Genomic DNA, 223,660 nt, shown 5'->3' on the forward strand with positions numbered 1-223,660 from the left:
GTTAGTTCAAGTTGTCACCATAGCTACTGCACTTACGCTGTTTATACAACACGATCAAACTCAGTTTCAGAACTTTTCCGATGGATGATGTACATTGCCATTAGTATGTACTGATGTATACGATGACTCATTGGTTCGGGCACCTTTTGCCACGATTCAGGCCTGCAAAGGTTCTGCATTCATGACAATCTCTTTGTTTTTTGTGAAATGCAATGCACAGAAGTATACGTGTCAGGTGATGGGTACCATACGCTGTACTGAATAGGTGGTTCTACAGGACAGTATGACTGTTCAGCAGTTGACAGTGGCCACTGTCATCAACATGTTACCCACTGCAGTTTATTCCGGCAGTAACAGTTTTATCTGAATGGAGTACTCATGATACACACTAGACACAGTGAAGTATGATAAGCTCAAAGCCTCTACAACATCTGAGATGGAATGTCACACACTTTGAATGCATGATCAAAACTGTTGATATCATGCATTTTGCACACTTGTATAAAATGTTTTCAACTCAACATCAAATGTACATATACAAATAATTTACATAAAATTTTTATTTTTGTCATTCATTCTAAAATAACTATGTACAAAATAATATTTTTGTAGCTTGGAAGACCTCATTACAAAACAATTTTTGTATTGGGTCAAATTTGAACCATATGGAAGACTATTCAAGGCATGACTTAACAGCATCAATACGAATCTGTAAGTTAATGGAATTTTTCCAGCTCAAAAATTAGTTCCACTGCTTCCATTACATCTTTTACAATATATTTTGGTTTTAGATCTTCATGGGTAGGTTGGAAATCCCTGGGATTATGATCTAAATTGGAATGTTCCTTTTGGTCCTCTTTCCGGGAATACACACCAGTCTGTAAACAAATTAATGTTATATACTTTAACTGTATTTACAACTAAAATTAGTTACATATTACACAGATGAGATTAATGACAAATGTCATACTATGCAATGTATCACTTCCAAACAGTTACAGGAGACTATGGTGGGTTATTGACTGTTTTCAAATTTTTGTCTATTATCAAAGTTCTTCCATCATGAAAGATCCACATACTATCTTTTAACTTATTGTGATGTGTACATACTTGGCCAACTTAAGTATCAGGAAAATCAAACAATTGTCTACTTGTGTTTGTTACTCCTTTATGAACCGAAGTTAGATTCAGAACAAATTTATGAATATAATTCTTCCTTTTAATATTACATATCTAAATGCATAATTATTCAACTAATGCAGATTATTGAATACAACATGATGAAGTACAGCAAGTGCCTGATTATTAGGGTTAATGCAGACCTCCAACTTCATGGATTAACGAAAAAAAAGATAATCTAAAATATACATACCTTTGCTGGAAACTACTGCTTACTGTATTTTTAAAACATCCTAAATTTCACATTTGCAGACCCACTGCATCAGTTTTGTGTTACTTTCCAGAAGCAACAGGTTGGAAATTTCTGACCTTTAGCTGCTAAGGAAAGGGCTAGGAAACACATAAACAGCAAATCAGCCGCAGGCATGTTACAATGGTAGAGTGTCCACATTTACCTGAAGATAGTGTACCAGTAGTAAGGGATGAGTCACATGCAAAATAGCATATTTTCAAGAAAAATTTTCACTTTAATTTTTCCACAGTACTTCGAACTTAATTTTTATTTTTTCAATAACTGCCAAACTATGTACACATAATCCACAAACTGGATAATAAACGGTGGCTACAAGAAGTTTACTGTAAGACTGCATTCTTAGCTGTTGATACTGATGCTACAAAATGTATGCAGTTGAATGTCCAACACAGAGATCTAACTACTTTATGTTTAGATGCAAACTATTTGGCACAACAGAGTTAATCTGAAATATTCTACTATGAACAAAAATATATCAAGAATGTTAATTTGCTGATTCATGCCATTGTGATATAACAATTATTCTTATGGCAACAGTAGATGAAGAAAGACACTCTGGAAAATCCATTGTTATACTACCACAGTTTGATGCACTAATTTCCTTTAAAAGCTGCTCCAGCTTCGGCTCTGTCACTGTAACTGCTATGAATAAAAGGCTTTTTTAACCAGGGATGTTTTACTGATGGTCCACTGTTTGACTGAAGCTACCACCACCACTACTCCACCTATGTCCAGATGAAGGAATTGCACTTAATCTTGACCTACCAGCAACATCATCCACCTGCCCCCATAGGGGTCATGACCAGACACCCTAGACCTTGGAGACAGAATTGTTCACTGCATGTTGCCGTCATTGTCATAGTTGTCATCATCATCATCATCATCATCATCATCATAATAATAATGTGGTGAGAGGATTTAATATTTTGTTGCCTCCCTCTGGTCTTGAGCAAAGACATGACTAGGAAATTGGAATGCCACACGCATTTAAGAGCAGTATGTGAAGGCTGAGGAACCTATCAACCTTTCTCAGTTCACAGATATTACTGAGGAAGACTATGTTGGCATGTGGGCAGTAAGATATACGCAGTGCAACTTGTATGGTACAACATGTCTTGTACTCAGTCAGTGCCTGTTAAATACAGTATTTGCCAGCACTATGGTCACTGTGCGTGGTTCAAATAGCTCTGAGCACTATGGGACTGAACATCTGAGGTCATCAGTCCCCTAGAACTTATAACTACTTAAACCTAACTAACCTAAGGACATCACACACATCCATGCCTGAGGCAGGATTCAAACCTGTGACTGGTGCGGTCGTGCAGCTCCAGACTGAAGTGCCTAGAACCGCTCGGCCACACTGGCCGGCTCACTGTGTGTGGCAGTGTTCATGGTCAAGATGGTAAATGACTAGACACAAAGACTGAAAGCATCGGTTGTTGATATTTTAGAGTGTCTTTAGTGGCTCTGTCCATTTCCGTATTGTGTGCATTTAGCTTGTAATTTTTTTGGTAAGGGTTTTCACAATTTCACAGTCAGATACATAGGGTGACTGTTACTGCAGGCATTTCAAGCTTTAAAAGAACAAATAAAGAAGTTGACAACATACAACACACAGATACGCAAGGAAACAGCTGAATCAAAGGCAGGGAAAGGTTCACTCAATGTAATCAATCACACTTTGGTTAGATTTGACTGCTGCTGGCCTGACTACTCCTTTTCAGGCAAGACAACTGAGGATGTGTAGGCATTTGGAGGCGACACTGAAGCTGCCATGTAGCTAGGCATCTTGATGGATAAGATACTGTGGCAGATGGCCAGACTACACTAAGCAAGTGAGGCAAAAACCTAAATAATGTACCACGAGGAACTGAATAATGCATGTACATTTCAGCAGCTTAAGGATGGACTTTTACAGCACTGTCAGAAACAAAACAGTACTAGGTTTCCTCAGGTGCAGTTCAGTGGAGTATAGCAAAAGCAGAGTGACTCAACAGTTTTCTAAACAGGGTCACAAAAATAAATGCTCAGACCTGTCAGTTAATGGGACGTGAAGAGGCAGACAAAGTTATCCTGGAAGAGGTTGAGAATAGAGCATTGGACACTTTTTAAGGGGACTTCAGCGTAAAATATCTAGGCGAGTATGGATGGAAAATCCAAAGGGTTTTGTTGTTACAAGGAGGATGGCTAAGCAGCTAGAAGAGCAATATGAATGCAGGATAAATAAGGTGTTTTTCCTATGGATTTTTTCCATGGATGTGGGTGCACAGATCACATTTGAAAACAGTGTCACCAGCCATAATGTCATAAGACTGGAGTGCTTGGGTGCTGCATACAAGACTGTAGGACTTTCACACCACTTATTGCCTGAACCGCCCGTTTCTGAGCCAAAAGTATTCTTTTAGAATGGGAATAGTTACCTCAAAATATAATACCATACGGCATAAGCAAATGAAAATAAGCAAAGTAGACTAATTTTCGTTTCAAATGATCACTCACTTCTGATACCATTCAAATAGTAAAAAAGGCAGTATTAAGTCTTTGAACAAGATCTTGAACATGGGATTTCCACAACAGCTTACTATCTATCTGAACACCTAGAAATTTGAACTGTTTAGTTTCACTATTCACATGGCCGTTCTGTGAAACTAAAACGTCAGGTTTTGTTGAATTGTGTGTTACAAACTGTAGAAAATGAGTCTTACTGTGATTTAGCGTTAATTTATTTTCTACAAGCCATGAACTTACGTCATGTACTGCACTGTTTGAAACCGAGCCAATGTTGCACACAACATCCTTTACTACCAAGCTAGTGTCATCAGTAAACAACAATGTTTTAGAGTTACCATAATACCACTAGAGGGCATATCATTTATATAAATAAGGAACAGGAGTGGCCCCAACACTGAAGCTGTTTACCTAATGAAATAGTCCTTTCTATGGAACTATGGCCCCTTAATACAGGCTTACCTGTATGTTTTAGACACATTATTTGGAGACAAAAAATGTAAGGGGCTACCAGACCAGAAGAATCAGTTACTTCAGGTGATTTCTGTTCACATTTAAATACCACTAGAGAACTGAAGCAATCTTACAGGAAGTGTTTGGTTTTGAACAGCCCCCTTGTATTACCCCCTTGGTGACTTGGCTGTTGCATGGAGGGTTGTTTGAGGGAATACACAATTCCTTCAGACGACCTTCAATGCCCAAGTCATTTGTTAGTTGGTCTTCATCTGATCTCTCTTTTATTGCCACAGAAAGATTACCAGAGGGCTTGGTATCATATTTTGCTTTTCAGACACACAATGTTGGGAGCCTGTGATGTAAGAAAACCACTGACAAGCTGTTTCTTTCCTGCCTGAAGGGACATAACCTTTAGTTTTAGCACACTCTTGTTACAACCTTTTGCTTATGTACAGGAGCTCATCAATTTCTCAGTACATCTGCTTTGCAGTTACATTTAAAGACACACTGCTGCAGCCAGATTCAGATGTTACTGTCTGTGTAGAAGAATCTTCTTTTGAAAAGGTGTTATTGGTCACAGAAACAACTGACACAAATACTAGTGGTCCCTGTCCCTGGCATACTTTTCTAGTTTCAGAATAACTAATGTGTTTCATGGCATTTCTTGAATATTTTATTTTTAAGTTTACAATACTCTCAGCTCCGTACCTGTTATAACCTTTAATCACCAATAATTGCGTGGATATACAAACACACTCACTTAGAAACAATAGCTGGTTACATGATAACAACTCAGTATCTCTTATTCGACTGCTGTGCCGTGACATGCGGCCGACGGCGTTCGTAGCTAGGTGGCGCTCCCGCACTCAGCCGAGTTGCAGCGCGCCTCTATCGCCGTTTGCGCGTACTGTCGTGGTGGCACTGTTAAATGTTGTGGCACTGTCACAACACTTTTCCCCCCTTGAAAAAAAAAAAAAAAAAAAAAAAAAAACACTCACTTCCTTGGAGACACGGACAGTGCGGAGACATCCATGGCCTCTTGTGAGGCCCCAAGAAGATCCCGCGGAGAGACACGAGAGTATGGTCGAAAATGTCCAGGACGGAAGATCGTGCATGGAACGTGCCTCCTGGATGAGATGATGGGTGAAAACTCCGGAGCAGCATCCATAGGTGTCGTGGACCTGGGGGTGTGCTCCAGCGAGATGGGTCCCGGAGAAGGCGGCGTCGCGACTGGGGCCGGTTCCGGTGTACTTGGAAGCGGTAGCGACGTCGGCTGCATCAACACGTATGGTAGATCGGCAGCAGCGACAGGACTGGCTTCTCGGGCTGTTGGAGGTGAAGGAAGGGGCGGTGGCACCGGCATGGCCACCACTCGTGGTCGCATCTGGTCATAATGGCGAACAACCATGCTGTCGTCCGTACGTATTTCACAAAGCCGGCGGCCGCGAAGAGCCTTGACCACTCCTGGAATCCATTTAGGGCAAGACCCATACCCACGTGCCCACACGTCGGCACCCAACAAGTATTTTCCCGCACTAGGGGACACAGCACAAGGCCTGACAGGGTGAAGCAGGTGCTGTAGAGTGCGCGGTTGGCAGCCATGCAAGAGTTCAGCAGGGCTGCAATCACTCAGAGGCGTGAAGCGATAAGAACTCAGAAATTGCAGCAGAGCGTCATCTGTGGAAAAATCACTAAGGAATTTTTTCATCTGGCTTTTGAAAGTGCGGACAGGGCGCTCGACCTCCCCATTCAATTGCGGATGGAAGGGCGGTGCTGTAACATGATGACTCCCTTGTCCAGTACAAAAATCATGGAAGGCCTGCGAAGAGAACTGAGGGCCATTGACCGTGACGATCGTGGATGGAAGACCTTCTAGCGCAAAGATTTTGGACAAAGCCAGCGTCGTCGCCGCAGTGGTGGGCGACGGACATCGAACAACAAACGGAAACTTCGAGAAGGCGTCAATCAACAGTAGCCAATAAGTACCGAGGAAGGGGCCGGCAAAGTCAGCGTGCACCCGTTCCCATGGTTGCGCCGGATCAGGCCATGGAGAGGGCATTGTACGAGGTGCAGCCAGTTGTTGAGCACACTGACCACACGCAGCAACCATGTGGGCAATGTCCGAATCAATACCGGGCCAATAAACGTGCCTGCGGGCCAGGGACTTAGTCCGAGAAATACCCCAATGGCCTTCATGCAACAGTTTGAGAACATCTGTGCAAAGAGAGGCTGGCACCACGACCCATGGAGATGCGCCATCCGTGGCCAGAAGAACAACACCATCACGAACAGACAGACGAAGGCGCAAGGCATGGTAGTTGCGAAGGGGATCCAATGCTCGGCCCTTGGTCCTGTCCGCCCAACCCCGTTGAACAAAACCGATCACCTGATGCAGGACCGGGTCCCGCGTAGTAGCCGACGTGACCTGCGAACCTGTAAGTGGAAAACCCTCGACCGCACGATGTTCTTCCTCATCAATGTGGAAACAGAGTAGTTCATCATGATCGAAAACCGGGTCAGGGCCCATCGGCAATCGCAACAATGCGTCAGCGTTGGCGTGCTGGGCCGTGGGGCGATAGCGAATCTCATAGTGAAAACGAGACATAAGGCCCAATGTTGCAGGCGGTGAGCTGCCTTATCCGGAAGCGACGCCGATGGGCTGAACAGAGAGACCAGCGGCTTGTGGTCGGTGATGAGGTGAAACTTAGAACCATACAAAAAAACGCTGAACTTTTTTAGAGCATAAATGATAGCGAGCGCCTCCTTTTCGATTTGAGAGTAACGCCATTGCGCATCATTGAGGGTCTTGGAAGCATAGGCAATGGGTCGTTCCGACCCATCCTCATACCGATGGGCGAGAACAGCCCCTAGGCCATACTGTGACGCGTCAGTCGCCAGAACCAAGTGCTGACCCGGACGGAATGTGGCAAGACAAGGCGCCGACTGCAAATGAGCCTTCAGGCGAACAAAAGCCTGCTCACACTCGTCGGACCAACAGAAAGGGACGTTTTTGCGTAACAGCTGATGCAGAGGATGAGCTACCGCCGCCGCGGATGGAATGAATTTGTGATAATAAGCAATCTTGCCTAGAAACGCCTGAAGTTCTTTGACCGTAGACGGCCGGGGTAGAGCGTTAATGGCCGCAACGTGCTGACGTAGAGGACGTATACCCTCACGGGACAAGTGGAAACCAAGATACACAATGGAGGGTTGGAAGAACTTTGACTTGTCCAGATTGCACCTCAACCCAGCTAAATGCAAAACCAGAAACAGTGAACGCAAATTGAGAAGGTGCTCCTCAGTGGAGGCCCCTGTGACAACAATGTCATCCAGATAGTTTATGCAGCCGGGAATGGAAGCTGTGAGCTGTTCCAAAAACAGCTGAAAAATGGCCGGCGCACTAGCGACGCCAAATGGTAACCGCTGGTACTGATACAACCCACAAGGAGTATTGATAACGAGAAATTCCTTGGAAGAAGCATCCAACGGCAACTGATGGTACGCCTCCGATAAGTCAAGTTTGGAAAAGAACTGGCCCCCAGCGAGCTTGGTAAATAACTCCTCAGGACGAGGAAGAGGATAAGTGTCAATGAGGCTCTGAGTGTTGACAGTGGCTTTAAAATCACCACACAATCGCAGACTCTCGTTTGGTTGGCGATGACTACACCTTTGTCTTTGCTTATACACTCTAGGACAAAACACAGTACAGCGATGCCCATTCGCTGGAGGTAACAGGAAGGAGAATCCCTGAAGCTCTTAACCTGTCTATCTCAGCCTTGACAGGTGCACGCAACGCCACCGCAATAGGGCGTGCCCGGAAAAACTTAGGGCGAGCTGTAGGTTTAAGAGTAATGTGGGCTTCAAAATCCTTGGCACGACCCAGACCAGCAGAGAACACAGACGAAAATTCAGAACACAATCCATACGGCTGTTGATACGGAATATCCTCAGATATGAGGTGCACATCATCATCAATGGAGAACCCGAACAACTGGAAAGCATCATAACCGAACAGGTTTTCAGTGCCCGCATGATCCACAACATAAAACGTGAGGGGCCTAACAGACTTGTAGGTAGTGGAAGCAGCAAACTGGCCAATGATAGTAATTTGCTGTTTATTATAAGTTCTCAGATTTCGCGTAACTGGAGACAAGGGAGGGGAGCCCAACTCCAAATACGTGCGAGAACTAATGAGAGTTACTGCAGAGCCAGTGTCCACTTGCATGCGAATGTCTTTATCCAGAACACGAACAGTAACAAACAACTTATTTGTTTGAGAAAGCACACAGTTAACATCCATGTCCGATGCCTCGTCCTCGTCGACAGGAACTTTAGGGGACTGACACACAGAAGCAATGTGGCCTTGTTTCTTACATAAATTACACATGGCCCAACGTTTTGGACACGCGGCCCTGTCATGCTGTACGAAACAACGTGGACAAGAAGGAAGTGCGGAACGAACCTGCTTCTGTGGTTGCTGTTTTCGCTGCAAGTGTTGCGGCCCAACGCGACGTTGTTTACGCGAGTGAACCGCCACCACATCTTCGTTCTCCTGTGAAACAGGCAAATTGTCCGCGTCGAAAGTTGACTGTACAGCGCCTACATCACACCAGGCGTCTATTTGCGCGCCAGCAGCGTGAGACACTTCAAAGGATTGAGCGAGGCTTAGAACTTCCGACAACGACGGGTTTGGCAGTTGTAGGGCACGTTGCCGAACTACTTTATCAGGAGCAAGCCGTAGAGTAGCATCCCTAACCATTGAATCAGCATAAGACTCACGATGAGTGTCCATGACAAACTGACATTTCCTACTCAGACCATGTAGTTCCGCTGCCCAAGCCCGGTAAGATTGATGGGGCTGTTTACGACACCGGTAGAAGGCCACGCAGGCGGCAACGACATGGGTGTTTTTCGGGTAATAGTTAGACAATAAGTCACACATTTCTTGGAAGGACAGAGAGGCAGGTTCCCGCAGAGGGGCTAACTGAGATAGCAGCTGATAGATCCGTGGGGAAATCCAAGATAGAAATAACGACTTACACATAGGAGCGTCGACAACGCCGAAAGCCAAGAAGTGTTGCCGCAAACGCTTCTCATAATCCTCCCAGTCTTTAGCGGCCTCGTTGTAAGGAGGGAATGGAGGCGGAGAAGAGGAAGATTGGTTGGTTTGGGGGGAGTAAAGGGACCAGACTGCTATGGTCATCGGTCCCTTTTTCCAAAGACAAAGAACACCCACAGAGAATAAAAACGAGGAACAGAAGAGATCACAGACGATACAGAACAATACAGAACAAGAGAAACTGAGACAAGGACAAGACAAAACGAACTAAAACCACACAGAGTGTGACTGTGGTTGGCCGACCATAGAAATAAAAAAAGAAAAGCCAACCACTTAGAAACACATTAAAAAATCAGTTGAAAATCATAGGCCAAAGGCCAGAATCAACACAAAACAATAAAATAAAACAGAAACACTCAGATTAAATGATAAAATCCCCCTGCCCGAATAAAACGTAAAACTAAGTCAGCCATAGTAGAGTCGTCTGTTAAAAGGGCAGGGAGCGTATCAGGCAGCGCAAATGTCTGCCTGACCACAGCTAAAAGGGGGCAGGCCAACAGAATGTGGGCCACTGTCAAAGCTGCCCCACAGCGACACAGAGGAGGGTCCTCCCGGCGCAGTAAATAACTGTGTGTTAGCCGGGAGTGGCCAATGCGGAGCCGACAAAGGACGACGGAGTCCCTGCGGTTGGCTCGCAGGGATGACCGCCACACAGTCGACGTCTCCTTAATGGCACGGAGTTTAGTGGGTGTAATCCGATCGCGCCATTCAGCGTCCCAAAGCGCAAAAACTTTTCGGCGGAGGACTGCCCGCAAATCAGTCTCTGGGAGGCCAACATCCAGAGATGGTTTACACGTGGTCTCTTTCGCCAGGCGGTCAACATGTTCATTGCCCGGGATACCGACATGACCGGGGGTCCACACAAAGACCACAGAGCGGCCGCAACGCGCAAGAGTATGCAGGGACTCATGGATAGCCATCACCAGACAAGAACGAGGAAAACACTGGTCGAGAGCTCGTAAACCGCTCAGGGAATCGCTACAGATCACGAAGGACTCACCTGAGCAGGAGCGGGGCTCGAAAGATGGCGACTAGCTCAGCAGTGTAAACGCTGCAGCCAGCCGCCAAGGACCGTTGTTCGGAACGGTCCCGTAGAGTTAGCGCATACCCAACACGACCAGCAACCATCGAACCGTTGGTGTAAACAATTCCAGAGCCCTGATACGTGGCAAGGATGGAATAAAAGCGGCGGCGGAAGGCCTCTGGAGGGACCGAGTCCTTCGAGCCCTGTGCCAAGTCGAGCCGAAGGCAAGGGCGAGGAACACACCACGGGGGTGTATGCAGAGGCGCCTGGAAAGGCGGAACAGGGAAAAACCCAAGCCCGCAGAGAAGCTCCTTGACGCGTACAGCGATCGGACAACCCGATCGGGGCCGACGGTCCGGCAGATGGACGACCGACTGCGGGAACAGGACACGGTAATTTGGATGCCCGGGCAAACTAAAAACATGGGCAGCATAAGCAGCCAGTAACTGTTGGCGTCGTACCCGCAGTGGAGGTACACCTGCCTCCACTAGTACGCTGTCCACAGGGCTGGTGCGGAAAGCACCAGTGGCAAGGCGTATCCCGCTGTGGAGAATTGGGTCCAGCACCCGTAACACAGATGGGGATGCTGAGCCATAAGCCAGGCTCCCATAATCCAGACGGGACTGGATTAACGCCTGGTAGAGCCGCAACAGGGTAGAGCGGACGGCGCCCCAGTGGGTGTGGCTCAAGCATCTCAGAGTGTTTAGATGCCGCCAACACGTCTGTTTAAGCTGCCGGATATGAGGCAGCCAAGTCAACCGGGCATCGAAAACCACCCCCAAAAACCTGTGGGTCTCCACCACAGCAAGGAGTTCGTCGGCAAGATAAAGCCGCGGCTCAGGATGGACTGTTCGGTGCCGGCAGAAATGCATAACGCGGGTCTTGGCTGCCGAAAACTGAAACCCATGCGCTACAGCCCAAGACTGCGCCTTACGGATAGCGCCCTGTAGCTGACGTTCAACAGCTGCAATGCCAGTAGAGCTGTAGTAAAGGCAGAAGTCGTCAGCATACAGGGAAGCGGAGACAGAATTTCCCACGGCCGCAGCAAGCCCGTTAATGGCTATTAAAAACAGACAGACACTTAAAACAGAGCCCTGTGGCACACCGTTCTCCTGGACGTGGGAGGAACTATACAAGGCCGCGACTTTCACGCGGAAGGTACGACACGACAGAAAATTGCCGATAAAAATCGGCAGAGGACCCCGAAGACCCCATCCATGAAGCGTAGAAAGAATGTGATGACGCCATGTCGTATCGTACGCCTTCCGCATGTCGAAAAAGACAGCGACCAGGTGCCGACGGCGGGCAAAAGCAGAACGGATGGCCGACTCCAGGCTCACCAGATTGTCGGTGGCGGAGCAGCCTCTACGGAACCCACCCTGAGACGGAGCCAGAAGGCCCCGAGACTCCAGTACCCAATGCAAGCGCCGGCTCACCATCCGTTCAAGCAACTTGCAAAGAACGTTGGTGAGGCTAATGGGACAGTAGCTGTCCACCTCCAGAGGGGTCTTTCCAGGTTTCAAAACGGGGATGACAATGCCTTCCCGCCATTGCGACGGAAACTCCCCCTCGACCCAAAGACGGTTGTAAAGATCGAGAAGGCGCCGCTGGCAGTCCACTGAAAGGTGTTTCAGCATCTGACAGTGGATGCCATCTGGCCCAGGAGCGGTATCAGGGCAAGCAGCCAGGGCACTGCGAAATTCCCACTCACTGAATGGAGCATTGTAAGATTCCGGGTGGTTGGTGCGAAACGAAAGGCTCCGACGTTCCAGCCACTCTTTAATGGAGCGGAAGGCCTGGGGGTAATTCGCAGAAGCGGAACTCATAGCAAAATGCTCTGCTAAGCGATTTGCAATGACGTCGGAGTCAGTACACACGGCTCCATTCAGTGAGAGCGCAGGGACGCTGGCAGGGGTCCGATAGCCGTAGACGCGTCGAATCTTGGCCCAGACCTGCGAGGGAGTGACATGGAGGCCAATGGTGGACACATACCGCTCCCAGCACTCCTCCTTGCCTTGGCGGATAAGGAGGCGGGCCCGCGCACGCAGCCGTTTGAAGGCGATAAGGTACGCTAAGGAGGGATGTCGCTTGTGACGCTGGAGCGCCCGCCGGCGATCTTTAATCGCTTCAGCGATCTCAGGCGACCACCAAGGCACAGCCTTCTGCCGAGGAGACCCAGAAGAACGGGGAATGGCAGATTCGGCGGCAGTAACGATGCCGGTGGTGACCGATTGAACCACCGCATCAATGTCATCAGTAGAGAGAGGCTCAAAAGCGGCAGTGGAGGAGTACAAATCCCAGTCAGCCTTATTCATAGCCCATCTGCTAGGGCGCCCAGAAGAGTGACGCTGTGGTAGTGACAAAAAGAGCGGAAAGTGGTCACTACCACACAGGTCGTCATGCACACTCCATTGGACAGATGGTAAGAGGCTATGGCTACAGATGGAAAGGTCAATGGCAGAGTAGGTGCCATGCGCCACACTGAAGTGTGTGAAGGCACCATCATTTAACAGCGAGAGATCGAGCTGCGACAATAAATGCTCAACGATGGCGCCCTGACCTGTGGCCACTGACCCACCCCACAGAGGGTTATGGGCGTTGAAGTCGCCCAATAGCAAGAAAGGTGGCGGCAATTGGGCGACCAGTGCAGCCAGGACAGGCTGCGAGACATCACCATCCGGTGGAATGTAAAGACTACAGACGGTAACAGCCTGTGGCGTCCACACGCGTACAGCGACAGCCTCTAAAGGCGTCTGGAGAGGGACAGACTCGCTGTGCAGAGTGTGAAGGACATATATGCAGACGCCACCAGACACCCTTTCATAAGCTGCTCGGTTCTTATAATAACCCCGATAGCCATGGAGGGCGGGGGTTCGCATCGCTGGAAACCAAGTTTCCTGGAGAGCAATGCAGAAGAAAGGGCGAAGGCTGAGAAGTTGGCGGAGCTCAGCTAAATGGTGGAAGAAACCGCTGCAGTTCCACTGGAGGATGGTAGTGTCCATGGCGGACAAAGGCGTGACGAGACTGGGAAGGCAGATTATGCCGCTGGGTCACCTGCTGCCTCCGATTGAGCACCCGTGCTAGCGCTATCCATGGCGTCTGAGGGACCGGCGAGATAGAGGTCCTCAGCGGACGCCAGGATCTCCACCTCGTCCTCAGACGCAGATCTGGAAGGTGGCGGTGGGGTGGCTGCCACCGCGAGTTCCTTGGGCTTAGAGCTCTTCTTCTTTGATTTCTCACGCTGCTCCTTGGGTTTAATTGGCTGGGAGGGCTTCACCGATTCAGTCTCCGGGACTGAGGAGGATCGTGAAGCCCGTCGACCAGCTGATTGCGGGCACTTACGCCACTGTCGGTCGTCAGCCTTCCCACTGGTGGAAACCTGGGAAGGGAGGGACCCGAGGGACCCCTTGCGAGCGTAAGAAGCCGAAGAAGTTGGACACTTCTCCGGCTTAGAAGCAGGGACGGACGTCCCTGATTGGGGGGATGGTGTTGCCCCTGAGGTAGGTGGCGCAGGAGCAACCCGGTGGGTAGAGCCCCCCACAGGCAAGGGGGCAGGAGGAGTCTCACTGCTTATCGAGCTGGCTGGAAGTCTCGAAACTGATGGGGCTAGCACAGGTGTTGTAGCAGCTGCATAAGAAGATGTCATTCTCACAGGATGGAGTCTGTCATATTTCCTCTTGGCCTCAGTATAGGTCAGCCGGTCCAGGGTCTTATATTCCATGATTTTGCGCTCTTTCTGAAAGACTTTGCAGTCTGGTGAGCAAGGTGAATGGTGCTCCCCGCAGTTGACACAGATGGGAGGCGGGGCACATGGAGTATCGGGATGAGATGGGCGTCCGCAATCTCGACATGTGAGGCTGGAAGTGCAGCGGGAAGACATATGGCCGAACTTCCAGCACTTGAAGCACCGCATCGGGGGAGGGATATAGGGTTTGACGTCACATCGGTAGACCATCACCTTGACCTTTTCCGGTAACGTATCACCCTCGAAGGCCAAGATGAAGGCACCGGTAGCAACCTGGTTGTCCCTCGGACCCCGATGAACGCGCCGGACGAAATGAACACCTCTACGTTCTAAGTTGGCGCGCAGCTCGTCATCAGACTGCAAAAGGAGGTCCCTATGGAAAATAACACCCTGGACCATATTTAAACTCTTATGTGGTGTAATAGTAACGTTAACATCCCCCAACTTGTCACAAGCAAGCAACCTGCGTGACTGGGCGGAGGATGCCGTTTGTATCAGTACTGACCCAGAGCGCATTTTAGACAAGCCCTCCAACTCCCCAAACTTGTCCTCTAAATGCTCGACGAAGAACTGAGGCTTTGTGGAGAGAAAAGACTCCCCATCAGCTCTCGTACAAACTAAGAATCGGGGCGAATAACTGTTACCTCCATCCTGAGACTTACGCTCTTCCCACGGCGTGGCCAGGGAGGGGAACGTTTTCGGATCGTACTTCTGAGCATTAAATTGAGCCCGAGAACGCTTAGAGACTGCTGGCGGCTGGCCGCCAGCGAGAGATGATGTACCACGCTTCATTGCGGATCATCCGCCCTGATGCCACCTACTCCGACCAAGGGCCCTCCCCACGGGCGCCACCCAGTCACAGCAAAGGCCACCTGGCAGGATGGCCGTTGCCGGGAGTCCCGATACCCCAGGAGGATAGGCATCTACTCCTAGGCATACGTGGGGAGTTAACGGCGCAGGCATCAGTAGAGCGATCCCTGTGTTGTCAGGGGGCTACAACCAAGAGGGTACATGGCGGCCCCACCACAACAGGCTGGCTACCGAGCTGGATCTTAGGTGCAAAAATGTCCAAGGTCGTCGTCGCAGTGAAAAGAAACACTGCAGAGGGCAGCGTGGTAATCGCACCCAGGGACGTATCCTCGCCCAAGAGATCGAAAACGAGCGGAACACCATTGCAACGACGAGAAATCCGGCTAAAGGTCTAATTGCACGACGGATACAGTGCACCATGTAAGGCGCCCTTCCCCAATTGGCTCGCTCTTCGGATAAATTTAGAAAGATGGAGGTCAAACCTGAGAGGGGACCATCACATAAGGCCGAAACATGTGAGACTCCTTTTAGTCGCCTCTTACGACAGGCAGGAATACCGCGGGCCTATTCTAACCCCCGAACCCGCAGGGGGCAGAAGAGGAAGACAGACGATGAGTAAGTGACGTTGACAACGACTGAATAGCAGCTGTCAGCTGTGTTTATTGTTCAATGAGCGCTTGCATAAGCTGTTCCATGTCTGCCCCCTCACGAACACACAAATCCACAACGCAGTGAAAATATCCGACCTCGTCGCCAAAAAGTGTTATAACCTTTAATCACCAATAATTGCGTGGATATTCAAACACACTCACTTAGAAACAATAGCTGGTTACATGATAACAACTCAGTATCTCTTATTCGACTGCCGTGCCGTGACATGCGGCTGGCACCGTTCGTAGCTAGGTGGCGCTCCCGTGCTCAGCCGAGTTGCGGAGCGTCTCTATCGCCGTTTGCGCATACTGTCGTGGCGGCACTGTTAAATGTCGTGGCACTGTCACAACAGTACCATTTCTTGAATATTTTATTTTTAAGTTTACAATACTCTCAGCTCCAGACTATGTGTATCCTAGAGCTATTAACAAATTGTCAGTGATAAACACTATATATGTTGCAAGAGACTGGGATATGTCCATAGTGGCAACATGTGAAGCATCTCATTGGATAGGTGATGTAAGGTCACATTTCAAGAACAAAAATATAACCTGTGTGTGTTCTGACAAAACAGATGAAGTAAAGGACACTATAAATGTGGCAGGTTTTTTGCAGCTTGTTACTACCCCATGCACGATATTACTGACTGGAGCATCTCTAGACACATCTTCAGCCTGGAATCTCACGGTATGGACCAGAATTGTCTTCTGTGAAGAGACCCACTTCAAACTGAGCCCCGATGATCAGCAGAGACATGTCTGGAGCAGCCCAAGAGAGAGGTGGAGTAACAACCTGACTGTCGCCGACCAAGAATGATGGCCTGGGGTGCCACTTCTTTTGATAGCAGGGCCCCTCTGGTTGTCATCCTTACAGTACAGCAGTACAATGGTGATATTCTATGCCCCATCTTGTTGCCCCTCATAGCAAGTCATCCTAGGCTTACATTTCAGCAAGCTACTGCCCACTTGAACACAGTGACAGTTTCTACTGCTTTTCTTCATGCTTGCCAAAGGCTACTTTGAGAATATTTGGAGCATTATGCCCACATCCTCCAACCAGCTCAGGATTTTGAAGATCTAATGAATCAATTGGGCAGAATTTGGCACGATATCCCTCTCAGGATGACATCCAACAACTCTATCAATCAATGGGAAGCTGAATAACTGCTTGCATTAGGGCCACAAGTGAACCATCCCATTATTAACTTGCTCAATTTGTGAAGCACTTACTCTTGAATAAAGTCATCCAATGTTTCTGAAACTGTAACCATTTGTTTGTCTGTAAATGTACATCACATCTACCAATTTCTGTCCAATTCAGATAAGTCCTTCATGTTGCACTGTGTTTTGTCCTAGAGTGTATAAGCAAAGACAAAGGTGTAGTCATCATTGATGGATGACACATACTATGGAAGACGTGAAGTGACTGATATGCTTCATTAGCTGAATCTGAAATTTTTAACTTTAACTGGGATGTCACCAACTAACTTTGAAAATCTAACACATGTGAGAGAGACATTTGTTTCAAAGAAAGATGCAAATTTTAGAAAAGCAATTCCTGAGAAGCAAATACTTGTATTACAATTCAGTTCAGTTCAGCAATGGGGAATTCCTTTTGAAGCTTTTCTTTTATTCAGTATTACACAATTGGTTAGATAAGAAATCTACTCACCAAGCGGTGGCAGGAGAAAACACATATAAAAAGGTTTTACTTATGCAGCCAGTGGCTCCTTCTTCTGGCAGAAGCGTCGAATGGGAAGGAAGAAGGATCATGGGTAAAGAACTGGAGAGGTTTAGGACAATGGTTAGAGTTCAGAAAAGTCACCCCAGGTAAGGGGAGACTTACCAGACGGGATGTCTCATCCTGTCTGGTACGTCTCCCCTGACCCAGGGTTCTGGGTGGCTTTTCTGAACCCTAAACCTTGATCTAAACCTCTTGTATAAATTCAATTCTGTCTCAAAGATAACCATATATAATGTTTCCTTTTGTAAGTCTTGGCAGCTGCTGTTAAACACAGCAACAATTTCTTGGTTCTGTTTCAACTTGGCATTTTGTATTGTGCACTTCACACATTACAGAGGTATTCCTCAGTCTTATATAGTGTAATAAGTTTAAAACTCTGTTGTCTTACCCATTTCATTATTGCGCAACACAATCACTGTACTCGGATACATGAAGTTTATGGAATAGAAACACTGGTGCCATACAGTGGCATTTAGTGGTAGCATGCCAGAAATCCTGTGTCCTTTGATCTGCACCAACACAGCAATGGATAGCTGTTTTTATGTTTGAAAAATGTTGCAAACATAGATGTCCAAGCAGTAGCTACAAACAATGTTGTCAACACTGTTCGAAAACACGTTTCAAGCTGAGGGTAAATGCAGATGAGAGAATCTCAAAACTTGTCATCCTTTGCTATCATGCTCTTTTCACACACACACACACACACACACACACTCTTAATTCTATTCATGCCCTCATCCATACTGAAAATAGCTATGATACTAACACTTCGTACAGACTGGACAACAATATTAGACTGAACACATTTAGTGAGTTATAAGGACATTGTTTCCCAACATAACTTGTGATAAATGAACACACATCACCATACCCCGGCATTCATGAAGTTCACTCTCTGGCATTGCCATCCACAGCCACCTTCCTTAATTTTGATAACACTAATTTGGGAGCCATGAGGTAACATGCCAGATTATACCATGCCATTTGTATTTAGAGAGATCTGATTATTTATACAAACAGTACTCACTGTCACATAACTTATGGCTTTATGATGGATTCATTTACCACAATGGGAATGCCCTCAGTTGAAAATCAAACAACTGCTGCAGTTTATTTATTTTGAACAACCACTCTTCCTGCTTTGTTTAGAAGCAGATTTCCTGGCCACATTTGCTTTTTCCATACCATAAAACTCTTGCCCACACAACAATCAAACATTCATTACTATTACAAGTTGCAATACATAATCAACATACTACTCCAGTGAGGTTGTGGCTCTGGATAAGTTCAAAAGTAAGGTCACCTTGTCCATAATCTTTCTGAATAACTTATATTCTATTTCCATATTTTATCTGTGTCATGCTTACCCATTTGTTTGTCTAACAGTTCTCAGATATGCAATTACCACATTTGGAAAAAATAGCTAATGTATACTTGAACAACTATCAATTTAAGACCCAGCATGGGCGTGACCTATACCATTATAGGTAAAAAGGAATGAAAACTCCCATACTCTAAGCCATTCTAACAATTTTCACACAATTTATGTAGTTTTCTGAACATCGACACCAAGGAATCATAGCACAAAAAGTAATGGGCCTAGAAAAATATCTGCACTGGCACTTACAAGTAATCTTTTGCTAGGCAAGTGCTGCAGCATTGCCTAAGCACACACCACCTACTGCTGTTGTAGATGAGAAGTGGTAGTTCTCCAAATTATGAAAAGCACTATTTATCAGCTTTCATGCCAGCAGCTCTGTTTATGAACAGTTCATGTGCTGAGAAGAGGAAAACTTATTCAATGTTGACAAATGGCATGTGCCTACCTGATATGGAAACTCTAGGGCACCTCCTAGTAGTGATATGAGGGTTGTATGTTAACTAATTGGTGCCCGTGTCAACATGTCAGTTATACACATATTGCTCCTACCAAAATGAACCAGAGGCTACTGATGTGTGTATAAATTAACAGCTCAGAAAATCTTCTAGTGTCTGGGGCTCCAAAGGAAATTGATAGGCTTAATATTTATAATAGGTAAGTCAGGATATAAAAATGCAAATAAAGGGATGATGTGCAGTAGCAAGTGGTAGTGCACTTTGTCACACAATAGCCAACAGTACCATTGTGCTGCATCTCTCTGTTGCCTACACTTTGGGGGGGGGGGGGGGGGGGTGTTGAATATTTGGCAATGGTGTTTGTGTTAGTGGATAAACTGTGTGGCTATTTGGCCCCTTTAATGTTCATTATTGGGGACACAGGAAAATACTGCACCAACATCTAAGAGTGACAGTGTTCTATTTATACCAATTTTATGAGAGAGAATCAGAAGCAGAAACAGAGTTTGCACATAGCAAACAGTGCCAGTTGCCAGGGTACAGAAAATCGGGAGCACATGGGATGGGACAGAGGCAGAGAGGAAATTTGGGAACTCAAAGTATTTTCTTATTGAAATATGCATTATGCAATCACTTTCTTGTGGGCACACTTCTCTAAAAAATAATAAATATAGATTGCAATATTAAAATTGGATCCCACTGTGTGGCAAAAGCTTGTCTTCTCTTGTGAGCCTTATTTCCTACTTCACGACAAGCATAGTGTTATGTCAACAAGAAACAAATGAAAAAGAAATATCCTACAACCACAATTGGAAAAACAAATTGATAGTTCCAGTTTTAATGTCTTAAGAGTATTTTTTGCAGTTGCTTGACTACTCATTCCAAGTAATATGCACCACATGATTTAACTGTGGGTGAAGTCTTGCTACTTGTAAATCAGCACCTTGCCTGTCTGGGGTGTTAGGGACCTTGTACTAAGACACCATGTCACACATGATAAATCGCCTCCATCACTTGGCTGTACAAGATTTCTAATTTATTCTACTGGCTGCCTAATTCCCCAAATTAAAACCAAACTGCCAAATTGCAAGGACAGCTCAGTCATCATGGCTCCATATCTACATCTACATCTACATTTATACTCCGCAAGCCACCCAACGGTGTGTGGCGGCGGGCTACTGTCATTACCTCCATTTTCTGTTCCAGTCGCGTATGGTTCGCGGGAAGAACAACTGCCGGAAAGCCTCTGTGCGCACTCGAATCTCTCCAATTTTACATTCGTGATCTCCTCGGGAGGTATAAGTAGGGGGAAGCAATATATTCGATACCTCATCCAGAAATGCACCCTCTCAAAACCTGGACAGCAAGCTACACCATGATGCAGAGCGCCTCTCTTGCAGAGTCTGCCACTTGAGTTTATTAAACATCTCCGTAACGCTATCATGCTTACCAAATAACCCTGTGACGAAACGCGCCGCTCTTCTTTGGATCTCCTCGATCTCCTCTATCAACCCAACCTGGTACAGATCCCACACTGATGAGCAATACCCAAGTATAGGTCGAACGAGTGTTTTGTAAGCCACCTCCTTAGTTGATGGACTACATTTTCTAAGGACTCTCGCAATGAATCTCAACCTGGTACCCACCTTACCAATAATTAATTTTATATGATCATTCCACTTCAAATCGATCCGTACGCATACTTCCAGATATTTTACAGAAGTAACTGCTACCAGTGTTTGTTCCGCTATCATATAATCATATAATAAAGGATCCTTCTTTCCATGTATTCACAGTACATTACATTTGTCTATGTTAAGGGTCAGTTGCCACTCCCTGCACCAAGTGCCTATCCACTGCAGATCTTCCTGCATTTCGCTACAATTTTCTAATGCTGCAACTTCTCTGTATACTGCAGCATCATCCGTGAAAAGCCGCATGGAACTTCCGACACTATCTACTAGGTCATTTATATATATACTGTGAAAAGCAATGGTCCCATAACACTCCCCTGTGGCACGCCAGAGGTTACTTTAATGTCTGTAGACGTCTCTCCATTGAGAACAACATGCTGTGTTCTGTTTGCTTAAAACTCTTCAATCCAGCCACACAGCTGGTCTGATATTCCGTAGGCTCTTACTTTGTTTATCAGGCGACAGTGCGAAACTGTATTGAACGCCTTCCAAAAGTCAAGGAAAACAGCATCTACCTGGGAGCCTGTATCTAATATTTTCAGGGTCTCATGAACAAATAAAGTGAGTTGGGTCTCACACGATCGCTGTTTCCGGAATCCATGTTGATTCCTACAGAGTAGATTCTGGGTTTACAGAAATGACATGATACAAGAGCAAATAACCATGTTCTAAAATTCTACAACAGATTGATGTCAGAGATATAGGCCTATAGTTTTGCGCATCTGCTCAATGACCCTTCTTGAAAACTGGAACTACCTGTGCTCTTTTCCAATCATTTGGAACCTTCCATTCCTCTAGAGACTTGCCGTACATGGCTGTTCAAAGGGGGGCAAGTTCTTTTGCGTACTCTGTGTAGGGTCGAATTAGTATCCTGTCAGGTCCAGTGGACTTTCCTCTGTTGAGTGATTTCAGTTGCTTTTCTATTCCTTGGACCCTTATTTCGATGTCAGCCATTTTTTCGTTTGTGTGAGGATTTAGAGAAGGATCTGCAGTGCAGTCTTCCTCTGTGAAACAGCTTTGGAAAAAGGTGTTTAGTATTTCAGCTTTATGCGTGTCATCCTCTGTTTCAGTGCCATTATTATCCCAGAGTGTCTGGATATGCTGTTTCGATCCACTTACTGATTTAACGTAAGACCAGAACTTCCTAGGATTTTCTGTCAAGCTTGTACATAGTATTTTACTTTCAAATTCACTGAACGCTTCACGCATAGCCCTCCTTACGCTAACTTTGACATCGTTTAGCTTACGTTTGTCTGAGAGGTTTTGGCTGCGTTTAAATTTGCAGTGAAGCTCTCTTTGCTTTCACAATAGTTTCCTAACTTTGTTGTTGAATCACGATAGGTTTTTCCCGTCCCTCACAGTTTTACTCAGCACGTACCTGTCTAAAATGCATTTTACGATTGCCTTGAACTTTTTCCATAAACACTTAACATTGTCAGTGTCAGAACAGAAATTTTCATTTTGATCTGTTAGGTAGTCTGAAATCTGCCTCCTATTACTCTTGCTAAACAGATAAACCTTCCTCCCTTTTTTTATATTCCTATTAACTTCCATATTCAGGGATGCTGCAATGGCCTTATGATCACAGATTCCCTGTTCTGCACTTACAGATTCGAAAAGTTTGGGTCTGTTTGTTATCAGTAGGTCCAAGATGTTATCTCCACGAGTCAGCTGTCTGTTTAATTGCTTGAGGTAATTTTCGGATAGTGCACTCAGTATAATGTCACTCTATGCTCTGTCCCTACCACCCGCCCTAAACATCTGAGTGTCCCAGACTGTATCTGGTAAATTGAAATCTCCACCTAAGACTATAACATGTTGAGGAAATTTATATGAAACGTATTCCAAATTTTCTCTCAGTCGTTCTGCCACTAATGCTACTAAGTCAGGAGGTCGGTGAAAGGAGCCAATTATTAACCTAGCTCGGTTGTTGAGTATAACCTTCACCCATAATAATTCACAGGAACTACCCACTTCTATTTCACTACAGGATAAACTACTACTAACAGCGACAAACATGCCACCACCAGTTGCATGCAATCTATCCTTTCTAAACATCGTCTGTGCCTTTGTAAAATTTTCGGCAAAATTTATCTCTGGCTTCAGCCAGCTTTCCGTACCTATAACAATTTCAGCTTCGGTGCTTTATATCAGTGCTTGAAGTTCCCGTACTTTACCAACGCAGTTTCAACAGTTTACAATTACAATACCGATTGCTGCTTGGTCCCTGCATGCCCTGACTTTGTCCCGCACCCTCTGAGGCTGTTGCCCTTTCTGTACTTGCCCGAGGCCATCTAACCTAAAAAAAAAAAAAAAAAAAAAAAAAAAACCGCCCAGTGCACACCACACAATCCCTGCTACCCGTGTAGCAGCCTGCTGTGTGTAGTGGACTCCTGACCTATCCAGCGGAACCCGAAACCCCATCACCCTGTAGCACAAGTCGCGGAATCTGCAGCCCACACAGACACAGAACCGTCTCAGCCTCTGATTCAGACACTCCACTCGGCTCTGTACAAAAGGTCCGCAGTCAGTCCTATCGACGATGCTGCAGATGGTGAGCTCTGCATTTATCCCGTTAGCGAGACTGGCAGTCTTCACCAAATCAGATAGCCGCCGGAAGCCAGAGAGGATTTCCTCCGATCCATAGCGACACACATCATTGGTGCCGACATGAGCGACCACCTGCAGATGGGTGCACCCTGTACCCTTCATGGTACCTGGAAGGACCCTTTCTTTCCACATCTGGAATGACTCCCCCCGGTATGCACATGGAGTGCACATTGGTTTTCTTCCCCTCCCTTGCAGCCATATCCGTAAGGGGCCCAATTACATGCCTGGTGTTGGAGCTCCCAACTACCAGCTAAGCCCACCCTCTGCGGCTGCCCGGATCTTGCAGACTGAGGGGCAACCTCTGGAACAGGACAAGCAGCCATGTCCGGCCGAAGATCAGTATCAGCTGGAGACAGAGCCTGAAACCGGTTTGTCAGACAAACTGGAGAGGCCTTCCGTTCAGACCTCCGGGATGTCTTTCGCCCCCGCCACACCTCGAGACAACCTCCCACTCTACCATGGGTGAGGGGTCAGCCTCAATGTGGACAGTATCCCGGGCAGCCACAGCCGTAGTCCAATCGTGGGATGCGTTGGACGAGCTGGCTGTCCCCATCAAACTCCCATCCAGACCCCCACAGTGATGCCCATTGGCATGCCTCAAGCTGTGTGACCGAAGCCAACACTACCTGAAGCTTGGAGCAAAGAAATGCCAACTCAGCTCGCGTCCGAACACAGCAGTCGCAGTCCCTATCCATACTACATACCGTTGTGCAAAGAAAGTCTGAACTAACCTACAGAGAGCACAACAATTCGGCCCAAAATTTAAACAGTTATTAAAATACAAGACTGCCTAGTAAATGCAGTAATGCTGCTACTTGGGCACTGCTGGCACAATGCTCGGCGGCAGAAGGCTAACTGTATTGTAACATATGGATGTAACAGCTTACGTACAAATTGCGGTATTGTCTCAGCAAGAGAAGTTTGTATTTGTAGTGCACATGCTGGACAATGTGTGTGTGTGTGTGTGTGTGTGTGTGTGTGTGTGTGTGTGTGTGGGGGGGGGGGGGGGGGGGGGGGGAAATAAGGGGTTGGGCATGCAATGCGCAATCCAGCCTATCAATCAGTACTTACCTCAACTAAAATACTACAGCATGATTCAGGTAGCTTCTGAGTTTCAGTAAATTCCCGTTTGATGATGGTATCTAAAATCTGAGCACTTGGGCTGCTGTGTGCACCTGGTTTCTCATTCAAGTATTTCTCATACAAATTAGCTCCATACACATCTGTGTATATGTTATCACTGTAATATAAAAACAGATATGAGAACAGTTTACTAACAAATACAATCACAATCTTAATCGTAATAATAGCACAAACTTAAAACTTTCTGAAACATTATTCAATAGAACAGCATAGCATAATAATTTATTTGACTGGGTAATTTTTATACTTGTACAGGATATTGCAGCTTAATAAGAGGAAAAACATCATGTCATATATGCAGCTGCATGAACACAAACAAACGAGTTTAAAGAGGATAGGCATAAAGTCAGCCATAGTCTTGTTGAAGGAACCAGCCCAGTATTTGCCTGAAATGGCTTAGGAAAGCATAAATCAGGATGGCTAGCCAGAGCATGAACCTCCAGCCTCATAAAGCTAAGGCCAGTGGCTTAACAAATACACTGCCTCAATTCACTGTATGCTAAGAGTAAAAACGCACTTTTGGTTATAGCATTACATTAGTCATATTCCACGTAGAGTGGTGTCTGGGATGTGTGAAGGCTTCGAAGTTGTACATTTTATTTGTCAAATTCATTTCAACATTAAATTTCTGAGTTTCTGTGAGCGTTCAGTGGAGTAAGAGGCTTAAACACCACCACTTTATTTACATGAAATCTAATGTGCTCTGGCACAGTTGTTGAATACATCTGTATACATGCATCTTACACTTTTCTGTACTAATGTTAAGCCCTTGAAGTCTTTGTGGAAGTTGTTTGCTCTCCTAATAATGTATGCATGCTTTTCACAATTTTTTTGAGAGAAGAGAAATATTGGCAATGGCAATGGACCTTAAAGAATACATGTATCGCTAAGTAGTTGTCACCACATTTGTTTGACTAGATCTCTGCAGGGCATTCTAGAATTAAACTTGAGTACTTTGAAAATACTGTTCCCCAAGAAATGATTCCGTAACTTATTAGTGAATGGAATACTAAAATTAAACTAATTTCTTCATACTTAATTCACCTACAGCTGTAATCGTGCATACTGCAAACAAAGTCAAACTAAGGCAAGTAATTAATCCCAATCAAGGTTGTGATCAACCTGCAGCCCCCTAAACTTGACACTTTTTACCTCTTGTATTTAATTTTTTAAGAAACCTACTTTTATAGCTTGTGGAGTTCTAAGAGAAGTAGTGAACTGTGAGTGCTGAGTCTTGTTGAAATTCAGTGATAATTCATTTGCCTTGAACAACCTGTTGATGTGTTTGGATTTTCATTAATTGATTTTTTCAGTAAGAGGATTGTTGGTACTTTTTATTTGTATACTTGTATCATCTGCAAAATGGGTAAAATTTGTAAGTGGTAGGTCATTTACGTAAGAAACAACAAAGAACCTAAAATCAAACTGTGGGGTACAGCATGTCTGACTGCTTCAAATTATGAGTGCCAATTGTTGTGTTATTGACATAAACTGAACATTTTGCTTTCACTCATACAGATAAGGTAAAAACCATGAACCTAATGTGCCTACTATTCTATATACAATATTTGAACTTTCACTTTAGGATATCATAATTCAGACAGTCAAAAGCTTTAGTTACATCACAAAATATTTCCAATAGTAGTAATTTCTGATTCTAGTATATCATATGTCTAGAAAAATTTAGAATGTTCATCATATAACACAAACTTTCGTGGTCAGAATTTGTGTCCTTCGACCACTGCCTAAGGCCCACAAAACAAAATTAGCCAAGGAAGTACAATGTTCAGCTGACACTACTTTATGAAATCCAACCTGTTTCCTACTGAGTATGTTTCCTGTACCAAGTGATTATAAAGTCCATTAGATATTATCTTCTTGAACACTTTTAAAATACTGATAGTAATGAGATGGGTTGGTAACCCTTTACTGATGTTTTGTCTCTTTTGAGGAGTGACTTGACAACAGCATGTTTAAGTTACTATGGGAAAGTATTAATGTGGTAAAGATTCACCACATAAATAGCTCGATATACACAGTCCACTCACATTAATGTGAACGCCAGTCAAAAGCCTGAATAACCATCTTTTGCAGCACAGACATGCAAGAAGAATCAGTGACGTTCTGGAAGGTACCAACAGGAATGTGGAGGCATTCTGAATTCAGTGCAATGGTCAGCTACATTACGTTTCTTGGTTGAGGATCCATGGCGTGAACAGCATGACTGAGTTGGTCCCACAGATTGTCGAATGGATTAAAATCCAGGGAGTTTGGTGTTCTTTGAACCACACATGTACACTGCTATCTGTGCGACATGTTGCACTGTCCTGCTGGTAGAACCACTGTGCCGAGAAAAAAATGACCTGCATGTCAGTTTGGATAGGGCCTCAAGGACAGATGTATACTTTCATTGATCCACTATGCCTTCGAGAATAACAAGAACATCCACAAATGTCACGAAAACATTCCTCAGACTATAACACTCCCTCCTCAAGCCTGAACGCTTCTGATAATTGTTGCACGGTCATACACACCAACGGCCAACTGTCTGATAGAGCATAACACATGATCCATCTGAAAAAGCCACCTGTTGTCACTCAGCGGATATCCAGTTGCAGTGCTGACATGCAAATTCCAGCATTTGTCACCAATGAACAAGAGTTAGCATGGGTGCATGAAGTAGGCACCTGTTGTGGAGGTCCATACGCAGCAACATTCACTGATCGCCCATTAAGGAGACACTGTAGGTAGCCTCTTGGTTTATCTGGGCACCCAGATGGTTAGCAGTTGTATGTCTACTTGCTCATACACACCTCCTGATCTTCTGCCCCTCATACACATCTCTGCAACCATCATTCACCCCTCATCTGCTGCCCCTGGTGCACCACAGCTGCCTCAGCACCAGTTTTGGATAGTGCCATTTTGCCATGCACGGTATACTTTAATCACAGCTCACGCAAACTATTTACAAACTTAGCCATTTCAGAAAAGCTTCCTCCCTTCGCCTGAGAGCCAATGATCATGCACTTTTGGATATCAGATAAATCACTCCATTTTCACTTTACAACAATGACTGCACTGTTTCCCGCATTCCCCTGACATGCTTTATATGCCCTTCGCTATTAGTGCTGCCACCTGCCACCTGCCATCTACATCTACGTATATACTGCGCTAGCCACCAAGCAGGGTGTGGCAGAGGGCACTATTTGCGCCAAAGTCATATCCCCCCCCCTCCCCCCCTGTTCCACTCGTGGATCACGCGAGGGAAAAAAGACTGCCTGAACACCTCAGTATGAGCTCTAATCTTATCTTATCTTTGAATGGTGATCACTGCACGATATGAAAGTTGGTGGTAATACTATATGCTCTACATCCTCGACGAAGATCAGATTTTGGAATTTAGTGAGCAGCCCCTTCCGCTTAGCGCGTCGTCTATCTGCAAGTCTGTCCCACTTCATACTGTCTATGAGATTTGTAACGTTCTCACGATGGCTAAATGTACCAGTCACAACTCTTGCCGCTCTTCTTTGGACCTTCTCAATCTCTTGAATCAGACCCAACTGGTAACGGTCCCATACAGACGAACAACACTCTAAGACTGGACGAACTAAAGTATTGTAAGCAATTTCCTTTGTTGAAGGACTGCATTGCTTCAAGAGTCTACCAGTAAACCGCAATCTAGAGTTCGCCTTACCCATTACTTGTGTAATCTGATTGTTCCATTTGAGATCAATTTGAACAGTCACACCCACATACTTGACAGATGTTACCACTTCCAAAGACTGGGCATTTATATTTTTCTCGTACATTAATGGGGATTTTCGCTTTGTTATACGCAGTAGGTTACACTTACTAATATTGAGAGATAACTGCCAGTCATTACACCACACATTTATTTTCTGCAAATCCTCATTGATTTGTTCACAACTTTCGTGTGATACTACCTTCATGTAAACTACAGCATCCTTGGCAAACAGTCTAATGCTGCTGTCAACACCATCATCCAGATTGTTTATGTAAATCGTAAAAAGCAGCGGACCTATTACACTGCCCTGGGGCACACCTGACGTTACGTCCGTTTCTGTTGAAGTCTCCCCATTCAGGACAACATACTGCTCTCTGTCTGTTAGAAAACTTTCTATCCAACCACATATGTCATCGAATAGCCAGTAAGCGCATACTTTTTGGAGCAAGCGACAGTGCGGAACTGAGTTGAACACCTTTTGAAAGCTGAGGAATATGGCATCAACCTGGGAGCCGGTATCTAGAGCCTGTTGTATATCATGCACAAAGAGGGCCAGCTGTGTCTCGCATGACCACTGTTTCCTAAAACTGTGCTGGTTTCTGCAGATGAGCTTCTCAGAGTCTAGGAAGGTCATTATGTCTGAACACAAAATATGTTCCATGATTCTACAACAAATCGATGTCAGTGAAATTGGCCGGTAATTATGTGCACCTGATTTTCTACCCTTTTTATAGATTGCAATGACCTGGGCCTTCTTCCAGTCCCATGGAACTTTCCGCTGTTCCAATGATCTCTGATAGATAAGAATGGGGCTGTATTTTTAGCATAGTCAGCACAAAATCTTATGGGGATGCCGTCTGGGCCAGATCCTTCCTTGGCGTCTAAGATCCTTCCTTGGCATCTAAGGATCTTAACAGTTTTACAATCCCAGATACACTAAACACTATGTCAGCCATCCTTGCATTTGTTCGAAAAATTATTGAAGAATTAAACAGTAACCTATGGTAAGCTACACCTACTGATTATCCCTCGTATTTATAATGTAATGTAATGTAAATAAATATTTACATACATGTGGAAATGACCTAATAAAACTATAAAAACTGCTACCTTCAATGTATTGAGTGTAAATGACACTAATAACCGTAAATACTGAGTACTGTACACTGATAGATGCAGGTACAAAACAAAACCTTTAGCTAACAATAAGAGTTCGAATGTAAAGCACAAATAAGAACTCTACTTTATAGGAACCGTTGGGCTTGCAGTACATGATCACCAAAGCCCACAACAAGCTAAGGGAATTAAGCAGAAGGCGAGGTGAGTTTTATCTTAAACTGTATGTGACAAGGGCTCAGAAGTTGTATTATAACACTGATTTACTAGATACTGTAGTGTAATACTAATTTACCACATATTTTACGTTTGCTTATCTGTTAACGCTCGAAGGTTGTGCTAGTCAAAACATTTACAAGTGAGGTTAGAATCCACTGTCAGTATCACTTTTGCTAATAAAACATATAAAAAACTGCTACCTTCAATGTATTGAGTCTAAATGACACTAATGAACGTGAATACTGAGTACTGTACACTAACATTAAATGATTCACCCTCATATTTATAATGTACACAACAATTAACGTACACGCGAAAAAAGACCTAATAAAACGTATAGAAACTGCTACCTTCAATGCCTCAAGTCTAAATGATACTAATAAACATAAATACTGAGTATTGTACACTGAATTAATTGATAATCCCACATATTAACATCAGTTAAGAACGTAAACAAACGTTTGTGTACACGCAAAACTGTGATTAACAGAAACTTTGCTTTTCCTATTCAGACGCAAATAAAAACTGAATCCTTCAATTTATCAAGTCTACCTGATACTAATGCACAGAAGTACTATAGAATGTACAGCAAAACAATTAAATTACTAGCTAAATTACTTATCTGGTAACACAGCAAGTGAAAAGCTCTCATAGCCAGCGTCAGGGCTGTGAGTGGTTATTACATGCTGCCATCAAATATAAGTGTAGTCACATTAATGGGACTGGACCAAGTATTACTACATTTAGACGAACAACATTTCATTATTTTACAACAGATTTCCTCAAGTTACTTGTACATTTTTTTAAAGAGATTTGATATGACTGAAAACTTCTTTTGGAGATGTAATATGAAGCGGAACTGTATTCCTCAGTTTCTGAGCTATTCAATTTTCTCAACAAAAGCAGATCAGAACATATTCTTACAAAACTACTAGAGCACCAAGCAAAATGCCCTCATGCAACTAAAGCTGAATCACGACTCCTTGAAACATTCGATCTTTCTCCTTTGTGTCTGTCTCACAAATATTGCACGTGATCAGTTTCATACCTTTTTGCAGACAATGTCGTAATTTCCCTCCTTGACCAATCTTCAACTATGAAAAGTCATCAGTATTTACTGAAAAGCAAATGAACTCAAAACAAGGCAGTTTTAATTGTCTTGAGGACAGAAGTAATTTTTTTGTCTTTGTTTGCAGAATACATAAACTGGCAACTGTGCAATAACATTAATTATTAAAAATTCCAAAATTCATACATCACGTACATGCTGTATTTATTGCCTCACTCATAATGTCAAGCAATTACAAATAATAATTTAACTCAAAATATTACATAGAGGATAGTTTTATGAACAAAATACTGTTTCATTGACTATTTAGCAACAAAATGTTTAGTTTATGTCATCCACTGACATATTCAGAGAAAATTATAATGCATCAGGAGGTTGCTTGTAATGAAAAGTTATAATTTCTAGGTTTAAGGCAATTTTTAATATCTCAACAATTATTTCAAGTGTTGATCAGATACTCATACAACAGTCAGGTATTGTTTGGAATAACATTTTGGGGTAACTCTTCAAGTCAAATAAAAGTTTTCAGAGTCCACAAAAAGGGTGCAATCTGCATTTTTATAGTGTGAATGCAATAACACCCTGCAAAAGCCGGTCCAAGAAACTGGATATGTGACTACTGCTTCTCAGTATATTTATTCCTTAGTGAAGCGTGTTGCAAATAATATCTCACTTCATAAAATGAGAAACAAGAACAACCAACATAAAAACTTAAAGGCACTTATTTCAGTGCAGGAAGGAATCCACAATTTAGTTACACACACATTCGAAAACTTGCCAACCGCCATAAGAATTACTGTGGTCATCCAAATTTTAAGCATATTCTTTCTTGAACTTTGAAAGATGTGAAATAAATATGGGTCTCTAATGGAAACATGATGGTTTTTGTTTAAACTTTGGAACAACATATTAATACTGGGTGTACACGTTCCTGTGAGATAATTCTTCAGATAATATTTAAATTGCTCATAAATACCTTTGAAGTCAGTACAGTTTTCTCATAGTGACTATATCTGATAGTTTTAGATAAGATTTTCTACTGCAACTGGAAAGACTTTTTAGCTCTTAAGCAGCTTGTAAATAATGGCTCAAATGGTGGGGTCACAATTTTCACAAGCATTACTCCCATGCTGAGTGGCAACTGATATTCCATGATAGGATCTTCTTAGTGAGCCATACATTATGCAGCCACAGTCAAGTTGGAATGGATGTAGGCCTTGTAAAATGGTAAATGGTGAAATGTGTTGGCTCACTTTTACACTACAAGTAGGTAACTACTCTGCAATTCACAATTCATAATCCGGAAGTCAATGTACAGTGCGTGGCAGAGGTTACCCTGTAAAACTACTTGTCATTTCCTTTCCTGTTCCACTTGTAAATAGAGTGAGGGGAAAGAGACTGACTGTATGCCTCCATATGAGACCTAATATCTCTTTTCTTATCTTCATTGTCCTTATATGCTCTTTCACTGAGTCTTGCAAGACTCAGCAGAAGAGCGCCTCTGAAGATGTCCAGTGCAGTCCTGGATGTCCAGTGCATCAGGAACGAAGAGTTACTTGGACCACAACATCACATCCCGAAAAGTTTACCGACAGTGAAACAATGTTGTCAGAATGGGGAACAATCACTACAGGTATACTATAGGGATCAATCTTCAGGGTGCTGTTCTTGTCGGCATTGTCATTGTCATTGTTATTGTTATTGTTATGTCCAAAAATGCAACTATTATAACCATGCCTAATGGAGAGACTGCAACACTTGGAAATGTACATAAAATTTACTTGAAAATTAATAACTGTTTCCCTGCAAATGGGCTGTCATAGACTAAGATAAAACATAATACATACATTACTGTATGTATTACACAGGACAAGGCCATATCAACAGAAAGCCATTACAAGCAATACTATTACACCATAAAAGAAATTTAAAGTCACGCTTATTATTTTTAATACAGTGGACTCTTTATTATGCGTGTAATTGGGAACTTGAAAACCACAGATAATTGAATTCTGTAGATAACCTGCAATTAAAGGTAAGGTATTAGAGTTGTTCGAAAACAAAAATTAACTACAATGTCATTATTAAAATCACTTAATTAATTTTTATTATAAATTCTACTTTATTCTTCGTACTTTGTGTGAAAATACAGTACTTACAAAGAACAGAGTGCAAGCCAGTTTCAAGTTACACTACATGACTTTGAAACAAAATAGTTTTGAATTTATTTCTGTCCCACTGAGGTAGCTTGTCTTTTACATATCACACTACGAATTTTATGCAATACCAACTAGTCAGAAAGAGGAGCATCTTCTTGCTGCTCCCGGTAGTCTAGTAACCCTTTGGACCATTGAAGTGCTGATGCACAATTGATTGCTGTTTCTGAAATTAGATGATTGTTGTCATCTTTGTCACTGTCATTCACCACCTCAGATTTTCCTTGTACTCGCTGAACAATAGCACTGTCACCCAACATATCATGACCTGGCTCTGTGTGGCCCACGTCACACCATTCAGAAGCATTTTCTTTGTCAACAGTGTCACACCCTGGAGTACTTTTAAAAACAACAGCTAACATTGGTAATGAGCAATCTTGTTCATCATTGGAATCACTGATTTCATCAGTTTTAGGACTGATGATTTCTATGAATTAGTTATGGTTGATTGCTTTACCTTACTCCACACCTCCAACATTTCACACATTGCATCTAGCACAGTCAATTGTTTCCAAAATGTTTGAAGATTGCTGCCCTCATCAAAAAGTTTTTGTAGCAGATTTCCTCTATAAATTTTCTTCAAAGCAGCAATCCAGTGGCTGAATTAAGGCTGTCACATTAGGGGATAAATATTTTACAAATATCATCAATTTCAGAACAAGCTAATTTGGATGGGATGGTGCATTGTCCATTAACAATAAAGCCTTGCAGGTAGACCCTTCAATCTTAAATGTTCTTATACCTGTGGCACAAAACAATTATGGAACTATGTTTGAAATACTGTGCAGTTCATCCAAGCCCCTATTTGGTGAAAATAATGGATAGGTAAATTGTGCATTTCTTTTCCTTTGAAACAGCATGGTCTTTTAGCTTCGCCTATTACACCAAGCTTAACTTTATGTGATCCCATACCATTAGCACAACACAGTTATCCTTTGCTTACTTGATTTATGACTAGGCACACTACACTTTGTCTTTTGAGAGCTAAAGTCTTTGCTGATAGACAGTTCCAAAACACCCCAGTTTCATCCACTTTGTATATTTGCCTCAGCTCTAAATATTCTCATGCAATAAACTCTTTGATATCATTACAAAATTCAGAAACAGCCTTATTATCTGCATTTAGCTTTTCTCCTCGGATGGCAATCTCCCAGATACCATGAAGCTGTTTAAATATTGTCAGCCACCCAGAAGATTCATTAAAATCTCCTTCAATCCCTAAGCGTTTAAAGAAAAATTGGGGTTGTTTGGCACATATTGGACCAGATACTTGCGTGCCCTCTGCTCTGTTTTGCTGAAACAATTGCAATATGGCTTTATCCAGTTCTGCACATGTAGGCATTTTCATAGTTTCCTGCTTTGACAAACTTTTAAATCAGTCAGAACTGTTACCAAACTGCACTATTTTGTCTTTGATTTTTCCAAATATCACAGATCACAGTTTCATCCACATTGTAAATCAATGCCAGATACCGCTTATCAATACTGCCTTCCTCAAGCTTGTGTATTATTTCCAATTTCTGCTGTATCATCAGCACAATGCATTATCAGTTTTCGGAAATTGTTCAGCACTAACAGAAACAAAATGACTACAATATCCGCCACAACAATACAGTCCAGAACTTGAAGTTTTCAAGCAGCATATTGTTTACGATATTCATGTTGTAACATGACATTACTGTTCACAGATAACTACTAAATGTTCACAGGCAACTACTACTAGGAAAAGGAATTTTCAACAGTTTAAAAAAAATAAATAAATAAATAAATAAATAAATAAATAAAATAAAAAATAAACAAGAGTATACTGTACTATTTAACTAACTAACAATGAAGATTTTAAGCTGTAAAAGCATTTGTTGAAGATTTAGTTTGAAGACATTATGGGAAACAAATAGAATGTTTTTTGTAAATAATTGTTACTTACATACATTTTAATGACAGCACAGAATAGGAAACACTGGACACAATGTGAGATAAATACATAAAAAAGGAAGCCTATTAGGGTGTTCAGTGGTTTTTTAACATATCTGTACCTTCCCTCATCCATTTTTCCATTTGAGTTTTACAGACATAAACCAGCATCAAATATCTGCAGATAATCAATCAATTAAAAAAAAAATACCATTCATTCATATAATCTATACCTTCTTTCACTGTATCATTGTATTACTTTTAAGTACACTGAAAAATGTCTATGGCATATCAGAAATAAAAGGGCTTCACTGGAAAACATTTATTTTCATGCACCATATTTAAAATAAAATTTACTTACCCTATCCCATACAGCCTCTGAGGGTATGTTGTTAAATCAGCTGCCAGTGAAATTAAAATATTATTTGAATAATAGTACGTTATTTCACTTGGCTTTCCTACTAGTGCGGAATATATAATGTCCATACCACTTATTTTTTTGTAGAGTGCTTCTAAGCATGTCAGGAATGCTCCGTGACCAAACCTAGTTAACAAGAAACAAACTGTCACTGTATTTTTTTGAAGATAGTATTCCCTGTACAGAATGATTTAGGCAGAAAAAACTGAACCTTGTAGGAACCTATGAATTCACAAGAATGTTTATTTTACCTATAAGAAAGAAGTCATTACAAAATTACGGTACTGAAAAATTTTTCGGCCAACCAGCTGTATACAAAATATAAGAGCTTAAGTGTTTTGTTGGAGACCTCATCTCAAATGTATTAATTGCCTAAAGTCATTTGACAAAAACTGGATCAGATTTTCCTGTGTGTGTCATGTCAACACTGACTTCTCAGCATCCAGCAACAAAACACAGATCTTATATCAAAGGGACGTTTTCAGTATATATAATGAAGATTGGGCTGTTAAACTCCAGGTATACATTCTACAAAAAATCATGTCACTGGCAGAAAACCAATGACTGTGCAATTGACTCTGTAGGGTGTACGAAAGTACTTTCGACATCAGCCACATGTTAATAGGATGAATAAGGACACTGGCTTTCACTTTACCTAGATGTTTTACCTTTTGGTAGTGAGACTAAGGCAAATAATAATTGCCTGTGATGTAAGCACAACACAGATAATCATTTCCAAAATGATGCAGTACTAAAAATGTTAGCTAACTTAGCACTTTGTCTACAGTGGTCCCAGGGTTGATGATACTCTAAAGGTCTCTCTCTCATCCCCCAATCACTCATTCAAAATTGTTTTATTTCTGTCTTTTGGGTACATTTCCCACTCACAAATCAAGTATCATGACCCACAAACCAACAGGGTGCACAAATTTCTTTGGTAATGAATATGCTTCTGCAGCCATTGTTATGACAGTGGCCAAAATATGGGAGAATTTTACATAGTGACAATGTTCTCACATACCCAGAAGAAATTTATTTGTTCCAAATTATTGAGAGTTTGTATGCTGAACAACAAAAATAAAAATCATCAACTAACATTGAACTGATCTAAAAGGAAGTAAAGAACAAAAAACCACAATCTGGTTTTCTTGTGTGAGAGAGAGCACTGTGGTGTGCTAATTCAGATAATACGAAACACACATTCATGATCCAAAACTCAATGCAAGAACTTTAACATATGCAAACAGTCATATAACTTTGGGGGAAACCACCATTGTACAGATTCGACTGAAAGAGTTTAAACCTAAAACAATGAACAGTCCAGGTAGGAAATCAATAATATTATGAAAAGGATAAACTGCAGACAGTGTTCAGAAAACCACACACACACACACACACACACACACACACACACACACCCACACCCACCCCTCACAGAGTGGCTGGAGATGTGCTGGCTAGTGTGAATGTATGTTCTTTTTCTTTTCTAAAGTAGGCTCTGATCAAAAGCTAAATGTGTAATAGTCCTCATTGTAAGTAAAGACAAAAAATGTTATTCATTATTTTATCCAATATGTATGTTGAATGTGTATTTGTCTCTATTCTATTTTCCAGTTTCTTATGTTAATAAAATGCCAAAGTAGTGTGACCACAACTGTATGAAAAAGTCTAGTGAGCTTCCAAATAAGATTTCCATTCCTTAAGAGTATAAATCACACGGCAAAATATCGCAGCCAAATTGTAAGAGTTATTATGAGAGGCTTATTTTAAACAAATGTATCTCCTCCACCATAAATAGATAATCTTTGTTAAAATAAAGTCTGATATTTTAGATCATACAAGTAGTGGCACAAAAAATGACCAACAAAGCTTAAGTATAGAACACACATAAGTAGAGTCAAAGGGCTACTGAAAAAACTTTAAGAATTAAATATAACTGATTGAAAGGACACAACTGAAGTATTTACAGTCAACACACTGAACACTTTCTCTCAATTCATATTCTCCACTACAATCATCTTATGTCAGAACTGACTATCTAAATTCATCTCCTAAGCTGTGTGGTCAGTGCGGCTGACTGTCATACGGAGGACCTGGGTTCAACTTCCGGTACTGCCAGGGATTTTACATTGATGGAAGGACTGGAACGGGGTCCACTCAGCCTTGTGTGGCTGATGATGACATGACAGTCGGCAGGCTTGATTGGCCCATTAATGGCCAGAATGCAAACCTTTACCTTTACCTTTACCTTTGTTTCCAATAAACTACTGCTATATCTATGCTGACAGAGTGTTCTGCGTATTTAATTCTGAAAATATTTTGTAATGTGGTGGTAATGAAGCATAATGTTGCTCATCTGTTGTTGATAAAATTTAGAAGACAGCAGGCAAATTCTGAACACACCTAAATAAACTCTTCATAAACACCAACGATTTACCTTTACAGGATAATATTTTTGCAACTGGACCACTACTTATTATCTTTACAGAAGAGAATCAGTGAATTTTATGTGAAGCAATTATCGAAATGACATTGGTGATCTAACATCCCCTATCCTGCATCAATTAAAATAACACAATGACCACTTTCATAGAAACTGTTATTCCTCACATATTACTTAATGAAAACAGCCCATTATTACCAGTTTACAGAAAAATCTCATTCTTGAGTTTATTACATGAATAACACTCAAATGGGATGGATGACTTTCTGTAACTTCTTCACTGGTTGAGTACCTTTTGCTAAAACATAAGCAACGTCTAATTTCAGCTGTACACTATGTTCACATGCCTTATATTGTGAACAGTGTCATGTTATATAGCACTAAAAGTACCAGTTTGATCAAACCATAAAAATGATACATGTAAATTTCTTAGAGCATTGTACTTAGTCTCAACCACTTAAAAAAAACTGGGTTTTGTTGCAAACCAATAAACATTACAAAAACTGCAAACTGGAAATACCTCCAACTGAAGAAAACAGCCCATGTCCTAGCCACATATATGCTAGGGAGGCATCTTCAATCGAAGTAGTTCAAAAGAGGTTCAATTTGGGCCATGATGGGTCTTAAAAATTACAACTTCTTTTTACCACAACCAGCCATTCATTCTCTCACTTACATATTACTTCTCTACTTAAAATAGAAGAAACCGAATATCAAATACCTCTCATGTATTATGCTGGAGAATGGTGTAGATGTAATAGCAATACACGAGACCCACACTAAGGCCAATGCAGATCTTTAAAACGATAGGAAAAATGTAGACTGTACTCAGGGCCATATTTAGGGTGTGTGTTGCTGCCATGCAGTCATTTATTTTATGGCCCCCTTCCTAAACTACACCACTGTCATTCATTTATGGACTACCACCAACAAATCTCCATAATCATTAACTTCAACTTTAATCTTTATTGAAGTGTAACTACCACATAAACAACAAACTTGGCCACAATCTGTGGTAAAAATACAAAGAAAATCACTACAGTTTAATAGCCTACATCCAAATTACTTCACTTACAGGTAGACTAGTGGTAAAATATGAGTTTAATGACAGGTAGAAATATTTGCCAACACTTTGCCAATAAATTATCGAATGCCTAAATGCTCATGCAATGCACATTAAAATCAAACTTAAAAATTATTTTTCAGTGGCAACATTTTGCCACCCCCAAAATTTTGACATCCTGTGCAGTTGCTCATGCCTAAATACAGCTCGGGCTGTACTATTGCTGGGAATGGAATTGCTACAGATGTCAAGTCATAACAGATGGATTTCAAATCAACCCACAAAAAGAGATCAGGAGATATATTTGTTCTGGCAGTTGAGCTAGCCAAAATCACTGTGGTTAATATCTACAAACCTTTGGAGTCTGCTGCCTTACAGTCAGTAAATAAAAACCATTAGTACATCAATTCTGCTAAGCTGCTGATATGGAAACTATGCCACATTCATTCAAGTCCTGGCACTCCTTTAGCCTGAGAAAGTGGAAGAGTATGGTTTGGATTATAATATATCACGAAACCTCGTGTTGTCCACCTGAGTGACATCTTCACACAGCATATGTAAGTCACAAATGCTCAGTGCTACTAATTACAACTGTACAATTGCAGTCAAACACATGAGCCACCCAAACTGAAGACATGAAACTATGGGATTTTCATAGAACACCGAATCAAAGATAGCACATAAGCATCCTGAATGGGGTGAAACTGCTGTGGTCAAACTCATAATCGAGTCACTGTTAATGTTGGATAAAAAAAATAGGAGCAGTTGTGTCATCTTGAATCAACTTGTTATGGAGCTAAGAATTTAGGTGCCACATGGTTACTTTTACTTAGTATTGGTAAAGGAATGTCTACACTGGATGCTCAAAGCATGCAGAGAAGACTGTTGTGTTGTCATACAAGTTGATAAACACTTGTGGCATAGTACTGGAAAGCCTGGTAAGCACTGGATCTCTCTTGGCAGTAGGTTACAGCTCAGGTCACTGACAGCAGCATCAGTACTGAATATGTGGTATGAAATAAAGTCTTTGGTATATTTCCCATTTAAGGTTACTTTAGTATATTTACCATTTAAGGTTACTGCTGTCACAGCTCACTCAATTATATATGAATGTGTATGAGCCTCTTTAGGAAATGGCATCAGTGAGTTGCAAGAACTAGTGAAGCTGCCTCTCTGGGCTTAAAAAATATGCACATAAAACCCACAGTACAATGCAGTCAAGGGTGACACAAAATTATGCTTCCAGCTAAATGAATGAGAATTTCATGACTGAGAACAAGAGTTATAAATTAGCGATCCAAAGTAGAAACAAGATGGTTGCGATAGGAAGTTCACTTAAAATGTTACGGTTCACAAGAACATGCAACTTGGTTGTTTATAGAGGAGAACAACTGCCTTCTTTTCCTTGTGCCTTTGCCCTGCATCTGCACAGAGTCAGTATGGTTATTAACGGATTTGGTATAATTAATTTAAGGGATATCCTGTTGCCACACCATTGCCCCCCCCCCCCGGATGGAATGAGTGTACCCCCAACTGTCAGCATGTAGAGCGATTCATGTGAAAGTGTGCAAAGGTTTTCGAAATGTTTGGTTTGCAAACTGTCTAACTGAGGCAGGACTTGTTTACAAGCCCAGGATTCACCTAAACAGATGTGGGGAAATGCTTAAAAACCACATCCACACTGGCGGGCACACCGACCCTCAACATTAATCCTCTGGGCAGATTCGATCCAGGGCCTGCACACCTCACCGGGCAGATTCGATCCAGGGCCGGCACACCTCACCATCTACATACAGCTGTCCAGGTGGGTGCAGGAGGACAAATATATGAACAAGATATTCAATTGTCTGTCATAAATTCAGATCCTGTTAATTAACTTTAGCTTCATGCTCTGCATATCCCCTAATTACAAGAAATCCCCACTCTGAAAATGAGGAAGATTGAAGTGTAATTAAGAAGATCCAGGATGATACACATGGTGATGCATAGTATGTACTTTGAGTTCAGCTCAGTCTTCAAGGATGCCAATACAGTCAAACCACATTACATGGTCAGAGTGCTGCATATCAGAAAGTAGTGCACTTTTTTATAAGAGCAACACTGAAAAAATGTTATAATAATCTGTAAAGTATACATTTTGAGTAGGTACAATTACAATTTATAGGCTGCAGAGCTTCATTTAACAATAAGTGGCAACAAAAATTTTAGTGTAGAAGATGTAAATTGTGGTGTCACTGCAAGGCACCACACTTGCTCTGTTGTAGGCTTCAAACCAGCCGCGGTCCGTCAGTACATGTCGGACACGCGAGTCACCACTGTCGACGCTAGCAGACCGAGCACCGCCACTTGGCTGGTCTTACTAGACAAGCTAGCGCACTGCCCAGTTCTACAGCCGACTTTAATAGGAATGGTTCACTTGTTATAGCTTCAGAGATCTCATTTGCAGAGACGCTAGTTAGCATAGCCTTCAGCTAAGTCAGCAGCTACGACCTAGCCAGGCGCCACATACAGTTTATGCATTGCCAATTGATCTATATGTGTGAAGCAATCAGAATTGTAAAGTAGTATTCGCAGTTCAGTCTATAACTGCACTTGTAAATATTACTGTACAAAGCCAAGATCGACGTTCATCGCTGATGCTGAATTAAAGCTACGTATTTAATTGTATTTCTCTCTACTTACTTCTAATCACCTAAGATGTTCCAGGTACATCCCGTCAAGTGTAGTTCATTGATCCTCACATCAGCCTATGTGATCAACGCATGCAATAATGGCCACCCCTTGTGATCAGACTAAGAGTCAAATTGCGTGACTCAGCCAGGTCACCCTTTTTCCATGAGGCCCATAGTTCCGCCTCATACACAACATAAATACGCACAAAAATTCTGAAATTATTTTAGAATCAGACACAAATTCCATATTATTTTATTTATTATTTATTCATGGAAGTCTAACCTGTTATAATTATAAACTCGGGGCACCGGTATTCAGTTCAAAAGTGGAGGTAACAACACTGGTAGTTAGACAGGAATTGCAGAATGTTGAACTTAACCAACTGTTGGAATACATAATGGAAATGAATTATAATCTTCACCAACAAATTGATGAATTAAAACCAAAAAAATTGATGACATTTAATGGCAAATAGAAAATCAAATTAAGAAGAGCAGTCTTGAGTGTGGTGTTGCAGTCACATATGTGGAAAGAACCCATTGATAAATTCATGGAAAATAGGTAGAGTTCCATAATGAAGTTCACAGAGAAGAGAATGAAATAAAGACCAAAAACGAATGTAATCAAAAAACAGAATGAGGAAGCTTGAAAGGATAATAAAACGTAACTTGATTAATTCGAAGACAAAATAAACAGACAATATGCAGAAGCTCCCAAAACTAAAGAGATGTTCAAAAATGAGAAGTCGCTTGTGAATTTTGTAGCTGGTGTACAGAAACAATATACAAACCTGGAAGCCGAAATCAAGAAAGTACAACTGGCCGCTGCAGATAGGAGCCATTGTCAGCCCGAGTTAGATGAGCACCTGTTGGAAAAGAAAATCAATACAACAGTGCAAGAAAAATGTCACTATCTGGTAAGTGCAATTCTAAAGATGGCTGTTGATGTTAGTATTAGTACCTGTAAGTTTCAAGAATACAAACTGACCATGGATCACACTAAGCTGGATTAATGCGACAGTTCAAACAGGTGTTTCTGTCAGTGCACATAGAAAAAGCACAAAATAGATATCTGCATAAACAATTTGGAGGATGGCCCACATACATGGGGTATAAGGTTAGAAAGACAATTTTCCACCACACAGTTCACAGGACAGCTATTAGTAAGTTTCAGATGTGATCCACTACAAAACTGAAGCTATGGAACCGGGATCAAAATTACCAATCCAGAAAGTGAAATGTCGTGTGGCTAGGGCCTCCTGTTGGGTAGACCGTTCGCCTGGTGCAAGTCTTTTGAGTTGACGCCACTTCAGCAACTTGCATGTCAATGAGGATGAGATGATGATGATTAGGACAACACAACACCCAGTCCTTGAGCGGAGAAAATCTCCGACCCAGCCGGGAATCGAACCCAGGCCCCTTGGCATGACATTCTGTTGCACTCATCACTCAACTACTGGGGTGGACCAATCCAAAAAATGAAAGTTGACATTGGATGGGAAATAATGGTCCAACTTTCATGGGAAGAATGGCACCTACTAAGACACTTTCAAGCCAATAACTGAAGCTGAAATAGGTGGAAGCGCATGATTATTCCTTCATGTCCTGGATGTAGAGCAACTGAAGTTATGGAAAATTTTTAACGAATTTAATGAGAGAATCGCCATGACCATCTTTCCACTTACGAATAATAAGTGCAGCTAGAAATAAATGCTAGACATCCCAAACAAAAATTCAGGATGGAGATTTTCTTTTGTCAGTAGTCCCATTTTTAAATGTTGGAGTTGTTTTTTAGGGCACACTAGTCGGTAGACAAGTATTGTTTGGATTTAATTTCCATCAATGGAATTAAGATATACTTTAAAGAAGTTATTGATGATGAATGTGACGACACTTAATAAGTGAGTCCAAGAGTTCTTTATATGAAGACTGGATAGGAAGCTGTAGCTTTGTGTTTTGATGAAAATAGTGACAACTTTATGATAAATCTAAAGAAGCTGCTACAAAGATACAAACAACTCTTGATAAATGGAAAGAGCTTATAGGCTATCAAACAGAAGAACCAAAAATCATTTTACCTTATCGTCAAGAAACATTTTCATATCAACCAGAGTTAATGATATGGCATTCAGGGCTGAGCTGCTGCAGATGGTGGTCATGTATGTTTGAGGTGTGCTTGCTTGTGCTTTTCTGAAGAAGGCTTTGGCCAAAAGCCAGATGTGTAACAGTCTTTTTGATTTGCCTGTCTGGTACACAACATGTCATCTTTACAGGAGCAGCACTGTTTCCATTTACTAATATTGCAGAGTTAATGAAATGGTACTTTTGCAGATTTAAAGTTATTCCACATAAGTGATTGAGGATAAAGTAATATTTAATTCTGTCAGCTAAGAGAGAACCCACAGATCAAGAAATTCAGTGAATGTTCAATCTTGAAATCACAGGGTGATTGGACAGTGACTACAGCAAACAAATTCATGCTGTTATGCAGCAGTGTGGGTCAGTGAGCATTGTTTTGGATAACAGAGTGATAAACAGAATTATTCTCCTGCAGAGGGCTCTGTCAGATAATTTGAAACAATGACTGAAAAAATTTAATGGAGCTAAATATAGGGTAATTATAAAGCCCATAAAACATCTAATAAAACTGGTATCAGTAAATGGCTAACATAATACAACAAATGAACACATGAAATACAAACTTTTATTTTTACATGGTGTCAGCCAGATGTTTTGGAGAACTGCTGACAGGGATGCCACCAACTGTGGTTGCTGAAAATGGTGGCAAACCAGGAAGAGAATGCATTTTTTGTGCTAGTATTACCAAGTGGTAGTGAGTGTTTAAAGAGCTTTCAGTGCCAAGTTTCACAAGATACCATCAATTTATAAAAGCATAGTGAAGTGGGTTTACAGGCTCCACCAGCAAGGACAAATCAACAAAAATGGTAATATCTATTCTCACCCCCCCTAGGAACTGCAGGAATGACAATTTTGTCTAAACTGCACCATCTCACGCCAAGCTGCATCAGCGGTGGAAGAAATCGGAGGAAAATGGTTGGTTGTGCAATGTACAACTTTCAAGCCAACTGAGCATGGGAGAACAGACAGTAGACTGTGTGAGGGCTGTGATGATATGAAGTCCCACAAAGTCTACCTATCGAGATTGTGCACAATTAAACATCGTTCAGCCAACATTTTCGAAAAACTTTCATAAGTGATTGTAAGAGTGAAGCAGTACAAATTCAGTTCCTGCGAGCAAACTGCACCATCTGTAGTTCTGCACTGATATGCAAAATCATCTTGAAAATTATGAATTTGCAAGCAAATTGATATTAAGTGACAAAGTCACTCTTCATCTTTCAAGATAGGTCAGCTGATAAACACACGTGTAGGGGACAGAGAATACACATGCTACTGTCAAACATGTCCAGGATTTCAAGAAAGTCAACATGTTCTGTGCCTTTTGCAACAAGACAATGGACCCTCCTTCTTCACTGAGAGAACTGTAATGTGAAAAGGATGGACACATATTTGCAATCATCATAAAGAAAACTTGTAGAGTTTGTTTTCACATACTGTATCATTTGTCACTTTGCACTTTAAAATTTATCTGCACCATTTTTTTCAAATGTTTCAAACTTTGTAATTACCCTGTATTTAAGTATTTTGACCTTGAGTATTTATTGGCAACTTCTATTGCATGTGGATAGCAGAAAGTGCAAAGAATTTTTACTTAACAGTAAGAGTTGCCAGTTTAAATGATTAAATATGTTTCTGAAGTATTCATGAGAGCTCTGGATCAAGTTGGTCAGAGATTTACTTATTTTTCACTGTTTATGCAGGCGACATTTTAACTGCCACTGAACCACAGATGAACACCTACATGTATTATGTCTTGCATTAGATGATTCAAAAGTAGAATTTGAAAAAAACAAAGTTTTTAGGACATTTAATCATGCCAAAAGGTAGAAACCTGCAACAATAAAAATAAAGAAGACTGAAAATTTTCCAGCGTCTACATGTTGTAAACAATCTCAAACATTCTTAGGATTCACTGGTTTCGACAAACACTTCTTAAGTGTTTACAGTTTGTCACCTCTGCACCCACATAACTTTTTTAAGAAAGACTGTGTGTGAATACGGGGAGAACAGTAACAGCAAGAATTTGAAGAGATTTGATCTCAGCTACTATATGCTACAATTTTCCATCACATTAATCTGGGTCAGCATATCTACAGTGAGTTGGGTAACTGAATATGGGATAGGCAAAAAGGTCTTCAAAATCTGAGGGACAGAATTTCAAGGAGCACCATGCAGTTGCTATTGACGAAATGGGAAAAGTATATGTTGTGTGTGACAAAACTAATTTTTATCTATTTAGATGGCATACCATGATATGAACAGACCACAAAGCAATGTTGTCATTTCTTATGAAGTGCAAACTCATGCATTGTTGCACAGGACAATGGGAGTTGATACTATAATATGATTTTGAAGTGGAGTATAGTCCCTGAAATGACAACACTGCCCCTGAAGCATTGTCACTCATGCCTACTGAAAGATCTTGGGGAAATTAATACTGCACAACATATGGTCAAAGGAATCTGCCTAAATTAGACTGACAGAATATCACAAGAGAAGGACATACGACGGTCGTCCACAAAATAAGCTCCATTTCTATTTCTATCCACAGCAGTGCTACGGTCGCAGTTCCAAGAATGTGGGGCAGTTACTCTGACTCAGAGAGAAGGCATATACACCATTTTCAGATCGCTGCTGCAGATGTGTGCTTTGTAGTGCTCGTTACAATGTCAGCCGTAATTGAAAATGCCGCTGCATGTGAAATCAGATCTGTGATTCGTTTTGTAACTGCAAAGAAAGTTAAACCAAAGGAAATTCATTGGCAAATCTGCGAGGTTTACGGACAAAATGCTACAAGTGATTCAATGGTTAGAAGATGGGTTAGACTATTCAATGAAGGACATGATCCAGTGCACGATGAAGAACAGAGCAAATGTGACCAAACAACTCTTACGGGAATTTCACTGGGACGCATTTGATCATCCTCTGTACAGCCCAGACCTCGCTCCTAGTGACTTTCATCTCTTCTTACACCTAAAATCTGTCCTTGGTGGTCAACACTTCAATGATGATGATGAGCTGAAAGGACACGTTACAACATGGTTGAATACACAGGCGGCAACCTTCTACGAAGAAGGCATACAAAAACTTGTGCCACGCTATGACAAGTGCCTACAAAATTTCGGAAGCTGTGTAGAAAAGTAGTTTAACAGTTATAAAATTTTGTACAATAAATATTTTTTCTGTATCTGAACATGTTTGTTTTATATAACCAAACGGAATTTACTTTGTGGACATACCTCGTAAGAAAGTTATTGAGGAATGTAAATGTAATGAAACACTTGCACGAAAACTTAAACGTAATTAATCAGAATTATGATGACCAATAGAAACTGAAGATTTGAATATATTATTGTAAACACCACAGCATTTTATACCACAGAGCTCAAGTCAGTTCAGATCACCAGGAATCATGTATACCAAAAGTTGCTGAAGTATATTACTGTCAGTTACACTTTAGACATAACAAGTGTATTTGGAAGCTGCAAGAACGTGTCACTTTCAGTGACACTGTCAGAAGAGAGCATTCTATTTTAAGAACCAACCTGAGACATTTGCCATAAGACTAAATTCCCCACTGTTGTTGTTGTTGTTGTAGTACTTTTCAGTTTCAAAACTGGTTTGATGCAGCTCTCCGTGCTACTCTATCCCATGCAAGCCTTTTCATCTCTGAACAACTACAGCAACCTCCATTTCTTTTAAGTCTGCTTACTGTATTTATCTTTTGGTCTCCTTCTACAGTTTTTATTCCTCACACTTCCCTCCTGTACTAAATTGGTGAACTCTTGATATCTCAGAACATGTCCTCTTAATCGATCCCTTCTTCTGGTCAGGTTGTGCCACAAATTTCTTTTTTCTCCCCTTCTGTTCAGAACGTCCTCATTAGTTATGTGATCTACCCACCTAATCTTTAGAATTACCCTTGTTATGCTTTGGTTGATGCTCACGTTATACCCTCATTTCAAGACACTGTCCATTCTGTTCAACTGCTCTTTCAAGACCTTTGCTGTCTCTGACAGAATCAACATGTCATCGGCAAACTTTAAAGTTTTTATATTTTCTCCCTGGATTTTAATTCCTACCTAAATTCCTTTTTTTCTTGCTTGTCTTCACAGCTTGCTAGCTGTACAGATTGAATAACATCAAGGACAGGCTACAACACTGTCTCATTTCCTTCTCAACCACTGTTTCCCTTTCAAGCCCTCTCGACTCCTATAACTGCTGTCTGGTTTCAGTATAAGCTGTAAATAGCCTTTCGTTCCCTATATTTTACACCTGCTACCTTCAGAGTTTCAAAGGGAGTATTCCAGTCAACATTGTCAAAAGCTTTCTGTAAGTCTACAAACACTATAAACGTAGGTTTGCCTTTCCTTAACCTATCTTCTACGAGAAGTTGTGGAGTCGGTATTGCCTCACATGTTCCGACATTTCTCTGGAATTCAAATTGATCTTTCCCAAGGTCAGCTTCTACCAGTTATTCCATTCTTCTGTAAAGAATTCGTGTTAGTATTTTGCAACTAAGACTTATAAAACTGATAGTTTAGTAATATTCACACTTGTCGGCATCTGCTTTCTTTGGAATTTGAATTATTGGTATTCTTCTTGAAGTCTGAGGGTATTTCACCTGTCTCGTACATCTTGCACACTAGATGGAAGAGTTTTGTAATGGGTGGTTCTCCCACAGCTATCAGTGGTTCTGATGGAATGTTGTCTGCCTCCAGGGCCTTGTTTCGACTTATGTCTCCAATCTCATCTTCATCTGCATAATCTTCCATTTCCATAATAATGCCCTCAAGCACAATGCTCTTGTATAGACCCAATATATAGTCCTTCCACCTCTCTGCTTTCCCTTCTTTGGTTAGGACTGTTTTTCCATCTGAGCTCTCGATATTCATACAGGTTGTTCTCTTTTCTCCAAAGGTCGTTCTAACTTTCTTGTAGGCAGCATCTATCTTACCCCTAGTGACATATGATTCTACATCCTTTCATCAATTAAATTAAATATCTCTTCTGCTACCAAAGGATTTTTACTAGCTCTTGTCTTTTTGGCTACTTGATCCTCACTGCCTTCACTATTTCATCCCTCAAAGCTATCCATTCTTGTTTTACTGCATTTATTTCCCCTTTTCTTGTCAATTTTCCCTAATGCTCCCTCTGAAACACTCTAAAACATCTGTTTCTTTCAGTTTATCCAGGTCCCATCTCCTCAAAATTCCTACCTTTTTGCAGTTTCTTCAGTTTTAATCTACAGTTCACAACCAACAAATTGTGACCAGAGTCCAAATCTGCTCCTGGAAATGTCTTACAATTTAAAATCTGGTTCCTAAGGCTCTATCTAACCATTACATAATCAATCTGAAACCTTCTGATGTCTCCATATCTCTTCCAAGTGTTCAGCCTTCTCTCATGATTCTTAAACCAGGTGTTAGAGATAATAAAACTGTGCTCTGTGCAAAATTTAACCAGGTGGCTTCCTCTTTCATTCCCTTCCCCCAGTCCATATTCACCTACAATTTTTCCTTCTCTTCCTTTTCCTACTATCAAATTTGAGTCACCCATCACTATTACATTTTCATCTCCCTTAACTACCTTACCAATTTCTCTGAGCTCATCACACATTTCTTCAATCTCTTCATCATCTGCAGAGCTAGTTGGCACATAAACCTGAACTACTGGGGGTGAGTGTGGGCTTCCATCTTGGCTACAATAATGTGTTAACTATGCCGTTCATTAGTAGCTTACCCGCATTCCTACTTTCTTATTCATTATTAAACCTACTGCGGCATTACCCCTATTTGCTTTTGTATTTATGATCCTGTACTCACCTGACCAGAAGAACTTCACAAATTCCCACAATATCTAACTACACAATGTGAAGGTTTTAAGCATCACATGCTCCTGAATTTGGTTCTCAAGCCTTTGACACTGCACCACTTTGCTTGGTTCTATCCCTTCAGGAATGTTCCTAGCATGGCAGAATCAAAATAGGTTAAGCACTTCATCAATGCAATAAAACTAAGTAGTATATTTTCAGATAATCAATCATATATTGGGTTAAAGGAATGGAAAGCTCTACTAGAAGAAAACAATGCAAATCAAATTTAAGTTTCAACATACCAACCATGAATGAATCAAACAAAATGAATTAGAATGTTAGTGCAACTCCGTAAAGTACACTGTGGGAAACCAAATAAGAGTTGAACCAAAAAGTCACCAGAGTCTGAAGATGTAATAATCTTTTTAATTGCAACATTTTCACCTTTGACTAATTTTTTCACTTTAAATGACATTTTTGCCTTTGCGTGTATTTTTCATTTCAGTTACTACAACTGTAATTTCAAACTTACGGTCATTTTCAATTGTACGATTTCATGTTCATGCAAAGATCAAAAATTTCAAAAGTCTTTTGACATACAGAAACAGCTTTTCAGCTGTACTTGCACACAGTTCAAATAGTTGTTTCCAACAACATTTCCATAACATCTATACAAATTTTAGCAGACGACCATACTGATGTTTACATTTTCACAATACTACATATAGTAGTTGGCTCTATCCACATTAACACTCGTCAGAAGCTGTTGTAATATAAATTTAACCTGCTTTAATACTGTTTGTAAAAGGACCTGTTATATTTACGTTATGTGTAGTATAAAACATTTACACAAAGTTATTGCAATTTCTGAGAAATGTTAGTTACTACTGATTTTTATGTCAAATGGGTAAGTCAGTGAAATGTTGTTGATATGATGCATATGTTTAGGTTTGATTTTTATGTGCCTGGGCTTGTGAACTACACTCGTTTTTTAGGTTCATCTTTTGTGGAGTTCTCTTGGAAATGATTCGCATATATTTTTGAAAGGTTTTACACTGGCTTTAGTTATGCATGTCACAGACTTCATACACATGGGTATTGTTTACAAATCAGAGTTCCCCTTAGAACCTACTTCCTAGACAGTAAGTGTTGTTTCCATTCTGTGATCTGTCAAATTTTATACCGACTTACGTATGTACAAAGGCATTAATATTTGTTTACACACTGTGATTTGTTACAACTAATACTGACAGCTTTACCATTCAAACTTAGTGGACTGGTTTAGATACTTTTGTGTTAGGTATACTACATTTACAAAACTTAAATATACCACACCATTCTCAATATATTCATGGTTTCACTGTAGTATTGTGTAATTTGTCTTGGATCATTATTATTCTTTCTAGGATTTGATTTTTCTTTTTCTTTGCTTTCTCACCTTGGATCTTCCATCTCCATGAGACTCCAAAGCTCAAATTTTTAAGAGTTTCAGAGATATAAGGTTACTGTTCTTACAGTTTGCTACTTTGTTCATGTTTTTGTTCAAGCCTCTTTAGGTAATAGCATCAGGAAGAACAAGAAACTACCTCTCTGGACACAACAATGGGTTTTCCATACACAGTGTTTGAGTGTACTTGAGAACAAGAGTTTGTTTATTGCAGTAGTCATGGTCCAAGACGTGTACACATGCAGAATTATTCTTGCAGTTATCGTAATGAGAATAATTTTATAAGTGACGACAAGGCTTACAACATAGCTGTTCAAGACAGAAGCAAAACAGTTGTTATAAGAAATTTATGTGAATGTTATATGACAACAGGAATGTGCAAGTTGTTTGTTTATAAATGGTCGCAAGACAATGCAAACAATCAACAATAAATTTGATTGTTCATCATAAATTCTAACCTTCTTAATGAACTTTACCTTCACAGTCTTCATATCCTCAGTCTGGAAGGAGGAGCTGGGGAGTAAGCAAGAAATGTGATGAGGCTTTCAAAACACAATTAATACATGGACCTGATATACTGCTATTATTTGTCTGCCTCCAACGCTTTACTAGAGACCAAGGCAGTGCAACACCACATCACTCCAAAATTATAATGAAGTATTAAATCAAAATGTGAGACATATGCCTGGTGCTCACATTCCTCCTGTCTTAGCCATATTGAATGTCTGAAAGGCAATAATGAGTGATGTGGGCATCATGTGTTCCAAGCCCTTTAAGTTCGGCACAATTTTCTTAGTGATAGAAGGTGGTTCACAAAGGCTATTACTGTCTTGTACACATCATTTCATGAGGGTTTGCAATGACCATCAATTCTAAAGATATGCTACACATTACAAACCTACCAAACGAAAGCGTTTGTATGTTGATCGACACACAAATAAACACAAACACACACACAAAATTCAAGCTTTCGCAACCCATGGTTGCTTCATCAGGAAAGAGGGAAGGAGAGGGAAAGACGAAAGGATGTGGGTTTTAAGGGAGAGGGTAAGAAGTCATTCCATTCCCGGGATCGGAAAGACTTACCTTAGGGGGAAAAAAGGACAGGTATACACTCGCACACACACGCACATATCCATCCGCACATATACAGACACAAGTGTGTGTGTGTGTGTGTGTGTGTGTGTGTGTGTGTGTGTGTGTGTGTGTGTGTGTGTGTATATATATATATATATATATATATATATATATATATATATATATATATATATATATATATGCTTGTTCTGCAGGTTCAGAATTTTATTCTTCACAACTGGCTACGTTTTGTGTGTATGAAGGAAAATATCAAGGTGACCCATCTTTCAGATTCCATCTTAAAATGCATCATTTTTCATATTTGAGAAAGGCATGGACTCATCACCTCCCATGGGACAACATCTAGCCATTACTTCACTGTACTGTAGAATAGCTGCAGCTCTTAAAACATCTTTATCATCATCCTCCTCCTCAAATTCCTAGGAAGGTACATTGGTTACTTACAAAAAATAATGTGTTCCCTGTAAGTTCACAATCAAATGATGGCTTACATTTATTTGTAAGAAGATTACTTTAAATTATTCAATAAAAGTTACATAGACTATGAAAATAGTGTTATAAAGAAACCAAGTATGTCAGCCCAAATTGCTGATATAAGCTGTTTCTAAACCACACACTAACTTATGTCTCAAAATTGAGACAAGATTCTTAAAAGGCTAGGCATTTCCCTACTGGGAACCTTCCACCGTAGCCAAGATTGCCAATATACATCTGAGCAGTGGCATTCAACTCAAAATAAGCTGGTTCAAATTCTGGTAGTGGTTGAAATTTTCAGAGGCAGTATTTGGCTGGCAAGGGGAAGAGGAGTGGAGTGCAAAACTTCTGATCACTAGTCTATAAGCTAATGTCCTAGATTAAATTCCAAACCTCTGTGCAGTGTTTCATGAAGTGAGGGCATGTGACACTGTTGATGGTGATCCATGGACATTAAGCTCAGCAGCCCCCCAGATGCTATTTGAGAGAAGTAAGCTATGTGCTGGTATCAGACTTCAGACCCTCTCCCCTCTCCCTTCTCTCATCATCATCATCATCATCATCATCATCATCATATCATCATATCATCATCATACATCCATCACACTCGACTCAAACTCTACAGCTCAGCATTTCACACAACTCTCACATAGCCACAAGGAAAGGGGCCAATGCAGGTGGAGAAGGAACACATTTTCTGGCAGGCAGTTTAACCCATCCTGTGGGATATCCCAGCCAACAATGCCATATAACATTTATATCTGTATTCTAGTGGGAGTAGCCCACAAACAGCATATAACTGCAATCAAGTTCCTTTGCACACACAGTTTTTATGTATCTGAAAATTTTAAAGTTTGCTGTGCTAATAAATAAGATATAAGTTCATTCAGTTAGATATATCCATTCTCACTATTACAGGGAAACTACACCAACACACACTTAGTGCTCCTAGTATTCCAATAATTCATACAACAGTACTTGTGATACTGACTGGAGGAAACAGTAGTCAGTAAAAACAGTTTGCCAGCACTACAAAAAATTAGAGCATTAGCTGCAAAAACTACTGTTGTAGTCAAACCTTTCTCTTTATATACTATTTACCAGTGTACTCTACCAATTCTCTGTTTGTTAAACACAGGGCTGCAAAAGCTATCTTAAAAAATAACAAACTCAATATTCAGCAGTTTGCAGTTAGTTAATGCAATGTGTTTTATAAACATTCTTAACATTCATATAGTTACCTTGGCATGGAAGCCTCTGCCATCCATAGCAAGTCCATATTGCATGCAAGAATTGGGATGTGTGGATACTGTACAGCCGAAGGAGGCATTTCAGCGTATCCCTTTGACAAAAGTCCATCCACTATAAGCTGTAAGGATGTCTCCCATCTAACCGGTTCTCCTAACAAAACTATTGCATCTATGGGTTTCATTGATTTTCCAAGCTGGCTAAACTGTGAACCCAACAAATTTGCAAAGTTAGTGTTTCATGTATATTAATTTAATTTTAATAAAGCACACTAATTCCAGTGGTAAGGTCCACTGCTCACACATATTATAAAATTACAGATTAAGCTGTACACTATGCAATAATGTAATTGCACAAACTTATTAAACATATCTATAAACAGCCAGACAAAACAAATCCATAAATGTGTTATTTCTCAGAGGTAAAGTAATTAAAAAGTATCATTTTAGCATACATCCACAGATCATATCCTCGCCCTCTTCCTCCACTCAAAGCAATGACACCTAAAACATGTATAACAGTTATTAGTGTGAGACGGCACTGTTTTATAGATAGAAAGCTTTAACATTAGGCTGGTGTATCATCATATTTACACATCCAAACTGAAAGGTTCCTGACCAGATGTTAAGCATCATGTCAAATATATGGACTATAAAACCAGCCTGCCACATTTGTAATGGTGTAAGTCCATGTAACCACTGGGTAGTTTACAACAGATCCCTACTGTAACTACCACACCTACATGTGAAGACCTCTGTACTGGGGAACTTGTGCACCAATGGAGTTTGCTAAAAACCAATGAAGTTACAGGATTTCTGATATCAGGCCTATGCTAAGATGATCTGACCTACATTAGGGATGCACTAACCAAGCCACACAATAGCCAACCATTAGCAAATCTCACCTATAAAAATTAATCAAATGATCTCATAAGCAATCATTTAATTTCAAGTTTTAGCTTGAGATGATTAGCAGGAAATGTTTCTCCCAATATTTCAATGGGTAGACATTTCTTCAGTTTCATGCACTAAGGCCAGTTATGGAGTGAAGTAGTGCAGTGGTTAAGACACTGGACTCACATCCAGGGGGAACAGATTATTAATCACCTCCCAACCAACAAAAAGAGCGTAAAGAGAGCAATGAGAGAAGCATTCAACGAATTCGAACATAAAACATTGGCAAACAATCTAAACAAGAACCCTAAAAAGTTTTGGTCATATGTAAAATCGGTAAGCGGATCTAAATCCCCTATTCAGTCACTCGTTGACCACGATGGCACCGAAACAGAGGACGACCGAAGAAAGGCAGAAATACTGAATTCAGTGTTCCGAAACTGTTTCACTGCGGAAAATCTTAACACGGTCCCTGACTTCAGCCGTCGCACGGACGCCAAAATGGAAAATATTGAAATAAACGATATCGGAATTGAAAAACAACTGCTATCACTTAGTAGCGGAAAAGCATCCGGACCAGACGAGATACCCTTAAGATTCTACAGTGATTATGCTAAAGAACTTGCCCCCTTTCTATCAGCAATTTATCGTAGATCGCTGGAAGAACGTAAAGTACCTAGCGACTGGAAGAAAGCGCAGGTCGTTCCCATTTTCAAGAAGGGTCATAAATCAGATGCGAATAATTATAGGCCTATTTCGCTTACGTCAATCTGTTGTAGAATAATGGAACATGTTTTGTGTTCTCGTATTATGACGTTCTTAGATAATACAAATCTCCTTGATCATAACCAACATGGATTCCGCAAACAGAGATCATGTGAAACTCAGCTCGCCCTATTTGCCCAAGAAATTCACAGTGCCGTAGACACTGGCGAGCAGATTGATGCCGTATTCCTGGACTTCAGGAAGGCATTTGATACGGTTCCGCACTTATGTTTAGTGAAAAAAATACGAGCTTACGGAATATCGGACTAGGTTTGTGATTGGATTCAGGATTTCCTAGAAGAAAGAACACAACATGTCATTCTTAACGGTTCAAAATCTGCAGATGTAGAGGTAATTTCGGGAGTACCGCAGGGAAGCGTGATAGGACCTTTATTGTTTACAATATACATAAATGACTTAGTTGACAACATCGGTAGCTCCGTGAGGCTATTTGCAGATGACACGGTTGTCTACAAGAAAGTAGCAACATCAGAAGACTCGTACGTACTCCAGGAGGACCTGCAGAGGATTAATGCATGGTGCGACAGCTGGCAGCTTTCCCTAAACGTAGATAAATGTAATATAATGCGCATACATAGGGGCAGAAATCCATTCCAGTACGATTATGCCATAGGTGGTAAATCATTGGAAGCGGTAACGACCGTAAAATACTTAGGAGTTACTATCCGGAGCGATCTGAAGTGGAATGATCACATAAAACAAATAGTGGGAAAAGCAGGCGCCAGGTTGAGATTCATAGGAAGAATTCTAAGAAAATGTGACTCATCGACGAAAGAAGTAGCTTACAAAACGCTTGTTCGTCCGATTCTTGAGTATTGCTCATCAGTATGGGACCCTTACCAGGTTGGATTAATAGAAGAGATAGACATGATCCAGCGAAAAGCAGCGCGATTCATCATGGGGACATTTAGTCAGCGCGAGAGCGTTACGGAGACGCTGAACAAGCTCCAGTGGCGGACACTTCAAGAAAGGCGTTGCGCAATACGGAGAGGTTTATTATCGAAATTACGAGAGAGCACATTCCGGGAAGAGATGGGCAACATATTACTACCGCCCACATATATCTCGCGTAATGATCACAACGAAAAGATCCGAGAAATTAGAGCAAATACGGAGACTTACAAGCAGTCGTTCTTCCCACGCACAATTCGTGAATGGAACAGGGAAGGGGGGATCAAATAGTGGTACAATAAGTACCCTCCGCCACACACCGTAAGGTGGCTCGCGGAGTATAGATGTAGATGTAGATGTAGATGTAGATTTAAATAATCATTGTACACCTAAGCTCTTCTCATAACTGATCCTTGTCTACAGAAAAAGAATATGGGATTTGTGGATAACCCTCAAAACAAGTATATTCACTATCCCCAAACTTGTTTCAGCAATAATTCATCACCATAAATAGATTTTTTTATTCATTTTCTTTTTTTATTCCTTCCATGCCTCAACATTAATAACATTGTATTTCTTTATACAACAATGTGGTAAGACAATGGACTCTCCTTCAGGACAGCTTTCAAATCCCTATCTTGTCATACTGGAATGGTTCCATTGAAAGGGCATGGCCCATTTCTTTTCCCAATCTGAGCTTGTGGCACATCTCTAATCAAAACATAATCAATGAAGCAATACACACTAAGCTTCCCATTATCATGGATCTTGCTGAGGTGAAATGGATTCTGTGCCTCAATGGTACAGATATAGCCATACCACAGATGCAACAACAATGGAGGGGGTATCTGTGGAGAGCCCTGACTAACTTACAGTTTCTGAACAGGAACAGCAGCCTTCTCAGTATTTACAGGGTACTAGTCTGGATGATTGACTTATCTGGTCTTGTAATATTATCCAAGATTGCTTTGCTACATTTCTACTGCAAATAGTTGAAAGCATGGAGAAACTACAACCATCAAATATTTCAAGGCTGTGGATTCCTACTGTACGGCTTGACGATGATGGCATCATCTTGTGTAAAATAATACACAGATAAAATAATCCACCTATTTGGAGCTCCACACGGGGACTGCTCGTGAGGATGTCACCATCAAGAAAGTTAAAATTAGTGTTCTGTTGGTCAGAGTGTGGAATGCTAGATCCCTTATGCAGGTACATAGGTTACAGAATTTAAAACGAGAAATGGCTAAGTTTTAAGCTACATATGGTGGAAATTTGTAAAGTGTGGTGGTAAAAAAAAACTGTACTTCTGGTCAGGTGAGACAGGTTTATCAACACCTCATCAAAGAGGGGTAATACAGGAGTAGCTAATACTGGATAAGAAAAACAAGGAAGTAGGTAAGTTACTATGAACAACGCCATGAACATATAATCATAGCCAAAGTGGATATGAAGCAAACAATTACCACAGGAGTACATGTTTATATTCCTATTAACTTCAAAAATGACGAGATTGAAAGAATATTTATTGAGATAAAAGAGATTGTTTACATAGTTGAAGTCCTGAAACAAAAATTTTTTTGTTATGTGTGACTGGAATTCGATAGTAAAAAAAATGGAAGAGAGGGAAAACATAGTAGGAGAACATGAATGGGGGGAAATGAATGAAAGAGCTCCCTGACAGCAATGATTAAACTGCGTACCATTTGTAATTCTAACACTTGCTTGAAGAACCATGGGAGAAGATTGTACGTGTGGAAGATACCTGGAGGTATGTTACATAATGGTAAGAAAGAGATTTCAAAACCAGATTTTAAACTGCAAAACATTTCCAGGTGCAGTTGTGGACTCTAGTCACAACTGACTGCTTATGAACTGCAGATTAAAACTGAAGAAACTGCAGAAAGGTAGTAAATTAAAGAAATGGAATCTGGATAAACTGAAAGAGCCAGAGACTGGTGAGAGTTTCAGGAGATCATTAGATAACAATTGACTGAAACAGGAGAAAAGAGTTCAATAGAAAGTGAATGGGCAGTATTTAGAGATGGAATATTGAAGGCCCAGTAGAAATTCATGGACAACACACAATTTAACTGATGAACGGCAGAAATATAAAAAAAATGCAGCAAATAAAGCAGCCAAAAAGAAATACAGACAGTTAAAAGATGAGACACACAGAGTTGACCAACAAAAGGAGAAAGTGTAAAAATACAGCAAATAACCTAGGTAAAAGTGATTGCTATTATCTAAAAAGTGGGATTGACAGTGAGTACAAAATGGCAAAGCAGGAATGGCTAAAAGTTAATGAAGTATGTATGACTCTGGGAAAGACAGATGCTGCCTAGAGGAAAATTCACAAAACTTTTGGAGAAAAGAGCAGCAGCTGTATGAATATTTAGAGCTCACAATGAATCCCTTGAGTGCAAGGTCACAAAAGGCCAGTGATGTTTACAGCATTCGACATGCCACAATTGTCTGCCATGCAACCATAATATTGGCTGCTAATGGCAACACAGGGCCAGACTGGAGGTATCCAATGGTGAGCACAGCATCACAGAATGAGGCTATAAAGCATAGCTGAACAGCTTAGTCAATGAGTACTTCACAACTGTGCTACAGTGCTAGTGCTACTGCTACTGACACAAAGCAAAGCAATGGCAATGATAAACAAAGCAAACATTGTATTACATCTGCAGCTAAATCTCAGAAGATAGCCAGTTTCGCAATAAGCTCCACAACAGACTATTTTGCATTTCCAGAATGAGATTTCACTCTGCAGCGGAGTGTGCACTGATATGAAATTTCATGGCAGATTAAAACTGTGTGCCAGACTGAGACTCAAACACAGGACCCTTGCCTTTCATGGGCAAGTGCTCTACCATCTGAGATACCCAAGCCCGACTCACGCCCCGTCCTCACAGCTTCAATTCTGCCAGTACCTTGTCTCCTATCTTCCAAACGTTTTGTTTCGCATTTACTACATGCCTTCACAATCCATCAGTTCTCATCACCCCATTACACCAACATGATTCTATATGCATTCTTTAAGGGTGGATACTTAGCTGAACGTCCTGCACAGTTTGTAACTCCCAAGGAGTTCACCTTCGTTCTTGAGGGTGTGAACACTGGTGATCACTGTGGTGCAGCATTTTTCATTTAGTGTTCGTGGTGCACGTTAATGGTTTGTTTCGAACATTTATTGAATGTTGATGACATCTATTTTGTGAAGTGTAATACATATATCCACAGAAAGTTGATCTGTGCACCTCTCTGACACTCATTTTCTGTTGTCCTCCAGATGCGCATAGTGCTAACATTTCTGCTGTCACAATTGCAGGAGAGCTTCTGTTAAGTTTGGAAGGTAGGAGACGAGGTACTGGCAAAAGTAAAGCTGTGAGGACGGGGTGTGAGTCGTGCTTGGGTAGCTCAGTCGGTAGAGCACTTGCCCGCGAAAGGCAAAGGTCCCGAGTTCGAGTCTCGGTCCTGCACACAGTTTTAATCTGCCAGGAAGTTTCATAATAATTACTGTTTCAAAGAAGGCAATTCCAGACAGGTGTGAAAATCAGAGAACCATCAGTGTAATAAGTCATGATTGCAAAGTACTGATCCACATTGCTTAAAGAAGAATGGAATGACTTAGAGAAGCCAACCATGAGGTAGATTATTTTGGGTTCCAGAGACGTGTAGGAACACACGAGGTGACATTGATCCTACAACTTATCTTAGAAGATAGATAGAAAAAAGGTAAATCTATGTTCACAGCACTTTTTCACTATGTTGACTGGGATACACTTAAATACTGAAGGCAGCGGGGATGAAAGATTGCATGCCTAATGAAGAGGTACTGAAATGAATTGGAGAGAGAAGCTTATTGCATAATTTGACTAAAAGAAGGGATTGGCTGATATTACACATCCTAAAGCATAAAGGAATTGTCAATATAGTAATGATGGGATGTGTGAGGAGATGCCAAAGCCTGACTACAATCAGCAGTTTTAAACAGATGTGGGTTGAAGTAGTTATGAAGAGATGAAGAGCCTCGCAGAGGATAAACTAGAATGCAGAGAATGCTTTCGTCGTTCGTCTAAGCCTCGCGCATCAGTAGTGTGTTTACATTTTGCGGTGTGCACTGCAGCTGTAGCAGTTATAAGCTAAGTACTGACAAACTTATTTGTGCTCTGTAATACAGTTATTAAATTTAATAGATTTCAGCGGTGTTGCGTGCCGTTTGTGGCGAAATAATGACTTAATAAACCTTTGTAATCGTTCGCTTGCTGTGTTTTAGAGAGTTTTCAGTATGTTGAAGTCGTTAGTAATTTTCGTGCTTTAGCTTTCAATTGACGTTTATTAGTCTTTCTAGCGAAATATTTCAGTAAAATTTTCATATAGTGTTTTAACTTCGCTTAGTGTTACAGTGGTAGTTTTAATTTTTTGGTTGTAGCTAATAATTTTGTGAAGTTTTGCTGGTATTGGCATCGGCTGTGTTGTAGTAGAATTAATACAAGTAGCTGCTTACTTAGTAGGCAGAGAATTTCAAGACCATTATTGTTAGTTCTTAAATAGTTCTACTGGTGTAACTGAACTTTGGTAACGTAGACATAGTTTTTTTTTCAGTAACTGTAAAATTTACCATGAGTGAAAAGTGTGGGCTCTGTCGTAGGTTTGTGAGTAGTGGATTACGGTGTGGGATTTGTTAAAAGTATTTTCATTGGAGGGAATGCAGTGGGGAAGCCAGTGGTCATTTTAGGGAGATCCTCTCCAGGGAATGTAGAATCTGTAGTAGAAACAAGTTAATAGAGGAGCAGGAGCGTAAGATCTGTGCCCTTCAGGTGCAGTTACAATGCGCAAAGGAGGAACTAGATAGTTTGAGGAGGGTGAAGGGTGGTGGGGAATGGGAACTGGCAGTTGGCAAGAAGGTAGCTACGAAGAGGAGGTACTCAGACAGTTTTACTTTGCATACATGCAATAGATATGACCAACTGCCAGAGTTGAGTGGAGAGGAGCCTCGTGTAGCCGTAGATGTAGGTAGCTTGCAGCAGTCCTCAGCAATTAGGAGGCCTAGGTTAGTTGCAAAGTCTAGCAGAAAGAAGGTTCTACTGCTAGGTAATTCCCACAGTAGAGGTGTGAGCCAGCAGTTGCAGGAAATGTTGGGGAGTGAGTACCAGGTCACCAGCATTGTGAAGCCTAGTGCAGGGTTGGCTCAGGTGACTGAAAGCATAGGGGAGTTATGTAAGAATTTTACAAAAGAGGATCAGGTAGTGATAGTGGGTGGAGCAGGGAAGTCTCGAGAGGGACGGGGAATATGATGTCAGTGGTGACTTGGTTAAGATAGCTACTCAAACTGGTGGTACTAATGTGCATTTCGTGCAACTGTTTCAGCGTCATGATCAGCCTCACCTTAATGCGGCTGTTTGGCGCGTTAATGTGGGGCTGGGGAGGGCACTGATGGTGGAGGGCATGGATCACATCTCAGTGGTGCCAGTTGGCTCTATCGGTAGATGGGGTTTCACTAGGCATGGCCTGCACCTCAATAGGTATGGGAAGGGGAGGCTGGCTAAGCTTATAGGTGACAGTGTAGTGGGTGGTGGCGGTGGCGGTAGTGGTAGTGGTATCTCTCATGGAAAAATTCCTATAGTAGTTGGTGTTAGAGCTGCACCTTTTTTTAGACTGAAGTCTGCTGATAGGTATACCTGCTTAAAGGAAGTGCCTCTAACTAAGCGCTCACCTCCAGAGGATGTAATGTTTCCAAGTAGAGAAGGAATTAGCATATTTCATCAAAATATAAGAGATAAAGTTAGTGAACTGCCCATAGATGTTAACTCTGAAATTATTGGTATATCACAGCACCACTTAAATAATTTGATAATTCAGAGGCTTCCTTTACCAGGCTGGCTGTTTCTCAAGGAGTTCCTTGCGGGGTGGGGGAGTGGCTCTGTACATAAAAAACAGTATTTCATTTGAGTCCATAGACGTATCACGACACTGCACTGAACAGATATTTGAAAGTTGTGCAGCATTAGTTGAATTTAGTGAAACTAAACTTCTAATTGCTGTTGTTTATAGGTCCCCTAACTCCGACTTCAGAGCATTTTTGCTTAAGCTAGAGAGGGTTCTTGATTCACTTTGTAGGAAGTACCAGAAAGTAGTTCTATGTGGTGACTTCAATATTAATTTTGTACATGATTGTGCAAGAAAAAGGATGTTGGTAGATCTCCTAAATTCATATGATCTGATGCAAACTGTGTTTTTTCCAACTAGGGTGCAGGGGAACAGTAGCACAGTCATAGACAATATTTTTATTCATTCTTCATTACTGGATGGGAATTCTGTTAGTAAAATGGTTAATGGCCTTTCAAGACCATGATGCACAAATTTTAACACTAAAAGGTTCTTGTACTCTAACCAATGTCGTATTCAATTACAAACTACGTAGGAAAGTTAATCCAACAGCAATAGAGAGTTTTTAAAAACTTGTCAAGGAATAAGAGTGGCAAGATGTTTATAGTGCCGATAATATAGATGATAAATACAATGCTTTCCATAACACATTTCTCATGCTCTTTGAGAGTTGCTTTCCATTAGAACATTCTAAACAGGGTACTAGCAGTAATGGACAGCCCAGTTGGCTGACTAGTGGGATAAGGATATCATGTAGAATAAAGCGGGGATTATACCAAAATGTTAGAAGTAGTCACAATCAAGCTACAGTAGCCCATTACAAACAGTACTGTAAGGTGCTTAAGAATGTTATTAGCAAGGCAAAAAGTATGTGGTATGCAAATAGAATAGCTAATTCACAGGATAAAATTAAAGCCATATGGTCTGTTGTGAAGGAAGTGTCTGGTCAGCAGCACAAGGTTGACGATATAAAGTCAGTTTGCAGTAAAAACATTTCTGTTACTGATAAATGAGATATATGTACAGTATTTAACAACCATTTTCTGAGCATTGCTGGTGAATTAAATAAAAATTTAGTATCTACAGGAAATCATATAAATTTCTTAGCAAATGCCTTTCCGAGATTGACGTCTGAAATACTCCTCTGTGATACAGACAAGAGGGAGATTGAGACAGTAATCAAGTAAGACTAATGACTCTCATGGTTATGATGGAGTGTCTAGTAGAATATTAAAGTACTGTGCTGCACATGTTAGCCCTGTATTTAGCCATATTTGTAATTTTTCCTTTAGCAATGGTCAGTTTCCTGAGCGATTAAAGTATTCTGTAGTAAAGCCGCTTTATAAAAAGGGATAATGTAGATAATTTTAGACCTATTTCTATGCCATCAGTGTTTGCAAAAGTTATCGAAAAGGCTGTGTATGTAAGATTAATTGATCATTTTATATCACACGATTTGCTATCAAATGTACAGTTCAGCTTTAGAAGTCATTTGACAACTGAAAATGCTATATTCTCTTTTCTCTGTGAGGTACTGGATGAGCTAAACAAAAAGTTTCGAACACTTGGCGTATTTTTTGACTTAAAAAAGGCATTTGACTGTGTTGATCACACAATATTGCTACAGAAGTTGGACCATTACGGAATAAGGGGAGTAGCTCACAATTGGTTCACCTCTTACTTTAGCAACAGGCAGCAAAAGGTCATTATTCACAATGTTGGTAACGGCTGTGATGTGGGATCTGAGTGGGGTACTGTCAAGTGGGGGGTGCCCCAGGGATCAGTGTTGGGGCCGCTCCTTTTCATTATTTATATAAATGATATGCCCTCTAGTATTATGGGTAACTCTAAAATATTTCTGTTTGCTGATGACACTAGCTTGGTAGAAAAGGATGTTGTGTGCAACACTGACTTGGTTTCAAGTAGAGCAGTACATGACCTCAGTTCATGGCTTGGAGAAAATAAACTAACGTTAAATCACAGTAAGACTCAGTTTTTACAGTTCCTAACACACAACTCAACAAAACCTCACGTTTTAATCTCACAGAACAGGCATATGATTAGTGAAACTGAACGGTTCAAATTCCTGGGTGTTCAGATGGATAGTAAGCTGTCGTGGAAAGCCCACGTTCAGGATCTTGTTCAAAGACTTAATACTGCCATTTTCACTATTCGAACGGTATCGAAAGTGAGTGATATTTCGACATGTAAATTAGTCTACTTTGCTTATTTTCATTCACTTATGTCGTATGGTATTATGTTTTGGGGTAACTCTTCCCATTCTAGAAGGATATTTTTGGCTCAGAAATGGCCGGTTCGGGCAATAAGTGGTGTGAGTTCACGAACCTCTTGTCAACCTCTTTTCACGAGTCTGGGTATTTTGACATTGGCCTCTCAATATGTATATTCCTTATTGTCGTTTCTTGTTACCAATATTGGTTTATTTCCAACAATAAGGAGCTTTCACTCGGTTAACACTCGGCAGAAATCAAACCTCCATTTGGATCGGACTTCCTTAACTCTTGTGCAAAAAGGTGTGCAGTATACTGCTGCATCCATTTTCAATAAGCTGCCACTCGAATTCAAAAATCTTCGCAGTAAGCCACGCGCTTTCAAATCAAAACTGAAGAGTTTCCTCATGGGTCACTCCTATTCTGTCGAGGAGTTCCTTGAAAAATTAAGATGATTCTCATTGTATTGCTGATAGCGTTTGCTTAAACTTGTGGACTGATTCTCTTTCAGGTTCATGAACATTTATTTTTATCTGTTATTACTTTTTATGTTGTAAGTTCATGTACTGACACATTCCATGACCTTGGAGATTTGCTCCTCAATTTGGTCCTACGAAACTTGACATTTAAATAAATAAATAAAAAGTATATAAATTGGAAGATCACAACAATAGTACAGTCAGTTTTATTACGATTGGGGTTCTCAACCAACTACTCCATTTGATCAAACCATTCACGTATGCCCTTTGATGTATGGATGGGAGCATTATCTATTTTAAACTACAACCCATAATGATGGCACAGATTGAGTAGCAATGTATTTTTCTATATGGCTAAATGCACTAATACCAGATTGATTTTTGTGTGTGTGTGTGTGTGTGTGTGTGTGTGTGTGTGTGTGTGTGTGTGTGTGTGTGTGTGTGGAGGGGGGGAGATTTATCTGCTATTTTCCAGTTCCACATTTCCACAGGACTACCCCAACATATTACCTGATTTTTCACTTGGTAAAAAGCTCTTGTACTGCAGTGGAGTTCACTGTGATATGTTTCATGGCACTGTAACAGGCAGCAAAAGTTCCAGTTTCATTATCCTCACATTATGCACTTCACTTTGCCAAATGAATTCAAATAAAACACTTCCAGACGAATGTTACATGTCCCAACATCACTTTCAGTTGCCAAGCAAATGTCTAGGACTACATTCTATAGAGAAACTTGCTGCTCACAACAAGTCTTACAAGGAGAGGTCCCCAGTGGCAGGATAGACTTCTTGAAACCATATGTATAGTGATTTAGGTTTAAGAGCCCAGGTATCACACCCTGCAGCCATTCATCCTAGTAGACCAGCATTTGTAATTGATGAAAAAAATTCTGGAATTTTGCTTGATGCTCAATAACATTGAAAAAGTCAAATTACAAAACCTGGTTGTGTGGTGTAATGGACAGGATAATAGCTTCACATACAAGAGGTTGTGGGATTGAATCTCATCAAGTACACTAATTTTTTTATCTTTAAATCTTTATTGAAATGACTTTGATCATCATTTTTACTCGATTAATCAGTTCAAATGTAATTTTTTATTTCTATGCCTTTGTCACAATATTTTAATCACCATATGAACTTTTTTCATTTGTTTCATTTTTCTTAATATCATTATTTTTTCAATCATAATTTTTCTGAATATGAATTTAACTATATTTATCTATCATAACATTCAATTATTTGAAAATTCTGATCCATCAGTTAAAAAAAAGAGCAAATAATATATTTATATTGACTGTGCAGTAGTGTGAAATATGTATTTTTCATTACTAGATGTGCAAATTATTATTGTTGTTGTTGTTGTTGTTGTTGTTGTTATTATTATTATTTCTCAGACGTTAAGTCTGGTTAAAAATGGGACGTGACGTGGACCTTGATCAAGCGTCACTTCCTTTTAACTGTACGGTATATGTTATATTGCATTTAGGAACTTTCGGGTAATTTAACATGTATCAATAATTACGGATTTCTGTAATTGTATATATAAGTTTGGATGTAGCTGTATTGTATTGATGTAATGGTGGATATTGTGTGGTATGACTCCTGTAGTTGATACTATGATTGGTATGATGTCAACTTTATTCTGATGCCACATGTCCTTGACTTCCTCAGCCAGTTGGATGTATTTTTCAATTTTTTCTCCTGTTTCCTTTTGTATATTTGTTGTATTGGGTATGGATATTTCGATTAGCTGTGTTAATTTCTTCTTTTTATTGGTGAGTATGATGTCAGGTTTGTTATGTGGTGTTGTTTTATCTGTTATAATGGTTCTGTTCCAGTATAATTTGTATTCATCATTCTCCAGTACATTTTGTGGTGCATACTTGTATGTGGGAACATGTTTTATTAGTTCATGTTGTATGGCAAGTTGTTGATGTATTATTTTTGCTACATTGTCATGTCTTCTGGGGTATTCTGCATTTGCTAGTATTGTACATCCACTTGTGATATGATCTACTGTTTCTATTTGTTGTTTGCAAAGTCTGCATTTATCTGTTGTGGTATTGGGATCTTTAATAATATGCTTGCTGTAATATCTAGTGTTTATTGTTTGATCCTGTATTGCAATCATGAATCCTTCCGTCTCACTGTATATATTGCCTTTTCTTAGCCATGTGTTGGATGCGTCTTGATCGATGTGTGGCTGTGTTAGATGATACGGGTGCTTGCCATGTAGTGTTTTCTTTTTCCAATTTACTTTCTTCATGTCTGTTGATGTTATGTGATCTAAAGGGTTGTAGAAGTGGTTAAGAAATTGCAGTGGTGTAGCCGATGTATTTATATGAGTGATTGCCTTGTGTATTTTGCTAGTTTCTGCTCGTTCTAGAAAGAATTTTCTTAAATTGTCTAGCTGTCCATAATGTAGGTTTTTTATGTCGATAAATCCCCTTCCTCCTTCCTTTCTGCTTAATGTGAATCTTTCTGCTGCTGAATGTATGTGATGTATTCTATATTTGTGGCATTGTGATCGTGTAAGTGTATTGAGTGCTTCTAGGTCTGTGTTACTCCATTTCACTATTCCAAATGAGTAGGTCAATATTGGTATGGCATAGGTATTTATAGCTTTTGTCTTGTTTCTTGCTGTCAATTCTGTTTTCAGTATTTTTATTAGTCTTTGTCTATATTTTTCTTTTAGTTCTTCTTTGATATTTGTATTATCTATTCCTATTTTTTGCCTGTATCCTAGATATTTATAGGCATCCGTTTTTTCCATCGCTTCTATGCAGTCGCTGTGGTTATCCAATATGTAATCTTCTTGTTTAGTATGTTTTCCCTTGACTATGCTATTTTTCTTACATTTGTCTGCTCCAAAAGCCATACTTATATCATTGCTGAATCCTTCTGTTATCTTTAGTAATTGGTTGAGTTGTTGATTTGTTGCTGCCAGCAGTTTTAGATCATCCATGTATAGCAAATGTGTGATTTTGTGTGGGTATGTTCCAGTAATATGGTATCCATAATTTGTATTATTTAGCATGTTGGATAGTGGGTTCAGAGCAAGGCAGAACCAGAAAGGACTTAATGAGTCTCCTTGGTATATTCCACGCTTAATCTGTATTGGCTGTGATGTGATATTATTTGAATTTGTTTGGATATTAAGTGTGGTTTTCCAATTTTTCATTACTATGTTTAGGAACTGTATCAATTCAGGATCTACTTTGTATATTTCCAATATTTGTAGTAACCATGAGTGGGGTACACTATCAAAAGCTTTTTGGTAATCAATGTATGCGTAGTGTAGCGACCCTTGTTTAGTTTTAGCTTGATATGTAACCTCTGCATCTATTATCAGTTGCTCTTTACATCCTCGTGCTCCTTTGCAACAGCCTTTTTGTTCTTCATTTATAATTTTGTTCTGTGTTGTATGTGTCATTAATTTCTGTGTAATCACTGGAATTAATATTTTGTATATTGTTGGTAGGCATGTTATGGGGCGATATTTAGCTGGGTTCGCTGTGTCTGCTTGATCTTTAGGTTTCAGATATGTTATTCCGTGTGTAAGTGTATCAGGGAATGTGTATGGGTCTGCAATGTAACTGTTAAATAATTTAGTTAGATGTGAATGTGTTGAGGTGAACTTCTTCAACCAGAAATTTGCTATTTTATCATTTCCAGGGGCTTTCCAATTGTGAGTAGAATTAATTGCTTGGGTGACTTCATGTTGCAAAATTATCACTTCAGGCATTTGTGGTATCATCTTGTATGTGTCTGTTTCTGCTTGTATCCACCGTGCATGCCTGTTATGTTGTACTGGGTTTGACCATATGTTGCTCCAGAAGTGTTCCATGTCTGTTATGTTTGGTGGATTGTTTATTTTAATGTGTGTGTTATCTATTGTCTGGTAAAATTTCTTTTGGTTTGTGTTGAATGTTTGGTTTTGTTTCCTTCTATTTTCACTTTTTTTGTATCTTCTGAGTCGTTTGGCTAATGCTTGTAATTTCTGCTTCTTTTCGTCTAATTGCTCTGTCGCTTCTTGTTGTGAGATTTTACCTAACTTTTTTCGTTTTTTTTCTGAGATTTCATTTCTTATAAATTGTGTTAGCTGTCCGATGTCTTTTCTCAGTTTTTCTATTCTGATCTGTAGCCTGTGTTGACATGCTGGTTTTGTGGGTTTCTTCTGTGTGTTGGTTGGTTCTGATCTCTGCCTAGTGTGTATATTTAGTGTAGTGATTGCTCCTATATAAACCAGTAGTTGTAACTCTTCCATAGTTGTGTCTTCATTTATTTTGTTGTGTATGATTGTGTTGATAGTTTTTATTGTTGTTTCGACTTGTGGGTTATTTGGTGGTCTACGCAAGAATGGTCTAATGTCTGTATTTGTGTCTTTGTATTCTATATATGTTAGCTGAAATTTTTCTTGTATATCTAACATCTGTGTCACTTCGTGTTCTATTTGTGCTTGTTCTGGTGGCTGTCTTAAGATTTCGTTTTCCTCTGATTGTTTAATTTGTGCATGTTGTTCTCTGTTTGTTTGCTCTGGGATGTTTGAGTCCATTACTGTATTTTCTTCTTCTTCTGATTGCACATTATTTTGTTCCAGTATTTGTTGTACTTGTTGTTTGATGTTTTCTAATTCTGACTGGGGTATCCTGTTATTTTTTATTATTACACGGATCTGATCAGTTACTCGTTGTTCTGTTAAAAATTTTAATTCTGGGTATCTGGTAATAAATGTTGTGTATACTTGTGATCTGTATCCAGTTGTGTTGGTTCCTAGGTTTGTTGATTATTATTATTATTATTTCCTTTCTCCGACATTATATCTGGTTAAAAATGGAAAGTGACGTGGACCTTGATCAAGCGTGACTTCCTTTTAACAGTATGGTATATGTTACATTGCATTTAGGAACTTTCGGGTAATTTAACATGTATCAATAATTACAGATTTCTGTAGCTGTATTGCGTTGATGTACTGGTGGATACTGTGTGGTATGACTCCTTTAGTTGATTGTATAATTGGTATAATGTCAACTTTATCCTGATGCCACATGTCCTTGACTTCCTATGCTAGTTGGATGTATTTTTCAATTTTTTCCTTGTGTTTTCTTCTGTATATTTGTTGTATTGGGTATGGATATTTCGATTAGTTGTGTTAATTTCTTCTTTTTATTGCTGAGTATGATGTCAGGTTTGTTATGTGGTGGTGTTTCATCTGTTATAATGGTTCTGTTCCAGTATAATTTGTATTCATCGTTCTCCAGTACATTTTGTGGTGCATATTTGTATGTGGGAACATGTTGTTTTATAAGTTTATGTTGTAAGGCAAGCTGTTCATGTATTATTTTTGCTACATTGTCATGTCTTCTGGGGTATTCTGCATTTGCTAGTATTGTACATCCACTTGTGATGTGATCTACTGTTTCTATTTGTTGTTTGCAAAGTCTGCATTTATCTGTTGTGGTATTGGGATCTTTAATAATATGCTTGCTGTACTATCTGGTGTTTATTGTTTGATCCTGTATTGCAATCATGAATCCTTCTGTCTCACTGTATATATTGCCTTTTCTTAGCCATGCGTTGGATGCGTCTTGATCGATGTGTGGCTGTGTTCGATGATACCGGTGCTTGCCACGTGGTGTTTTCTTTTTCCAATTTACTTTCTTCGTATCTGTTGATGTTATGTGATCTACAGGGTTGTAGAAGTGGTTATGAAATTGCAATGGTGTATCTGATGTATTTATATGAGTGATTGCTTTGTGTATTTTGCTAGTTTCTGCTCGTTCTATAAAGAATTTTCTTACATTGTCTACCTGTCCATAATGTAGGTCTTTATGTCGCTAAATCCCCTTCCTCCTTCCTTTCTGCTTAATGTGAATCTTTCTGTTGCTGAATGTATGTGATGTATTCTATATTTGTGGCATTGTGATTGTGTAAGTGTATTGAGTGCTTCTAGGTCTGTGTTACTCCATTTCACTACTCCAAATGAGTAGGTCAATATTGGTATAGCATAAGTATTTATAGCTTTTGTCTTGTTTCTTGCTGTCAATTCTGTTTTAAATATTTTTGTTAGTCTTTGTCTATATTTTTCTTTTAGTTCCTCTTTAATATTTGTATTATCTATTCCTATTTTTTGTCTGTATCCTAGATATTTATAGGCATCTGTTTTTTCCATCGCTTCTATGCAGTCGCTGTGGTTATCCAATTCTTGTTTAGTGTGTTTTCCCTTGACTATGCTATTTTTCTTACATTTGTCTGTTCCAAAAGCCATATTTATATCATTGCTGAATACTTCTGTTATCTTTAGTAATTGGTTGAGTTGTTGATTTGTTGCTGCCAGTAGTTTTAGATTGTCCATGTATAGCAAATGTGTGATTTTGTGTGGGTATGTTCTACATCTACATCTACATGACTACTCTGCAAGTCACATTTAAGTGCTTGGTAGAGGGTTCATCGAACCACAATCATACTATATCTCTACCATTCCACTCCCGAACAGCGCGCGGGAAAAACGAACACCTAAACCTTTCTGTTCGAGCTCTGATTTCTCTTATTTTATTCTGATGATCATTCCTACCTACACTCCTGGAAATGGAAAAAAGAACACATTGACACCGGTGTGTCAGACCCACCATACTTGCTCCGGACACTGCGAGAGGGCTGTACAAGCAATGATCACACGCACGGCACAGCGGACACACCAGGAACCGCGGTGTTGGCCGTCGAATGGCGCTAGCTGCGCAGCATTTGTGCACCGCCGCCGTCAGTGTCAGCCAGTTTGCCGTGGCATACGGAGCTCCATCGCAGTCTTTAACACTGGTAGCATGCCGCGACAGCGTGGACGTGAACCGTATGTGCAGTTGACGGACTTTGAGCGAGGGCGTATAGTGGGCATGCGGGAGGCCGGGTGGACGTACCGCCGAATTGCTCAACACGTGGGGCGTGAGGTCTCCACAGTACATCGATGTTGTCGCCAGTGGTCGGCGGAAGGTGCACGTGCCCGTCGACCTGGGACCGACCCGCAACGACACACGGATGCACGCCAAGACCGTAGGATGCTACGCAGTGCCGTAGGGGACCGCACCGCCACTCCCCAGCAAATTAGGGACACTGTTGCTCCTGGGGTATCGGCGAGGACCATTCGCAACCGTCTCCATGAAGCTGGGCTACGGTCCCGCACACCGTTAGGCCGTCTTCCGCTCACGCCCCAACATCGTGCAGCCCGCCTCCAGTGGTGTCGCGACAGGCGTGAATGGAGGGCCGAATGGAGACGTGTCGTCTTCAGCGATGAGAGTCGCTTCTGCCTTGGTGCCAATGATGGTCGTATGCGTGTTTGGCGCCGTGCAGGTGAGCGCCACAATCAGGACTGCATACGACCGAGGCACACAGGGCCAACACCCGGCATCATGGTGTGGGGAGTGATCTCCTACACTGGCCGTACACCACTGGTGATCGTCGAGGGGACACTGAATAGTGCACGGTACATCCAAACCGTCATCGAACCCATCGTTCTACCATTCCTAGACCGGCAAGGGAACTTGCTGTTCCAACAGGACAATGTACATTTGCATGTATCCCGTGCCACCCAGCGTGCTGTAGAAGGTGTAAGTCAACTACCCTGGCCAGCAAGATCTCCGGATCTGTCCCCCATTGAGCATGTTTGGGACTGGATGAAGCGTCGTCTCACGCGGTCTGCACGTCCAGCACGAACGCTGGTCCAACTGAGGCGCCAGGTGGAAATGGCATGGCAAGCCGTTCCACAGGACTACATCCAGCATCTCTACGATCGTCTCCATGGGAGAACAGCAGCCTGCATTGCTGCGAAAGGTGGATATACACTGTACTAGTGCCGACATTGTGCATGCTCTGTTGCCTGTGTCTATGTGCCTGTGGTTCGGTAAGTGTGATCATGTGATGTATCTGACCCCAGGAATGTGTCAATAAAGTTTCCCCTTCCTGGGACAATGAATTCACGGTGTTCTTATTTCAATTTCCAGGAGTGTATGTAGGTTGGGCTCAACAAAATATTTTCGCATTCGGAAGAGAAAGTTGGTGACTCAAATTTCATAAATAGATCTCGCCGCGACGAAAAACATCTTTGCTTTAATGACTTCCATCCCAATTCGCGTATCATATCTGCCACACTCTCCCCCCTATTACGAGCTGCCCTTTTTTGCACCCTTTCGATGTCCTCCGTCAATCCCACCTGGTAAGGATCCCACACCGTGCAGCAATATTCTAACAGAGGACGAACGAGTGTAGTGTAAGCTGTCTCTTTAGTGGACTTGTTGGATCTTCTAAGTGTCCTGCCAATGAAACGCAACCTTTGGCTCGCCTTCCTCACAATATTATCTATGTGGTGTTTCCAACTGAAGTCGTTTTAACACCCAGGTACTTAGTTGAATTGACAGCCTTGAGAATTGTACTATTTATCGAGTAATCGAATTCCAACGGATTTCTTTTGGAACTCATGTGGATCACCTCACACTTTTCGTTATTTAGCGTCAACTGCCACCTGCCACACCATACAGCAATCTTTTCTAAATCGCTTTGCAACTGATACTGGTCTTCGGATGACCTTACTAGACGGTAAATTACAGCATCATCTGCCAACAACCTAAGAGAACTGCTGAGATTGTCACCCAGGTCATTTATATAGATCAGGAACAGCAGAGGTCCCAGGACGGTTCCCTGGGGAACACCTGATATTACTTCAGTTTTACTCGATGATTTGGCGTCTATTACTACGAACTGCGACCTTCCTCACAGGAAATCACAAATCCAGTTGCACAACTGAGATGATACCCCATAGGCCCGAAGCTTGATTAGAAGTCGCTTGTGAGGAACAGTGTCAAAAGCTTTCCGGAAATCTAGAAATACGGAATCAACTTGAGATCCCCTGTCGATAGCGGCCATTACTTCGTGCGAATAAAGAGCTAGCTGTGTTGCACAAGAACGATGTTTTCTGAAACCATGCTGATTATGTATCAATAGATCGTTTCCTTCGAGGTGATTCATAATGTTTGAATACAGTATATGCTCCAAAACCCTACCGCAAACCGACGTCAATGATATAGGTCTGTAGTTCGATGGATTACTCCTACTACCCTTCTTAAACACTGGTGCGACCTGTGCAATTTTCCAATCTGTAGATACAGATCTATCGATGAGCGAGCGGTTGTATATGATTTCTAAGTAGGGAGCTATTGTATCAGCGTAATCTGAAAGGAACCTAATCGGTATACAATTTTGACCTGAAGACTTGCCCGTATCAAGTGATTTGAGATGCTTCGCAACCCGTAAGATATCTACTTCTAAGAAACTCATGCTAGCAGCTGTTCGTGTTTCAAATTCTGGAATATTCCATTCGTCTTCCCTGGTGAAGGAATTTCGGAAAACTGCGTTCAATAACTCCGCTTTAGCGGCACAGTCGTCGGTAACAGTACCATCAGCACTGCGCAGCGAAGGTATTGACTGCGTCTTGCCGCTTGTGTACTTTACATACGACCAGAATTTCTTCGGATTTTCTACCAAATTTCGAGACAATGTTTCGTTGTGGAACCTATTAAAGGCATCTCGTATTGAAGTCCGTGTCAAATTTCGCGCGTCTGTAAATTTTAGTCAATCTTCGGGATTTCGCGTTCTTCTGAACTTCGCATGCTTTCTCCGTTGCCTCTGCAACAGCGTTCGGACCTGTTTTGTGTACCATGGGGGATCAGTTCCATCTCTTACCAATTTATGAGATATGAATCTCTCAATTGCTGTTGCTACTATATCTTTGAATTTGTGCCACATCTCATATACATTTGCATAGTCAGTTCGGAAGGAATGGAGATTGTCTCTTAGGAAGGCTTCTAGTGACACTTTATCCGCTTTTATAAATAAAGTTATTTTGCGTTTGTTTCCGGTGGATTTGGAAGAAACGGTATTGAGCCTAGCTACAACGACCTTGTGATCACTAATCCCTGTATCAGTCATGATGCTCTCTATCAGCTCTGGATTGTTTGTGGCTAAGAGGTCAAGTGTGTTTTCGCAACCATTTACAATTCGCGTGGGTTTGTGGACTAACTGCTGGAAATAATTTTTGGAGAAAGCATTTAGGACAATCTCGGAAGATGTATTCTGCCTACCCCCGGTTTTGAACAAGTATTTTTGCCAACATATCGAGGGAAGGTTGAAGTCCCCACCAACTATAACCGTATGAGTGGGGTATTTATTTGTTACGAGACTCAAATTTTCTCTGAACTGTTCAGCAACTATTTCATCAGAGTCTGGGGGTTGGTAGAAGTAGCCAATTATTAACTTAGTTCGGCTGTTAAGTATAACCTCCACCCATACCAATTCGCACGGAGTATTTACTTCGACTTCACTACAAGTTAAACCACTACCGACAGACACAAACACTCCACCACCAATTCTGCCTAATCTATCTTTCCTGAACACCGTCTGAGACTTCGTAAAAATTTCTGCAGAACTTATTTCAGGCTTTAGCCAGCTTTCTGTACCTACAACGATTTCAGCTTCTGTGCTTTCTATTAGCGCTTGAAGCTCAGGGACTTTCCCAGCACAACTACAACAATTTACAACTACAATTCCAACTGTTCCTTGATCCAAGCACGTCCTGTATTTGCCATGTACCCTTTGAGATTGCAGCCCACCCCGTACTTTCCCGAGGCCTTCTAACCTAAAAAACCGCCCAGTCCACGCCACACAGCCTCCGCTACCCGTGTAGCCGCCAGCTGAGTGTAGTGAACTCCTGACCTATTCAGCGGAACCCAAAACCCCACCACTCTATGGCGCAAGTCAAGGAATCTGCAGCCAACACTGTCGCAAAACCGTCTGAGCCTCTAATTCAGAACCTCCACCCGGCTCTGCACCAAAGGTCCGCAGTCGGTTCTGTCAACGAAGCTGCAGATGGTGAGCTCTGCCTTCATCTCATAAGCAAGACCGGCAGCTTTCACCAAATCAGATAGCCGCTGGAATCCAGAGAGAATTTCCTCAGATCCAAAGCGACACACGTCATTAGTGTCGACATGTGCCACCACCTGCAGCTGGCTGCACCGTGTGCTCTTCATGGCATCCGGAAGGACCCTTTCCACATCAGGAATGACTCCACCCGGAATGCACACGTAGTGCACGCTGGATTTCTTTCCCTCCTTAGCCGCCATATCCCTAAGGGGCCCCATTACGCGCCTAACATTGGAGCTCCCAACTACCAATAAGCCCACCCTCTGTGACTGCCCGGACCTTGAAGGCTGAGAATCATCCTCTGAAACAGGGCAGGCAGCTGCATCTGGCTCAGCCAGAGACAGTGCCTGAAACCTGTTTGTCAGATGCACCGGGGAGGCTTTCTGATCAGCCTCCGGAGACGTCTTTCGCTGCCTGCCATGCCTTGGAACGACCTCCCAATTAACCACAGGCGAGGGCTCAACCCCACTGCGGGCAGCAACCGGGGCAACCACAGCGGCAGACCGATCTGGGGACAGATGGGAAGAGGTTGACATCCCCGTGATACCCAAGTCCGGCTCCCCACAGTGGTGCCCATTGGCAACAGCCTCAAGCTGCGTGACCGAAGTCAGTGCCGCTTGCAGCTGTGAGCGAAGGGATGCCAACTCAGCCCTCATCCGAACACAGCAATCACAGTCCCTGCCCATTCTAATCGATGTTGACAACAGTTACTGAAACACGAGTCCGTGCCTAGATAACGCAAGGGAAACACGCAAAGAATGTATTAACTAACCTGTACAAATGCCTAATGACTGCGCTACAATCTGCCTGAATTTACAAATATAGTAACTAAAACTTGAAATTACACGTCCTATACGAAACTCACACGCAATTTAAAATAAGAATCTATTATTCAGGTACTAAGCGTGATGCTACAACTCTCAAATACTATAATACACCCGAAATTTATGAATTAAACAATGCAAGTACCCAAAAACACGCAAAGAAATTAAGAAAAACTATGTAACAAATAAGTAAGCTAGGGGTATACGACTTGCTGCTGCAGCTGCTAATCCAACGGCGGCAGGGAGCACACTGTATGTTCCAGTAATATTGTATCCATAATTTGTATTATTTAGCATTTTGGATAGTGGGTTCAGAGCAAGGCAGAACCAGAAACGACTTAATGAGTCTCCTTGGCATACTCCACGCTTAATCTGTATTGGCTGTGATGTGATATTATTTGAATATGTTTGGATATTAAGTGTGGTTTTCCAATTTTTCATTACTACGTTTAGGAACTTTATCAATTTAAGATAGACTTTGTATATTTCCAATATTTTGTAGTAACCATGAGTGGGGTACACTATCAAAAGCTTTTTGGTAATCAATGTACCCGTAGTGTAGCGACCTTTGTTTAGTTTTAGCTTGATATGTCACCTCTGCATCTATTATCAGTTGCTATTTACATCCTCGTGCTCCTTTGCAACAGCCTTTTTGTTCTTCATTTATAATTTTGTTCTGTGTTGTATGTGTCATTAATTTCTGTGTAATCACTGAAATTAATATTTTGTAGATTGTTGGTAGGCATGTTATGGGGCGATATTTAGCTGGGTTTGCTGTGTCTGCTTGATCTTTAGGTTTCAGATAAGTTATTCCATGTGTAAGTGTGTCAGGGAATGTGTATGGGTCTGCAACGTAACTGTTAAATAATTTAGTTAGATGTGAATGTGTTGAGGTAAACTTCTTTAACCAGAAATTTGCTATTTTATCTTTTCCAGGGGCTTTCCAATTGTGAGTAAAATTAATCGCTTTGGTGACTTCATGTTGCAAAATTATCACTTCAGGCATTTGTGGTATCATCTTCTTTGTGTCTGTTTCTGCTTGTATCCACTGTGCATGCCTGTTATGTTGTACCGGGTTTGACCATATGTTGCTCCAGAAGTGTTCCATGCCTGTTATGTTTGGTGGATTGTCTATTTTAATGTGTGTATTGTCTATTGTTTGGTAAAATCTCTTTTGGTTTGTGTTGAATGTTTGGTTTTGTTTCCTTCTATTTTCACTGTTTTTGTATCTTCTAAGCCGTTTGGCTAATGCTTGTAATTTCTGCTTCTTTTCATCTAATTGCTCTATCGCTTCTTGTTGTGAGGTTTTACCTAACCTTTTTCTTTTTTTCTGATATTTCATTTCTTATAAATTGTGTTAGCTGTCTGATGTCTTTTCTCAGTTTTTCTATTCTGATCTGTAGCCTGTGTTGCCATGCTGGTTTTGTGGGTTTCTTCTGTGAGTTGGTTGGTTCTGATCTCTGCCTAGTGTGTATATTTAGTGTAGTGAGTGCTCCTATATAAACCAGTAGTTGTAACTCTTCCATAGTTGTGTCTTCATTTATTTTGTTGTGTATGATTGTGTTGATAGTTTTTATTGTTGTTTCGACTTGTGGGTTATTTGGCGGTTTATGCAAGAATGGTCTAATGTCTGTATTTGTGTCTTTGTATTCTATACATGTCAGCTGAAATTTTTCTTCTATATCTAACATGTGTGTCACTTCGTGTTCTATTTGTGCTTGTTCTGGTGGCTGTCTTAAGATTTCGTTTTCCTCTGACTGTTTAATTGATGCGTGTTGTTCTTTGTTTGTTTGCTCTTGGATGTTTGAGTCCATTACTGTATTTTCTTCTTCTTCTGATTGCACATTATTTTGTTCCAGTATTTGTTGTACTTGTTGTTTGATGTTTTCTAATTCTGACTGGGGTATCCTGTTATTTTTGATTATTACACGGATCTGATCAGCTAGTCGTTGTTCTGTTAAAAATTTTAATTCTGGGTACCTGGTAATAAATGTTGTGTATACTTGTGATCGGTATCCAGTTGTGTTGGTTTCTAGGTTTGTTGCTTGGTAATAACAGAACATGAGGTATCGGTTAATTTCATCTGACCATCTCATCCTCTGTCTTTGTTTTCCTTCTAGAGTGATTGCAGGAAGCATATCCTGCAAAACACCTCTATTTGGATTTAAATCATTTTCCAGTTGGCTAGCAGTGTCGTTACCATTGTGGGTGGGCATAGGGTTCAAGCATCGTCCCTGACCATGACGGCGCTTGTCCGAGGCTTTATTATTATTATTATTATTATTATTATTATTATTATTATTATTATTATTATTATTATTATTATTATTATTATTATTATTATTATTATTATTTCTTTACTTACTCAGACGTCTGGTTAAAAATGGAAAGTGACGCGGACCTTGATCAGGTGTCACTTCCTTTTAACTGTATGGTATGTGTTATATTGCATTTAGGAACTTTCGGGTAATTGAACATGTATCAATAATTACAGATTTCTGTAGTTGTATATTTAAGTTTGGATGTAGCTGTATTGCATTGATGTTCTGGTGGATATTGTGTTATGACTCCAGTAGTTGATTGTATAATTGGTATAATGTCAACTTTATTCTGATGCCACATGTCCTTGACTTCCTCAAGCAGTTGAATGTATTTTTCAATTTTTTCTCCTGTTTTCTTTTGTATATTTGTTGTATTGGGTATGGATATTTCGATTAGTTGTGTTAATTTCTTCTTTTTATTGGCGAGTATGATGTCAGGTTTGTTATGTGGTGTTGTTTCATCTGTTATAATGGTTCTGTTCCAGTATAATTTGTATTCATCGTTCTCCAGTACATTTTGTGGTGCATACTTGTATGTGGGAACATGTTGTTTTATAAGTTTATGTTGTAAGGCAAGCTGTTGATGTATTATTTTTGCTACATTGTCATGTCTTCTGGGGTATTCTGCATTTGCTAGTATTGTACATCCACTTGTGATATGATCTACTGTTTCTATTTGTTGTTTGCAAAGTCTGCATTTATCTGTTGTGGTATTGGGATCTTTAATAATATGCTTGCTGTAATATCTAGTGTTTATTGTTTGATCCTGTATTGCAATCATGAATCCTTCCGTCTCACTGTATATATTGCCTTTTCTTAGCCATGTGTTGGATGCGTCTTGATCGATGTGTGGCTGTGTTAGATGATACGGGTGCTTGCCATGTAGTGTTTTCTTTTTCCAATTTACTTTCTTCATGTCTGTTGATGTTATGTGATCTAAAGGGTTGTAGAAGTGGTTATGAAATTGCAGTGGTGTAGCCGATGTATTTATATGAATGATTGCCTTGTGTATTTTGCTAGTTTCTGCTCGTTCTATAAAGAATTTTCTTACATTGTCTACCTGTCCATAATGTAGGTCTTTATGTCGATAAATAACCTACCTCCTTCCTTTCTGCTTAATGTGAATCTTTCTGTTGCTGAATGTATGTGATGTATTCTATATTTGTGGCATTGTGATCGTGTAAGTGTATCGAGTGCTTCTAGGTCTATGTTACTCCATTTCACTACTCCAAATGAGTAGGTCAATATTGGTATAGCATAAGTATTTATAGCTTTTGTCTTGTTTCTTGCTGTCAATTCTGTGTTTAGTATTTTTGTTAGTCTTTGTCTATATTTTTTCTTTTAGTTCTTCTTTAATATTTGTATTATCTATTTCTATTATTTTGTCTGTATCCTAGATATTTATAGGCATCTGTTTTTTCCATTGCTTCTATGCAGTCGCTGTGGTTATCCAATATGTAATCTTGTTTAGTGTGTTTTCCCTTGACTATGCTATTTTTCTTACATTTGTCTGTTACAAAAGCCATATTTATATCATTGCTGAATACTTCTGTTATCTTTAATAATTGGTTGAGTTGTTGATTTGTTGCTGCCAGTAGTTTTAGATCGTCCATGTATAGCAAATGTGTGATTTTGTGTGCGTATGTTCCAGTAATATTATATCCATAATTTGTATTATTTAGCATGTTGGATAGTGGGTTCAGAGCAAGGCAGAACCAGAAAGGAGTTAATGAGTCTCCTTGGTATATTCCACGCTTAATCTGTATTGGCTGTGATGTGATATTATTTGAATTTGTTTGGATATTAAGTGTTGTAGTTACACGGTTCACGTTTTACGTCGCACTTCAGAGTAGACCAGGAACTGTCTCATAGGCATGCCTGATGTGAACTGCCTGGGCACGGCCCGTCGTGCCTGAGTTGTTGTTGTTGTTCCGCTGGCAGAGGTCGCGGCCGAATTCTCGCGTGCCCTCTGGTGGACGGGACTATTTGCGGCAACTACCGTCCATGACGCGCCGTGCCGATGTGCGCCTCCCGCGATCTTTCTGGTGGCTACTGCACTCCTCCTCCTTCAGGGGGGGGGGGGAGGGGGGGGGGGATGAAGCCATTGTGATCCACTGCGTCGGAAGGTGGAGCGTCGTGCAGGAGTGATGACCTCCATGTCCATCGGAAGGCTGGAGTCGAGGGGATCTGCCAACGCTCGAGCCGGAACCTTCGAATACGGCTGGAAGTGACCCTCACGAAGAGACACCCGTCGTCCCACCACCGGAACCCGGAACAGAACGTGAGACAGGCCGTCGAACTCTGGATCCTGGTACACCCCAGGAGGGGTAAGACCCAGTGGCAGGGACGATGGGGAATGGGCGACCACAGGTGAACCAGCCTGCTGAGAAACCGGGCCTGCGAAGGGGGCCGGCTCTCGCTGGGGCATCGCTAACGATGGCGATGCCGGTGCTGGAGCTACTGGAGGCTGCCAAGGCTGAGAGCCATCGCAGTGCAGCGGAATCACAGGCGGGAGGGGTGGTAGCGTCCCCCGAGAAACCAACACAGGTGCCGGCAATGGGGAAGCCGGTGCCCAAGGGGTCAGAGGGTGGGTGCCCAAACATGGACGTAGCTGATTTTGGTGACGACGTATCTCCCGGTCCCCCGTCTGCAAGGTATAGAGCCGGCGGCCATTTCGGCGCAGGACCACCGCCGGTATCCAACGTGGATTGCGACCAAACCCACGTGCCCAGACCAACATACCCGGTGGAAAGCCGGGTACTCCGTTTTGCGAAGACGGGCGAGGACCGGGCCGAAGGAGGTGCAGAAGAGTCCTAGGTTGGCGTGCGTGGAGGAGCTCTGCGGGGTTGCGTTCTCCCATAGGTGTGGTCCGGTATGCCGTCAGGAAAAAGGTAAACGCCTCCTCCGCAGGAAATTTGTGCACATACTTTTTCCATCTGTCTTAAATGTGCGCACCATGCGCTCGGCTTCCCCATTCGATTGTGGATGAAAGGGGGGAGAGCAAACGTGCCGAATACCAAAGCGCCTACAAAAATCCTGGAAGGTCTGGGACAAACTGAGGTCCACTGTCCAAGGCTAGGGTGACTGGCAGACCGTCTACAGAAAAGATTTTTGCTAGTGCCTGGATTACAACCTCTGAAGTGGTTGAGGAGCAACGAACCACATATGGAAATCGGGAATAAGCATCAATGACAATGAGCCAAAAGCCATTAAGAAACCGGCCCGCAAAATCGATGTGAAAACGTTCCCATGACTGGGTTGCAGGCGGCCATGAAGAGAACGCTGACCTGGGAGATGCCTGTTGGCTCGCACACTGGGAACAGGCGGCCACCAAGTGCTCAATTTCTCTGTCAATACCGGGCCAGTACACATGTCTGCGAGCCTAGGTTTTAGTACGGGAAACACCCCAGTGCCCCTCAAGTAATAACGTGAGGACTTCCCTTCGCAAACTTGCAGGAACAACCACCCGAGGAGCTGTATCATCGGTAGCCAGAAGGAGAACTCCGTCCAAGACGGAGAGGCGGTCTCATAGAACAAAATAATTACGAAGAGGATCCGAGGCCCGGCCTGGAGGTCGGGATGACCATCCCTGCTGAATGAGGCGAACTACTTGCTGGAGAACCGAGTCAGCGGCCATTTCCCTGGCAACTCTAGAACCAGTGATCAGGAAGCCATCAACCGCTTGGCGGGACACCACATCCAAATTAAAACACATAATCTCCTCCCAATCGAACTTAGGATCCGGGCCCACCGGAAGACGGAAAACAGCGTCTGCGTTGGCATGCTGTCCGGTAGGGCGAAAATGAATGTCATAATGGTACTTAGAGAGGAACAAGGCCCAGCGCTGTAGTCTGTGGGCCGCCCTATCCGGAATCTGAGAGGCGGGGCCAAATAACGATATTAACGGCTTATGGTCAGTGATTAACTGAAATTTCGTGCCATACAAGAAAAGGTGAAACTTGGTAACAGCGTAGACAATGGCCAAAGCCTCTTTTTCCACTTGGGAGTAATGGGCCTGTGCAGGACTAAGAGTTTTAGACGCAAACGCCAGTGGCTGCTCGGAACCATCTGCGTTGCGTTGCGATGGGCCAGGACCACCCCCACCCCATACTGCGAAGCATCTGTAGCCAGGACCAATGGCTTATGGGGTCAAAAGTAGCCAAACACAGCACTGACGTGAGGAGGCCTTTCAATGAGGTGAACGCTCGCTCGCATGCAGGCGACCAATCAAAAGGAACACCCTTGCGCAGAAGGCAGTACAGGGGGCAGGCAATGGTGGAAGCCCTGGGAATGAACCGGTGGTAATAGGCAATCTTGCCTAAAAAAGCTTTTAACTCCTTCAGCGAAGTGGGCCGTGGAAGGTCGACGATACCTTGGACCAAACTTCCTAGTGGCTGGACGCCGTGCCGAGAGATTGTGTAGCCCACATACTCAATGGACGGTTGGAAGAAGTTTGACTCACGCAGGTAGCAACGCAAGCCCACAGACCTGAATTTGAGAAAGAGGGTGCGAAGGTTGTGCAAGAGTTCCTTCGTGCTGCAGCCCGTGACAATTATGTCGTCCAGGTAATTAATGCAATGAGGGATTTTCGACATGATGTGCTCAAGATAACGCTGGAGTATCACTGGGGCACTGGATATTCTGAAGGCCAAGCGCTGGTATTGGTGAAGGCCAAACGGGGTGTTGACAACCGCAAGCCGTTTGGAGTCCTCATCAAGAGGTATCCGACGATAAGCCTCCGAAAGATCGATTTCCGTAAAATATTGGCCTCCCGCTATGGCGGAGAACAATTCATCAGCACGAGGCAAAGGATAGGTGTCCACCACCAATTGGGAATTAATGGTGGCCTTGAAATCGCCACAAAGACGTAATTTTCCCGAGGGTTTCCTGACAATAACGAGGGGCGAAGCCCACTCACTAGAAGAAATGGGAAGAACGACCCCTAGGGCTGTCAGCCTGTCTAGCTCTTTTACCTGAGGGCGGAGAGCCAAGGGGATCTGCCGCGCGCGTAGAAAACGCGGGCGAGCCGACGCCTTCAACGTTAAGTGAGCTTCAAAGTCTGAATCAAGCCCCAGGCCCTCCTCAAAGATATCCGGCAAGTCACAGATCAAAGATTCTAATGATTGATAGGGAACATCTTCGGAGACCAACTGTGTGGTGTCAATGATAGAAAACCCGAAAGCTTGAAAGGCATCCAAGCCAAAAAGGTTAGCGGAACTCGCATCACTGACAACAATAAAAGTAATAGGCCGAGTGACTGATTTGTAAGTCACGTCGGTAGTGAATTGACCCAGTAGGGTAATGAACTGTTTACCAAAACCGCGTAGACGCCAGTAAACTGGCGCCAACGGGGGCGACCCAAGGTCGGAGTAAGTTTGTGTATGCAACAAAGAAACTGCCGCGCCCGTACCTACTTGCAGTTGTAATCGGCGCGACCGAACAGACACCTCAATAAAGAGTTTGTGGGCCGATGCGTCGGGAGCCTGACCCTATGAAACTTCCTGAATGTCAACGTCCATGTCCTCTGTAACTGCTTCCTTCGATTCTTTCGAGGCTGAGCGGCAAACTTTAGCTATGTGTCCTTTTTTATTAAATTTGCGACAAACGGCCCAACGCTGGGGGCACTCCGACCGATGGTGATGTATACAGCACGACGCACAGGACGGTAACAGGGACCGGCGGCCGGAACTCTGTTTACGCGCCGTGCGGGAGCGGCCGTAACGGCCGGATTGTACCGCTCGCACGTCGTCCACCTTGGACGCAGTGGACGCGGCCGCGCCGCCCTGAACCGCCGCGACGTCGCACCACGCTTCCAACTGTTGACTGGGGGCGTGAGAGACTTCATACGATTGAGCAATGGACAGGACTTCCTCGAGGGAAGGGTCTTCTAACTGCAGGGCCCGTTGCAGGACCTCCCTACCAGGGGCCGAGCGAACAATGACGTCGCGCACCATAAAGTGGGCATACGACTCTCGCGACTGCTCCGTGACAAAATGACATTTGCGACTAACACCGTACAGGGCAGCGGCCCACGCCCGGTAAGACTGATGGGGCTGCTTCTTACATTGATAAAACTCGACCCTAGCCGCCACAATATGCGTGCGGCGGCGATGATATGAAGACAGTAATGAACACAATGCGTCAAAAGACAAGGACGAGGGTTCCTGCAACGGCGCTAGCTGCCGCAAAACTTAATACAGCGAGGGAGATATCCAAGACAAAAGAGCACGACATACCTCCACATCGGCAACATGAAACGCGTGGAAATGCTGCCAAAGGCGATGTTCATACGCGTCCCAATCCTCCGCCGTCTCGTCATACGGGGGAAAGGGAGGAAGGAACGGCGCTGGAGCAGACTGCGTGCAGAGCAACACCGGAAGCAATTGTTTCATGGTGGCCATGAGCTCCGTCTGCTGCTCAACCAAAACCCGCACTAAATCCTCCATGCCGCGGATAAGCTGCGAAACCGGAACAACGACGCAACACGCGAAAGAACGACCCTGCTAGTCGCCAATTGTGTAGTAACACGGTTCACTTTTTACGTCGCACTTCAGAGTAGAAAGGGAACTTTCTCATAGGCATGCCCGATGTGAACTGCCTGGGTACGGCCCGTGTTGCCAGAGTTGTTGTTGTTGTTCCGCTGGCAGAGGTCGCGGCCGAATTCTCGCGTGCCCTCTGGTGGACGGGACTCTATTTGCGGCAACTACCGTCCGTGAGGCGCCGTGCCGATGTGCACCTCCCCCGATCTTTCTGGTGGCTACTGCAAGTGTGGTTTTCCAATTTTCATTACTGTGTTTAGGAACTTTATCAATTTAAGATAGACTTTGTATATTTCCAATATTTTGTAGTAACCATGAGTGGGGTACACTATCAAAAGCTTTTTGGTAATCAATGTACCCGTAGTGTAGCGACCTTTGTTTAGTTTTAGCTTGATATGTCACCTCTGCATCTATTATTAGTTGCTATTTACATCCTCGTGCTCCTTTGCAACAGCCTTTTTGTTCTTCATTTATAATTTTGTTCTGTGTTGTATGTGTCATTAATTTCTGTGTAATCACTGAAATTAATATTTTGTAGATTGTTGGTAGGCATGTTATGGGGCGATATTTAGCTGGGTTTGCTGTGTCTGCTTGATCTTTAGGTTTCAGATAAGTTATTCCATGTGTAAGTGTATCAGGGAATGTGTATGGGTCTGCAACGTAACTGTTAAATAATTTAGTTAGATGTGAATGTGTTGAGGTGAACTACTTTAGCCAGAAATTTGCTATTTTATCTTTTCCAGGGGCTTTCCAATTGTGAGTAAAATTAATCGCTTTGGTGACTTCATGTTGCAAAATTATCACTTCAGGCATTTGTGGTATCATCTTCTGTGTGTCTGTTTCTGCTTGTATCCACCGTGCATGCCTGTTATGTTGTACCGGGTTTGACCATATGTTGCTCCAGAAGTGTTCCATGTCTGTTATGTTTGGTGGATTGTCTTTTTTAATGTGTGTGTTATCTATTGTCTGGTAAAATCTCTTTTGGTTTGTGTTGAATGTTTGGTTTTGTTTCCTTCTATTTTCACTTTTTTTGTATCTTCTAAGTCGTTTGGCCAATGCTTGTAATTTCTGCTTCTTTTCATCTAATTGCTCTATCGCTTCTTGTTGTGAGATTTTACCTAACCTTTTTCTTTTTTTCTGATATTTCATTTCTTATAAATTGTGTTAGCTGTCTGATGTCTTTTCTCAGTTTTTCTATTCTGATCTGTAGCCTGTGTTGCCATGCTGGTTTTGTGGGTTTCTTCTGTGAGTTGGTTGGTTCTGATCTCTGCCTAGTGTGTATATTTAGTGTAGTGAGTGCTCCTATATAAACCAGTAGTTGTAACTCTTCCATAGTTGTGTTTTCATTTATTTTGTTGAGTACGATTGTGTTGATAGTTTTTATTGTTGTTTCGACTTGTGGGTTATTTGGCGGTTTATGCAAGAATGGTCTAATGTCTGTATTTGTGTCTTTGTATTCTATACATGTCAGCTGAAATTTTTCTTCTATATCTAACATGTGTGTCACTTCGTGTTCTATTTGTGCTTGTTCTGGTGGCTGTCTTAAGATTTCGTTTTCCTCTGACTGTTTAATTGATGCGTGTTGTTCTTTGTTTGTTTGCTCTTGGATGTTTGAGTCCATTACTGTATTTTCTTCTTCTTCTGATTGCACATTATTTTGTTCCAGTATTTGTTGTACTTGTTGTTTGATGTTTTCTAATTCTGACTGGGGTATCCTGTTATTTTTGATTATTACACGGATCTGATCAGCTAGTCGTTGTTCTGTTAAAAATTTTAATTCTGGGTACCTGGTAATAAATGTTGTGTATACTTGTGATCGGTATCCAGTTGTATTGGTTTCTAGGTTTGTTGCTTGGTAATAACAGAACATGAGGTATCGGTTAATTTCATCTGACCATCTCATCCTCTGTCTTTGTTTTCCTTCTAGAGTGGTTGCAGGAAGCATATTCTGCAAAACACCTCTATTTGGATTTAAATCATTTTCCAGTTGACTAGCAGTGTCGTTACCATTGTGGGCGGGCATAGGGTTCAAGCGTCGTCCCCAACCATGATGGTGCTTGTCCGAGGCTTCTTTAGTTCTGTCCTGAACCAACTAATCACACTAAAAGCGGGGTTAGCCCTATTAGTGGTTTGTTCTTTTCGTCGCCTTTTACGACTGGCAGAACATACCGGAGGCCTATTCTTTTCCCGGGCCTCCACGGGAATTATTATTATTATTATTATTTTGCATGGTAATCATCATACAGAAATTTAGAGCATAACCTCTTGCACTATGGACAAAGTAATGCAAACGAAGATCTAAATGAAAGAAGGGTTCATATGTTTAATGACATTCAAACAAAATGGGAAATAGATGTGATGAACGCAATAATGTGGACGAAAAAACAGGATGATAAAACAAAAACAAAAATTAATTCAAAATCAAACACAAGAAATTAATTAAAAACTCATGAACAAATATTACAGATGGGAAAAGAACAAATGAAGAAGTGGGTATTATCATTAAAGCTATGTGACAAAGGAATGGTAATAAAAACTGATATTTAAATCATTTTTATTCAATTAATTTATGATAAAAAAAATACTGCTCCTGGCAAGATTCGAACCCACAACTTCCTACTTGTGTAGCTACAATCCTATCCATTACACCATGTGAGCAGACTATGTGTTGCCATAGACAGTATTTGCCACACAGATCATTCTCGGGGAGTACACAACTGCATTTTTAGTGACAAAATACACTGATATGCAAAACTTGATGCTGAAAGTGACTTTCGCATGATACGTTACTGCCACGTAACACAGCTTGATGATATCTGGACCATACATAGAACAGACTGCTACAGTATAGTACCAAAGGAAACTGAAAGAAATATTCAGTGAGATAAACAGAAATGATACTTTCATTTAGAGACAATATTTACACTGAAGCCACCAAGGTTCATGATTGTCCCCTGGACATTATTGTAAGGAGTTCATGTGGGAGGACGTACCATTCCTCCACCAGTGAGGTTGACAACTGCTGGATGGTTGTTGACGTGTGTTGACATAGTGAAACATGTCTCTCCACTGCATCACACACATGCCTAATAGATTTAAGTCACGGGCATTGGCAAACTAATCCATTCACCAAACATCCTCTTGTTCAAAGAGTTCTTCCACCTGCAATGCTCGATGTGGTCACGCATTTTTAGGCATTAAAATGAAGCCAGGGCTGAATGTACCCCTGAAAAGATACACATGGAGAGGGTGTATAGTATCACAATATGGTGATACTACCATGGGTGTACTGTGTTCAAAGATTTAGAAATAAGTATACCCACGCAACGTTACACATCCCCACACCATAACACCTGGACAACCGAATCAATCATGTTCGACAATGCTGGATGCACCATCACATGACAAGATGTTGGTTGGTTGGTTGATTTAAATGAGGGGTACGGGACCAAACTACGAGGTCATTGGTCCCTTTTTCCTAATAAACCAATGCCACAAGTGTGAGAATAAAACAGACGAGACATGTAACACAAAACCGAAAGAAAGGAAAAACCACAAAAATGAAGGAAAGGCAACGAACACTAAAAGGAACAAAAGAGGACAAGAAAACAACAGAGACACTAGAAACAGAAGAGAGTAAACAAGAAAGCAGATTACAGTGTCCGGCCAACCATGAAAATAAAAATGAAAAGCCAGCCACTCTGCAACACATTGAAACCTCCATTCTAAAAGCACATGCACCAAAACTTAGATCAAATGATAAAACCCACCCTCATGAATAAAACGTAAAACTAAATCAGCCGATGAGGTGTTGTCAGATAAAATTAGCGGCAATGAGTCCAGTAACCCAAGATTTCGTCACTGGGAAGTCAAAGTGGGACAGTGCACTAGTATATGGGCCACTGTCAACCGGGCACCGCACCGACACTGAGGCAGATCTTCATGGCGCATTAGGTAACCGTGGGTCACCCAAACGTGGCCAATGTGGAGCCGGCAGAGGACAACTGATTCCCTGCGAGAGGCCCACATGGAGGACTTCCACACATTCAAATATCTCCTTAATGACATGCACTTTGTTGTGCATACTGTTACGCCATTCTGTCTCCCAAAAACGAAAAACCCTGTGGCATAAGTCAGAACGCAGGTCAGGTTCAGAGATGCCCATCTCCAGAAGCGGCTTTCACGTAGCCTGTTTGGCCAGCTTGCGGCAAGTTTGTTGCCTGGGATGCCAACGCGTCCTGGGGTACACATAAATACCACTGAACGACAGGACCGGCCCAGGGCATAGATGGACTCCTGGATGGGTGCCACCAAAGGATGGTGAGGGTAGCACTGGTCAATAGCTTGTAGGCTGCTCTAGGAGTCAGTGCACAGAAGAAAAGATTCCTCGAGGCATGAAAGGATATACCAAAGTGCATGAGATATGACCACCAGCTCTGCAGTGAATGCACTGCAGCCATTGGGCAAGGAATGCTGTTCAATATAGCCTCTGTGGACAGGCGAAGCCAACATTACCATCAGCCATTGAGCGGTCAGTGTAAACCACTGGCCCTGGCCCTGGAACACTTCAAGAATCAAGAGGAAGCGACAGCGGAGAGCCGCAGGGTTAACGGAGTCCTTAGGGCCATGCGAAAGGTCCAGGCGAAGCTTCGGCCTACAGCTACACCACAGAGGTGTGCGTGAATGGACCTCAAGGAGAGGTGGTGAAGGGAAGAACTCCAGTTCAGACAGAAGCGATCGCATGCGAACCGCAATCGTTAGCCCTGACCTGGGCCACCCATGCGGGAGGTGAACGTAACTGACAAGCAGTTGCGCATGTCTGATCTTCAAAGGAGGGACTCCAGCCTCCATCAGTACGCATGTCACCGGACTCATCCTAAAAGCTCCTGTCGCTAGTTGAACTCCGCAATGGTGCAATGGGTCGAACAAACGCAATGCTGAGGGTGCCGCCGAACCATAAATCACACTCCCATAGTCAAGGAGGGATTGAACAACGGCTCTGTAGAGCTGCAACAGCGTGGAGCGATCTGCACCCCAGTTGGTGTCGCTGAGACAGCGGAGGGCATTGAGGTGCTGCCAACACTTCCATTTAAGCTGACGAAGACGAGGAAGCCAAGTAAAACGAGCATCAAAAACCAGACCTAAGTATCGATATGTCTCCACTACAATGAGTGAATTGTCTTTAAGGTAAAGTGCTGGTTCTGGATGAACGGTATGACGCTGACAGAAATGCATGACACACGTCTTCATGGCGGAGAACTGAAACCCATGGGCTAGAGCCTATGACTGCGCCTTGTGGATCGCTCCCTGTAGGCAACGCTCAGCAACACCAGTACAGGAGCAGCAATATGAAATGCAGAAGTCGTCTGCATACAGAGAAGGCCCGACAGCTGCTGTATTTGACTGTTAATGGCCACTAAAAATAGAGATACAGTCAATACAGAGCCCTGCAGGCCTCCTTTGTTGATGGACTACATTTTCTAAGGACTCTCCCAATGAATCTCAACCTGGTAACATCACATTGATGTTACCGTGTGGGGGATTCAACGGTGGCAGCAGAGGTGAAAGTTTCCCAGTCCGCCTCGTTTAAAGCCCATCTAGGCAGGCATCCGTGGGCCTGACACCGGGGCAGTGACAGGAAGGTGGGGAAGTGGTTACTACCACACAGGTCTTCATGTACTCTCCACTGCATAGATGGGAGAAGTCCTGGGCTGCAAATTGATAAATCAATGGCTGAATAACTACCATGAGCCACACTGAAATGTGCGGCAGCCCCAGTATTTACTGAGACAGTACAGGTTCGACATTTCTGCCTCGACCAGTAAGCACAGTGTCACCCCACAAGGGGTTATGGGCCTTAAAAATCTCCCAAAAGTAGGATAGGTTTATGGAGTTGATCAATCAGTGCAGCTAATACATTCAGGGGTACTGCACCATCTGGAGGAAGATATACATTGCAGACAGTTATTTCCTGTGTTGTCCTTATTCTGACAGCCACAGCTTCAAGAAGGGTTTGAAGGGGCACAGTTTCATTACATACTGAGTTTAGGATATAAACGCAAACTCCACCTGACACTTGATTATAGTCGCTATGGTTCCTGTAATATTCCTTATAGCCACGGAGGGCACGGGTCCACATAGACGGGAACCAGGTTTCCTGGAGGACAACGCAGATTGCAGGTGTAAAGCTTAACAGTTGCCGTAGCTCAGCCAAGCGGTGCATAAAACTGCCTCAATTCCACTGGAGGATGATGTCATCCTCCCAGACTGGGAAGGCATGGAACATTCAGTGAGGCAGTTTATGCCTCAGGGTCACCTGCTGCCACTGCCTTATTGCCTGAGCAATCTATACCCATTGTGGTTGAGGGTCTGGCGAAATCTAGGTCCTCAGTGGACTCCAGAATCTCCACCCCATTCTCAGAGGCAGAGCTTGTACGCATCAGTGGTGTGGGTGGCACCACAATTTCCTTAGTCTTAGGGGTCTTCTTTTTGGATTTCTCTCGCTGCTCCTTGGATTTCCCCCCGTCTGGGAGGACTTCAATGGCTCAGGCCCCGGGACTGAGGATGAGCGTGAAGCCCTACAACCAGCTGCTTTTGAGCTCTTCAGCCACTGGTGGGTGTCATCTTTCCCACTAGCAGAAACCTGGGAAGGGAGTGACCCAAGGGACCCCTAAGTAGCGAGAGAAGCCGAAGAAGACTTACGCTTCTCCATCTTAGAAGTGGGGATGAACATCCCCGATGGTTGAGGAGGGAAGGGGGGGGGGGGGGGGGTGGGGATGTTGCTCCCGAAGTAGGCGGTGCGGGAGCAACACGGAGGGAAACGCCCCGCACCATCACGGGAGCAGGTGTAGTCTTCAGGCTCTGAGAGGTGACAGGGGTTGGCAAAGCTGATGGTGCCACAACTGTTGTAGTGGTGGCGTAAGATGATGTCATACAAACAGGATGCAGGTGTTCAGATTTTCTCTTAGGCTCAGTGTAGGTCAGTTGGTTCAGGGTCTTATACTCCATGATCTTCCTTTCTTTCTGGAGAATCCTGCAAACTGGTGAGCAAGGCAAATGGTTCTGTCCGCAGTTGACACAGATGGAAAGCGGGGCACGTGGAGTATTGGGATGTGATGGGCGCCCGCAATCTCAACATGTGATGCTGGAAGTACAGCGGGAAGACGTATGGCTGAACTTCCAGCACTTAAAACACTGCATTGGGGGAGGGATATAGTGCTTTACATCACAGCGGTAGATCATCAACTTGACCTTCTCAGGCAATGTATCACCCTCGATGGCCAAGATGAAGGCACTGGTGGCAACCTGGTTATCCCTCGGACTCCGGTGGACACGCCGGACGAAATGTACACCTCGCCACTCTAAATTGGCGTGCAGCTCATCGTCAGACTTCAAAAAAAGGTCCCTGTGAAATATGATACCCTGGATCATATTTCAGCTCTAATGGGGTGTGATGGTTACAGAACATCCCCCAGCTTGTCACAAGCGAGTAACGTCTGTGACTGGGCAGAGGATGCTGTTTGGACCAAGACTGACCCAGATCTCGTTTTGGACAATCCCTCCACCTCCCCAAACTTGTCCTCTAAAATGCTCAACAAAAAACTGAGGCTTCATTGTCATGAAAGATTCACCATCAGCTCTCAAACATACAAGGTACCGGGGGGAATAAGATCCTCTGCCATCCTTAGCCTGCCTGGCGTTCTTCCCATTGTTGGTTGGTTGGTTTGTTGGGGGAAGGAGACCAGACAGCGAGGTCATTGGTCTCATCAGATTAGGGAAGGATGGGGAAGGAAGTCGGCCGTGCCCTTTGAAAGGAACCATCCCGGCATTTGCCTGGAGCGACTTAGGGAAATCACGGCAAACCTAAATCAGGATGGCCGGACGCGGGATTGAACCGTCATCCTCCCGAATGCGAGTCCAGTGTCTAACCACTGCGCCACCTCGCTCGGTCTTCCCATTGTGTGGCCAGCGATGCAAACGATTTGGGGTCATACTCCTGTGCATTGAATTGAGCTCATGAACACTTAGAGACTGCTGGTGTTTCACCACCAGCATGAGATGATGGACTATGCTTCATTGCATGTCATCCGCCCTGATGCCACCCACTCCGACCAGGGGACCTCCCCATGGGCGCCACCCAGCCGCAGCAAAGTCCTCCTGGCAGGATGGCCATTGCTGGGAGTCCCAATGCTCCAGGGGGATGGGCATCTACCCCTTGGAATACGTGGGGAGTTAACGGCGCAGGCATCAGCAGAGCGATCCCTGTGTGGTCAGGGGGCTACAACCAACAGGGTATATGGCAGCCCCACCACAACGGACTGGCTACTGTGCTGGATATCAGGTGCAAAAGAAGTCCATGGTCATCGTCAACGCAGAAAGCGACACTGCGTAGTGCATGGTGGAAAACGCACCCAGGAAGGTGTCCTCACCCAAGAGGTGGAGAATGAGTAGGACTGAAATGCGAGGACGAGAAAATGGACTAAAGATTTCAATGCACGATGGACACGATGCACCATGTAAGGCGCCCTTCCCCAATTGGCTCACTCTTTGGGAAAATTTTGAAGAATGGAGGTCAAACCCTACAGCGGACCATCACATAAAGGCTGGAACATGTGAAACTCCTTTTAGTCGCCTCTTACGACAGGCAGGAATACCTCGGGCCTATTTTTACCCCTGGACCCGCAATGGGAATGGCAAGAGGTGGATACATGTAACACACCTATGAACATTGTCAAACATGATCATTTTGGTGGTCCAGGTGCTGGACGTGGTGAGGCATAATGTTGCATGGACATACAGAGCTCCAAATCTTTGAACAGGTACAGTCATTGGTCAGGGTTCAGTGTGTCTCTTCGGAAGTACATTCAGCCCCGACTTCATTTTAATTGATGACGATGCATGACCACTCTGAACAGTGCAGATGGAGGAGCTCTTCGAACAAGAGGATATTTGGCAAATGGACTAATTTGTCCATGCTTCTGACTTAAATCCCATTAATCATGTGTGGGATGCATTGAAGAGATGTGTTGCAGCACATCCACATGAACCAATGACCATCCAGCAGTAGTCAACTGCACTGGTGGATGATTAGAACACCTCACTACACCAACTCCTTACCAACCTTGTGGCCAGCATGGAAACACATCACAGAACATACACTGGACATCTATGGTGACCACACTACCTATTAAGAACCATGTCCAGCCTTTTGTAAGGTCCATGGAATGATCATGAATCACGGTGACTTCAGTCTAATTATTGTCTTTGAATGAAAGTGTCATTTCTATTAATCTCACTCCATATTTCTTTTAGCTCCTTTCAGCATTATACTGCAGCAGTTCACACACTTTCAGTATTCTGCAAACTGTTCCTTCCCCTATCCCAACGTAGTGTGACAATTCGTTCACTGTGATGCGTCTCTCAGCAGTCACCAATTCATTAACTCTGTGCACATTGTCTGGAGTGTGTGCAGTACGAGGCCTACCGCTGTGAGGACAATCCTCAATATTGCCGTGCCCACTTTCATCACGTAACCTGCTGGCCCACCGACTGCCTGTACTGCAATCGACAGCAGCATCTCCATACCCCTCTCTCAACCGCTTGTGGATGTTTCCCACTGTCTCGTTTTCACGGCACAGGAATTCTATGACAGCACGTTGCTTCTGACGAACGTCAAATGTAGCAGCCATCTCGACGACATGCTGTGACAGTGCCACTCACGGGAACAAGTTGAACTAAATTTGAAAACAAGCTGGAAGGACATTATCTACACACTGTAAAACTTTCACACATTAAGAATGAAAACCGTATTTTTGCAAAAATAGTGTGCATTTCTTCTGGAGTGATCCTCGTAAAATGAGCAATCAGGAGAGAGATAACCTAAGATGGAATGAAGTGGAAACCAAGAATGAATGGTGCATTATGACAAGCAAGATAATAGTGAGCCAAATACATCAATGAATTTAATGTCGCTGCATGGTTGAAGCTCCAGAGGGGCCACGAGCTCTGTTTGCCTGGTGGAATGATGTGTGGCACCACAGGCCAACTACTAGAGCACTCACGAATGTAACACCACCACCTAGCAATGAAGGTCCAGTTCCTTGCTCTCCAAACTAGCCAAGCAGGAATACTGGATACCTCATCCATGAAATGGGACTGGAGGGCCTGGAGGTGTCAGGTATTATACTACGACATCATGATATCTGTGTTGTTGGTTGTGTTTAAGGAAGTTGCATGTAGACCTCCACCTCCACGCCTGTTTCCAATGAAATTGCTGGTGGATTTCTGGGGCACAAGTGAAATCTGTGTGGTTTTGGGGGATGGAAATGGGGGGCTTTCTAGGTGATGGTGGACCAATGGCAAAGGTGCAGTTGGTAGATGTCAACAGAATTGGTTGGTATTATGATGCTCCAAACCCTAAACAGTGTCAACTGATACAGAACACCCAGAGTGCCGAGTCTGGGGTTTCCAGGGCTGTGGGGCCAGCAGGAAGGAGTATGTGTAGTTATCTCCCATGGATGAGCTCCAACGAATTAGAGTATTGGGTGGATGTGGTCCTCTATGTGCTCAGGAACATCTTGAATGCTGCTGTTGTGATGGTGGTTCCCAATGCTTTCAACATTTGCTCCTTTAACATTTGCACCGTATGCTCAGTTTCACTATTGGAGGATGGGTGAAATTGTAAACAAAAAAGGTTTCCTATGCCATTTGATGTGCAGAATTGTTTGAAAGCCGATGTCATGAGCTGAGGCCCACTGTCTGATACTATGGTTTGGAGAAGTGCTTCAATGGTAAAATCTGGACTAAATGGTAAAATCTGGACTAGAGTGTTAAGGAGTATCTTCCACTGTGCTGGATGCCATGTTGACCACATATGGGTCTTTAGACTAAGTGTCCATGACTATTAGCCATATAATCAGCCCTGAAAGTTGAAATGAATGCAGTCCCAAAGGCAACAGAGGTGGGCCAAGTGGTGAAAGATTGGTGTGGTGCTGCCTGATGCCAGTGCAAGCTGCTTAGCTGCACACCATGGCTTCCACATCCTTGTTTAAACCTGACCAGTAGTCATATCATCTCACTTGCGCTTTCATCCCTGACATTCTCCAGTGCCCATGATGGAGCAGGATGACATCAGCCTCAATGTCTATCTGACTGATAGTGGTATATGAGGCACCAGACCTCGAACTCTTGATTGGTGTTCTGTGAAATGTAAGTTAGCCAACCATGCTGCACCTAGGAGATGGTGTGTTGTAAGATTGCACTGAGGTGCGTGTCTGCAGTGATTTGTGCAGCTATTATGGGAAACTATTCCCAGAAATGTCTCCATTTCACCTCTATGTCAAAACGTGAGATTTTCTGCTGGTTGAAGGCCTGCAGGAAAGCACATTAGAGCATTCCCATATGCATGTTGTTCTGTTGGTTTGTACTTTGTGGTATAATTGTAACAACTGAGGAGAAGCCCATTCAAGAAGACACGAGCACAAATGAAATAACACACCCAGCAATTTGTGGGCCATAATTTAAATGAACTTATTCCCAAATGGGTAAACATGGATCTTCTTAATGGCAAATACAATCACTAATACCTCCTTTTCTATCTGCAAGCAGCTCTTTTGAGCGAGGTGCCAGTGTCTTTGACGCACAGGTGATAGGTTGCTCAGTACAGTCATTGTTCATATGTGCCAGCACTGCACCAACGCCATATGGAGAGGCATCTGTGGCCAGAACAGTGGACATGATGGTGAAAATGCATAAGGCAGGGTGCCACACACATCATATGCTTCAACTGTGTGAAAGCGTGCTCACATGCAGCTACCTGTACTGAACACCTTTCTTCCCCAGTTGGTTTGGTGGATGCATGATACAGGCTGCTTGCAGGAGGGACTCTGAACACTAATTCAGCTTTCCCAAAAAAACTTGCAGCTGCTGGAAGTTTCAGGGGCAGGCACAAAGTTGATAGCTTTGATGATGCGATCAGTAGGCTGGATCCCTTCTTTGTTTACGAATGCCTGATGTATTCCATTTTCTTCCAGAAAAACCAGCACTTGTCTCAGTGGCACTTTAGCCCTGCATCATGTGATGTAATAAATAGTATACAAAGGTTTTGTAGATGGTCCTGACACACAGTGCCCATGAAAATTAAGTTATCAAGATAGTTTGTGCAAGCAGGTATGGACATGGTTAACTGTTCCAGGTATCCCACAATGCAAGCACTTGCATTTATATAAACCAAAGTGAGTGTTGATGACCACAATATGCTTTGCGACTCTTCATCCAGCAGCATTTGTAAATACACTGGCAAGGTCAATCTTAGAAATATATTCTCCTCTCATTGATAGAGAATCCAGACAACAAAGGAACCAAAAATGTTTCCAACAGAGTGAAAAGGACTGAATTGTCACCAATGTACAGGAAGGTAGTGCTAATTCTGGGGATGCTGGACGAGCATTTGTTTGGAGTATTACCAAGGAAATGGTAGCCCCTGTGCCCACCTGTAAACACAGCTTTATTCACAATTATGAGTTTTATAAATAACTTTTTAGCCAAAGGACCGTCCAGGAGAACTATCACCTAAAGTTCACACATTGTTATTTGATGCAAGCTGGACACAGGGTCTGATTGCCCTGACAGTTTATTGTAGACTTTTCAGAGATCTCCATCTTTTCTACAACAGGTGCAGTGTACCCAGCAATATGGATTATCCGCACACAGGTGTGCTTTGAAGCATTCTAGGCATGACAGAAGACTCCACTGCAGATGTTGATGGGGTATGAGCTGCTGTTCAGAGGCCACAGACACATCTGAAATTAATGAATCGTGATGCTAACACCTTGGAAATGATTTTAAAAGTATTTCACTTCCCTGGGGCACAATGAGGTGTCTAGACCATTGCCACTTGTGGTAGAACCCCGAGGCACAAATCTGCTGCTTCCACAACTTTGAAAGAATGTGCAGTTGTCAAAATATCTTCAAATGATATGATGAGCACTTCTGGACTGGGAGCCAAATGGACCACTATGTCTCTAATTAAATAATCTGCATGTGAGGTTTTGCATGCTGGGTTTGCACAAGTCAAATCACAACGATAACTTAACCCTCATAAATCTGCCTCCCAGGAGCAATACGACTGACCATGTTGCTTGTGGTGTTGATGAAATTCGAGTCACGATGTGACCACAAGGAATAGTTGCAAACAATAATTCCTTGAATGTGAGGGTAACTGTATTCATGAGATGAGCCAACTTCTTAAGTAAGAAACAGTCTCCAGAGAAGCCCAAGATAGGAAAAAGCAACCACTGGGTGCCAACCAATGTAAATACTTGTCCCAATCCTCTTTGCCATCATTAAAGGCAGAAATACAGGTGGGTGGCTCTCCACCTGGGAAGTGACTTCTGCCTGTGTTGGATGGGTACCCTGTACCTGCAGTTAATCCTTCAAAATGCAAATTTCTTCATGGAGCAACTCATTTTATTGTTATTGTTGCTGTTGTTGTGTTTTTGATGATGATGTTGAAACTGCTGTTGCAATTTTGCTGCAGTAACAGCTGTTGCTGTTCCAAAAGTTTTTCAAGCCTTGAGTCCATGGTACTTAGCTAACCTTTTACCTCATTGTCTATTATTGTGACTGAGATTTGACAGAAGACCATAAACGACTAAAGAGAAGCTGCTGATGTAGGCTGACTGGTCAGGGGCTGTCATCACTGGATTACCAAGTATGGACGGAAACACAAAGAATGAGGAAGCAATCAAGTGGAAACAGAACAACAGGAAAACAAATCCAAAGAGTAATCTGGACAGAGAAAAACCTAATACGTAGCAAAGCGGAAACTGAGAAACAATGGTACTTCATGACAAGCAAAACAATAGCAAGGTGAAAACATAACTGAACCTGATGTTGCCATGCAAAGGAACACCTACAGTCTGACCACAAGAAGAAGAACAAATTCTGAGAGGGGTCGGGGGTGGGGGGGAGAGGCGAGGGGCCTGCGGGGAAGAAAGCTCCATCCACCGACTACTAGCATATAGACTCATAGGCTGCTGTGGGTGAGCGATAGTGTTGGTGAACAAGCCACACTTACATCAAGCACTATTGGCACTAAACTTGCACTAAAATGCCAGTTTATGCTCCACACAGCAATGGCAGGGCCATGTAATGGTTGCTGTATCAGCTTTTAATTGATATGTATTGCATGTCTATGAAAGTAAAAACTAAAACAGGGGCATAACAAAAACTTACAGGTTTCATGAAATCAAAATTGATAGTTTCACGTTAAATAATGGTGCTTGTTGCTACTTATCTCATCTCAGTTCTCACAGACAATTCGAAACTAAAAAGGGCCAGCAGCAAAACATATTGTGACAATAATTGTAGTTGTTATTGTGGCTTTAGTCGTGTAGCGGATCATAGGATTTCTGTTTTGTGTATCACTCGTAAATGACAGCCCTTAAGGGTAAACGATTGCCGGGTGTGATCACACATGGAACCTGGCGTAAACATCTGCATCTGTGGTTTCAAAGAGTCTCCTTGTAAGGGAAACAATACCAGGAATTCCTGCAATCAATAACTGAGATGTTACACACAAACAAAATTGCCACTTTAAAGTAATTTACACAAAGAGGAAGGCAGTTTCGAAGCACTATCAAACTGAATAATCTGAATTGAAGTTTAATTCTTTTGCCAGGAGTTAATGATGATTTCCCAGAATTATCCCTGCAAAACTTCCAAATTCTTCTCAGAGTGCTGAAGCTTGCTTCTGTGTACATCACTGTTTGTCTCATCGGTTGAGACAGAGTGCGGAGCAACACACTATTCCCCCCCCCCAGCTGCTTACAAAGTTCACTGACATTGTCAATCATTTTTCTTGCTCCACTCTAAAGTACTACTGCTTGCCCTACCCCAATGAATGGGAAGCATATCTGGTACTGCTCGTGATTGGTCAGAAATTGTTTAGTCACTCGTCAACAGATAAATCTATGTGCGACACAGCACAACTTGGCACAATAATCACTTAGCAATGGCTCCAAATGCATGGTTCTGGATTGGATCACTGTGGTTGGTTGTGGACTGACACAAAAATAAGTGGGCCAAAGTCAACCAACTTCTGCCAATTCAGAACTAGGACACCGTCGTCGTTCTCTTTGTGAACAAACTGTAACAGCGCAGCCGTGAGCTATGGTTGGCTGGCAGCTACACAAGCACTCATGGATGAAACAGCTCCACCTAGCAACTGAGGTCCAGTTCCACACACTTGGGTGGGCTCTAAAAGTCGCTGGGTCAGTATTCAACAGTTATATGGCTCCAGGCATTGTGTGCAGAACGACATACTGACCGATCTCATGGTGCATTTACAAGACAAGAACAATAAGTGGTAATTATTGGATGCAGACACTTCATTACAGTGAGAGACAAAGCATTCAGTTATGACATAATGTCACCATTTAATAAGGATATCAGAAACTTATTTAGAGAGCCGCTGGCTACAAGTGACATGAAGTCGAGCCCACACTTGTGAGGAAGGTGTCCAAGCTCTCATTGCCGACAATGTTACCAGCATTCGTTTTTTCCCTTTCTTATAAAAACATAAACAGGTTCGCCATGGCAGCATGATGTTTGAACTGTTGAATTACTTGCCTGCATCTTTTTCAGAATACCACAGCACAGGTTTTTGATGATGCAGCCTTGAGAGGCAGCTGACTGTTGCTTCTGTTGAGTGTAATAACATTTATATCGTTTCTTGCAAAATATCAGTTCCCTTCTGTTGGTTAACTTCAACAAATATTTTGGCACTTAAAGTTGTTCAGTTAAATTTTTCTGAGTGACCAACACATTGGGCTTTCTGTCGACTGGTGGTTAAGAAGACACAGAATAATGGGAAAATGATTGCTGGCACATACATCACCACCACCGATGTTCCACCTGGACTAAGTGAATGATTGTTGGGCCACAAACTGTAAAGTCAATGGTAGAGTATGGGTAATGAGCTGTGCTGAAATGAGTTGGAGCTATGGTACTGGGTTGGCATAACTGAGCTGTATAATTAATTTTCCAAATATCTCACCTCTTCTACACTTGTTTGTACTATCTTGCTGTGAGCATCAATGTCCCTCGGTAATAAGGAGAAGCTGTTTCACTGGGCCTGTTATACCTTGGAATGTAGGCAACAGGGAGTTGTGCAACAGAATGACCTCCTCCATGACACAAAGCATGGGTTCTGAAAACACTGATCATGTGAAACCCAACTCTCACTTTCCTCACTTGGCATACTGAAAGCTTTGGATCAAGGCAGTCAGGTAGATGCAGTATTTCTTGATTTCCAAAAAGCATTTGACTTGGTACTGCATGTATGCTTATTGTTGGAAGTATGATCATGTACAGTATCAAATGAAATTTGTGACTGGATTGAGGACTTTTTGGTAGGGAGGATACAACATGTTATCTCTGATGGAGAGTCATCGTCAGATGTAGAAGTAGCTTTGGGTGTGCCCCAGGGAAATGTGCTCAGTCTCTCACTGTTCATGATGTATATTAATGACCTTGCGGACAATATTAACAATAAGCTCAGACTTTTTGCAGATGATGCATGTATCGCTCACATAGGGGTTATGACAAGATTAGAATAATTACAGAGCACACAGAGGCAGTCAAACAATCATCTTCCTGTGCTCCATACGTGAATGGAACGGGAAGAAACCCTGATAACTGGTACAATGAAACATACCCTCTGCCATGAACTTCAGTGGGTTGCAGAGTACAGGTGTGGATGTAAATGAAGAAATGAGAGCATTGAAAAAGACTTCAGGGATAAGGACGCAAAAACACAGGAGGATTCCAGTGCAGCAGATGGGAAGTTGTCTGACAACAGGCAGCAAAAATTATAATCCAAATAGTTGGTTGCAGCTGACTCGACCGAACAGGAACAGTCTCCAGGTAATGGAAATGAACTTACTTCATTTTTTCCTAGAGAAAATAAAATTACATAAAATAAAAAAAGACATCCCATAACAGCCAGGACAGCAAAAAAGCCTGCTGGAGACTCCTGAGTTCAAGTGACTGCATTGGTACGAGCATTTGATCAGGACAGCTGCCAATAGGGTTTGCTTTGACTAACGTGCCTCTGGGAATGGATCATGATAGCTGGGAGAAGAAGGTTCTCATGCACCTCAAAATCAAAGAGCCCACTAGCATCAAATATATGAGTTACTGTTTTGGAAAGACAAGTAAAGTTCAAGGAGGCTTAGCTACAACGGCATCCATCTTGCAGGTGTGAAAAAATAAATGACGGTGGTGATTTTATTGTCACCTAGCACAAGAACAAAATCTTTCTTATTAGGTATTCAACTATAAATTTCATGCATTACACTAGGTCAGTTGGACTCTGACAGGGAAACAAATTGGTTTCAAGTGATATATGGATATGTCACAAACCTTAAATTGTCACGAGAAAGAACACAAGGGTGCAATGTTAAACTTAACTATTTTAATTTTAGAACACTATTGTGCCTTGAATTTCACAACTTAACAGGCAGTACATAATAATGCTCGTATGATGCATTGTGCATTGGGGAAACTGTTAATTTATTGCTTTACCTGGCTGGGTTGTCATATTCTTATGGTGTCTGTGGTATTTACTTTATTTCTATTTAATCATCCAGGATCATCTTATAATGATATAGGAACTATCATCATAATACAATGAAAATAAATAGCTCAAAAATAGACTCCCATCACCTCAAAAAGTTTTGAGACTGCAAAAATAAAAAAGAGAATAGTTAACACAGTGGTTTTAATGCTTCAGGTGTTCTACCTCCTCCCCCCCCCCCCCTCCCAAACACAATGCAGAGAATGTTCATACAACCTTATGAAACTGTCACAAAAGTCTTTCTTTGGGATGTTGTTCAACTCGTGTGTCGAATTGGCTTGAATGTCGGTTACGTCATCTGACCCTTCATTTGAATTTGTGCACTTTATTGTTTTGTGGCAGGTTAGTATTGATAAAACCAAATCTCATCACCTGTGATGATTTTTTGCAGAAAATAATTGTTTGAATTGTACATTTCAATCGAGTCTTGGCAGGCATCCACAGATGATGTTTTTGTTCGAAAGCTAAAATGGGCATGGCAAACTTTGCACACACTTTTCTTCACTTCAAAACATTCCAAGAATGTCTTGACCACTTGATTTAGAGATGCTGCACTTTGGGGATTTGTGACAACAACGCTGACACTACAGCCACATGTCCACTACTTAACACTGCCTGCTCACAACAGACTAGCTGAACATATATTTGTTGTTTACAGTTGTAAATTCACGCTGCCATCGTAGTTATTGCACTGATGTAGTTTATACCACAGAAAAAAAAAATCAGCTCTCAACTTTTTGAGCAGATGGTGTACATTCACAAAGAACATTTAAGCATGCTTCTAGGGGTGGCTGGACAGAGCAAACTCCATCTTTCCGAACATGAGGTCAATGTCTTTACAACTCCACTGCCTCATTTGGCTGCTCTCTATTGTAAAATGTTCTTTGATATACACACAATTTGCTCCAGGTAACTAATAACACAAACATAGTTTTGCTTTTCGTCGCTGCATGTATCAAGGACACCTGCTGGTGACCCCTAAACCATAAACATGCTGCTAAGGTAATACAAAACATCTACCTATAATGTAAGTTAGGAATCTAGAAAACTTATATCAACTCTAGCAACTTGTTGCCAACAGTGACGAGAGATTCAGTGGTATAAAGATTTCAGATATAGTACGAAAAATGCCTAACAAGGCCACAAGTTCAATTGATAAGATAAAAAAACTGCTCTTCACATGCAGCACAGAAAGCCAAAATGCAGTGAGAAACAATATCTTGTTCAATATACTATCTTAAGTTTTGAAAAAATTATAGAACAAAGCACTACACTGTATCTCACAGTTAAACAAAATTATCACTGTTTCATGCAAAACAGAGCATAAAAATATAAAATGATGCCTGTGAACTAGTTTAAACAACCAACATCACTAGCATATTTTGAAAAAAACATGAAATAATGCATTCAATCTCACCTTTCTCCTTTCTAAATCCACAACATCCAAAAGTGGATACGTTGTGCGAACTTCGTCAATTGACACAAAATTAGAAAACCCTAAATTCAGGGCTATGTCACTAATAGGGCCTTGTCCCGACAGCAACACTCTTTTATTATGGAATTCGTTAAATAATTTGAGTGGAGAATGGGACATCACAACCTGGCTTTCAGACACCTGCAACAAATGTAAATGGAGGTTTAATATGTTAAGAGAAAATTATTGAGCAATGAAACAGTTAACTTCACTGTACACTATCTCCTACATTTTAATAAATAATGGAAGGAGCACAGGAAAGAACTGACTGTATAGTTAGTGCATTAAATCATCAATAAGCACATAAAAAAAAGACAGAATTCTGATACGCTTCCACACAAATACTTCTCCAGAACTAACAGAATACACATACACTTCGATGGCTACATTGTACTGGCTGGAATGTTAATAATAATCATTTACATATTTTAATACCACTGACTTATACAGAAGAGGATCACAATAAAATGACAGAGTTATACAATAGCTTTGCAAACTGTCTTATACAGGGTGATTATAATTAAAGTTAAACTTTCAAAATGCTGTAGGAGTAACACCACTGGTCAGAATGATGTCAAGTTGCAACGGAATATTATTGGAGAAGAGGGAAAAAGTATGGTAGGAAAAAAAAAAAAGTGTGAAATTTGATCACTAGATGGTGCTGTATTTGTCAGAATACATAAATGAAAACACTGTCATGCGCACGACCCATTAATGGTGGTATAAACACGCAGGGTACATGGCTTTTCTTCCTTTCGAATTTGCAGAACCATGCTCTGCTTGTAAAGCTGTATTACAAGAATGATGACTGTGCACACGTCGTTCTGCAGAAGTTCCGAACACTGGAGGATTTGAAAAAAGGCGTTGGTCCGATGACTGCCATGGGTCTGGAGAAAATTATTCAGAAATTTGAAAAAATGGGTTCTTTTGGTGTGCAACCTGGTACAGGGAGGAAATAAACTGATTCAATGTCAGTGGAAGCAGTGGCCACAGCAATGCAGGAGGAGACAAGAGGTGGTGTGCAAATATGTAGTGCACGGAGAATAGCTCGAACAGTGGGCAAACATGTGAGCACATGCATAAAAGCCTACGAAACATCCTTCTTTGCTAGCCATTCAAAATTATCCATGTGCATGAATTGCTTCCTATTGAACTGCCAGCAAGAGAGACCTCTGCTCTTGCTCACATGGAAGTGGACAATGACTGGCCGTGGAAGATTTTGTGGACAGACGAAGCCCACTTCCATGTGACAGGATATGTCAATGCATAGAATTGTAGAATATGGGCAATGGAAAATCCACACGCAAATCAACCAATACCACTTCATCCTGAAAAGGTCACTGTGTGATGCGGGTTTACGGCATCACTTATCCCAGGGCCATATTTTTTCAAAGAGACAGGTGCTTCTGGTTCTGTTACATGAACCATCACTGGTATGCACTATGGGTCTCATTTGTGCAACCACGTCATTCCAGCTGTCCCACAGCATGGATGTGATCATTTTTATGCAAGATGGCGCACCTCCACACATTCCAAATCCAATTAAGCAGCTGCTGAAGTGCCATTTCGGAAATGTTAGAATTATCAGCCACCATTTCCCTACAGCCTGCCCGTCCCAATCACCTGATTTTAATCTGTGTGACTTATGGCTGTGGGGCTATCTGACAGATGTTGTGTTCAGTGTTCCGATTGCAAACTTCACTGCATTGAAGGTACACATTGCACAACACATTCTGAATGTGACAGCAGAAACGCTTCAATCAGTTGTGGAACATGCTGTTTCTCAATTTCAACTTGCTGCAGAAAACGGTGGACAGCATATTGAACATATTTTTCACTAGTCACATGGAAATTAATAATCCGATGTGATTTTGATTGATGCTTTTTCTGTGGCTTTTGTCCTCAGGACAATTAAAAACTGATTTTTCCCATCTGATGTGATATGACCTTGCCGTGGTGGATGAGCTTACGTAACTAACAGTATCACACCTGTACACTCATACACACTGAGTAGCACAGTTTGTTTAACATCAAATGTATACCTTCGGCATTGTTGTATGATTCATTTGTCATTTGTAATCAGCCACTATTAAATTATTATGCTTACAGTGCCATCTGTTGCTACATTTTGTAACTATTTATTTTTCTTCTGTCATACCTTTTCCCACTTCTCCGATAATATTCTGTTGCAATCGGTGGTGTTATTTCTACAGCGGTTTGAAAGTTTAACTTTAATTATAATGAGAGAGAGAGAGAGAGAGAATCCCTCAAGTATAAAAAAAGTACTCACAAACAATTGCCAACCGCACAGTTGAATATGCTGGCCAATTTTTGAACTTTTAACACAGGATAATGAAACAAATATAGCTGAATCAGTTCCTTTAACCAAACATGTGAAGTGTGATTTATTAGTTTCATAACTGTGAAATAATGCTCTACAAATTCTTCAACAGAATTTTAACACTTCTGTCCCATTAGGTTATTGAACAGTCTTTTCAGTAAACCAATTTAATACACATAACTCTTATTATAAACTTTTAGCCCCACTTACGGTGAAAGTTTCTCATTATAACGAGCATGGAAATCTTAGAGGAAATCAAAATTTTGTGTGTACAAGGTTTACATAATGGGAAAAGGAACAGTTTTTGTTGGGCAACACATACATAAAATTTGTGCAATATCAGTAGCTTTGTGATGTCAGTTTAATTTCCTCAGAACATTATGAAACACACATAATCAACTCTAAATAATGGTGCTAGCTATGACTGAGGTATACAAATGAGTGGCACCATGTATAGTTGCATGGCAAATGGTAAGCAATGTAATTTAATGGCCTAGTAGACTGAGTGTACTTTCCAGTTTAAATTTATTCTAAGAGTTAGGGCTAAAAACTTCACACTGTTTATTCCCTCATCACATGAGTATTGCATGTTATTGAAATGTCATTCACATTTAATGATTTAGTTCTAACAGGCTTTGTGACAATCTGTTCCACAATGATTTCAACAACAGAGCAGATAACATATGTCAAACCAGTGCAACCAACATTCAGTACAGGGAGCATTTCTTTTCAAAGCTCACTTACATCATGACCTTTTTTTTTTTTTTTTTTTTGAACTAAAAACGACCAAATGCTGTGTTCTAATTTTTTCTAGAGGAAAAAAAGAAACATCAGTTCATAAGATTTATGGAAATTTCTTCATCACTGACAAATCCCTGTTATGAGTATTACCATAATGACAAAGACCGATAGTGTCCATCAGTTTTCATTGCACAGTGATGTTTAGAATGGAAGTCTCTATGCCCTTAAACTGCTACTCACTCCCGCAAACTCTCTCTTTTAAGCTAATTCATACCTATTCCTCTCAACTCTCGCCAAATCTAGCAGTTTCATAAAATTATTTGTAGAACACTTACTTCCAATGTTTTAGTCAGTCACCAGTCTCTGAGTGTCGACAAAGGAGAATATTAATCCTAGAAAAATCTGTATATACAAGATATATATTGACGTTATGAATAAACGGGAATTCTGCCAGATGTTCGCGTCATTCTCGCACGATATTTCAACAGTGTAGCTCGCTGTCTTCTTCAGGTGTTACCCGAGAATGGTCCTTAAGCTGATCGAGTCCAGTATTTATGCCTGTAAGTTGATGGGTGCTCCCTAGTTGGTCCGCACTGCATCGGGTGTTCCCTCCGTGGTCCATGCCTGCCAGATATGGCTCTCATGGTCCTCTCTGGTCGCTGGTGTTCCCACTGCCATCCGCATCCGGCTCGGCTGCTCTCTGGGGTCGCAGTCATCATCTGTAGTATCTGCTGCTCTGAATCCTGGCTGTTTCCTTGGTCTCCACTTCTAATTCTTGCTGGGAGCTTCGTAACTGTTCTGCGCTGCACTGAGTGTTCTGTCCGCGTCCACCAGGCCCAGCTTGTCGCTGGTGCTCCGAACGCCATCTGTGCCCAGTGCAGCCACCCTCTGGGGTTGTGGTCGTCATCTGAGGTATGTCAAAACCGGTCTGTAATGACTGGTGTTCTGTCTCATTGTTGTTTCCACTTCTGTCTCTTGCTGGGCGCTCCGTAATCGGTCCTCGTCGCGTTGACTGTTCCGTTTCCGGTTCATGCCCACCAGGTGCGCCTCCCATGGTTCCCTCTGATTGTTGGTGTTCCGACTGACGTCCGTGGCCGACTTCCATGTCCTCTAGGGTCATGGTCGTCACCTGAGGAGTGTCAGGACAAATTTGTAGTGTCTGGTGCTCTGTCTCGTGGCTGTTTTCTCGGTCCCCACTCCTGTTTCTTGTGAAATCTCTGTGTGTTTTGCGTTGAGTTTTCAGAAGTTCAGGCCATGCTGAGCTGGTACCCAGTGTCACAGTTGATGAGATTCTCCATTATCTTGATTCTGATGGACTCTCTTATGACACTGTCCGAATATCTAGGGGTCTTGAGCGACAATCTTGGTGTCATTGTAGTTCATCAGGTACACACAGTTCACGTTTAAGCTTACCATGAAACAAAAAATATAATCTACTAGTGTGACGACAGATAACTCTGCCATAGATATGGAATGGAATAACTCAACAGATAAAGTCTCCACTTTTTTTGTGCAGGCTATCATCACATCCTGTTGGATCGTGACTGTCACATGTTAGTACACAGCCTCTCTCTATCAGTGATTACAGTACAGGACTCTCTGCACTGCATTTCGAAGCTGACTGGATTCGTATTTGGTGACTCACTGAGTTAAAAACCACTTTTTTCAAAACTGTTATTGTGTCTCATTTCTGATTTCTGCCTTTAGAACCCATGCATCTCTACAGTACACAACACTGGCACCAAGGCTGGTCCTTTGTTTGCCAATTTTTTTTTTTTTTTGTTTTTTTTTTTTTTTTTTGGACATTGTGCCTTGCTGAAAAGCAACATTATGACATTGAAGGTAGCGTGTACTTCTTGCAGATTCTTCAACAAACACTGTGCTTGCCCACCACAATGAATTTATATTGACTTTCTTGTGTTTCAGAACACTCATACCTGCAACTTGCTGTTTGCATTTTCTACCTGCAGAGACTGAGATTTTGGCCATTCTTGTCTGTTACTTCTAATCGATCGAGACCTTCTTTACAGCTCCAATGAACGTATTGTTTCAGTTCAGCATTTATTATGTGTTGAATGATGGCCAATGTACCAGTGGAAATGTCTCTAAGTCAAGCTATTCAGTTGCAGGGCCCAGCAATCCACAACTCATAACAGAAATTACACAACTACTGCAATTCCAAACCAATTTACAGGCACCACTTGCAGCATCCCAAGTAGTGCCGTAACAAGCACCACCTGTCTATGCACCGCAGTTTCAGACATTCAATGCACAGCAGGAAGACACATTTGACTACCATGCTCAGCTCGATGCCCGCTACACTGCACATCACATTTACAGTATGGACAGAACACCACATATATTTGGCAGCAGTAGGTGTCACAGTTTACAGGTTGGCATGTAAAGTTTTTTTCAGTATCCACCTCAAACATGGTGACTTCACTGCTGTATTAAGACAAAGACTTTGATGAACAAGAGAACATGGTGGCTGCTTGTTACAAGTTTTTCAGATTGAGTAGATCACCACAGCAAACTTACAAACATTGGGTAGCTGATTTACAAGGTCTGGCCAGGCCTTCTGCCACCGAGCAGTGTGTCAGCAGTGCGCAAGCAGCAGCAAGAGGCTTATTTAGCGTCCACATAAGTATTGTAGTCAAGTTGAAAATTTATTTGAGTGTTCTTAGTGCACTTGTTTAGTTAAATCCGTCAAATCATTGTGTAGTATTCGGTTTCAGGCTCTGTCTCCGGCTGACACTGATCTTTGGCCGGACATGGCTGCTTGTCCTGTTCCAGAGGTTGCCCCTCAGTCTGCAAAATCCGGGCAGTCGCAGAGGGTGGGCTTACTGGTAGCTCCAACGCCAGGCAACTAATGGGGCCCCTTAGGGATATGGCTGCAAGGGAGGGGAAGAAAACCAATGTGCACTCCGTGTGCATACCGGGGGGGGGGGGGGGGGGGGGCAGTCTTTCCAGATGTGAAAAGGGTCCTTCCGGATGCCATGAAGGGTACAGGGTGCACCCATCTGCAGGTGGTCGCTCATGTCGGCACTAATAATGTGTGTCGCTATGGGTCAGAGGAAATCCTCTCTGGCTTCCGGCGGCTATCTGATTTGGTGAAGTTTGCCAGTCTCACTAGCGGGATAAAAGCAGTGCTCACCATCTGCAGCATGTCAACAGGACTGACTGCGGACCTTTGGTACAGAGCCGAGTGGAGGGTCTGAATCATAGGCCGAGACGGTTCTGCGACCATGTGGGCTGCAGATTCCTCGACTTGTGCCATAGGGTGGTGGGGTTTCGGGTTCCGCTGGATAGGTCAGGAGTCCACTACACACAGCAGGTGGCTATACGGGTAGCAGGGGACGTGTAGCACGGACTGGGCGATTTTTACGATAGATGGCCTCGGGCAAGTACAGAAAGGGCAACAGCCTCAAAGTGTGCAGGACAAAGTCAGGACATGCGGGGACCAAGCAGCAATCGGTATTGTAATTGTAAACTGTCGAAGCTGCGTTGGTGAAGTACCAGAATTTCAAGCGCTGATAGAAAGCACTGAAGCTGAAATCGTTATAGGTACGAAAAACTGGTTGAAGCCAGAGATAAATTTTGCCGAAATTTTTACAAAGGCACAGACAGCGTTTAGAAAGGATAGACTACATGCAACTGGTGGTGGCGTGTTTGTCACTGTTAGTAGTAGTTTATCCCGTAGTGAAATAGAAGTGGGTAGTTCCTGTGAATTATTATGGGTAGAGGTTATACTCAACAACCAAGCTAGGTTAATAATTGTGTCCTTTTACCGACCTCCCGATCCAGTAGCATTAGTGGCAGAACAACTGAGAGAAAATCAATAAATTTCACATAAATTTCCTCAACATGTAATAGTCTTAGGTGGAGATTTCAATTTACCAGATATAGACTGGGACACTCAGATGTTTAAGGCGGGTGGAAGGGACAGAGCATCGAGTGACATTATACTGAGTGCATTATCCGAAAATTACCTCCAGCAATTAAACAGAGAACTGACTTGTGGAGATAACATCTTGGACCTACTGATAACAAACAGACCTGAACTTTTTGATTCTGTAAGCACAGAACAGGGAATCAGTGATCATAAGGCCTCTGCAGCATCCCTGAATATGGAAGTAAATAGGGATATAAAGAAAGGGAGGAAGGTTTATCTGTTTAGCAAGAGTAATAGGAGACAGATTTCAGACTACCTAACAGATCAAAACAAAAATTTCTGTTCCGACACTGACAATCTTGAGTGTTTATGGAATCTATGCAATCAATGCAATCGTAAAATGCATCTTAGACAGGTACGTGCTGAGTAAAACTGTGAGGGACGGGAAAAACCCACCGTGGTTCAACAAAAAAGTTAGGAAACTATTGCGAAAGCAAAGAGAGCTTCACTGCAAATTTAAACGCAGCCAAAACCTCTCAGGCAAACATAAGCTAAACAATGTCAAAGTTAGCGTAAGGAGGGCTATGCGTGAAGCGTTCAGTGAATTCGAAAGTAAAATACTATGTACAGCCTTGACAGAAAATCCTAGGAAGTTCTAGTCTTACGTTAAATCAGTAAGTGGATCGAAACAGCATATCCAGACACTCTGGGATGATAATGGTATTGAAACAGAGGATGACACGCGTAAAGCTGAAATACTAAACACCCTTTTCCAAAACTGTTTCACAGAGGAAGACTGCACTGCAGATCCTTCTCTAAATCCACACATGAACGAAAAAATGGATGACATTGAAATAAGTGTCCAAGGAATAGAGAAGCAACTGAAGTCACTCAACAGAGGAAAGTCCACTGGCCTGACAGGATACCAATTCGACTCTACACAGAGTACGTGAAAGAACTTGCCCCCCTTCTAACAGCCGTGTACCGCAAGTCTCTAGAGGAACAGAAGGTTCCAAATGATTGGAAAAGAGCACAGGTAGTTCCAGTTTTCAAGAAGGGTAGTCAAGCAGATGCGTAAAACTATAGGCCTATATCTCTCACATCGATCTTTTGTAGAATTTTAGAACATGTTTTTTGCTCGCGTATCATGTCATTTCTGGAAACCCAGAATATACTGTGTAGGAATCAACATGGATTCCAGAAACAGCGATCGTGTGAGACCCAACTGGCTTTATCTGTTCATGAGACCCAGAAAATATTAGATACAGGCTCCCAGGTAGATGCTATTTTCCTTGACTTATGGAAGGCGTTCAATACAGTTCCGCACTGTCACCTGATAAACAACGTAAAAGCCTACGGAATATCAGACCAGGTGTGTGGCTGGATTGAAGAGTTTTTAGCAAACAAAACACAGTATGTTGTTCTCAATGGAGAGACGTCTACAGACGTTAAAGTAACCTCTGGCGTGCCACAGGGGAGTGTTATGGGACCATTGCTTTTCACAATATATATAAATGACCTAGGACATAGTGTCGGAAGCTCCATGCGGCTGTTCGTGGATGATGGTGTAGTATACAGAGAAGTTGCAGCATTAGAAAATTGCGACGAAATGCAGGAAGATCTGCAGCGGATAGCACTTGGTACAGGGAGTGGCAACTGACCCTTAACATAGACAAATGTAATGTATTGTGAATACATAGAAAGAAGGATCCTTCATTGTATGATTATATGATAGCGGAACAAACACTGGTAGCAGTTACTTCTGTGAAATATCTGGGACTATGTGTATGGAACAATTTGAAGTGGAATGATGATATAAAATTAATTGTTGGTAAGGTGGGTGCCAGGTTGAGATTCATTGGGAGAGTCCTTAGAAAATGTAGTCCATCAACAAAGGAGGTGTCTTATAAAACACTCGTTCGACCTGTACTTGAGTATTGCTCATCAGTGTGGGATCCATACCAGGTTGGTTTGACAGAGGAGATAGACAAAATCCAAAGAAGAGCGGCGCGTTTCGTCACAGGGTTATTTGGTTAGTGTGATAGCGTTACGGAGATGTTTAGCAAACTCAAATGGTAGACTCTGCAAGAGAGGCGCTCTGCATTGTGGTGCAGCTTGCTGTCCAGGTTTCGAGAGGGTGCGTTTCTGGATGAGGTATCAAATATATTGCTTCCCCCTACTTATACCTCCCGAGGAGATCACGAATTTAAAATTAGAGAGATTCGAGCACACACGGAGGCTTTCCGGCAGTCATTCTTCCTGCGAACCATAGGCGACTGGAATAGGAAAGGGAGGAAATGACAGTGGCACGTAAAGTGCCCTCCACCACACACTGTTGGGTGGCTTGCGGAGTATAAATGTAGATGTAGATTGCAAGTTTATGACAAATGTGTCACATATTATAGTAACACCATGATTCGAGACACTATCACCCAGAATGAGTCTGACACTACAATCAGGGAACAATACTTAAGTACCTGGATCCCAGTTTAAATCAAGTGTTAGAATTGATTGAGTCACACAACTCTTACGACATTGCTGTGATACACATTGACTCTCCTCACACTAGTGTAGTAGTTGATAGCAAACAGGTCAGACAACACATCATCCCAAATTACAGCCAGGGCAGTGCCATACACAAATACAGCAGTGTGTTAAGCAGACAGTACGCAGTGTTAAATTATGTCACACAAGCTGCAGACCTGCCCCTGTCTTGACGCAATGTGTTTACATTGAGGCAATGTACAATCAGTGTGTTTACAAAAGCAAAAGTCCCACAAGCAGTATGTTCCTTAGACCAAATATCAGTGCATGAAAGCCAATGTCGTACTTTCAAAGACACGTCAAGGTTGAAGAATTCTCAGAACTCTTCTCCTATTCACCGATAAGCAAACAAACTATTTGTCATTTTGCAGATTGCTAATCGCAACATGGCTTGTAGTTACTTTCAGGAGTCTCAGTGATAATTTTGAACAACACATGTATCAACTGTTAGGAAAGACTATATTGTGCAAGTCACAGACAACTCTCTCAGCTTACAATATCCATTGACACCCCCGTTTTTATTGTCTGCCGCCTGCCTGCTGCTTTTCCCAATGTCACAAAGACAGTTTCTTTCACAGTATTGGGTTCAAAAGACAGTCAAAACATTTTTGGTATTGATTCATTCCATCTTTTCAGAATGCATGTTAAGGACAATGTACTCTCTGTTAATTCTTCTGTACCTCAAGATAGTGTTTCAAAACATTGTGCAGAATTCAGTGAACTTTTTCAAGATAGCCTAGGCAAAGCAACCAATGAAGAAAAATGCGCAACCTTGATTTTATTGGGCATGGCCCATCCCTCAGGCTATCAGAAATCAAGTAAGACAAACATTGTTGAATTGGCAGGACAAAGGTGTAATTGCTCCAGTAGCAGGCAGTCGGTGAAAATCTCCTCTTTCAAGTCATCAGGAAACTGTATGGAAACTTAAGATTTTGTGCTGATTTCAAATCAATTGTGGGTCCCTGAACAGCAATTAACTCATTTCTATTACCACAGATTGATGAACTGATGTATAAGCTAGGAGCGGCTTGCTTCTTCTCTGCAATGGATGTACGGGATGCCTACTTGTACATTCCGCTGAATGGACAGGCTCAAAATTTTTTTGTGACCAATATACATGTAGGGCTATTCTAGCTTTTGCATTTGCCCTCTGACAGTGCTTCAGCATCTGCTATTTACCAGAGATATCTGTATCGGCTGACTGCTAAGTGCCTTCGTGCACAAACTATTTAGATGATAACGTGGTTTTTGGATGTTGTCCCGATGAACATCTTCCTAATCTGACAAGTTTATTTCAAGTTCTCTCTGCTGATGGTCTCAAGTGCAACAAACTTCTTTCTCTCAAACTGAAATCGAGTGCAGTACCTAGGCCATCTCATCAATGCTCAGGCCATCCATCCTCCCCAGTCTCAATTAACTGCAATTTGTGACTCCCAGTGCCTTGTAACATACGTGAATTCCAAGCTATACCAGAAAAATGTTCTTTTTGTATGAACTTGGCAGTGTCAAATTGCTTATCAGTGATTGAAGGGAGCATTTTTGAGTGATAGTTGTTTGCTTCATTCTTACCCCGCTAAGCCAGACATGCTAGCAGTCGATGCTTCCTCGTACGGGACCGGTGCAGTGTTCTCACACAGAGTTGGCTATAAGGTCGAACCGATTCCTTTTGCATCCAAGCTCTTGACCAAGGCTCAGTGCAATTATTATCAGCTAGAGGTGGTGGCTCTTGCCATTATCTAAGCTGTGAAAAAATTCCACCAGTACCTTTATGGATGGAAGCTCCACTTAGTGACAGATCATAAGCCACTGATGTTGTTGTTCAGTCCTTCTCAGTCAGTTCCTCCATGCACAGTGCAAAAGCTCAAATGCTGGTCTTTGATTTTTGTAAATTTACCACTATGAAATCATGTACAGATCAACAGCCAGACATTCCAAAGGACACACCCTCACTCAGTTAACAGTTGGCAACAATACAGTAGTTGCTGCATTTGAAGACTCTTGTTTCCATATTGACGTGCAATCACCATCTATCACCACTGGATCGCTCAGGCAATGGCAGTGTATCCCAAACCACAGTTATGCTGCAGTATATCCGCACTGGTTGGGCACACACTATCGAAGCTGTTCGCAGTCCTGTGGTTTGTCAATACTTTGCACTTCAGCAAATCTTGGCTCAACAATAGGATATCACTCTGTTTCATGCAGATAGTGATCAATCACGTGTGATAGTTCCATGCTCTTTATATAGGGAAGTTCCTCGTCTTTTGCATCAAGGCCATTGGGGCATAGTTCGTACAAAACAGCAAGCCAGCTTGCAGGGCAGGGATGGGCTCACAGATTGAACAGTTCACCTTTCACTGTCATGCTTGTGCAGAGGCACTAGGCTGCTCAACCTCAAAGGTTCTCTGAATGGCCCAGCACCCCTTGGCAGAGATTACACGATGATTCTGTGGGTCTATTTAGGAACAGCGATTGGCAAATTGTTGTACATGTTTATAGCAATTTCCATTTGTTGTACCAATGCATCTGACCCCAACAGCAAGTACTAGCAAAACTTTCACATCAGTTTTCTGTAATGAAGGTCATAGTCTCAGATAATGGACCACAGTTTACATCGGCAGACTCAAGCAATGGCATTCAATATGCGACAAGCGCACTATTCCATCTGCAATCTAACGGTGAAGCAGAACACTTTGTGATTACATTTCAGCAGCAAATGGACAAGTCATGTGGCTCCAACACACCAGAGCAAACTTTAATGACTTTCCTGTCCTCATACTGTTACCAGTCACGCAGCAGCAAGTCGCCTTCAGAACTGTTGCGTGCACACTGACGCAGAACACCACTACATCCGCCACAGAAGTCAGCCCCTCTTCCACAGCATACCAAATTTAATGTCACTGATCATATATTTTTACCAGTCTTCAGCAGAAACAAACACTGTGAATCGAGCATTATCATTCAAGTCTTGCCCCTTCCCCCTTTATCTTGCACAGTGTTTGTCTGGGCTGCACAGAGCTTCAGAATCAGCTCCACTTCTGTTGGCTATGTGATCCTGCTGCAGCTTTCTCAGTTTCAGAGACAGCATCCCACATAATCTTGCAGCATAACTGCCTTCATCTCCCTAGGGTCTTGTGCTGCCAGTGCTTGCAGGGAGCCGATGGATGTTGAAGTGCCACTGCCGTAGTCACCGCAGTCAGCAGCCCCTCCTGTGGAGATCTGGTCCTATCTGAACTGCTGCCTTTCTGCATGCCTCCGATGACCCACCAGTCACCACTGCGTCATTGCCAGTGCCAGAAGATACTCCGTCCCTGGGTATGGTGTGCACCCTATGACAGGTTTCTCGGTCAGTGTTCTCATTCACTTGCAAAATAAATGTCTGGATGCAGGCAGGAACTTGCCATTAGCTACTGCCTCCTTAGTGACACGTGCATCCATACCACTTCCCAGCCTTCCCAGCCGTTGTTACCAGCAACGCCAGTACGCAATGACAGTGAGGAGGATTGGGGGGGGGGGCGGGGGGGGGGGAGCAGGGGGGGGGGGGGGGAGCAGGAGGAGGAGGAGGCATGTGTTGTTTGTCACAGACAGCATGCCAGGCATGTCAGGTGTGATGGTACAAACCCCCGTTACAAGATGGATGTTTCTAGTATGCAAGGATTGCTTTGTGGAGAGCGAGCGCGCTACACAGTGTGCGATTCGTGGAAGCATGTGCCGCGCCCGCGGCTCGGCAACCACGTGGCCTGCAGCTTGGGGCATTGTTTGGTTTTTCACACATTACGCAAAAACTATGTAACTTACGGTGAAGAGCGATGCGGCAGTGGATTGTGGTCAGCAATATACACCTTCTGAAAGATCGATATTTATTTCAAGTCACGAGACGCAAGAGCTATAGTAACCTCAAAATCGGTTAATATCACCAATACTGAAAGATTAATAAAAATAGTAAATAACAACTTACAGGGATGAGCGAGCACTCGTTAAAAACGTTTCGTCATAGTGGACTGAGTGCCATAGTCATATAATAAGATTCATAAATAATTAAACCCGCAAAGAGCAATAAACAAAGTTTTAGGGAAAATTGTTTATAAAATTCAATAGAAAATTCATGACGTAAAGAACGGCACTATATAATATTTTGGGTGGCATCACACATATTCTAAACTAGTTAAGTTATAGTATACACTTAACTTGCAAGAGTTTTCATTGTTTGCAAATTATTATTAACATTTATCACACATAATTAATTAATTATTATAGATATGAAGATTTTGAGCAGCGCAGTGTGTAGATCACTATATATCACGTCTAAAAATGGTGGTATGTGCAGTTCTATGTTAAAACTTTGCAGCACAGATGTCAACAAACAAATTTGCGCTAAGTGGTGAAATTTTGCAAAACCTAAAACTTGATTTATGGGCAATAGAATAATCCTAGAAATTAATGTAATATAGTAAATAAGATGTACTTTTTAGCGAGGTTCCAATGGTGTACTTATTTCTGTCGAGGGATGATGTATCAAAATTTGTAACCTTAACTGGTGAGAGTGGTACTTGCATAACGGGAGGGGGGGGGGGGGGGGGGGGGGGGGGGGGGGTTGATGTCTGAGCCTATATAAGCAAGCTGTGTTGCGCACTACGCTTACTCGGCCGTTGAGAGCTCGTGAAGAGATTTCTGTGCTGTGGGTGCCGCGGGAAGCAAATTGTCGTGTGTTGTTTTCACAACGCCTGCAGATTGTCGTGTTCTGCGCCCCGCAGCATGGGAAAGAAGTACACGCAGAGGAAACCTGCCGCTACGAAGGGTCCTTCGGTTGTGCAACTCACTGAGTCTGCCGACCAAGCAAGGAATTCCCGAGAAGACAAGTCGCGGCCTGTCCCCCTTTGTATGTCAAGTGAAAAAAGGCGGGTGGACAGTGCTGTTTGACACTATGACGAATTGCGCTAAGAACGAGGTGGTCTATGAGTCTGTCGATACAGACTCGCTGATCTGCATTCGAGCTGCAAACGTGGCTGACCACAGGGCGATCGAGGTCGCAGTGGCTGACCAAATTGTCGACGTGCCGCTGGCGCGTGAGAAGGCACCTTCCATAGGAAGGATGAAGATGACCAAGGCACTCCTCAGGGGGGTACCTCGGTGCTGTGACGAGGCTGCGGTCCGGGAAGGGCTGCTGCGAGCCGGGTTTTGTAATGCAACCGCAAGGTCGTACAACCGGACCAACAAGAAGAGGGCACCGCTCTTTGCCTTGACCGTGCAAATGGCCGACGGCGGGAGCGACATCTTCGACTTGTGGAAGTTACTGGGCTTCCCGGTTACGACAGAAGCTCTCCTGACCGCCATGGACCCCCAGCCCCAGTGCTTCAGGTGCTAGGGCGAGGGCCATGTCGTGAAGGAGGAGGAGGAGGATATTAGTGTTTAACGTCCCGTCAACAACGAGGTCATTAGAGACGGAGCGCAAGCTCGGGTGAGGGAAGGATGGGGAAGGAAATCGGCCGTGCCCTTTCAAAGGTACCATCCTGGCATTTGCCTGAAGCGATTTAGGGAAATCACGGAAAACCTAAATCAGGATGGCCGGAGACGGGATTGAACCGTCGTCCTCCCGAATGCGAGTCCAGTGTGCTAACCACTGCGCCACCTCGATCAGTTGTCGTGAAGTATTGCCGCAACGCGGCCCAGTGCATTAAGTGCTCAGGCGACCACGACAGCCGTGCCTGCGACTGTGGCAGTAACGTTCTGCCGACTTGCGTCCGGTGTGGCAGCCTGCACGTCGCCAGGTGGCGCGGTTGCCCGGCTTTCTCAAGCCGCAATTAGGCCAAAGGCATCAAGGCGTCCGCGGCTGCACCAACGCAGCAGAAGAAGAGAAGACAATGTCGGAAACGATGTAGGGCACAGACCAGCCCGGCGCAGCTGAGGGACGACGCAGTAGCAGCTCCACCTGCCAGGGGCAGGGAGGACTGCTCGGAAATGGGCAGTTGGGATGCAGCTCATGCTCCCGAGAAGAACTGTGGCCTCGAACTCGGCACCGCCATGAAGGAGGCCACAGCAGCCCTTAAAGTCATCATGGCGGCAGAGAAAGAAGAGGCCTTGAGGCAATTGCGTGCAGTCTTCGCCCAAGGCCTCTGTGCTGCCAAACCTGTGAACACTCCTGTGACCTCGCAGGACGTTCGCGTGCCTGTCCCAGCGGCTGCCCCAATAGCACCGCAGGTGAGGGGTACAAAGAAGACAACCGCCGCCACGGCAGCATCGGAGGCGACGCCGACTGCCGTGGGGACGGACCCCACAAGGGGGCAAGGAGCCAAAGAGGCAGCCCTTATCGCGACTGCGCGAGAAAGCGGCATGCACGTCTCCGAAGCTCAACCAGTGCAGCTCACGGAACAAGCGGAACTCCTCAAGGCTCAGATGCGGCAGAGCTGCGCCAGGCAGTAGAGGAGGATGAGGCCAAATGGCAGCAGGCTGCCACTGTTCAGCAACCAGCCTGATGAAGCTTTGCCAAATCACTGACAACACAGCGCAGCAGAGGGCGTAATGGCAACGCACGTGTTGCCGCACTAATTTCCTTGTTGCAGGGAAGAAGCCACTGCAGCAGGTCCAGGAGAATCCATACAAGCACAGCTGCAGCTACCGGAACACGCAGCAAGATAGGAGGAGGAGTAGCTGCAACTGGCTCAGGAGACGCCATCGGCGCCAGCAGCAGCAGCGCTCACCTCCTTGACAGGACTGATCATTCTATGAGAATCTGGTATTGCTCCTATGGTACTGATGCATGATACCCAACCCTAACATAACCTTACCTTGCACGATCTGTCGCAGATAGCAAGAAACCGCTACTGCCCTTACTACCCAACCTGACACTGTCGCAGAGGTTTTTTTTTCGCCTTGGCACTTGCCTTGGCACTTTTTTCCCCTCTGCCCTTAAAAACTGCTCTTCTTACAATCTTGATTCTGTCAAGCTTTTTCGACCACTTCTATCACCCATATTAATGGGTAACCTTACCCAGATGTACGGACAACATCGCAGTTCCTCACTCCTGCGATGTCCTCGATTCTAATTACTAACAATGCAGAGGTGACAGTAGACCTTTTGAGTTGGTCACCATGCTTGTGCGAGCGTGGAGGGGCTCCCACCTTTAACGTGGCTGACCAGGGGTCAGTCGTTTCGGAGGGTGGTTGGCGAGCAAGCCCCACTTGAGGGTGGCAAATGTGGTCATTTGAGAATTCTTTTTCACACAGATTTATTTCGACAAAGAGTATTATTTAATAGTTCAAGTATAGAATTTGGTGAACTGGAAGTGCTACGAGTATTTGTGCGAGTGCGATTTACGAGGTATACATCGTCGTAAGTGAACATGTGGCAAACTGTGATTTCGCGCCAAAACTGTTAGAACAAAGAGGACAGTGGGACTTGTGGTTCCGTTCAAATTGATTGAATAACTTTTGATTATAGCAGCCTACATTACTGCTATTGGGGGCTCAGAGTCAAATTATTATTAAAGTAAAACTGTAAACCATCTCACCAGTGCTAATTTCATTGTGTGAAAGAAAAGGACACCGCTGACAAATAGTGATTGAACAGTGACATGAAAAACTGATTTTTAGTATAATAATCGCCTAATTCTTGTTCCCTAGCACAAACTGTACTTATGTCTGAGTGAATAATTAATTCAAAAACTATAACAAATGTGCAGGTGTGGAAGTGTACTAATGCACCAAGTGTGGAAATCATCCCCTGAGACTTACGTGAGAGCCAAAATTTGCAATAACATTTTTTGACCAACATTTTGTATATGCACATTCTTTATTTTTACTGCCCCGTCGCACAGGTCATAGTTCCAAACTTGGTACCAGACATTAAAAGTACTGCCACCAGAGCCAGCCACACATCAGTCACAGCCACAAACCAATAGAAGCCCTATGGACACACCCCTCTACGCCAGTGCAAGCGGTGCCCCTATCAAAGTGGATAAGATGTTACCACAGGCTATCATCAGCGCCCACCTGTATTGTGGTCATTGCCTGCTATTCAATCCCACTATATGGACATTCTAAAATGGACTTAACCTGATGATAATCATGATGTTTGTGGGGTGCTCAACATCATGCCCATCATCAGCACCCTTATGAAGTGCCAGCATGCCACTGTCATGGGTGGAGGAGAGGGGGTCGACACAAAAGCTGTCCCACAAGAGGAGTTGCTTAAATGTGTTAAAGGCCCCTATCAATTATAAAATTCTGCCATCTTGATATACTCAGCTATGACACTGAAAATCAAATAATAAAAATGGTAAACTGCCTAGGCTATGTATCCAGTCACAGGACAGTGACCTCTCCTCCCCAGCACATTTCAAAACTTTTGTTACGCTGGTGTTGGCATCGGCGAGGATGGTGGGCAGATCTTCAGCCTAATTGATGGTTGTCCCTATGTCAATATATAAAACACACATAGCCAAAACATGCTAAATTGAAAGTGTCACACCAAAAACTTCACAGTGTTGGGGATCTTCTAGCCAGAGGAAATATCCATGTGTTGATGGACAATGAAGTACACCATACCTGCATGGTCAATTTGAGTCAGCACAGTTTGTCACTCATCACTTCCAACCATTTGCTTTCCCATAGATGCATTTTTCTTCTATCAGACAATGAGATGTCAGCATGCACAGAAATGGCACACTGACATACAACACCATCTCTACATATTTCTTTGGTTGTTTTGTGGGCCGTGCTATTTCTCTGTATCCCAATGTGCACAGATACCTGGCAAAAGACTACCTTCTTGTCTCTGGGTTGGATCTGTTGTAGGGTGTCGCAAAGGACATGAATCAACTGGTTTACTGGCTCATGCGGTGGACCACTTTTAGCACACTCAACAAGTCAGAACAAATGAGAAACTTTGTATCGTGATGCCACCAAATCCACTCCAGTACCATCCGTCATATTACTGCATAGCTCCTTATCATAATTTATAAATTATTCAAGAACATATACTTGGAGAACCCTATCAGGAAAACAGCTGAACAACTTAGCAACTGAGTGCACTCCCTTGTTGGAATCCGTAAATATACACAACAATAAAACTGTGTTATGTATTCAAAATCTAAGAAAACATATTTGTAAAACAGTAATCTGGAGTACACGTTATCTTGGACTGTGTCAGGCTTCAAATCACTTTGGGCATCTGAGTACACCAAAGCAGCCATTTGCTCCATTTGTAACTGCATATTCAGAGGCCTGCTGTATCCAGATGTGTGAGGAAGTGGGTAGAACGGATTCAAAATGGCTTGTGCACACAAAGTCAATTCCTGAGCAGCCGCTCAAAGTTGAAATGGACTGCCACAATAAACGCCAATGACTGAGGTAACGCTAAGATTTCTTGGGCCTGCCGTGCCACAAGGTGGTGCCACCACACCAGGAGTGGTTTTACTGATGCATTTCAGAATATTCAATGACTTGATGTTCTTCATCTGCAGGCCTTTCAGGTACATACATGTCCAATGTCAGACCCAATAGGTGCACATTGTCCTTAAAATTTAAAATACTTTCCCCTATCATGAGTTCAGGTGGTTAAAATCTCAATAAGCATGATTAAAACTGACAAACAGCCTTTTCTAGTGTGAACCTAAAACCAGTTTGAGTGCCCGCAGCTCGTGGTCGTGCGTTAGCGTTCTCGCTTCCCACGCCCGGGTTCGATTCCCGGCGGGGTCGGGGATTTTCTCTGCCTCGTGATGACTGGGTGTTGTGTGCTGTCCTTAGGTTAATTAGGTTTAAGTAGTTCTAAGTTCCAGGGGACTGATGACCATAGATGTTAAGTCCCATAGTGCTCAGAGCCAGTTTTAGTGGTTCAAGTTTCCAGCCTCCTGATGGTCATTGTCACTGTATGATCGGAGGAACAGCAGAAGATCACGAAGTCATCCACAAACAAAGAACTCTTCACATGCCTTCTGACTGCAGAGGACACATCACTGGTAGTGATTGCAAACAATACGACACTGATTATGTCTTGAGGAACCCCATTCTCCCAAGGAAAGAGGACACACAAGGTATCACCAAAGCAATAGTGAAAAGACCTGCCCTTGAGGAAGGACTGAATAAGAAGCAGCTGACATCTAGACAGTCCCTATTCATGACGTTTGAGAAGGATGTTGTACCTCCAAGTGGTGTCATACACCTTTTCAAGGTCAAATATACACCGACTAAATAGTTTCGGCATAAGACACAATTCCTGTACTATCGTCTCCAGTAGAATTAAGTTGTCATGGACAGAAAGACTGCACCTGAGACTGCACTGGGAATAGCACAGGTGACATAAGGAACCAGAATCTAGATGATGCACAGGGTGACCACTCACTCTAGGGACTTATCCATACTACTCGTAAGGCTACACTTTAGTAACTGCTAGGGTTGATATGATCCTTGACTGGTTTCCAGAAGAGAATTAATATTGCAGTGTACTGTCCACCACAGCAGATCTGTCTGAAACAAGATAGGAACTTGCCTTTGAGTCCAGGACAAAGATAACAGAGCATGGCATAATGAGTCTGGCCCAGCAGTGGAGCAGTGCCTCTGGTTGTGGATAGAACAAACTCCATTTGCCACATGGAGAACGGAAGATTGTGAATCCCGTCTTTGTATGAGGAGCAAAGCCTTCTCATCTCTACAATTCTAAAGAATGTCTGGAACTCAGGAGTTTGTCTGAATGACACCATAATGGTAACAAAGTGTTCGGCAAAAAACCTGAGTAATGTCTCTAAGTGCACCCATCGATAAACCATTTCTCAACACGGCTGCGAGGGAAGTTTCAGCGACTATGCCTGAAATCCTCCTTATTGATTCCTAAACTTGTGTAATGGAAGTTGTCTGATTGACAGATGTTATAAATTCCTTCCATGAGTTCCTGTTCCATTCTTTTATCATGCACCTTGCTTGTGCTCTCGCAGAACTGAAGGCCCAAAGGTTTTCTGTAGTTGGATGGCATTTGATTTTACACAAAACTGTGCACCTGGTTCTGATTATACCGAGCAACACTCGTCATCCCCCCAAGGGACAGGCTGTCATTCAACATGATCACTAGACAGAGGAATAGAATCCGTGGCAGCGCATTGGATCTCACATGTGATATGGTCCATCATCCCCTAGGCACAATCCTTTTGTTTCAAAATGGCTTGCTGACTGTACTGCAGCAAATTAACCATTTGAACCATTCACGTTTGCAGTCTCCTGTCCACCATCACCCACGTCAGCAGAAGAATCCATGCCAGAAAGTGGTCACTGGAGTGCAAATCTGTGGCCATTTCCCACTAAACTGAGTCTGTAATAGTTGGGGAGCAAAAGCAAAGGTCAATGGCTGAAGATAACCCTGTAGCTGTGGAAAAGTGTAGCATCTGACTTACAGTTCAAAGGGCTGATATTCTTTGAATGGACAAGGTACTCGATACTTTGAGCCCTGGAGCAAGTGGTACTCAAGCCCAAAGCACATCGTTTGCACTGAAGCCTCCACGAGGAGGAATGGTTGAGGGAATACCCAGAAGAGTTCTGTCAGTGTACCTGCACAGCCAATAGATCACAGTGTGGAAGATATAAAGAACACACAGTGATTTTAGCTGGTGTGAAAACTTCCACTGCAACTACTTGTCTGAGGTAAGAGGAACAGCAGAAGAGTGACATCTGTCATCAATGAAAACAGGCATCTCACCCTTACCACTGCCTTCCTAGTACGATCGACATTCCCGTAGGGCCGGTAGCCCCTAGCAGGTGAGTTTGTGACTAAATTGAGTTTCTTGTACGCAGATCCAGAATGGTCTCTCCTGGACCAAGAGTTACAATTCTTCCAAATGCAGCTGGTATCCATTTAACCTCCACTGCAATACAGAAGTCCCTGTGGGAGCCAGTGATTAGCGATGGTTGTCTTTGCTCTTCTCCCACAGCGGTGATGCTTTACCTGAGAGATCAGAGGGGTGCATTAGATGGTGTCTGGGTCTCTGGTTCCCCTATACAGATATCAATACCCTTGATAGTGAAATCACCATTGGAAAGGGTGACTGCTCACTGATATGATGGTTTAGCTGCCACTTTCTTTGATTTTGGATGGCTTTTTATTTTGCATTTTTCCTCACAGGCAGCACTGATTGTGTGGGTAGAGGGCATGGCTTAGTGAGTCTCTGATGTGTGCAGTGGTATGAAGATGACGTTCCAAGTCCTTCGCTGAAAGCTTTCAAATGGTTTCAGGGTCACGTGCAGCTTCCACCCCGCCCCCCTTTCCCTTGGGCAGGTTATTACTTTCCTGGTTATAAACACCACACTTACTGCTCCATACTGCTTTATCCTGGAGCAGTTTATAAATTTCAGGGGAAGTGCTCAGAAGTTGCCCGATTCATGAGCTGGACCTTCAGAATTTCCATACAGACAAGGTTTCTATCAATTTTCCATGACCTTTTCAGTCCTTTTCCATAACCTCTTTAGTTAAATGCAAGACTTCTCGAAAATAAAATAACAAAAACATTTTTTTAATGAGCCCAAAAGCCAGTTGAGGGCTGAATGTAATAATTCTTTTATCACTTAAACCGTATATCAATATGAATAATTTAACTATATATGACTTGCACTACCATATATCATTCATCAAATGCTATAGAAACATTCAACTCTCACCTAGGATGGGTCATGATTATTTTCAGATACACTTCTCATTACATCAGTTAAAATAAAAATAGTTTTAACATAATAATGTAGTCAAAACTTACAATTTTCCTTAAAAGAACAATTATAAAAGTATAAAATTGAAGTCAAATGTTAAATTTAACAGTAACAACTGTTTGTTAATAGAGAAGCCTCTCAACTGTAGCATTTCCATGAAACATGCATAACAGCTTCTGTATGAACTTAATGAAGACAAGGTTTGCACTTTGCAAATTCCTCAGAAAGTGATTGTTTGTCCTCCTTAGGGTTGAACTGTTTCAGCTGTTTTACAGAATATTCCCCAAATTTAAAATAATCTCTCTTCACTATGTCAGCTGCTGAGGAGTCATATTACTTTTTCATTACTCTCATGACCATCTGTTCATTTTCAATACCTTTTCATGACCAGTAGCCATTCCGACATATCCTTCTCATTACATGCCATGGTAGTATGACCAAATCTTTTGCATTCAAAGCACTGTATTGGGCTGGGAACAAATGGTCAAACCTTAATACAGACATAGCCTGCAAGAACATGTTCATTTAATTCTGGAGTGTTGAAGACTAAAATGTGATGTTGACTCTCCTTATGTAGTTCTGCTCTTCTGTGACATCCATGTTTTTCCATTCTTCACATAATTTCTCAGTGTCCATCTCCATTATATTGGAGCAGGTAACTAAACCTTTACTGAAGTTAAGGGTGTCATGTTGTTCAGCCACAAAAGGGTAGTTGCCTAAGGCCTTGCATCCTAGAAGCTTACCTACCTGGTGCAACGTGGCAGTTTCAGCTATAAGTGCTCCACTGTGAAGTCGTTTAAGACTTTTTTAAGGACCCAGTAATAACTCCCAACTCCTTGTGAATATAGAAAGAGAAGATCTTTTGAAATGTTCCCTCTGCTCTGTTGATCATGATGAAAGTTTTACAGCAGACTAATAGCCTGTTACTACAATTCTGAGACTACTACTCAAGCGGACTGACCACCTGTGCTGCATACATGATTAATGGAATAGAAAAGGTCGCACAAGAGAAATGATTTTAAATTAGAAAATTACACTTAAAACTTGCTTTGCTATCTGTCAGACATTTTATGTAATCAATTCATAAATTATCTTCTCCCGGGAGAAATCATTAGATTCGGTGATTTCCACTGGCTACCATATACTATTAGCTGAATTCCTATGACCACCAACAACAAATTACCAACATCCCCACACAATGCAAGAGCTGCTGTCACTGTAAGTGCAATTTAGCCTGCCATCGCCTTCCTCTGACTTTCAAACTTGATTACACATCTGATTATAGGTCACAATTTGACATTTTTCACATTAACATCAATTTCCAGAAGTGAAAGAAGTAATAAGTGACAGATCAAAATCTTAGATCTGACTGGGGATGGAACCCTAAACATTTGGTTCTAGAATAAGCTTTAATTAAGAAGATCTTTGAGCCAAATATACCTGGAACCAAGGTGAAACAGAATTCCCACTCTCCACATAAGATTTGCAAATAATATTGCTGTCACTACTGATACTACCAGTGAAGAGAATGATTACAATAGACATCCTAAATATTTAACAAATTTGAAAAAGTTTGAACTTAAAATAGTAAAAAAGATAGTAGGCAAATCAGAGATGACAAAGTTACTTGCAAATCGGAGATGACAAAGTTACTCAGTATCAAAACTGAATGAAGTAAAATACAAAGAGATAACAAATTTTGTTAATAACCACATTAATTACAGAAGATAACATTTGCTGCAATTAAATCAAAAACAGAAACACAGATCAGAAGGCACTTTATTTAAGAAAGATAGCAATTAGCAAACAAGTCATTTAATAAAATATAATTTGTCAAGATGCTCATCTGCAATGGGCTCTTGCACATACCTGAAAGCCACTGAATGCCAAAAAAGTACTTGGAAACAACAGAAATGTGGCTTTGGACAATGCTAACTTGAACCAGATGCACAGAAGCAAAATTCAATGACAATGTTTTGAAAGAAATCAATTATTGAACTTCATAACCATTCAATAAAAATTTAAACAAAATCTTTTGGAAATTTGTTTTAATACAAGTATTTATGGAATATACTGGATGAAAGGAAATTGTAAATAAAATCAATGGTAGGATAAGAAAGAAAATGAAAGACGCAAGCCTACTGGAGGTAACAATGTAAAAATTATCAAGGAATAAAGACAACACAAAATTGAGAAAAGTGGTTGCACTTATAAGACACAGCCTTTGGACATTAGGGTTTCTCTCCAAATGTAAATCACATAGTCTCACTAACAGGTGGAAAGAAGTGCTGGTCACACACAGTAATGGTTAGCAAAATACTTTGCAGTTAATAACTAACAATAAGGTTAGCTCATGTTAACCCTAGAAGTGTACACTAGGGTCAGACTGACCACGGAGTTTACTTTGTTTGTTACCGTGCATGTGACATCGCACATAAACAGTCTGCTGTCACCAATGTAAATTCAGCATTGAGTGAGACCTAGTAGAGGAGAGACATTCAATGTTTTGAGACTTTGTTGTTTAATTAATTTGATACAAATATTTTCTGAAGGGTCACTGTGACCCTGTGTAGCTGTCCTATCTCTGGATATTAAGGACATTTACGTGAAAATGACGTGCAGAAGTGACATTTTACTAATAGGGGATGCTATACAGAAAGCATTATTAAAGAAACTCAATCATCATCCTGATGAAAGTGATGGTGAAGCTGGTGCTCCTGCAGCAGTCATAATGACAAAACTAATCAGTCTGCAGAATCTTCAGACAGTGATGAAAGTACAGCCATCCAAGACAAGAACTGTCATTGCTGTAACAGGGCTCTCTCTAACAGAAGAGGTCGGCCAGTTGCCACTAGTGTTGTAGTCCATATTCCAAGAGTGTGGAAATAATTAATGAATGGATCTGGGAATAATTGAGAACACCTTAAAATATCTGTGTAAATGAATTAAATGAACAGCATCTTCATTGAATTAAACTACAAATAAAGCATTTAGATCCGGATTACTTTCAAGTTTCATCATTGAAAAAATTCCTTCATGATAGTTTGTACATAGTTTCGAATTTTGGATACATTAATACCAATATCGACTGAGAAAGTACATGGCAGAGGTGAAATAAAATGCACTTAGTATAGGAGCGACCAATTTCGTTACAAAATATTTCATATTTGGTTAATTTCTCCATCAAATAACTGAGAGCCAATGTGACCCTGGTGTACAGTTGGTGTGACAGCTTCAAAGGTGTACACTACTAGTGTTAATTTTGACACACATGATCACGCAAAAACTGCAAGTTGCAAAAGTTCACTTGTTCAAGGTATGATACTGTGGTTATGCACTTGAATTAACGTTGCCAAACTCCACCGCTGTTCATCTTACAGATAATATTCATTACTTGTATTCGCACCTCAAAACTAAATATCATTGTTGTAGGAACTAAAGTAGAATAACTGCAAGTATAAAAAATATAACAAAAGGCCCAGCTGCGATTTATTTATATCATTTGACCGTTCTAAGCAAACAGGACACGATTATCTCTCTCCGTACTACGTCCACAAAACAATAAGGCCTAATGACTGTTGATTTAGGGGACAAAAACGTAATTCATTACAAGTGTATTAATAATGATGATAAAATCTTAGAGCTACGCAACAGGGCAATCTACACAAAACCACCATTATGATGTACAACACCTACATATGTACCCAAAGACAGGTTTTCAAGGACACAACGTTCGTTTACTTATATAAAATATACGAAATAAATTTCATACACTTTAGTTTCTGTTTTCACACTGCATTCGGTTTAAGCATGATTATCTGAATTACATTTGTTGCGAAATACTTACATTTAACTCCAGCCAGTTCGTAAGGTGTCCAGCCTTAGTACTTTTAAGGCAGTTCCCCGCATTGGTCACAAATACAATTGGAACTTTTAGTTTCTTTCGTTCATCACATAGTTTATTGAAAGCGGCTTTCGCTGCTGGCAGCACATTTCGTCCTCTAGTTATTACACCGTCTATGTCACATATTATTCCAAATTTTGGTTTTTTAGACTGCAAAGTAATGGCATAACATCTGTCGTAAGATATTTCCGTACATTAAAAAAAATTATAAAACTACCGCACACACCGCAAACTTACATTACTTCCGGGTAACGCTCTGCTTAAATTTCGCAGAAACTTCATTTTTTAAATATTATATGAATCTTTCACTAACACACTCTCCTACCAGCAACAAACAGTAACAGCCACCAATTATGACGGCAAAGATAACCATTGCAGCCTTGCAAAGACTTTCGCATCACCATTTTGTTGTCAAGCACACAACCACAAAAGATATAAGATAATGAACACGTGTACACGATTCAAATAAACAACCCGCCTCAGACAACTCACCCAAACAACATAGCAAAACACTAACCCTTCTGAGACAAAGAACTTTGTAAATATATTGTGTTGTAATATCGATAATCGTAGGTGCAACAGGACATCTGGATTCGTTTCTAACTTCTTATTCGTATAGAATAACCTTGGTTTCTATGACGTTGCAGTGATCATATGAATATATAAAAACAATTTTTGCAGCAACGTCAGCGATCATCTGAAATACTATAACTCCTTATTTATAATGAACAACATCATAAAGTCGACTTATTATTGATATGAAACACACATAAAAGAAATTTACGATCATTAATAAAATATGCATTACAACCATGTTAACCAACTCGTGAGATGACTTTTCTGTAACGAGGTGATGTCTCTACAACCCCTATGTTTAAACCGAGATTTAAGGCAAAAATCATTTCAAATTTTTAATTTATACAATATAACATTTATTTTAACAATTATTTAAGTGTTGTTTAAATGCTTCTAATTTATTTTATTGCACTAAACAAAGCCTGCAGCATTTTACTATTTATCACACAAAAGCACGTAATTTTGTGTGGTTCTTTTAAATAGTACTCATAAATGGACTGTTAGAGTACTGAATTTTACATCCTGAAAAATTATTCGAGCTCTGTAGCAAATAAAAATCCAAATGAAACTAAATTCCAGGGTTTAAATTTGCGCATAAAAATTCCACCTGCTAGATATACAAAGAAAATTTGTCAAATTGACATTCATTGCTGGGAACTACATTTTTATCACCACTCAGAACACATTACGTTTTAACAGACACTTTAAGTATTTCATTGAAGAAATAGACAGATCCTCATCACAACTTTCCTGAAGTTCTTCTTCTGAATGATATTTTTGTTCGATAGCAGAACTGTGATAACTGGCTAATGTAAAATCGTCGTCTTTTTCGTGTATTCCTTGATCCATATCACTGACACCTTCCTCCATAGACCGACTAACAATTTCATCAAACTCGGGAAAGTTAAAAATGACACATTTGCGCCAACACATTTTGAGCTATACAGTACCGATCTGAAATTTTTTTGAAATTTGTGGTAAGTTCCTATGGGACAAAAACTGGTAAGGTCATTGGGCCCTAAGCTTACACTTATTTAATCCAACTTAAAATAACTTAGGCTAAGGACAACACACACACCCATGCCTGAGGGAGGATTCGGATCTCCGACGGGGATAGCTGCACGAACTGTGGCAAGGCGCCTTAGACCACAAAGGCTACCCCCTGCAGCACCGTATTGAAAAAAAAAACAGGTATGTAGTTCACGAGGCGCCGTCTAGGAGACTCCAACACCTATCAACAACTCGTGTCAACAGTAAACACAGAAGGCGATAACGCAACCGACAACGAAACATCAGAGGCTTGGCAATTTAAGGAGGGTTTGGAGAGTATAAAAGCATTCCACCACAACAGGCCTTGGAGAGCGAGTTCCAAAATTTTCGAGCTGTCTGAGAGACCACACCTCGTGAATTAAGGGTTATGTATCCAACACTAGCGTGGTCGGCACTTGGATGGGTGACCATCCAGGCCGCCATGCACTGTTGCCATTTTTCGGGGTGCACTCAGCCTCGTGATGCCAGTTGAGGAGCTACTCGACCAAATAGTAGCAGCTTCGGTCAAGAATACCATCATAACGACTGGGAGAGCGGTGTGCTGACCCCACGCCCCTCCTATCTGCATCCTCATCTGAGGATGACACGGCGGTCGGATGGTCCCGGTAGGCCACTCGTGGCCTGAAGACGGAATACTTTTATCCAGCACTACAACTACATTAATATGTGGGTTGCAAACCAAAATATCTCCTTTGCCACAGTTAAATCCTTATATAGTGCATAAGCACTCAATTCTTGCTCTTTCCATGTGTTACTGGTATTATACTTACGAGTTACGACACATGTCTTGCTGTAGGTAGCTATGATATTTCCCTTTCATGTGTGTTAAGCTTTGCATAGAAAACAATCACATAACTGTCATAATTTGAAGTTCTCTGTAACTGGGATTGGAATGAGGTTTGGGTGCTATACTACATAAGATCCTCACTGCAATCCATTGTAATTTAAATACAGGCCTATTCCTTTCATAGCTGAAGGTAGTCCTATGGAGATATATCATGTCGGACTGTGAATCAAGACATAATAAACAAGTGTGAGCAGAAGAATAGCACTGGTAACACAAAGGTGTAGTTACACCTGTGCTAATTTTACCTAAAATTTTCTCTGTATGAATATCCCAAGATAATTTTAAACCATTTGTTATCCCAAGAAAATTAACAGCACGTAAGCCTGGTTCCATTAGGGTGTTGTAATTGGAGATTTTCTCTTGACCAAACTCAAGTAATGGGAAGTCATCAATACACGCCTGTACAATAAATAAATTATGACATGTCCAATACTCTCAGTTGAAACCAATCAGTCACAATCCACTGCCAAAGAATCGATATCACATATATTACATAGGGTACAGGAAAAATGCCGCATTTGGCAGCTGGTATGCGATTCTTCATCCCAGATCAAGACAAAAATTTATGTAGCAAAACCTATTCCTGCCATTTTGTTTAATAGAAATACCATTTAAAAAACGAGGCTCTGGCATCGCTGTAACTGCGTGCAGTGAGGCCAAAAATAGATAGCATGAACTCTGCACTGTGCTGGAGCTGTCGCATTAGCTCAGTGAGAGCCGATATGGTAGCTCAGCACATTCGGTCAGAGGGTAGCTGTCTTCTGTAATAAAAAAAACTGAGTGAATGGATCAACAATGAACTCGAATGGATGTTATATGATGTCCAGCCGGAACAAATGCAGCAAGCCATAACAAACAAAATGAGCGTAAAAGAAAAATTAAAGTCAGATGAGACAATTCTGTGATGAACGAATATGCAGACTCGTGGATTTAGAGACTTGTTCGCGCCAAACACTTTTTTTTTCAGTTAAAGCATCAAACTGTATCCAATTTACACCTCCACAATGCGGTATCTTATGTATTTCTTTCTGTTACTGTTGCCTTTATTTAAGAAATAACATGAACTTCTTACAGACATAAACGACCACTTTGTTTCGTCCATAACACAAATAAAGCCAACAGAAAATAATAGTGATACAGTAACATCGTCTGTATTCAATGAGGTACATAAAAACACAATAGGTAGACTATACTAGATTTCACATTACGCTACACACAATAATTTAATTCTGTATGTTTGATGTCCAGGTTTATCTTCACAGAGCCAGTACATACATGAACAAGCAATATTCACTTTAGAAGAGATGTTGAAAGCGACCACCTTGCATTTGCAAACACTTCCACAGTTACTGGATCATAGCTTACTGAACCCTACGCAACACACCCTGCATCCACCGTTGCCAAAGCGTCATGCATGCAAACAATTAGGTAGTGTACATCCATGGATGGACTACTATTAATCTGTCCTGTCAAGAGTCCCCACAAATAAAGATCTAGTGGATTAAGGTTGGTTAGTTGGTTGGTTGGTTTGGGGATTGAAGGGACCAGACTGCTACAGTCATCAGTCCCAGTGGATTAAGGTCCAGGAAAGATGAAAACCAGAATATTGGACCTCCATGATCAGTTCATTTCCTTGGAAACGTTTCACTTAAATACTTGAGCACATCATTCATTCCAATGTGCGTCAGTACACCACCATGCTGAAACTAAAGCTGTCATCAAACACTAAGGTGAATGAACCTTCCTGGCTGATTAAAACTGTGTGCCCGACCGAGACTCGAACTCGGGACCTTTGCCTTTCGGGGGCAAGTGCTCTACCATATGAGCTACCGAAGCATGACTCACGCCCGGTGCTCACAGCTTTACTTCTGCCAGTATCTCGTCTCCTACCTTCCAAACTTTACAGAAGCTCTCCTGTGAAACTTGCAGAACTAGCACTCCTGAAAGAAAGGATATTGCGGAGACATGGCTTAGCCACGGCCTGGGGGATGTTTCCAGAATGAGATTTTCACTCTGCAGCGGAGTGTGCGCTGATATGAAACTTCCTGGCAGATTAAAACTGTGTGCCCGACCGAGACTCGAACTCGGGACCTTTGCCTTTTGCGGGCAAGTGCTCTACCATCTGAGCTACCGAAGCACGACTCACGCCCGGTGCTCACAGCTTTACTTCTGCCAGTATCTCGTCTCCTACCTTCCTAAGGTGAATGTTTTTTAATATGCCAGGAAAAGACTTGTAAAGAAACGGACAATACAGGGGCGCATTCAGCTTGACTGGCAATAGATAAGGACTCAAAAGCACTACTCCCACGATTTCAGCCCACAGGTTTACGCCGAAGCATGCGTGACAGCCATATTTACAGATGATGTGTGTTGTGTTCCGATCAGTAATGGCTGTTGTGGGGGCTGAAAATACCTTCAAGAGTAAAGCTAGGTTCGTTAGTTTTTATCACATTATTTATAAAATATTTGTTATCTTCCACTTGACGCAAAAACCATCCACAAAACTTTTCCTCGTCGAATTCGGTCTTCTGGTCATTGGTGTTGAGTTAACATGTAACGATATGAATGCAGTTCTTCATTGTACAATACTTCAACAATCACTCCTTGAGAAGTCAGGAACTGCTTTGCAATATCATGGATACTTCACGGAAGTCACTGATGAATGGTTTCAAGAAACACAATTTTTGTTTGTGGAGTAAGTCTAGTCCTTGAACGACCTCTGTCCGTTACTTATGGATGAATGTTACTGGTTTCCCAAAGGCATTACTCCAGATGACAAAAACATTCTTATCGGAATGGTGCCTTTGAGGGTACTGTGCAACATACACACAAGCAGCAGTGGCAGCTTCGCTATCAGATACATACAGCACCAAAAGAATGTAGATGTATCCATCATTTGTGCAGTCAGGAAGCTTCCCTAAATGAACTTGACAGGACCACTTATGGTAGTGCATTGTGCAGTTAATAGAAACAAGCATGCAATTTAATGGGTCCCACTATCATGTTATCAACCATTGTCACATGACAAAATGATGGCCTACTTATAAACGACAAGAACTAGGGTACAGACCTCTTAAAAAAAAAAGAAAGAAAGAACATTGTAATGATTAAAACCATAGCTTCGTGGCGGATGTGAGTTTAATGGCCCAGTATCCTACTCGGAAAGGTACGATGGCTGGTATGGTAGTGTGGGGTGATACATGTTCCCCTGTACATGCCGATACATTGCATGATGAAACACTGTTGTGAGTTCATCATTTTCATACATGTGTATTCAAAATTATGCACCTCCCCTAATTTTGTTAGTAAACTTTTGTGTTGAATCTGGATGAGGAATCACAAGCCGACTTACAAGTGTGGCATTTTTTCTTCATCCTGTATATTATAAAAATTAATGTACATTTCAATGTGTGTACATTCCACTTTTCCTCCCAAAAAACTGGCTCCATTTCATCTAAACTAGGGACACTTAACACATTGTCTGGATAGAAGCACTATAGAGTTAAGAACCATATAGCACCCATTGGAATGTGGGTGACATAGGAGCTGGATGAAGAGAGGAGCGGAGGAGATGGATGGAAAAAGTGGGGGGGGGGAGGAGATGGAGAGAGATAGGGGGAAGAGGAGATGGGCAGAGAAAGGGGGAAGGTGATGGACATAGTGAGGGAGAACCATCTAGGTCTCAGTGGGATAGAGGTGATCTAGGAGGCAGACATAGAAAGTGGGGCGAGGTGGACAGAAAAAGTTGGAAGGAAGAGACAGACAGAGAGAGTGGGAAAGAGGTGGACAGAGGAAGGGGGATGATGACAGACAGACAGAGTAGGAAGAGATGGACAGAGAGTGAGGTGGGAGGAATTGATGGACAGAGAAGAGGTAGTAAGAGGAGAGGGACAGAGAGGAGGTAGACAGAGGGAAAGGGGACGAGCAAATCAACAAAGAGTGTGGTACAGAAGATGGACATAGAGAGAGGGGGGGGGGGGAAGTAGAGAGAGAGGGGGGAGATCAGTTGATGGACAGAGGGAGGAGAGAGGAGGTGGAGATGAAGGAGGATAGTGGGCAGATGGAAAACGAAGAGGGTGTTGAAGTTGGTGGGGGAAGGGGGGAGGTAGGTGGAATGAGGACTGATTATTTGGAGGCAGGTGGTAGAGATACTGCATGTGAAGAGAAGGTGGAAAGCGGACAGGGTGAAATGAAGCAGGTGGAAGAAAGGAGAGAGAAATAGAGGAGGGAAGATAGATTAGGGAAGAGATTTAAATTTGTACTGATTATTTTGATGAAACTGTACCTAATATCTACCATCATGGATTTAGTTGACAGAATACTTTATGTGGGAGCCGTCCACTTATGCCACAACTATCACATTTGGCCCCACTGGTGAGGGAAGGAAACGAGAGAACCTGCATCGCTTTCTGCCAGCGGCCCTCCTTCTCTCCTCCTCCCCTGTAGAATGGAGACTGCTGCACACCAGCAGTACGGCCTGGCTCCATTGCACCATTTGCACTCTGTGAAGGTTCGACTCACAAGGGAATGGTCCAATCCGACACACTAAAACATACCCTGAAATTCTTTTATACAAGAAGAATACACCAAAAGAAAGAATACGTCAGAATTTTAGCTACTAAGACACACCGCAAGTATTCTTTTTGTAAATGTTGGATTGCCAAATTCCTAGCTCCGCAGGCAGCTGGAGAAATGTGTACCCCCACCTGAGCTGCAGCGGACTATGCATGTGCAACATGGCAGGTGCATATCCATGGCTGACAGGGCATCGGTAAATAGTCTCAGTGCCATCGTAAAGCGAATTTCAGTTTTCATTGATAGTTTCTCTGAGACAGTGGCCCACAGTTACTGTTCACTCAAATTTGCAACTCATTTAATATCCATAATAATTAGCTGTTGCTTTTGCAGTAGCATAAGTGTTAACAATGAAGATAAAACTGAACTAATATACATTGTGTTTAACGCTTAACGTGAAGCAGTGTGCAAACCTGCTTTTGCTTCGTAAAATCTGACCATAAAATCTGGAAATGGAGGAAAGACATGAAATACATTGAAGAGCCAAAGAAACTGATACACCTGTCTAATATCATGTAGAGCCCTCGCAAGCACGCAGAAGTGCCGCAAAATGATGTGGCATGGACTCGACTAATGTCTGCAATAGTGCTGGAGGACCATGAATACTGAAAGGCTGTCCATAAATCCGTAAGAATACGAGGGGGTGAAGACCTCTTCTGAACAGCATGTTGCAAGGCTCCCAAATACGCTCAATAATGTTGATGTCTGGGGAGTTTGGTGGCCAGCGGAAGTATTTAAACTCAGAAGAGTGTTCCTGGAACCACTCTGTAGCAATTCTGGACGTGTGGGGTGTCGCAGCGTCCTGCTGGAATTGCCCAAGTCCGTCGGAATGCACAACGGACATCAATGGGTGCAGGTGATCAGACAAGATCTATACGTATGTGTCACCTGACAGAGTCGTATCTAGATGTATCAGGGGTTCCATATCACTCCAACTGCACACGCCCCACACCATTACAGAGCCTCCACCAGCTTGAACAGTCCCCTGATGACATGCAGTGTCCATGCCCGCACACGTCCATCTGTTCGATACAATTTCAAACGAGATTCGTCAGACCAGGCAACATGTTTCCAGTCATCAACAGTCCAATGTCGGTGTTGACGGGCCCAGGCGAGGCGTAAAGCTTTGTGTCATGCAGACATCAAGGGAACACAAGTGTGCCTTCGGCTCCGAAAACCCATATCGATGACGTTTCGTCGAATGGTTCTCACGCTGACACTTGTTGATGGCCCAACATTGAAATCTGCAACAATTTGCAGAAGGGTTGCACTTCTGTCATGTTGAGCAATGCTCTTCAGTCGTCGGTTCCGTTCTTGCAGGATCTTTTTCTGGCTGTAGTGATGTCAGAGATTTGATGTTTCTCCAGATTCCTGATATTCACGATACACTCGTGAAATGGTCATACCACTTCATCGGTACCTCGGAGATGCATTGTCCCATCGCTCGTGCGCCGACTGTAACACCAAACCCATTTAAATCTTAATAACCTGTCATTGTAGCAGCAATAACCGATCTAACAACTGCGCTAGACACTTGTCTTATATAGGTGTTGCCGACCGCAGCGCCGTATTTTGCCTGTTTACACATTGTATCTCTGTATTTGAATACATATGCCTACACAAGTTTCTTTGGCGCTTCAGTGTAATTAAGGCGCACCAAAATTAAACTGTTGAAACTGTGAAAGAAAAACTGTGTTTACAGGGAGGCCACTGGGCACAATGTCCTGTCATCCCCCCTCCCCCCTCCACCAATTAATAACTAACATCAGTTGGTAAATAAATAATATGAACAACAGTTCCTTAGAGGAGTTTTCTTGAGATATGAACCACGTCAAGCTGCTCGTGAGAGTCAATCCACTGTTAATTACGGAGAACTACGAGACTGGGCCCTCTGAATCGCAACTAAGTTGAACATTGCTGATTTCAAGCCTTCTTCGACCTGGTTACGTAGATTCAAGAAAACATACAGTACAGGCTGCAGCAAAATGACAACTGACATGAAGGTAAAGCTTGCTGTAACCCTCACATCAGATGTCTCCAACGCCGATCAGTCACGTTTCATGAAAGACCTGGGAGCAAATCGTACTTTATCATGTAGAGGACAAAAAAGGCAGAGTCTCTTGTGCAATCGATTAATACTATGATACATTCATATAAAACGAGGGAATTACTGTTTCTTCAGTTTTATATCTGTCATCAGGGACCTCAAGGCATGCTAGGACCAAAAATAAAAAAAGACTTTCAGGTGGCGCAAATCTTACAATCGACCTTTCAAAAACTGGAAAAATAGAATAGAATTCTTTTTATCATTTCATTAGAAACGACTCCTGACCAAATGCTAGAATTAATTCATTGCTTGGACTGTTAGCCTGGACGTAACAATACCTCTGTCTTTCAGGACGACCAAAAGACGGTTGATGTGATTCAGATTCCACCTGGACAACCAATGTGATTCTCGATAATGAATTTTTTGACTGCAGAAAATATTTTTCTGGGAGCTAGCGGACAATATAATTTTTGGTGGCTGCATGTCATTTTGGGTTTATAAAGAGATCGATTTTCTTAAATTTCCGTCATTTATGAATTGTCAGTTTGCATTGGCACGTTTTACGAATTGCTTTAAGTAATTTTGATATGCAGCTCAATAAGCAGAGGAACCGCCAGAAACATTTTTTACCCCACTGCAGCTTTATCTACATAAAACAAGGCTGTGACGTGCCTGAAAGCACTAATTTTTCTTTCGTCACGTGTGCCTGGTATAAGGAAAATTTTCGTTGTCATTCAAATGACAATTGTGGCGACTACGGGGGATAAACAAGTAACTGGTTTATTGTTACTGAAATGTACAGTATTCAAAAATTATTCTAAGAACTGTGATACAGATATTGTTATAAAATCGTATATGTGTAAGAAATATTTCATTTCAGTAAGTTGAAGTCACGATTGATGGAAGTCGTCAGGAATGTAACATCAAACACTGCCTCAACTTATTTTTCTCTGCTAAAGACCTTCGTAAGAATTATATATGGAACATTTTAACTGTAGTTATGAATTAGTTCTTATTCGAAAAATTAATGATAAGAGGCATTTGTTTGTATGCTATAGGTGCGCGTGCCATTCCGGATATTTTCACTGTATAGGGCTACGCAGTCTTGTCGCGACCGATCGCCCCATAGGCAGGGACAACTGTACAAACCGCTGTCATAAGCGGTTCTTCGTACGACAAGACGAGTAACTTCAATCATATTTCTAAAAAATACCTGCAGTGCGTCTTAGCAACTAAAAGTTTGACAGTACATCTCTATCATTGTATTCTTCCTGCCTAAAAAATTTCACAGTGAGTTTCGACGTGTCGTATTGAACCACTCCCTTTTTAGAGATCAGGATTGTTCATGCTTTGTTATGGCGAACTTGCTTGTTATCGGACTTGCCTGACTGTTTTTCCCGCTGTTCCTATCCATGGTGTGCGTAGTCTCTCGTGCTCCGTCACTGCCATCGTATTTACAGTGTAGCTTGTTATTGACGATAAAACTGTAGATACGACACTCTTTGGTGACGAAGTCGCTTCTTTTCTGCATGTGATCCACGAGCACAGCGAATTCAGAACTGATTCAGTTAGTGCAAAAACAGTAGTAGTTGCTCGAACAGCAACTACAGCAGTTAGACTTGCTTTTTCAGTTGGTTACGAATTTGCAGGGTCCCAGGTATTTCTGCACCCACCCTCGACGCACCCACCTGCACCTCCTTTCCAAGAGGGAAAGAAAGAATGAGACTCGTACATACTGCGCTTGCAGGAATATTACACAGTGTTTCAGATAGTTGATCCGACTTGCAGAAATCCTTTTATACTTGGCTCGAGTACAACACATGTACGGTCTTTCACCAGCAATAACAGAATGTAACGCAGAGACTTTTTGAGGGCTTACAATGCCCAGAGCGTGGCCACAACAGCTGTACTGGCCAGTTCCCATCACAAAGAAAGAGAGAGAAATAAATTTACATTGATAACTCCAACCACTGATTCAAATTGCCTACAAAATTTCTAACTCATTGATAAAAATCTGAGACCGTACGGGTCTTTCATTAACAAGTCATAAAACTAAGTCCATCATTTTATGCAATTAGAATAATTTTCCCCGGCTAACAAGTATCACCGAAGGACTGCTTGATTGCTTACATGGATGACCATCAAATGGAGGGGGCGAAGTAATTTTCACATCCTCCATTTGGTTAATGTAAAAAATTCTCAAAATGGCGAATTTCCTTAACAGTTCCTGGCATTACGTTTGAACGAAGGTGAAGCCTCATGGTAGCGTAGGCGTACAAGTTTTACTGCTTTTGGAGAATTCGTGCCTACACAGGCATCCGAACGTGAGAGACAAAGAGACCTAACTGCCCTCCAGTGTGGGGTACACCAACAATTATTCATTCCCTCCCACTGTCATGTTGGCTGCTGGGACCTACTTGCATACTGCAAGTGCAATTTACTGTTTACAAACAGTTTACATCTACATCTACATCTACATGACTACTCTGCAATTCACATTTAAGTGCTTGGCAGAGGGTTCATCGAACCACAATCATACTATCTCTCTACCATTCCACTCCCGAACAGCGCGCAGGAAAAACGAACACCTAAACCTTTCTGTTCGAGCTCTGATTTCTCTTGTTTTATTTTGATGATCATTCCTACCTATGTAGGTTGGGCTCAACAAAATATTTTCGCATTCGGAAGAGAAAGTTAGTGACTGAAATTTCGTAAATAGATCTCGTGGCGACGAAAAACGTCTTTACTTTAATGACTTCCATCCCAATTCGCGTATCATATCTGCCACACTCTCTCCCCTATTACGTGATAATACAAAACGAGCTGCCCTTTTTTGCACCCTTTCGATGTCCTCCGTCAATCCCACCTGGTAAGGATCCCACACCGTGCAGCAATATTCTAACAGAGGACGAACGAGTGTAGTGTAAGCTGTCTCTTTAGTGGACTTGTTGGATCTTCTAAGTGTCCTGCCAATGAAACGCAACCTTTGGCTCGCCTTCCCCACAATATTATCTATGTGGTGTTTCCAACTGAAGTCGTTTTAACACCCAGGTACTTAGTTGAATTGACAGCCTTGAGAATTGTACTATTTATCGAGTAATCGAATTCCAACGGATTTCTTTTGGAACTCATGTGGATCATCTCACACTTTTCGTTATTTAGCGTCAACTGCCACCTGCCACACCATACAGCAATCTTTTCTAAATCGCTTTGCAACTGATACTGGTCTTCGGATGACCTTACTAGACGGTAAATTACAGCATCATCTGCGAACAACCTAAGAGAACTGCACAGATTGTCACCCAGGTCATTTATATAGACCAGGAACAGCAGAGGTCCCAGGACGCTTCCCTGGGGAACACCTGATATCACTTCAGTTTTACTTGATGATTTGGCGTCTATTACTACGAACTGCGACCTTCCTCACAGGAAATCACGAATCCAGTTGCACAACTGAGACGATACCCCATAGGCCCACAGCTTGATTAGAAGTCGCATGTGAGAAACGGTGTCAAAAGCTTTCCGGAAATCTAGAAATACGGAATCAACTTGAGATCCCCTGTCGATAGCGCCCATTACTTCGTGCGAATAAAGAGCTATCTGCACTGCACAAGAACGATGTTTTCTGAAACCATACTGATTACGTATCAATAGATCGTTCCCTTCGAGGTGATTCATAATGTTTGAATACAGTATGTCAGGGCTTCACAACATACGTGCTCGTGGAGCAAGCTGTGAGCAGCAAGGCGCGAGCACGGAGCAGCGCGAGCACGCTACCCCCACTACCGGATCAGAGCGGAGAGTGGGGAGAGTCATGTGAGGCACACAACAGCTGCTGCCAGTCAATGTAAATCCGCGGCCACCTGCAGGGATATTACTCACGAATTATACTGCAACAAATGAAACAAATAAAGGAGAATGTACATGTGCCAGATAATTTTATTAGCTTAGTGTATGCCTCTACATTCGTATAAATTTGTGAACTGTTACACAATAAAAGGTGTCACTGAAGTGTGGGATTCTCGGTTATCTTGCACTTTTTGCCCTTTACAATTGCGTTTATGTTCGGAGTAGTTGTTCTTGTGCATTGTAGGTGCAGCGTGCAGTTTAAATTTCGATCAGAAAATGCGTTTCTCAGGCGCGTCTTGTTACATTTCATTGCAGAGAACAGTTGTTCACAAACAGAAGCTAAACGATGTCAAAGTTAGCGTAAGGAGGGCTATGCGTGAAGCGTTCAGTGAATTCGAAAGTAAAATTCTAGGTATCGACTTGATAGAAAATCCTAGGAAGTTCTGGTCTTACGTTAAATCAGTAATTGGCTCGAAACAGCATATCCAGACACTCCGGGATGATGATGGCATTGAAACAGAGGATGACACGCGTAAAGCTGAAATACTAAACACCTTTTTCCAAAGCTGTTTCACAGATGAAGACTGCACTGCAGTTTCTTCTCTAAATCCTCGCACAAACGAAAAAATGGCTAACATCGAAATAAGTGTCCAAGGAATAGAAAAGCAACTGGAATCACTCAACAGAGGAAAGTCCACTGGACCTGACGGGATACCAATTCGATTCTACACAGAGTACGCGAAAGAACTTGCCCCCCTTCTAACAGCCGTGTACCGCAAGTCTCTAGAGGAACGGAAGGTTCCAAATGATTGGAAAAGAGCACAGGTAGTCCCAGTCTTCAAGAAGGGTCATCGAGCAGATGTGCAAAACTATAGACCTACATCTCTGATGTCGATCTGTTGTAGAATTTTAGAACATGTTATTTTGCTCGAGTATAATGTCGTTTTTGGAAACCCAGAATCTACTCTGTAGGAATCAACATGGATTCCAGAAACAGCGATCGTGTGAGACCCAACTCGCTTTATTTGTTCATGAGACCCAGAAAATATTAGATACAGGCTCCCAGGTAGATGCTATTTTTCTTGACTTCCGGAAGGCGTTCGATACAGTTCCCCACTGTCGCCTGATAAACAAAGTAAGAGCCTATGGAATATCAGACCAGCTGTGTGGCTGGATTGAAGAGTTTTTAGCAAACAGAACACAGCATGTTGTTCTCAATGGAGAGACGTCTACGGACGTTAAAGTAACTTCTCGCGTGTCACAGGGCAGTGTTATGGGTCCATTGCTTTTCACAATATATATAAATGACCTAGTAGATAGTGCCGGAAGTTCCATGCGGCTTTTCGCAGATGATGGTGTAGTATACAGAGAAGTTGCAGCATTAGAAAATTGTAGCGAAATGCAGGAAGATCTGCAGCGGATAGGCACTTGGTGCAGGGAGTGGCAACTGACCCTTAACATAGACAAATGTAATGTATTGCGAATACCTAGAAAGAAGTATCCTTTAATGTATGATTATATGATAGCGGAACAACACTGGTAGCAGTTACTTCTGTAAAATATCTGGGAGTATGCGTACGGAACGATTTGAAGTGGAATGATCATATAAAATTAATTGTTGGTAAGGCGGGTACCAGGTTGAGATTCATTGGGAGAGTCCATAGCAAATGTAGGCCATCAGCAAACGACCTATACTTGAGTATTGCTCATCTGTGTGGGATCCGTACCAGATCGGGTTGACGGAGGAGACAGAGAAGATCCAAAGACGAGCGGCGCGTTTCGTCACAGGGTTATTTGGTAAGTGTGATAGCGTTACGGAGATGTTTAGCACACTCAAGTGGCAGACTCTGCAAGAGAGGCACTCTGCATCGCGGTGTAGCTTGCTCGCCAGGTTTTGAGAGGGTGCGTTTCTGGATGAGGTATCGAATATATTACTTCCCCCTACTTATACCTCCCGAGGAGATCACGAATGTAAAATTAGAGAGATTAGAGCGCGCACGGAGGCTTTCAGACAGTCGTTCTTCCCGCGAACCATACGCGACTGGAACAGGAAAGGGAGGTAACGACAGTGGCACGTAAAGTGCCCTCCGCCACACACCGTTGGGTAGCTTGCGGAGTATAAATGTAGATGTAGATGTAGATGTAATTGCTCAGTAGCAACCAACGTGACTGCTGCAAGCTTCAGAAAGGGAATCGTGCTGATCTACAAGGACGATCCCAGCTCATGGCCACTTTCAATGTGATGAAAGACAATACGTTTATCTGAGAGGTTTTGGCTGCGTTTAAACTTGGAGTGGAGCTCTCTTTGCTTTCGCAGTAGTTTCCTGACTTTGTTGTTGAACCACGGTGGGTTTTCCCCGTCCCTCACAGTTTTACTCGGCACTTACCTGTCTAAAACACATTTTACAATTGCCTTAAACTTTTTCCATAAACACTCAACATTGTCAGTGTCGAAACAGAAATTTTCGTTTTGATCTGTTAGGTAGTCAGAAATCTGCCTCCTATTACTCTTGCTAAACAGATAAACCTTCCTCTATATTTTTACATTCCTATTAACTTCCATATTCAGGGATGCTGCAACGGCCTTATGATCACTGATTCCCTGTTCTGCACTTACAGAGTCGAAAAGTTCGGGTCTGTTTGTTATCAGTAGGTCCAACATGTTATCTCCACGAGTCGGTTCTCTGTTTAATTGCTGGAGGTAATTTACGGATAGTGCACTCAGTATAATGTCACTCAATGCTCTGTCCCTACCACCCGTCCTAAACATGTGAGTGTCCCAGTCTATATCTGGTAAATTGAAATCTCCACCTAAGACTATAATATGCTGAGAAAAATTATGTGAAATATATTCCAAATTTTCTCTCAGTTGTTCTGCCACTAATATTGCTGAGTCGGGAGGTCGGTAATAGGAGCCAATTATTAACCTAGCTCGGTTGTTGAGTGTAACCTCCACCCACAATATTTCACAGGAACTATCCACTTCTTCTTCACTACGGGTTAAACTACTACTAACAGCGACAAAAACGCCACCACCGGTTGCATGCAATCTATCCTTTCTAAACACCGTCTGCGCCTTTGTAAAAATTTCGGCTGAATTTATCTCTGGCTTCAGCCAGCTTTCTGTACCTATAACGATTTCAGCTTCGGTGCTTTCTGTCAGCGCTGGTATGCGGTTTTTCTCTTATTACGAGTATACAAAGACAATGCAGAAGGAGACATATAAGCAGATTTACCAAAGTCCTTATTAGCAAGTTCTGCCATATGGTAGGTACGATAGGCAATAATGATTCTATGAACAAAACTTTCAAGTCCAGGAACACTAGGTACTCCTGTACCTCCACGTAGAATGGCTACAGTGAGCCAACCATTACCATGATCGAAAGTATCGTTAATGTCAATACTAAAATTAAGTCTGCAACCACAGAAAACTCAAGGTCCGTCGACAAGTGCAGCAGCAGAAACACACTTAACTGGTATGCGGTTCTTCTTGTCTCCAGCTGTTGAGGCGAACTCGATGTCCTCGATGGTTTTATACACTGTCTGTTTAGAACGGCGACGAGATCTCCTGTAAGGCATCGTTGCGGCGTTCAATGCAGTTCCCTGTGCAGCAGCAGCAGCGCGAATGAGCCGCTGCGCGTCTCTCGCTCGATTATATAGTATATGAAGTAGCTTGGACTTAGAAAATTTTCACAGTGCCAGCGGAACGTTATCCCGTGCGCGCACACAGGGTTGTTCTAGGGTGTGCGCGGCCGCTGGCGCGCCGCCACGATTGCGTAAGCCACCCGCAGCTGCGCGAGGTCGGCAAGGTCAGGCGATAAGTCTATTAATAGAACAAAACTGTTGTTCAATTATGAAAATACAAAGCACAGTCGCCAACAAACTTTACATACACACATACTCCTTTACCTTTAACCCAAATAAATACAGACTCATTAACAGGTATTTTTCTCTTATTACGAGTATACAAAGACAATGCAGAAGGAGACATATCAGCAAATTTACCAAAGTCCTTATTAGAAAGTTCTGCCATATGGTAGGTACGATAGGCAATAATGTCTCTATCATTAAAACTTTCAAGTCCAGAAACACTAGGTACTCCTGTACCTCCACGTACAATGGCTACAGTGAACCAACCATTATCATGATCGAAAGTATCGTTAATGTCAATACTAAAATTAAGTCTGCAACCACAGAAAACACAAGATCCGTCGACAAGTGCGGTAGCAGCAACACTCTTAACAGGTATGCGGTTCTTCTTGTCTCCAGCTGTTGTGGCGAACTCGATGTTCTCGATGGTTTTATACACTGTCTGTTTAGAACGGCGACCAATTCTCCTGTAGGGCATTGTGGCAGCGTTCAATGCAGTTGCCTGTGCAGCAGCAGCAGCGCGATTGAGCCTCTGCGCGGCTCTCGCTCGCTTATATAGTATATGCAGCAGCTTGGACTTAAAAAATTTTCACAGTGCCAACGGAACGTTATTCCGTACGCGCACAAGGGGGAGGGGCGGGGGGGGGGGGGGCAGCTCAAGGAGGCAACAGTTTTGTTCTATTAATAGACTTATCGCCTGACCTTGCCGACCTCGCGCAGCTGCGGCTGGCTTACGCAATCGTGGCGGCACGCTAGCAGACGCGCACACCCTAGAACCACATACCAGTTAAGAGTGTTGCTGCTACTGCACTTGTCGACGGACCTAGTGTTTTCTGTGGTTGCAGACTTAATTTTAGTATTGACATTAACGATACTTTCGATCATGGTAATGGTTGGCTCACTGTAGCCATTGTACGTGGAGGTACAGGAGTACCTAGTGTTCCTGGACTTGAAAGTTTTGTACATGGAAACATTACTGCCTATCGTACCTACCGTATGGCAGAACTTGCTAATAAGGACATTGGTAAATCTGCTTATATGTCTCCTTCTGCATTGTCTTTGTATACTTGTTATAAGAGAAAAAATCTGTTAATGAGTCTGTATTTATTTGGGTTAGAGGTAAAGCAGTATGTGAGTATGTAAAGTTTGTTGGTGACTGTACTTTGTATTTTCATTAATAAATTCAACTGTATGCAAACTGATCTGTAGCGTCAGCCATTAACCGGACATGGGTACATCACGAACCGGGGGGCTCAAGGAGGCAGGTACGATAGGCAATAATGTCTCTATCAACAAAACTTTCAAGTCCAAGAACACTAGGTACTCCTGTACCTCCACGTACAATGGCTACAGTGAGCCAACCATTACCATGATCGAAAGTAGCGTTAATGTCAATACTAAAATTAAGTCTCCAACCACAGAAAACACAAGGTCAGTCGACAAGTGCAGTAGCAGCAACACTCTTAACTGGTATGTGGTTCTTCTTGTCTCCAGCTGTTGTGGCGAACTCGATGTTCTCGATGGTTTTATACACTGTCTGTTTAGAACGGCGACCAATTCTCCTGTAGGGCATCGTGGCGGCGTTCAATGCAGTTGCCTGTGCAGCAGCAGCAGCGCGAATGAGCCTCTAAACAGACAGTGTATAAAACCATCGAGGACATCGAGTTCGCCACAACAGCTGGAGACAAGAAGAACCGCATACCAGTTAAGAGTGTTGCTGCTACTGCACTTGTCGACTGACCTTGTGTTTTCTGTGGCTGCAGACTTAATTTTAGTATTGACATTAACGATACTTTCGATCATGGTAATGGTTGGCTCACTGTAGCCATTGTACGTGGAGGTACAGGAGTACCTAGTGTTCCTGGACTTGAAAGTTTTGTTGATAGAGACACTATTGCCTATCGTACCTACCATGTGGCAGAACTTGCTAATAAGGACTTTGGTAAATCTGCTTATATGTCTCCTTCTGCATTGTCTTTGTATACTCGTAATAAGAGGAAAATATCTGTTAATGAGTCTGTATTTATTTGGGTTAAAGGTAAAGGAGTATGTGAGTATGTAAAGTTTGTTGGTGACTGTATTTTGTATTTTCATAAATAAACAACAGTTTTGTTCTATTAATAGACTTATCGCCTGACCTTGCCGACCTCGCGCAGCTGCGGGTGGCTTACGCAATCGTGGCGGCGCGTCAGCGGACGCGCACACCCTAGAACAACCCGGTGTGCGCGTACGGGGTAACGTTCCGCTGGCACTGTGAAAATTTTCTAAGTCCAAGCTACTTCATATACTATGTAATCGAGCGAGAGCCGCGCAGAGGCTCATTCGCGCTGCTGCTGCTGCACAGGCAACTGCATTGAACGCCGCCACGATGCCTTACAGGAGAATTCGTCGCCGTTCTAAACAGACAGTATATAAAACCATCGAGGACATCGAGTTCGCCACAACAGCTGGAGACAAGAAGAACTGCATACCAGTTAAGAGTGTTGCTGCTACTGCACTTGTCGACGGACCTTGTATTTTCTGTGGTTGCAGACTTAATTTTAGTATTGACATTAACGATACTTTCGATCATGGTAATGGTTGGCTCACTGTAGCCATTGTACGTGGAGGTACAGGAATACCTATTGTTCCTGGATTTGAAAGTTTTGTTAGAGACATTATTGCCTACTGTACCTTCCATTACATTTCCTGCACAGCGAGTACCCAGCATTGTGATCTCACAAACCATAATGAGGTAAGCTTTGTCGTTCGGCCCCTGCTCCTGTCTTCATCGTACGTATCTCATGGCTAGCATCTTATACTCTTGTTCAACCATTTCTAACTCTTTAGGGGACTGGACTTAATCTCGTTTAATTTCTATGAATGAATGGAAGAAATTTATTGGAATGCAAATATGATTACAGTTCAGCTCCACAATTTATTAGTGACAAATGAAAATCGGCGCCAGACTGGGGCTCGAATGCGGATTCCCCACTTCATGTGAGCAGTCACCTTAACCACTTTAGCTATCCAAGCACGCCTTCAGACTAAGTCAAATCTCCATACATCATCGAGTGTCGACATCCTTCACTCACACAACTGCTGCGATTCCCACAGAGGGAGAGACTTTATTATTATTGTCGCTATCTGTCTAGGTATGTAATGCTACTTGCAGTGTCTGTGTTTTTCGATGTACTATGCAATGTGCTTGAGACATGCAAGCATATTCGAAGGAAAAGACACTGCTATGATCGACTGTTATATTATATGGAAGATATATATTCAAATTCAATTACATTTCTTCCATTTGATATAGCAGTCAATCGTTGCATAGTCTTTCAGACATGCAGATATTCCAGATAGTAACTTCAATGTGTTTTGGTGTATTTTCTTGTTTTAATTCCTTGTCCTGCAGCAAGGTGGCTTCGTGCCATGTCACTCAGATTTGTGAGTGCAAGCTAGAAAACTTGTGACAGGGCTACCTCACATTCCTGTGTTCTGCTACAATATACATGTCTATTTTATCTATATTTACTGCATGTCGTGTTCTGTAACTTTCCCGCTGTTCCTTTGTCATTAAATGAAGCTATCAATTAGGCAACGACACACCTGTCGACAGAAGAAATCTGACACCTTTACGGTGTAGGGACTGCAGATCAGCAGGTGAGTGTAGACTACTGTCTGAATGTGAAAGGCGAAAGGCAGAAGAATACCATACCGCATCAGTCACCCAGTTCAAACGACAGACCAGCATTTACAGACTTGGCGACGCTGTGTCAGGACATGACTAGGTTTCAGGATCACCAAATTCTCCAGGCAGTCCCACTAGCGTGTTTTCCACCATAGCTACGCAAAGTACACTTTTGCGTGTGTGTATGTGTGTGTGTGTGTTTTGCTGTTGACCGAGCCAGTAGTTCAAAAATGGCTCTGAGCACTATGGGACTTAACATCTGTGGTCATCAGTCCCCTAGAACTTAGAACTACTTAAACCTAACTAACCTAAGGACATCACATACACCCATGCCCGAGGCAGGATTCGAACCTGCGACCGTAGAGCCAGTAGTTGTGACGTTTCCTACTCGTTATATACTTACTGTAGGTGGCGACCGAATTTCTATATCCCATTTAACGTCCCAGAGAAAGTATTTTTTATCGTTGCTTACTGCAGTTTCCCAGCTGGGTCCTAACCCAAAAGCTTCACAGAAATGGGTGCTTGCGTTGGTAAAAATTCCACTACCTGTGAGAGGTGGCAAGGATCTGTAGGAGGTAGGGGCAGGCCATTCCGACAACCCAGAACTCGATTACCTGCACTTTTCCACATCAGATCCTCACCTCCCTAACGACTGGATGTAGTCATGTATTTTGCACATACCAGAACACTCACCATAAACCAGTTACTTCCCCCGTAGTCGCCACAATGAAGTGAAGTGCCATTTGAATGAGGGGAGAAAGAGAGAGAAAGAATGACAGATATGAATGCACCATGAGAAACTTTTTATGCTGGGTGACAGAAGTATAGTCACTGCGATCGTGTTTTTAATAGCTGGTCGATTACAATCTTCGCCAGAAGATGGCTAGTATGACACTTCCCGAAACGTCACGAGATATCAACGCTACCACCCGGCTGGAGACCCAAGAAACCTTCATCAACAGTTTACGCCGGGAAAGCCTACAGTCACATATAAGGTCCGATACGGTTTGGAAACCATGCTGTTGCACGATTGAATCCCACTGAATATACCAGTCCTAGTATTCACCAATAGGATGCAGGGAAAAACTGCTGGGATTTTATCAGGTATCCACTACTTTGTTCAGAACAAAAGAGAGGTTTGTGCGGTACAGGACAGATGCTACCTACTTCTTCTCGGATGTCTTTTTTCCATCCCCATCCGCTATAGGTTTCCATAGCAGTGGAAGTGTGATAACAAAGGCATATACAGACTGCCAGTGCCACGTCTGCATAAGTGATGAGGGGACAGGGGAGGGGAATGGAAGAGAGTAATGATGGGGAGGACATCTTGGTCTGTGTGCGTCTGCATATGTTGGTTTACACAAACAGGGAGTTGATACAGAGGGAGGGAGAGAGTGAGGCACTTAGAGTCTGGTATCCAATTTCAAAGGGATACCGCTACTTGATTTTTTTGTGTAGGTTTAGCATGAATCAACAGCTGCAGCCGTCCTTGACTGGTAGCATGCATGGTGAAGTGCTATCGGTCCGGCAGTCAGCTACATGGTCAAGAGTTTTTATTTGACAGATGTGTTTAGTGCGATCTGTGACAGTGTAATTATGTGTGGTGAGTGATTCATGACAGTACTCCTTGTGCAACTAATTAAAAAAGCGCCACAGCTGTTCAAAAAATCCATACTGGCGTGTCACCCACAAAGTGCTTAAATAAACTGTATTCCATACCTGCCTTGTATCCCATAAATTGTTTAAATGATCAATATTTCACAAAAATGATCAATATTCCACACATTGTCTTGTCTACCAGAAATTGTTTATACAATATTCCACACACTGCAGTCGATTTTCTGTCAAATTCTTTAAATAAATGAACTTTATTCTGTATACCATAAATAGCCTTGTACACCATAAATTGTTTAAATAAGCAATATTCCACACATTGCCTTGCCTACCGAAAGTTGTTTAAGCAGTATTTCATACACTCAATCGATTTCCCACCAAATAACCAATCAATCAATATTTTGAGAATGGGCCATATCAACCCAATGAAAACTGTCCCACACAAAAGGTTATCGGTTCAATTAATTAGTCAGTCAAATTAATAGAGTGGGAGGGGGCTAATCGAATAACTGAGGCCTGAAAGTGTGCTTGTATCGCTGGGGGAGTGGAGAGGGGGGGGAGTTGGCGTTTTCTCATTGGATTTCAGGTGGTGGAGGAGGAGAGGGAGAGGTGGGGGTGTTTATCAGAAGGACAGATAATCCCCAGGGTGTCATAAATCAATTGGCATAACAATAGGTCTGCCCCTGAATGTATGCAACCCGTAATGTGTGGTGATGGCCCCCTTGTCCTACTACTAATGTCACAGTGCTAGCTTGTAATATACTACATATGACATCAGTCGAGATTAGCCGTATATGTTGAGAAAGCTGCCTATATGCTTAACGGAGGACACCATCCATGTTGGAGACAGGGAATTTGAATGGATGCCTGGTTTAGTGGAGCCAATATTTCTAAAAGCATCGAACCCTCAAAAGTATTTGTCTAAAGAGAAGAGATCATATGCTGAAATCCTTTGTATAACTAACGTACATAGATGAGACAACACTCCAAACCAACAATAGAAATGCAAACTCAGCAGAAAAAAACATTACCATTTTTGGACTGGTCTTAAACAGTGAACTTAGCAAAGACCGTAGCTTTTATATTCAACATAAAAACCTGAACACACTGCTTCTGGAGTATATAACGAAATCAGAGACTGACTACATTTACTGCCAGCATCAATCACAGTACGGAATACTGTGCACATGAATGAAATAATATCGATGATCGTAGAGCTTCAAGAATAATGCATTATTGAATAATAATGGAGACAGTGTTCTGTGAACTTCACAGACCTGCCCCCTGAATCTCTAAATGCAGAAAAGTCATTATATGTTGTTTTGATGATTTATGGTAGCACCATCTCGTGGATATGAGAGAATATCCGCTGTCGAATAAAGGGTTCAAATGAATCTTAATGATCATAGATACATATTCCAAATTTGCCTGGGCCCTTCCTGTGAAGGCAAAAACTGGGAGGGATGTGGCACAGATGTTTGAAAAATTGCTTCAGATGGGTATGAATCAGTGCCCTGACCACCTACAGACCATGCATGGAGGTGAAGTTTACAATAAGGATTTCAAGTCGATAATGGAGCGATCTGGGATTAACCGCTATTCAGTGTACATGGATGCAGTTTAATCTTCACAGCTCATAGAAACAACTAGATGTTCTCCCACAGATTACTAGAGAGTATAATCGAACTGAACATCGCACGATTAGGAAGAGACCTATTGAAGTATGACAGTAGCCTTCTGAATGCAGCAATAAATCGTATCAAGATGTTGGATTCACGCAAGCAGAACTTTAAAGCAGGTGATTTTGTGTGTATTTCTAAATACAAAACTGTGTTTGAGAAATCCTACTTGTCTGCAGTGCAGTAGTGTACCATAAATGCTAGGAAGCGCATCAGCAGAGATAATGGTGGAATTCGTGACACACTCTTTGTCGAGTTTCATCTTCCCGGTTAAGATTTCTGTGGACCAGGAACGAAACTGTAAAAGCGACTGACTAATGGTGATAGGGGGATTAATCTACTTAATGAAGCTGCAAGGTCCATGGTTCAGCATATGCTGCAAATCAAGGTTTGGCAGAACGCCACGCAGCAGACCGAATTTTATCTGATAAGGTGAAGCAAATACGTTGCAGAAGTGATATGGGCATAGGACAACGTATTGTGGCATTCACAGTTGATAAAGCAATGCATGCCAAACTTAAATTGGAAGCAGGAATAAATTTCAAACAAATAATGACCACAGCTCGTCGCACACTGAAGGAGAAGAAACCAACTGTGTGTTTAAAAAGTTGCATCCAGTCAGCAGTGGCAGTGGAAAAAACACCATGAAGAAGAAGCAGAAAAGAGTAAGAAGAAGAAGTCGTGTTAAAAGATCCAAGATCCTGCCAATACCTTAGATATCTGCTGAAATTATTCCTTTTCTAATTCCAGTGTCAGCAGGGTCTCAGCAGTCAAGTTTTGACAGGTGGCACTGCTGCCATAACCGAACAGTGAAGAATGCATGAGGTGCACAGGAGCAGCTGGAGGAATGTAAAGGCATAATAGGATGATGGAGGCTACTGCTGTTGGTAAAGGACTATATTTAAAAGCTTAAAAGAAAGGGCTTGGACTGTTTATTGAGAAAAAAAAGCCTCGCAACAATTATAACAAACTACTTAGCATTATTGACCTGCTTAAATTCGTCAAGAACCTCAAAATACCAAGACTCTGTGGTGTGTTTATGTGGAAAACTTTGCCAAAGAAGATTTCGAAATGCAAGGAGTGTGGGATCGTGAATTTAGATGTCGCAGGAGGAGCTGGATGGTTGTGTGTGTTAAGAGAAAATGAAACAGTGTGCTGTACTTAGACCCGGACGGGGATTTATGCCTGCCAGAAGAATTGCGCTAATGCTTCGCCAACAGTCGTGTGTTCCATAATAAAGACGCTACCAAGACTTTGATTAAAACCTATGTGGTCATTTCTGTCTAATGTTTCCCCTGACGAATACATTAAAGCAAGGAACATGCATATCACCTCATCAGTCAAGCTTGAGATACCATGTCGCATGTACACTCAGACTCTCAAGGAAAATTCGTCTGCTCTAAGCAATGGTGAGTAGAGTATTGCACTTAAACCTATAACAGCATTCCGAGCATCACTGAAGCAATTAATAAACTTCATCTTTATTGCAGCAAGGTTGTGGACATTCCTCCTGGCTCGTATAACACTAACGATCTAAATGCAATTATAAAACGGTCTGTAAAAGGCTTTGACTTACGTGCAAACGTCAATGCCATTAAAACAGAGATAAAAACGACAAAACAACAATACCTTTAGCCAGGGAGGTTCAATAGGATCAGTACTCGTATTTTCTGGAGGAATCAAGTTTTGACTAATAATACTGAGAGTATTTACGAGTTTGGTTAACTTATGGATATTCTTCCTATTAGTCTGATCGATATCGAGCGTAAGGCTGCGGTCACAGTGGCTTCGATTCCGATGGATTCCTCCAAAGACCGACATGGGCCGTAGACGGCCGATTTGCGATGTGTGCGGTCACACTATAGCTGATCTTGTCTTTCAAACGTACATACTTCAGACGAAAGTCGGTGAAATTCAGATCAGTTTGCTTTCTTCGGTCAAATCGACTGACGTTCTCACATACGAAATATGTAGTGTGAGAAACCGATAAGTTTCCAAGAAAGAGTGAGTTTGTGGCATCCTGAGGATGAAAATATCATAATCGGGATATAGTTCGGAATCTATGGACTGATCGCAGGTTTATTCGAAACCTCCAATAGGAAAAATCTTTATTGGAAATTTTAGGCTTAGATTATAACCTCAACAATTAAATTGTTCAAGAAAAAAGGGTTGCGTATCTTATATGTTTACATCTACCGTATTTGATCTTTTTTGTTATACACTGTCATTAGTTGTCTACAAATTATTGTTCCTGCTTATTGGCGTTCTGTGCCAGTAGACTAGTGACTCTTTTAACTTAAAGTGGTTTGCAAATGTGATGTACTCCAATATAAATCTCAGTGACTGTTCTGACATTAGGCAATCGCGAGTTGAACATCGTTGACCAGAGTGGGAAGCTGGTTGATATTTGGGGAGAGGAAATCGTGGTACATCTTCATTTGAACCAGCGCAGCCACAGGATTAAGAACACCTCACACTGCCACTCTGCAAGAGAAGGGCAAGACAATAACATGTCAGAATTACGAGTTCCTCAAGTCGATTGGCCTGAAACCCCGCAATGGCGTAGCTTAAAATAACACCACCAGTTCAAAATGAAGAACAAATCACAGGCCAGGAATACGTATCTCACAAACCATATGCATCGACGACGTTCAGTAATAATAACGAGATAAGAATACTCATTCAGCAACAAGATTAATTAACAATCCTGAGCAGCAGTTTCCTATACTTCGAAGGTACATTCATGAAGAACGGCAGATGCACTCCAGTAGAGACATCGAGATTCACTCATAATTCACTTGACTTCTGTTTTAAGAAATACAACATGAACTTAATGACATCAAGGACGACCAAAGAAGAAATATCAGAATCACATCAACACTCAATGCTTACACATACGCATCAAATTCGGACCTGAATAGTCTACAAAACGCAGGATAGTTCATCGAAGCCGGCCGAGGTGGCCGAGCAGTTCTAGGCGCTACAGTCTGGAACCTGCGACCGCTACGGTCGCAGGTTCGAATCCTGCCTCAGGCATGGATGTGTGTGATGTCCTTAGGTTAGTTAGGTTTAAGTAGTTCTAAGTTCTAGGGGACTGATGACCTCAGCAGTTAAGTCCCATAGTGCTCAGAGCCATTTGAACCATTTCAGTTCATCGAAGGAAAAACAAATAACCGCATTAATGTATGCATCCCTCTCAAAATGCTTATGGGGGTGCAACTGTAGTTAATATATGCATCACTCTCAAAAAGCTTATGGGGATCTTTGAGGACAATAAGAGACACATTTTGCATCTTAAACAGGAATTGATTCTGGTTCGAAGTGCAAGAGATAATAATTGCGTATGCTACATTCAAGAAGCGCAAGCAGTGGGAAATGAAATTGTTTTGAATAAGTTAGTGTGGAAAGTATCACACATTTCCGTGCCAGACGAGGCCCACCTGAATCTTTCGCAAGTGCTGTACTGTGGAGCTTAACTACCAATATGTTTCTGTTCGTGGGAACTCTACAAGTAACCATGTGGCTTTTATGGCTATAGTGACGGTCCACGCACCAAAAATTACAACTTATTACGATAAAGCACTTTTATTATGGTTCGTACATTTACAGAAACACAAAAAGAAACAATGCACAATTTCACGACACGTGTATCACTAGTCAAGTCGCAGATGGGACTGCCAAAGAAGCTCCAGTCTCCAAAGACCTTTTACTCTGCGCTTTGCCGCTGAAGTTACTGGCAGTCGACTGTCACCACAGAGGCCCCCCCCCCCCCCCCCAGGAGTGCAGAGCACTGGGGGAAGGACGTGGGTGTCTTCCTGTGTAGTGGCGTTGTGGGATGCTCGCTGGCTGATAGCAGCGTGTGCTAAGTGTCCATACTGTCTGTGCAGGGTGGACTAGCGCTCGTGTAGTCCGCCATCCAGTGGGGGGGGGGGGGGGGGCGGACTGGTCGACCTGCGCGCGTGAACTGGACGGGCACAGGAGATGTTGTTGCAGTACCGGCAGAGAGGAGGATGCGAATCTTGAGCATCCCGTCGGTGCTGAAAGTTGCGGTTATGGCAGCCGTATCCACCCCATTTGGGATAGGGACTGTGCCCAGGATGGTGATGTGTGACGTGGGTGTGGACCCACGTGAAGTGTCCCCTATGCGGAGGACGAAGATGGATCCCTCGTGGAACTGCACGGAAAGCTCGTCGCGTTGGCACTCAGAGGCGTTGATTGCGATGCAAATTTCGTCGACAGTGGATGTAGGGTGCACTGGGGGGGGGGGGGCGAAAAGTAACGTAGTTCAGGAGAAACATTGGAACACTCTGTGGTGGTATTGGGTACCAACACTTGGGACGGTGTAATGTCACACGCAACATGAGGTTGGGCCTGAGGTTGTGGATGTCACACGCAGTGCCTGTTTGGAACAAGGGTAGAATATCATCGTACACAACCGCTGAGTTGCCCTCGGGTGTAGGCTCGGTGCACATACGATCATGGTGGGACGCAGGAGGGTGGGTGGTCTGTGTGGGATCATGGTCATCACCATCTGATGGATCACATCGGGGTCACCAATGTGGCTTTTATGGCTATAGTGACGGTCCACGCACCAAAAATTCCAACTTATTACAATAAAGCACTTTTATTACGGTTCGTACATTTACAGAAACACAAGAAAAACAATGCACAATTTCATGACACGTGTATCACTAGTCAAGTCACAGACGGGACTGCCAAAGAAGCTCCTGTCTCCAAAGACCTTTTACTCTGCGCTTTGCCGGTGAAGTTACTGGCAGTCGACTGTCGCCACAACCAGTTCTACCAACGACCTCAAAACACAGCTGGTCTCTTAAGACAACTGTACAACCAGAATCGACTTGCTTCATTAGCCTGAGACTGCAGATAGACAGGCGAGGGAACGTGAATAAGGATTCCAGTGTATTCGACAATTGTAATCTGTTGTGCTTGTTGTGATCTTCATTCTGAAGACTGGTTTGATGCAGCTCTCCATGCTACTCTATCCTGTGCAAGCCTCTTCATCTCCCAGTAACTGCTGCAGCCTACATCTTTCTGAACCTGCTTACTGTATTCACCCCTTGGTTTCTCTCTACGATTTTTAACCCCCACGCTTCCCTCCAGTACTAAACTGGTGACCCTTGACGCCTCAGAATGTGTCCTACCAACCGACCCCTTCTTCTAGTCAGGTTGTACCACAAATTTCTCTTCTCCTCAATCCTGTTCAGTACTTCTTGATTAGTTAGGTGATCTACGAATCTAATATTCAGCATTCTTCTGTAGCACCACATTTCAAAAGCTTCTATTGTCTTCTTGTCTAAACTGTTTATCGTCCATGTTTCACTTCCATACCCATTCATCTAATATGTGAACTGAGGTACACACCTTTTGCGGAAAATGCACTTTCTTCCCAGACATTGCGAGAACTTGGCGTCACGGGTTGAGGAAGACGGCAGATCGGTAGAGTCAGGCGGCCATAGGAGCAAGTAGTGAACTGATTCATGGTGGAGGTTGACACTTTACGACACATGTGTTTGAGATAGCGGTCAGAACAGGTCGCTGCTCGTTGAAGTTAGAAGTATGTGTGGGTAGCGCCCACCAGATAGGGGCAACAGCCGCTAACCGACACAGTCTCATGACTGGTAACTCATATCTTTTTTCCACCAGTAACTGTGGAAGGGTTAAAGGTATTATATTCAGCACCAGATACATGGCAGGCTACACACGGTCTCGAATACCATATACCGAGCAACTGTACTGTAATACCACAGTCTAACATAACAGTCGCGACACTCACTGCTGTAAAAGTTGTTGCCGTTTGACAGATGGAGCGACACTAGCGCTCCAAGCGGCGGGTAAGGTGAACGTCAGACGCGTCGTAGGGATAATGTTTGTTTGCATCCATTTCCTACGTAATTTCCGATTTATTCGAGTTATTTTCTTGCCTCCAAGAGTTTTTGTAGTATCAGAAGGCATATACGTTTCTAAAAATGATTCTAAAATATGCGCAAGTATGGACAAAAACCATGAATAGAGTGACAAGCTACAACACATTCGTGAAGAAACACTTGTGACATTGGACAGAATTGCAGCTTACCACATTGATATCAAAAGAATATAAACACACAGATTCACATGTAAGAAGCACAGACACGTACCTCTACATGCAAAAGCGATCGACAGCTCGTTTATTGTTCTGTAAGCTTACTGTGTTTGTCATTGTCGCCTGTTGCCACAAGTACGACCTTCATCTTTATATTATTCTAAGTGGGACAAGCAACTGCCAAATAGCGGGAGACATATGCTGAAAACACTATAATGAGCTGATTACATTACATTTCACGAAAAACCAAATATTTGAATAATTTTCAAACAAACTGTCTGTAGGCACTTTACTTATCCCGTAATAGTTTCGCTTCTGTACATTCTGACACTTCACACGCTTTTGTAAGACACGAACAGCTGCACTTAATTTAACCACTTCATCGTCAAAGCAGGTCTGTGTTGGTGATTCACACGAATCTGGCACTGATACATGGAGAGTCGAACTGGCTGCTTCTGTGTCATAGGACTGTTTTACAGCTTTAGATTGACTGTCGAATCTTTGTGGCAGTTTCTTCTTCATCGTCAGTTGAGGGGATTTATTTGGAATGTCAAACAGTGTGGATACTGCATTCCAAACGAGTTTGTTATTGTCTGCGTTCATGAACCGGTTTTGTTCGAAATGTAGTGAACAAAAGCTGATATTATTATACAGGTAAACTGGGTCTTTCTTCATAAGGTCTTCTCGTCTGCTATTAACTAGCCATTTTCTGCTCCTAAAACGAAACATTCATCATTTATACACATATAGTTTGCAAGTGAATCCTGACGATACAGTTTAGTAACATGATGGTATATACCTCCCAGGATCCTTAGGAAACCTAAAAAAAGACAGCTGTGGTGACTTCTTCCTGTTGTTGCTGCAATTTATTGCGCTACAAACGCTCCCGATGGTAAAAACCATTGTATAAATCAAAATAAACAATCACTATTCGCTTTCACGATCGCGCCGAACACACAGTTCAACCTACCGGCCGCTTTGGGCACTGCTGGCGCTGTAGCAACAAAATAGAGGCGAAGTGTCGCGAATGTTATGTTAGACTGTGGTAATACGCTGAAGCGCCAAAGAAACTGGTATAGGCATGTGTATTCAAATACAGAGATATGTACACAGACAGAATACGGCGCTGCGGTCGGCAGTACCTATATAAGAAAGCAAGTGTCTGGTGCAGTTGTTAGATCGATTATTGCTGCTACAACGGCAGGTTATCAAGATTTATGTGAGTTTGTACATGCTGTTATTGTCCACATATGATCTATGGGCCACAGAATCTCCGAGGTAGTGATGACGTGGAGATTTTCCCATACGACCGTTTCACGAGTTGTAACGCCGGAAATGCATATCCTCCTATTTCCCTCTATTGTACTATAAATTTTTTCCTTATTTTCTTACCTGAGGATATGATATTTCTGTGTCTTTGTATATTGTAATTTTTTACTATTTGTATATACATGCATTTATGTCGATGTATAATTGGTTTGTTGTGTAAATACTTTTTGTATTTTTAAGCTGGGTCTTGCCTAGGGAAAACTATGCTGTCGAACGAATACATCGATAGGTCGTGTGGAGAACCAAAGTGTTTACGATCTTTGGTAGTGTTAACTCTGCTGCGTGGAGCGCGGGCAGAGCAGAGGGAGTCTGGCTGGAGGAGGGCAGTAGAGCAGGTGTGCTGTGTGACGCTCCCGCGAGTTGCCGCGCTTTCGGGGTTTGGCAGCACGTAATTGCTCTCGACTTGCTGTGTTAGTTTCTGACATGGTGTCGCGGACGGGAAGCGTTAGCTGGCACACATCAAGAGCCCGTTTCGGCTGCAGACCGTGTCGAGAAGGAGGCGCGCCAACATCCAGCTTCTGCTACAGCGACGGCCGACAATGAGTGACTGTCGCCACCTCCTCGTTCGACGACTTCAAACCTTCAATCAACCAACAAGGAAGACTGGTAGCACGTAAAGTTTTAGAACTGCATGGCAGACCTCGGCTTTTCAAACTGTTAAATTTTTCTCACTAAATTACAGCAACGTAGCATGAACCTTTGTTGCTCATTGTCCCAATTACATTACCAAGCAGGGTCCCTTAATTTTCCGGAATGAACCAAAGTTCAGTTAAGTTATTCATAGCTGGCTACAATATTTAGATTACACAAGCACAAATTAAGAGTGCGAGTTTTGTTACCGTATTTTAGCTTACCTGTGACTGCTGCTCAGCTTGGTACGTACTAAATTTTACTATTGTTAATTGTTCAGAATCATTTAGTTCAAGTTCAAAGTTAAATCTCTTATTTCTAAAGTGCGTAGATTCAAGTAGCTTTTGAAATGATTGTTGAGGTACCCCAAGACTAACCGTATTTTACTGAATTTCAATGTGCTTCAAAAACAAAGCTCACTATTAATTTCAGTCACTAAATTAACTTTCAATTTTCCGGTTTTATTAATTCTTTTGCTAAATTAAGTCAGAGTGTAGCGAAACTTATTACTTCTGACGAACTTTCAGTTTTCACACTACACGTGTCAACCTTCAGTTGCCACGCTTCTAGTGTTAATTATATGTGCAATAACCTTTCTTTTTCAGTTACTATAGTAATTGTCCATAGGACTGTCGGCCGTAATTTTCGCCAAATCTCAAATATCTAATTACCGGTAGTTAATTGTTAACGTAACGGCCACACATTTACTTTCTTTATTAACTTTACCCTTTTTCAAAATTAATTTCCACCAGTTTCATTTGCATTTTTCCTTTCATTTAGATGTAACCCTTTCCTCCCTTAGGTGACGATTGCTTTTCCCAAATTTCAATTAGGTACACGCGGTTTAATTTTTCACTGTCATTAAGGTCGAAAAGAGAGGGGGAGGTTACAGAGTGTACTGTGAATATCAGGAATCCGGTAAAACATTAAATTTTTAACATCAGTGCGGCGGGAAGAAGATCCTGCAAGAACAGGACCAATGACGACTGAAGAGAATCGTGCAATGTGACAGAAGTGCAACCCTTCTGCAAATTGCTGCAGATTTCAGTGCTGGGCTCTCAACAACTGTCAGTGTGCGAACCATTCAATGAAACATCATTGATATGGGCTTTTGGAGCTGAAGGCCCACTCATGTACCCTTGACGGCACGACACAAAGCTTTACGTCTTGCTTGGGCCCGTTAACACCGACATTGGACTGTTGATGACCGGGAACATGTTGCCCGGTCCTGTTCGGGGGACTGTCGCTTCAGATTGTATCAAGCAGATGGATGTGTAAGAGTGTGAAGACTACCTCATCAATCCATGGACCCAGCATGTCAGCAGGGTACTGTTCAAGCTGGTGGAGGCTCTGTAATGGTGTGGGGCGTGTGCAGTTGGAGTGATATGGGACCCCTGATACGGCTAGATATGACTCTGACAGGTGACATGTACGTAAGCATCCTGTCTCATCAACCGCATCCATTCATTTCCATTGTGTATTCAGACGGACATGGGCTATTACAGCAGGACAATACGACACCCCACACGTCCAAAATTGCTACAGATTGGCTTAAGGAATATATGTGCTGTTCAGAAGAGATCTCCACCCCTTCGTACACTTACGGATTTATGGACAGTGCTGCAGTGATCATGATGTCAATTCCCTTCAGCACTGCGTCAGATATTAATTGAGTCCATACCACATCGTGTTGCGGCACTTCAGCGTGCTCGCAGGGGCCCTACATGATATTAGGCAGTTGTATCAATTTCTTTACCTCTTCAGTGCGTAACAACGCCGGCGTTGGGCCATAGCGTAGCGGTGAAAATAATGACTCTTTTGAATGCAGGATGTGTACGAGGTACTTGCGTGATAGAGCTGCTGCAATGTGGAGCATGAATAAACTATTCTTTTCATCACAGGAAGCTGCAGACGGGTCCTGGCTCGCCTGCACATACGCGGTCACAGGAATCAAATTGAATATGCAGTGATAAGCATTCCTGGTACAGGCGGCGTTCGTTTGTATAAAGAGGTGCTTCAGTCAATGAGCTCATTTGAGTCTTTCCGTGACACGTCACATCCTCGCAATAGTGTGTTAAACTGGTCCGAGTTACTTCTTGGTGCTTCTCACTGGCAATTCCTATCCCTCACTCTCTATTGACTAGTGTGCTTTCCAGTATCCATCTCAGAACTGCTGTTACCTCTGTTCTTTCTCCCTAGACCCTGCAAGCACCAAAAAATACCGTGTTGCCCCTGCTGAAGCTGACGTTGGTGTCACTAATAAGCATCCCAGATTGATGTCTAGCGATACAAGTGTGTGCAAATTATTTCTGCTAGTTTTCCTGTGTGTGTGTGTGTGTGTGTGTGTGTGTGTGTGTGTGTTTGCTGCAGACATGAGCATCCCATCGCCTCTGTTGAGTGCCAGTGAACTTGAGGATCTTGTGATACAGCTTGGCCTTCACATAAGTTTCGATTCTTGTGAAAGTAAGTGTCAGTTTCTATTCCTCTCTCTTTCCCACCCACTTCGTGTGTGCATGCATTTATATAAAGTTACGCTTTTTTTGTGGAATTATTCAGTGAGCTTGAGGGGATGGGTATGGACCCACTACCACAACCGAGTCCCATAACAATTAGCTTGATACCGTGCACCATAGTCATTAGCGATTGCTCTGAGCACTATGGGACTCAACATCTGAGAACATCAGTCCCCTAGAACTTAGACCTACTTAAACCTAACTAACCTAAGGACATCACGCACATCCATGCCCAAGGCAGGATTCGAACCTGCGACCGTAGCGGTCGCGCGGTTCCAGACTGAAGTGCCTAGAACCGCTCAGCCACACTGGCTGGCCATTAGCGATAATGATGATGATGTACAGAAGATTCCTGTTGAGCCGACTCTATTCTCTAGAGCAAGCTCATTGGGAATGACACCTGTTGTTGCACGTGCTTAGCAGTATTTCTATTCTTTTTCTTCTTCTAACATGCACACACACAATTGCATTACTGACCTTATGTTTTCTTGCCTGCTTGTAGGTGAACTCAATAATGAGTCACAAGTGGATGTATTGACCCCTTTCTCCAGTATTAGCTCATGGGGCATAATGCCAGTCATCAATGAGTGAATAAGTGGGTAGTAGTTCTTCACCTTCTTCTTCTTCTAACACAATTGCATGCATCGGTTAATAACATGATATTACATTTGTTTCTAGATGCACCTGATGCGCAAGTTGAGCTCAGTCGACTTTTGCTGGAGACAGCAACATATAAGATCCCACCAACTCATTCAGAGGAGGATAATTTTGAATGTTTGTAGAAATGTAATATATATCTACATCTAAATTTTTAAATTATGCATGATACTTAATATTGTTCCCTCTCCTGTCTGCATAGGCGATATTGAGGAGATGCTGGGTGGTAGTCTTGCAGCCCTGTCGATGTCAACGTAACCATAGCCAGACATTTAGCAGCCCTGGGCACCAGTTCTGTTCCTGCAGTCAGCTCCGCCAGCCATGCTGCAGCCCTGTGCACCATCTGTGTATCTGCAGTCTGCATTGCCAACCACAATGATGCAGCCCTGCATGTTGACTAATTCTGAAAGTACATAGAAAAACTATAGATTCCTACATTCATTATTATTTTTAAAAATTATTCACGATACTTAATTTTGTTCCTCTATCTGTCTGCGTGGGCAGTGAACCTGTTGCAGCTCTGTCGATGGTGGTGCAGATGCCTATGCATCACACTAGGCCATTTGTTTCGAGATGCAGGAATGGTGGTCCAGTAAGGTACTCAGCCATGTATTGTGCCATTATTTGTACTCACATGTTTGTGATACACATAATGGCGGGTCCAGTTATATCCCACTTCCTGAAGATATTTTCACTAAACATGCATGCATTAATGTCCAGAAACTTGTGGATAATTATTGCTTTGCATGGTCACTTCTGGCTTGTGACAGAAATTACCCTAAGCATGCATATCACACATGCACATAAAAAAGCTGATGTCCGTGGGCACTATAATTTCCAGAGCATCAAGTTCCCCACAAAACTAAAGGATATTCCAAAATTTGAGAAGCAGAACCCTGAATAGTCAGATTAGTCAATTTATGTATACGCCCTGGCAGTTGATGAGACAGAAGATGACAAAGATGACCATGAGCACACTGTACAGAACAACACAGAAGTCATGTGAATAGCAGTTGGATTCCTCTTCTTTTCCAAATTAGCAGATAAATTCCCCAAACACATAGACCTGTTGCTAATCTCTGAGGGAGATGAGCAGCACTATGTTTGGATCAAAAACATATCCCACATAGTTTCCTCTCAAATGTCCAGACATCATAGTGCTCTGCAGTTTTACCATACATGTCTCAGTTTGTTTACTAAGAGTGCGTATCTTGAAAGGCACCTTATCATCTCCTCAAACCAGAAACTGGTATAAGTGGAAATTCCTAGCAATGATAAAAAGTTCTTAAGTTTAAGAATATCCACCACCAGGAGTGATGTCCCTTCGTCGTGCATGCCAATTTTGAGTGCGTCCTAGCTCGTGTGGCATCTTCTGAAGGTGACCCCTCCATATGTGGCTGCCTGTCAGGTTGTGTCCATGTATGATTCTAGTCAAAACAAGTTCAAATCTTACATAAGGGATGATCCTTCGAGATGGTTGCTCACCGAGCTTGAAAAACTTGCATGGGAAGTTGATCATGCTTATAGTGGCAATATCCCAGTGACTGACTGGAAGGAGAATGAGGTGCTGTACAAGCAGGCAGATGATTGTCATAGTTCTGGGCTGCTGTAGGATAGGAATGCAAAAATTCCCTGTAGAGACCATTGTCAAATAACAGCAAAGTTCCACAGTGCAGCCCACAATGTACACAACTTGAAATATCAACTACCATAACATATAACCATCTTTTTCTACAATCTGAGTGAGTACGTCACCCACTTTCTAGTTCAACACTTCGGTGATTTCGGGATGTAGGATGACAGTGTCATCCCTGTTACCGCTGAGAAGTATTTCCCAATTTCCAAGAGATTCGCACCAAGAATAACGCATCATTTCCTGGATTCACTTTGCTTAATGCATTTGTCTCTTCAGAAATGTACTGAGACAATGTGTCTCGAGAATAAGCATATCATCAGAGCCATATATTTCAATGATGCAAAGTTTCAGCTTGTGACGAAGATGGGGGTTTGTGCATGTGAATCCCTGGATTTGATGGAGATTCTCAATGAAACCACATTGCGCAACATAACTACATTCTCCAGTACACTAACAGGCACTGCCTAAATGAATGCAAAATATGAGCACATGGTGAACGTTTGGCAGGAGTTTGGTATCATCAGTTTAGATGAATATGCCAAATTATGCATTAACACTGATGTCCACCTGCTCACAGACATCTTCAAGAAGTTCTGGAGTGTGTGCCTGGCCACATACTTTCTGCATCCTGCCTCCTATTTCACCACACCTGGGTTTTCGTGAAACACAAAGCTAAGGAAGACGCGTGTCACCATCGAACTTTTGACGGATGTTGACATGCTGCTCCTCTCCGAATGCAGGATTTGTGGAGGACTTTGCCAGTGCTTGCAAATAATCATTGAATGAGTGGGGAGGAGTAAAGGCCATCTGACGATTTAAGTTACATCTTTTCCCTAGATGTAAACAGTCTCTATGGGCAAGCCATGCAACGAAGTCTACAATATGGAGGGTTCCAGTGGCTATGCAAAAAGGTAATAGGAAATCGATAGAGTGAAGAAAGGATAGATCCTTTATGTGGCTGTGATGCTGGTGAGGGATGTGTTCTGGAGGTAGAGATGGAGTATCCCATCCATCTACATGCCGAGTAAAGTGACTTGCCTCTATGTCCAGAGTAACTAATCATACGAAACAGTTACATTTCAAAGTTGCTGATAACGCTAGAGGACAAATATTGCTATATAATTCATTACAGAAACCTCCAGCTGTGTTTCGGGTTGGAGATGAACCTTGTTAGTATTACTCAAGGAATCTCCTTCAAGTAACATCCATGGTTCGAGGAGTACATTGATTTAAATACGAAACAGACGGCTCTCACAATGTGTGATTTCGAAAAAGACTTACAAATTAATGAATAATTCAACTTTCGAAAAAATCATGGAGAATATTAGAGAGTATCTGGAAGTTCATTTAATTTACCAGTGAGATATACATTATGGCGCAAGAGATTACATCGCCAGGCCAAATTTCGAACAGGTCATCATCATATTCAATGAGCATATGAGATGCTGTGGAGATGAGTAAAGTTTTAGTGCAGTTCACGAAACCTGTCTATATTGGTATGTTTGTTCTTGAGCTCTCCACATTCTACATGAACTGTTTTCAGTATGACTTTGCTAAGCCAAAATTCTGCTATACCAAGTTACTTTATATGAATACAGACAGTTTCATCTACTTGGTGAAAGGCTGCAATTAATATGAAATAATTAGGAACAATCATGGAGAATTCGACACGTCCAATTATGTAGCCCATAATCCCTTTGGTATAACACCTTAGATTGAAAGGTTGTCAGCCTGATGAAAGACGAGATGAATGGTTCACAGATTGTTCAGTTTGCAGGGCTCATATCCAAGATCTATACTTACCATATAGATGCAGGTGCCACTCAGAGATGGGCCAAGGGTGTGCCTCAAAGGCTTTCATGATCGAATATTACAACAGGTGACTTCTTGAGGGCACTAGCACAGCTCCACATGTGGTGTTCCAGGTAATTTTTATTTTGAGATGCCATGAGTTACACATGGGTGCAGAGAGTACAAATGCTTCATTGCACATCATGTGTGCGAATATATCATTTGCGTGTTTGTGGGGGGGGGGGGGGGGGGGGGGGAGTGGGTGGGTGGGTCCATGTGTGGGTATGGGTGTGCAGAGAGTATGAATACTTCATTGCACACCATGTGTGTGAATATATCGTTTGCGCAGTATGTGTGCTTATGAAAGAATATTATACGTGTGTATGTGTTTGTAAATGTAAATGTTGTATATATTAATGGAAAATGTAAATATTAAAAGAAACCAATCAGAAAGCAGCTGTAAATATGGTATAAAAGTGTATATCGAAACGAAAAAAGGGAAACTTTGTATTTAAGTTCTTGTACCTGTTAGTCATAAGTCCTCAGAAAAAATACCTTGTAAGTAAGAAGCATACATACGTAAATACATTACAAAGAGGGATAATTGTTGTATATACAAAAAACTGTTTTGTATAAGGAAACTAATGTATACAAGAAAAAGAGTAGCTGTGTCAATACAACAAAAATGGTAAATTATTGTATATAAGAAAAAAGTTGCTATTTTAAAAAAAGAAAAATGCAGGATTTTGCGCATGAATTGACCTCATAATTATGTCTCATTAATGTTCAATGCGATTCATGTTGGACGATCTGGGTGGCCAAATCATTCATGTGAACTGTTCAGAATGTTCTTCTAACCAGTCTTGAACAACTGTGGCCCTGTGACATGATTGGGAACATGAAGTCCATGATGACATGTAACCATTGTACCACTGAGACCTCTCTTCATATACGAATACATGCCGAAGGTAATTCGAGTCTGAGGATCAATCCACCTCAATGAAGTCCTTCCAACAGAGTAGGGTAGTGTTAGTGGGTAGATTTGCCAGTAGACAGTTGAACACACCCTCAAACACAGACTTACAAATGATAATACTCATTGGGGTCAACCATTTTGAGTAAAACAAAATTCACAATAGAACAAAGAAAACACACTCTTAAGAAAAGTTGGAGGCTGTGAGACAACTGCCAATGTTTAAATTAATGATAATTAAATGAACACTCTAGCTGCAAACAGGCGTTGATGTACTTCATTGGGGACATGTTAAAAATGTGTGCCCCGACCGGGACTCGAACCTGGGATCTCCTGCTTACATGGCAGACGCTCTATCCATCTGAGCCACCATGGGCACAGAGGATAGTGCGTCTGCAGGGATTTATCCCTTGCACGCTTCCCGTGAGATCCACATTCCCAACATGTCCACACCACTACATTCATAGTGCGCCTAATAGAATCTAGCAATGGGACACAGAATCTCCGAGGTTGCGATAAAGTGGGAGAGTTTCCCATATGACTGTCATAAGTGTACCATGAATATCAGGTATCCGGTAAAACATCAAATCTCTGACATCACTGTGGCCAGAAAAAGATCCTGCAAGAATGAGATCAACAAAGACTGAAGAAAATTGTTCAATGTGACTGAAGTGCAACCCTTCCTCAAATTGCTGCAGGTTTGAATACCGGGCCATCAACAATTGTCAGCTTGCAAACTATTCTAGAAAACATCATCGATATGGGCTTTTGGAGCCAAAGGACCACTCATGTACCCTTGACGACTGCGTGACACAAAGCATTACGCCTTGCCTGGGTCCATCAACACCGAAATTGGGCTGTTGATGACTGGAAACATGTTGCCTGGTCAGACAAGTCTCATTTCAAATTGTATTGAGCAGATGGGTGTGCATGGGTCTGGAGACAACCTCATCAACAAATGGACCCAGCATGTCAGAAGGGGACTGTTCAAGCTGGTGGAGGCTCTGTAATGGTGTGGGACATGTGTAGTTGGAATGCTATGGGACCCCTGATAGTTTAGATATGACTCTAACATATGACACTAAGCATCCTGTCTGATCACCTGCATCCATTGATGTCCATTGTGTATTCCAACAGATATGGACTATTCCAGTAGGACAATACGACATCTCACATGTCCAGAAATGGTGCAGAGTGGCTCTAGGAATACTCTTTTACATTTAAACGGTTCTCCTGGCCACCAAACTTCCCAGACATGAATATTTTTGAGCACATCTGGGATGCCTTGTAATGTGCTGTCCAGAATTTATGGGCAGCCCTGCAGGAATCATGCTGTCGATTCCCTCCAGCTCTACTTCAGACATTAGTCGAGCCCATGCCACATGTTATGGCAGTTCTGCATGCTGTGGGAGCCCTACATGATACCAGTGTACCAGTTTCTTTGGCTCTTTGGTGTGTAACAAATCATAAAAGCTTTAGTTAACATTTCTTTGAGTATGGAATAAAACATCCTATAATTAGTAGCTGGTTTCGCTGCTTTTGTCAGTAATAAGATTTTAATGGGGGAAACTTTTGTACTGTCCCAAAGTTACCCCACATATATGTTGTAACTAATTTTGGTTATCTCTTTTGGAACAATCAAAGTATGGTACAGAAATATAAACATTCTCTGAGGTTGAGGGCACAGAAATCATACCAAGGAAAGTCTCAAAGAGGCTATCAGTGCAATTAAATCAAAAACCCTGACCTACCGGAAGGTGTCCCAAATGTACAGAATCCCAAAGAAGACACTTATACTAAAAGTTACAGAAAGACATGGGAGAACAGTTGACAGGTATTGTGTATTTACAGAGTCAGAAGAAGAATGATTTGTTTTCCATGCAGTGGCTTTATCAAGTTTTGGTTTCCTCATGCGGACATTCAACCTCCAATATTCAGTAAAGGCGTATCTTGACAGATATGGCAGGAAGAAAGCCAGATTTAAAAACAACTTCCCTGGAATAGACTGAGCAGGACAATTTATGCAAGGGCAGCAAATGATGAAATAGTGAATGCATTCTGTGGCAGTTTGGAGGTAGACATGGAAGGTGTTCCACCTGAGAATGTGTGGGATTACAATGAAACCAGTTTAGCTGATGATCTGGAGTGTTCAAAAATATGTACTAAAAGGGGAACAAAGTATCCTGAACAAATGCAGAACTCAATGGTGTGGTAATGCAGCAGGAACACTCCCCCCCCCCCCCTTCCCCCCTCTTTTACCTAAATTACAAACCCAAAAAGTTTTTGGGAGACAAGGACAGAAAATGGGCCATTGGGAGCTAGCTATAACAAACCAATAGTGAGTGGTTTATTAGTGAGTGCTTCAAGGATTGGTTTATCCAATTACTCCTGCCTATCTTGTGAAGACTAGATCGTGTTACGCTTATTGTAGGTGACAACCTGAGCTCACACATCCATCTTGAAGTGCTCTGGTTGTGTGAAGAGTACAACATAAAATTCACTATCCTGGCATCGAATGCAACCCACCTTCCGCAACTACTTGATGTTGTGTACTTTCAGCCTTTGGAAGTACATTGGCAGAAGATCCTTGGGGACTGGAAACAGACAGCAATGGGCAGCAGGTGCAGCTCTGTGCCCAAAAAATGTTTCCCCAATTTGCTCGAGAAGCAGTGGGGTGTGTGACCTCAAGTGGAGATAACTGGAAAGTAGGCTTCCGGACCACTTGAATCGCCAAATTGTGCAGGAAAGGCTGTTACCAGCCTGTAAGGAGACACAATCATGTTATGTTTCACGGTAAATGGAATCTGTCAACTGCTCTATCCCATTCAAAGGACTGTGGACAATGTAGTATGTCCTCCCTTGGATCTACCATAGTGTTGAACTATGCAGAACTGTGTTTTGCAAACAGCTCCTGGCTAACCAGCATTGTATCTGTGAAGGTGATATCTTTGGAACTTAAAAAATATACAAAACCTTACATTTCTACAACAAACAAATTTAATTATTTTGTATTCCTCCCTCATTGTTACCACGGCCTGTGCTTCTGTGGACACTTGTCATACCATGTGCTATAGCATAGTACCCAGAGATCCTTCAATAATTTGTATTATGCATTTGCTATGGTAACCACCTGTTAGGCACTGCTATTTTGATGAGGTCGATGCAACCTCATCTAATGTTGACTATTCTGTTGTGGTTAGATTTGCCCTATCTGCTACAATTCATTCATTTTCCATATGCTCTATCTCCCTTCAGAGCTGATGAAAAGTCTGAAGCTGATATACCATTAGGATTTGCCGTCACTAGGCACTTGACATATACTGGAAACACCATAAGGGAATATCTGACAGTTATTTCATATACTGAACCTCAGTGTCACACTTGTGCCTTTATTTTAACCGGTTTTAATATGTTATATCTTGCTCCTGGTCTGTGAATACCTGTATTTAGATTGTTGTGTAGCGAGATACCTGGTATGGTGCACAACACATCTACATCTACATCTAAATATACCTCTACATCCATCCCTGCAGACCACCATGAAGTGCAAGGTAGAGGGTATGTCCCACTGTACCAGTTATTAGGGTTTTTTCCTGTTCCACTCACATATGGAGCATGGGAAGAACAATTTTTTGAATGCCTCTGTGTGTGCTGTAATTATTCTGATCTTGTTCTCACGATCCTTATGCAAGCGATACATAGGGGGCTGTAGTACATTCCTAGAGTCATCACATTTAAAGCAGGTTCTTGAAGCTTTGTTAGTAGACTTTCTCAGGATAGTTTACATCTATCTTCAAGAGTCTGCCAGCTCAGTTTCTTCAGCATCACTGTAACACTCTCCCATGGGTCAAACAAACCTGTGACCATTTGTGCAGCCATTCATTGAATATGCTCAATATCTCCTGTTAGTCCTACCTGGTATGAGTCCCACACACTTGAATGATATTCTAGAATGGGTCACGAGAGTATTTTTAAGTGGTCTCCTTTGTAGTCTGATTGCACTTGCCCAGAATTCTACCAATAAACCAAAGTCTACCACTTGCTTTAACCACAACTGAACCTATGTGATCATTCCATTTCATTTCCCTACAAAGTATTACACCCAGGTATTTGTACAACTTGGTCAATTCCAGCTGTGACTCACTGATACTATAGTCATTGGATACCTTGTTTCTTCGTTTTGTGAAGTGCACAATTTTACATTTCTGAACAATTATAACAAGTTGTCAGCCTTTGCACCACTTTGAAATCTTGTCAAGGTCTGACTGGATATTTTTGCAGCTCATTTCAGACAGTACTTAATTGTAAATAACTGCGTCATGTGCAAAAAGTCTGAGATTATTTATATATTGTCTGCAAGGTCATTAATATACAACATGAACAGCAAGGGTGCCAACAAACTGCCCTGACACACTGGTTTGCTTAGAATACCACACGCCTGAATAGCTGATCATGTCTGCTTCCCCAGCTGACGTTATATCCACATTATGTCCTATAACGTACTTGGATACTGTACAAGTATTTCAACTTCAATATTGTTATTATTAATTTGAGCTCATTTAACCTAGGATACCTGTGATGGGTACCACTAATGCTATCAGAATTCAAGTTTACACTTTTGTTAGATTTTTCCACAATGAACAAATTTAGAAATACCATCTATGTTAATTGCTTTCTGCCAAGCATAATGGACGGCTGTGTGATACCTTACTACTTACACATGAAGTGTTCAACTTGAGTTAGTAGCAAGACTTAATCAGTCATTCCTATCCCTGACACTATCAACCTCCCTACTCTTCTATTCTTTAACTTGATCCCTTTTACTAAGTTTCCCAAATCAGAGTATGTCTCCAACAAAGTGATATAAACTACACAGAGTCTCTCAAATTATGCCCATCTCTACCTGTGGCAGAATACAGCATAAAATCCACACATAAAAAACAATGTTACCCTCAGTTGTAAGAAATCCTCCTACCACGTAGTTTCTGTGCTGACCCTATTATGTGCTAGGCTACTAGTCCATCCATTTTGCCTGAGGGAAACTAAATCGGCTACATCTAGCCTCATTACCTGCTCTACCACTTGCCTGTTTGGGTACTGGCCCCAGATTCAATACATCTATGATCCTGCCAGCCTGGGCTTCCTGACGCCTGATCATAACACAACTTACACAACTTTCTCCCCCGCAGGGTGTGTGATGTTCTCTTAAACTTACTCCAAGAGTTTTTCAACATAACTTACACAACACTCTCTCCTGTAGGGTCTGTGATGTTCTCTGAAACTTACCCTAGGAGTTTTTCTGCAAACTATGTTTAATTATTGCTGCAGGCTTCACTGCCCTAATCACTGACCACTAGCTTGACACTCATTACTCGATTTCCTGCGTGACTAAAGCTGTGCTACTATTTTATGAGTCTGTCACAAATTTGGTAATTTTTTTAGGGTCCAGGACTACCAGTGCTCATTGATATCCAGTAGATTTTGGTGACAACCTCCACAATCATAAGACAAACAAATTCAGGCATTGAGTTACACCTGTCCCCACATGAGTGCTGACTCTTGTGATTTGTAAGCATTCAAGACAAAGCAATGCTTCCTGCCCCCTCTATGACTTTTGGGCTGACTTAGTTTTCTGTCACTACTTTACAAACATTGTTGGACTTGCAAACACCCAGTTGCTACTCGAGTTTGTCATGTCTCATAGCAGCACACTGTCAAGCATGGCTACTTTAAAAGTGAATGCAACAACTCAGGTAACTTCCAACTTTTTATCTACTGCCAGTCATCTTGTGTGGGACATAACTTTACGTCATGTTATCCGGTTTCTCTAAACTAAAATCAGTGACATGGATGTGCCTACCCTATCGCAACACATTGCATTAATACATTTTAGTTACCATAAACTGGGGCTACTTTGGGATGGGTTTTAGTATTTTCTGGGATTTCTGAAACGTTTTACTGTATTAAATGACTAAATATATATTAGTTTGATAGATTTAATCTTGCTCTTTTTGAATATGAACGCATTTTGTTCTGTAACCATTCCTTGCCAAGTGAGTCCCTTCAGGTTTTGTCCCAATGTTTCCTCACGGGTTGGAGTAACATTGGGACAAGACATTTTTTCAGACTAAAACCAATAAAGAAAAAGAACTGCCTGAATGTTAGACTATCAACTCTTTATTTGGATCAGTATTGGCTCCACCACAATGAGTTAAAAGTAATAGTAACAATTAAATTATGAACAAATTAATAGATTAAACACATTAAAGAATTTGAGAAATTAATAAGAAACTGCAAACAGATACAAAATCATAAAAAAATGCTGATCACCAAAAAAATAAAAGAGGCATCTGGTACAATTCAGTACAGTGCATACAATCCCAACTCCTTAACATTAAAAGTGTCTCAATGACCAGCTTGCTCAGGTCGGCTGATGATTAGGACAATGTCTTCTGCAGCATATTCTAGAAGATCCTCTTTCTTGGGCCACTTCCACTTGTTTCCACATTTTTCCATGGCAGAGGCCACATAACCCTTCATTCTTCTTTTTGTGACTTGTCCTGGATACAGTTTACCTTCATATTTGACAAGTACATACATCCCCTCGCACACATTCTCTTTTTGGGTCCCAAGAGACATAACCATTTGGGTTGGTGAAGACTCATCAGTGTCTTCGGATTCATTTTCTTCAGCCTCAACATCCATGGTTACACTATATCTGAGTCTGCATCAGATACAGAAGATAAGCTCTTGTCATAGTAGCTGTATGTGTTCAATTTTTGTACCATTGTCTTAGCTGTGTAGTTTTAGTTCTATGTCTTGAAGTGGATGGCTTGTTCATATGGATAGCAAGAACGTCTTCAGCAGAAATGTTCTTTCCTGTGGGAACATTTACCATTTTACCCCTCATTGTTTGATGCTTCTGAGTTGCTTCCTTTCTGTTCTGCATGAGTTGATCCATAAAGGTCTCACTGATGACTGCAATGAGGTTTGTTTCCTAGGCCATCACGAATGATGGAAGCCTTTCCTGCACAATTTGGTGATTCAAGTGATATGTGACTGTTTCTGGAAGCCTGCTTTCCAGTTATCTCCTCTTGAGGTGACACATCCCCACTGCTTATCGAGCAAATTGGGGAAAAACTTCTTGGGCACAGAGCTGCACCTGCTGCCCATTGCTGTCTGTTTCCAGTCCCCAAGGATCTTCTGCCACTGTACTTTCAAAGGCCAAAAGTACACAACATCGAGTAGTTGTGGAAGGTGGGTTGCATTCGATGGCAGCATAGTGAATTTTATGTTGTACTCTTCACACAACCAGAGCACTTCAAGTTGGATGTGTGAGCTCAGGTTGTCACCTACAATAAGTTTAACACCATCTTGTCTTCTCAAGATAGACAGGAGTAATTGGATAAACCAATCCTTGAAGTACTCACTGATAAACCACTCACTACTGGTTTGTTATAGCTAGCTCCCAATGGCCCATTTTCTGTCCTTGTCTCCCAAAAACTTTTTGGCTTTGTAATTTAGGTAAAAGAGGGAGGGGGGGTAGTGTCCTGCTGCATTACCACACACCATTGAGTTCTGCATTTGTTCAGGATACTTTGTTCCCCTTTTAGTGCATATTTTTGAACACTCCAGATCATCAGCTAAACTGGTTTCATTGTAATTCCACACATTCTCAGGTGGAACACCTTCCATGTCTACCTCCGAACTGGAACAGAATGCATTCACTATTTCATCATTTGCTGCTCTTGCATAATTGATGTTTTTAGCTGCATCGTGTGTCAAAACAGCATTGTGCCTTTGCATAAATTGTCCTGCTCAGTCTATTCCAGGAAAGTTGTTTTTACATCTGGCTTTCTTCCTGCCATATCTGTCAAGATACACCTTTACCGAACATTGGAGGTCGAATGTCCGCATGAGGAAACCAAAACTTGATAAAGCCACTGCATGGGAAACAAATCATTCCTCTTCTGACTCTGTAAATACACAATGCCTGTCAACTGTTCTCCCATGCCTTTCTGTAACTTTTAGTATAAGGGTGTTCTTTGGGTTTCTGTACATTTGGGACATCTTCCAGTAGGTCAGGGTTTTTGATTTAATTGCATTGATAGCCTCTTTGAGACTTTCCTTGGTATGATTTATGTGCCCTCAACCTCAGAGCACGTTTATATTTATGTACCATACTTTGGGACAGTACAAAAGTTTCCCCATTAAAATCTCATTACTGACAAAAACAACAAAACCAGCTATTAATTATAGGATGTTTTATTCCATACTCAAAGAAATGTTAACTATAGCTTGTATGATTTGTTACACACCAAAGAAACTGGTACACCTGCTTAATATAATTTAGGGCTCCCACAGCATGCAGAAGTGCCATAACATGTGGCATGGGCTCAACTAATGTCTGAAGTAGAGCTGGAGGGAATCGACAGCATGATTCCTGCAGGGCTGTCCGTAAATTCTGGACAACACGTTACAAGGCATCCCAGATCTGCTCAAAAATGTTCATGTCTGGGGAGTTTGGTGGCCAGCAGAACCATTTAAATGCAAAAGAGTGTTCCTGGAGCCATTCTGCACCAATTATGAGCATGTGGGATGTCGTATTATCCTATCGGAATAGTCCATGTCTGTTGGAATACACAATGGACATGAATGGATGCACTTCTTGATGCAATAATTTACCAACAGCTGTATGTATTGTAGAAATTTATTTTATTTTATGATCTTCTATGTGCTACCAGTTTTGGTGTTACATTGATGCCATCTTCAGGCCCCACTCATCATAGTCGTAAAATCGCTATACACGGAAGGAGCCGTATAATTGGATCCGAGAATCTATCGTCCTGCAACAGCTCTTGGTGGCCAGACTGAGTCTGTGTCGCCTGGCCACCAAGAGCTGTTGTAGGACAATTGATTCACGGATCCAGTTATGTGGCTCCTTCCGTGTATAGCGATTTTATGACTATGACGAGTGGGGCCAGAAGATGGCATCAATGTAACACTGAAACTGGTAGCACATAGAAGTTCATAAAACAAAATAAATTTCTACAATACATATGGCTGTTGGTAAATTATTGCAGTAAGAAGTTCATGCCAGCCGTCGTCCCACGATCCATAATGGATCAACGAAGATTGAATGGGTGCAGGTGATCAGACAGGATGCTTAGTGTCATCTGTCAGAGTCATATCTAGATATATCAGGGGTCCCATATCATTCCAACTACACACATCCCACATCATTACAGAGCCTCCATCAGCTTGAACAGTCATCTGCTTACATGCTTGGTCCATGGATTCATGAGTTTGTCTCCATACCCGTGCACGTCCATTCGCTCAATACAATTTGAAATGAGACTCGTCCGACCAGGCAACATGTTTCCAGTCATCAACAGCTCAAATTTGGTGTTGATGGACCCAGGCAAGGCATAAGGCTTTGTGTCATGCAGTCATCAAGGGTACATGAGTGGGTCTTTGGTTCCAAAAGCCCATATCAATGATGTTTCATAGAATAGTTTGCAAGCTGACACTTGTTGATGGCGTGGCATTCAAACCTGCAGCAATTTGAGGAAGAGTTGCACTTCAGTCACATTGAACAATTGTCTTCAGTCTTTGTTGATCTCATTTTTGCAGGATCTTTTTCTGGCCACAGTGATGTCAGAGATTTGATGTCTTACCGAATTCCTGATATTCATGGTACACTTGTGAAATGGTCATATGGCAAACTCCCCACTTTATCGCTACCTTGGAGATGCTGTGTCCTATTTCTCGTGCGCTGTACGTTCAAACTAACTTAAATCTTGATAAACTGCCACTGTAGCAGGAGTAACTGATCTAACAACTATGCCAGACACTTGTAATCTTATATAAGCGTTGGCGACTGCAGTGTTGTATTCTGGCTGTTTACATATCTCTGTACTTGAATATGCATGTCTATACTAGTTTCTTTGGCACTTCAGTGTGTTTACCTGTCTTTCATGGTCCAAATGTAGTATCACTTTTGTATGTGAAAGTTTGCAACACAATTATCACTTGTCAACACTGGCACAAATATGAAAATTGCTGCTGCCTAGCATGGTGGTATGTCAAAATTCTGGAGATAGCAAATAGATGGCGGCAAAGATCAAAGCTTGTAGAGACTTCAGAAGCAATATGGCATCTTGCAAGTTGTGGCCAGGGGATATTTAAAACTGGATTGAAGTGTCGCTATCCTAATGTTACCCCATCAGTTCCAAAGTATCCCCAGTTTATGATAAGTGGACTTGTGCTGACAAATGGCTCTCCTGGAGCATGACAAGTTGGTGATAGCTATATTCGCCGAGACACCTCAAGCAGTTGTACCTTCATCTTCCATAGCCAGTTGCTTAAGATGAGGTGCTGTATTATATTGGCTCTGTTTCTTAGTGTTGTGGGTACCCCACTATTTCAAGACCACCCATCATCCTCTGGCATAATGTTTGAAAGATTGGACAACCTGTTGTATACCCCTCATCAGACATAATAATGTCTGACATAAATTTAATCATACTGAAAGAAGAAGTAGAATTATAACAACCTATAAGCCACTTGAAAGCATGTGAACCTCTATTACGAACCTCTTGTCAGAACAGAACTCTCTGTACTCTATGAGAGCTGAAGCAGGCACTTGCTATCACCCAGGAATGATCATGAAGCATTTTAGATGCAATGCCACTCCATTGCACCAAGCAGGCCTGGTTTATTGTGGATGTACTGAAAACAATATTTTGTACCCTTGAACAGGCTGATGCTGATGGCTGGAATAAAGCCCTCCATGAGGCTACCCAATTTGCTACTCAGAATCATGAAATTCCTTTATGCCAATATGAGCAATTCTGAAACATTGAAGATAACCACCAGGCTGCCACCAGAAAAATTTGTAGCGTATCCAGTGATTTAGTAAACCTACAAAAAGAACTTAAGAACTTGAGTCCATGTGAATTAATCACCATATACAGGAAATTACCAAACCTAACTGCTACCCTGGAAGAAACCAAGGTGTTACAGACTTTGTTGTATAGCACCCACGCAGCTCAGATGTACATCAACACCCTACACTCTAGCATTCAGTTGTGGCTGCAACAGAAGTTATATCCTAACTTGCTGCCTATTGAAACCTTCTTACAAACATCAAGAAACATTTCATTCTGTTTATCAACAAGCATGCAACTGATTTCGCCCATATGGGAATCACTGCTGCCCCATTATTACACAGCTGCCGCCCCATTATTACACAGCTGCCAATTGTCACAGTCTTAGGATACATTGAAAATACAGATATCGCTGCCCATCAGGTGTGCAAATTGTGAATTTGAGTATTCCAATCTGTACACCTTCCCAGTCACCTGGGCAGCTGATTGGAAACATACTGTCTGGCAGGCACATTATATTTGGATTGTCAGTAAAGACCATCAGTCACACTTGGCTCTGTCACTTGTTGAATTTCACTCTTGCATTCATACAAATGACTACACATGTTTTACTTTATCACTCCACACTGTTGTTGTGGACTGTAAAATTGCATTACTTTTAGAGGAAACTAAACTACCTCTCTGCCCTCACACTGTTATTGTGATACACGAACCCTGTCAGGAAGAGTCTTCCATTCTCAATACTACAACCAACTGTAGTTCCATTTCTCTGTTATGACTCTGCATTTATGTCTCAAACATATCAGGTTAGTTTGACTAACAGTGAACTCTTATTCAGCAGTCCCTCTTGAGACACAGTCACACCCACTGTTGAACTGTCTGCCTGTTTAAACCCCCATGTGGTTATAACTATTGCAGCTACTCACAGAGCACCAGTGTGGGCTGTAATAATCACACGGCAGCAAAACTTGGTAGATATCCTAATGTGGTAATACACAATCGATTTAGACTGGAAAAAAAAAAGATTGGAAGTTTGGCTACCAGGAGCAAATCTGGTGCTCTGAACACAAGAAAGACCTACAGAAGTGTTTCTATATGAAATGGATTAGGAATGGGGGACATGGGGAGAAAAGCTGTGACAAGTGAGTAAGGCATAATGTACCTGCATGAAACCCCTGGTGTTACCTCACTCTGACAGCTTGCCTACTTTGCCAAATAACTCAAGGGGTCATCAATTGTAATCCATTAACGACTTATTGGTTTAGCAACAAGGTCAGATTACCCTTGACCATGCCATTGCTTATATTACTGAATGGAATTCTAGAGATTACTTGCATAGGGTAATTATTCCTAATGTCACATCTGTCCCCATCATCTATGTTTGTTGTAAATATTTATGAAGTTACTGTAGATGCTTTTAATCACTGTAGCCAGCAATATCCAAGCAGCAGCAATTAGGTGATTTTCATGATTAGGGCACTCTGGAGTATGGTGCTATACAGGCATGGTCCTCCCCTATGTTAAGATTTAGAAGTTTCACTGAAGCCCTTGGGTTTTTAGGTACTGTATCACTAAAAGGTGACAGAATTGTGATAGAATGTGAAATATTACTTTTTACTTGGTCAGTCATCGATTAAATAGTCCTCCATACAAAGAAGTTGGTGAATCAATTGGTAATGTCTTAGTGAACTATTTAACTTACATGAAAACAAAAAAGGAGGTACATAATATTGGTTAATTCAGTAAGAAAAGTTATAAACAGATAATTACACGTCACTGACTGCATCTATTAGTTTTAACTATGACAACTACCTAGTTGTTGTTGTTGTTGTGGTCTTCAGTCCTGAGACTGGTTTGATGCAGCTCTCCATGCTACTCTATCCTGTGCAAGCTTTTTCATCTCCCAGTACCTACTGCAACCTACATCCTTCTGAATCTGCTTAGTGTATTCATCTCTTGGTCTCCCTCTACGATTTTTACCCTCCACGCTGCCCTCCAATACTAAATTGGTGATCCCTTGATGCCTCAGAACATGTCCTACCAACCGATCCCTTCTTCTGGTCAAGTTGTGCCACAAACTTCTCTTCTCCCCAATTCTATTCAATACTTCCTCATTAGTTATGTGATCTACCCATCTAATCTTCAGCATTCTTCTGTAGCACCACATTTCAAAAGCTTCTATTCTCTTCTTGTCCAAACTATTTATCGTCCATGTTTCACTTCCATACATGGCTACACTCCATACGAATACTTTCAGAAATGACTTCCTGACACTTAAATCTATACTCGATGTTAACAAATTTCTCTTCTTCAGAAACGCTTTCCTTGCCATTGCCAGCCTACATTTTATATCCTCTCTACTTCGACCATCATCAGTTATTTTGCTCCCCAAATAGCAAAACTCCTTTACTACTTTAAGTGCCTCATTTCCTAATCTAATTCCCTCAGCATCACCCGACTTAATTAGACTACATTCCATTATCCTTGTTTTGCTTTTGTTGATGTTCATCTTATATCCTCCTTTCAAGACACTGTCCATTCCATTCAACTGCTCTTCCAAGTCCTTTGCTGTCTCTGACAGAATTACAATGTCATCGGCGAACCTCAAAGTTTTTATTTCTTCTCCATGAATTCTAATACCTACTCCGAATTTTTCTTTTGTTTCCTTTACTGCTTGCTCAATATACAGATTGAACAACATCGGGGAGAGGCTACAACCCTGTCTTACTCCCTTCCCAACCACTGCTTCCCTTTCATGTCCCTCGACTCTTATAACTGCCATCTGGTTTCTGTACAAATTGTAAATAGTCTTTCGTTCCCTGTATTTTACCCCTGCCACCTTTAGAATTTGAAAGAGAGTATTCCAGTCAACATTGTCAAAAGCTTTCTCTAAGTCTACAAATGCTAGAAACGTAGGTTTGCCTTTCCTTAATCTTTCTTCTAAGATAAGTCGTAAGGTCAGTATTGCCTCACGTGTTCCAGTGTTTCTACGGAATCCAAACTGATCTTCCCCGAGGTTGGCTTCTACTAGTTTTTCCATTCGTCTGTAAAGAATTCGTGTTAGTATTTTGCAGCTGTGACTTATTAAGCTGATAGTTCGGTAATTTTCACATCTGTCAACACCTGCTTTCTTTGGGATTGGAATTATTATATTCTTCTTGAAGTCTGAGGGTATTTCGCCTGTTTCATACATCTTGCTCACCAGATGGTAGAGTTTTGTCAGGACTGGCTCTCCCAAGGCCGTCAGTAGTTCCAATGGAATATTGTCTACTCCGGGGGCCTTGTTTCGACTCAGGTCTTTCAGTGCTCTGTCAAACTCTTCACGCAGTATCATATCTCCCATTTCATCTTCATCTACATCCTCTTCCATTTCCATAATATTGTCCTCAAGTACATCGCCCTTGTATAGACCCTCTATATACTCCTTCCACCTTTCTGCTTTCCCTTCTTTGCTTAGAACTGGGTTTCCATCTGAGCTCTTCATATTCAGACAAGTCGTTCTCTTATCTCCAAAGGCCTCTTTAATTATCCTGTAGGCGGTATCTATCTTACCCCTAGTGAGATAGGCCTCTACATCCTTACATTTGTCCTCTAGCCATCCCTGCTTAGCCATTTTGCACTTCCTGTCGATCTCATTTTTGAGACGTTTGTATTCCTTTTTGCCTGTTTCACTTACTGCATTTTTATATTTTCTCCTTTCATCAATTAAATTCAGTATTTCTTCTGTTACCCAAGGATTTCTACTAGCCCTCGTCTTTTTACCTACTTGATCCTCTGCTGCCTTCACTACTTCATCCCTCAAAGCTACCCATTCTTCTTCTACTGTATTTATTTCCCCCATTCCTGTCAATTGCTCCCTTATGCTCTCCCTGAATCTCTGTACAACCTCTAGTTCTTTTAGTTTATCCAGGTCCCATCTCCTTAAATTCCCACCTTTTTGCAGTTTCTTCAGTTTTAATCTACAGGTCATAACCAATAGATTGTGGTCAGAGTCCACATCTGCCCCTGGAAATGTCTTACAATTTAAAACCTGGTTCCTAAATCTCTGTCTTACCATTATATAATCTATCTGATACCTTTTAGTATCTCCAGGGTTCTTCCATGTATACAACCTTCTTTCATGATTCTTAAACCAAGTGTTAGTTATGATTATGTTGTGCTCTGTGCAAAATTCTACAAGGCGGCTTCCTCTTTCATTTCTGTCCCCCAATCCATATTCACCTACTATGTTTCCTTCTCTCCCTTTTCCTACACTCGAATTCCAGTCACCCATGACTATTAAATTTTCGTCTCCCTTCACAATCTGAATAATTTCTTTTATTTCATCATACATTTCTTCAATTTCTTCGTCATCTGCAGAGCTAGTTGGCATATAAACTTGTACTACTGTAGTAGGTGTGGGCTTCGTATCTATCTTGGCCACAATAATGCGTTCACTATGCTGTTTGTAGTAGCTTACCCGCATTCCTATTTTCCTATTCATTATTAAACCTACTCCTGCATTACCCCTATTTGATTTTGTGTGTATAACCCTGTAGTCACCTGACCAGAAGTCTTGTTCCTCCTGCCACCGAACTTCACTAATTCCCACTATATCTAACTTCAACCTATCCATTTCCCTTTTTAAATTTTCTAACCTACCTGCCCGATTAAGGGATCTGACATTCCACGCTCCGATCCGTAGAACGCCAGTTTTCTTTCTCCTGATAACGACATCCTCTTGAGTAGTCCCCGCCCGGAGATCCGAATGGGGGACTATTTTACCTCCGGAATATTTTACCCAAGAGGACGCCATCATCATGTAATCATACAGTAAAGCTGCATGCCCTCGGGAAAAATTACTACCTAGTAACACTGCAAAATTGTAAAGGATTTTTCTGCCCCTTTTGTAATGACACTTCTCCATAAGCCTCTGCTGATGTGCCTCGGTAATGGAGTGTTACAGCCTTCCCTAATCAGAGACGCCTAGCTACTGTGCCGGCTGATTCTTCTTTGGCAGTACTGTCATTACAGTACTCTATTGCTGCTCTTAGGTGAACGCCAATGTGCCAGCATAGCCACTGCCCAGCTGACACCTCTTGCCAGCTCTCGTGCTGCCTTCATTGGCTCTGTGCCCCATTGCAATGCCTGGCACTGCTCTCGTTCCACTACAGCATTGCATTAGCACATCACCTTGAACAGCCACTCTTGTCTATTTTTGTAAAGTCACACAATATTACCGAAACCTTGCCCCACATAGCAACTTCGAAGATTGATATTTTTGTGACCCCCATTAGACTAAGGTGCTTTTAAATGTGGGCATAACCTGTACTCGAGAGCCCTTCAATATTTTCAACAATTCTATATTGGCAAGTCATTTTAAGAGCTGTAAATGGCTCCTGCAGAAGGGAGAGGGTTGTACATGGTGGATGGTTAGACTGACTTTCCAACACATGTTGAGCCATGGCTGGGTTCAGGCTGGTGCGGTACTGAATGTCTCCAGCTACTGGACTTACCCACACTCAGTCCATGTGAACAGCATTCCCACACAAGGTACTGCTGATAGTGGTGCTCAGCAAGAGCATTGCCTGACTGAGGTACACATCCAAAGTTCTACAGCTCCTCTTTTGAGTAACATAACCCTCAGTCTGACTTTGATGGCCTCCTGTGTGCTACCATTCTTTACCTGTATCCATTACAGGTAGCTTATAGAGCAATAAACTCCGGTCAGTTGATCTGAACATTTCTCATTTTACATTTTGAACAGTTTCATGACAACCCCCGGTACCCACATTCTGCCTAAGACCTATCCTTGGTAGGCCCATGAATAGTTTTACTGGTGGAACCATTTACAAAGTACACAAGAAAAGATTTAGGAAAGAAAGCCTAACAAAATTCTATAAAGCAGAGGCAGTACTATCCGTAATGCGTGACTGTGAGACAAAGATAATAATAGCTGGAAATGAATGCAGAATACAAGTTGCAGATATAAGCTTTATAACAAATTAGCATCTGTCTACGGGCAAACACAATCAGAAACAAAGCACTTGGGAAAGAATTAGGAAGCAACATTAATGACAAACAGACTAAGTAGTGTAGAAATATATGTGAAGACCATGTCTGAAGAATGAAGGGAAATAGAATATTCAAGAAACTATTGTCTAATAAAGAAATATTATTAGGTAGACGAAAAAGAAAGTGGAGAGACAAGTAAAACAAGTAACCCTATATAAAAAAAGAGGTTTCTGCCTGTAATGTCCTCATGTTTTATGCCTAAAACCTGAGGGACTAAGAGATTACTTTTAAGAAATGCTGACACTTACTTCTGAACATACAGGCATCCTGTCAGACAGGCATTACATTTATATACACTCCTGGAAATGGAAAAAAGAACACATTGACACCGGTGTGTCAGACCCACCATACTTGCTCCGGACACTGCGAGAGGGCTGTACAAGCAATGAACACACGCACGGCACAGCGGACACACCAGGAACCGCGGTGTTGGCCGTCGAATGGCGCTAGCTGCGCAGCATTTGTGCACCGCCGCCGTCAGTGTCAGCCAGTTTTCCGTGGCATACGGAGCTCCATCGCAGTCTTTAACACTGGTAGCATGCCGCGACAGCGTGGACGTGAACCGTATGTGCAGTTGACGAACTTTGAGCGAGGGCGTACAGTGGGCATGCGGGAGGCCGGGTGGACGTACCGCCGAATTGCTCAACACATGGGGCGTGAGGTCTCCACAGTACATCGATGTTGTCGCCAGTGGTCGGCGGAAGGTGCACGTGCCCGTCGACCTGGGACCGGACCGCAGCGACGCACGGATGCACGCCAAGACCGTAGGATCCTACGCAGTGCCGTAGGGGACCGCACCGCCACTTCCCAGCAAATTAGGGACACTGTTGCTCCTGGGGTATCGGCGAGGACCATTCGCAAACGTCTCCATGAAGCTGGGCTACGGTCCCGCACACCGTTAGGCCGTCTTCCGCTCACACCCCAACATCGTGCAGCCCGCCTCCAGTGGTGTCGCGACAGGCGTGAATGGAGGGACGAATGGAGACGTGTCGTCTTCAGCGATGAGAGTCGCTTCTGCCTTGGTGCCAATGATGGTCGTATGCGTGTTTGGCGCCGTGCAGGTGAGCGCCACAATCAGGACTGCATACGACCGAGGCACACAGGGCCAACACCCGGCATCATGGTGTGGGGAGCGATCTCCTACACTAGCCGTACACCACTGGTGATCGTCGAGGGGACACTGAATAGTGCACGGTACATCCAAACCGTCATCGAACCCATCGTTCTACCATTCCTAGACCGGCAAGGGAACTTGCTGTTCCAACAGGACAATGTACATTTGCATGTATCCCGTGCCACCCAGCGTGCTCTAGAAGGTGTAAGTCAACTACCCTGGCCAGCAAGATCTCCGGATCTGTCCCCCATTGAGCATGTTTGGGACTGGATGAAGCGTCGTCTCACGCGGTCTGCACGTCCAGCACGAACGCTGGTCCAACTGAGGCGCCAGGTGGAAATGGCATGGCAAGCCGTTCCACAGGACTACATCCAGCATCTCTACGATCGTCTCCATGAGAGAATAGCAGCCTGCATTGCTGTGAAAGGTGGATATACACTGTACTAGTGCCGACATTGTGCATGCTCTGTTGCCTGTGTCTATGTGCCTGTGGTTCTGTCAGTGTGATCATGTGATGTATCTGACCCCAGGAATGTGTCAATAAAGTTTCCCCTTCCTGGGACAATGAATTCACGGTGTTCTTATTTCAATTTCCAGGAGTGTATTTGTAGTAAATACATAATCCTATTTTAATTTTGTCCATCTTACCCAAATTTCATTCCTATTTAAGAATTATTTACTCTACATATTTTAATCTGTAAGAAGGACATCATATATGGGATATCATATGCTGTTAACACACTTAATCCAGCTGAGAATGTCGGCAGCAAGAAGAAGCTGTTGCATCTGATGCTGTTGCCTGTACGAAGTTTGCAACGGCAGAAGACTGAATCAAAATACAGGATTAACTTCACATGATCAGTGATTCATGAAGGGTTAGCAGTTGACCTTCAATGTAAATATGTGTAATGCATTGCAGATAAATAGGGTGGAGGATCATCACTATTGGATTACATTTATTGATGATAAAGCAATGGAACTGGGAACAAGCATTAAATATCAAGAAGTCACTATCTGGAGCAACCTAAAGCGGAATGATCACATAAAACTACCCATAGGAAAAGCAGATACTCTCTAGGTTGAGAATCATCACAAGATTCCTACAGAAATATAATTCCCCCATGAAACAGGATGCTTACAAAACCCTCATTAAACCAACCATAGAGTACTGTTCATCAGCCTGGGGTAATTACCATATAGGATTAAAAAAAAAAAATAAAAAAATGGAAAAGATCCAACAAAGAATGGTATGTTTTTTCATGGGTTTAACAGAGAAATTTAATGTTCAAATTACGAGAGTGTACATTTCAAGAAGAGCCACACAACATGTTACTGTCTCACATACATATCTTGTGAAATGAACACAACAAGAAAATAGGAGAAATTAATGCAAATCAACTACTCAGGTTTATTGCAGGATCATATTGTGCAAATCCCACAATACTTTGTCAATACAACTGCTCAACATCTTCAGGTGGTGGCAGTTGCTTTTGTCATTCCTGCAAAGTGCGACTGATGATAATCATGTGGCGGCATCAAAATTTATCATGCCAGTAGCAGGCAATACATGTGAGTGGGAAGATGCTTGCAGTTAGAGGAAAGCAGCACTCATAGTGCCTCCTGGTGGGAGCCGCAGAAAGGCCTTCCTCATGTGCACTGTGGGCAAAGAGTGAGCTGATGGACACTGCTGTGGTTAAAATCTGAATTAAATCTCAATAGTAGACTGTGTCAAGTCATGAACTGGAAGTTCTTCTTTCTCCTGTTTTAATTTAATGGCAGCCAGCGCTGTAATCCAGACAGGGCTTTACTGAAAACCTGTATTCCTGTTGATAAGATTGTCCACCACTTGGATGTGTATGGCCTGCTTAAGAACACAGTCTCAGAAAGATGAAAAAATGGTTCAAATGGCTCTGAGCACTATGGGACTTAACATCTGTGGTCATTAGTCCCCTAGAACTTAGAACTACTTAAACCTAACTAACCTAAGGACATCACACACATCCATGCCCGAGGCAGGATTCAAACCTGCGACCGTAGCAGTCGCGCGGTTCTGGACTGCGTGCCTAGAACCGCTAGACCACCGCGGCCAGCTCAGAAAGATGATGCTGAAGATAAAATGTAAGTCTTCTTGTAAAACCTGTGAATCCTCATGTTCAGGCAATGCTCTGCTACCACTGACTTATCCGGTTGCCACAGGTGTGTATGACGATGGTGTTCAACACTCAACGTTCTTGCATGGTTAAGCATGTCTGCACAATATAAGATCAGCCACATCAGTGTGGGTTCTTACATATGACACGTTTCCTAAGGCCAAGTTCGTCTTTGACTGAACACAACAAATTCCTCAATTTTGCTGGTGGCCAAATAATACACTTAATGTCATGTCTCCTGAGGGTTCTTTCTATTCTTGAAGACATACTGCCAAAATCTGGCAAGACCACAATTGCAAAGGGTGCCTCCACATCTTCAGTTCCATCTGATTTGAATGGAATGCAGAGCATAAGACACTATCACGTTGTGCAGGATGACGGCAACTTGTGGCCTGCATATGACACTCTGTGTGAGTTGGCTTCCAGTAGACACTGTGTCTGAGTATACAGTTGGCTTTCTCCTAACCATGACATCCATAAATTGTAATAGAGCATTTTTTTCCATCTCTATGGTAAACTTTATTTCCATATGGAGCGAGATGAGATGCCAGAGGAACATAGGTAATGGTAATATCTCTCTTCTGTGGGGCCACACCAAATGGTGTATAATCCAACACTGGCTGCCATTAAATTTAAACTGGAGAAACAAGAGCCTTCATCACAACTCAGTGCAGTGCACTGCTGAGACTTAATTCAGCTCTTAACCACAGAAGTGTCCAGCAGTACAGTCATTGCCCACAATGCACATGCAGAAGGCCTTTCTGCAGCTCCCAGTAAGATGCACATTGAGTGCTACTTTCCTCCAACTGTGAGCATCTTCCTGTGCAAGCATATTGCCTACACCTGGCCTGATAAATTTCGATGCTGCCATGAGATTATCATCAGTTGCATCTTGCGGCAGTGACAACAGCAATGACCACCACCCGAAGATATTGAGCAACTGTATCGATGAAATATTGTGGAGTTTGCACAGTTTACAATCCAGTGGCAAACTCAAGAAGTGTATTTGGAATAGATATGTGGCAAAAGACCGAAAAGACACACGAGAAATTAATGGTTGTACAGGAGGCTGTGGGGTGGTGGTGCTATTTTTCAGCCAGAAAGCGACGGAGAACATACTGACCATAATTTCCACTCTGCAAGTCGACATTCTTATCTTGCCCACTGAAAGAAATGTTTCTACTCTCTATTTACTTTGTGGAATCAGGATCTATGACTATAAATGAAAATTTTGAGTTCTAATTGATAGATATATTTGATAATTTTCACATGCACAACATATTAATATTCCTGATGGTGATAAGAGCAATGCTGTCTCTGTCATAAACAGCACTATGAGCAGTTAGAGGCAACCTCTATGGTAAGTCCCCAATAAATGGCCTTTCACCATGACTTCTAATAATATAAGTTAATTGCTCGCCACAAAAGTGGAAAATAATCTCACCACTTGCCATGTGGTTTTATTAATATTAAGGGCAACACACAAGCAGCTACTTCTGCAAAATCTAAGTGATCCAGGACGGAGTATAGTCCTCGTGAATTCACTTCCTATTTGTACTGAAAACATGCCTTTAGTTGCAGTCTGGCTGTAACGTCACCTGAGGCAGGGCATAAGCCAGCATTTGACTGACGTGGACCGTATGGCAGCTGGATACAAAGTGAAGCCTTTTTCAGAAATCTAAACAATCCAGAATGGTGTACAGTCCTCACGAGTTCATTTTCTATTATTACTGAATATATGCGTTTACTAACAGCCTGTCTGTGACGTCATCCGAGGCAGTACATACTCCGGCATTTGACTGACGCGGACCATACTGTAGCCTGGGTATGAAGTGAAGTGACATCACTGTGCGCTGCAGCATCTTAGAGGAGGTACCTTGGGGTTTATGAAGTCTTCGCATTTCCGCATCTCCTTCTAACATGGTTACCAGAATGAGAATATTCAAGGATGTTTGGTCTTGATGGGTTTATTCACTGCTTAGTAATTTCTAAGGGATACCGTAAGATTCAGTGGCTTGCATACTCTATGTTATTGCTTAAAGCAGGCTTTTTTCTTTTTGGTTTGTGAGCATGATTTTTCAATCAGGGTGATTTTAATGAGGTTGAACCTTATAATCTACATCTACATCTACATCTACATCCATACTCCACAAGCCACCTGACTGTGTGGGGTGAGGGTACCTTGAGTACCTCTATCGGTTCTCCCTTCTATTCCAGTCTCGTATTGTTCGTGGAAAGAAAGATTGTTGGTATGCCTCTATGTGGGCTCTAATATCTCTGATTTTATCCTCATGGTCTCTTTGCAAGATATACATAGGACGGAGCAATATACTGCTTGACTCCTCGGTGAAAGTATGTTCTCGAAACTTCAACAAAAGCCCGTACCGATCAACTGAGCGTCTCTCTTGCAGAGTCTTCCACTGGCGTTTATCTATCATCTCCGTAACGCTTTCGCGATTACTAAATGATCCTGTAACGAAGCGCGCTGCTCTCCGTTGGATCTTCTCTATTTCTTCTATTCACCCTATCTGGTATGGATCCCACACCGGTGAGCAGTATTCAAGGAGTGGGTGAACAAGTGTACTATAACCCACTTCCTTTGTTTTCAGACTGCATTTCCTTAGGATTCTTCCAATGAATCTCAGTCTGGCTTCTGCTTTACCGACAATTAATTTTATATGGTCATTCCATTTTAAATCACTCCTAATGCCTACAATCTAATGATGATGGTGGTGCTTGTCCTAACAACAACTTTGGATAATGTGAGGCTTCTGGACAATGACAGCCTGGTGTTGATGGGCATGAGTTGGTTCTATCTCTACAGTACATGTTTTGTTACATACCATGTTGGGATGGGTGAGCTCTTAAACATAGTGATGATAAGGATGAGTGAGGTGCCCTTGACAATTTTTGCTTCTGTGGCGGACGTGTGGGCACATCCATCGCCTGGTGTGGTCATGAAATATTCTATTGCTATGATCTATATGGTAGTTGTTTAATTACTAAGGCTGATGGGCTTTGAGACTTATCGCCTAATGGTGGGAGGGTGGATGGGTGAAAACATATTACACTGGGGTGGGCAGTTAGGCTTAGTTACCAGGCACTCAAACAATCTAAGTCCAAGGGAGGGTGTTGCTGACAGTTTGTACAGTGTTGTTACTGGTTGTTTTGACTGCTGGGGTTGCTAAGTCTAATTACATCTAAGGGTGCATGTATTTGGGTGGTCTGGAGCTTCTGGTTTGCTTATGTCTATTGCGCCTCATGCATTCACTGAGCTCATGCATACTCTCTCATTCACACAGGAGATCTGGCCATCTGGTCATGGCCAGTCGGTGAACACACTGTCCCAACTGCTGTATGAGCAGGTCTGGCAAGTCCCTGGTCTTCTCATAGAAGATTTTTGTGGTCTGTCAGATCCTCGTGGTGAGCATTTGTGACAGTGCACCACTGCCATGGGGAATCTGTGTGGGAGATGCAGCGCTTTCTTCAGGATGTGGCTCTGTACAGTCTGGAGTTTCTTGAAGTGTGAGGGAGTGGGGTTTCCCCACACAATTGTGGAATACTCCAGTATAATGTTGAGGTCTCGTTCAGGGTCGGGTAGAGGGCTTGTAGTCTCCCATACACCTTCTTTTGAATTTCCACCGTGTGTAGTTTCCATGTTAGGTCCCGGTCCAGTGTCACTCCCCCAGATACTTTGCTGTGCTGGACCATGGTACTGGGGTGCCCCTTACCTCTACCTGATGGTAGTTTCTTGGGATATGTCTGTGGCATATGGAGATGGCCTGCATTTTCATCGCATTGAACGAAAGGCGCCACCTGCTGGCCCACATCTTTAGTTCGTCACAGGCTCTCTGCAGTCTTCTCTGAAGGTGGCCTACATTCGTACTGCGCGAGTACAGGGCAGTGTCATGTGCATACATGGCCAGGTGGACTATCTATCACTGGTGTGTCAGCTGTATACAGAATGTAGAGTAGTGGCTCCAGGACACTGCCCTGTGGTACTCCAGCACTGATGTGTCAGATTGTGGAAATCCCCTCCAGTGCCCTTAAGTGAAAGGCCCTCCCTTTGATACAGCTCTTTAATAGTGTTACGTGCGACACGGGTACCTGCTGTGTTAGTAGTTTATACGGGAGGCCCTCGTGCCACACTGAGTCACTGCCTCTCAGGCCATATTTATAAATGGGCACAGCAGACGACCTAGGGAACACCTGCTGTCATCCACTCTGTGTCCCAGTAGTAGCCTCTAAACAGCCACTTTCTTGGACACACAATATTTTATAACATTGTTGTGTATTAATTTAGAGTCTTCATAATTTTTGTATGAACATAGTTAAGTATGTTCTAATCACAGTAGTAGTTTTAGCTCACCTGCATATAAACTTTGCCGTCTACAATTTTTAGAACGGAACTGACACTAGTACATGACCTTTGAACTACAACTTTGAGACACCTTGTATTGATTGTTATTTACATCACAGTCTTGAAACTTGTTATAGTTCTGTTATTTATTGGATTTCATCATGTGCTGTTATCAAAAGTTTCTACCATTAATATAAATAATACTTAATCTGACTACAAATAAGTACATTTTTGTTCCAAATTTAGTTTTCTGTAAATTACTTGAAAACAATTAGAGGTAGTTTACTGGGGTCACATACTTCAGATTTTCATATCAAACTGATGCTTCATACGAATTTTCATCTTTATAAGTCTAATATTTAGTGCCTTCAACTTTTCTTAAAAACGTGGATTATGGCCAAAATATTGCTTTAATCAAGCTGAGACTTGTACCAGTGAATTTTGACATACATTTGCACATTATGACTGATTTTTGGCTTTAGAGCTTTGTTATTTAGCACCACTAGTTTTTTATTTAAAACGAAGTATTTAGGTAAAGATATTCATCCAATCAATCTAAGATTTGACAATTTAAACATTAATACACTGAAGCATATGTTGACAAAGTTTGGGAAAGAAACTTTAATTTTTAATTTCATTCTTAAATTATGGTGCAATGCTTGTATGCTATGCACAGGTGCATTATGGTGACATGGCGTTGGTAACAGTGAAATGGGGTAAGTCCTGGCACTCTCGCTCAGCTCTGTACCTCTCAAATGATACAGCGCTTGTTTCGCCCCAAGGCTTACCTAAAATAGTTCTTTCTACACAACATTCATGAATGCAACAGCATAGTGACACCAGCCACAACAGACTGTAAGATGGCTGTCAAAGTATGGTTGTACATAGAGCTGCTGTTTAAAAATAAATAATCCCAAGATTGCTTTATAGCTCCATGTTACAACTGATTTGAATGGTGCCCTGCACAAGAGCCAGAGTAACCTCCTTGGTGTATAGTCTGCTCATTTTCTTTGTGACTAAGCTGGACAAGAAGAGCGGGGCTCCTATTCTTCAGTTTGCTGACAAACTACAACATGCACGGGAATGATACCTGTGAAAATCAGCAGTAATGTTTCCACTTTCAGAATATGTCCATCATGAAATTCTAACAGCTATCCACACAACACTTTATTTCCTATCAAGTGAAATATCAGATGAACCACTTACTGTAACTTGAAAGCCATAAACTTTTTCTCCAAGAAACAGCTTAGCAACCGGTTGCCAATTTGTCAAACAGCATCTGGACTACAACCCTTACTGGATTACTATCTCATTAAAAAGTCCTTAGTTTATTTAATTCCTGCAAGTCTTCCGCACTTCAATTTATGCTACGTCCTGATGTAGGGCCTCCACTTTATAATTTTTTTTTCAGTGCAAAAGTTAATATGCTGTAGCTTTTAAATTTAAGAGCTAGTATATTAAGGGGGGATATTCTGGGAGGGAGAGTGGGTTGGGGGGGGGGTGGGGAGGGGGAGGGGGGAGAGGGGGGGGGAGAGAGAGAGAGAGAGAGAGAGAGAGAGAGAGAGAGAGAGAGAGAGAGAGAGAGAGACCTAGGAATGACTTTTGACTAATTATATTAGGTTTCTTTGTTTGGACAAGAAAAAACACTTGCTTTCAACAATAACACCCAAACTTGAATAGAATGGATGGAAATGCAGGATATTTCAGGTGATACAAGCACTATGTCCTATATATTGCATAGGGGCCAGTATCTGTGAGGCGGACTCCGATCGCTGCATTAAAAAAACTTATTGCCCAAAATTTACTTATAGTTAATATTAAATTTTTTTAAATGCATATTTAGCAATTTGTTGACATATATTTAATATACTATTTCAATCAACATGAACACAAATTTTTGAAATTTCGGTAGCATAGGCTGACTAGCACATATCATAACTAGATGGGACAAGCTCTTTTGTTGTTTTTGCGCAACACCCACATGTGTCTGAAAAATTTACTATCACCTTTACACATTAAGTTGGGTAACAAAATAGTATGTGAAAGCCCTATCCAAAGATTGCAATTTTTTTTAAAGTCCAAACATTTGAAAACTGATGTTTGATTTTAACTGTAAATTGAAAATAGTTTAGTTATCACCTGAGGAGGTCGTTACTAAGTTCTTAGGCAGCAAAAAAGATCTATTTTGTTGTAGCCAACAAGGGGGAAAAGTTCAAATAAGGCTGTTTGACGAGTCATAAGATTCACTTTTTGAATAATCACCGCGACTTTTTGGCTAAAGTTTGGGTGACATCAGTGAGATAGAAGGTGAGTACTTTCATCACAATATCAAAATGATGAAAATAAAACACAGGGCTGTTGTAACACCAATACGAGAGAAGAGTACTGTCAGTCACTTCATGATTAATCGGAAAAAGAGCAATATTAGATGTTTTAAAGAAGAGAGAGAGGAAATATAGGATGAACATTAATGAAACAGACAAACTGCAGGGATGGATTCCTGACTGGCAATGGAGGAAAAAAGATAACATGAGCACGTGTCTGGTAATGCATTGTTGCCATGGTGGATGGCACTGATGACTGCAAGTTCCCCTGACCATGTACTGTGTGTTCCTTGTGTGTTGCAGGCTGTGTGATTGACACAGCACACTGTAAGCACCTGAATGGCCCAGTATTCACGTCAGGGACAAGCCGAAATGGTGTTTGTGTACGGCCAAGCAGATCGAAATGGTGAAGAGGCAGCATGGATATACCAAAATGAGTACCCTCACAGACACCAATCACATCACATAACATTTCAAGCCCTTTTTATGGATTTTTGTGACCCTGGATCCTTTCAGACAGATGAATGTGCAGGGAGGAGGTAGATTGTGCGTACACCAGATGTCAAGGACCAGGTTCTACAGGATATTGAGATGAACCCTAGAACATGCTCCAGGCAATGGTCCATCAACATGGTGTAAGCCAAAGTATGATTATGTGTAGCCTGCATAACATGTATGTGTGAATGTATGCATTGCATCCCATGGAGGCCACTTAGAACATCTGTTGAGACGTGGATGTGATGTAGCTCTGAACTGTGTTCCGGCACAATTTGTTGTCATGTCTTTTTGCGAACACATGTTCATAGAACTTTTTTTTCTCCATTTCCAGTCAGGAATTCGTCCCTGCAGTTTGTTGGTTTTATTAATGTTCACCCTGCATAAGCAAATGGACATACAGTTCCTATGTAATGAAGATGTGTTTTCATGTGTATAGAGTAATAAATTCTTTTACTCGACCAGAAATATTTTCATTCTAGTTACAAGTATTTTGCTGGTTTTATTGCTTATAATGAAATCTGATTGTGACAAAACTGCATGCATATGATAAGGGAAAGAGGGGGGAGGGCCACTGAGGTCAATCACGAATTTGGAGCCTGAATAGAACAGCTCACAACAATAAGATTGGAAGAAATTTTATCTTTGTCACTCATCATTTAAACTGTCAGTGGGTCAAAAGGGAGTTCAAAAAACCGGAGAGAAAAAAATAAATAAATGCCCACCAACACAAAGTGACGCACAAAATAAAATTTTAAATGTAACATGTCATAATTTACTTTTGATGATTGCTCAGAATTTATAAACAAATTTTAGTTACAACTAATAGCATGTCTAGTGCAAAAGACAAAAGTGTTTACTTTTGCTGTTAAATTTGCATGTATTCCACTTTTAACATGAGTGATGTCAAAGACCAATATGTTCATTGATAATGCATTTACGGCACTTTGCTATTTAGTAGTGTGTAAATTGCCACGAATCATGTGAACATTGCCTCTACACTACCTTGCTCTAAATAATTTCAATAAAAATCATCCCACTGCTCAGTGGGGTGTGGAACCAACAAAATAACTAAATAGCACAAATAATTCCATTTCATCGCACATAGTTTGATGCCAGTTATTCAACAATAGTTATGGGTACAATGGTACAAAAATTTTTTTTATTCCAAAAAACATGAAGGAACCAATAATTTAACATTTTGTTTCGTATTACTGCACAAGATGAAGCAGACCGCTCAGACAAAAAGCTAGACAAATTAAAATGTAAGGATAAAAGGGATTCATAATGCAGTTTCTACATGGCAGTAACTCAACACTTTTTAGCCTTCACAAGTGGCACTATTAAATACCTCTGACTAAAAACATCAGCTACAGGTACACACATATAAAATGAAACATATGTTTAAATAGAAACTTAACAGTTCATCTTTTATTTACATATTTTACAAAACAGATGATCCGGTTAACAACAATTTTTATACTTTTACAAACAAGTTGTAAACAAAACAGCAGATTATTTTACATATAATTTACAGGAATAAATAACTGTACATACAATCAACAGAGTATTATAAACAGTATAACTTGCTGAATAACCCATTCAAAAATGGGTAGGACTATGTACACATGTACATGACAGGAAATTGAATATTGCGTATTGTACACTGCAGAAATTTGACACAAAATATGTTTAAGAGAATTTAACAAGTTCTCTGATATCGAATTAACACAACAACTTTCTTTTCCATTTATCAGGAAGTCACCACAATATTTTCAAATACCCATAAGACAACTAGAAAGGAGATACTAGTGGTGGTATAGTCAGACATTCATGGCATGCAGTTGAAAAAACTAGTAAAATTTTTCACCATTGTACCAGCTATAATGTAGCACATAATGAACTTCAGTATTGTAAATTCTGTCATCATTCTTGCAGTACTTTTACTACATAGTTATGACTTGTTTTGCAAGCTTTGAACCTTGACAGATATGAGTCAAAGTGTTGCACTAGCACATCAGCTGTCACGGATATTCTGTTTAAAATAATAATCTTACAATGGATTTACATGTACTATATCACAAACAAATACATTGACACCAGCTGAAACCATTTATCAAAATCCCCAACAGCATTGTCATGCCATCACTGTTTATATATAATAGTCAGGGAAAGCTTTATGTAATATACATTTCAGCAAAATAACATGTTATTGCCTTTCACATATTCTATGTTGTTCATAATTGTCATTCAAAAGTCAATGGTATTGAAGAATATGGTAAAATTGGATTAGTTGTTTCCACTTCTAAGGCAGTAGCCATGGAATCACTTGCTGAATCAAACTCATTCATTGATTCCAGAACACAGCCCAAATTGTACCTGAAACAAAACCACACAGGAAGACTGTGAGACCTCCATTGTAAAACTCTTTTCTATGGAATTTTTGTGTAATGGGAAGTTGACTGAAGTACTTCACAAGTGAAATAAACAAAGTCATTGAAAACATACAAAATAGCAGTAACAAAATGAAATGTATTATTATATCACCAACATAATAACACAAGCATAGAACATATGTGAATATAAACTTTTTGTGAAACTTTAGAACCACCCACTATTCATTTAAATACTACACCTTCTGGAAAAAAAAGAGCAATCAATTGTTCAAGACTTACTGAGAGAAAGAAAAATAAGAGGAGGAAACCACTAGCAAGCATGGGAAACACCCACTAATAGGCAGTAAAGGTTCTCTCTGCTCCCCACAGAGATGATACAGATAAAGGCCACAAATATGTTTCAAAAATGTTTAACTGTGCAAATTTTAAAATAATATTACAGAAATTACAGTATTATAATATCATAGGCTAGTCTTCAAATTAGTTATTGTGGTGTATTTCTGAAAGAAAATAAAATGTCAATATCAAAGACTCCTGAATTGCATCTTAATTACTATTCAATTGTTTATGTTATTACCCTGAGGTTCAAACTTAAGAACCTGACCCCCCCCCCCCCTCCCTTTCCATGTGTATATTTATGGCTTTTCATCAGAGACTAGTAGCTGCTATATTTGTTTTGACTATAGATGATACAAAAATAGCAATAAATATCTAACAAATTACAGTTTCCTAAAGAGCTACTAATTAAAATTTCATGGAAATTAATGAAGTATTTTAGCCCATTCACTGCAAACTAACTTTAAAAAAACTTCCGGATGGTATTCACAACTTGGAAAAAGCTTACACCCACAAGACACATACCATACAAGGTCATACACATAGAAAAGATACAAAGCATTACATTCTTGAGACTACAGCTAAATGATCAATTCAGTTTGCAGGAGCACATCACTGCACTGCTGAAATACCAAAACAAATCATCATTTGCAATGTAATTGAGGTCAGATATAAGTATTGGGGGGGGGGGGGGTGGTAATCACGCTGCTATACTTTCTTTCATTTCATTCGGTGCTTTATGATGACATAATTTAGGGCAATTCTTCAAATCAAGGGAAAAAATGTGTAATATGAAACATTTATTTTGTGCTTTCAACAATGTTCTGCAAAAGCCTTTACCGAAAACTGGGTATACTAACTGGTGCTTCACAATGTATTCACTCCTCAATGAAATTTGTCACAAATAATACACCTCGTGTTTTAGTCAAAAGGTGGGATAAGAAAATTGGAAGCAATCTAAATGCATACTTGAAAGAAATTATTTTAGTCAAAAACATTGTCCATAATTTGGGAACACACATTTGCCAGCAACCACTTGTAGGTTAGTATGCTTGAGGACACCTAAGTCAATGCTGACTAGGTCACAAATAGTGTCACCATACCAAAACAATATCAACACCTGGTGCCAGTCTCTGGTACTTTTGTTTGACAGATATTCTGTGCCTGAAACGCATCAACATAATTTTAAAAAATTAACAACAGGTGAAGAATTCATTTAAGAGAACAATTCAGCATCTGCCAAAGTCTCCTCAAATTCCTGTCATGGACACAGACCTCCCATTACATTCAAGAGGAACTTACTCCATTAACAAATTTATTATGAGAACTAGTTAATGTATCAAAGTCTTGTAGTAAAAGTCTGCAGATTTTTCTTTCTTTCTTTCTTTCTTTGCATTATTTTATATCAGGTCAATCCAGTTTTTTTTTCCAGTGAGCAGATTCCATTCCTCAACAGTCATCCTGGAAAATCTGCAAAATACTCATCTGTGGTTGCCATAACTCCATCAGACTCTAAAAGACATTTGTGGTCAGAACAGGTTTACGAACAGAAATGGGCGCAAGTCAGAGGATGCTACATCTGGACAACAGCGATCAAGTTCCAACAATTCACACTAAAACTTCTGTAGCCAAAGCACATTGTGAGCAAGTGTCCAAGCCATTTTTTCTTTAGCAAATTTGACTCCTATTCTCATATTTTCATGCAGCTGATGTGGAAGACTTGGGTAATATTCACCAATTACTGTATTGCCCTTTGCAAGGTAATTAATAAGAATTCAGTTTTCAGTTTTCACCCCCCCCCCTCCCCCCCTCCCAAAAAAAAACATTAGTTTTGCATAGGTATCAAAAATGTTAATCGTCTTGTTCTTGCTTTTTGACGCACTGTACTACCAAAAACATTTCTTACTCACTGGTTTGTCTTCATTTCGTAAAGCCTAAGATCAATGACTGAGAACAAGCTGTGTGCTGCACTGAAAATGGGAGGGATTACTTTAAAGAGAGAACAATTCAAAATCCCCAAGCTACTGCCCAATACGGGGAACCCTACCACATTGTCCATAACTGCCCAACAGGGGGGTAGTTGCATTAAAATCCTTAATGAGGAGGAAGGGTTGAGGGAGTAGCTGTATCAGGTTGATCAAGTCAGGGTTCTGTGTTTCCATAGGATAGTGATCAGCAGAAAAATGGATTTCTTTCGGAATAGCATGGGAATAGTTGTTGGATTTCAGGAAAGAGGCAGTAGTATCCAATAAAATTTTACTGATAATTACACTGGGGATAACCTGGGGGAACAAAATAGGCATTGTGAATCACGCGAGTTTTCACTCACCACCAACTGGTTGTGATTGCCTGACTGCTGGAATCACCTTCATTCCTAGTTATGAAGATTTGTCCAGTTCAGGATCAGGAACATAGGAAGAGTGGGCAGTTTGACAGCCCACAGACTGATGTTTCTTAACCTGCTGGCTGTTATAAGGCTGAGTGTGTCCACTGTTCCAAGAGGAGGGTTCCCCAGATGGAGGTGTGTCTACCATAGGATGCCACAAAGGAGCAAGATTTCTCTAGCTGAAGATGGAAGATTGTAGTCTTCGTTGTTGGTAAGAGGGAGGGAAATTATTTTTTAATGTCCCGTTGACAATGAGGTCATTAGAGACAGATCACAAGCTTGGATTAGGGAAGGCCGGAGAAGGAAAGTGGCAGTGCCATTTTGAAGAAGCCATTCCGGCTTTTGCCTTATGCAATTCCGGAAAATCACAGAAAACTTAAATCAATATGACCATATGTGAGTTTAAACCAATCACTAGTAAAAGATGGTATGATAAAATGGCAAATTCCACTTCAGATAAAGGGTGTTTCTTCATGGCACTGCAAGGAGTTACTGCCATCTGGATAAACAACAAGGTTTATTTCCGTGGTGGTGGTGATAATAACAGTAACAACAACAATAATAATTCTTTCATTCATGCGATCAGGCCCAGTGGACCATGCGCCACCACAGTTAGAGCTCTCCATCTGTCTCCAGTTTTCTGTGATTCCCAGCTGCAACAAGTCTTCTCTCACTCCATCGATACACTTCTTTCTAGGTGTTCCCACTGATCTACTGCCTGAGGGGATCCAGTCCATTGCAATTTTGGGCCACTTTGTTGCCTCCATTCTAACTCCATGTCCAGCTCATTGCAGTCGTTTAATTCTCACCACTCCAAAGATGTTAGGCTTCTTGTACAACTCTTCTAATTCTGTGTTATGGCGTCTTCTCCATTCTCCAGTAGTCTGATCTTGGACTGGTCCATATATTTTCCTGAGGACCTTCCTTTCAAATGTAAGCAGTCGGTTGAGGTCTTTTTTTTCGAGTGCCCCAGGTTTGAGAACCATAAAGTACTACTGGTATCATTAATGTCTTATACAACCATAGCTTTAGTTGTTGAGAGACACTTATACATTTTAATATAGGGTCTAGAGAGTGATAGCATGTTTCCCGCCTGGAGCCATGCTTTTATCTCTGCTTTAGTTGATGTTACTTCAGCAAAAATTGATCCAAGATATTTGAACTCTTTCACATGTTTATATCTGGTGTGTTTCACAATTAAATCTACCACAGTATCTTCTTCCTGTTCATTCAAAGCCTCAAAATCAGTTATCAGTGCTATCTTGAAAGTTCTTCTTATATTATCTCTAATCGGACTCTCCTGGTCATATCAAGTGACTCATTGCATTCTTTTGTACTCCCTGGTTCTCCATATTGTTTTCATCCTTCCCCTGACAAGGAGGTGGTGTGATCCACATTCGTCACCACTTGCCGTCTTGACATTTTGTATCCACTTCTTTATTCTCATCTCTACAATTAGGTGGTCAATTTGGTTCACTGTCTTCCCATCTGGAGACACCCAGGTTCCTTTATATGCTCTCTTTCTGTCAAAATCAGCACTACTTATAAACAAGCCTTTTGCAGTCACAGAGCTAACCAGCCTACTGCTGTTATCACTGCTCACATTATGTAAACTGTGCTTTCCGATGGTCCCCATGAAGGCTGCTTCTTTCCCTGTTTTCGCATTAAAATCTCCAACGATAATTTTGAAATGTGCACTTGGTACATTGTTTAAAACTGTTTCTAATTCCCCGTAGAAAAGATTTTTTTTTATCTCATCACTTTCATTGGTTGGAGCACAACAATTTATATATGTGAGTTAGTGTTTTTCAGTTTCTATGGTTAGGGGTGAGGTCTAGGGTTGATTGACTTAAAATCTATGAGTGTGGTTTCTTTCTGAGGCTCACTGAACATGACACAGATTTCCATTTCTGTAGTTCTGGTTTCTGTCCACCTTGTCTCTTGCAGAGCAAGTAGATCTATTTGACACTTCTTTTTAGCACTGATGTACGAAAATCAATTAAAGGTCTCTTATTCTTGGCCTTCTCATTCCTGCTTGTAAATGGGACACAAGGTGATTTGTCATGCTGCGTATGTCCAAATTTCCCACAGGTGTTTCATTGGAACATTGAGATGAGTTACGTTAAAAATGGAGGTCTTAAAGATCTGCATATTTGGTGACACATAGGGCTTAATGTCACAGCTGTAAACCATTATCTACACCTTTCCTGGGAGCGTGGTCCCTCAGAAACTATAATAAATGCTGCCATGTCAACTCATCCTATCTATGGACTACTACTAGATAGGGTTGATGAACTGAAACCATCAACCCCCACTGTTCCAGGTTGGCATGTAGGTCTTCACGTGACTGTAACATCATAGAAAGCACTGTTGAAAGATATTGCCCTGACATTTGTTTAAACTTCTGTGGGGAGTAGAAGAAAGTGGAATATTAACCAAAGAAGTACACACAAATAATCCTCAAAGCTGAGTGGAGTCCACTCTCATGATGAGGAACGAGCCACTCCACGCCTTTTGCAGTTCTGCCATCTCTTCAAACTACTGATCTTTCCCAATAAGAATTGAAGTTTCCTCAATAGAAATATCTCACCATCCATTCATAGTTTATACTAACTACATACTACAGCAAATAGGGTTCTCCATGCTGACACCACTGCCTCGCTTCATATAGCATAGCCATAGTTGGGAACATCCCAGGGCTGTGTTGGTCAGTCTCACAGTAAGAGTTCTGACCTTGAAGCGATTGGGGGGGGGGGGGGGGGAGGGGGAGGGGAAATCTCACAACTGCTGGTCTGTGTAACTTTGAGTCTCTTCACGGGCGACTGCCCAGCCTTTTGTCACCCACAAGCGACTCTCTCCATGGGCACTACCTGACATAGTGAGTGTTGCTCGGAGTCCTACTACCCCAAAGGGGTGTGGTGGGGGAGGGGGGGGCGCATACCCTTTAGCATTTGAAGAGAGCATGCAGCTGAGTCACCAGCAATGCTATCCCTGTGTTCTCAGGAGGGTGGTTTGGGTTGGGAGGGGGTGGGGGGAGGGGTGCTACAATGCTACAACTTTGCAGGTATGTGGCAATCCAGTAACGTAGGAATGGCTACATGTTGGGTTTTGGGTCTGGCAGGTAATCTGCTTGAAGTGTTAGAATGGTTTGCACCCTAACAGGTGCTTATATATTGTGCTGAGTACCCCTTCCCTGCTCAATTTGTACTTTGAAGAAATTTGGAAATGGTTAGAGGTAACACATGGACAAGGACCAAAAGATGTTAACAAATGTAGGAAATAATGTAAGGGTTTACAAGAATAACTCAAGATGAGACCAAAGTGAGAGCCAGGTCATCACAGGAGACTGGACAAAGACAGAGTGACTGAAGAAATTGAAGGTGGTGGGAATTACAATACAGGAAAGTGCAATGGACTGGGGCCTCTTCCTTGCCATATGTGTAACCATACAAGATTCGTGGATCCCTCAGGGTATAAATTGTGCAACATTTAAGTATTTTAATCAATCAATGCTGTAGCTACTCTGACATTGTGCCACAATCACAGGTCTTTGTCCCTAACAGCACTACACTATAATATGTTATGTCCTGGCCATAGTTCTAATAACTCTCTCACCGTAACCATCAGAAAAAGTTTTCATAACATGAGGAGAAACCCTCACAAGTGCCCCATAATTACACACACACCATCATCATTTCAAAATTTGAATTTTTAGGTGAAATATCAACCTTCTGAAATTAAAACAGGTGCGAGGCAGGGGTATGAACTGTCTCCATTATTATTCAATTAAGTTTACGAGGACGTAGTATAAGAATGGAGAAAAACAACATGAGAAGAGGGAATAAGTAAAGTGAAACACAGAAGAAGGGAAGGGAACCTTGAAACTAAGTGCTTAGCTTTTGCTGATATTTGGCAATCTTAGTAGAGACCCTATAAGATGCAACAAAGCACAGACCCATTCCCTGTGAGGTAGCACAAAAAGCTGGATTACAAACTACATTTGGGGAAAATTTTATATATATATGCATGATCAACATTAAAGGTGAACCAAAATATATGGAATCAAAATATGGAAAAATAAAGTCCCACAATTTAAATACTTGGGATGTAAATGTCATTCCACATCACAAAGAATATGTACCAGAAACATCCTCATCTATTAACAAAAACTGACACATCATAATACGATGATCAAAACGAGGTGTCTTTACACCTCAGAATATCTGACCATAGACACAACAAAACAGTTAAATAATTTCAAGAAAGAAAGAAGAAAATTTTGAAAAATTTTGGGCTCAAAGTATGAAAATGGGGTTTGGAAACTGAGAAGCAACAAGAAGATGTACAAAAAAAAAAAACCAAAAATATAACAGATACAATGAGCAAGCAAAGGATTACATTTTATAGCCACTTAAAAACAATGGATAACTCACGCCTGACAAAATAAATAAGTAAATTCAACGTCTTTGACAAAACTTCGAAAACCCAAATTTTATGGTTTACAGAAGTTAATAAAGAGCTTTAGGAGATCAAAATAACAAAGATTTAGAAAACAGACATGAATTTAGGGAAAAGCTACAACAGGTCATGGGTTTTCGAGAAAAAAATACAAAAGAAAGAGGGACAAGGATAAAATGGATAGCAAGAATTAAGAAAACATGACAAAAAAGAGAAAAAGAATGTGCTGACATAAATCAGCTGTTTGACATGGTCCTAAGTTGGTCAAATTCTAACAATAATAAAAAGAGAAATAATTAATTAATTCTGATCTGTTACACCAGGATAATGACATATCAGACGGTGCTTGTTCAGTCAACACAACTGCATTACAAACTCAGAGGTATTCTTAGAATTTTGTTGTGGTTGTCTTCAGTTCCATAAGAGGAGGAAAACAATTACATTAAGTATACCAGTTATTTGACAAGCTTTAAACCAATGGCTACAACTACATTCACATCATGAATAGAGCACAGCTAATGAAGGCCCAAAGAGCTGAAAATTCTGTCATTGCTTTTATAGCAGCTAAAACAGAAAAAAAGATAGATCAATTACAAAGTCAAAGATAAAAGCAGTTTCAATTTAGGTGAAAAATGACCCACTTGCAATCAAAAAGTTTAACAACAGTAAACTCCAATATGTTTGATGCAGTATACACATTGTTAGCCAAGAATCTATGGGGACCTTATCTCACATAATCTTGCATCAGCTTATTCACATTTCTTCATTGCAGTAAAAGTGGGTATAATTCTAATCCACTGAATGGCTCAATTTATTATTCATTTCAGACAAAATAAGAGATTTGCATACACTATTTGTGTAATAAGACCTTGATATGAACCTCTTCTCAGTCATTCTTTTATGACAGTACTAGTTGCTGTAAAATACATGCAATTTACAGAACAACACATATTCATTAAAATACTTAGCAATAAGTAAAACTTGGACCCATGAAAGTATAAGTGCTGTGAGCTGATCACTAAACTAATTGTTAAATACAGAACCCGTGTAGTGGCCATCATTTCAGTAGCATATCAGACAATAAAATTTATAATGAAGTTATGTGAAGAATTAATTTCAGTATCACAACAACAAACTCTGTAGTCACTTTAGTGAGAACAATGTTTATTATTGAAACTGATCCCAACCACAAGAGATTGTTGGTTTCATATTCACCTTGAGGATTTCTTTTGCAACCTTCATTGTGTAAACTTATTGTTTATGTCATATACGTACGTACAGACAGACATCCACACAGAGTAATTTCTTATGTGATGCAAAACTGCCCCTAGGATCTAACATTATGAACTGATGTTAAAAAATTGTGGTAGTTTAGCATCATGGAAAGTAGTATCTGGACAACCTCCACTCATTCCAGGTCTGCCTGCACACCTGTAGCATCACATTTATATTCCCAGATGTAGTTACGGGGGTGTTGCAAATCAAAAAGCTCATTCATCATTATATACTTTAGACATTCGTGTCAGTATTTTGACTTCCTTTTCACATGCTTTGGTCTCTGCTTTACACCTTTTTGAGCTCACTTTTTTGGTCATTTGCATGGTTTTCTTGCACAGTTCGCTTTCTTAATTTGAAAATTTATATCAATTGTAGATCAAGGAATCTCTCTGTGGAAGTTCGCATTTTGTATCAGTGCAGTATTGTTTTCTTTTCACTTGTCTTCCTCTGTTTTGGGGGTACAGTCAATGACAGCATTCTAAAGAAAATATGTTTTAAGTGTTATCTAATTGTAATGTTTACAGTATACCAACTGATGATGCTTTTTTAATAAACTAAATTAATTAGAGGGGGGAGGGAGGGGAGGGAGGGAGGGTGAGTGCTTTTCAGTTTGTAGTTTGCTTATGAAAGCAAAACATAAATAACAGCAACAGCTGCTGAAGAGGAGAGTCATCCTAATTTTGCATCCTGCTCTTAATTTATGGTATTGGGTTGCAGATGTTGCGCATCTGATTGTTATTTGTAACTACACTTTAGTCCTTTAGCATTAGTTACAAAACTGGGAATAAACTCGTTTCCTTGTTCTTTCAGCGTATCAGCCATCCACCAACTCAGTGGCTGTCAGTGTCACACCTCTAATGCGCAAGCTGAGCTCACCGAGTCAAGAAACAGATTAATACTTCATCATTTTGATTAAATATTCTGAAGGATTCTCATTTAAAGTGTGACCCCAAGTTAGTAAAGTTAAGATTTGAACCCAGGAAGGTTGTTCAACATGAAGGTATAACAGATCTTATCCTTTTTGTTGCCAATTATTTGTTTTCACCATCACTATGTTGGTGAGAGAAGACTGAATGTAGCACCTCACTAGCTCAGTGATAACACTGTCACTTTGTGAAGTGAAGGCTAAGTTAGCAGCTGGTTCCATTCTCACAGTCTCACTGAAGACCTAGTACACTCCACCAGCTTTTTACCTAATCTCTGACCAGGCTACAAGCACCTAGTCAGAAAATCAGGAGGCAAATCTTTAGAAAACGTCTCCATCATAAGACTTCCTGCAACTTCTATTCAGTACTGCTAGAATTGAAGGTGAAAAATTTATGAAATTGCAGAATTTTACACTTATCAGTACCTGTCACTTTTCTGCTTCTGCTGATATAGTTTTCAGTTTTCTGTGAATACAAAATTTGAGTGATTAATGGGAGGCACTGAGTAATTTGTCAACCAGATTTCCTTATGTGCCTACTCCCAATGCCAACCAGATTTCCATTATTTTGTGGTAGTCCTGAAATTCTACTGAGGTATGACACAAGACTACCTGTAGGCTCAGATTTTTCGGGGGTTTCAAGCACACAGATTTCACTAATTCATGAAGTTGCGGGCATGCTGCTGTTACAGATACTTTTATTAAAACAAAAATGTACTTCCATCATAAGATTGTAATGGTAAGCTGTAATTCATCTGCTACACCATCTTTTGTTAGCTTATTGAACATAGCAGATAAGCTCAAGAAATCAACAATACACCATTTCACATTACCTACAAGAGACTGACAATGCTCAGGTAGGTTTTCAATCCCTAGCTTGCAGTCCATTTTTGTCCAGAAATGAATTTTCTTGATGGCTGTTTCTCTTAGATTGCACCTGCGAAGTGTCTCAATTGTTGGCAACAAATGCCAGCTGTGATGGACACACCCTGTGAAACAATTCATAGTATGCACCACACTGTGCCACTGGATGGATAGCATTATCTTTGTGGAGGGACACTGACTTTTGCTTGAGGGAGACTGTTTTGTTAGAGCATAGCCATTAATTTCCATTTTATGACATTAGTACAGAGGCATCATATCTTATCACCAGTAACAATATTGGTTAGGAGTTCTCAATAAGCTAACTGATGACATTCACGCAAATGTGAAGAGATGGCCAACTAAACATTTTGTTGCTCTGAATTAAGAGCAAGCAACAGCCAAACACCCACTGAATGCAAATGTCACAGAAAAGTTAAAATAGTTGCAATTCATCAAATCTGCCAGTTATCAGCTATTCCAACTGCATAAAAACTTTTAAATGTTCTTCTTTAAAGCATGTTGGTCTTCCTGAATGAGAAGACTCATTCACATCTAAACATTGCTCCTTGATATGAGAACACCATCTGCTAAAAATAGTCCTACATCTCACATAAAAAATAAAAACTGACAGCTACACTAACAGAAACCAGCGAGTCAACAAACCAAACAAATATGCAATGGACTTATGCCCCTACAATTCATTTTTGACTATGACTGCAAGTTACAGACTTCACTACTCCTCAAGTTGTAAGCTGCATCAAGCAATGATCACACCCTGTTGTTGCGCATACATTAGGGATGGGAATTTGTCTTTCTTGAGAGCCAATGTCACCAAAGATTTGAAAATCTCAAAACATATCAATTGTGTTCAATTGTGTTGCCCTCTCTTGATCAGGTATGTAAATCAAATCAATCAATTACTAGTATAAAAAATACCCTCATCAAGAGGTGCAGGTATCTGATTAATCCACAAAGCTACTATCTGCAGCTGTCATAGTCTGAAATATGGTTTTTACACCTGCAAAATGAACAGTAACAAGCAACAATAATTTGTATCAATGTGCATCTTTAAACAGCTGTATTTTCGGTTGATTTGCTGGAACATCCGTTCCAAGTTAATAAGAAAACTGTAGTTTATTTATAAAAAGAAATATCATAGAGCTAAATTCAGTGTGGCGGAATTCAGAAACAAAGGCACTAATTGTTTTTCACTGAATTGCCTTTCTGTGAAATTATCCTACGATTTGTCTTTGCTCTGTACCTGGCATTCAAAAGCATACATGCTTATGTGTGTGTAATGTCCCGATGCAGGTGACATCAAGAATGCCTTCCCTTTCCTTTATTTTCCTCCCCTCTCTGCCCACCTTCAGTTTACTTATAACACAAATTCTTAGCTTCATAAAAAGCAAAGGTGGACAAAACAGTTTTTATACCATGGCCATTAAGACCAAATAAAATAAATAATATAAGGTCATAGTCTGTTGAGTTATTAATGAATCCCACAAAATTTTTCTGTATCATAAGTGTTATTTAGAGTTCACTGATTATTCTCTTATTTTTAACTTTACACCTAGCACATTTAGACATGTGGCCCAAACACATACATCAGTTCCATCCACAAAGTAAAGAGGTGAATCAGTGCTTGAAATATTGACATACTGAAGGTAAATGTGTGTGGGTGCAAAAACAACCAGGTTTGGATTTGAAATAATGTTATATGAAGTACCATACAATCACAAATACCCTACCATCACCGTATAGTGACAGATCCTTTAAAACTACAAATAATATAAATTAAATTTCAGAATTTAGCTGCAATAGGTTTGATTTCACAACCATAACATTAACATTTCAAATGGCAGCAACAATTACATGCACAGTTTACTTATATTTCAGTCCTTACCATACATCACACTATTCACCTTCATAAAATTTTAATTTTATACGTATATATTTTCACTTAACTTGCTGCTGTGATAATAAGATTTCTTGTAGTTTTAAGTACATGTGCTATATACAAAGAAATTGTTCCCTTGGCACCAAATTATTCAAATAGTTTTATCTGCCTCAATTTGTTTTGGAAGTCGACACATTTCAGTACATTGTATTGTTTGGCTAAATTTTGGTGCAAAAGGTACAGTATTATTCCTGCAGCTACACATGTTTGACAGATCTAAATTAAGAAATAATCAAACTCAATCAGATTTCAGAGGGTGCAAATCTATTTGACAGTTCTGCCAATTAGGCAATACTGATTACTGATAACATCAGTCACATGATTACTTGATGATATCAGAGTATTTGATAATCTTTGCTGGCCTCTTTGAACATTAAATACCTAAATGTATATACCAGTATTTCAGGAACTACTTCGTACAAACTTGAGGATGTTGATATCTTCTGACATGACAACCATAACAGAGGAGAGGATGCTCTCATGGAGTGATATGTGGTTCCTGTTTACTGAGATGTAGGGATCAAAGTACTGTTACGAACCGTTGAGGAAAGTGCACTGGTCACTGACATCACCATAAATGCTGACAGTATTTTCACCATAGTTACTAGGAATTTTAGAGTATAAGATACGACAAAAACAAATTCGGGTCTATCCATCAAACAACAATGACAATTGTTGCACCAGACTGGCAACAATCAAGATTGTTTTTATGATGTTGAAAGGTAAGTTGTCATGAATAAGGAAAGCTTCCATTACACAACGAAGTCCTAAGAAAGTGACCAAATGACATGTTAAGACAATAGGATCAAAGCTCATACTTCTAAAAGTATGAAGCACAAAATTAGCAGAACAGCATGTTTTGCCTGATACAATTTAACCTCCATTATCAATTTTGGAATCAAGCATGCAGAAATTTAGATTTGAAATCCTATCCATTCAGATGTTCAAAAGACTACAAACGATGTGACTTACCAAACGAAAGCGCTGGCAGGTCAATAGACACACAAACAAACACAAACACACACACAAAATTCTAGCTTTCACAACCAACGGTTGCTTCGTCAGGAAAGAGGGAAGGACGAAGCAACCGTTGGCTCTGTGTGTGTGTGTGTGTGTGTGTGTGTGTGTGTGTGTGTGTGTTTTATGGGATTAGAAGCATGTGGTGTACTGGGCAGTAAATATACGTTACTATTTGCAAAAACTTCGACACCATTAAGAATAGCTATGACCGAAACAAACTTTATGTCATGGATTACATACATAACACTACACAAGTAATAAGGATTACAAAACTATACATGATACCTGTTTAAATAATCCAATATGGTACAAAGCCACCATGTGCTGCAATCGGATCTTCTAAGTATCATGTCACAGATTTGGAAAGTGTACACACACATCCTTGATCCACATTGTTTTTATGCAAGCCCACAAAACATCAACAGTTATTGCTGGGGGCTAGTGAGAAATAAACTGCTGACTTATTATATCCTATATAGCTACAACACAAAATATGTGAGGTCAGTTTGCAAGCAAAGGACTAGTGTATGGAGACAAATACTTTCAGTACTACAGGAGCAACTAGATAAAACAACGAGTTGCAGTGTACCATTCTCCTGGGTGAAACAGCAGCAGCAAGTTACTTTGAGTGTGGTAATTACTAATTTCATGACTAAAGTAATGATAATGCTCAGTCCTAGTCACATTACACTGAGAGTCTGCATCCTATTTCATTGTTTTTTGTTTATTTACTACTACTTTGCTTGTGGACTCTAGCTGATAAGTTTCAGCTGGGAGTAATGGGTGCATTTTACAATTTTATATGCACATCAAACGTACAGTAAAAGGAAACAAGATTTATTTTACAGGCATATATCAAGTTATTACAAATTTTCTATTACAATGTAACGGCTAATGTTCAATTTGACATTTAATGCTCACTGATCCTGTATTTATATTTCTCTGTGTACTTCCTTAATTGATTTTGGTAGCTTATTAAACAATCTTTTGCCTGCTTTATCACGAGCACTCATTGTCAATTTCAGATTTCGCTGTGTTGTGTAGTAATTCTCCTTTCCTTTTGTTGCGTGGTTACGTATGTCTTTATTTAGGAGGTTTTTATCACTTCCTCTCACTGCTATAATATTCTGATGTATATGCAGTGACTACAGTGTCACAATTTTATGGTGTCAACAGCTTGTCAACAAGTTTGTTTGGGTAGTATTTTGGCTATACACCTTATTGCTCTTTTCTGAATTTGAATATTGTATTTAAGCAGCTATCTTGTGCACTTCACCATATTTGAACTGAGTAGGACAGATGCAGGAACACAAATTCATGGTAGTTTGTCTTGAACACTTTATCATTCACAACTTTTGCCATTTTGTGCACGAGGCAAAATCTGCTGCAGCAGTTATCACTGGACATTGTTATCATATTAGCTAGTTACAAATATAATAATTACCAGAGCACACAAAATTAATATTGCTCATTTACCCTTGAAGACAAAGGGGAAAATGTTGTATATGCAGACACAAGATAAATGTATAAACATCCAGCTTTTTTCCATTTTCAGGAGTATGCAAAATACTGGAAGATTAAAAAAACAACAAAATTTTAATTACATATTATAATTTTTGATGTGGCATATTCTAATGATTCAAATCTAGAATTAAACATCTACAAGGACAGCTCAGTTATACAGGTGCTAGTATACTGTTTCCTAAATGTGCTACACAAAAGCACTAGTATCAAGAATAAAGGGACGTTTGTGTTTAGCAGTTTGCAAAAGGTTAATATGTAATCACAGTTCAACTGTAATACCAAAGTGATAACAAAATTTTTAAATACCTAAACAAATTTAAAGCATTGGCTATCTTTGTAAATGGAAGAGTATCAAATTAACAACATACATGTTTAAGTGTGGGAGTCATTCATGGATAGCTGTAAAAAAACTGGCTAAACGATACTCTCCTCCAACTGCTGGATCAGTTGAAAGGGACTGGAATACAATTCTATTTCTGCAATTTCTGTATTTTGCCATTTAAAAATGCTTGTGCATCCATGTCTATCCATTCACATATGTGTGCATGCATGCATGAGTACCTCTTCTCTCAGCTGATCTATACCACTTACACAGGAATAATGCAAAGTCGTTTGTGGAATATAGATAATTTAAGGAGCAATAATAAAAACTCACTGAACAGCTGAGGTCTGGAGTTGTTGACAGTTCATAAACAAGACAGAACTTTTCTAGCTTTTAAATGAATCCTTATTCACAAGCAGATAACTCTGAGGAAGGACTCATCCACAAGCTAATAAACTATAAACATTACCAGTCAATGTTCACTCAAATTTCACTTGCTAGCTAGACCAGTTTTGACTTCTGGAGATTTACAATATCCTACATAATGCTTTTTGGCCAATGGCTATGCAAAAACCTTGTTTGAGTGAACATCTCCTCAAGGATCCTTCTATGGAAGATGTCCGATACAGCCACCATCCAAGAAGTATTACGGGCTATTGAAAATGACTTAATAGACAAAATTGGTATATACACTAAACACAGCTTGTGTTAACACTAAGTGATAACCTTAGAAATCAATGTAATGATCCAACAGAAGCTCTCTGCCAACAATATGGAAAATACTCTAAAAAGCACCACTAAGCAATTATTCATACCGGACAAGAAGATATTGGTAGATGTGATGCAAGTGTACAGACAAACAAATGATTAAAATTTCACAAAAATTGAATGATTTATTGTAGAGAATGAGATTCACAAACTGAGCATGTCAATAATGCATTGGCCCACTTCCGGTCCTTACACAAGCAGTTATTCAGCTTGGCATTGACTGACAGAGGTGTTGGACTTCCTCCCAAGGAATATTGTGTCAAATTCTGTCTAATTGGTATGTTAGCATCAAGATCCTGAGATGGTTGGAGGGCCCTTCCTGTAATGCTCCAAATTTTCTCAATTGCAGAGAGATTTGGCGACCTTGCTGCTCAAGGTAAGGTTTGCAAGCACAAAGATTAGCAGTTTAAACTCTCGCCGTGAGTGGGCAGGCATTATCTTGCTGAAACGTAAGCTGAGGATGCCTTACCACGAAGAACGATAAAATGGGGCGTAGAATGTCATTGATGTACCACGGTGCTGTAAGGGTCCCACGGATGACAACTAAACAGGTCCTGCTAGAAAAAGATATGGCACTCCAGGCCATTTCTCCTTACTGTTTAGCCTTATGGTGGGCAACAGTCAAGTTGGTATCCCACCACTGTCCGGTACATCTCCAGACACACCTTTACTGGTCATCAAGCCTCAATTTGAAGTGGGACTCATCATTGAAGAGAATTTTACTCCATTCACTGAGATATTAGGCTGAAGACTTGTCTGCTGATGCCCCAGAGAGGTGGGCTATAAAACTGACTGTCACCCTACAACCTGGAGAGATAGTGTGGTAAGCCATTCCTTTTCATAGTAGGATCTCTTTGGTTGTCATCTGCGGCACCCTTACAGCACAGCAGTACGTCAGTGATATTCTATGCCCTGTTTTGTTGACCTTATGTCTATCCATCCAAGGCTTCCATTTCAGCAACATAATGCCTGGCCACACGACGCTAGAGTTTCTACTGCTTGTCTTCATGCTCGTCAAACCGTAACTTGGCCGTCAAGGTCACCAGATCTCTCTTCAATAGAGAACTTTTGAAACATTATGGGCAATGGCCTCCAACTATTTCAGGATTCTGGCAATCTAACGCGAAAAGTTTGGCACAATATCCCTCAGGAGGACATCCAACAACTCTATCAATTATTGCCAAGCCAACTGCTTGCTTAAAGGCAACAGGTGGATCAACAGATTACTGACTTGCTCAGTTTGTGAAGCTCTGTATCTTGAATAAATCATCCAATTTTTCTCAAATTGTAATCATTTGTTTATCTGTACATGTACATCACATCTGCCGATTTCCATCCTATTCGCATAATTTCTTTGTGGTGTCTCCTTTTCTTTTTTTTTCAGCGAGATGTTACATTTACTCAAGAAATTATTTAAACAAGACTGAAGTAGTTATATCACTCACTGTACTCCAGTTAGTCTGCTTAGTATCCTGGTAGTGAGCACATGTAACAACATAGCTTGCAGCACCTGACGATGTTGTCTATGATGGTTTTCAAATTATTGTGAACAAAAATGGTACCGTCAATTCGGCTGAAAACAATCACACTGAGAAAACCTCGGAAACTGCACATCATCACTGTTGCTGAATACCATGTCAATTCGGTTTCTACTTTTATCAATTCTATTTCTATTTTTATCAGATTTCTTTCTTTTTCAAAACAAATTTGAATGAAATTTTAATTGGAAGTCACAGCTCATCTTTTACTTCTTTCTTTATTTAACACTCACTATGGACCAAAAACTGATGACAGGGACTATGAAATGTTAGACTGAGCCGAAAGTCTGTACAGAAAACAATATGGAACATACCATGTCTGGTACGATGATGGATCAATTCTGGCAGCATCTCTCAGTGTTTTCTCTGCTAATCTCTGATTTCCCAAATAATGGTAAACTAGTCCCTGTATATAAACAAAGAATGGCATATAATAAAATAGTGTTAAAATCTCACTAAAATTTTAAGAAGAAATTGTTACAGTTTTGATTCACAATCCAGCATACTGTTACTGACAATTTCTCCTATTGATAATGTATTTGAAAACCTAACCTGCAGCAGAACACAATTTAATTAGTAACATAAATCCCAAAAGCTGAACGCTTATAGTCAGAAATTTATAATCTGGCGATCTTGTGAAAGTTGTTTATGACTTGTGGCAGTACTCTCTACAGTAAAACAAAGAATGTTTAACTCCATTTCTTTCAATGTTGAATGACAGCATACAATGACACTTTTCCTACAATATCAAAGTAATTAAGTGACAATAATAATAAAAATATATTTAAAATCTAAATCCATACAGAAAATGTCACAGGTTTTGGTGCTTCCCTGTAGAGAAGTACAGAGAGATGCAACAACAAATGATTAAAAACTGAAATCGTCAAGGTTTACATCAAAAGATAGTAAGCTTTGCTGGACTTTTGTTTTGCCATGATCTCAGGCCTTTGGTAAAATAATTTGATTTGGAAACAATGGATACATCCAACATATTGAGAAATATTAGTTCCACATAACATTTTATACTTTTTCACAGAAAAATTTTTACAAACTTGCATATTTTGTTTGTGCTACATATTACCTTACCTACATCATAAATTTTGTCGTCAGCTTTAAATTCAACAATTACATTGTCATCAACATATGACTCATAGTTGAGTTTATCAGTTATTAACAGTTCACACTCTGAGCAGGACATTAACTCTGAATCATAAGAATCTTGCAGCTGGGTCTCTGACTCGTTTTGGTCATTTCTACCTTAACTTTGCTTAAATAATTAAGCTTCTTGGCTTTTTCGCACCTTTATGCTTGTTAATTATTCCCATCTCTCCTAATTTCTCTGGTGTGCCAGTTGCAATTCTGGATCTTCCTTTCAACCTTCTTTAATTTTAGTATTGGGCATTCTTTAATATTATCAGGATTTATGTAACTTGTCTGCAATTTTAAGGAGATATTTCCATTAGCTTTACTGTCAATTCCAAATGCATCAACTCAGTTTCACAATACTGAACCCAGTGACTTGCTGATTGAGGCCCATCAGCTGTGCTTCCTGAAAGAGGTGCATCACGGCCACTATTTGGTGAAAGCCTGTGTGGCGAAGTGCTTAGTAGAAAATCTTCTGATTTTTTTTTTTAATGCAGCTACAATAATGACAGGAGAATTGCCCTTCGACAGGCAATGCCGATAAAGGAGGCCACATGAAAAATTGAAACTGTTTTTCTGGGTATCATTGTTCAAGTAACTGTTGAAGCATTGTAGAAGGTTAGAAATGGTTTCAGAATCACATAATCTGGAGGCTGAAGTTTATTTATGCAGTGATATTGGACGGCCATTACAGTCATCCCGCTCTTCATTCACACATCAACATTCAGTAACAAATGGCTTCTACTGTTATCCATTATAAAACGGGGTTGGATTTTCTTTAGTATAAAATGTGTGTTTAATGAGGTGGTGAATAACTTGTACAAAAAGAATCACTGTTCATTCATCCACTTTTAATTACCAACTCTAACTCATACTTTATGCTATATGATACTTTAAATGGACTTTCAGAGCGATACCTCCAGTATTGCAATGAGTTGTGAGTGCAGAACCACAGTTGGTATTGATAACTTTGCAGCTTTTTTTGTCTCTTTCTCAGCTATAGCCCTTGAGAACTTTCTACTGCCAGATTCATCCACATTGCACATGAAGACCATTGGCAAAGTTTGGATGACATTTTCTTAGCCTTTATTGTTTGTCAAAAAAATAATGAAACATGATGCAGGTTGACTACGTTCATAAACTACATTATGAATGAAAACGCACATAACGTGGGTGTAATATTCGGCAATATACAGCAGTGTTGAGTGTTGGTTTCATTCGTAATGTACAAAATATTCTACTACAAACTGATGGAACAGCCGAGCAATGTAGAAACTACACTTCAGGCTTCTGAAAACCTTAGAGGTAAAAGTTTTGAAAATTTCTGGAAAACCACTTCACCTCTTCAACAGAAGGCAGTTTCTCCAAATGCCGCCTACCTGGAACCTTAACGCTGTTCTTCACTGGCAGTCCATAAACTAACTGGCAGCAATCTTTGAGGGTCAAACTACAGAACATTTCTAAAGAAATAACCATGTAACCATGCAGACTGCTCCAGGTGTCTGTGAAGAATCCAGCTGACAATGCAAATTAGACACAGTGGACTCAAATGATCAGCCTTATATTTTTTATTTCTGTGTGTGGACACGTGACGCGGTAACGAAAGAACGTACCTGCAGCAGACATGGAAGGGTGGGGGGGGGGGGGGGGGGGGGGGGGGGTCACCCTAGAGAAGACATGAACTGCAAATAGGGAAATCCATTGAGATAAGTGACTCTGACAAAAGGCTTATTATTATTATTACACAGAGCCTGTGATTGAGGGTCTCAAAAATGGTGAAGCTGGTTGAATGTTCACATGTTACTGTCGTGAGCATCTACAGAAAGAGGTAGAAGGACACTGAAACTACCACTAGCAGGAAAATTGTTGAATGCCAATGACTCTTCACAGAACATTGGGTTCAGAGGCTTGTCTACTTCTGTAAAGCAGGGCAGATCGTGATTTGTGGCATTCCTGCTGAAAGAGCGGAATGCTACTGCACAGACAATGTTTCAGAGCACACTGTTCATCATCCATTGTTCAACATGGAGATCCGTAACAGACCACTCCTATGTTCTTACATGTTTATCCACTGACATCGTCAATTAGGATTGCAGTGGGCGCAGAGCCATTTGGATTCGACTGTCAATCAATAGAAACGTGTCGGCTCTCCAGTGAATCATGTTTTTGCAACACTAGTCAACGGTCTGTCATCTACACAAACACCGCCATCGAGGTGAAAGAAACTTGCAGCACGCCATGGATGCAGGTTGGTGGGAGCAGTATTATGTTATTGGAGACATTCTTCTGCACTTGCATGAGACCTGTAATAGTAACTGAAGACACCCAGACAGCTGCGAATCACCTGCATCCCTTCCTTCATGCCTGTTGTCTTCCCTGATAGCGATACCATTTATCAGCAGTATAATTGTCCTGGTCTCTGAGCCAGAACCATGATACAGTGGTTTGAGGAGCATTATAGTGACTCATGTTGATGTCTCAGCGATGAAATTTGCCTGATGTAAATCCTATGGAAACCATCTGGGTCAGTATTGGGTGCCAGCAACGCGTAAGCAAATCACTGGTAGCATGTCTAAAGAAAATCTTGTCTGTTTTCAAGCCACATCAGTTCGAATAAAATACTCAAGCTTTCTATGGCAATCTCCACCACCGTCATCACGAGTAAAAACCACCGACTGCATGGGCTGGCATGCTTTTCTGCTTATATACGCACAATTGCATGCCTGGCACCTAAGCTCACATTTGTTGTCATAACTGAAGTTGTTCTCATGCATTCTAATTTATACTGTTTCTTAAATAACATAATCCAAGTATGTAGAAGTATGGGACAAGATTTTAGTTTCATCAAACATTGTGTGTGTATTTGTGAAGCCATGCTCAGCAACTATTCATTTCTCAAGTTCCTGATTTTTACTGTGCTGTTTGTGTTCTGCAAAGTGATTGGAAACAGTATGGATGGACTGATCAATGTGGTTGCTTCTGTACTCACATGCAATCTTATAAATCGAAGGGATGCTGAGGCTGATATTGTCCTTAGAAGGCTCAGCATCTCTATTTTCTTTAGTGATTGAAAAATAGGTCTTAGGTCTCTTGTTATTCAGGACACTACCTATTTTGCTAGATGTGGCACTGCTGAATGGAAGGAGAACAGTAGGTGGATCATCATGCAACTGTTCAACATTTCAATCTTTTTTTTTTTTTTGAAGAGTACCAACTTTATACACTATGCGATCAAAAGTATCTGGACACCGGACTGAAAATGACTGACAAGTCTGTGGTGTCCCTCCATCGGTAATGCTGGAATTAAATATGGTGTTTGCCCACCCTTAGCCTTGATGACAGCTTCCACTCTCAAAGGCATACGTTCAATCAGGTGCTGGAAGGTTTCTTGGGGAATGGCAACTCATTCTTCATGGAGTGCTGCACTGAGGAGAGGTATCAATGTCGGTCAGTGAGACTGGCACGAAGTCGGCATTGCAAAACATCCCACAGGTGTTCTATAGGATTCAGGTCAGGACTCTGTGCAGGTTAGTCCCATTAAAGGAATGTCCTGTAATCACTCCGTCTCAGGCCATGCATTACAAACAGGTGCTCGATCATGTTGAAAGATTGCAATCGCCATTCCCCATTTGCTCTTCAACAGTGAGACGCAAGAAGAGGGCTTAAAACATCAATGTAGGCCTGTGCTGTGGATAATGCTCTGCAAAACAACAAGGGTTGCAAGCCCTCTCCATGAAAAACACGACCATACCATAACACCACCACTGCCGAATTTTACTGTTGGCACTACACACGCTAGCAGATGACATTCTCTGGGCATTTGCCATACCCACATTCAGCCATCAGATCGTCACATTGTGTACCGTGATTTGTCACTCCACACAACGTTTTTCCATGTTCAACTGTCCTGTGTTTACGCTCCTTACACCAAGCTAGGTGTCGTTTGGCATTTACTGGCATGATGTGTGGCTTATGAGCAGCCGCTCAACCATGAAACCCAAGATTTCTCACCTTCCACCTAACTGTCATAGCATTTGCAGTGGATCCTGATGCATTTTTGGATTCCTGTGTGATGCCTGGATAGATGTCTGCCTATTACACATTACAACCCTCTTCAACTGTCTGCAGTATCTGTCAGTCAACAGACGAGGTCGGCCTGCACGCTTTGTGCTGTACGTGTCAGTTCATGTTTCCACTTCACTATCACATTGGAAACAGTAGACCTAGGGATGTTTAGGAGTGTGGAAATCTCACGTACAGACGTATGACCCAAGTGACATCCAATCACCTAACCACGTTCGAAATTCATGAGTTCTGGTGAGCGCCCCATTCTCCTCTCTCATGATGTCTAATATCTACTGAGATCAATGCTATGGAGTACCTGCAGTAGGTGGCAGCACAATACACCAATTTGTGAAAAATGTATGTTTTTGGTGGTGTCCAGATACTTTTGATCACATAGTGTACCTCCAACCCCATAGCTGTTCTTTTGGAACACATACATCAAGTTTTTAACATTACAATTCAAATTATCCTTGTCTAAAACAGTTTTAGTAATGTATATCAATGAATTTAAATTGGTGCGCTTCGGTACTGGATTGTACAAACTTCGCACACTGAGATGTAAATCAATATGTGCTGACTTTACACACACACACACACACACACACACACACACACACACACACACACACACACACACACACACTCACTCTCTCTCTCTCTCTCTCTCTCTCTCTCTCTCTCTCTCTCTCTCAGAGAGAGTACAGAATCCATTGCCATTTTGTCGATCATTTCATAAAATTTACTGCCATGCACGAAGTCTGTCGTCATTGAAGTTCAACACGTCCTCCACAGGAACTTTTATAAATGGAGAGACTATGTACAGGCTGACTAAAATATAGTTTGTGCCAACTCTGATTTCCTTAATTTTGTTACTCAACATCAATTTTTGATGTGATGTTCACAGTGGTCAGCTGTTGGCACCATTAACCTAGCTTGATATTTGTCTCACATGTTGGTGGGAGAACC

The 223,660-nt window shown here is 41.7% G+C and overlaps 2 protein-coding genes across 2 annotated transcripts in view; both read right to left on the reverse strand.

The window, feature by feature from the left end:
• Positions 1-467: 467 nt before the first annotated feature.
• On the reverse strand, positions 468-131,422 carry LOC124722933 (haloacid dehalogenase-like hydrolase domain-containing 5). The gene is made up of 7 exons (XM_047248093.1): positions 131,160-131,422; positions 130,866-131,072; positions 104,760-104,957; positions 53,864-54,075; positions 35,412-35,594; positions 24,700-24,868; positions 468-878 (listed from the first exon to the last, which is right to left on the reverse strand). Exons 1-7 carry the CDS (start codon positions 131,202-131,204, stop codon positions 717-719), a joined length of 1,176 nt encoding a protein of 391 aa, XP_047104049.1. The 5' UTR covers positions 131,205-131,422; the 3' UTR covers positions 468-716.
• A 67,757-nt stretch (positions 131,423-199,179) lies between these two features.
• Positions 199,180-223,660, reverse strand: part of LOC124722862 (tetratricopeptide repeat protein 7B-like) — a 223,549-nt gene continuing 199,068 nt past the window's right edge. The window contains exons 15-16 of the mRNA XM_047247992.1: positions 217,801-217,892; positions 199,180-200,093 (exon numbers count right to left, since the gene is read on the reverse strand). Of these exons, the coding sequence (XP_047103948.1) occupies positions 199,961-200,093; positions 217,801-217,892 (225 nt within the window). The 3' untranslated portion in view covers positions 199,180-199,960. The remainder of the gene's footprint in view (positions 200,094-217,800; positions 217,893-223,660) is intronic.

This window comes from Schistocerca piceifrons, chromosome X (assembly GCF_021461385.2).
Source record: "Schistocerca piceifrons isolate TAMUIC-IGC-003096 chromosome X, iqSchPice1.1, whole genome shotgun sequence".
In the NCBI taxonomy this organism is placed as follows: Eukaryota; Metazoa; Arthropoda; class Insecta; order Orthoptera; family Acrididae; genus Schistocerca; species Schistocerca piceifrons.

Excerpts from the sequence above, each read along its gene's own strand:
- LOC124722933 (XM_047248093.1), bottom strand. The coding sequence starts at position 131,204 with ATGAAGTTTCTGCGAAATTTAAGCAGAGCGTTACCCGGAAGTAAT. Across the intron at positions 104,958-130,865 it reads CGAACTGGCTGGAGTTAAAT|GTGTCTGAAAGCCAGGTTGT; the intron begins GTAAGTATTTCG and ends CATTTGTTGCAG. Across the intron at positions 879-24,699 it reads GCTGTAGTATTTTAGTTGAG|ACTGGTGTGTATTCCCGGAA; the intron begins GTAAGTACTGAT and ends ATTTGTTTACAG.